Source organism: Erythrolamprus reginae, chromosome 3 (assembly GCF_031021105.1).
Source record: "Erythrolamprus reginae isolate rEryReg1 chromosome 3, rEryReg1.hap1, whole genome shotgun sequence".
Classification (NCBI taxonomy): Eukaryota; Metazoa; Chordata; class Lepidosauria; order Squamata; family Dipsadidae; genus Erythrolamprus; species Erythrolamprus reginae.
In genome coordinates this window covers 119,757,439-120,012,139 of record NC_091952.1, presented here as the reverse complement: position 1 = coordinate 120,012,139, position 254,701 = coordinate 119,757,439, and the positions used below count along the sequence as shown (strand labels likewise).

Genomic DNA, 254,701 nt, shown 5'->3' with positions numbered 1-254,701 from the left:
CTCGTATGTCGAGGTACTACTGTACTGGATATGAAAGCATAATTTGACACTAATAGTCAACTTGGCTGAGAAAGTATGCAGCGAGCTGTTTAGAACCGGAATAATAAGTGTCACTTTACTCCTTATCTGCTTCTTATATGATGTTCTTTTCTTAACTACTTTGAGTCTCAGTGTTCACAATGAATTTACAAAGTTTCACCTGTTCTGGTTGTGTTCTTTTACTCCGATTTGTTGTAGAATTGACGAGACACAAGCCAGCTCTTTCAACAAGGAAAGGTTTATTGCGCAGGTTCAAAGCACAAGAGTAAAAGACACGGCCTGAACCTCGAACAATTAACAGACACTTCCTTTTATAGCATGCAATTATACATTATCTCAGCATAACATGTTCCCCCATATATGGTTATACAATTGCGGGAAATTAACAAATATCGATATACATCATGTGCTAGACAGGCCAGACATCCTGTTTGTCGCAATCTTCTTGCTTAAGCAAATTTCAGGATACATATATAACTTTCTGCTGACACCACAATGACTCCCCTTCCCTTATCTCGTTCCAGCTATGCATTTGTTTATTCGGACCAAGGTCACGCTGACCCAGTCTTCAATCTGTGGAGTCAATAATGGCTATGCTAGCCACATTACTCCCCCCTTTGTGACTCTTCTTCATCAGCAAGGAGAGTCACATAATTAGGATCAGCTTGTAAAGTGGCATACTCTGATTCCTGATTAGCAGCAAATTCCCACATAGCTAGTACCTGTGCAGTAGCTTTTCGATCTGCGAGTAAAGATAAGCTATTTGAGATAGTTTTAATAAAGATAGGTAAGATACATGGAATGAGTACACATCCAGCAGCAATTAGCCCTATAAACGCCACTATTGCCTGTAATCCTGGTAATTTGGGAAACCAGGTACCAAACATTTCTTTCATATTAAATCCTTTCCACACTTGGTCAGGATTATGGGTAAGTTGTCGCAGTTCCTTCGTTAACTGCTTAATTACCTTCCCAGTTTCATCTATTTGTAGGCAACAGTTCGAAAGATTAAATTTACCACAAACTCCTCCTTCTCGGGCTAAAAGATAGTCCAAGGCCAATCTATTTTGATACACTGCAGTCCGGATCTTATCAGTTGTGTCTGAAAGAAAATTAAGGGCACCATCTATTCGTTTTCCAGCCAGATCAAGAACTGCTTGTAATCTAATAATCCTATTTAACATATAGATGGGTGTTCGATATCCCCATGACCCATCTTCTGCCCAAGTAGCTTTACCATATGTACATACAATCCTTTCAGAGCTCCAAGCATCAGTCTCCTCATATTCAACAAGCTCCTTACACGGGAAATTGGAGAATACGGTATCCACACCACGCCTTCTCCTATCGTTCTGTTGCCCTATTGGTTCGTACAATGGAACTCCCAACACTTGACGGGCTTTGATGGGTAACAAGAAAAAGGACGGTTTTATCCATCCCAATACACAAGACCCTGACCAATTTCTGGGCAGAGTTTCATAGGCTAACTTTCCACATATCCAATACATCTCATTGGGAGCAACCCACTCGGTATCAGATTCCATGGAGAGTAAATAACCCAGATATGTAGTGTCAAATTTCAGGGGTTTTGTTGCATTCCCTGGAGAGCTCCATTTTTGGTACGTAATATCCCCAAAACCCAAACATATCAAATCTCCCACATTTATACTTCCTGTCCTCAGGAAACAGTTTCTGCCCACCAGATTCGTAGACAGAGTCCATATTATCCCAGAAAGCCTTTTTCTTTCAGTTATATTACCAGCACGAGAGAGATTATTAAAAACAGAAGGCTCCGCCTCCATAGCTTCCCATGGCCACTGTTCACCCATATTAGTCCCTCCACATACAAAACAGTTCTTCACCTTGAGGGCTTTGGCTACTTCTTCCGCCATTTCAATGAACAGGTTATTTGCTTTGTTACTAATTGGTAGGGGTTTTTCAAGCTTTCTTAGGGAGTCATACACCGACCAACCCAATGACTTAATTTCCCCCTCAACCACTCTCTCTACCTTAATAGTGAGATATGTCTTGGGGTCTCTCCCTTGTCCATCTATTCCAAAGGCATACGTTATCAGGGATGGGATGGATCTATCTACTTCCATCACAATGATATTTCCCTGGCCTCTTTGAATGGAAAGAACCGGTGTCGGTTCATCTCTTAAAGCGGCAGCGCGAGCTTCGGCATCCGCTGCTCGGTTCCCAAGTATGACTCTATCCTCCCCACGCTGATGTCCCTTGCAATGCATTACTGCAACCTTCTTCAGTTTTTGTACCGCCTCAATTAACCTCTGAATCAAATGACCATGTTGAATATATTTACCAGCCGAGTCCCGAAATCCTCTTTCCCTATACACGGCACCGTGTGCATGCAATGTCAAAAAGGCATACTTACTATCAGTCCACACATTCAATGTCTCCCCCTTAGCCAATTCTAATGCCCGAATTAAAGCCCACAATTCAGCAACCTGAGCACTTGTCCCTCCTCCAAGGGGTCCACTTTCTATGACTTTTTCCTCATCCACTATAGCATACCCAGCCACTCGCTTTCCCTCTTTCATATAGCTTGAACCATCTGTATACCAGCTATTGGCTGCCGCTTGCATTGGGACATCGGACAGATCAGGACGTGTGGAATACACAGTTTCCAGTACTTGCACACAATCATGATCTATCCCAACGTCTGTGTCCGCTGGCAACAGAGTAGCAGGGTTCAATGCATTGGAAATTAGCAACTTGACATGTGGATTCTCTATCATCATTGCCTGATACTTTACCAATCGTTGACTACTGATCCATATATGCCCCTTTTGATCTAGAATTGATTGCACAGCGTGAGGAGTGTGTACACGTATAGTGCTGGAAAAAGTCAACTTATTACAATCCTGTATTAGTTCTGCAATGGCCGCTAACACTTTCAAACAATGTGGCCATCCTTGTGCCACCCCATCCAACTGTTTAGATAAATATGCCACCGGCTGCTGCCAACTCCCGAGCTGTTGAGTCAAAACCCCTAATGCAATGTTTTTCCTAGTATCCACATACAAATTGAAAGGTTTATTCAGATTCGGCAAAGCTAAGGCTGGTGCGTTGGTAAGTGCCTGTTTGATTTCCATAAATGCCTTACTTTGTTCATCTCCCCATTCAAACAGATCTGCATTACCTCCTCTTGTAGATGTATAAAGAGGGGCTGCCATAAGGGCATAATTCGGAATCCAAATGCGACAAAAACCAGCCAACCCTAAGAAACTCTGTAACTGTTTCCTATTGACCGGAGGTGATATCTCTAATACTGCTTGTTTCCTCTCCGGACCCAACGCCCGTTGTCCTTGTCTAATGTCATATCCAAGATACCTCACATTCTCCTGTACCAACTGAGCCTTTTTCCGAGACACTCGGTATCCACATTTCAACAATAATGCAAGTAAAACCTTCGTATTATCCCAACACATATCCTCTGACTGCCCCGTAATCAAGACATCATCTACATACTGTAATATAGTATCTCCTTGTTGTCTAGACATGTAATACATCAAATCCTTTGCTAAAGCAGTGCCAAACAACGTTGGCGAATTTTTAAATCCCTGCGGTAAACGAGTCCACGTATACTGCATCTTAGTCCCTGTCCATGGGTTCTCCCACTCAAAAGCAAACAGAGGCTGGCTAATAGGATGGATTGGGATTGTAAAGAAAGCATCCTTCAAGTCAATCACTGAAAACCACTTCGCGTGAGGCGGAATTAGACTCAAAAGGGTATACGGATTTGGCACTGCAGGATGTATGGTCACTGTCATACTATTCACAACTCTCAAATCCTGGACGGGCCTATAAGACCCATCCGGCTTCCGTATAGGCAAAATCGGGGTATTCCATGGTGATTGTATGGGTACTAAAATGCCTGCCCTCAAATATTTCTGAATACAATCATAGATAGCCATTATCGCGTCCCGAGAACAAGGACGTTGCCTAATATGCACCGGGGTAGCAAGCGGCTTCACTTCCACAATAACGGGGGGGTGATGCGACGCAAAACCAGGGGGGTTATCCTCAGCCTACAATCCGGGCACATCAAAGTCCTTCCACTTTCCTGAATCTACAGGGTCTGTCTCTTACTACCATCAAGCGCCACATTGCCTCTGGATGGTGACTGACAGTTAAACATTGTTTCCCTTCATTAAACAATATGGTGGCCCCCAATTTATTCAACAGATCTCTCCATAACAAGGGAATAGGGCATTCAGGAATATACACAAATTCATGACTCAATTCAGAACCATTAAAAACACATGTAACAGGATTAAGGACTTTCCGCCCAATTACTTGTCCTGGTGTAGTAATCTGTTTATTCACTACTGACCGCCCTGCCCCTGTATCCACTAAAAACATCGTTTGATGACCCCCAATATTCATTGTAACCATTGGCTCTGGGGGGGTCTGCTCCAAGCCAGGTCCCCGTCAGTCTGTCCATCCTGTACCCGCTAAGCCTATTCCTTCAACCTGGGCACCCCCACCTGGAGCATCCGTATTTACTTGAGCTGGAGGCGGCCCCCATCCCCCAACTGGAAATCCCGGGGGCCCTCCACGTCCCCTCATTCCACGTCCTAGGAATCCTCGTCCAAAAGGCCTCCCAAAAGGTCTCCCAAAGGGCCGACGCCACATCCCTCGGCCCCCTTCCATTGCACGCAGGCATTCTCTCTTCCAGTGACCTTCTGCCCCACAGAACGCGCACTGATTGGGTCCCAAACCTGCTCTTCCTTGCAAAACCGCTCTTCCTTGCAACGCCACTGCCAACAACTCAGCCTTTTTATGCATTCGAGCATCCCTCTCCTTTTTCTCCACCTTATCCCTGTTAATGAACACCTTTCGTGCTATCTCCAATAACTCTGTAGTATTCTTCCCCAGCGCTCCTTCTAACTTTTGCAACTTCTTCCTTATATCATCATAGCTTTGAGCTATAAACCTCTCATTTAACATTCTCACATTTCCAGCATCCCTAGGATCAACTTGTGTATACATCTCATATGCCTCAATCAAACGTTGGAGAAAACTCTCCGGGCTCTCATCAGCTTCCTGCATAACTTGAGAGGGTTTAGACATATTCACGGGTGGTTTCCCTGCCTTTCTCAAAGCTGTAACAGTCATATTTTGATACTCTTTTAACCTTGTTACATGAACCTGGTCAGTAGGGCTCCATTCTGGGTTATGATCAGGCGCATGTATCAACATTTGAGCTCCTATATCCTGCTCATTAGGAAACCTGTCACTCACAGCCTTTCTCACTGCTGCTTTCCATTTTTCCCTTTCCTCAGGTGTCAACAAAGTATTCAACAACTGCTGTATATCTTGCCAATTTGGATTATGGGTTTGCATAATTGTTTGAAATAAATCAGCCATCTCAGTTGGTTTCACAGAGAGTGGCCCATAATGCTGTTTCCAATTGAGCAAATCAGTTGTTGAAAAGGGAACATATTGGAAGCACGGCCTATATTCCACCGCCCCCGTTTGCGGATCCACCACTTGCTGATCCATTTGACATAAAGGAGCCAAAAAATCTTTCTGCTCAGCCTCCGCCTTGGCTGCCTCAGCCCTGGCGGTAACAGATCTTGTCTGTATACCAACAATTGCACCAGAACCCACAGCACCCTGTCCCTCATCTGTTTCCTCCTCCATATCTTCTCCACCCCCTGCCCTCTTGGCGGGTCGTCCTGGGTAACGTTTCATTAGTTTAACCGCCAACGGCTGTTTCTCCTCACCATCTGCCTCCTCATCACTAGCTATAGCGGCAGCCACCACCATTGGTGCGTCAGCTGTCAGTGGCGGCACATGTGCATAAGGCGGGGGTCGCAAGATCTCCTCATCCTGCCTCAACACCTTCTTCTGAGCATTGACCACCTTGGGGTCCGATGCTTTAACATATTTGGCTCCATAACAAACACCCTTTGGCTTCTTTCCCTTCTGCCTTGCCACACAAAGACGAACCATTTCAGCCTGACATTGCAATAAATCCCCAGCCCTTCCATCTACCGCATTAACCCACTGATCTATATATTGATACTGATTAGGATATTGTTCCTCATTTGCAGCTATCTTAAATGCAACATCATCTATAATTTTCTTCTCAAATGATCCCTCCGGGGGCCATCCCACCCCCAGGCGAGGCCACTGCTGTTGGCACAAAAAGCACAGTCTGTCCCTTGTGGCTTTCGGGTAAGGGGTCTTAGAGGGGGTCTGATAGTCAGCCCGATTAAAATATTTGTCAAAACCTTTTAACATGCATTCCAACGGGGTACTAGGGACGCTACCGCTACCACCCATCCTAACCACACTATCTTCGGCCCACAGCACTGGACGTTCCAACAGTCACTGAAGGGAATCGTGAAGATTTAACCACCCACACAACCTATATGGACTTCGTTAGAACTGCCGTCCCGAGTCCAGGGAGTCGATCAGTCTCCCTCTTCGATCTTCAAGTGAGATTGGTACCTTTTAATTACACATACTCGCCTGAAGACGTCTTCTTACCCCTTCCTGGCCAGGTTCGTTCAGACCTCCTTTCCTTCCTGCAAGGGATCTTGAGCTAGCCCTCAGCACCGTCGGTCCCAACGAGGTGTCACTCCTGTCTCCCGGAGGCTGATTCCCCCGCGGCGCCTGGAGAATGTTCAGAAGTGGCCTCAGGGTGGGCCCGAGGGGTCAGGCTGCCCTCAGCGAAATATCGCCTCGCTTATAGTCCCATCTGGGGTGCCAGATTTGTTGTAGAATTGACGAGACACAAGCCAGCTCTTTCAACAAGGAAAGGTTTATTGCGCAGGTTCAAAGCACAAGAGTAAAAGACACGGCCTGAACCTTGAACAATTAACAGACACTTCCTTTTATAGCATGCAATTATACATTATCTCAGCATAACATGTTCCCCCATATATGGTTATACAATTGCGGGAAATTAACAAATATCGATATACATCATGTGCTAGACAGGCCAGACATCCTGTTTGTCGCAATCTTCTTGCTTAAGCAAATTTCAGGATACATATATAACTTTCTGCTGACACCACAATGACTCCCCTTCCCTTATCTCGTTCCAGCTATGCATTTGTTTATTTGGACCAAGGTCACGCTGACCCAGTCTTAAATCTGTGGAGTCAATAATGGTTATTCTAGCCACATTAGTTTTGTTCCATTTATCTTTTATTCCTATGTTTTATGTTACCATATGTACCATATGTAAAACTGGCCAGTGACTGAAGTAAAGTATTTTGACAAAGTTATGCAATACCCTGTTGATTATTCATTAACAGAGCAATGCCTAAGGAATAAGTGTGCTAACATTTGATATGTTTTAGATCCAGACATAAATATAAAATAGTTTATGTAGATAATGCTGCATTTTGGCTGGCAACCTGAGTAATGCAAATATGAAATATACATCTGATGCAGCAAGGAATATGAATCAGAAAATTAATGTATCAAGCACTAATTGAAGTTAATTTTTTAATGCTATTATTATTATTTCATTTTTCCCAAGAGTATTTAAATGCATTCCAAATGTATGAGCAGCTAATATGAAGTGCACTCAAAAAAACCTTATAATCTACTTCCTTTGTTCAGTTGTATTTTTTTCTCATGGAAGCCTACTTATGTTAGAGTACAACAGTGAAAGTCCATATCCAAGAATAAATTGTTTATGAAGACTGCAAAGTATGAAATATAGATACTGTACTTAATTTAAAAATAAACCAAAGCTTGAAGCATTGCTCTAAATGTCTGTATATAGTTTTTCCTGGACAATTAAATGCTCTCCAGTTGACTGAAACAAATAGTCACAGGTGACAAACAGAAGTACTGGATATGAAAGCATAATTTGACACTAATAGTCAACTTGGCTGAGAAAGTATGCAGCGAGCTGTTTAGAACCAGAATAATAAGTGTCATTTTACTCCTTATCTGCTTCTTATATGATGTTCTTTTCTTAACTACTTTGAGTCTCAGTGTTCACAATGAATTTACAAAGTTTCACCTGTTCTGGTTGTGTTCTTTTACTCCGTTTTGTTCCATTTATCTTTTATTCCTATGTTTTATGTTACCATATGTACCATATGTAAAACTGGCCAGTGACTGAAATAAAGTATTGTGACAAAGTTATGCAATACCCTGTTGATTATTCATTAACAGAGCAATGCCTAAGGAATAAGTGTGCTAACATTTGATATGTTTTAGATCCAGACATAAATATATAATACTGTTTATGTAGATAATGCTGCATTTTGGCTGGCAACCTGAGTAATGCAAATATGAAATATACATCTGATGCAGCAAGGAATATGAATCAGAAAATTAATGTATCAAGCACTAATAGAGTTGTGTCTAGAAAGGAAAATGGAATCAATGATTACTAGTTATACAGTATATCAATGGTCATATATAAATGGCTAAAAAAGCCTAGAGCAACTGTATACTTTGTAAAATGTTTGACTAAAGATGTGTAAATGTGGAAATGTTTCTTTCTACTGCCTTTCTACTATCACTGCAGTGACAGTAGAAAGGCAGTAGATAGTATGGGGTTAGCTGCAATAAATGAATGTTTATAAAAAGAAGCAATCACTATGGATCAGAGAGTGTTTTTGCCCAGTTTGTTATAGAGAAGTGAAAGCTGTATCAGGAGAAACACACTAAGTTGAATGCCATGGGAACAAGATCCTTAAAATATTGGGTGTAGTAAAACAAGGGAGGGGATTAAGAATGAATGGGGTTGAATGAGTATAAAACTAAGTGACCCACAATAAAATAAGTACATTGACGTTTGGTTATTATTGATGTTTGGTTATTATGCCACCCCTCGGAGAGGGGCAGCATAATCGTCCAATTAATAATAATAATAATAATGATGATGATAATAATAATAAGAATAACAACAAGAACAACAAGAACAATAATAATAGAGAAGGAAGAAATGAAGATCAAACTGTAAAATATATGAAATAGAAGATGAAAAAGTAAACCAAGAAAAGTGTAACTAGATGATCTTAATGAGATCCTCATAAAGGTAGGAGTGAGAAGCTTAAAGAACAAAAGGCAATGGATGGAGGTGTGTTATAGGTACTTATTACAGGTGTGTTATAGGTACTTATTACAGGTGTGTTTAGGTACTTATTACAATGACAGAAAGGCATAGCGACTGCTGTAGATAATATTTGGCTATATTTTCTTTTCTGCTTTTCTTTGGATTACAATTTTTTACTCCTTTTCCTATGGTTTACCTACTGGTGGCTATAATTATCTGGTGGCATTGTGAAAATGTATATGCAAACTTAAAATCAAGATCTTAGCTGATTAGCCATTTAAATTTTGTCACAAGATTGTTTCCTACAGTAATGAGAGTACTTACAGTATTTGTGTTTATATATTGTGCCCAGTACTGCTGGCATGATAAAACTCAGCTAGGTAGAGTGGTTTGGTAATTACATTCAAAGCAATAAACTGACTTAGTCATCCAATTTGCAGATGACAATAAACTAGAAGGAGTAGCCAACATTCCAGAAGATAGGCTCAGGATCCAAATGGATCTTGACAGATTCGAACACTGGGCCCTATCCAACAAAATGAAATGTAGAGAAAAATAAGATTTTACACTCAAGCAAGAAAAATAAGATTTTACACTCAAGCAAGAAAAAACAATTATACAAATACAGATCTTGGAATCCTAGTGGACAATCAATTAACTGCTGAGCCAGCAGTGTGCCACAACAGCCAAAAAAGCTAATGTAATCCTTGGTTGCAGAAAGAGTGAGAGCGGGTAACAATCACGCGAAGTATTAGTACTGTTTATAAAACCTCATCTGGAATAATGCATCCAGTTTTGGTCACCACATTATAAAAAAAGACGTTGAGACTTTGAAAAGAGTTCAGAGAAGAGCAACGGGTGATTAGGGGCCTGGAGACTAAAGCATGAATGGTTGCAGGAATTGGGTATGGCTAGCCTAGAGAAAAGAAGGACTAGAGGTGACCATGAGAGCAGTGTATCAATATCTAAGGTGCTGCCACAAAGAAGAGGGAATCAATCTTATTTTCCAAAGCACCAGAAGGCAAGACCAAAAAAAATGGAAGGAAACTAATCAAGGAGAAAAGCTAAAGATAAATTTCCTTAAAAAGAGAACAACTAATCAGTGGAACATCTTGCCTTCAGATACTGGTGCTTCTTCACTGGAGGCTTTTATGAAGAGACTTGACAGACACTTATCTGAAATGGTATAAGACAGTGATGGAGAACCTTTCTTTGCTCGGGTGCCAAAAAGGCGCATGTGCATGCCATCCCCCCATGCATGAGTGCATCCCCCATGCTTCCCCTCCCCGTGCATGTGCACAGGACTCACTAAAGCCTCAAGACATCTAGTGGGCCCATTTTTCACCCTCCCCAGACCTCAGAGGTTTTTCTGAAGCCTGTGGATGGCGAAAAACAGCCCAACAGGCCTACCAGAAGTTCATTTCTGAACTTCCGGTAAGCCTATTTGGTCCGTTTTTCACCATCCACAGTTTTCAGGAGACTTTCCTGAAGCCTGGGGAGAATGAAAATGACCTCCCTCTGCCCTCTGGAGGCCAAAAACTAGCTGCCCTTATGTGGCCTCAGATATGGCTCTCCATGCCACTTGCCATTGGTTCACCACGGGTACAGGGCAAACATTTCAAACTCGAAACCCGCCATATCCAGCCTGCAGTTTAGTTAGATCTGAACTTTGGGGTTGCCCTGGAAATGACAAGGGTCTGATCCCCTCTGCTTTGTCCACCCACCGGACCTGGACTCACCCATCCAGACTCACCCCGCCCCACCTCACCCTGCCAAGGAGCAGCAGAACTGGGACTGCCAGCTACCACAAGCAGGCGCTGCCACACATTTGTCTCTGGTTTGGTTGGAACAGCATGAAAAGGTCTCTTGAGAAGGAGCTTCTCAACTGTGCTTCAGACTAAGAATAAAGGTCGACATTAAGACGAGGGCGGGCAAGAAGGCTTCTTCCAACACGGTGACGCCAGAAAAAAATCTCCGAAAATTGTGTCATCAGTGGGTTCCTACCAGTGCAGCACTCTGGACCGCAATGGTAAGAACCACTGCTAATGTACGTACTTGGCTGCCAGCAGTTTGGGGAGGCAAGCTTGTGGGGCACTAAGTTGTCCCCACATCCATTTAGCAGGTGCAACTTGTTCTGACCCAGCCGTCCCAAATCAGCCACATCTAGTGAGTGGCGCCAAGCTGGCCATGCCCACATGGCCGCTGTGAGTCTTCAGAGTCTTACATGTAACTGGCCCTTTGACGGCAACCATAATGCTGATGCGGCCCTCAACGAAATTAAGTTTGACACCCCTGGTATAGTGTCTCCTCCTTGAGCAGGAGATTGGACTAAAAGACCTCCAAGGTCCACTGACGGGCAGCAGCTCGTGCTTCCAGGTGCGCGCTCTGGTAGGAAAATCCCACATGTGTGCGCAGCTGCAAGCCTCTGAGGCACCCTCGCACGAGATTTGGTTTCTGTACATGCACAGCAAGCCAAATCTTCTGCCAGGACGTGCACAAGAGCGAGATTTCGGCTATTTTTGCCAAATTTTTGCTTCTGCGCATGTGCTCTCGCACACATCCTCATATGAAATTTGGCTATCCGCGTGCCCACGATGCCCTCCAAGGGAGCTCTGGTAGCAGGTAAGAAGAGCGGCCCTTCACTGCCAAGGTCCCTTTCAACTCTATTAAATCTTTTGTATTGTGTAACCTCCTAACATTTATACATTATAGAAAGATAGACAGCAGCATCAAGTTTTTCCACGAATTTAGTTCAAACATAAAGTTGCCAGTTACTTGTAACATCTGCTTGATTTTGCTATGGACTTAAGAACTCTGACTATTTCAGGCATTCAGATCAGTTGATAACTTTCTTGCAAGGGCTATTAAATGCAGAATTTTCCCTTCCTGTGATGGGGCTTACATTCTGAAAACAAAGCTGCCCCACATTAAATTGAAGGATTAAAAAAAATCTCCTTACAACTGAGCTTTGGTAAGTGTTCGCTGTTCCTGAGATAAGGCATTCCTCTGCTGTCGTGCTGGACTTCCTTTCAGAAACTCTTTCAATTCTCATAGCCCTGCAATGTTTTTGTGATGGATACCATTGCAAACAAGGTAAGCCAAAGATTTTTTTTGGAGTATTATTCTAAAATGATGCAACCTTTGCTCTTTTTAAAAAAAAAACTTAGTGTGGGAATGTTGTTGGTTTTGTAATGTGGCAAGTATCAAATTGAGTATGTTTGGGTACAAATTTAAGAAATTGTAAACCTCTAGATAACTCCGCAGTGAAATAGAAGATATCTCTACTTAAATTGAGTGATTGATATAAAAATAAGGCCATTGTATTTTGCATTACATAATCATAGTAAATACAAGGTACAGCCTTTTCAAACCAACTCATAAGATTTATTTTGGCAGCCAAGTAAAATGATGCTTGCATTTTTTTTTTTTTTTGTTGGTTGCAAAGTCATGTCCGATCCCATGGACAATGTTCCTCCAGGCTGTAATTAGTAAATTAAAATGCAAGATATGAAACACCATTGGTAACAATTGTAAATTAAAATGCAAGATATGAAACACTATTGGTAAACAATTGTGTGGAACAGTTGGAGGTAACTGACTATTCTACACAGGTGTAGTTCTCTATAGAAATGTTGTTCAACAGTATTCTTGCCGTTGCAATAAGAGAATTGTCTTCATTATCTCATCTTTGATTTTACTAATGTGTTTCTCACCGGTCTTTTACAACATTTTGCCAATTCTAAAAATACACATTTATTTCTAGTAAAATATCAAGTGAATAATACAAAGAACAATTCCGAATATTCTTTTACCTCCAGTAGGCCGTAAAGTATATATTTTATTTCCTTAAATCTTGTAAAGTCGTATCAGACTTAGAAACACAGATAGCCTATGCCAATACACTTTATCTATTGAGAAACTTTACCTGTGCTAATCATGGTGGCTGATCATTTTAAAATGTATATCATTCTCCTGAGTGAAGAGCAAGTAGGTATGCTTAATTTATACATATCCTCAGGCATATTTGGCTTGATAGCTACATCTTAAGGATAGCTATCTATCAACAAATAGTGCCCTTGGGTCATGAAAACAAAATGACTCTAACATTCCAGTTCATAAATGTCACGTATGCTGCTGGTGTTGCTTCAGCTGTTCAATCTAATATAAAACTTTCTTCTAGCTACAGCCTCACGAATTGTCTTTTTCACGAAGGAGACATTGCATTTTTTTAACCACCTGGAGAACTTCTAATAAAACCTAACCACAACTAATCCCAGAACATATCATAACAACATTTTTATGCAGTGTGCACACTTACACACTTTCTCCACATGTGCCCTTTATTGAATGGCGTTTTTAGCACACACATCAGCACACACAATACATCAGATGGGGATGGATGAAGCAATGCAAACAATGCAGCTTTTAAGTGTAATACATAAAATTATCTGCTACAATGTCCTACCTGTCATTGACTACTTCAGCTTCAACAACAACAATATACAAGGACATAATAGATACAAACTTATGGTAAACCGCGCCAAACTTGATTGCAGAAAATACTACTTCAGTAACAGAGTTGTTAATGCCTGGAACGCACTACCTGACACTGTGCTTTCTTTCCCAAATCCCCCAAACTTTATCCTTAGACTATCCACTGTTGATCTCACTCCATTCCTAAGGGGTCTTTAAGGGGCGTGCATAAGCACACCAGCATGCCTACTGTCCCTGTCCTATCGTTCTTTTTTATTTGTATTCATGTATTCATAATTATGTTTATACTTGTATCTGTTATCTAATACATGCCTGACAAAATAAATAAGGGAAGGGAAGGAGGATGCAGACTCTTAGAAAATATGGGAGAACTTCTATAATTGGTTAAAGGAAAGAAAGGATAAAAGAAAAGAAACTATATAGAAAGACAGCCCAAGAGATCATAATGCAAACTTATAGAAAAGTATGCAAGTATGTAAATATGCAAAGCAACACTTTAACAAAAACAAGGTAAAAAAGTACATATCTCCGATCGAAATTCTGAATGAGAAGGGGATGTAAATACGCCAAGTGTTTGTTTCATTTATGTTTTTTCTTTTTCTTTTTCATTTTGTTCGTCTTAATTATGTCTGTGTAAATTTATTTAAAATTCAATGTCTTTGTTGCTTTGTGTTGTGTTTTTGTTTTTAAAATTCAATTAAATAAATAAAGAAATAATACAAATACAGTGGTACCTCTACCTAAGAACGTCTCTACTTAAGAACTGTTCTAGATAAGAACCGGGTGTTCAAGATTTTTTTGCCTCTTCTTAAGAACCATTTTCTACTTAAGAACCCGAGCCCAGAAAAATTTGCCAGTAAATTTGAGAAGGGCACGAAGGCCCGGCCAGTTTTCTGCCATTCCCCCTTTAATCTCAGCCATCTCGGGCTTTTCTGGACTGCCAGAGGAGCCATTTGGTGGCGCTTAAGGAGGCTTTGGCAGTCCAGAGTGAACAAAGCATTTTCCTTTCTGTGGGCGCTTGGAGAGGGAATAAACCTCTGCCAGTGCCCAGAGAAAAGAAACGCTCCCTTCACTCTGGCCAGCCCAGAGCGAACGGAGTGTTTTCCTTTCTCCGGGTGCTTGGAGAGGGAGTAAACCACTTTGCCATGGTGACTCCCTCGCACTGCCTCCCATACACCTGGCTCGAGGTTTCCTCCCAGAGCTTCTGGGTGTGGAAAGGCAAAAGTGGGCGCTCTGCCCTGGCTATAACAACTCAGCTTCAGCCAAACCGATGAGTCACGACAGTGAAGGAAAAGTGCCGGCTACAAACCGAGTGAGCGAGATGAGAGGGGAGCCCTTCAGCATGGGAAGGAAGAGGAAGCAGGCAGCAGCAGCAGCTGCCTTTTGGTGAAAGGAGCGGGAGGTTTCCCCCTCTCTCTCTGGTGCAGTGTATGGGAGGCAGCATCGCACTGGGTGTATGGGAGGCGCATGATCCTCCTCGCCGCCTCAGAGTCCCTCTTCTTTAAAAAAAATCCTTAAAGTTTTGGATTTTTTTTTATTCCGCTCACCTTACCTTCTTCCTTCGGCAGCAACTGTCCTCCTCCTCTTCTTCCTCCTCCTCCCACCCAAATTCTGAGCTTTTTATTATTATTTGATAGATTTGTATGCCGCCCCTCTCCGGAAACTTATTTCATTCCTAATGGGATTGCATGCATTATTTGCTTTTACATTGTGTTGTGTTTGGGCCTGGGCCAGCCGTTGCTCCCACAGATGGGAGAGACGCGGCACAAAGTGAATGCGAAAGCCTGGCTGACAGCCAGGAAGATGTGGCAGACAGCCAGGAGGACAAGCCCACTGGGACGCAGGATTCAGCAGACAGCCCAGGGGATTTGGCATGCAGTCCCTCAGACCGTCTTTCGTCCCTGGGTTCTTCTGCAGATCAGTATATTGATCTGCGTAGCCGAAGAGCTGTGCAAGGAAGGGATCGCTTTAAGGAGTATTACAAGTCATTATAGGAGCACCTGGGCTGGGTGTGGTTCTTATACTGAGGGCTGGGTGTGGGCTAAAGGGATAAAAGGGAACAAAGGCCAAGGCAAACTGTGGCTGTTTATCTGTGTTATTTTGTGGTTCCTGCTCTGAAGTTTCTGTTCCGTGCCGTTGGAATTTTCAACCCAGCTTTTTCAGACAAGTGGGAGGTGAAAACTCTGGGACTTGCTGTTTGCTCCAAATATTCAAAAGGACTCCTGAAACGTCTTTGTTCATTCCAGGTTGTCTTTGTTTGTTTTTTCCTGTGTTTTTGTATGCAGCTGAAGTAAGCCTTGCATTGTTTTCGGACACCACGAACTGTTTTGAGTAACCCTTTTTTGTTTATTTAATACAAGTTTGCTGATTAGCAGAGCACGTGTGTGTTTGATTTCTTTTCCTTGGACTGTTACACATTGCCTGAGCCAGTCAGGCAGAACACATTGATTCCTATGGGAATAATTGCTTCTACTTACAAACTTTTCTACTACTTAAGAACCTGGTCACGGAACGAATTAAGTTCTTAAGTAGAGGTACCACTGTAAATACAAATACAGATTATTCCTGCTATGTGTAGGATCTCTGATTAAGAGACAGAGATGGCATGCAAGAATGAATCTGATAAGACCTTTCACTCCCCTACATCCAGCGAAGGGCTACCAAAATTTTTACTACCACAATGTGGGCGTGGCTTATGTAGGACACTGCATTTTTTTCAACATCTTTCAGTGCAAATTAGGTGTTCTGAGGTGGAGCTCCATTTTTGCTACCCCACCGCGTTCCCCCAGTCTGAGCAGTAGCCCACCCCTGCCTACACCACTATTTTAACTAAATCATAGTCCACATAATCATTTCAAAATGGAAGCTAGAGAAAACAGCTCCCTTCACTGACTGGTTTGAAGCATCAGGAGAAAGCATTTTCCTTGTGCCTTCCTTCTCCTCTCTTCCTTCATCTCAATGTTTTGTTATTAATTTCACTGCAACAAATTTCTGCTACTGAGGTGTCAAACTGGATTGAACAAACCTAATGAGAATTGCAATCCCAGCTTGATCTGAATTTGCCCTCATCTGGAAAATTCTTTTCTAACCACAATATCTTGGCTACAATATGGTGCAAACAATGATTTTGATAAATCTGAAGTACAGTGAACCCTCGATCATCGCGAGGGTTCCGTTCCAGGACCCCAAGCGATGATCGATTTTTCGCGAAGTAGCGGTGCGGAAGTAAAAACACCATCTGCGCGTGCGCAGATAGTGTTTTTACTTCCACTGCCGCCCGCCCTTCGCCCGCCCACCCCGTTGCTCGCGCCTGGGGTGCGCGCGCGCTTGGGGAAACCCTAGCTCCGCTTCCCAGCTGGGAAGCGGAGCTAGGCTGCCCCAAGCTCGCGCGCGCCGCCCGCCCGCCCACGCTGTTGCCGGCTCCGCTTCCCAGCTGGGAAGCGGAGCTAGGCTGCCCCAAGCTCGCGCGCGCCGCCCGCCCGCCCACGCTGTTGCCGGCTCCGCTTCCCAGCTGGGAAGCGGAGCTAGGCTGCCCCAAGCTCGCGCGCGCCGCCCGCCCGCCCACGCTGTTGCCGGCTCCGCTTCCCAGCTGGGAAGCGGAGCTAGGCTGCCCCAAGCTCGCGCGCGCCGCCCGCCCGCCCACGCTGTTGCCGGCTCCGCTTCCCAGCTGGGAAGCGGAGCTAGGCTGCCCCAAGCTCGCGCTCCAGCCCACCGCCGCTGGGGTCTTACCGGGGCAAGAGGGGGAAGACCCAGGGAAGCCTCTGCCCGGCGGGGAAACTCCACCATCTACGCATGCGTGGAAGGGCACGCATGCGCAGATGGTGGAGTTTACTTCCGGGTTGAAAACTAGCGAAATAGCCCTTTCGCGATCCTTGAGGACGCGAAACTCGAGGGTTCACTGTATTCCATTAAAGCAAACATTTAAGCAGGAAAGAGAAAATATGGATGGAGACATAACAGAATAATATTTCTTATGCATGAACTGGAGAATCAAAAGAATCATAACAATATCTGTATACAGTCCTCCAGTGATGGGAAAAATAGTCGCTGTACTGTATACTGTATTGGAATGGATTTAGTTCATGCTCAGGGCTTAAAAGCTAATATTGCGAACTGGTCCTATTTAGATGTAACTCATGTTGGATTGTAATAGCTGCAGTAAATATTTTGGAAGTTTGCACATATCAATACACTTAATGTTTTATACGCTTTCTAAAATACAGTTAGCATCCTTCAAATTCCAAGTTCACTAGCATTGTGTAATTAGCCAATATCTGCAATTTAAATGGAGATTTGTTTTTGTTTCGTTTTTATAATTACAAAGATCCATGGCCTGATCGCAGAAATCCTACCCAAAGCAAAAGTAGGTCACAAACGCAGTCAACGATAGTTAAGAATAGCAACATGTCAGTTCCCATGTCTTCAAATGGGATTTATAATTGAATTAGAGAAGATTATACTTAATGTAATCCACGAGTCAGATGTTGGTACAGCCTGTCATAAAAGAAGCTTTCTGAAATAGTCTTTATTTTTGAGTTAGCTAACAATGCATTCCTATGTATAACAATTTAGAGCTGCATAGAATATAAGAGGCATTACCCCCAGGTAAATGTATATAAAATGGTAGCCTATGGGTTGGCAATTACATGCACACTTACTGGAAGTAAACAACATATCACTGAGTGGAATTTACTTTTGAATGGTCATGTGGAGGATTTTGCAAGGATTTTGTTCTAATTTGTTTAGGTCTACATTTCAAAAGTGGCATTTATTATTTGTTGGATATGCAATCCTCAAGGAAGATGTACAGGAAGAAGATACATTCTTCCATGGTCTAATCTATAATTGTCCTTGGAAATTTCAAGGAGGGAAAAAAATCTAAAAATACTGTAACAACCCTATAGATGGACATCCGCTACATAATTATTATGATGGCTTCATTGTATGGCAATGCTATGATTTAAAAATGAAAAAAAATATTGCTAGCAATGAATGAGTTTTAGTACATACTTGCATTTATATACTCATAAAGTTCAACTCTGATTTTTCCTTTATTGCTATTCATTGGCGTTTGACATTCAAATGTCACCAACCTAGTTATGTTATGTCATATATTTTAGCCTTTTCATTCAAGTTTGCAATCATACAAGTTTATAATCATAAATACAGGTTTGCAGTCATAAATTCCATAAGGCTGTCTTCTTTTAGATCTATTGTTTCCCTTTTTCTTTGTTCATAACCACCTTCCTTTCCTTTCCTATCCTATTTTCCCCTTCCCTTCTCTTTTACCCAAGCCAACCTAAGCCATTCCTTCAGGCTCTTCAATATTTACTCTACTTACATAGAATTCATAAACATCCATAACAACATAATGGTTGTCACCAAAGTATTTGACTTTTGGCTGCCTATCATGGCTTGGGTCAGTCAAGACCTTTACATAAGACTTCTTAATAATAGAGATAGAATTTAAAATAGGTAATATATACCTGATAAGGATAGGTGATAAGATTATATATATATTCCTTTACACAGGATAGACCCCTGATTGAATATACTCTAAATTTTATGGAGGGAGAAACATTTGCCTTCTGAATTTTGTTAGACTCCAACTTTCATCAATCTCAGTGGGCAGGAAGTTGCGGGCCGACAATATTTGAAGAGCCACAGTTTCAAATGTTAAACGGTCTGTTTTAAAGACCCTAGAGGGGTCAAGAAAGCAAAGCACTTGATGTGCCCATCAACAACTTGCGCCTTGACAATCAATGGAGTAGATATGGTTATTCAGCCATAGTCATTCCCACAAGGTGAGATATGCATATTTCTATTTCAGTTATAGCAAATATCTCCAAATGTATAACTGTACCTGTAAAATATTATTGCAAAATATATGCCTATTTTTGTACCTCTGCTCTTTTTTTCTTTTTCTTTTGCTGATCTGTAAGTGGCCTTCCTAGTGCACAATGAAAACTATCTGTAACATAAAAGGAGGTTAACCTACTAATCACTTGATTATTCTGCAATCTGCTGCTCCCAAACTGATGTTGAAGGTGATAGCAGTTGCAATAGCAGTTAGACTTACATGTATTTATCGTTTCACAGTTTCACAGTGCTTTATAGCTCTCTCTCTAAGTGGTTTACAGGGTCAGTATATAATCTGGGTCCTCATTTTACCAATCTTGGAAGGCTGAGTCAACCTTGAGCCTGGTGAGATTTGAACTGCCAAATTTCAGGCAGCAGAAGTGCCCTGTAGTACTGCACTCTAACCCCTGCACCACTGCGGCTCGTCTGATCCATCTGAAATACAAGTGGGTCATCTCCCAGATGGGAAAAAAGTCCTATCCCAAATATAGCATAAATTCACGGGGCAGAAAAAAAGATCAAAAGTAACTCACTTCTGAAACCCCGTAGTTTTATGACTGGATCCAGATCCAGATATACAACCCATATACAAATTTCAACCCAGCAGCTTCATACCTACATAGGAATATCTGCTAATCAGTTCATTTATTTTTAGGATTCAGAGGCTTATGTGAGAACATAATAGCAACATATTTTTGGTTTCCAGACATCACATGATTTTTGATCTTCAAACTTGCGATGCGGTCACTGCTTCAAAATGAGTTTCTTCAGAAAGGTTAGACTTCTTCTATGGAAAAACTGGATACTCCGAAAACGGCAAAAAGTAAGAACTGAATGCATATCTACAAAAGATAAAACAGATATGTATGCTTCAAATTCTTTTAGAGAAACAGAATTAGATTCAAATATCCTTTATGTAAGTCTTTTGAGTACCGTTTGAAGTTACAATGGCATTGAAAAAAGTGACTTATGACCACTTTTCACACTTACGATGGTTCCACCATCCCCATGGTCAAACAATTTACATTTGGATGCTTGACAACTGACTCATGTTTATAAAGGTTGCAGAGTCCTCACCTTCTGCAACCTTCTGACAAGTAAAATCAACCAGATTCACTTAACAATTGTGATAGAACAGAACAGAGTTGGAAGGGACCTTGGAGGTCTTCTATCCAACTCCCTGCTTAGGCAGGAAACCCTACACTACTTTAGACAAATAGTTATCCAACATCTTGTTAAAAACTTCCAGTGTTGGAGCATTCACAACTTCTGGAGGCAAGCTGTTCCACGGATTAATTGTTCTGTCAGGAAATTTCTCCTTAGTTCTAAGTTCTCTCCTTCTTTAATTTAACAACTGCAATGATTCACTTAACAAATGTAGCAAGAAAAGTTATGAGGCAAAACTCACTTAACAAATTTCTCTCTTAGCAACATAAATTTCATGCTCAATTGTGGTTGTAAGGTGAGGACCCCCCATATTCCATAAGTTTTAAAGGTAAAATGAAATGTGTTTTTGTGATTCATTTGTTCTGATCAAATATTTTAATTTGAACTTTGGAATAGTTTGGATGTACTAAATTAATTTGATTCAGAAGGCCTTCCCCAGAAAGAAGACTCAACCTACCCAATTTCAATGCCTCTGTAGAAGTGTAGAAAATTGTAGAGAGATTCATTTCCTCTTGACTCAAATAGAACATGGGGCTGGAAGATAAAAATAGCCAGTGGACTTTTCCTACAGGAAGCAACTGTCCAAAGATTTAAATCTTTTCATCTGCTGTGGTTCTTCAAAGAGCAGGAGTTTGTTATGCAAGTATCCCTAGACCAAAGCATACCAGACCATTTGGAGGCTATAGATTAAGCCATAGGATTTGAGTGAATTAAAACTTATCTTGAAATTGACAAAGTCTTTGGATATTTGAGTATTTTCAATGTACTCTACATTTCATACTTTGTAGAAGTGTATTACTGTGGTTTATTGTACTTTTACTGGGGGGAAAGGGAAGAGAAAAGTGGCTTGGGAGAAGAGAAAGAATTTATATGTTTTGGACCAAATGACAAAGTATTATTTTTGACTGATTGATTTAAAGCATTTATATAGTTGCCCATATTCTGGGTGGCTCCCAATCAAAGTTAAAACAACTTATCAAACTGTATTAAAGTTATAAAATGAAACAAATTAAAAACAATAACAGTATTTAAACAGCAAGCAAAGTAGTGAAGGAAGGACCTGGAAAATCCTACTTGGAAAAGAAACAATGGCAACAGATGCAAGCCAGAGGGAAAAGGGTTAGGACCAGAGGTGGGTTCTAACTTACCTCACCGCTGGTTTGGTTCCTTCTGTGCCACATGGGTATGCGCTCATTGCCTGCCGTGCAAACGCAGTACCGAAAACCAAGCTTCTGCGCATGTGCAGAAGCAAAAAACAGCTTCTGCGCATGCACAGAAGCCAAAAACAAGATGGCGGCACTTATGCCATCACCATTAAAGCTGCTTCGGGGCATAGCCAACCAGGGATCACTTACATTTCAGCAAGCGGGATGAAATTCCCGCTACCGGTTCTATAGAACCGGTCCGAACTGAGAGCAACCCACCTCTGGCTGGGACTACACTTTTGGATGCTCTCATACCTGAGGCCCTATTTAGGGACACAGCATGTCACCAATTCACTTTTAAAATGGGCCACGACGCAATGCAATTTTACACACATTGTTGCTACAGTGAAATCTCACTTCAATTTTGAATACAAAGTGGTGATAGAACAATGATTAAATCTGGAATGGAACTAATGGAATAACTAGTTTGCTAGTCATTATATTTTCTTGGTATAGGTAAAACTGGTAAGTACAATACCTTTAACTACTACAAAAGCTGTTCTGATCTACTGGATTTGTAATATGACAATTTACAACAGCCAAAAAAAATGATTTTGAAGAGAGGCAAGTGGAAAACTCTGCTCTTTTATTATCCTGGACATTTCCATCTTTTTAATCAATCCACATATATACCCACCACCATCCCACAGTCCTGAAGCTTCTCTAAGGGTTGGGTGGAGAAAATTAAAGCCTGAGGGCAATGTTAATGCTCTTTCTTTGGTTTCCTTTAAGTCAAATCTAATAAGCCACCCATTCTAAAAATTAAAGGCACATAACATAAATTGTGTTGTTTTATCTGTGTTTATTGTCAGTGTCTTCAACTTCATGGTTAGTGGACAGCAAATGTCCTGAATGCTCAACCTGGTAGGTAGGTAGGTAGGTAGGTAGGTAGATAAATTCAGCCACAGCCAACTGTCCCTATTCTTGAAAGCAGGCATGATTTTCAGAGGCTGTGAAGGCCCTGCAAGAATGGGGAGTGGGCAGCCTTTGTATCCTCCAGGAATCATGTGAGAGGGTCATGCTCTTGCAAGGCCTCTGGAGGCTCTAAAAATGGTGGAAGAAGAACGGGCTGTGCTTTCATATTGGTTTAGGAGGTTGCAGAAGAGCCAGGGGTGGGCTACTGCCCGGGTGGGAGTAGCGAAAATGGAGCCAAGGGTGGGCTCCTGCCCAAACGCAGTGGGGTAGCGAAAATGGAGCTCCACTCCAGAGCACCCAATTTGCACTGAAAAATGTTGAAAGAAAATGCAGGGCGTCCTGCATAAGCTACGCCCACACTGTGGTAGTACAAATTTTGGTAGCATTCTCTGAACAACAAGGAAGGCCTCAGGCAATCCAGAAAAACCTCAGGTAGGCCTCAGAGGCTGGTGAATAGAAAGACAACATTGCCTGAACATAAGCAAAGCATAACAGATCCTGGGGAGTGCAGGGGGCAATGGCAGCATTCCCCACAGCTCACGTACTGTGTAAGGTGGCCTTTTTGGTAGCAGCAGGGCCAAAATTATCCAGGTTTCTTCTTCAGGCCCAGCCTTGCCGCTGCCCCTGCCAATGGTCAGCCTAAATTGGGTGTGGGGAGAGATAGAGGATTGTTTCTTTTGTGAGGAGGTGATACTCAGGTAGAATCAAGTTTTCTGCATTCTTGAAATGCCACACCCAAGAGGTTCACCATCACTGTCCCACACGTACTTATTTGCAAAGATGTAGGATTTTAGCATTGAAAGCATGAAAGCTTAAATGAAGGCCCCTGTAAAAACAGCCCAAAATAAAACACCACATAAGACAACTTATAAAGCCAGACAATATTTGATTTTAAGACTATAGTTTTGAGAACACAGAGAACAAAAATCTGGATACATTCTCCTTTTGTTGGATGATCTAAACCTAAGTCAGATTTAAATGAATGCCATTTCTCAAATACTGTATGGAATTGATACATATAATTGTTTTTTTTTTTTTGTTGTTCTTTTACTTTCCAGCTTCGTCTGCTGGTTGAACTTCTATGGCCGGTTTCTTTATTTCTTGTCTTAGTGTGGCTGAGGAAAGTTACTCCAGTCTATCACAAACATGAATGTAAGAGTGTGTTATTTTTATTTTATTCATTTATTTATTTGTCGAACAAGTCCACGGAGAGGGGCGGCATACAAATCCAATAAATAAATAAAATAAATAAAGTATAGGATTGTAGTTTGTATAAGCATAACATAAGTAGAAAATAATGATAAAAGAAAAAAAATAGAACAGTAGGACAGGGACGGTAGGCACTATGGGGCGCTTATGCACGCCCCTTACAAACCTCTTAGAAAAGGGGACAGGTCAAATGTAGACAATCTGATGTTAAAGATTTGGGGTTTGGGGGAAAACCCCCCACAGAGTAAGGTAATGTATTCAAGGCATTGATTACTCTATTGCTAAAGTCATATTTTCTGCAATCTAGTTTGGAGCGGTTTACGTTAAGTTTGAATCTATTATGCTGAATGTGTATGATTGTATAGTTAGGGATTTTACTATGTTATTAATGTTTTTTAAATTGATTTTATTTTTCTGCTATTGGATTTGTAATGCATTGTATCACTATTATGTTGTGAGCCGCCCCGAGTCTTTGCAGAGGGGTGACATACAAATCTAATAAATATAAATATATGTGCTCGTGTGTTGTTGCGGTTGAAGGTGAAGTAGTCACCAACAGGAAGGACATTTTATTATTTATTATTTATTATTTATTTTTATTAATCAGATTGGTATGCCGCCCCTCTCCGCAGACTCAGGGCGGCTAACAGCAATAATAATAGAATGTAAACAAATCTAATATTTAAGTTAATTTAAAACCCCAATTTAGAAACCAATCATACATACTGACATACCATGCATACATTTTATAAGCCTAGGGGGAGGGAAAGTCTCAATTCCCCCATGCCTGACGACAGAGGTGGGTTTTAAGGAGCTTACGAAAGGCAAGGAGGGTGGGAGCAACTCTGATATCTGGCGAGAGTTGGTTACAAAGGGTCGGGGCTGCCACAGAGAAGGCTCTTCCCCTGAGTCCCGCCAAACGACATTGTTTAGTTGATGGGACCCGGAGAAGGCCAACTATGTGGGACCTAACTGGTCGCTGGAATTTGTGCGGCAGAAGGCGGTCCCGGAGATATTCTGGTCCGGTGCCATGAAGGGCTTTTGGTATATGTTTTTATGAACTACTGTTAGATCGGATCAGAGACGATTTATATTCATTTTTTAAAAAGAAAGGATAGGCTCCTTCTTGGCGAAATTTAAATCAAATCAAAAGTAACTGGGTATCCAGACGATGTTAGGTTTCTATTTAACTGGTTGAACAGAATCTGGTATTTTCAGTTAAGAAGGAAGTAGGAGATCAATGCCTCTGCTATTCTCAATCTCAAATTTAAATTTGAAGGGGGGAAGGGAAATCAAGGGTTGACCAGCCTTTGACTCTCCAGATGGAAAAAGGATAGGAGATGATATCATTCAGAAAGCATTTCCCTGCTTGATTTGTTGCTGTCTGGGGGATTCATGAAGATGTGAACATAATGACATTTCCAATTTAGGTCATACTTTACTCCCAGTCTTAACCTGGCCATGCCATGGTTCACTCCTCACTTCTTCCCAAGTCCATATGAATCTTATCTTAATTTCTGTTTTCCTCACAATGCTCTTTCTTAGGCAGATAAACAGAGGCATGCAAATACTATATTGCTTCAGAAATGCCCTTCTTCCAGCTACTCTAGGTTGTGGAAACCCCCAAAATCATCCCACCCACCGCCAGTCCCTTAATAGATGTATATGCATCCCCTTGTGTTTACGGTACATACTGAAGGAAAAACAAATCTTTTAGCTGAAAAAGCAGCAGTTACAAAGAAACGATGCCTAAAACACGATCTAAGTATTGCCCACAAGATCATATGCTGCAACGTCCTGCCTGTCAATGACTACTTCAGCTTCAACCACAACAACACAAGAGCACGCAACAGATTCAAACTTAATATTAACCGTTCCAAATTTGACTGTAAAAATATGACTTTAGCAATCGAGTTGTCAAAGCGTGAAACTCATTACTGGACTCAGTAGTGTCAACCCCTAACCCCCAACATTTTTCCCTTAGACTATCCATGATTCACCTCTCCAGGTTCCTAAGAGGTCAGTAAGGGGCATACATAAGTGCACCAGTGTGCCTTCCATCCCTGTCCAATTGTCTCTCCTTTATCTCATATATCTTTTCTTCCTTTCATGTATCTTCTCTATTTTTATATCTTTTCTTCTATCCTTTTCTTTATATATATTACTACATGTCTATTCTCTTCAATATGTATTGTGTATTGGACAAATAAATAAATGGCTGGAAAGACATTAGACTACTATTTTTCTGTTGCAGTTAGACACTGCTTTCCTCGCAAGCTTACTATGGCGATAAAATGATTAAAATAAAATAACTGAGATCCAGTGTAAGGGACATATGGGTTCTAGTCCATCCTCATGGAATAACTTTGGGGTAGTGACCATCTCTCAGCCCAATCTACTTTGCATATTTGTTGTTATGAGGAAAAATTGGAGGAAGCACCATATATACCTTTTTGGGCTCCGCATGTAAATCCAATAAAATAAATAGAATAGAATAGAATTTTATTGGCCAAGTGTGATTGGACACACAAGAAATTTGCCTTGGTGCATATGTTTTCAGTGCAGGCAGAGGGTGTTACTTACTGCCACTACTGATGCAATACATGTGCAGCTTTGGTTCGCTGGTATGCACACACATGTGCTTCCCAGTTAGAGTTTTCTTCTGCGCATGCAGAGGAAGCAAAATCTTGTGAGAGGACGCGTGTGTGAGAGAGATTTTGGCAATTTTTTGACTCATGCAGTACACAGGTCCTCAATGGACGGCAAGTTGGTCTCAATTGTTTTTTCTGCAGTTCAGATTATCCTCTGAAATCTGTGTCTGTCTTGTTGGGTTGCAGAACCAAACCAGACATTTATAGAGGTGCAGATGACAGACTCAATGATTCCTGTAGAATTATATCAGAAGCTCCTTGGACAGTTTGAGCTTTCTGAGTTGGTGCAGAAAGAACATTCTTTGTTGTGCTTTTTTGATGATGTTTTTGATGTTCAGTGTCCATTTTAGAACTTGTGATATTTATTTATTTATTATTTATTAATTGGACTTATATGCTGCCCCTCTCTGTGGACTCGGGGCGGCTCACAACGTTCCGATAAAAGATAGAATATAAAACATTCCTAAGCCAATTAATAGAATAATTACTTTTAAAAATGTGTCTTAAAAACTAGTCATTTAAAAACAAACAATCACATCCATACTGTCACATTCAATAAATTTACTGGGCAGAGGCTGGGGTCCAGTGACCCCAAGCCTGCCGACATAGGTGCGTTTTCAAGTTCTTACAGAAGGCAAGGAGGGTGGGGGCAGTGCGAATCTCTGGGGGGAGTTGATTCCAGAGGGCCGGCCCCCCCACAGAGAAGGCTCTTCCCCTAGGGCCCACCAAACGACATTGTTTAGTTGAATGGACCTGGAGAAAGCCAACTCTGTGGGACTTGACCGGGCGGTGGGATTCGGTGATATGGTAGAATCTACCGGTAGAAATTTGAAGGTCTCTACTATTGATACTGTGTTGTCTCATATTGTAAGAGGTGGAAGCATGGGAGGGTTTTGAGTGTGTTCAGTACCTGATTGTTCCGGTAAAGTTTCAGTTTAAGTCAAATTGAATATAGTTTATATCTTGTCACCCCCATGCCCCCAAAGCAAAAATTGCTTGTATAAATGAAACACTTTCACTGCAAGTGGCTTTGATGATCAATGCTAATGTTGTAAGCTGCCCCGAGTCCACAGAGAGGGGCAGCATATAAGTCCAATAAATAAATAAATAATGTTTCATGACATGTGTTTGTTTCTTATATGAAGGTCACTTTCCAAATAAAGCAATGCCTTCTGCAGGAACTCTGCCATGGTTACAGGGCATCTTTTGTAATGTGAATAACCCATGTTTCAAAAACCCCACTCGTGGAGAATCTCCAGGTGTCATCTCCAACTATAATAATTCCATGTAAGTAAGTAAAGGATCTCCTTGTCTTTTAGGCAGGAGGAGAAAAGATTCACATGTGGTACACTACGATATTTTAAATATTATGTACCCTATAACCTAGCTCTGTGTTTCACATGTCAGTGAATAAAAGCAAGGATAGACTTCACATGTATTTTAGTTTTAATTCTTACTTTTCCAGATAGAAGTGACATCCACGTAAGATCTGTCCTTCATCTAAATATTATTTAAATATATAATATCCAATATTATTTCTTTGTTCGTTGATTTCCAAACTTTAGCATATCCATTTAATTTATTTCATTGTGTTAATTTTGCGTGTGTTTACCATTTTAAATGAAATTATTCTATCTACTTGCTTCTTTTCTTCATCTCTCTTTCACTCTTATTAAGAAATGCACTAAACAATAATCTACCCACTAAGAACACTCCCACCAGCACTGATGGGACAAGCCATCATTTATAAACAGAGAGAAAACTGACTGAGGGTTTAGAAATAGGATGGATGGATGGATGGATCAATCAATCAATCAATCAATCAATAAGAATGATCAATGAGTTCCAAAAAGCAAATATGAGGAGAGGAAACAAATTTTACCTTAGTCATATTCTCTGCAGATTGAGCATGACTGATTTCTACAACATAGCCTTAAGTAACTTTTACTTCTCTACTATTGTTCATTTCAGTTTAGCAAGAGTATATCAAGATGCTCAAGAGGTATTGCTTGAAATCAACGAAAGAGACTTGGGTAGATTCTGGGAAGAACTACGAACTATGACCCAGTTTATGGAAACAATGAGGACCAACCCTGAGAAGTTTGCAGGTAACTGTTGATTCTGTCCCCTTTCCTCCCCCTTCAAAATACCAGAGGATTACATTAAATAGGAGAGAAAACTCCCTTGAGAATTAAGATCATATTGGTTATGTTGACTTCTGGCAACAAAACAAATGGACCTGTACCAAAAGGGAAAAAAAGAAAATACTTAAAATATCTCCAACATACAAACAACCCATGGTTTCTCTAAGATTTCTAAAATAGGGACAGAATTAAATTTGGCCAGTTTAAAACCAAACGTCTCCCTCTGTGATGCTGCCTATAACCACTGTCTCTTTTACATTAAGAGATAAAGAGAATCAAAAGCTAAAGAACAGGGCTTGGTCTCAGAATTATGCGGTACTTTGCGTAATGTCAACTTTAATCATGGGGAAATTCTGGAATATAGGAATAAGAATTCCTTAGTCCATAGTATTTAATTTACGATGGCAATCATTCACCATTGCTACTGGTAAATGATGAAAATGAAATGGTTCTCATTACTTTCTATGTGAGTTTAAGGACATTTCTTTCCCCCCAGTAGTTAAATAGTACAGTGCTTTGAATTGTGCTTAAGTTATTCAAAGGAACAAACTTAGTGAAATTTCAAATAATTAAGCCACAGCAGGTGGTTCCATTTGATTAATGAGAGATCTACTTTATTTAGCATAATGATTAATCCAGCTTTGGTCATGAGAAACTAATTGGGAGGATTCAGGGCTCCCTACAAGGCAGGATCTAAAGTGACTGCAACTTTCTTTGGGCAAATAAACCGGAGAAAGAGATTCCAAAACTATTTATTCTTAAGTGACTGAAACCCACCCACACTAGCCCAGTAACCAGGAACAACAAAACACTTGAGCTTTGAAGTTCACAGCACCAGGCCTTTGAAACTTTTGGGTCATCCTTTGAAATCTTGGGTCTGCATCGTTGTAGCATGCCAACTCTTTTCAGTATGCAGAAAAATAAATAAGTGTGTTCCAAATGCCAAGCCTCTTGTGTAATGTGCAATACAACTGTCATTTCACATTCAGATATTGTTCTTGAAGCCTTCAATGCTGCTTGCTGTTAAATGAAGGCAATTCTTTTTGAAGAGTGTTTCCCAAACCTCTGGAATGTCTCATTGTAGGTAGTTTCAATTTATGACCATAATTGAGCTCCAAATTTTTGTTGCTAAGCAAGAATGTTTGTTAAATGAACGTTGCCCCATTTGATGACCTTTCTTGTTGCTTAGAAAATCTGCACATTGACAAAATTTCCATCTGTAAATTACAAAAGGCCCCACAGCTTGGATCCACACATCTGCTACACCAATACATTATAACATTCTGGGTTCTTGGAAAGGACTCAATGCATATGAAGGTCAATACCAGCTAAACAACACCCAGCTGTGATTTCTCATTGTTATGTATATAATATTGATGTAGGTTGAATCACATTTTTGTATTTATATAGTGTGGTTTTTTTTTTTTTAAGAGTTGAAAGATATTCTCATGCATAGTTTCACATTTGTCAGACAATTCACAATCCTGTTATATATCCCAGTATCTTCATCTTCCATAAAGGTAGGAATGGGCTGAATTTGTGTGGCTTTGTGGTTTGCATAAAAATGCACTTTGAAAAATAGCTGGATTTGTTTTTGTGTTGATGTTTGTTTAAATGATGTGTTCTTTTTTAATGTATAAAATTCAATAAAACTTTTTTTAAAAAAAACACTTTGCTAGGTCAATACTTAAGAGCTTTCTTTTTCTTTTTTCTTTTGCTTAGGAAGAGGAATACGAATCCAGGATATCTTGAAAGACGGAGAGAATTTAACCAAGTTTCTGCTTGAAGATGCAGGCCTTCCTGATACTGTGGTCTACCACCTAATTAATGCCATAGTGCGACCTGAACAAGTAAGTTGATGGGCTTCTGAAAAACAGGAAGAAGCTTTTGTGTTATGTGGGTTCAGATATTTACAGCCTTTCCCCTCTGTTTGTGTCCAACAATATTTTTGTTAATAAATAGAACTTAAAGTACTGGTATAATACTATAAAACAAAATTAGGCAATAATCTAATTCATTGAATACCACCTGCTTTAAGTGTGAACACAAAGAGAAATTGTTTTAGCCACACCTTGACTATGAGTTGCTCAGAACAAATATAACACAATCATAATCAAAAGCTTTGAAACCTGCTTTAGTCTGTAATTTTGCATCCAGATGTCTGGTCAGTACTTAGTGATGTTTTGATGGGGAGAAACCTTCTACTGGGCCAGGAATGATTCTACTGCCACTCCTTTTAATTTGTTTTCTTTAATGGATGAGGGTGGACGGAAGGCAAAGCAACGAAACAGGGTTTACTGCTCATTTCCCCCCATGAGTAAGGAGATTTTGAGAAGTTTGCTTTCACAGATGCATTGAAGCTCGTGGAAACTTTAACGTTTCCGTTTTGTTTTGTGGAAATATTTTTTCCCCACAAAAATTTCTGGTATGTTGCTGTTTTTCAACAGAACTGTGAATGCAAGCAGAACCAGATCATTCCTTAAATAGAGGGCAGAAGCACTAGAGCAGAAGCACTCCAATCATTACATGCCTATTTACTGCTCATTCTTAAGCGGTAACGTGATTTGGTCTGCAAAAAGTGAGAGGACCTCTAGGGTGGCAGGAAAAAGAAGATACATATATAAAACTCTGACTTTGGGGTCTAGTGGTCTTCTGGATTTTTGAAATCCAGGTGTGTGTCAGTCTTGTGAGGTAGACAGGACAGAAAGTTGTTAGCCGCCCGAGTCTGCGGAGAGGGGCGGCATACAAATCCAATAAACAAAAACAAAACATAAACAAGCTTGCCCAGGTGAACTAGTTTATTAACAGAATGTTGCACGTTAGTAGGTACATTTCTTCCAGTTGCCTTTACAAACCAAGAAACTGGGGAGTTTCCCTTTTGAGATGTTTGCTATGCCCACATTCCTGCTGTGGGTTAAGTTGTCCCCTACCGAAACGTTATCCTAGCTTTGGCTTTCCCCCTCTGTCTCCCAAGGTCATTCCCACATATCATTACATCATGGCCCAGACCATTCCTTTCTCTTGGAGAACAAAGTTATGTGCATCTTGAACGGTCTCATAAACCAGTTGGCATTTGGTATGATGGACGAGCTAACCAGATGGACAATTGAATGGGAAAGGAGGCACTTTCGTGTCTTTCAGCTCAAGCAGTAAAACGCCTTGATCTGGCCCTGAATGGATACCAAATTTTTCAGTAGGAGAAATGCTAGAATTCACAATCCTCGCTCTTCATGTCAGCAGGACAGAGGTGAAAGGGCATTGCTGGGCATTGTCTCAGGTGAATTGACTGGGTCCTTGAAAGATAGATCTCCTGTCTTGAATTCACACCAAACAATAGCTGTTTTGTTTTCTTCTTTTTAATTCTTTTGCTAGAGAAGTGCAGCCCCTGGTTATTCTGTGCCCATCTTCTCCTCATAGTTGACTTGTGTGTGACTCGGGCCTTGGCTCTTGTGTGGCTGGGGAACTGGGAAAGGAATGTGGGGCAAATAATTGAGGTCTGCTGAAACAGATCTGTGGAACTAAAGCCTTTCTTACGAAGGAGAAGAGAAAGACAGGGGCTGAATGGCACAATTCCTCTTTATATATTTTTCTTTGTTGTTGTTGTTATATAATGCTCAGAAGTGGGAAGTGCGTGTGGTTATTTATGGCCAGCAGGAGATGGAATTAATGAGCCTGCCTTTCACTCTGTTAGTTATTTTTCCCCCAAATTGTAGGTGGTTTGTGTGACTTTTGTTGAACTGTTCATCTGATTGGATTCTGACTGGTGCTGTAGGAAACTCCCTAGCAGCTCTTTTATTTGTGCAGAAGGGAGAGAAAAAAAGTTCTGTGTAACGTGAACGTTAGTGGCAGCCTATGCCAGCCTAAACTGGTCCAGTAAATAACATTTGATTTTTTACTCTTAAAAAAATAATACAAGTAGGTACATGGCTAATTCACTTTGAAAAAAAAATACCCATTTGAGCCCCTCTGATCCTATTTAAAAATACAGTGTTCCCTCGATTTTCCCAGGGGATGCGTTCCGAGACCGCCCGCAAAAGTTGAATTTCCGCGAAGTAGATATGCGGAAGTAAATACACTATTTTTGGCTATGAACAGTATCACAAGCCTCCCCTTAACACTTTAAACCCATAAATTGCAATTTCCCATTTCCTTAGCAACCATTTAGATTATTACTCACCATGTTTCTTTATTAAAGTTTATTTAAAAAAATATTTATTAAAGGTGGACGAAAGTTTGGTGATGATATATGATGTCATTGGGCAGGAAAAACCGTGGTATAGGGGGAAAAACCGCAAATAATTTTTTAATTAATATTTTTGAAAAACCGTGATATAGACTTTTCACGAAGTTCGAACCCGCGAAAATCGAGGGAACACTGTATTTTGAAAATATTTGAAATGGTGATGCATGTAAAAAGTGAAGGGCTACCAAAATTTTTACTACCACACTGTGGTCGTGGCTTATGCAGGACACCCTGCATTTTCTTTCAACATCTTTCAGTGCAAATTGGGTGCTCTGGGGTGGAGCTCCATTTTCACTACCACTCTGTGTTCCACCCACCCACCCCATCCACCCCGCCGTCTAGGCAATAGCTCACCCCTGCATGTAAGACAGCTTCATTGAAATCCTATCTCCCTGTTATGAAGAATTTAGTCTCAGTTATCCTTTTAAGTGCTGTGCTATATCAGAATCTGAATACAGGTAGTCCTCCGCTTACAACAATTCAGTTAGTGACCGTTGAAAGTTACAACAGCACTGAAAAAAAATGATTTATGACTGTTTTTCCTGGTTATGATCAGAGGCGGATTCTGCACGCGCAGAAGCAAAATCTCACTGGGACGTGCTCATGCGCACGCAGCAGAAGCAAAGCTGCACATGCAGCTCAATTTTTGCTACCCGTGCACTGTCCTTATCCATACCGGTTGTAACCCAATACTGGTTATGACCAGGGAAAGCCTGCCATCTTCTGCGCTACCGGTGCACCCTCTGAAGCCGTTGTGGGCACACACATAGAATAGAATAGAATAGAATAGAATTTTTATTGGCCAAGTGTGATTGGACACACAAGGAATTTGTCTTGGTGCATATGCTCTCAACGTACATAAAATAAAATATACATTTGTCAAGAATCATGTGATACAACACTTAATGATTGTCATAGGGGTCAAATAAGCAATGAAGAAGCAATATTAATAAAAATCTTCGGATATAAGCAACAAGTTACAGTCATACAGTCAACATGGGAGGAAAAGGGTGATAGGAATGATGAGAAAAACTAGTAGAATAGAAGTGCAGATTTAGTAGAAAGTCTGACATGCCCAGTGTGCATGCGTTTGCCCATCAGCGCAATATTTCATTTCTGTGCATGCGCAGCAAACGAAAACGCATGCAAAATGCAGAAGCAAAAATCACCGAAAATTGCCAAAATCTCGCTCATGCAAGCATTTTCACACACAATTTTTCCTGCTGCGTATGAGCAGAAATGAAATCTCATGCGAGGGCACAGGGGCACATGTCAGGGGTGCATTCATCCCCAAAATCGCTACTGGAATGGAACACCTTACTGTTACGGTAGCAGGCCTTCATTGGTTATGACCTTTGTAGCATTCCCTATGATCGTGTGAACAAAATTTTGATGCTTGGCATCCGATTCATATTTATGACCATTATTGTATCCCAAGTTCATGTGGTCCCATTTTGCAACCTTCTGACAGGCCACATTAATGGGGAAATCAGATTCACTTAAACAACTGGGTTACTAACTAATCAACTGTAGTGATCCACTCAGTGATGGCAGGAGTCGGAACGGTCGGAAATGCCATTCCGCTGGTGGAAACAGAGCGCATAGGCTCGCTCTATTGCCGCCAAGTGTGCACGCGCCATGCATGCGCAACTGGCACGATTGCAGTTTTAAAAATGCTGGTTTTTTCTGCTACCACGCATGCGCGGAAACAAAAAAAATTGGCAGTTTTTGCCCAAATCTCGTTGCCGGAAGGACGTCCCCGCGAGATTTTGGCTGCTGCTCATGCGCAGCAGCTGAATCTCGCTGTGGCGCCTAGAACGGCAGCTGGGGCCAACAACAACATCGACTTGCCTGAACTCCGGCTGCGGGGCTTGGTTTCTGCTCTCCCCGCCACAGGCAAATGCCTGCATCACGGAGAAAACAAAACAAGCTGCACGGCTGGAGCTTGGGGCTGCACAGCTTGCTCCCCATGCTGCATGACATCTTCCTCCCCGCACCGCATGCAAGCACCATCCATAGAAAAAGGTAAGGCAGCTGGCAGGCGGGGAAGCGCTCGGGCCATGAGTAGAAGAGCCACCGTTCATGGCAGGGGAGGCGGCCGGCGGGCAAACGGGGAAGGCAGGTGGGGGGGATTTCTTGCCTGCGTTTCACTGTTTTCGGCTTTTTTGCTTCTGAACATTCTTGGAAGAAAAAAGCCGGAAATCACGTGTCCTTTTTTTTCTTCTCCCCACTAAAACCCCCCCCATACATCATATAGGTAAACATACTGTATATCATGTACTAGATATCAATAATACTACTTAGTTTCATATCTATTACTTTCGGTATATGTCATTTGCACAGATTGTTTCATTCTCCAATTAATTTTTCCTCTTTGTGGATTCTAAAGTATCAAATTTATTAGATCCTCTGATTCTTATTTTTTTTTAACTGAGATTTTATCTGGGAACATGTAACTTGTTGCGTATATCCTAAGATTTTTATTAATATTGCTTCTTCATTGCTTATTTGACCCCTATGACAATCATTAAGTGTTGTACCACATGATTCTTGACAAATGTATATTTTATTTTATGTACGTTGAGGGCATATGCACCAAGACAAATTCCTTGTGTGTCCAATCACACTTGGCCAATAAAAATTCTATTCTATTCTGTATGCATTGCAACTCTCTCTCTCTCTGCTTGAAAAATAGGCATCTTATTGTGGATGGTTAACCCAAAGTGCATGGTTCCTCCACAGAACAGACTTTGCCATTGTCATGGGATGTTCTGAGGCTTCTTTGCCACGGCTAGCAATATATCCTGTTTCCTCTTCCACTGTCATTCTAAGGAAACTATGAAAAAAGAATGGATAGTCCTAGCAATGCTATTTACAAGTGTTTCAGTTTTCTGTAAAGAACTACACACAGCTGAAGGGCTGACCTCGTGAGCACCCTGGGAGCTCAGGAAATGACACACACTCACACATAAAAGCTCAGCCTAATCTGGAGGCCAGCTAACTGAGAAAATATTTTGTTTCTCCTCTCAAAAGCGCTTGCTGAACAATGGCACGCCGATAAAATTACTGGAATTTGTTTCCCAACTGCTGCTTTCAGGTTACAAGAGAGATAACGGAGCTGTTTCTGACTCATAGGAAAAGCTGGGCTGCAAAGGAAAAAAAACCAGATGGGTAGTTGAAAGAAGAACTTTTTTTGAATTGGGGCTTCATTTAAAGTTCTATTGTAGAAATGGCATTTAATGACAAGCAAATCAATATTAATACTCTGTTTCACCAAGGTGAAACACTTTGTTGTATACTCTGTAGTAATACTCTGTAGTACTATTACTCTGAGTATTATGTAGCAATAATACATTTTAGGTATTATTATATATTATGTATAATACTCTGAGTATTATGTAATAATAATAATGCTCTGAGTATTATATAGTAATATTCTGTAATATTATCTGTAGTAATACTCTGTAGTATCATCACCTAACCCCGAAAACTTTACCCTTAGTCTATCCACTGTTGACCTCTCCTGATTCCTAAGAGGTCACTAAGGGGCTTGCATAAGTGCACCAGCATGCCTTCCGTCCCCTGTCCTAATGTTTCACTCTTACTAGTATCATGTATATAAATATTATTATATCTCTGCATACCAGCAATATGTACTTGACAAAACAAAATAAATAAACAAATAAAATCAATATTAAATCCTCTATTGTCCCTGGTTCCATAAAGAATATCCATAGAATAATATTTAGACTCATATTTTTGTTTCCACGTTTGTACTACAAAATATTTTGAAATGTACCACAACATCTACAAATCACAAAACAAAAATGTTCAAGACAACTTAGTAATTTTAGGTTGAACACATCCTTATTGTGCCCGTATTTTCTTGGCAGCAATATGGATTCTGTTTCTTACTTCTTCTGGGAAGTATTTTAGACATCCTAATCCACTCTACTGCCCTGGGATTTTGGGTTGTCTCCCATCCAACTAATAAGAGGATCTTTTCCTAGCGGCAAATTCATTTCTTGATAAGAATCTAAAATACTTGCCTGCAAGACAACTGTGGTACTATTCTAACTTTGGATGGTAACTGCATTAGTCATTATCTTTCAAGCATCAGTTTCTACTGACAAGATTGTGAAGTTTGATTTCTTTATCAGAGGTGAAAATAACAATATCCGTATTATTCTGCCACATTTTCTATATTCTTGTAGAAATGTGACATGGGATAAAATCTTAGTTTCTGATAAGGTTAAAAATGAACAGCATTGGACAGGATTCCATTTTTCACATTGACTTACATTGCATGATGACTGCTCTCACATAGGGAGGTGAATCTAGGTCAGTTAGAGCAATAAACTACCAGTAAAGTGTTATCTACTTCAAGATGAGAGAAAAAGATATCTTAAAGTACAGGTAGTCCCCAGCTGAAGAACAAGTTTTGTTCCCAAGTTTTGTCCTTAAGTCAAATTAGTAGTAAACTGGATATTGTAGTACTGTGTAATGAACTTGAATGACTATGTATTTAACTTGCTTTTGCTATAATAAGCCCTGTTCTTAATTATGAGCTGTCTGTCTGTCTGTCTATCTAATCTGTCCATCCGTCCGTCCGTCCATCCATCCATCCATCCATCCATCCATCCATCCATCTATCCATCCATCCATCCATCCATCCATCCAATTTCTATAGCCACCCAGGGCAGGACAGCTTACAATTAAAAAATACATTACAGTCAAAATACTGAAAACTTTTTAAAAGAATAAAAACAATGGAAACATCCAAAAAATATATACATAGCAGCCAAGATTTTTGGTTGAACTATTCTAATCTCCCAAGATAGGACTTTCCATAGAGCAGGGCTTTCTCTGCAGTGGCCTCTGCTCCAGGGGTGAAATGCTCCTAGTTCACTCGTGCCTGTCAGTTGTCAAGGAGCTGGTCGTGAGGGGAGTGCGAGGCTCTGCTCACCCACCTGGTTCTTTTACCCTCTGTGCATGCACAGAACACTTTGCGTATGCGCCGAGGGTAAAAAAAACCCAAATGGGTGGCATCCAGGTGGGTGGGCGGAGCCTCACACTCCCTTTGTAACTGGCTCTTCAATGAACAGGCACCAGCGAACCGGGAGCATCTGCAGCATGGCCAATCTGCTAGGCGTGACTGGAGAGAGAGAGAGAGAGAGAGAGTCTTGACAAAAAAGCAATCCCTCAGGTAAAATGTTGAACTTTGTATCTTGTTTGGACTTCTATCTCCTCTCATCTGCTTTCGCTGCAGTTTGTGACCATGTATCTGCCAATACAGTCTTCCCATGTTTTCGAGCTCTCTTTTTGTATACAGTGATCCCCCGATTATCGCGAGGGTTCCGTTCCAAGACCCCTCGCGATAATCGATTTTTCGCGATGTAGTGGTGCGGAAGTAAAAACACCATCTGCGCATGCGCGCCCCTTTTTCCATGGCCGCGCATGCGCAGATGGTGTTTTTACTTCCGCACCTGGGAAGATCCAGCAGCTGAGGAGCCGCCTGCCTGCCCGCTTGTCCGCCGCTTTTCAGCTTGTCCGCCGCTTGTCCGCTTGTCCGCCCGCCGCTTTTCCGCCCGCCGCTTGTCTGCCGCTTTTCCGCTTGTCCGGCCGCTTGTCCGTTTGTCCGGCTGCCGCTTGTCCGCCGCTCTAGGAGTTGAAGACCCAGGGAAGGTTCCTTCGGCCGCCCACCAGCTGATCTGCTCGGCAGCACAGTAGCAGCGAGGAGCCGAAGATGGAGTTTCCCCGTTGCCCACGCAGATCAGCTAGTGGGCGGCCGAAGGAACCTTCCCTGGGTGCCGCCCGCCGCTCGAGAGCAAGAGGGGGAGAGATAGAGAAAGAGAGAGAAGGAAAGAAAGAGATGAGAGAGGGAGGAAGAGAGTGTGAGAGAGGAAGAAGCAAGATAGAGAAAGAGAGAGAGAAAGAAAGATGAGAAAGGAAGGGAGTGACGTCATCGAGTGACGTCATCGGGTGGAAAAATCGCGAAATAGCATTTCGCAAAGATCGAGATCGCGAAACTCGGGGGATCACTGTATTTTAAAATACAGTGGTACCTCTACTTAAGAACACCTCTACTTAACAACTTTTCTAGATAAAAACCGGGTGTTCAAGATTTTTTTGCCTCTTCTTAAGAACCATTTTCTACTTAAGAACCTGAGCCTGGAAAAATTTCCCAGGAAATTTGAGAGCGGCACGAAGGCCTGGCCAGTTTCCTGCCATTCCCCTGCCATTCCCCCTGTGTTTCTCTCTCTGGTGCAGTTTATGGGAGGCAGCCTCACGCCGGGTGTATGGGAGGCGCGTGTTCCTCCTCGTCGCCTCAGAGTCCCTCTCTTAAAATTTTGCATTTTTAAAATTCCCCTCACCTCACTTTCTGTCCTCCACCTCTTCTTCCTCCTCCTCCTCCCACCCAAATTCCGAGCTTTTATTTCTTTCCTAATGGGTTTGCACGCATTATTTGCTTTTACATTGATTCCTATGGGAAAAATTGCTTCTACTTACAAACCTTTCTACTTAAGAACCTGGTCACGGAACGAATTAAGTTCTTAAGTAGAGGTACCACTGTATTGCATTAAAAAAATTTTTTTTAAAAAATGGGAAGCTAGTATGTTGCAAATGAACACATTGGCGTTCAATATAACATGCATTTCCAACCATGCCTCTTTGCACCACAGAGACCTCCTGAGGCATTTTTGGATGATACGGTAATAAAAACAATGGGTGACTACAATTTGTGTTTTGTCCACAGTTTGCCTTTGGTGTCCCAGACTTGACTTTGAAAGATATAGCTTGCAGCCAGAACTTGCTGAATCGTTTTATTATCTTCCGGAATCCACGTGGCTTTCAGGCTGTGCGTAGTGCCATGTGTGCCCTTTCCCAAGAGAACTTGCAAAAGGTTGAAGACTCCTTATATGCAAATGTGGACTTCTTTAAGCTTTTCCATTTGGTAAGTTCCAGCCAAAAGGCTTATCTTTTTACTAAGGGGAATGACGGTGGGGTAGGGTACTTTTTGTTTACACCAAGTTCAACAAAGTAAATTGTTCTTAGGTGACGAAATAAAATAAATAAAGTAATGATATAGTTATGGCACGACAGGGTCAGAAGCATAATCAGGAACTATAGAGTCCTGCCAGAGAAACTTCAATTGAAGAACAAAGGGGGGGGGGGAAGAGATTAGAGGACTTCTATATTCTATTGCAGGGGTGGGTCCCTCCCAGTTCGGGCCCGATCACCTGAACCATTAACGACCTGCTGGTGATGTGATGATGGCATCATGGATTAGGTTTGGTTGGTGCCATTCTATAGGTGCTGCCATCTTTTGGGGGGGAATTTTTACTGAAGGTTTTTTACTGTTTTGAAGGTTTTTCCTGTTCTGTTGCTTGAAAAAGGGCCCTCCCACCCACCCCAGAGTTTAAATTGATCTTTATTCCTTCACCCCAAGCACAGCTGATCAGCTCTTCAGCTGTGTTTTGGGCCAATTCCAGCTACTGATCATGCAAGGAACCCAAATTGCACGAGGAAATGCGCGTACACACGCAAAAAGCATGAGTATACATGCAAAATGTTGCAATGCGAACCGGTGGTGAAGGTAAGTGGAACCCACCCCTGGTCAGAAGCATAATCAGGAAGTATAGACTCGTGGCAGCCATGCCAGAGAAACCTCAATTAAAGAACAAAGTGGTGGGGGGGAATAATGACATTAGAGGACTTCTATATTCTATTCCATTGCCCACAAACAAACTAATTGAATCTACATACTTTATTTCAGCCAAAAGAGAAAAGACTTTGGGCAGCTGGTAGAATAGTGCCAACTTATGGCAACTTTTTCTTTTAATATAAATGGTCAACATTTCTCTGAATTTGGATCCTTGTATTGCCAGAAAGGCTATGTAACAAAGGCATATAGCACAGGTGTGGAATCCCAAAATTTACTGGTTTTTAAAAAATGTTTAGGAAAACATGCTGTCATAACTAACTAAAACACTTAATTGCTTTATTCATTCATTCATTCATTTGGATTTATATGTCACCCTCTCTGAGGACTCGGGGCGGCTTACAACATATAGTTCTGTGGTGTATGTATGATTTGATTTTATAAATACAATGGTACCTCAAGATACGAACCCCTCGTCTTACGAACAACCCGAGATACGAACCCGGGGTTCAGAAAATTTTTGCCTCTTCTTACGAACTTTTTTCGTCTTACGAACGCCAAACCCGAACTTCCGGATTCGGCGTTCGAGAGGCTGCTGGGAAGCCCCCCGGCTGTTTTAAAAGGTGACAGCCGGGCGGCGGGGCTTCCCAGCGGCCTCCCGAACGCCGTTTGGCAAAAGTTCGGGTTCGGGAGGCCGCTGGGAAGCCGCAGGATGACAGGCAGGGGAAGCGGCGTGGAGCAATGGGAAGCTGAAGCCGCCGGCGGTTTGAGCCTCCCTTTGCCCCACGCTGCTTTGCCCTGCCTGTTGTCCTGGGCGAAGTGCTGGGGGGAGGGAGTCAGGAAGGTCCTCCTGCTCCCCCCCCAGCCAGGGCGGAGCAGCGTGGAGCAAAGGGAGGCTGAAACCGCCGGCGGCTTCAGCTTCCCATTGCTCCCCGGGTGGCGGCAGACCGCCTTTGTATTTTTGGCTGGGGGGGGAAGCAGGAGGCGCAGGATCGGGCCGCCGGCGGGCATGGGGTGAGGCAGCAGGTCAGCATCCTGGGCGGGCGGGCAGCGGGCGAGGAGGCGGGGAAGCCGGCGGCTGTGGCAGCTGCTGCAAGAGGCTTCCCCGCTCCTCGCCGATGGCCAGCAGAAGATCGCTCTTGCCCGGCTTCCCCGCGAGGCATCAGGTCAGCATTCTGGGCAGGCGGGCGGCGGACAAGGAGGGGGGAAGCCTCCTGCAGCAGCTGCCACAGCCGCCGGCTTCCCTACCTCCTCGCCCGCTGCCCGCCCGCCCTGGATGCTGACCTGATGGCTCGCGGGGAAGCCGGGCAAGAGCGATCTTCTGCCGGCCATGGGCGAGCGGCGGGGAGTCACCCATGGCCGGCAGAAGATCGCTCTTGCCCGGCTTCCCCGCGAGGCATCAGGTCAGCATTCTGGGTGGGCGGGCGGCGGACAAGGAGGGGGGAAGCCTCCTGCAGCAGCTGCCACAGCCGCCGGCTTCCCCGCCGCCCGCCCATGGCCGGCAGAAGATTGCTCTTGCCCGGCTTCCCGCGAGGCATCAGGTCAGCATTCTGGGCGGGCGAGCGGTGGGGAAGCCGGCGGCTGTGGCAGCTGCTGCAAGAGGCTTCCCCGCCTCCTCAAAGCAGCCTCCCAAACCCGAACTTTCGCTGAGAAGCCCCGCCGCCCGGCTGTCACCTTTTAAAACAGCCGGGGGGCTTCTCAGCCACCTCCCAACGCCGAACCCGGAAGTTCGGGTTTGGCGTTTGGGTTCAGGAGGCTGCTGGGAAGCCCCCCCGGCTGTTTTAAAAGGTGACAGCCGGGCGGCAGCGTTTTGCGGAGGGTTTTTTTTTTGTTGCACGGATTAATTGACTTTACATTGTTTCCTATGAAAAACAATGTTTCGTCTTACGAACCTTTCGTCTTACGAACCTCCCCCTGGAACCAATTAGGTTCGTAAGACGAGGTATGACTGTACAATTTAAACAGGCTAAGCTGCATCTTCATGCATGGTATGCTTTAACTCAATGCGCTAATGAGTAGAATAAAGGAAACTTTTAGTACAGGAAGCTTAAAGGCTTATCTCAACAACAGCATATGTTCCTTTAAAAAAAGAAGGCAGGGAAAGAGGTGGGACGATCACTGAAAAATCTACGTTGGCAACTTTCTCCTTTGTTTTGGCATAGGTGAGGGCAAAAACTTTCTTCAAACAGATATGTTGGCTGGCAGAGAGAATACCAGGATAAGGGAGTTCTGAGGACTAAATTAGATGCATTGTGGTTCACTTGATGCATTAGACTCATTTCTTCCCATAAAGTGATAGAAGTTTTACTCTAAGGGATGCTAGAAAGGAATATAAAGCCTCCTTCTCACATATTTTTCCTCTCCATCATAATATCTCCAAACTTTCTTCTTCCTTTCAACTCCAATGTTCAGAGTAATTATTTTAATAAAGGCATGGCTGCCTTCTTCATTTTCAAACCTCCTGGAAATGTCTGACTTCACCTGCTGTATCTGGGTTGGCAAGCAGTTTTGAGAATTGCTCAACACATTTTGGAAGGCCCCAATCTGGCGAGGGCTGTAATATGGAATAGCTCAAAGATCATTTAAGATGGAGAGACATAAAAGTTTCCTAAGCCATTCCAGAAAAGAAATGCCGACAAATATTCCACTGCAGTTTGAGTTTGTACAACATACTAAACTTTAAATTTGGATCAACAAAATATAATTCCTGTGTTTCCTTAGTATTCCCGATCCAAGAAAATAAATTTGTTGGTCCCACAATATGCTGAAACACAAACTATCCAATTACTATCCAGGGGTGTCAAACGGGATGGATGCCGGGGTGGCAACGCAGGTAGAGTGCTGTACTGCAGGCCACTGAAGCTGACTTGTAGATCTGAAGGTCAGCGGTTCAAATCTCATCACCGGCTCAAGGTTGACTCATCCTTCCATCCTTCCGAGGTGGGTAAAATGAGGACTCCGATTGTGGGGGCAATAGCCTAGCTCTGTTAAAAAAGTGCTATTGCTAACATGTTGTAAGCCGCCCTGAGTCTAAGGAGAAGGGCGGCATAAAAATCAAATAGATAGATAGATAGATAGATAGATAGATAGATAGATAGATAGATAGATAGATAGATAGATAGATAGATAGATAGACAAACAAACAAAATAAAATAAAATCATGTACTGGCCACGCCCAGTTTAGCAAAGGGGTGAAAAGTCAGGATACATCACATGATGACGCTGTGATGATGTGAGATTGACACAGGGGTGAAATTTATTTTATTTATTAATTGGATTTCTATGCCGCCCCTCTCCAAAGACTCGGGGCGGCTCCCGGTTCGCTGGTACTTGTTGGTCGTCAGAGAGCCAATCACGAAGGCAGTGCAAGGCTCTTCCCACCTGCCCAGATGCCACCATTTGGATTCTTTGCACATGTGCAGAGGGTAAAAAAAACCCAAATTGCGGCATCTGGGTGGGTGGGCGGAGCCTCACGCTTTCTTCGGAACTGGCTCTGCAACGACCGACAGGCACAAGCGAACCGGTAGCATTTCACCCCTGGATTGACACCACTGCTTTAGTCCAATCTAAGATGTATAGATACAGAGTTGTATAACACTGGTTTTCCACAGAGAAGGACTTTAATTCTTCAAGCTACTGGGAAGAAATAAATTGGATGGATAAAGTATTCTGGATGATTTCGAGAATAGATTTCATTTGCTTATTCCTAATCTTAGTTCCTCTGCCTTTTTGGTTTTTATTAAAATAGTGGGCCTTCTCCGGGTCCCGTCAACTAAACAATGTTGTTTGGCGGGGCCCAGGAGAAGAGCCTTCTCTGTGGTGGCCTCGGCCCTCTGGAACCAACTCCCCCTGGAGATTAGAATTGCCCCCACCCTCCTCGCATTTCGTAAGCTCCTTAAAACCCACCTCTGCCGTCAGGCATGGGGGAACTGAGATACTCTTTCCCCCTAGACCTTTACAATTTATGCATGGTATGTTTGTTTGTAGGTATGATTGGTTTTAAAATATGGGTTTTTTAGTTGTTGTAGTATTGGATTTACATGCTGTTTTTATTATTGCTGTTAGCCGCCCCGAGTCTACGGAGAGGGGCAGCATACAAATCCAATAAATAAATAAATAAATTACTTCTACAGGTACATGCAGAAAAAGTAGCTACATTGATCACTCTAAGTTATATCTAGATCAACCCCATAAGTACACCTGATGAATTATTCATAGCTGATGTGGATTTTCCCCTCCTTTCTTCACAAATCCAGAGAAATACATGGAAGGAATGTATGAAATATGTTGAAGGGATGGACAATAAAAAATAAATAAAACACAGGATACAACGGGAAAAGGAAAGTTACATCATTGGAACAAATGGATCGATAGATAAGAGTCCATGTGGTTTGGGGGTCAAAAAGAGAAGTAATTTATAGTCAAAATGTAATGAGATGTGTTGTGGGTAAATTGGAGAATTACTAACACATCTCCTTGGAAATTTTTTTTTTTTAATTAAAGATACCAGGGGCGAAGGGAGGAAGATTTGGATCATGAGTCAAATGGTGGATGCAACTATGACAAATTCATTAGAGAATAAGAGAGTTTTGTCTGACGGAGAAAAGAAGAACCGAAGGAGGGAAAGAGACCATTTATACTTGTCAGAGTCAGCACATTCTTTAGATTTCTTCCAGGAGGGTACCACAGACTAGTACCAGGAATGGATAATGTGGGCAGAGGCAATAAGCCAAGCTTGCTCTGTCAAGGTGCAATGAAGGAGAAGGAGGAGAAAGGCCTGCAAGAGACCCCCCTGCATTATTCCAGGATATAGTTGAATCAGCCTTTGCCTTTAGATTAACCCCATGATTGGAAACATTCCAGAACGAGCCTCGTGGTCTCTCTATTCTTCTATTGTATCGAAAGTTCAGATGAAGTACCCTAAATGCCCCAAGGCACTTTCGGTCAAAGGCTCTGCTACTGTATACAATTGGTGCGAAAACACCAACATGCCTTTTCCCGAAAGCTGTCATTTTGTTAGGTTTCTGACAGCTGAAACATTTCTGGTGCCTGAGAAGCCTTTCTTGGCTTTCATGTCAGCTTGCTGTCAGAGTGGAATGATGCCCTTAGTGGCACTTAGCTCCTCTGGGAGGCCTTTTGACCTGCAATCCAATTGAGAGTTGCTGCATTTTACAACTTTGCCTTAGGAAATGAAATCTGAATTGAAAAAGGATCCTCCTGAAAGGAGAGACAGAGAATTTGTCCATTTGCGGAGAAGTTTGCAGGGGTTCTCCTGAACACGCTTGAAGAGCAGGTGGCAGGCTTGGCTAGGATGCCCCTTTTAAAGCTCTATGTCGCGAGGCAATTTATCCCATTCCTAGACTGGGAAGCAGTGCGTAAGGTCATTATGCCTTGATTAAATTTGAGTACTGCAAAGAGCTTTACATGGGGCTGATTTTGAAGAGTTTCCCAATCTTCAGCTGGTGCAAAAGTGGTGTTGGTGTTCCCGATACGCCTCTTCTCGTAGGGTGGAGCCAACCAGCCAAACAGTCCTGATTGGCTGGATGGATGATGTCATCCCATACTTGGATGTTGGCTCCAACCACTATGGAGAATACACTATTGTTTGGTACATGTAATACCTCTGATCCATTAGATGTATAGGATGTAATATGGCAAATGATTTAGCTTTACTAGATAAGTAGTCAAAGCAATGGAAACAGCAGTTTAATGTTTCCAAATGTAAAATAATGCACTTGGGAAAAAGGAATCCTCAATCTGAGTATTGTATTGGCAGTTCTGTGTTAGCAAAAACTTCAGAAGAAAAGGATTTAGGGCTAGTGATTTCTGACAGTCTCAAAATGGGTGAACAGTGAACAGTGCAGTCGGGCAGTAGGGAAAGCAAGTAGAATGCTTGGCTGCATAGCTAGATATATAACAAGCAGGAAGAAGGAGATTGTGACCCCGCTGTATAGAGCACTGGTGAGACCACATTTGGAATACTGTGTCCAGTTCTGGAGACCTCACCTACAAAAAGATATTGATAAAATCGAACGAGTCCAAAGATGGGCTACAAAAATGGTGGAAGGTCTTAAGCATAAAACGTATCAGGAAAGACTTAATGAACTCAATGTGTATAGTCTGGAGGACAGAGGGAAAGGGGGGGACATGATCAAAACATTTAAATATGTTAAATGGTTAAATAATAAGTTAAATAAGGTTAGGGAGGGAAGTGTTTTTAATAGGAAAGTGAACACAAGAACAAGGGGGCACAATCTGAGGTTAGTTGGGGGAAAGATCAGAAGCAACATGAGAAAATATTATTTTACTGAAAGAGTAGTAGATGCTTGGAACAAACTTCCAGCAGAAATGGTTGGCAAATCCACAGTAGCTGAATTTAAACATGTCTGAGATAAACATATATCCATCCTAAGATAAAATACTGTACAGGAAATAGTATAAGGGCAGACTAGATGGACCATGAGGGCTTTTTCTGCCGTCAATCTTCTATGTTTCTATGATGTCACTTTGCTTCTAGGTTTATTATTTATTTATTTATTATTTAGATTTGTATGCCGCCCCTCTCCGCAGACTCGGGGCGGCTCACAACAAAGTGAAAACAATTTACAACAAATCTAAATTACTGTTTAAAAATATTTTAAAAACCCCATTTTCTAAACAAACATACATGCAGACATATCATTCATAAATTGTATATGCCCGGGGGAGATGTCTCAGTTCCCCCATGCCTGACGACAAAGGTGGGTCTTAAGGAGCTTACAAAAGGCAAGGAGAGTAGGGGCAGTTCTAATCTCTGGGGGGAGTTGGTTCCAGAGGGCTGGGGCCGCCACAGAGAAGGCTCTTCCCCTGGGGCCCGCCAACTGACATTGTTTAGTTGACGGGACCCGGAGAAGGCCCACTCTGTGGGACCTAATCGGTCGCTGGGATTCGTGCGGCAGCAGGCGGTCTCGGAGATATTCTGGTCCAGTGCCATGGAGGGCTTTAAAGGTCATAACCAACACTTTGAATTGTGACCGGAAATTGATCGGCAACCAATGCAGACTGCGGAGTGTTGGTGAAACATGGGCATACCTAGGTAAGCCCATGACTGCTCTCGCAGCTGCATTCTGCACGATCTGGAGTTTCCGAACACTTTTCAAAGGTAGCCCCATGTAGAGAGCATTACAGTAGTTGAACCTCGAGGTGATGAGGGCATGAGTGACTGTGAGCAGTGAGTCCCGGTCCAGATAGGGTCGCAACTGGTGCACAGGTTATTCTAGATCCCATCCATTAGAGGCTGTCATGTTGCAGGACCCAGGAAAACAGCCTTTCGTGTGGTGGTGCCTGTCCTCTGGCACAGCATTTCTTCAAAGATCAGAACTGATTTTACACCATAACAATAGCAATAGCATTTACACTTATATACCGTTTCACAGTGCTATACAGCCCCCTCTAAGCGGTTTACAGAGTGAGCATATTGCCGCCAACAATCTGGGTCCTCATTTTACCGACCTTGGAAGAATGAAGCCCACTGAGGTTCGATCTGGCAAACTGCTGGCAACCGGGTGATCAGCAGAAGTAGCTTGCAGTACTGCACTCTAACCATTGCATCACCAGTGAGGACTTGATTTTGTCATTGAGCCTGGAAGCCTGGATGTAGCTTTGAACCGTTGCTAGACCACCAGTCATAAGTTGAGGAGTACCTGTATTATTATTTTTTTAGAATCATTAGCTGACCAAAGTACTGTACATGTCTTTTGGTTTAAGGCTTTCATTCTGTCCCAAATTCTTAACAACAAATGTAAGTCTGCTGGAAAATTCTATTCTGATTATGAACATTGAAGTTCAACATACTGTATCTGGAAATCAAAACAGAGGAGAAGGTTATCAGTACTTGGATGCCGGCTGACTATAAACTGGAAGTCTCCATGCAATGTGTTTGCTGCTTCTCACTAAGAGCTCTTTCTTTTCATTGCTTTTACATGCAGTTTTGGCATACTTCCTGACATTCCCTTCACTTTAATCTCTGTCAGTCAATACAACCATTGACCGTGAAGGCTGGGGAAACAGTTTGAAAATCAAATACATACTGATAAATAGGTCTCAATTTGGGGACACCTGTTCTACAATATGGGCAGTAAGGACAGGAAACGAATGCAGAGCTCATTTTGAAGCTTATAATACATGGAATCTCATATAATGTGGCTGTAATACAAATTTTACATAAGGATGCTTTAAAGCACTGGCCCCTCAACCCTTTGGGGCAACAATTCCATGGAGAAGCATTTTTTCCGCAGACTGGAGGGGTTGTGATTTCGTGTGCTGCTTGTATCCTGCAGATGGGACTCTGCTTGTTTGCGTGCCCTGATTTCTGGCATGTTGCTGACCAAGGCCAGTCCACGGAGTAGGGGCTAGGGACCACCCACTTTAAGACTTTTGGCTATATTCTATGAAGCAATCATAAGATTACTATCAAGACTAAGAAGGAAATTAATGTTAGCTGGAGGATCTTGCCCCAAATAGTGTATGTTTGTCATGGTCTTTTCTTCTTTCCTTATAATATAAAGCATCCATTTTATCAGTATATAAGAGCATTTTGTGGCCCAGTATTCTCTTTTTATCAGTAAAGGCCAATGCTGGGCAAAGTCCCTTAATGTTTTGGTTTAATGTCCCATATGGAGAATTTTTAAACTATTTTCACCTCATTGATCAGTAAAAATGCAAACCTAGGTGTATGGACTCAGAAATAAGACGCAGCTGATGACGCATGAGGCTGCAGATCTAGAATGGTACCTCACTTCTAATATGAGCAGTTTTAAATCAACATATATTTATTACAGGTAGTCTCCAACTTACATCAGTTCATTTAGTGGCCATTCAAAGTTACAGCAGCTATGAAAAAAGTGACAGGACCATTTTTTCACACTTATGACCGCTAAATCGGTGGCGCAGTGGTTAGAGTGCAGTACTGCAAGCTACATCTGTTGATCACCAGTTGCCAGCAGTTTGGCAGATCAAATCTCAGTAGGCTCAAGGTTGACTCAGCCTTCCACCCTTCCAAGGTCAATTAAACGAGGACCCAGATTGTTGGGGGCAATATGCTTACTCACTGTAAACTGCTTAGAGAGGACTATAAAGCCCTGTGAAGCAGTATATAAATCTAAATGCTAAATCTAATTCTAAATGCTAAGGCACCTCCCAGCCCCAGGTTGAGTCAAAATTCAGACAACAGGCAACTGACTCACTTATATGACGGTTGCAGAGTGGCAGGCAGTGTTCCCTCTAATTTTGGGGGGGGGGGGGCGGAAAAGTATAGTATCTGAGCGGCAGTCCCTTCAGGACTGGGTGGCACAGAAATAATAAATAAATGAATGAATGAACGAACGAACAAACAAACAAACAAACAAACAAACAAAAAACCCACCCTGTTTTGCCTCAGAGAATTTCAAAATAAAATACTGTACTGTGTGTCTATAACAGTGAGTTCATAATAGGGCAACTCTATCAATATCAAAATGCCACTTAAATAGTTGAGCTAGTTTCAAACTAGATTTTGATTTTCTTTCTCTCTTCCTTACTCCCATTCTTTTTCTTTCTCTTTTCCTTCCTCTCTTTTTTCTATCTGTTTCTCTCTCTTCCTCTCTTCCTCTCTCACTCTTTCCCTCTCGGCTTCTGGGCAGGTTTGGAAAACTCTGAGTTGATGATGATTTTTAAGTGAGCGATTGCTCACTGCTCAGCTTAGAGGGAACTATGGTGGCAGGATCAACTCTTGCAAACCTCTGACAAGCAAAGTCAATGGAGAAGCCAGATTTACTTAACAGCAATGTTATTAACTTATCAACCACAGCGATTCACTTAAACAATTGTGACAAGAAAGATAATAAAATGGGGCAAAATTCACTTAACAAATGTCTCACTTAGCAACAAAAAATGGGCTCAATTATGGTCAAGGACTACCTGTACAGTATTTGCCTTTTCTGGACAAAGGAATCAGCAAACCCCAAGGACTGCTGTTAAAAGCTGAAAATGCAAGTCAAATGAAGAATCTGATCCATCTGATCTGGATTCTAAAAGATGGCTAAATATTTTAACTAATCCAAATGACTGGTGGGAAGTTATGATAGCACAAGGAAATGAACACAGAGCAATGCAGTATGGCTTAGACGATTTTTAAAAATCCCTTGTTTGCCTTGTAAAATTACTCACATTACAATTTCCTTGTTTCACTGGACTTTCTCATAAGTGACAGACAGACCATGAACAAAAAAGGCCTGTCCTGTAATCTGTGGTATGTGTTATTCCACTGAGTGAAGTTTTCTGAAATAATTTTGACAAGCCAGAAGGATAATACCTAAAAGGTAAAGGGAGTGAATCATCTTCATACTTGAATTATATATTTCCCACAGTTTGAAGCGCAGCCCATGCATTCCAGCTTGTCTTGTACATTTCACTTCACATCTAGGAAAGAAAATTGCATTCTTTCTGAGCTCTACAAACACTAGGTCATCAGCAAAGTTGTTTCAAGCCCTTTGTGTTACACCAGGACATTATTGTTTTACAATAAAAAGGATAACTGTGCGGGCGGATTGTGTAAAGAAGTTTTCTGTTGTGGTTTACAGTGTCAACAAATGTTGAGAGTACCACGTCACAGCATGCTACCTGAAGCATTATATTTTTTTAGGTGTCATCTAATTTTCTATGGATGACTTTTAGAAAATACAACTCATGAAAAGCAATGATATGAGATGCTCTCCTTAAATAGGATAAATTATTCCTAGGGATTCTGTGTTCGGAATCAGGAGACAGTTGTGATTAGTCCAGAAGGAATATATTGAAAGAGCCCTCAAGGTTTTTTCTTGAATGCATAAGATAACCTAGTTAAGGTTCTGTCTGATCCCTATTCCAGATTTTTCATTCAAGCAACCTTGTTAGTTTAAAGCTACTAACCCAAGATAGCTTTATTTTCCTCTAATCCAAGATTTGGTTCTGTCTAAACCATCCAAAAACAATTAAGATTTCAGGATATGTCCTTCAACATGTACAATATAGCTGCTCATCCAAATATTCTCTGGAGTAAATAATGTTATGCAAAGGTAGCAAATGAGAAATTTAAAAATGCCCCCCCCCCAAAAAAAAATCAAAGCCCTGAGGAAGGGAAAAGGAAAAAGTTAAATCTAATTCACATTGAATCATATATTACTTCAGTATAGCACTTCATATCTTGCCTTTTGTTTTTAATCTTCTCAACTCCCTCTTATTATTATTATTATTTATTGGATTTGTATGCCGCCCCTCTCCGCAGATTCGGGGTGGCTAACAACAATGATAAAAAACAACATGTAACAATCCAATTTAATAAAACAACTAAAAACCCTTATTATAAAAACCAAACATACACACAAACATACCATACATAACTTGTAATGGCCTAGGGGAAGGAATATCCTAACTCCCCTATGCCTGGCGACAAAGGTGGGTCTTGAGTAATTTGCGAAAGACAAGGAGGGTAGGGGCCGTTCTAATCTCTGGGGGGAGTTGATTCCAGAGGGCCGGGGCCACCACAGAGAAGGCTCTTCCCCTGGAGCCCGCCAAACGACACTGTTTGGTCGACGGGACCCGGAGAAGGCCAACTCTGTGGGACCTTATCGGCCGCTGGGATTCGTGCGGTAGAAGGCAGTTCCGAAGGATATCATCAACTTCATTCAAAGACTTTCTTGATCTCCACCTTCCTTTTAACTTATTCATTCTTCTGTTGAATGTGCAATGTGATCAACATTCATTCTCTCTCTATAACCTCATTGACCTCCCCTAAAACTGGTTACACACTTTGTATTCAATCAACATTCATTTATCACCCATTCATCCTTGATAACCTCTCTTCTTCATAGAAATACTTCTTTCTACCATATTCAACATGCACTTGTATTTCCTCTGAAGTGTAATAACCAATACAGTACTCACTCCATACAACAAAGATGGTAGATGCATACCTTTATACTCAGCTATTTTTGATACTGCTGCCATTACTATATTTGAATTGGTTTTACAATCCCATCACTCCAAAGCTTGTGTCTTTAGACGGAAGCAAACATTCAAGGTCTATCATGAGTGAAATTCTGTTAATCACTCACTAGCATGCCTATCTTTCCACTGCAGCTTCCCACTGTCTGGGATAATAATGCACAAGGTGCTGACCTAGTGCTCTGGGGACGAATATTTTCTAACATATCTCAAGCAGTACAAAAGGTAAGTAAACATGGTTTAAAATTTTTAATTTTGTAGGCCAATTTCTCTAGAAGGTTTCTGGTTGGAGACGATGATTGTGTTGGGTACAATCTAGTTATTAGAGTAAATGGCTTTATTCAAGACCAATGTGGAAACTACATATTACCCAGATCTGACCACACTATTCTGGCCCTGGAGACAGAAATCCTCATACATTTTTCTGAGATTAAAATTGCTAAAATAACAGTGTGGCAATGCTTGGGTTTTCTTCTAATGATAGCCTTTTATCTGCTGCTCCACTCTGGCAAAATCCTCTGGCTCTCCCACCCATTAAATTGCCCCTTTAAATTGAGGCAATTTAAAATCTATCATCATTACTAGTTTTTGGCACAGCAATAATTGGGTAATTCCAGAAAACACAGCCAGATGGTAGTCAGTGGAAGTGGTAGAGTCAGTGGGAATGGAGGGCTTTAAGAGTACCATGTCTATTTATTTATTTTCTTTTTAGCCTCTGATCAAGAAGGGGCCAGGTTTCCTTATCTTTATTTACAGTAGTGTTCTTTGATCCATAGAGGCTGTAGTGGTTCTTAATTTAAAAACCATTCATCAAGATCCTTTTTTTTTTCATGCCAGTTAATTCACAGGCCAAGCGCTCAAGTGCTTTTGTCAACACTTCAGCCACTTCTTCAAGAGGAAGAACCAGCATCCTTACTGCAGTTGCTGAGTATTTTATCCAACCTCTTCTGTGGTTACCCAGAGGGAGCTGGATCCAGAATACTCTCTCTAAACTGGTATGAAGATAACAATTACAAGGCCTTCCTTGGAATTGATGCTAAAGAAAAGGAATCCGTTTATTTTTACGACAACTCAACCAGTAAGTCTCCCATTTGGATCATGACTTCATGTGAGAATGATGGATTGGCCTAGACAGTGATAGTGTCCCTACCCTCTTAGTCATTTGGACTGTTTGGACTGAACAATTAGTGTTTCATCTGGGTTAAGGCAAAAAGCAGCTGCAATCATTAAGGGAGGGATCTGATAGCTGTGTATCTTTGCTGGCAGTGCAAGGGTGCTGTCTTCTTTGAGACTGGTAGTATTTTGAGAACTACCAGGTGCTTCAAAGAGAGCTACCAAAGACTCAGATATGGGCAGTGGTAGAACTTCCATCCACTAAAAAAAATAAAAGATTTATGTAAAACCTACGAAATGGTTCTTGCAGAAAATTCTTTTGTTAAAAAAATGCTTGATCTAAAAAGCTGGTTCCTATGGTTAAATAACTGGGGATGGAATTCCTATGTTCCTTAATTATTTGTAGAAGTAATAAGCATGAGATACAAACAAGAAAAAAATAACATATACAAGTTATTATATTAAGTGCTAGTTAATGAGAAATGTCTGCTTGGTTTGTTTTCACTGAACTTCCTACATTTCTACTTAATCACAGCATATTAAGTGTAGATGGTCTTATTAGGGACTTATAAATAAGTTACATTCAATGGCATCTTTTGCTTTCGATGTTGGCAACAATTTATCTGGTTTTATTATTTTTCAATAATCTTCACAATTCACGAATAACTTTTATTTTTGTATAATCCACAAACTAGCTAGTTATCTTAAATTCTTTCCCTATTCTGAGGCTCTTGATCTATAAAAAAAATTGAGCAAGTAGGATCAATCCAATAGTAAGGCGAAGTTTTTAATGAATATTTGATAGAATTTGAGGTATCCCAAAGTTATTGCGAAGGTACAGATGCCCAGTTTGTTACCGAAATGTATACAGGTCAATAGAAATAAATAAAAAGTTGTTGCTTTTGTGTGTCACGTTTGTATGATCTGGAGACTCCAAAGCTAAGCATTAAAAAAAACCATTTGTCATATGATGATATGTTTCTTTATAAGAATACATTTTATTATAATGAAGTCCAGTCTATCTTGAAGTGCAGGATGTTTGATTAGGGAAATGTATGATGTATGATTATTCTGTTTTTGTTCTAATGTCATGTAAATATTAATGTTGTTATTCATTTCACTGATAGATCTTTTAAAGTTTGCACAAATAAAAATTTAGGAAAAAGTAACCAACATTTTTTCTCATTTCTCTTTTACTTTAAAAACAAAACAAAAATGGAACTGGCCATGGCCAGTTTGAGTTTTCTATTCCAACATTCAAAATTTCAAGAATTAGGCAAGAACCTAAAAAATAAAAGAACAGGGGGGACGGGGAATTGAGGGGGAAGGCCATGTCTGCTGTACAATGCTCTCAATAAATGTATTATTTCTCTTCCCCGATTTTTATTCTTCTGTTTTTGTAACCAGGAGCATGGCAGATATACAAATACAGAACAAGTTGTTCTGCCCAGTCTGCTCAGTTCATAGGGATCACGATTTTTATTTATTTTATTTTTATTTATTTATTTTGTCCAATACACAACGAGGGTTTTAGTGGGTATATATATATACTGTACACACATAGTAAAATACATGATGAAGGTTATAGAGGAGATACTCATAGTAAAATATATCTAAGAAAGAATAGAAAAGAAGATATATTAATAGAACATATCAATGAAAGAATAGAAGAAGAGATATAGGAATAGAAGAAAGGTATAGGAGATATAGGAGAGGAATAGGACAGGGGACACAAGGCACTCTAGTGCACTTGTACTCGCCCCTTACTGACCTCTTAGGAATCTGGATAGGTCAACCGTAGATAATCTAAGGGTAAAGTTTTGGGGGTTTGGGGATGACACTATGGAGTCCAGTAATGAGTTCCACGCTTCGACAACTCGATTACTGAAGTCATATTTTTTACAGTCAAGTTTGGAGCGGTTAATATTAAGTTTAAATTGTGTGCTCTTGTGTTGTTGTGGTTGAAGTTGAAGTTGAAGTAGTTGCCGACAGGCCAGGATGTTGCAGCATATGATCTTGTGGGCAATACTTAGATCTTGTTTAAGGCGTCTTAGTTCTAAGCTTTCTAGGCCCAGGATTGAAAGTCTAGTCTCGTAGTATTTCGACTGGAGGAGTGAAGGGCTCTTCTGGTAAAGTATCTTTGGACATTTTCAAGGGTGTTAATGTCTGAGATGCGATATGGGTTCCAGACAGAAATATGAATAGTAATATGAAAAGATCCTTTCAGGAGAATTGACTTTGTCTGCAGGATGCATTGAACAATGAGAGTAGCTCAGCATTATATAATGTAAGTTGTTTTTTCCCCTTATCCTCTTCTAACAGCACTCTTTTGTAATCAGCTGATACAAACCATGGAATCAAACACTTTAACCAAAATAATTTGGAGAACTATGAAACCATTGCTGATGGGGAAAATCCTCTTCACTCCTGATTCACCTGCAATACAGAAGATACTGAAAAATGTAAGAATTTCTCCTCTCCCTTCTTCCCTTTCTAATTATTTCTACCAGCAGTATTTTTGTTTGTTTGCTTATATTTCATGTTTCTAGATTGCCCATCTCTCTCCTTTCTTAAAGCACTTTAGGAGAAAGGTCTATTCAACTAATCTTAAGTTATTATCACTAAAATATTTATTAAGTTATTATCACCAAAAGGAAGAGGGAGATTGTGATCCCCTTATATAGAGCACTGGTGAGACCACATTTGGAGTACTGTGTTCAGTTCTGGAGACCTCACTTACAAAAAGATATTGACAAAATTGAAGGGGTCCAAAGACGGGCTACAAGAATGGTGGAAGGTCTTAAGCATAAAACGTATCAGGAAAGACTTAGTGAACTCAATCTGTATAGTCTGGAGGACAGAAGGAAAAGGGGGGACATGATCGAAATATTTAAATATGTTAAAGGGTTAAATAAGGTTCAGGAGGGAAGTGTTTTTAATAGGAAAGTGAACACAAGAACAAGGGGACACAATCTGAAGTTAGTTGGGGGAAAGATCAAAAGCAACGTGAGAAAATATTATTTCACTGAAAGAGTAGTAGATCCTTGAAACAAACTTCCAGCAGACGTGGTTGGTAAATCCACAGTAACTGAATTTAAACATGCCTGGGATAAACATATATCCATCCTAAGATAAAATACAGAAAATAGTATAAGGGCAGACTAGATGGACCATGAGGTCTTTTTCTGCTGTCAGTCTTCTATGTTTCTATGTTTCTAAATACATTTCATTCTCTTAAACAAACAAACACACACACACACACACAAACACATCCTGAATAGTTAGGGCGTGAAGAAAAAATGTTTTTCTTCCTAATTCAGTGGCTCACAATGTTTAGATAATTTTAGGAGAAATTTCAAAAAATATTTATGGACTTGTACTTACATCTCATTTCAAAGAATGTCACTTTTATTTACAAGATTGATTGGCAACATTTACCAAAGTCAACAAATATAGACACCACCACCATCTCCAGGTTCCTTTTCCTCGTTCAATATATTTTAATTTCCTCAGGCAAATTCTACATTTGAACAACTTGAACGCTTGACATTCTTCACTAAAGCATGGAAAGAAGTGGGACCTCAGCTGTGGAATTTCTTCAGTGAAAGTGTACAAATGGACATGATCCGAGTAAGTACAGATGCTTTGCTTAGCATGGAAAAGCAACTAAAGCAGGGGTGGATTCCTCCCGGTTTTGACTGGATCGCCCAAACCGGTAGTGACCTGCTGGTGATGTCACAATGGCGTAATGGATCCTGTTCAGTCAGCGCCAATTGGTGGGCTCTACCATCTTTTGGGGGGGGGGGATTTCCCCCCCAAATTTTTTACCATTTGGAAGTTACTTCCCTTGCTGCTTCTTGAAAAAAGGCCCTCTCACCTGCCCCCAGGTTTATACTTAACTTTATCCCTTCACCCGAAGCATAGCTGATTTTTTCTTCAGCTGTGTTTCGGGCTCAATAAAGCCACTGAGTATGCGCAGAGCAGAATTACATGAGGGGAGGTATGTGCTAGCAGTGCGTGCGTGCACAAGTGGAGTGCGTGTGTGCACGCAAAACATCACAATGCAAACCGGTGGTGAAGGTAAGTGGAACCCATTCCTGAACTAAAATACAATAATTCAGCATGGAGCATTGAAGTTAGGGGGGGAAACCAACAACATTTGAACACAAATACATCTAAGGATCTATAAATATTAGTCCATCTGGTCTCCAGGTTGATCACTTCTAATTACCGGTAAATGCTGAGAAGATCCAGCAGATTTTTGTTCTTTGTTAGCCCAGAGCAGTCTTTCTCAACCTTGACAACCTTAAAAGGGATGGATTCTAACTCCCAGAATCCCCCAGCCAGCCATGGGATGGTGTTGAAATCCATGCATCTTAAAACTGATTGAGGGACACTGTTTCAGAAAACAGGTCAAAAATTTGCTGTAGTTTAAAAATTGAAGGGCTCAGAAGCCACCTTTGGAAGAAGGATGGATTGTTCCTTCTGCATTGCAAATTCTGGCCTAAACAGGAACATTCTACCTTGTTTTCAACTTTCTGCTTCCATGATGCATCTCTGTAATCAAAAGTGGGTTCATGCACTCATGGCCACTGCAATTCGGTTGATACTTAAAAACAGGCAATACTGTTAACAAGATTTTGTTAACAGTATTGCTAGATTTTGAAAGACTCGTTCTCTGTAAAAATATTGTAGCAATACAAAGCTTCTAAACAGATGGTTGTATAATAGTTTACAATCATTCATTTCATGGAAGATCATTTCATATGACCAAGACTTTCCTGAGAGTAATAAATTGCTGTATCAACTATCTAGTAGAAATTACTGGATGGTTTTGAGTTGGGGTTTTTTTTGTTTTTGTTTTTGCAATAACCTATCTAACAGGCAAATGGGCAAGTCTATTTTATTTTTTTCCTAAATTTGAAAATCATTTGACGTCCAGGAACAAAGAAAATCCAAATCACATGCACGGAACATCTTCACTAAAAAAAACATAACAAGAAAGAAAGAAAGAAAGGAAGGAAGGAAGGAAGGAAAAAAGGAAGAAAGAAAGAAAGAAAGAAAGAAAGAAAGAAAGAAAGAAAGAAAGAAAGGAGAAAAATACCAAGTGAAGGTCTCTCTGTGTGAATATTAACGAAATGCAAATGCAATCTTTTTTTTCACTTTAGGCACTCATCAGGATGTACAATACCTATTAAATTTCTAGAGTAATCTTCCAAAATTGGGGCTGTCCAATTTTGGATTTTTACTCCTATCTCAGGCAAAAGTGGCTAGGGACAAGATTTTTAACCCACATGGTGAAAAAACCTCCGAGAGAGGTATAAATTCAAATCTAAAATGCTGGGTGGGCTTTCAAAAATAGCATGTATTTTTTCCCCCTAAAAGAGCTTCTGTTCTTAATGATTGATTTTTATTGCCCATACTTGGTAATTTAGAGTTGTTGCAATTCCAACTCCAGGACTGAAACAAAATTCTATTAATGCCACTTTACTGTTGCCATTTGTCTTAATCCATGAAGGGTGAGACTAAGCAAGTAGCCAGCAGGGAGATCTTTACTGCTTCCTTTAGCAATAAATGTGCTACCCTGTGTTTAATTGCTCTGAAACTAGAAGTCTAGCTGGGAGGGGAACTGGCTTGGAGGCACAGCATTTAAAGTGGGCAACCAGCAGGTGTGTAAAGGGTCAAACATTTCCCTGGAAATGCCATTTTCTCCTGAATTTATGTTTACATAATAAGTGAAACCTGGAAAACTGTTATTTGGCAGGTGCTATTCATTTCCCATTTAACAGCCATGTGCTTTCACAGCTGGATTGTGAAATTAAAACTGTTTTTTTTTAACCTATAGGACACTTTGCAAAATCCCACTGTGAAAAGTTTCTTAAATGAACAATTTGGTGGTGAAGGTTTAACTGTGGAAGCCGCTATCAATTTTCTCTATAATGGACCCCCAGAGAAAAGAAAGGATGGTATGAGGAATTTTGATTGGAGGAATGTCTTCAGAATGGCCAATCAGACTTTCCATATGGCTTACCAATACCTGGAGGTAAGCTTTACTTAAAAAAAAAGGTAGAGAGACAGTTTTTCTGATTTATTATCCTCAGAGACTTTATCTAACTGCAGAAAGCATAACAAGTAGCTTTGGACCAGGCTCTTTTCGAAAAGTAAATTGCAACTACTACTTCTGTTATTAATTACTGCTGTTCAGATAACCTTCAATCTTAATGTTGAGGTATAGACTAGCCCATTCTTATCCAGGTACCAGATATATAAATTTCAATTTCCAGAATTCCCATTAATGACTCATTCTGGCTGGAGAATTCTGGGAATTGAAGTAAACTAATGTGGAAAACGTTCAAACTGGGGCAAATTATCTTAGATTGGTGTTTCTCAAATTTTAAGATGCGTTGACTTCAGCTCCCCAAACTCTTCAGGCAGCATGCAATAGAGCAGTGCATTCGCTGGCTGAGGAATTCTGGGAGTTGAAGTCCAGATACCTTCAAGTTGCCAAGGTTGGGAAACACTGCAATAGAGGATTGTCTTAGTGCCAATATCTTTAACTATTTATTATCTTAGAGCAGATTGGCTTCATCATGAAAAAAATGGTTATAACTAAATAATCAATTGGAGCGATGCTTATAATTTTTCAGGCGTTATGCACTTCTTTAATCAAATTCAGGTTTCAGTGGGTTTCCCCCCCCCCATGTGATTTATTTGGAAGATTGTTCCAGGTTTTCAGACCATATATAAACAGCAATTTAGATCTCCAACACACAGGTGGGAGTAAAGGAGAATACACAAGGAGAAGCAAAGGGTTCAGATGACCTCATTACAAATACATCTTGTCTAGGAGCATGGTTTAGATATGACGCCGGTGTCATTTGAGTGGGAAAACTCAGGAAACTGTGAACGAAATCTTAATTCCAGAATGACTGGCTACCCTGAGAATATCCTCTCACAGCATTTTGGAACAGAGTCATTTGATACTTCAGTCGAAGAAGTACAAAATGTGATGAAGGAATCACAATAGTCTTTTGGATAAATATTTACATTTGGCTGCGCCTGGATTTGTGGAGTGATGTTATGTATTTGGCAAAAGGATAGCACAAACATGAACCTTTTGGCTTAGGGCAGGATGATTGCTCATTGAAACAATGGGTCAATTAGGTTTAGGTTTAGGTTTATTGGATTTATATGCCGCCCCTCTCCGCAAACTCGGGGCGGCTTACTTCCCTGGGGCTTGAAAGGGCGGTTGTATGAGCATCAGTGAGGATTCGGCATCTTTTGAAGTGGGGGCTCAAGGTGAGGCAGACTTCGGATGTCTAATTGGAGAAAGGTGATCAGTTCTTTGTAAACGGTCAGTCTGGTAATGCCATCACTTGCACTTTGTATTATTTTACCGAATGTCTTAATTGTAATACTTAACACATTGTGGCAATGCACTAACGTTGAGCCATGACCTTTTAATACAGAGGTCTTCAGACTTGGCAATTTTAAGACTTGTGGACTTTAACTCTTAGAATTCTCCAGCCAGCTATACTGCCTGGAGAATTCTGGGAGTTCAAATCCACAAGTCTTAAAATTGCCAAGTTTGGGGACCCCTGTTTTTAATACATATACAGCATATATGCGGTAAACATTATGAAATTCTGTACTGTTGAATGAAAACAAAACTCGGATCTTTGGATTTTTTAGGTATATACACACTTGCAATAATACATATTAGTCATTTAATTTGAACCTGGCTTTTCCATCAAGTATATATAAAGTGAGTGCTTGAGAGTTCTGAAGTGACTCTACATATTTTTCGTGGAGGCGGGGGAGGGCATATTAGCATTAAATGTAGGGAATGCATAGAGTAAGAGAAACAAACAATGTAGGTTAGTTACCTTGATAATAACATACTAAAGCTTTCTGCTTTCACTATCAAGATTAGGACTTTTCCTGCTTTATATCTTTTATATCTTGTTTAGAAAACTTACCTGGAGGATATTCTCTCTACAAAACAAACCAGCTTAGGGGTACATATTTTCCCCATCCCCAATATAAAACCAAACCTTCAGGAAATTAAGAAAAGCAACTTTTCTCCTTAATTTTCTGGTCTAGACTACTAAATGCAAAAAGAAAAAGCATCGCTTAATGATAACAATCATGTTATTGTTAGATAAAGTTTGACCTTTAGCTCTAATAATGAAATGTCTTCAGATACTTTCTAAACTATCTTCCACATAAGGTTCAGAAGGTAAACATAGATGGGTTTGAGAATACTGTCTTGCTAAGGAATGCTAGAATTGTAAGCTAGACTGGAAAGCTTCTTTTAAAAAAAATCCCAGAAGATGACAATGGGAGAATTTGCTTCTATACATCTGAAAAAACGACATAGTTGTATCTATGAAACCAACAGAAAAAGCAAGTTCACCTTGAGGGCATCTTTACTGTTGTCACAGGCATAGTTCCCTCTAAGCTGAGCAGTGAGCAATCGCTCACTTAAAAATCATCATCAACTCAAAGTTTTCCAAACCTGCCCAGAAGCCGAGAGGGAAAGAGTGAGAGGGAAAGAGTGAGAGGGAAGGAGAGAGAGGAAGAGAGAGAAACAGAAAAAAGAGAGGAAGGAAAAGAGAAAGAAAAAGAATGGGAGTAAGGAAGAGAGAAAGAAAATCAAAATCTAGTTTGAAACTAGCTCAACTATTTAAGTGGCATTTTGATATTGATAGTTGCCCTATTATGAGCTCACTGTTATAGACACACAGTACAGTATTTTATTTTGAAATTCTCTGAGGCAAAACAGGGTGGGTTTTTTATTTGTTTGTTTGTTTGTTTATTCATTCATTCATTCATTCATTCATTTATTATTTCTGTGCCGCCCAGTCCCGAAGGGACTGCCGCTCAGACACTATACTTTTCCGCCCACCCCCCAAAAAAATTAGAGGGAACACTGGTCACAGGTAGCATATCCTTAATTTAAATACATTTCTCTTATTGCATCCATGACAAAAATCTTACCATCCTTACATGCTATTTTAAATGCCAGAGTTTATTTTGATATATCAACAGCAACCTGATCCTCTTGCAAAGACCTCCCCTCTATTCTCTTTTACCAGAATAGATAACAATTCTTCAGATGACAGGGCTAAACAAAGGAGACTTTACATTTCAGAGAAATCTGTCTCTTAAATTACAAGTTGCCTGTGAGGACTTTGATGTACATAATTATTGGTTGTTGGTCTGCAAGAGACCATCAAGCCGATAAGATCAAACAAACTAGCTTTGTGGCATTAGGTGAAGTAATTAAATACATTTCTTCCCAGTCAGTTTAGAAACAAAATGTCACCTCCTTACAATAGTTGCCAACATTGAGAATCTGATCATCATTCCTTCATTTTGGAGTTAGGAAGCACAAGAGGCATACAGATATTTGGTGATTTTATCATTTCCGTAGTTCCTTGCTCTGACACTTACCCATTTTCTTTATACCAAAATAGTAAAAACATGGTTAAATATGATGTCACTCACGAAGCCTGCTGCCCTAACCTTAAGCAAAGTATAATGCTTATGTCAGGAGACAGATGCTGACAGATTTTGGCCAGGTCTCTTAGCAAAGTCGAAGAAGCAGATAGAGTTGAAAGATGGGATCAAAGAAACTTTTGATAAAGTAGTCTTGACTTAGGATCACAATTGGGTCCAACATTTCAACATTGCTAAGCAGGACAATCGTTAAGTACGTTTTGCCCCATTTTACAACCCTCTTGCCTGAGTTAAAAGAATCAGTTTGTTCATTCATTCATTCATTGATTTGATTTGTATGCCGCCCCTCTTTGAAGACTCGGGGCGGCTAACAACAATAAAGAAGACAATGTAACAAATCTAATATTAAAAATAATCTTAAAAACCCCAATTTAAGAGACCAATCATACAAACAAGCATACCATGAATAAATTCTATAAGCCTAGGGGGAAGGGAAAAAATTCAATTCCCCCATGCCTGACCACAGAGGTGGGTTTTAAGGCGCTTGCGAAAGGCAAGGAGGGTGAGGGCAACTCTGATATCTGGGAGGAGCTGGTTCCAGAGGGTCGGGGCCACCACAGAGAAGGCTCTTCTCCTGGGTCCCACCAAATGACATTGTTTAGTCGAAGGGACCCGGAGAAGGCCAACTCTGTGGGACCTAACTGGTCACTGGGATTCGTGCGGCAGAAGGCAGTCCTGGAGATATTCTGGTCCGATGCCATGAAGGGCTTTATAGATCATAACCAACACTTTAAATTGTGACCGGAAATTGATCGGCAACCAATGCAGACTGCAGAGTGTTGGTGTAACATGGGCATGCCTTGGGAAGCCCATGATTGCTCTCGCAGTTATGAAGTTAGTAACATGGGTTGTTAATAAATGAATTTGGTTTTCCTGTTGAAGGATACCAAAGGTGATCACATGTCCGCAGGACACCGCAACCATCAAAAATACGAATCAGTTGCCAAGAATCTGGATTTTGATCAGGTGATACTGCAACGGTCATGTTAAAAAATCATAAGTCATCAGTGCCATTGTAACTTCGAAAGGTTACCAGAGCCCTTGAGGAGTTGGGCGGCATATAAATTAGATTCATAAATAAAATAAATAAATAAACGGTTGTAAATTCAATGCAGTTCAGTCCCGATTCTCTGATTTCCATATACAGTGGTCCCTCGAGTTTCGCGATCTCGATCTTCGCTAAACGCTATATCGCGAGTTTTCAACCCGGAAGTAAACTCCACCATCTGCGCATGCGTGCCCTTCCACGCATGCGTAGATGGTGGAGTTTCCCCGCCGGGCAGAGGCTTCCCTGGGTCTTCCCCCTCTTGCCCCGGTAAGGCGCGAGCAACGGCGTGGGCGGGTGGGCGGCACGCGCGCGGGGAAACCCCAGGGCCGCTTCTCAGCTGAGAAGCGGCCCCAGCAACAGCGCGGGGGGCGGGCGGCACGCGCGCGCGGGGGGAAACCCCAGGGCTGCTTCTCAGCTGAGAAGCGGCCCCAGCAACAGCGTGGGGGGGCGGGCGGCGCGCGCGCGCGCGCGGGGAAACCCCAGGGCCGCTTCTCAGCTGAGAAGCGGCCCCAGCAACAGCGCGGGGGGGCGGGCAGCACGCGCGCGCGCGGGGAAACCCCAGGGCCGCTTCTCAGCTGAGAAGCGGCCCCAGCAACAGCGCGGGGGGGGCGGGCGGCGCGCGCGCGCGCGCGGGGAAACCCCAGGGCCGCTTCTCAGCTGAGAAGCGGCCCCAGCAACAGCGCGGGGGGGCGGGCAGCACGCGCGCGCGCGCGGGGAAACCCCAGGGCCGCTTCTCAGCTGAGAAGCGGCCCCAGCAACAGCGCGGGGGGGCGGGCGGCGCGCGCGCGCGCGCGGGAAACCCCAGGGCCGCTTCTCAGCTGAGAAGCGGCCCCAGCAACAGCGCGGGGGGGCGGGCGGCGCGCGGGGAAACCCCAGGGCCGCTTCTCAGCTGAGAAGCGGCCCCAGCAACAGCGCGGGGGGGCGGGCAGCACGCGCGCGCGCGGGGAAACCCCAGGGCCGCTTCTCAGCTGAGAAGCGGCCCCAGCAACAGCGCGGGGGGGGCGGGCGGCGCGCGCGCGCGCGCGGGGAAACCCCAGGGCCGCTTCTCAGCTGAGAAGCGGCCCCAGCAACAGCGCGGGGGGGCGGGCAGCACGCGCGCGCGCGGGGAAACCCCAGGGCCGCTTCTCAGCTGAGAAGCGGCCCCAGCAACAGCGTGGGGGGGCGGGCGGCGCGCGCGGGGAAACCCCAGGGCCGCTTCTCAGCTGAGAAGCGGCCCCAGCAACAGCGCGGGGGGGCGGGCGGCGCGCGCGCGCGCGCGGGGAAACCCCAGGGCCGCTTCTCAGCTGAGAAGCGGCCCCAGCAACAGCGCGGGGGGGCGGGCGGCACGCGCGCGCGCGCGGGGAAACCCCAGGGCCGCTTCTCAGCTGAGAAGCGGCCCCAGCAACAGCGCGGGGGGGCGGGCGGCACGCGCACGCGCGGGGAAACCCCAGAGCCGCTTCTCAGCTGAGAAGCGGCCCCAGCAACAGCGCGGGGGGCGGGCGGCACGCCGCGCGCGCGGGGAAACCCCAGGGCCGCTTCTCAGCTGAGAAGCGGCCCCAGCAACAGCGCGGGGGGGGCGGGCAGCACGCGCGCGCGCGGGGAAACCCCAGGGCCGCTTCTCAGCTGAGAAGCGGCCCCAGCAACAGCGCGGGGGGGGGGGCGGGCGGCACGCGCGCGGACAAGCAGCAGCAGCGAGATGGTGTTTTTACTTCCGCACCGCTACTTCGCGACAAATCGATCATCGCGAGGGGTCCTGGAACGGAACCCTCGCGATGATCGAGGGACCACTGTATTCATATTGAAATTAATGATGCATTCTCAGTCTTCATTTTCATCCATCCATGCTTTTTTATTCCCAGTGCCTTTCATGAGTGGGAAGAATTTCAGAGTCAAGCAGAATTATTGTCATGCCCACATAGCTAGGAAGATAAAGGAATAAAGAATTAAAGGTTGTCCTTGATTTATAAGTTTTAGTGACCGTTCAAAGTTACAACAGCATAAGCAAGAGACGTATGACCGTTTTTCACATTTTACAACCACTGCAGTATCCCTATAGTCACATGATCCAAATTGAGATACTTGGCAACTGACTTATGACGGTTGGTGTCTCTCAGGGGTCATGTGATCACTTTTTGCTGCCTTTTGACAAGCAGATTCCCTTAACTGTGTTACTAACTTAACAACTGCAGCGATATGCTTAACAAATTGTGGCAAGAAAGATAATTAAAATGGGATAACATTCACTTAAAAAATGTCTCACTTAGCAACAGAAATTTGTGGTTGTAATTTGAGGATTACCTGTATCACAATTTCAGTCGGGTAACTTTATTGCTAATCTGAGGTAAATGAAGAATTTTGAAAACTCTTTTTAAGAGGAATTTGCCCATTCCCATATATCGGGAGCAAATTAAGATATGGTCCCTTTAAGATAATTTGATTTATCTTTCTTCGTAGGTCAGCTATCTCTTGACTGTTTGTCTATTCTCTTCCATTCTTTGCAGAAGTTGGTTGATACTTCTCATTATTTTAGGTTTGGTTTTTCTATATTTAAACTTTGTTTTATTGGCTTGTAAACAAAGAAGAAAAAGGGTTTCCCAGTCTACTCAGTCTCTCACAATTGTGTACCTATTGCTGTGTGTGCAGTATTCTCTCTGCTATTTATGACCATCACTTTCCCCCCCTTTGAACTTATTTTGTTTTGCTCTCCCAGGCTTATTTTCCAGGTGATAGGTTCACATTAGCTTTCCACCTACCCACCACCCTCATTTATTGTGATGGTTTCAGCTTTGTTTTTCCTTGGGGGTTGTTATCTAGCCGACTAGACACTTCTTTAATGACTGATCTTCCAGAGACAATTGCTCCATTCAGGTCTCTGCACTAAAGGACAGTAGTTATTATAAACCTCAGGTGTGGAATACACTTATGACAGCTTTTGGTCTCTCTTCTTTCAATCACAATTTTATAATGCATTTTAACCTGAGAATGAGGTTAGGAAAACTCTGAGACACTAAATCTGATCTATCTCAGCTCTGCTTATGTTAAGTAAGTCTGATCTGGCAGGTTTCCCCACTATTTGGTTAAAGAAAGAAGCAAACTCACATTTAATATAGGACCTTATCATCTGTACTGATTTTTGAACACACTTGCATTGCAAAATCCAGGCAACTGCACAATCGTTTCTGGAGATGAGTATGTTCCAATTTATATAATAATTCAGGAAGTTATCAGAGTAGAATCAACAAAATTCTGTGCATCTGTAGATTTAAAGCATTACAGCTATTAAATGATTCAGCATACATGCTTTGCTTCCCAGCCAAAGCATTAAATATTTTTCCGCTGAATTAATAATTTTATTGAAAAAATTTTTTTTTCATTATACTCTTATTATGCAGAAACGCTGTACATTTATTTCAAAGCTATAGCAAAGTGAAAAGTTAAAAATAAAACATGGAAGCAATGGGAGCAGCAAGTGACTTCTACATGATGGTAAAAAAAAAAGGTGGAAGTATCTATATCATCACCAACAGTCAAACTCAGCTGGAATGAATTTTTAACTTTCTTATGCCCCTTAGCAACTAGAAAGCCTCCCCAGGTTTTTTTTTAATTTTACCCTTTTTATTGTCCAAAGAAAGATTTGAAAGGAATTTGGAAATTATCTAGTCCAATCCATGCCCATGCAGGAATCCATGGCTGTAACAAATATTTCAAAGAGATTTCTTTTTTCCTTGGTGCTAAGCAGGAACATGGAATAAAAACTCCTGTAGGGGATCAGTAGTTTTTCTGTATAAATACTGTAATTGAAACGTCATTGCAGAGGGAAAACTATGCCAATAAACCCACTGATGATACCTGTAATCAGCAGAATTGATTCTCCTACCCTGTTTCCCCCAAAATAAGACATCCCCTGATAATAAGGCCAATAGAGCTTTTGAGCGCATGGCAAGCACTTATTTAAGGGTTCAAAAAATATACCGTATATAAGATAGGGTCTTATTTTTCGGTAAACACGGTAATTTAATGGATAGACCGGTTATTGTCTGACTCCCTCAATGCTCATGTATAATGATTCTGAAGTCTCATAATCAGGACACAAGGCCAATCAGTCTGGATAGAATAACTCACCCAGATTATACAAATTTCAAATTATTTTCATTATGCAATACTCATCCGAATACAAACCTCAATTAATTTGCAAATTCCTCCTATTTTGGCTTTATTGATATGCATTGTTGATATGTAAGACTGATTAATTTTGACGAAAGTTCTGCAGACTTCAGCAGGAACACGTTTCTTTGTTATTTGTTATTCATTCATTGCATTTGTACGCTACCCATTTCTCCACTAAGCAACACTATGGATTGTCCTTGAATTACAACAGTTCTTTTATTGATTGTTCAGTTACAACAGCCCTGAAAAAAGTGACTTATGACCATTTTTCACATGACAGCATCTCCATGGTCTATACCAGTGTTTCCCAAAGTTGGCAACTTGAAGATATATTTGGACTTCAACATTTGCTGGCTGGGGAATTCTGGGAGTTGAAGTCCAAATATCTTCAAGTTGCCAAGGTTGGGAAACACTGGTCTATACGGTCAAAATTCAGCCACTCGGCAACTGATTAATATTTATGACAGTTACGGTGTCATGTTGTCATGTGATCATATTGTACATATCTCTCTCTCTCTCTCTATCTATCTATCAAACATGTACAAGATAGCAAGTATAGGTATAAACATAAGTAAAGCATAGACAAATGAGGACAATAGTACAGGAAGACAGGAACGGTAGGCATAATGGTGTGCTTATGCACTCCCCTTATAGATCTCTTAGGAATGGAGTGAGGTTGACTGTAGACAGTCTAAGGTTAACATTTTTGAGGTTTGGAGAAGAAACCACAGAGTCGGATAGTCAATTCCAACCATTCTGTTATATTTTCTGCAGTCGAGTTTGCAGTGGTTTACATTCAGTTCATATCTATCGTGTGCTCGTGCATTTTTGATTTTGCAACCTTCTGACACGTAAAGTTGAAGGGGAAGCCAGAATTCACTTAACAACTGTGTTGCTAACTTAACGCAACTGCAGCAATTCACTTTTAACTGTGGCAAGAAAGGTCGTAAAATGGGGCAAAACCTAGCAACAGAAATTTTGGGCTCAATTGGGGTTGTATGTGCAGTGGTTCTCAACCTGGGGGTCGGGACCCCTTTGGGGGCCATACAACCATTTCATAGGGATCACCTAAGACCATGAGAAAAGACAAATTTCCCATGGTGTTAGGAACTAAAGCTTCTATTCTGGCACCTTGGAACATATTTTTACAATCGGCGTTTACAGTAGGGGTGTCCCTCTGACCTTCCTGCCAATCAGCTTAAAGCTCTGTTGGGAGAATTGGCGCTAGACTTATGGTTGGGGGTCACCACAACATGAGGAACTGTATTAAGGGGTTGCGGCATTAGAAAGGTTGAGAACCACCGACAGAGTGATCTTATATAATGGTCCTATATAGAGAATATAGAGAACTACCAGTATTGGTGTCCAAATCGTAGGTAAATTGTGATTTACATACATAAGTACAATGCTATCGTTATCTCATTCGACACCTCTGTTATCACAGTGCTTGACCCTTGATAAGTTTGAAGGCCTAGCTGATGAAATGGAGTTGATTCTTCATGCTCGCTCCCTTCTGGAAGAAAACAAATTTTGGGCTGCTGTTGTCTTTCTTGACATGGATGCAAGGGACGGTCAACTGCCACCTCACGTGAAATACAAGATACGCATGGATATTGATGCTGTGGAGAAAACAAACAAAATCAAAGATAGGTAAGGACGGTTTCTAATCTTTAGGCATGCAAGCCGAGCCTAATCAGATACCAGTGACTGGAGAGACAAAATTAATCAGAATTGCCAAGAGAAGCTCTCCCCAACAGGAGATTCTGCGTATCTGTTGGACGTCCCCAATCATCAAAGGGGTCTAATGAGAATTGCAATTTATCACAATTCAAAGTGTTGGTTATGACCTATAAAGCCCTTCATGGCACCGGACCAGATTACCTCAGGGACCGCCTTCTGCTGCACGAATCCCAGTGACTAGTTAAGTCCCACAGAGTGGGTCTTCTCCGGGTCCCGTCAACCAAACAATGTTGCTTTGCGGGACCCAGAGGAAGAGCCTTCTCTGTGGCGGCCCCGACCCTCTGGAACCAACTCCCCCCAGAGATTAGAATTGCCCCCACCCTCCTTGCCTTTCGTAAACTGCTTAAAGCCCACCTCTGCCGCCAGGCATGGGGGAACTGAGATACACTTTCCCCCTAGGCCTTTACAATTTTATGCATGGTATGTTTGTATGTATGATTGGTTTTTATATAATGGGTTTTTAAGTGTTTTTAGTATTGGATTTTGTTATATACTGTTTTACTGCTGTTGTTAGCCACCCCGATTCTGCGGAGAGGAGAGGCATACAAATCCAATAAGTACCGTATATACTCGAGTATAAGTCGGGTTTTTTTAGCCCAAAAATGGGCTGAAAAACCCGACCTCGACTTATACTCGGGTGACTGACGGGTCACCACAAGAGGGCGCAAGCGGCTTAGGGAAAGACAGCCGTCTTTCAGCTTGAAAGAAGCGGCAACTGCCCGTTTAAGAAGGGAGAATCCACCCACTAGCCAAATGGCTTTTTTCCTGTTTAGCGCTCGAACGCTGCGGTAACAGTAAAAAAGCCGTTTGGCTAGGGGATGGATTCTCCCTTCTTAACCGGGCAGCTGCAGCTTCTTTCTGTTTAGCGTATCGTTCGAGCGCTAAACAGAAAGAAACGGCAACTGCCCGCTTAAGAAGGGAGAATCCACCCACTAGCCAAACGACTTTTTTCCTGTTTAGCGCTCGAACGCTGCGGTAACAGTAAAAAAGACGTTTGGCTATGGGATGGATTCTCCCTTCTTAACCGGGCAGCTGCAGCTTCTTTCTGTTTAGCGTAGCGTTCGAGCGCTAAACAGAAAGAAACGGCAACTGCCCGGTTAAGAAGGGAGAATCCACCCACTAGCCAAACGACTTTTTTCCTGTTTAGCGCTCGAACGCTGCGGTAACAGTAAAAAAGACGTTTGGCTAGTGGGTGGATTCTCCCTTCTTAACCGGGCAGTTGCCGTTTCTTTCTGTTTAGCGCTCGAACGCTACGCTAAACAGAAAGAAGCTGCAGCTGCCCGGTTAAGAAGGGAGAATCCATCCCCTAGCCAAACGGCTTTTTTACTGTTACCGCAGCGTTCGAGCGCTAAACAGGAAAAAAGCCGTTTGGCTAGGGGGTGGAATCTCCCTTCTTAACCGGGCAGTTGCCGCTTCTTTCAAGCTGAAAGACGGCTGTCTTTCCCTCAGCCGCTTCCTGGAGACCACTAAGGATAGCGCTCTGGGAGAGGGGGCAACTGCCCGGTTAAGAAGCAAGAATCCAACCCCTAGCGAAACGGCTTTTTTCTTGTTTAGCGCGGCGTTCGAGTGGTTGGCTCTTGCGTGCAAGCAAAGGAACCTGCCAACCACTCGAACGCCGCGCTAAACAGGAAAAAAGCCATTTGGCTAGGGGGTGGATTTTTCTTTCTTAACCGGGCAGTTGCCCCCTCTCCCAGAGCGCTATCCTTAGCGGTCTCCAGGAAGTGGCTGAGAGAAAGGTGGTGGTCTGCCTTTCCTTCAGCTCGAAAGAGGCGGCAATTTCCCCGCCTTCCTCCAGCCGCTTAACCGAGCGCTTCAGGAAGGTGCCGCCTCTTTTCGTTGTAGGAAAGGAAATCGCGACCTGACGGTGATGGGGGTTCCAAGCAGGCAGCAATCACCAAAAGAAGGTGATTATATCCACGGAGGCACCTCCCCCGCCCGCCCTGGGATTCCTTGCTGCAATCCCAGCTTCTCAGCTTTTTAAAAAAATGACCGTTTGGGATTGCAGCAATGGATTTTTCCAATAGAAAATTACCGGAGTGGCCGATGGAGGGAGGTTGTCCTCTGAAATGGCCAGGGCAAGGGGCGGATGGGAGCGTGTGGTCCTAGCCAGCTATCCATTTGCCGGGACTTCACTTTCTGCCTGCCCCGCACCAAGGCTCCTGCCAGGTGAAAAACGTTTGCCAGACTGCATGATCCCCCTCGTCTCAGTGGGAAGGGGCTGGCTGGGTGGAAAAGCAGTGAGCCATTCCCTCCCGATATTCCCTTCCCTCACTCACTCGCCTTTATTTTGCCGACTTGACTGCCTTTTCATTCTATTCCCACGACCAACTCCGCGGGCGCCCGCCCCCTTCGCCCACACTTCCCTCCCGGTGCCTCTTGGGAGTTGTAGTCTTTTCGAGGAGGCGGGCTCAGCCGCTCTGCCCAAAGAGACACTACGGCTCCCAGAAGGCTAAAGGGAGCGTGACGTAAACTGTGGATGCAGCCGAAAGAGACACCGGCAGGCGTTCTGTCAATGGGTATTTCCGTGGTGAGAAGGGGGGAGGGGGATGCCAGGCTGAGTTGTTTTTCTAGAATGAAAAGCACCGGTGCTCAAGCCTTCCAGGAAAATTACGGTAGTTCTCTGCATCTTTCATTTGGAGACTTAGCCCTGCTTTGTGCTCTGCACCTGAGCAGGGGTGCCCCCCTCCTCTGTCTTAAAGTCCCAGTCTTATACAGTTGGCATTTTACTCATTGCCAGTGTCAAGGCATTTTAAGGGTTATTTATGCATTTTATGCTATATGCTGTTGTATTGTTGTTACATTTTATATTGCTTTTTAGTTGTTGTGATTGTTGTGAGCTACCCAGAGTCCTGTTGGAGTTGGGTGGCAAGGAAAGAGGGAGGGAGAGAGGGAAGTAAGGAAGGAGTTAGGAAAGAAGGAAGACAGAAAGAAAGAAAAAAAAAGATGGTAGAAAGGAAGAGAGACAAAGAAAGATGGTAGGAAGGAAAAAAGACAAAAAAGGAAAGGGAGGGAGGGAAGGGACTGAAGAAGGAAAGAAAAAGGAAAGAAGATAGGCAGACAGAAAAAGAAAGGGGGGGAAGAAGGAAGAAAGGAAGGAAGGAGAGACAGACAGACAGACAGAAAGAAAGAAAGACCTATGACCACAATTGAGCCCAAAATTGTGGTTGTTAAACAAAAGCGTTGTTCAGTGAGAATCACCACATTTTACTCAATCCATGGCATTTCCTAGCTCTAACAATGATGTGCAAGCTAGGGAAGTACTGGTACATCTGAAGGTACCATATGTGTAATGTTCTAGTTATGGTTAAATGTGTGGCAGAAAGTGGACTCTGGGTTTGTTTTTCCTATTACAGTAAGTGAGGTTGAATGTACCGTATACAGTATACCGGTAATTTTACAAGAGCTCCCTCCCTCTCTCTCTCTCTCTGTAAATATACCGTACATATACAGTTTATATAGTAAACAATGTACGGTATATTTTTGTGTGCCTGTGTGTAATATGTATGTATACATATGGCATATATACATAGAATTAAATAGTATATTTTGGATGTTCAGTAATAGTAAATAGAGAGGGAAATTGTATCTCTTTGAGGCAAGGAGAGGCCAAATATCGTAACCCTAACCCAAACCAGCAGGAGCAGTGGGGGCTTGAGGTAAGTACAGTACTTGCAATTTTTTTGCCTATACTGCCTTGGGGTACATATACCTTTTTACCCTCTTTTAAACTTACAGAGCTAGTTTACTGGTTTTCTTTGAAATAAATATTCTAAAACATTTACTCTACTGATGCCTCAATTGATGTAATTTTATTGGTTTCCATTTTAATAAGTTACCAGTAGCCGCTGCATTTTCCATCCTCGACTTATACACGGGTCAATAAATTTACCCCAATTTTGTGGCAAAAGTAGGGGCCTCGACTTATAGTCGGAGCGACTTATACTTGAGTATATACGGTAAGTAAGTAAGTAAGTAAGTAAGTAAGTAAGTAAGTAAGTAAGTAAGTAAGTAAGTAAATAAATAATTACAGGAAAGAAGGCTGGTAAATGTATGGATGACTGTTATGTATATAATAATTAACTGCAGGCCAAAGTGTAACCTTTAGGTATCTCAAACAGTGGGCTGCTGGTAAATATAAAATGTTATCATGAGTTATCATACAATTATAATCATAATGTTATCATACAACTACCCAGAGGGAGAGAAAGAGAAAGCACACGTACCATGACAAAGCATAATGCCTTTTTATTAGAACTAACACAAATTCAACCCTAAGCATGGGAGTTAGTTGGAAAATAAACTTATCTAACTCTCTGTGCTTCCATCTGACTTTTTAAAACAACCGAACTTTAATGTTCTTGAGCATATAAATAGACCCACAAATTGCTTCTGCAAAGGTTTAGCACAGGATATATTTATAGCCTTTAAATTGTCACGAGATTCCTCCTTTGTTCCAAATAAAAGGTGATCTGATCATTTTACCTGTGAAATTTGATTTCTTTTTTTTGGCAGAAAAATGACTGATTCTGCAGTTATAAAGTGATAAAAGAAAACTGCATCCAAAATCTGTGCTTTGTCTCTACAGATACTGGGATCCTGGGCCAAGAGCTGACCCAGTGGATGATCTGCGCTACATCTGGGGAGGGTTTGCTTATCTGCAAGACATGATCGAGCAAGGGATCATTAAAACCCAGACCAGTGTGGATGTGCCTTCAGGGATATATCTACAACAAATGCCCTATCCCTGCTTTGTAGATGATGTGTAAGTGTGATCTGTGTCCAATAACTAACTGTGTGGCTAGCCAGGTGGCACTTTGAGTCTTGCAAATTACACTGTTGGACTTTTGATCATGCTAGAGATTCTAGAACACTGATGGCAAACCTGAAGTAGACCCAGAGGCAGGGTTCAAGCAATCGGTACTTTTATTCAGCTCAGAGAACAAGTGACAGCTCAGCAAGGCAAAGTGACAATTCAGCGAGTACCGACTGACTCTGCTTGGAGAAACCGCTCCTTTTATACATTTGCGGTTCCCGCCAAAGCTAGAGCCGGCCGCGTCTGAGCCAATCAGGAGCGACTTCCTGCTTCGGCTCAGACAGCGCTGGAAAGAGGAACAAACTATTTACAGGAATTACAAGGTAGCCATTTCAGGATACAACACCCCTCCCCTCATAGTTGGACACATCCATCACGAAAGCCATGTGACAAAGTCGTCCAATCGGTGGGGCCTCTGAGGAGCTCGCGCTGACCTGCGCAGTACAATTTCTCCTTCGACACCGACTGTGGAGGATGGCTCGCCGCTGTTCTCCCGGTGCGGTGGACTTTGTCTGGCAGGCCCAACGAAGGCTTTGGAGGACGAGGATGGCTCGGCGTCGCTGGATGGTTCCCCCTGGCCCGATAAGTCTCTTTGCATATTTCTTAACTCGGGCAATGTGCTAAAGTCTGTTGAAGGGGGAGAGTCCATGTCAGCGGTTTGTGTCAATTGATTTTCTGTTCGCTTCCGAATGTGGTCTATGTGTCGTTTCCACAAACGACCATCCTCTAATTTTACGATATAAGTCTTTGGTGCATTTTGCTTAACAACAATTCCTTTCATCCAGTTTACATTTCCATCAAAACTTTTTACATATACATTTTGTCCCAAATACATTTCTCTTTCAGGTTTTACACACATTTGGTTATTATTAACACAGAACCTTGGGTTCAACCTGTCTAGTGGTGACCTCAATTTCCTCCCCATCAGTAACTCTGCAGGGCTTACATGTGTGTGCGAGTTAGGGGTAATGTGTTGGGTGAGTAAGAATTGGTCCAAGTTTTGTTGTACATCCCCAGGGCCTGACCTGCGCAATGCCTCCTTTGCCACACGAACGTAACGTTCTGCCAATCCATTAGCCCAGGGCGAATAAGGCGAGATGAGGGCATGCCTGACCCCTAGGCCATCTAAGAACAATTCGAATTGCCTGGCTGTTAGCTGTGGCCCATTGTCAGACACTAAGATATCTGGGCAACCATGGGATGCAAACAGTCTACTCAATACCTTGATGGTGGCACTTGTGGTTATGTTGTTCATTGCTATTATTTCCACCCATTTGGAGAAAGCATCAACCACTATTAGAAAATACTGGGACCCCACTGGGCCAGCAAAGTCAATGTGGATTCTTGACCAAGGACCAGCAGGCTGCTCCCACTCAGCCGGAGTTGTTTTGGGGGGACTAGGCCGTGACTCTTGGCATGGTTCACACTTTGAGACCCAACTTTCAATGTCAGCATCCAGCCCTGGCCACCATAAATGCCCCCTTGCTAGGCTCTTCATCCTGACAATCCCAGGATGACCCACATGTAACATTTTGAGTACCTTTTCCCTCAGGCTTTTGGGGATGATCACTCTATCTCCCCACAACAGGCAACCCTTTACATAAGATAACTCAAGTCTTTTGTTTTTAAAATCACACAATTCAGGTTTCACAATATCATTTTGCCATCCCTTTAGTACACAGTTCACCACTTGTTTAAGGATTGGATCTTGCTGCGTGTGTGCAGCTACCTCTTTGGCCGTGGTTAGTGGGTTATCCTCGAGTTCTATCATTAACACATCTGTGGAAGGAACAGGGTCTTCCACTAAGTCTGTTATGGGGCACCTGCTGAGGCCGTCTGCGTGATTGATTTCCTTCCCCCCCTTGTGGGTGAGCTCATACTGGTACCCTGAGAGGAAAAGAGCCCATCTGATTAGTCTTGGAGACATAAAAGGTGGAGTGGGCTTGTTGGGGGCTAGCAGACCCAGTAGGGGCTTGTGGTCAGTGACTAGTTCAAAACTTCTTCCAAAAATATAATTGTGAAACTTCTTTACCCCTGCCACTAAAGCTAGAGCCTCCTTGTCTAACTGGCTATAATTCCTCTCTGTGCTGGTCATGGTTCTTGAGAAAAATGCTATTGGGGCCTCTGTCCTATTAGGTAGAACGTGAGCTAGAACTCCTCCTATGCCGTACGGCGAAGCGTCGCACGTGAGCCTAATTGGTAGTGAAGCACTATATTGGACTACTACACTTTTAGAAGTTAATAAATTCTTTATTTGAGAAAAAGCCTCACGTTCAGTTTTCCCCCATGTCCAGCGGGCTTCCTTCTGGAGTAAACGATGGAGAGGCTCTGCTACTGTTGCCTTCTGCTTTAAAAAAACAGAATAAAAATTAAGGAGGCCTAAAAATGCCTGCAGCTCATTCTTATCTCGTGGTTCTGGGGCTTCTCTAATCGCTCTCAGCTTTTCTGTTGTGGGGTGGATACCTTCTTTATCTATTTTATATCCTAGGAATTCTATACTGTTGGTTCCCCAGACACATTTATCAGGCTTGATTCTTAACCCTTTGTCCTGTAACCTCTTAAGTACTTCCCTTATCCTTTTGTTTACTTGTTCCTGGTTTTCCCCTGCAATTAAGATGTCATCAAAGTATGGAATGGCCCCATTTACCCCTGACAATAGGCGTTCCATAATGCTCTGGAATATTCCTGGGGCTATGCTTACCCCAAACTGTAACCTCGTGCATTTGAAAGCTCCCCTGTGCGTTACAATTGTTTGTGCGTTTGCTGTTTGTTCGTCGACCGGAAGTTGCTGGTAAGCTTGCGCCAGGTCGATCTTTGCGAACCTTTTCCCCTCCCCCAGGGAGTGTAGAAGTTGTTGCACAACTGGGATGGGGTAGGGGTGGTGTTGGAGTGCCTTATTCAGGGTCGATTTGTAATCAGCGCAAACTCTTAGGGATCCATCTGGCTTCAGAGGTGTAACTATGGGAGTTTCCCATGGCCCTTGTTCCACAGGGACCAAAATACCTTGGCTAATGAGTTTGTCCAGCTGTATGTCTAGTTTGGGGAGAAGCGGAAGGGGAACCCTGCGAGGTTTTAGTCTGATCGATGGGACCTTGGAGTCAATAGAGAATGATATGGGGGGCCCCTTATACAATCCCAAGGAGGGGCTGAACACTTCAGGGAACTCTTTCACAAAGTTAGGCATATTATCACAGTTTACATTATACACACCCGAAATTTCGATCCCCAACGGTTCCATCCACGCTAAACCCAGAAGAGTGCTTGGCCCCCGTTACAATAAGCATGGGAAGGGTACATTTAACATTCTTGAATGCAATAGGTACATTTGCTGTTCCCAGGACCGAGATTATCCCCCCTTGAAAGTCTCTGATCACCAAAGAGGTTTGATTTAGATCAGCCTTAGACACATTAGGCATATACAGTTTAAACTTCTCCCAAGGCATGATAGTATATCTAGAGCCCGTATCCAGCTCCATTGAGCAAGGCTGGCTATTTAGTAACAGTGAGATAACAATTTTAGCCCCCTTTTTGGTTGCCGTGTTATTCACGGAAAATTGAGAGTTACCTCTATAGTAGTCGCGGTTAGCGGTTGGGTAGTTCCTTTGACCCGAGTTGCGGAATGGTCTCCTTTCTCGCGATTGAGGGGTCTGGTTTTGTGGTCGCTGGTATTGCGGTGTGGCGAATGTTTCTTCTGGTGCTGTTGCTCTGCATGCGATGGCGATGTGGCCTCTACGGTTGCAGCGGCGGCATGTAGCGTCTCGGAAAGGGCATCGATGGCGCTGGTGATTTCCCCGGCAGCCCGCGCAGGGGGCTGGGTGAGTAGCTCTAAGGTGTCTCGGCTGGTCTTGCACCAGGAGGCAGTTGTCCCCGCTGTGAGTTGGTTGGCCGAGGTCGTCTGTTTCCACGGCGCTGGGAGACGCAGAGTCAATTTTGGCAATGAGTTCTCGCCTTCCGTGCTCTTTCAATTCTCTAGCCGCTGCGTCGGCTGCTTCTGCGGTTTGCGCTAGTTTAATCACGGTTTGTAGAGTCGGCTCTTCTTCGGTGAGGAGTTTATTTCTCACTGTGGCTCTTTTCATGCCGAAAACCAGGGCGTCGGTGAGGCGAGCTTCCGGGTCTTTAAACTTGCATTGAGCAAGTACCGTTCGAAGCCGCGTTGTAAACTGGTTGATTGACTCGGTTTCCTTCTGAGCCATCATGGAAAATTGATGCCGAAAAACCATGGCCGGTTTGGTCGGTTTGAAATGGCTCGCTAGCTTTTCCTGTAGGACGTCCCACGCTACGGTTCTTGCTTGCTGCGGTTCGGTGAGAGTCTGGGCAAGTCCACGGATTTCTGGGCCGCAGTAATTAAGGAAAATAGCCAGTCTGCGATCGGCTTCGGCGTCCTCTATTCCCGCCGCCTCGAGGAAGATCTCGAAGGTGGCCATGTATTCGTCCCAGGTTGTTTTCTCGGGATCGAAGAGTTCCGGAGCCTGGCCGATCTGGACTTTGTTCATGTTGCACGCGATGTTTCTTCCGTCCGTTCGTCGCCAGTGAAGTTGACCCAGAGGCAGGGTTCAAGCAATCGGTACTTTTATTCAGCTCAGAGAACAAGTGACAGCTCAGCAAGGCAAAGTGACAATTCAGCGAGTACCGACTGACTCTGCTTGGAGAAACCGCTCCTTTTATACATTTGCGGTTCCCGCCAAAGCTAGAGCCGGCCGCGTCTGAGCCAATCAGGAGCGACTTCCTGCTTCGGCTCAGACAGCGCTGGAAAGAGGAACAAACTATTTACAGGAATTACAAGGTAGCCATTTCAGGATACAACAAAACCTGTGGCAAGCAGAGCCCTCTCTGCAGGCATGCCAAATGTTGCCCCAGCCCAGCGCCATCTTGCATGCATACATGGCTCCCGCCAGCCATCTGGTCTTCGGGCCTCTGCTGCACATGCGCAGGGTGCACACAGGGACATGGGCACACATGCACAGGGCGCAAACACAGGGGGTTCTTACACTGCATTTGGGGGCCTCGCATGGTGCCCCCACATCACATTTTGGCTTCCAGGTTGGCGTAGGTCAGTGATGGCGAACCTATGGCACGGGTGCCACAGATGATACACGGAGCCATATCTGCTGGCATGGGAGCCATTGTCCTAGCTCAGCTCCAGTGTGCATGTGTGTGCTGGCCAGCTGGTTTTTAGCTCTCATAGAGGGTCTGGAAGGGCGTTTTTGGCTTGCAGAGGGACTCCGGGGGAATGGGGAAGGGCGTTTTTACACCCCCCTGGCTCCAGAGAAGCCTTTGGAGCCTCGGGAGGGCAAAACAAGAGCCTACTTGGCCCATCAGAAGTTGGGAAACAGGTTGCTTCTGGCTTCCAGAGGGCCTCGGGGGGGGGGGGGCGCGAGGGAAGCTGTTTTCGCCCTGCACAGGCATTGAATTATGGGTTTGGGCACTCATGCATATGCGATAGCACACACCCATGCTCTTTCGGCACCCGAGGAAAAAAAGGTGTAGGTCTTCCAGGGCCAAAACAGGGCGCAGGGGGATGCACATGCCTCCCACGCCTCTTTTTGGGCCTGGAAAGTCTACTGTACCACTCTAGAAGCCAAAAATGGGTGAGGGGACACAGGGTGCATGTGGAGACTCCTGTGCATACATGCAAGGGGCTGGGAGAACGCAAGGGGTCACATGCACATGCTTAGGGTTTGTGTGTGCACCCGAGGGGTGCATGTGTGGGGACATATGGGGATGGGGCGCATAGAAGAGTCACACATGCATTGCATTATAGGTGCAGCCATGCTATCTTGCACGCTTAGATTAGATTAGATTTATTGGATTTATATGCCGCCCCTCTCCGCAGACTCGGGGCGGCTCACAACAATGGCAAAAGCAGTACATAGTGACAAATCCAATACCCACCAATCCAATTACAATTTTAAGTTAAGAAATTCATAAAACAATCCCAATATATATAAAAAACAAGCACACAATCAATCAAACACCAAAATAACATGGGCAAGGGGGAGATGTTTCAGTTCCCCCATGCCTGACGGCAGAGGTGGGTTTTAAGGAGTTTACGAAAGGCAAGGAGGGTGGGGGCAATCCTAATCTCAGGGGGGAGCTGGTTCCAGAGGGTCGGAGCCACCACAGGGTCCCACCAGACGACAATGTTTAGTCGACGGGACGCGAAGAAGGCCGACTCTGTGGGACCTAACCGGTCGCTGGGATTCGTGCAGCAGAAGGCAGTCCCGGAGATATTCTGCTCCGATGCGCTTTTGGCCCACGATGACAAAAAGGTTAGCCATCACTGTTCTAGAACATGAAGTCTTAGACAAATTTCCTTACCAAGGAATCAGAACTGTGTTAGTTAAATCTGAGATAACAAATGTAGAACATAACATTCTCTCTACTTAAAATAGAAAACAATAAGAATACCACGTTTATTGCAAAAAAATATATTAATCCATCAGCTACAAGAGAATGAAGGAAAAGTTGTTGCAAATTTACGGCTGTTTTTCTAAACTCTTTTAATCAGGGAAAGTATTCAGTTCATTTTCAAAAAATAAAAAAGAGAATACAGGTGTGCTGAAAGGCTTGTCACTCTCTGCCACATTAGAATGCGGATCATTCAATGATGTTGAATCATGCAAGGTTCAGGTCAGGCTAGAACAAACAAACAAGTTGTTTTTCACCCAATACATACTTATGCCATGATGGTAGGGATCATTCCTCTTCTAATAATAATGCATTATTTTTCGGTACCGATTATCTAGATGTTAGCAAGCTAATATTTTTAACATTTAATATAAAGTCCATTTATCTAACCTCATTGAAATAATAGAAATAATAATCACCACCACCAGTCAGTAGCAAAAGGAAATTAATATAATTAAAAATCTTTTAAAAAGAGCTTGGAAGAGCTTGCATCATATGATACTTTTAATAACATCAAGCAAAAACGTCTGCCTATCCTTGATAAGGGCTCCATAGGTGAATAAAAATGTCAAATCCAGTCTCAAAAGTTGGTTGACTATGCAATGAGCCATAAAAATAAGATTTTTATGCCTCCTCAATGCAAAGTGGCAAAGCTACCTAATACCATTGGCTGCTACTTTCCTCACAATAACAACCCTGTAAGATGGGCTGGAGAGAGTGAATGACCAAAGTCATCTGGGGCCTTTCATGTTTAAGGGAGGCCTAGAACTCACCATCTCTGGTTTCTAGCCAACACCTTCACCACTACCTCAAACTGACTCTCTAATTAAAAGGTAACCAAAGGCCATTATTAAAATACTGGTCTCTTCCGTCATACCTCTTATTATCTTGTTTAAAAAAAACTGTGCTCCAAAACAACCAATCCTTTACTCTGTTTCTGGCTAACATTTGGGATATGGTAAAATATTTAATTTGTTCAAGGCTTTTCTCTACGTCCCAATGTAGTGCAATGCAGTACACGGGGGGTGGGGTGGGTGGGGGGGGGGGGTTACAAATCGCCTTTGCAAACCATTGAGGCAGTTTGATGTTTTTTATTTTGGGCCAGCATATTTCAACACAGGAAATAAGGCAGCCTTACCCAATCTTATGCTCTCAGGATGTGTGGAAAGGATGGAATCGCCATTGATTTTGGTTAATAGCTGACAGGCCATAACCAGTGTTCCCTCTAATTTTTTTTTTTGGGGGGGGCGGAAAAGTATAGTGTCTGAGCGGCAGTCCCTTTGGGACTGGGCGGCACAGAAATAATTAATAAACAAACAAACAAACAAACAAATAAAAAACCCACCCTGTTTTGCCTCAGAGAATTTCAAAATAAAATACTGTACTGTGTGTCTATAACAGTGAGCTCATAATAGGGCAACTCTATCAATATCAAAAAGCCACTTAAATAGTTGAACTAGTTTCAAACTAGATTTTGATTTTCTTTCTCTCTTCCTTACTCCCATTCTTTTTCTTTCTCTTTTCCTTCCTCTCTTTTTTCTATCTGTTTCTCTCTCTTCCTCTCTTCCTCTCTCTCTCCTTCCCTCTCACTGTTTCCCTCTCGGCTTCTGGGCAGGTTTGGAAAACTCTGAGTTGATGATGATTTTTAAGTGAGCGATTGCTCACTGCTCAGCTTAGAGGGAACTATGGCCATAACTCTGATGGCGAACGCGTGCCAAAGGTGGCACACAGATCTCTTTCTGTGGGCACAAGGGCTGTTGCCCCTGGGCCAGCTGGTCGTAGGGTTTCCAAAGCACGTATGTGCACTGGTCAGCTGGTTGTCAGGTTCGCCATCACTGGGCTATATAGTTCTACCACATCTGAGGCAACAAACTAAGATGTTAAAGTGTAAAACCAAGAAAATAGGAATTTAAAATCTCACCTCAGAGATTCTCACCTCAGACATGCACAGAGGTCTCTGTGAAAATACAGGATATCTTTATTTTGCCCTTTATTTATTTATTTATTTGTTTGTTTGTTTGTTTGTTTGTTAGTTTGTTTATTTATTTATTGCACAGCATTATATTGGATATTATTTGGAAGAATGCTGCTCTAAAGTATCGCGAAATAAAAATAAATAAATAATGTGAATCAGGGGACTTGTAAAATTTGCAGTGTTGCATTCTATGGCTTCTTCAAATTTACAAACAATAAGCAGGCCCGAGAGTGGAATTTTATCAGGTTCAAGGAGTAAAGCTCAGGCAGAGGTCTGGTTCTCTCCTCTCCCAAGGCATCGCATTCCTTTGATTTGTCATCAATCATCATCCTCAGGTCACTTCTCCACATACCAAGAAGAGATCTCGAAGTTGTTGTTAATTGGTTTTGCTCCATGCTAATAATGCCAAAATTCTTACATGAAAATGAGAAATATGTAGCAAAAGCTTCACAGGGGGAAAGTGCTTAAGGCAATGAATTAGGACTGGGAAACTCTGGAGACATCCCGAGTCCCACAACCTGGGACTACTTACTTCACAGGGTTTCTGTTGTAAATTTGCATGTTAAGACCCTCTATAGTTCAAAGTATAGGATGTTAGTATAATTGGCACTAAAGCTATAATAACTCAACCCAATTTGAACTTTTTGCTGTGCTGAAGAATCCTCCTCATTCCATAGTTAAATAAGTTAGATAACTATAGGTGTTGGTTATCACCTATAAAGCCCTACATGGCTTAGGACCAGATTACTTACGGGACCGCCTTCTGCCAAACACATCCCAGTGACCAATCAGATCCCAGAGTCAGTCTCCTCCGGGTCCCCTCAGCCAAACAATGCCGGCTGGCAGGACCACAGGGGAGGGCCTTCTCTATGGTGGCTCCAGCACTCTGGAACCAGCTTCCCCTGGAGATTCGTACCAACCCCACTCTCCTGACCCTAAAAACATGGCTCTGCCGGCAGGCCTGGAAAGACCGTTGAGTACCGACATCTTGATCCAGCCTGATTGTTGTATGATTGTGAGATGATGTTTTTTACTATGGGGTTTAACTTTTTGTATCGTATTTTATTGTTGTTTGCCGCCCTGAGTCCACGAGATGGGGGGGGGCATATAAATGTAATCAAATCAAATCAAACTCAATATAAAACAGTTTTAATTTAATGATAGAGAAAAGGAGGGTTGCAAATATAAATTCTTAAAAGTTGACTTACCAGCATGGTGAACATAAATCTTCAGGTTGTCGTTCTTTTTCCCTTCCAGATTGGGATTACTGTTCCCAAAATTCCAGCTAGAATAGGAAGGCACATGTTAGAGAAAATTGCATGATTGGGCAAGACCTGTTTTCACGTGTGACATATTACCTAATTATTTTGGAATCAGATTTTATGCACTGATTTAAGACTATGATGTGAAAGCCTGTTTTGTTTTCTTTTATGAGACACATCTATTGGCAGTTTCATGGTTTGACAAGACCTTTCCTCTCTTTATGAAACTTGGCTTCACATTGTTTAATAAAAGGCATCTCTGAAGCAATAACCTTAGTTCCAGTTCCCAGGAATCTTTCTCTGAAAAGAAGCCCCCATTAAGCTCACTGGAATTTGCTCAGTGGAGTCCAGATACAGCTGAAGAAACAGTTCCAGAACAAATGTCACCAGAGCACCATTTTGTTGCAAAACAAATTCCTTCACTGCCAGGAATTACACGACTCTGGTTTATTTTCCAGAATACCCCCTTTCTTAGTGATCCAACTTAGCAGCTAAAAGGTGTTCCCTTTGTCTCTGCTTAAAGGCTATCCTGCTATGATCTTATCTTTAACTCTGAATACAATGCTGCCCCACAGCTTACTCCCAGGATAGCCAAAATAGAGATAATCCAATAAACACATGCGATTTATTTTTGTGTCTCTTCAAACTGCTACTCCTCCACATGGTGAATTGGTTATATCAGCATGGAGGCCTGGTGGCCAAAGCAGGGGGCAGAAAGTAAAGTGATTGTATCCTTTGAGAAAAGCAAAAGGCCTGCTCAGGCCACAGAATCAGAACATTAATGAAAATAATGGAAAAAAGTGTTCCTTAGGAGTTCCACAACAGTGATGAATTGTTTTGGTTTTGCAAAAGGCACTTTTTTCCTAAAAAACCCGCTATCTCCTTCAAGCCAAGCTCAATTTTTGGAGACCACTTAGATGTGGTGTTTCCTTTGGTGGTTTGGTATTGCCTTTTTTCTTTTTTTTTTCGGGATTTTTTTCTTTTTCAGTCTAGCATGCAGCTAAGATTAGATTAGATTAGATTAGATTTATTGGATTTATATGCCGCCCCTCTCCGCAAACTCGGGGCGGCTCACAACAATAATAAAAAACAGTACATAATAACAAATCCAATGCCTACCAATCTAATTACAATTTAAAATTAATAAATTCATAAAAACAGTCCCAATAAATATAAAAAAAAGGGACACAGTCAATCAGTCAAATGGCAAAACAACATGGGCAAGGGGGAGATGTTTTTTAGTTCCCCCATGCCTGACAGCAGAGGTGGGTCTTAAGGAGTTTACGAAAGGCAGGGAGTGTGGGGGCAATCCTAATCTCAGGGGGGAGCTGGTTCCAGAGGGTCGGGGCCCCTACAGAGAAGGCTCTTCCCCTGGGTCCCGCCAGACGGCATTGTTTAGTCTACGGGACCCGAAGAAGGCCGACTCTGTGGGACCTAACCGGTCGCTGGGATTCGTGCGGCAGGAGGCGGTCCCGAAGATATTCTGGTCCGGGTGCCATGAAGGGCTTTATAGGTCATAACCAACACTTTGAATTGTGACCGGAAACTGATCGGCAGGCTGCGGAGTGTTGGAGTAATATGGGCATACTTAGAGAAGCCCATAATAGCTCTTCGCAGCTGCATTCTGCACGATCTGAAGTTTCCGAACACTTTTCAAAGGTAGCCCCATGTAGAGAGCGTTACAGTAGTCGAGCCTCGAGGTGATGAAGATGTTCTGGTGAAGTGTTTTTGCAAACTTGGCCATTTTAAGATGTGTAACTGAGGATCACACATCTTTCCAAGTTTGAGAAAAAAAACTATGCTGGCTGCCTTTTACCCGTTCAGACTGCTTTCTCCTGTGTCAGCATCTTTAATAGTTTAAAATTGGCTCCTGCAGATATTTGCCTGAGCTCTTCAAATCCCCACTGCTCCTAAAATGTGCAGCACTTGTTGCCTCTGCTAAGAAATATTTTAAAAGAAAAATGGCTAGAAATGGATGCAGCATATATGTGCACAGAGACCCATTGCTCAGGAACCCCTACTGCCATTTCCTCACATTGACTTGGAATTCTGGAACTTGTAGTCCAAATATCTGATCAGAAACTACCTGAGAAAGGTTTGGATAGTGTTTTGCATGCTCTTTCTTAGTTGTTCCTATCAGCAATTTAATTCTCCAAAGGATTCATATATTAATCCATATACCTTTAGATGTTTCAATATTGCAATGAATACTTTATTTTATGGTGTGTGGTTTTTGCCAAAACAATTATTTATTTATTTATTGGATTTGTATGCCACCCCTCTCCGTAGACTCGATTATCCATTCAGGGGTGCCTTATTTAGCCAGGACCCTCACAAGTTTTCTTTTGATCCATTTCCCAGCTCTTCTCAAAACTACCAATCTGAACCTTCCAGGAGAGGAGGATACTAGTGAGAGTAACTTAACTCTTAAGTTAACACTTAAGTTACCTTCCTCTCAACGACTACTTCAACTTCAACCACAGCAACACACGAGCACACAACAGATACAAACTTAAAGTAAACTGCTCCAAACTCGACTGCAGGAAATACGAGTTTAGTAACCCAGTAGTTAATGCATGGAACTCACTACCTAACTCTGTAGTATCATCACCTAACCCCCAAAACTTTACCCTTAGACTATCTACTGCTGACCTCTCCCGATTCCTAAGAGGTCAGTAATGGGCGTGCATAAGTGCACCAGTGTGCCTTCTGTCCCATCCTGTTTCTCTTACTAGTATTATATATACAGTATATTGTTATATACTCAAAAAAAATAAAGAGAACACTCAAATAACACATCTTAGATCTGAATGAACGAATGAAACATTCTCACTGAATACTTTGTTCTGTATAGTTTAATGTGCACAACAGCATGTGAAATTGCCAACCAGTGTTGCTTCCTAAGTGGACAGTTTGATTCCACAGAAGTTTGATTTACTTGGAGTTATATTGTGTTGTTTAAGTGTTCCCTTTATTTTATGAGCAGTGTATCTTTGTATACTATCAATAGGTACTTGACAAAATAAATAAATAACAAAAATAAATATTTTTTACAAGATGGTTTCTTTTCCTTTTCCTTCCTTCTTTTTTTCCCCTTTTCCTTGCCTGGCAGCTTCCTGATTACTTTGACTCGTGCCTTCCCCCTTTTAATGGTGCTGGCTTGGATCTACTCCGCTTCCATGACCGTGAAAAACATCGTGTTGGAGAAAGAAATGAGACTGAAGGAGGCCTTGAAGAACCGAGGCGTCACCAACGGCGCGATTTGGTTCACGTGGTTTTTGGACAGTTTCCTCATGATGAGCGTGAGCACGTGTCTCCTGACGGCTCTCATTACGGTAAGGGAGCAGGAGCTTTTGCTGGTGTAAACTCCGCGCTTTAATCCCCCTCCCCCCGATCCAGTAAGAAACAATACAAGTCATGCATAAAAATGGGAGGGAGCTTGCTAGTAGCCTGTCTTCTTCTCGGCACGTAGCAAAAGGCGCGCTTTTTAGAAGCCCCCTTAAGGCATCGTCATCATCATCCATTGACAGGGACAGATGCATTCAGGGTCGCGTTTGCCTTTTGTGACGTTTGGAGTCGGATTAAGGCTGACAGGTCACGTTTTAAACATCGCCTTCAGGTGGAAGAGGGCTTTGAAAGGGAGGCGTGGTGTCCCTCCTCCCACCTGCCTTTGAAAAAGCCTGATCGCCATCCTGTCGTTTCCCTTTCAGATTCCCTTCTCCCAACCCATTAGTTGCTTCGTTTCCATTACATCATCCCTTGAGAAACTCCGAGGGACACAAAAGGCTTATTTAAATAGTCCTTCAATTAGGGAGACTCCGGGTTTATGTTTAAACTGCCCCATTCGCCTCAAGATATAGTCGTTTGTTCGTTTATTGAAGGGGCTAATGGGAGTTGTGGACTGTAGTCCAACACCTCTGGGGGATATCAGATTGGTGATAGGATACCCTAAGTTCTTACATTGTTTTTTCCCCCTGCTTCCTCCTATCATTTATGGTAAGTACTCAAAGCTCCCTGGGTTGCTTTGAGATCCGCCCCGTTTGAAGATAAGGATAAAGGAGAAAATCCTGAAGGTCTAACTCTTTAATACTGTACTTCTAAACTAGGATAAATATATTTCTGGATCCGTCCACATTAAGATTGTATGATTATATAAGTTAGGTTTTTAAATTGTTCTTATATTGTTTTTTAGATGTTGCCAGCTGCCCTCTTCCACAACACTGTTTATATTTATTTATTTATTTAGTTAGTTAGTTATTTTATTTATTCATTTAGTTATCTATCTATCTATCTATCTATCTATCTATCTATCTATCTATCTATCATCTATCTATGCCAATGTTTCCCAACCTTTTTTGAGCCGTGGCACATTATTCATATTTTCAAAATCCTGGGGAATATTGAACGGGGGCGGGGGGGGCGGGGCGGGCCCTAAAGAAAAGTTTGGACAAAAAAAATCTCTCTCTTCCTCCCTTTCGCTCTATTTCTCCCTCTTTCTCTTCCTTCCCTTCTTTCTCTCTCTCCATCCCTTTCTTTCTTCTTCTCTTTTTTGCTCTCTTTCTCTCTCCCTCCTTCCCTTCCTCTATGTCTTTCTCTCTCCCTTGCGCTCTTTCTCTCTCTGTGTCTCTCTTGCTATCTCTTTCTTGCTTTTTTCTCTCTTTCTTGCTCTCTCTCTTTCACTGTCTCTTGCTATATGTCTTTCTCTCTCTGCCTCTTGCTATCTTTCTCTGTCTCTCTTTCTCTCTCTCTGTCTCTTGCTATGTCTTTCTTTCTCTCTCTGCCTCTCTTGCTATGTCTCTCTTTCTTTCTTTCTTTCTCTCTTTCTCTGCCTCTCTTGCTATGTCTCTTTCTCTCTCTTGCTATGTCTCTTTCTCTCTCTTTCTCTGTCTCTCTTTCTCTCTCTGTCTCTCTTGCTAGGTCTCTCTTTCTTTCTCTCTCTCTCTCTCTGCCTCTCTTGCTATGTCTCTCTTTCTTTCTCTCTCTCTTTCTCTCTCTCTCTTGCTATGTCTCTCCCTCTCTCTCTGCCTCTCTTGCTATGTCTCTCTCTCTTTCTCTCTCTCTCTCTTTCTGTCTCTCTTTCTCTCTGCCTCTCTTGCTATGTCTCCCTTTCTTTTTCTCTCTCTCTCTCTCTCTCTCTTGGCTGACTGCGAGCGGGAGCCCTGACGGCAGCAGCTGGACATGCTGCTGGACGCCGTATATGACAGCCCCGCAGCGCCAGCATGTATGGCGTCCAGCAGCACGTCCAATCGCCACCGTCGGTGCCTCCACCCTGGAGCTCCCTCTTGCCACCGCCATCTCCCCGCGACCGCCTGGGGCCGCTGCAGCCGGCACCCTCCCGCTCTCAGTGCCAGTGCCCTCCTGCCGGGCCCCAAAGGACACTTGCCGCCGACGCCAGGGAAGCTCCAGCTGGGCGGGGCGCTGCCGGGGCCTCCGACCTGGAGCTCCCACTCGCAGCTGTCCCCCGGCTCCTGCCCGATGCCGCGGTTTCTGGCGCTCTCCTGCTGTGCCCCAAAGAAGGAAGGCAGGAAAAAGGAGGCACGAAGAATGAAGCTCTCCTTTTTCCTGCCTTCCATCTTTGGGGCCCAGCAGGAGAGTGCCGGAAACAGCGGCATCGGGCAGGAGCCGGGGGACAGCTGCGAGTGGGAGCTCCAGGTCGGAGGCACCGGCACCGGCAGCGCCCCGCCCAGCTGGAGCTTCCCTAGGAGCTTCGCGGCACACCTGACCATGTCACACCGGTTGGGAAGCGCTGATCTATGCCGCCCAGAGTCCTTTGGGAGTTGGGCAACATACAAAATAGATAGATAGATAGATAGATAGATAGATAGATAGATAGATAGATAGATAGATAGATAACTGAATGATTGAATGAATGAATGAATGAATAAATTTAAACAGGAGGGCCAGCAGCTCAGTAACAATATCTTTGTTTAATTTATTTGTATTAGTACCGAATTAAAGCGCAATAACAGTGTTCCCACTCCATATATAGTATGATGGTCTTCAGTGTATGTTTGATGTCAGGGTAGTATATAGTGGTTTATTTTGGGGACACCCTGGTTTTCAGTAGTTTGTTATTTGCGGGACAAGGAGGATCAGCAGTCAGAAATTCAAATGGTGATTGTCTACCTGGATGTAAATAGCTTAAAGTACAAACTGTTGAAAAATCAGAATAGATTCAGTCTGATGGAGTCTGTTCTGATTTTTCAGTACTTTGCATTTTAAACCATTTACATCCAGGTAGACAATCACCATTTGAATTTGTAATTAAAACCTCCACCATATTACAGTGATTTAAGGCAAGAAGTAAAGCTGCATTTCAGATATGTGTCAATAAGAGGAAGCAGTAGAAAATCTTAAGGACCAGTTGCTTCATGCATAATGCTAAGCCATCACAGTGGCTGAGTTTGAAATATCAACTGAGCCAAAACCCAGCAAGTCACACTCCTGCTTGTCTCTGAGTGAATCAATAAAATGCAATAGTTGCAGAAAATAGTAAAACAAAAACTTTTCATACAAAGCCCAATAAAGAACATCTGTGTCCAGATTAAATTACAATGATAAAAGGTCTAGATTTTACAAATCTGTATTTATTTATAGTAGTTCTATACCAGGCCTGTCAAACTGGCAGCCAGCCGGCCAGAAGTGATATGTGCAGGCCACACCCATCCCAGCTCTGCAAAGGCAAAAAAGTCACGATACCTCATGATTTGTCATGTGGCATGATTGATTTGACACCTGTGTTCTATACCATCAACTCCTTCAAGGATTTCTGTTAACTTGGAAAAAATATCAGCCCAAAAGATAAAACCTGTGAAGCATAAAACATAAACACGCCCAAACCTGGCATTCAGTAAGCAGTCCTTAAAAGATAAAAGCGGTGAATAACTCATTCTTAGCCACCATCCAGAAAACTGTTAGGAAGGGTGCCATTCACATTCTTAGAGGTAAGCTATGTTACACAACACAGATATAAATAAAACATGATACTGTAGATCTCCCCTAGCCTGATTGAACTAGACAAGTCTTTTTTTTTTAAATCTAAAGAAAATTGTCTTGAAGATACCTGGAACACCAGGTGAGAAAGGGATTTATAAGTTGAAACCAGCACTTTTACAGTCAGAAGCCAAATGAAAGACAAAGTAGCACATTGATGTTAAGTGTCACAGATTATCATTATGTTCTATCCCATTTGGGTGGTCTTCAAAGGGAACTCCATCTACGGCAGGCTTCAGTAACTTGATCTGAAGGGTGATGAAGGTTTGGGTAGCTATTGCCAGGGTAATATGCTCTTTCAAGGCAGCAGGCATCAAAGAAGCATTGACTGTCTTCCAAATCAAACTGTGCTCTCACACACAAACTTCATTTACCGAAACAGCCAGGTGCGGCACGATTGAAGCATGCGTGGCAGGTTCATCCACCGATCACTCAACCTATTTCCTCAGAGACCAGAAGTCAAAATAAATTCAGCTAATAATGCACAATGCTATCAGAGTAATCTTTTATGACTTAGACCCCATGGCATCCAAGCCAGGGTATGATTTCATTCTCAACACCAACACCACCATAGTTCCCTCTAAGCTGAGCAGTGAGTAATCGCTCACTTAAAAATCATCATCACAGAGTTTTCCAAACCTGCCCAGAAGCCGAGAGGGAAAGAGTGAGAGGGAAGGAGAGAGAGAGGAAGAGAGAGAAACAGATAGAAAAAAAGAGAGGAAGGAAAAGAGAAAGAAAAAGAAGGGGAGTAAGGAAGAGAGAAAGAAAATCAAAATCTAGTTTGAAACTAGCTCAACTATTTAAGTGGCATTTTGATATTGATAGAGTTGCCCTATTATGAGCTCACAGTATTTTATTTTGAAATTCTCTGAGGCAAAATAGGGTTTTTTGTTTGCTTGTTTGTTTGTTTGTTTATTTATTTATTTATGTATTTATTTATTTATGTATTTATTTATGTATTTATTTATGTATTTATTTATGTATTTATTTATGTATTTATTTATGTATTTATTTATGTATGTATGTATTTATTTATTTATTATTTCTGTGCCGCCCAGTCCCAAAGGGACTGCCGCTCAGACACTATACTTTTCCGCCCACCCCCCAAAAAAATTAGAGGGAACACTGACCACCACCCAAAAAAACCCCCTTCACTGCAACTCTTGAGAGGATTTTTCTGCAGTTTGCATCCCAAAGAGAAATTAGGTAGTTCTTGACTTACAACAGTCCATTTAGTGACTGTTTGAAGTTACAACGGCACTGAAAAAAGTGAGTGATGACTGTTTTTCCCACTTATGAAGCTGCAGCATCCCCAAACTCATGTGATTTACACTTGAATACTTGACATTGTTCATATTTATGACAGTTGCAGTATTCAGGGATCATATCCCCTTTTGCGACCTCCTGACAAAGTCAACGGGGAAGCCACATTCACGTAACCATGTTACTAATTTAACAGCTGCAGAGATTCACTTAACATGACAAGAAAAGTAATAAAATGGGGCAAAACTCACTCAACAAATTTCTTACTTAGAAACATACATTTTGGGCCCCACTGTGGTCATAAATTGAGGATTACCTGTACAGTGTTCCCTCGATTTTCGCGGGTTCAAACTTCGCAAAACGTCTATACCACGGTTTTTCAAAAATATTAATTAAAAAATACTTCGTGGTTTTTTCCACTATACCACGGTTTTTCCTGCCTGATGACGTCATATGTCATCGCCAAACTTTTGTCTGCCTTTAAAAAACATTTTTTAAAATAATCTTTAATAAATAAACATGGTGAGTAATAATCTAATGGTTGCTAAGGGAATGGGAAATTGTAATTTAGGGGTTTAAAGTGTTAAGGGAAGGCTTGTGGTACTGTTCATAGCCAAAAATAGTATTTACTTCCGCATCTCTACTTCGCGGAAATTTGACTTTCGCGGGCGGTCTCGGAACGCATCCCCCGCGAAAATCGAGGGAACACTGTAGTTCACCCTAAAATAGGCCTGCTGGGATGCAATCCACAGATGCAATAAGTTGGGAAAATGTACCCACATTTTGTCAACCTAATCACTGCATCATAGGTTGAAATATGAGCCTAAGGAACTCAGGAATGGATCCTTCTTGTAACAGTATGGATGCTACACAACAGAGGTGGCATTCTGATCAATTCTGGAGAACCAGTAGCTGAACTTTTGAGTAATTCAGAGAACCAGCAAATACCACATCTGACTGGCTCCGTCCCCATCTACCATCTGCCTCCTGAGTTCCAGCTGATCAGGAGGAAATGGAGATTTTGCGGTGACCTTCCCCTGGAGTGGGGTGGAAATGGAGATTTTATGGTATCCTTCCCCAGCTACACCCACCAAGCCATGCCCATAGAACCGGCAGTAGAAAGTTTGAATCCCTAAATCTCTACAGGCCAATATCTACCCAAAGCAGAGCTCATGTTTACTGCTACATTATTCTAGACACTCACTGCTATCCTGTCTTTGATATATAAAGTTGCATGTTCTGCTATGACAAATAATCAGTACAATATAATTGTTGAAGACTGTTCTTAATATTTCTTCTTTCAATTTATTTTTGGCTGTGGGTTTCTGGGTTTTTCTAAGTCATCGTATGGTTTATGTCTTAGCAAGTTGTGGAAATCCAATGATGATTTCAATATAATAATATTTAATAATAAAAATAATAATAATAATAATAATAATAATAATAATAATAATAATAATAATAGTAATAATAATTTATTAGATTTGTATGCCGCCCCTCTCCGAGGACTCCACACTGATTAATTGAACGTTGTTGACTTAGCATTTGGTGTGAATGCAACTTTCTGAAAACAGGGACACTCAGAAAATCCATTTGGCTGCATGTCCGATGTGGCACACTTTTTTTTGATACTGGATTAGAACAGAGTTCATCTACTCTGAACCATGTTGATTTTAGGATTGGTCACTCTCTTTCACCCAACATGCCTTGCAGAGTTATGGAGAAATTGAAGTACACCACTTTGAGCTTCTGAAAGAAGTTGAATCATTAAGTAACAATAGCGTTGACAAGCAACTGTGAATGTTCCAATATTGTAAACTGAAGACCCTTCATCTCAGATGGGTCCTAAGTCAAGCAGTAGAAGAATATTGTTCTTTTCTTTCCTATACAGTATGGCAAAGTGCTTCGGTACTGCAACCCCCAAGTTCTCTTTCTGTTCCTGTTAATCTTCGCAACAGCCAGCATCATGCAGTGCTTTTTGCTCAGCACCTTATTCTCCAAGGCCAATCTGGCAGCTGCCTGCAGTGGAGTCATCTATTTTACTCTCTACCTGCCTCACATCCTCTGCTTCATTTGGCAGGATTGGCTGCCTCTCAAGATTAAGATCGTGGTGGTAAGGATTTCTTTTCTTTCGCCAAGGCTTGTTCCAAATGGATTTGGTGTACGAGTAAATAAACCTGGATTTTTTGTCGCGATGCAGTTGTACAATGCAATGTCATGTGACCATGGTGCGATCGTAAAGCACAAAGTCATGTGAATGCATTGCCTAGTGGCACCCATTTTGGCAGTTGTGGTTGCTGTTTGGAACCCAAGCATCTCACATGATTATGACTTCCAACTGCCTGCTGGCTTCCCCATTGATTTGCTTGTAGAAAGCTGGCAGGGAACGTTAGAAATCACAGTTGTGATCATGGCTGGCAAGCTAGATGCCAAGTGCCTAGTTTATTGTCATGAGGATGTTTCAATGGTTGAAACTTTTAAGGACTGGTTGGTTGTAAATACTAGCTGTTCAGTTCTGTTGCAATTTTGAATGATCCCTGAACATCCTGCAGTCAAGATAACTCATTAGTAATAAACCCAGATCGTTTGTCTCTTTCTTCCAGAGCTTCCTTTCCCCTGTGGCTTTTGGGTTCGGAACAGAATACTTGTCACGTTATGAAGAACAAGGACTTGGATTACAGTGGAATAATATCCGAAGTAGCCCACTGGAAGGAGATAAATACAGTTTCTTGTTGTCTATGGAGATAATGGTTTTTGATGGCTTTGTCTATGGATTGCTTGCTTGGTACATAGATAATGTCTTCCCAGGTATGGCCAACAATGTGGTCTATTGTTGTATGGAGTTTTTTTCCTGCTCAAGGGTAAAAACCTGTCTCTGCTTCTTTGATACAACGGAGAATCAACAAGGCTACATATCTCATGTCTCAGAATTTGTCTAAGCAAATACAATGCAGTTAAGTGACAGATATCAGCTTATTCAATAGGCTTCTCTTTATTTTCCTTTTCTCCACTAATCACCCTTTGCTTCCAGATTATGTCAGGAAAGGTGAAAGGAAACTCTAATATGGTTTAGTTGTTTTCAGTAGAATTCTTTAGAAGGGCTAAATATATATATAGTGTTCACTCGATTTTCACGGGTTCGAACTTCGCGGAGTCTATACCACGGGTTTTCAAAAATATTAATTAAAAAATACTTTGCGGGTTTTTTCCCCTATACCACAGTTTTTCCCACCCAGTGACATCATATGTCATCGCCAAACTTTCCTTCCTTTAATAAATATTTTTTTTAATAAACTTTAATAAATAAACATGGTGAGTAATAATCTGAATGGTTGCTAAGGGAATGTTCATAGCCAAAAATAGTGTACAGTGATCCCTCGAGTTTCGCGATCTCGATCTTTGCGAAACGCTATATCGCGATTTTTCCACCCGATGACGTCACTCCCTTCCTTTCTCATCCTTCTTTCTCTCTCTCTTTCTCTATCTTGCTTCTTCCTCTCTCACACTCTCTTCCTCCCTCTCTCATCTCTTTCTTTCCTTCTCTCTCTTTCTCTATCTCTCCCCCTCTTGCTCTCGAGCGGCGGGCGGCACCCAGGGAAGGTTCCTTCGGCCGCCCAGCAGCTGATCTGCTCGGCAGCGCAGTAGCAGTGAGGAGCCGAAGATGGGGTTTCCCCTTTGCATGGGCAATGGGGAAACCCCATCTTCGGCTCCTCACTGCTACTGCGCTGCCGAGCAGATCAGCTGCTGGGCGGCCGAAGGAACCTTCCCTGGGTCTTCAACTCCCAGAATTCCCCGCCGCCCACGCAAAGGGGAAACCCCGATCGTGCACTGAGCGGTGGACAAGCGGCGGCCAGACAAGCGGCGGACAAGCGGCGGGCGGACAAGCGGCGGGCGGACAAGCGGCGGGCGGACAAGTGGCGGGCGGACAAGCGGCGGAAAAGCGGCGGGCGGGAAAGTGGCGGGCGGACAAGCGGGCGGACAAACGGCGGACAAACGGCGGGCGGAAAAGCGGCGGGCAGGCAGGCGGCTCCTCAGCTGCTGGGCGGCGGAAGGAACATTCCCTGGGTCTTCCCAGGTGCGGAAGTAAAAACACCATCTGCGCATGCGCGGCCATGGAAAAAGGGGCGCGCATGCGCAGATGGTGTTTTTACTTCCGCACCACTACATTGCGAAAAATAGAGTATCGCGAGGGGTCTTGGAACGTAACCCTCGTGATACTTGAGGGATCACTGTATTTACTTCTGCATCTCTACTTCACGGAAATTCAACTTTCGCGGGCAGTCTCAGAACGCATCCCCCGCGAAAAGCGAAGGAACACTGTAATCATATAGATATGATAGTTCACATTTGAAAATGTGAAATTATTCTGAAATTTCAGGTTTAGTCAGAACCTTAAATCCTAATTTCTCTTCATAGAAAAGGTTTGCCTGTCTTTCATTTTAAATGCAGGTTTCCCCCCCTCTTGTAAAAAGCTGCTTCATGGAACTGAGGACCCTTGAGAACAATATAGAATATGATATTGAAGATCGTAACAGGAAGTGTGATCCTGTCCTCCTTTCTCCTCCCTCCATCCCCTAATGGAAATGACATATTTGAATTAATACCATTATGCTTATGCTGTATTTTGGGATAAAAGATCTTACGGTTATTTTTAGTTAAGATACATTGAAATGTTTAAAGTCTATTGGCAAATTCTAGGCTTTAAACTTTATATTAGCATCAAGTAATTCATCAAGAATTTTTATAACAAACAGTATATATTCCAAAATATCTTGGCCTCTGATGTTCTGGTAAAGCCCTATCTAATATCTTGCTCTTGGATTATAATTTCCACTAATCTTAGGCAGTTGTGACACTACTTGGACCGGGAGTCACTGCTCACAGTCACTCATGCCCTCATCACCTCGAAGCTCGACTACTGTAACGCTCTCTACATGGGGCTACCTTTGAAAAATGTTCGGAAACTTCAGATCGTGCAGAATGCAGCTGCGAGAGCAATCATGGGCTTTCCCAAATATGCCCATGTTACACCAACACTCCGCAGTCTGCATTGGTTGCCGATCAGTTTCCGGTCACAATTCAAAGTGTTGGTTATGACCTATAAAGCCCTTCAAGGCACCGGACCAGATTATCTCAGGGACCGCCTTCTGCTGCACGAATCCCAGCGACCAGTTAGGTCCCACAGAGTTGGCCTTCTCCGGGTCCCATCAACTAAACAATGTCGCTTGGCGGGACCCAGGGGAAGAGCCTTCTCTGGTGCGGCCCCGACCCTCTGGAACCAACTCCCCCCAGAGATTAGAATTGCCCCCACCCTCCTTGCCTTTTGTAAGCTACTTAAAACCCACCTCTGCCGTCAGGCATGGGGGAATTGAGATCCTCTTCCCCCTAGGCCTTTACAATTCTATGCATGGTTTGTATGTATGTATGTTTGGTTTTTATATTAATGGGTTTTTAATCGTTTTTAACATCAGATTGCTATTGTACATTGTTTTTATTGTTGCTGTTAGCCGCCCCGAGTCTCCGGAGAGGGGCGACATAAAAATCCAATCAATCAATCAATCAATCAATAAAAAATTAATAAATAAATAAGTTAGTTAGTTGGTTAGTTAGTTAGTTAGTTAATTAATTAATTACATGGGAGAAAGTTGTAATACAATGGCCTTTAAGCCATTTGACAAAACACCTAGGCTTGGAAGTGCAAGGCTTCCATTTGTGCATTGCCCAATTAAACAAAGGTTTCATTATCTTGTCTTCCAGAAGATGAAAAATCTTTCAAAACAGATTCAGAATCTTTTGTGGAATGAATCTTGTTTCTCTTTTTATAGTAGTGGCTGACAAAAACAGAATAATTTCCTACATTTGGTGGGTTTGACTGGCGCTTTCTATTTAAATAATTTATGTAAACCTCGCAGCAGATTTTTTTAAAACCATTGAAACATTGGCAATTAAACAGAGTACAGTTGGCAAGCTACCATCTCTTAGAAAGAGGATTATAATAAAAGGTTGGTGATTCCTCACAACATTAATACAGGAGTGTATGAGAGGAACAGGGACAGGCCCAAAAAGAGTGGTAGCTAGACAGTTCAAAGCCCCTATGGCAGTGATGGTGATCCTTTTTTGGCTCAGGTGCCAAAAGGGTGTGCATGCGTACAATAGCATGCCCACACCCATAATACAATGCCCTCCCTCCCCACGCATACGCACAACCCCCTCACACTGCGCCCCCTGCACATGTGCACAGGCCTCACTGAAGCCTCCGTACTTCTGGTAGGCCCGTTGTACTGTCTTTCACCCTCCCCGGGGTTCAGAAGGTTTTCATGAAGCCTAGGGAGAGCAAAAACGGTCAAAAAGAAGCCCAAAAATCAGCTGGCCAGGGCACACACGCACACTACAGCTGACATAGGGCAACTCCTCGCATGCCCTCAGATATCGCCAAAAAAGCTTCTACAGTTGTTAATCTGATCCTATGCAGCTTCTGCTCAGGCAATCTCACACTACTCACAAGAGCCTACAAAACTTTTGCCAGACCCATCCTAGACTACTGCTCATCTGTCTGGAACCCATACCACATCTCAGACATCAACACCCTTGAAAATGTCCAAAGATATTTCACCAGAAAAGCCCTTCACTCCTCCACTCGAAACAGAATACCCTAAGAAAATAGACTAACAATCCTGGGCCTAGAAAGCCTAGAACTACGGCGCCTAAAACACGATTTGAGTATTGCCCACAAGATCATATGCTGCAACGTCCTACCAGTCAATAACTACTTCAGCTTCAACCGCAACAACACAAGAGCACGCAACAGATTCAAACTTAATACGAACCGCTCCAAACTTGACTGTGAAAAAGATGATTTCAACAATCGAGTTATCGAAGCGTGGAACTCATTACCGGACTCAATTGTGTTAACCCCTAACCCCCAACATTTCTCCCTTAGACTATCCACGATTGACCTCTCCAGGTTCCTAAGAGGCCAGTAAGGGGCGTACATAAGTGCACTGGTGTGCCTTTCGTCCCCTGTCCAATTGTCTTTCCTTTCTCTCACTTATCATATATATTTTCTTTCTTTCATATATCCTCTCCTCTAAGTTCACTTTTACCCTTATATATATTACTACATGGCTTTTTTTCTTCCTATGTATTTGTGTATTGGACAAACGAATCAATCAATCAATCAATCAATCAATCAATCAATCAATTAATAAAATAAAATAAAATAAAATAAAATAAAATAAAATAAAATAAAAATATGCCATAGGTTCACCATCGCTGCCTTATGGGAAGTAATGAGGTCTTTTTGAGGTGTGGTTGTGGTATCTCTTCTTATATTTATTTTTTTCATGTTGCGTAAAAGAGCATATGAGTAGCTGCAGGGATCACTCTTATATTAGTCAATATGTCATTATTTTATTTACTAATTCAACTTGTATCTTGTCTTTCTATTTAATTGAATGCTAAAAGATGTCTCTTTGAAGAACAGAAACTTGGATTTCCCCATAGTTAAAGAAACTTGTCTGGTCACATAGTATAGGAGTTGAAGAGCCAAAACAAAGACCCACAAAAGATCTTATCTGTAGAATAAAAGCTCACACCTTACCATTCACTTTCAGCTTAGGCAGTTTTCCAAAACTAGCATTAGGTGGTTTCTGAGTCACAAGTAAAAAGAAAGAAAAAAAGTGTTTAAAAGAACCTGCAGTCTGTCACAGCTCAAGAAACTCTTGCTTGTCTTTTCGGTAGAAGCAGCAAGAGGCTTTCTTTTGTTTCAAAGAACAGCAAGGAGAACATTCTTCTGCAGAGACATTGATGAAGATCACTGTGAGATTTAAAACTTCTCACCATTACCAGAGATAAACTTCAGTAACATAAAGTGCTATCCCAAAAGGAGAGGTGACTCTCCTTTTCATGAACCCCTGAATTAAAATTGGATGTTGGAAAAGTTTTTCTATCCTGAATCCCCACCTTTCATGTCAGGTCCTCTAAATTCCAAATAACTTCCTCCCAGGAGTTAAGTGCTCTCCGTTTGCTCGTGCTTGTCAGTCATTGGAGGGAGCGTGAAGCTCTGCCCACTTGCCCAGATATCGCCATTTGAGTTATTTTATCATCTGTGCATGTTTGGAAACTTCAGATCGTGCAGAATGCAGCTGCGAGAGCAATCATGGGCTTTCCCAAATATGCCCATGTTACACCAACACTCCGCAGTCTACATTGGTTGCCGATCAGTTTCTGGTCACAATTCAAAGTGTTGGTTATGACCTATAAAGCCCTTCATGGCACTGGACCAGATTATCTCAGGGACCGCCTTCTGCTGCACGAATCCCAGCGACCAGTTAGGTCCCACAGAATGGGTCTTCTCTGGGTCCCATCAACTAAACAATGCCGCTTGGCGGGACCCAGGAGAAAAGCCTTCTCTGTGGCGGCCCTGGCCCTCTGGAACCAACTCCCCCCAGAGATTAGAATTGCCCCCATCCTCCTTGCCTTTCGTAAGCTACTTAAAACCCACCTCTGCCGCCAGGCATGGGGGAATTGAGATGCTCTTTCCCCCTAGGCATTTATAATTTCATGTATGGTATGTCTGTATGTATGTTTGGTTTTTTATATTAATGGGTTTTTAATCATTTTTAGTATTTATTGGATTATTATTGTACATTGTTTTATTATTGCTGTTAGCCGCCCCGAGTCTGCGGAGAGGGGCGGCATACAAATCCAATAAATAAATGAATGTATGAATGAATGAATGAATGAATGAATAAATAAATAAATAAATAAATTCTGTGCATTTGCAGAGGGTAAAATAACCCAAATGGCGGCAACCTGGTGGGTGGGTGGAGCCTCTCACTCCCTTCTTTACCGGCTCTCCAATGATTGACAGGTACAAGCGAACCGAGAGTATTTCACCCCTGCTTCCTCCCTTTTCTAAAGAAGAAAAAATGTTGAGACCTATTAAAATTAATACATTAATTTATCTTCCCTTAAAATATCCATGATGTTTTGTCCCAATTAATATGTCTACCCCATGGAATCTTTTCCAATTAAAGCACTCCAGCTGACGTCTTCCAAATGTATCTTACTGATCCATGTTTGATGACCATTTGAAGTTACCACATTGGGGAAAAAAGTGACTTATGACCATTTTTCACATTTACAACCATTGTCGCAGAGTCACATGATCAAAATGTATTCATTTATTGATTGATTGGATTTGTATGCCGCCCCTCTCCGTAGACTCGGGGCGGCTAACAACAGTGGTAAAAACAACATGCGACAATCCAATACTAAAACAGCTAAAAACCCTTATTTTAAAACCAATCATACATACAAACATACCATACATAAATTGTAGAAGCCTAGGGGGAAAGAATATCTCAGTTCCCCCATGCCTGATGACAGAGGTGGGTTTTAAGAAGCTTATGAAAGGCAAGAAGGGTGGGGGCAATTCTAATCTCTGGGGGGAGTTGGTTCCAGAGGGCCGGGGCTGCCACAGAGAAGGCTCTTCCCCTGGGTTCCGCCAAACGACATTGTTTAGCTGACGGGACCCGGAGAAGGCCCTCTCTGTGGGACCTAATTGGTCGCTGGGATTCGTGCGGCAGATGGCGGTCCCGGAGATAATTTGGCCCGGTGCCATGAAGGGCTTTATAGGTCATAACCAACACTTTGAATTGTGACTGGAAACTGATCGGCAACCAATGCAGACTGCCGAGTGTTGGTGTGACATGGGCATATTCAGGCATTTGGCAACTGACTCAAGATGGTTGAAGTGTCCTAGGATCATGTGATCTCCGTTTGCAACCTTCTGACAAGCAAGTCATTGGAGAAGGCAGGTTCAACTAAGAGTCATGTTACTAACTTAAGAACTCTGGTGATTCACTTAACAACTATGGCAAGAAAGCAGGGGCGGGTTCCTTTTACCTTTTCCTACCGGTGCGCTGTGTGCACATTGTGATATTTTGCACATATGTTGGCTCGCTACGCTTATATGTGCATGTCCCCAGCATAATTTTGCTTCTGTGCATGCACAGAGAGGTGAAAAATCGCCAAAACTTAGGGGGAAAATATGGCGATGCGCATGGACTGGCAAAGACAGCACTGGAGCTGTCACGCCAAAATTGAGCACTCAGCAGGCCACTAAGGTTGTAAAATGAAGCAAAATTAACAACAGAAATCAGCAACGGAAATCAGTGTGGCCATAAAATGAGGATTACTTGTCTTGGCGAGTGTTAAGTCTGTATAAGGAAAAATACTGTAAAAATGCTGTCTCCGGGCAGAGAATGTAAATAAACCAAGGTCGCGTCTGATTGGTTAAGACGCATGACAGTTCCTTTTAGGCGCGAGCCTCAAAGAGTATAAATAGAGCTGTTTTGACACTGACAGCTCAGACGAGTTCCCCGCTGAAGTCACTTGTAAAAAGAGCTAATAAAGGAACCGTCTTTCAAAGTGCTTGTCTGGTCTACTTCATTTCACTGGCGACGAGAGAACCGAAGAATCCACGTGTCAAGAATGAATAACCTCCAGATCGGCCGGGCTCCCGACTACTTCGATCCCGAGAAATCATCATGGGATGCCTACATGGCAAAATTCGAAATCTTCCTCGAAGCGGCAGGAATGGGAGAAGCCGAAGCCGACAGGAAGCGGGCGATTTTTCTCAATTATTGCGGTCCAGAACTCTTCGACCTCGTTCAAACTCTAACCGACCCGCTCCCGGCTAAATCTGTTCCATGGGACGACCTTCAAGCAAGACTCGCAAATCACTTCAAACCAACGAAGCCTGCCGTAGTCTACAGACATCAATTTTCCAGAATGGCACAGCGTGAATCAGAGTCGATAAACCAATTCGCCACGCGACTTCGAACGGTGCTGTCAAAGTGCAAATTTGACAGCCCGGAAGCTCGCCTCACCGACGCTCTTATTTTCGGGATGAAGAATGCCACAGTCCGAAATAAACTCCTAACAGAGGACGAGCCAACGCTTCAATCTGTCATTAAGCTGGCTCAAACTGCCGAGGTCGCTGACGCGGCCGCAAAAGAACTAAAAGAACACGAAAAAAAAGAAACCGTTTCAAAAATCTCCGCTGCTGTTTCCCACACCGAGGCACCATATGACCTCAGCCCAGCTGCCACGGACGACGACAACTGTCTCCTGCTTCCAACTGACCAAGCCAGACAGCCCAGATACCAACGACCATCCAACCCTTGTCCCGGCTGCCGAGGGAACCACCCACGACAACGCTGCCCGTTCCGGGACGCCATTTGCCGCCGCTGCAACCGACGCGGGCACATCGCCGAGGCATGCAGAGCCCCCCTACCCGAGGAGTCTTTCTCTGCACCTCGCCCGCAGAGATACACCAACCAGGCACAACAACCGCGAGACAACAAATTTTCCAGAGGCTTCAACCGGAGAAACTACTCCACTGTTAACCGTGACTACTCACGAGGTAACGCACAACTTTACGTAAATTGCACAAACACGAAAAAAGGGAGCAAAATTGTTATCTCGTTGCTCTTAAATGGCAAACCTTGTAATCTGGAATTGGACACAGGGTCAAAGTATTCTATTATGCCTTGGGACAAATTTAAAATGTATATGCCTAATTTTCTTAAATCTGATTTAGCTCAGACATCTCTGGTAATTAGAGATTTTCAGGGAAATGTTATACCTGTCTTAGGGAAAGTGGATGTGCCTGTCCAATTTAAGAAATGTAAATGTTCTCTTCCATTGGTTGTGGTTGAGGGAGCTAAACACTCCCTCCTTGGGTTAACTTGGATGTCTCCTTTGGGTATTGAAATATTGGGAATCTGTAACATTAATGCTGATGATGATATTCCTAACTTTGTTCAAGAATTTCCAGAGGTTTTCAGCCCTACATTGGGCACTTATAATGGGCCCCCTATCTCTTTTTCTCTAGACCCCAAGGTTCCCCCAGTTAGACTCAAGCCTCGCAGGGTACCTTTACCGCTCCTACGTAAGTTGGACATCCAACTGGATAAACTCATAGCTCAGGGCATTCTAGTCCCGGTGGAACAAGGGCCATGGGAAACCCCCATAGTCACACCTCTTAAACCTGATGGCTCTTTAAGGGTCTGTGCAGACTACAAAGCAATGCTAAACAAAGCCCTCCAACACCACCCATATCCAATTCCGGTAGTCCAACAGCTCCTGCATTCACTAGGGGAGGGAAGGGTCTTTTCTAAAATCGACCTCGCACAAGCATACCAACAGCTTCCGGTCGATGAGCCCACATCTCTGGCACAGACCATAGTGACCCACAGGGGTGCCTTCAGATGCACCCGGTTACAATTTGGGGTCAGCATAGCCCCGGGCATTTTCCAAAGCCTAATGGAGCGGTTATTAGCAGGCATCAAGGGAACTACCCCCTACTTTGATGATATCCTTATTTCAGGGGAAAACCAGTCACAATTAAATCAAAGAATCAGGGAAGTATTGTCCAGGCTACAATCCAGGGGTTTGAGAGTAAAATCAGAAAAATGTGTGTGGGGAGCCAAAAGCATAGAATTCCTGGGTTACAGGATAGATGGTGATGGAATCCACCCCACAACAGACAAATTAAAAGCCATAACAGAAGCACCCGAGCCAAGTAATAAGACAGAACTCCAAGCATTTCTGGGCCTTCTTAATTTTTATTCTATTTTTCTAAAACAGAAGGCAACGGCAGCAGAACCTCTACACCGACTGCTGCAGAAGGGAATTCCCTGGACCTGGGGCACACCTGAGCGCGAAGCTTTTCGTAAAATAAAACAATTATTGACCTCTAAAAGCGTAGTGATTCAATATAGCTCAATATTGCCCATAAGGCTTACGTGTGACGCTTCGGCTTATGGGGTAGGCGGGGTATTGGCTCATATAATGCCTAACAAGACAGAAGCCCCAATCGCTTTTTTCTCTAGGACATTGTCCATGGCCGAAAGAAATTATAGCCAACTGGACAAAGAAGCATTGGCCCTAGTATCTAGCGTGAAGAAATTTCACAACTACCTGTGTGGGAGGAGTTTTGAATTAATCACAGATCACAAACCCCTATTAGGTCTGCTGGCTTCTAACAAGCCAACTCCTCCTTTCATGTCCCCCAGATTAATTAGATGGGCATTATTCCTATCAGGATATCAATATGAATTAACCCACAAAGGGGGAAAATCAATAAACCATGCAGATGGCCTAAGCAGATGCCCCATGCCAGAATTAGTTAAAGACCCAACCCCGTCAGAGGACATATTACTATTAGACTTTGAAGAAAACCCTCTGACCACAGCCAAAGAGGTAGCTGAACACACAAAGAAGGATCCAATTTTGCTAAGAGTTATCAGTTGTATACAAAAGGGTTGGTTGGGAGACCCTGAGGAAGCAGGGCTAACAGACTTTAAATCAAAAAGGTTGGAATTGTCCTACATGAAGGGTTGTGTTTTATGGGGTGACAGGGTGGTCATTCCTAACAGTCTAAAACAAAAAGTGCTATTTATGTTGCATGTGGGCCATCCAGGCATCGTTAGAATGAAGGGTTTGGCCAGGGGACACTTGTGGTGGCCAGGCCTAGACACCGACATCGAGCAGTGGGTAGCAAACTGTGACCCTTGCCAGGAGTCACGTCCCAATCCCCCTAAAACAACACCAGTTGAATGGGAGAAACCCACTGGGCCATGGTCACGTATACACATCGATTTCGCAGGCCCTATTGGATCTCAGAATTTTTTAATTGTTGTAGATGCTTTCTCTAGATGGGTGGAAATAATAGCTATGCAAAACATCACCACTTGTGCCACTATAAAAGCCTTGTACCATTTGTTTGCTACTCATGGGTGTCCAGATATTCTGGTCTCTGATAACGGGCCACAATTGACTGCCAGACAATTTGAATGTTTTTTAAGCAATTTGGGGGTCAGACACGCCCTCACATCCCCTTACTCGCCATGGGTTAATGGTCTGGCAGAACGTTATGTTCGTGTAGCCAAGGAAGCACTGTACAGGGCAGGCCCAGGGGAAATACAACACAATTTAGATCAATTTCTATTAATGCAACATAACACCCCCAATTCCATCACAAATAAAAGCCCTGCAGAAATTCTAATGGGTCGAAAAATAAGGTCCCCCCTGGACAGGTTGCACCCTCGCTATTGTACAAATAATTACAATGATGTAATATGTATAACACCTGAAAGAAGTTTGTACCTGGGGCAAAATGTATTTGCTAAAAATTTTGATGGGGGTTTAAATTGGCTCAAGGGAAAAATAATTCAACAAACAGCTCCAAAAACATATATTATACAACTAGAGGATGGCCGCACATGGAAGCGGCACATTGATCACTTGCGGGGGCGTATAGCATCTAACAACGAACAGGCCGCTAACGAAACTTTTCCCCCCCAAGCAGACTCTCACACACAGCCTGAACTTTTGGAATTACAAATGGACTCACCACGGCTAGAAGCATCCTCCAGCGACGCCGAGCCGTCCTCCTCTTCAGAGGCTGGTGCGGCACCAACATATTCCTCTCCGCAGGCCGGAGCCCCAACTCGGGCCCAGCCGCACGCAGGAGACAACAACGAACCAACCTCCACCATAGAAATCCCAGACGCAAATGATCTGCGCAGGTCTGAGCGAGCTTCACGCAGGCCAAGCAGATTGGAGGATTATATCACATGGCTCACTGATTGACAGTTGTACTCGACTAATGAGGGAGGGGTGTTAAGTCTGTATAAGGAAAAATACTGTAAAAATGCTGTCTCCGGGCAGATAATGTAAATAAACCAAGGTCGCGTCTGATTGGTTAAGACGCATGACAGTTCCTTTTAGGCGCGAGCCTCAAAGAGTATAAATAGAGCTGTTTTGACACTGACAGCTCAGACGAGTTCCCCGCTGAAGTCACTTGTAAAAAGAGCTAATAAAGGAACCGTCTTTCAAAGTGCTTGTCTGGTCTACTTCATTTCAGCGAGAGAATTACAAATTCATGACATCTACAATACATCAGGAGGCAAAAACTACTAAAATGAACTGGGAAGTCCTTATTTCACCGTTTGCCTTAGGGTTTCCTATTTGTTAAAGACTGCATAGCTCTAATTTTTAATTAGAGGTATGCATTTCTAAAATGTATCTAATCTTGAACCACATTTAAATGCATTTATTCTTCTCTCCTTCTTATGGGGAAAAACTGCCCCTTAGGGATTGCAACTGGCCTTGGTTTCTGTGGTTATTGGGCATGCTTTTTGAAACTTGTAGTGTGAGCACCGTTTGACGCTAATAATTATTTAACAGTATGATTTGCATTGCCAAGTTCTCCCTATAGCAAAATGTAAAACAAAGCTTCTTGTTTCTGACCAACCTGTTTTTATTTCAGGAGACTATGGAATTCCTCGGTCTTGGAATTTCCCTTTGCAGCGATCTTATTGGTTTGGGTTAGGACACCCAAAGACTGAAAAAACAGCAACTGGCGATGGTGAGTTATGCGGAAAACTGAGGTTTGAAAATATTTTGAGCCCTTGACACATTAAGAAGTGAAGGCACACTTGCCTTCATTTCTGGGAGTCAGACAAAAGATTAAACTTAGACATGTAGTGGGAATATTGGCAGGTGAATTTGAACTCTTTGAATGGCTGGCTATTCTTAACCAGTTTGCTGGATAATGTATTGGTCTTCTATCTCAGTTTTTTTCTGAATGCTACTGAAATAAACAAGGAGCCTGCAAATCAGGCTTTTCCTTTCAATTTGTGTGGAAATAGTGGACAATTATGGACTATTGTGACAAGTACTAAATCCATGAAGTTTTGGATTTCTATCTCTCCAGCTATCTTTAAGTTTTAGTTCTTTGGTTAGTTCAAAGAAAGATTTAGGGAGAATTCTTTTCTTTTTTCCTTCCAGCGTTATTATAATCTAATTCCTTATCAATTATTCCATTAAAGTCCCCTAGCAAACAGATGTTGTCAGTAGCATACTCATTAATAATAATTAGTAGTTTTTTGTAAAAAATTTCCTGTCCTTCGTTCGGGGCATATATGTTGATCAGTGTTATTATTTCTAGTTCTTTTTGGATTTCTATTATTAGAATTCTACCTTCTCTATCTTTATATTTTAGTTTGGCTTGTATATTTAGATTGATATAGCAAATTACTCCTCTCTTTTTTTCTTGCGCTAAAGATGAGAATAGATTCCCTAGTTTGTTCCTTTTAAGTAAATGTTCAAATTTATTTTTAATGTGTACCTGGCATTTTCCCCACTTCAGAGATGAACCAAAGTTTCCACACATTTTCAACATAGGAAGTACACCAGCTCAGCTGACAGGTTGGCTCATGCCTTGGCATCAAACCTATTACTGAAAAACATGTCATGCTCATTTTGAGCTGTATGGCAATTTTGTAAAATCTATTTCAAATTAGATACTGCCTGACTTCAACTTGAATCTCAAAGCATAAACACAATATAACAAATATGGAATCACAAGTAGAACATAAGAACTTACATGAGAAGATTTACTGTCTTTCTATGTTTTCAAGAACCATCATGAAATAGACGTCTGTATAAGTTGCCTATAACAACTGCTACTACTTCTACTACTATTTTTAGAGAGTAGTGAAGCAAACACGTCAAAATACAATTTCAAGTGGACATAAAAATACATATATCCTCTCCCAGGGCTTTTTTTTTTAAAGTCAGGTTTTAATGGCTTTTTAAAAACGTAACAAGCTGGGAGCAGTTGGCTGTTCCAAGAGTACGCTTGCAACAAATATCTCCGGGACCGCCTTCTGCCGCATGAATCCCAGCGACCAGTTAGGTGCCACACAGTTGGCCTTCTCCGGGTCCCGTCAACTAAACAATGTCATTTAGCGGGACCCAGGGGGAAGAGCCTTCTCTGTGGCGGCCCCGACCCTTTGGAACCAACTCCCCCCAGATATCAGAGTTGCCCCCACCCTCCTTGCCTTTCGTAAGCTCCTTAAAACCCACCTCTGTCGTCAGGCATGGGGGAATTGAGACTTTCCCTCCCCCTAGGCTTATAAAATTTATGCATGGTATGTTAGTATGTATGATTGGTTTCTAAATTGGGGTTTTAAATTAACTTAAATATTAGATTTGTTTACATTGTATTATTATTGCTGTGAGCCGCCCCGAGTCTGCGGAGAGGGGCGGCATACAAATCTGATAAATAAATAAATAAACAAATAAACAAACAAACAAACAAACAAACAAATAAATAAATAAATAAATAAAATAAACAAAAGGCTGTGCTGAAAACAGCTTCAAAGGTTTAGGCATTTCCTACATGGAGTTGCATAAAAACAATTTGTAAATAATCAGACATTTTGGGATTTCTTAGCAGCGAAAGGTAATATGAAATGTGCAATCACTCACAATTTTTTCATCCTATGCAGAAATTATCTTTGGATTGAATATCATATTATTATTTTTTTAAAGCACCAATAGAAATGTTTCATTTAAAAAGAAATAAAAACCCACAAGTGAGTAATACTCTTAGGATCAAATAATTATTTTGTGCCATTTTAGTTGATAATAAAAGACCTAACCCAGGAGGGGAAAACAATGGCTAAAAGAAAGGAAAATTTATTAAGTTAAGAATCTAATAAATTTAGGATTACTGCATCTGAACTGGAGCTGCAGTTTAGGATATTCTGTCTGGTTTTGCTTCCATTTAGTAACCATCCAAATTTCCATCCCAGTTATACTATTAAAGTTGCCGTTCTGGGATAACATTTGTTTGAATAGATGGATGGTATGTCTGTAAACTCCTTGACAGTGATGCAATCCAGCTATATCTCTATCAAATAATCGCAGTCCTTTTTCCCCCCCAGCCCATTGATATTTTCAATAAGAGCCTCAAGCTCATTTACATCCATGCATAAAACTCTGTTCCTGTTCTCAGTTAAAGAGGCAAAACGTAACGAATATATTTAAAAGAACAGTTGCTGGAATTGGCTATGTCTAGTTTATTGAAAAGAAGGGCTAGAGTTGACATAATAGCAGTGTTCCAATATCTCAGGGGTTGCCACAAAGCGGAAGGGGTCAAGCTATTCTCCAAAGCAGTGTTTTTCAACCAGTGTGCCGTGGCACACTAGTGTGCCGCAAGACATGGTCAGGTGTGCCGTGAAGCTTAGCAAGGGAGAGAAAGAAAGCAAGAGAGAGAGAGAAAGAAAGAGAAAGAGAGAAAGAGAAAGAAAGAGAGAGAAAGAAAGCAAGAGAGAGAAAGAGAGGCAGGGAAGGAGGGAGAGATAGAAAGAGAGCAAAAAAGAGAGGAAGGAAGGAAGAGAGAAAGAAAGAGGGATGGAGAGAGAGGGGAAGGAAGGGAGAGAAAGAGGGAGAGAAATAGAGCGAAAGGGAGGAAGAGAGAGAGAGAATTTTTTTGTCCAAACTTTTTTAGCCCCCCCCCCCCCCTGCTCAATGTGCCCCATGATTTTGCATATGTAAAAAATGTGCCGCAGCTCAAAAAAGGTTGAAAATCACTGCTCCAAAGCACCTGAAGGCAGGACAGGAAGCAATCAACAGAAACTATTCAAGGAAGAAGAGCAACTTAGAACTAAGGAGAAATTTCCTTAGAACAATTAATCAGTGGAACAACTTGCCACCAGAAGTTGTGAATGCTCCAACACTGAATACAGTACAGTATTTGTAAAAAGAGACTGGACAACCATTTGTCTGAAATGAGTCTTCGGAGAGGGGCGGCATACAAATCTAATAAATAAATAAATAAACAAACAAATAAACAAACAAACAAACAAACAAATATAGGGTTTCCTACCTGAGCCAGGGGTTGGACTAAAAGACCTCCAAGGTCCCTTCCAACTCTGTTATTTTGTTAAATAAGAAAAACCTGATATTATTTCAGCACCTGGAAAAATGTACAAGCATTTTGGGAGCTGCTGTATCACAGAATAGGTAAGACAATATTTGTTCTTCATATGGTCATTCTACTCATCACTCTTACGCTTCAGCAGCCCCCCCCCCCCCCGGCTATTTGCATCCCATTCTCAGCAGATGAAAGATACTTCTGCACCAGCCAGAGCTAATCCTCCATGCAAATACTGAAATCTCTCTCCTCATCATTTTTCCCAGTCTTTATTCAATTCAATTCAATGTATTAGATTTGTATGCCGCCCCTCTCCGTAGACTCGGGGCAGCTCACAACAGTAATAACACAGTATATAACAAATCTAATAATTAAAAGTCACTTTATACATGTTAGGGTCAAATAGAAAAAGGCAGCAACATTTTTCCGTTTCAAATGAATTTTCATTTTGTTGCATTCTCATCTGATTGTTGTTTTCCTACTAAACATATACTGGACATGCAAGAATGACAAAAGCGGTGGGAATTTCTGTAGAGTTCAACCCTGCAAAGTTTTTGTAACCTTTTAAAAGCTTCCATAATGAGGATTTGGCATTGCTTCAGGCAGCATCCCAAATACTTAACTTTGCTTTTTATATGCCTATAAAATATTATTATTTATTATTATTATTTATTGGATTTGTATGCCGCCCCTCTCCGCAGACTCGGGGGCGGCTAACAACAGTGGTAAAACAACATGAACAATCCAATTAATAAAAACAACTTAAAAACCCTTATTATAAAAAACCAAACATACACACAAACATACCATGCATAACTTGTAATAACCTAGGGGGAAAGGATAACTTAACTCCCCCATGCCTGGTGACAAAGGTGGGTCTTAACTAATTTGCGAAAGACAAGGAGGGTGGGGGCCGTTCTAATCTGGGGGGAGTTGGTTCCAGAGGGCCGGGACCGCCACAGAGAAGGCTCTTCCCTTGGGGCCCGCCAAACAACATTGCTTGGTCGACGGGACCCGGAGAAGGCCAACTCTGTGGGACCTTATCAGCCGCTGGGATTCGTGCGGTAGAAGGCGGTTCCGGATGTATTCTGGCCCAATGCCATGTAGGGCTTTAAAGGTCATTACCAACACTTTGAATCGTGACCGGAAACCGATCAAAATAAATATTGTCAGACTATAAATTACTGAAAATAATTTAGGCAAAACTTTTAAAGGCACTGATGGGATAATGTAATATCCTTATATTTATTAGCTAATTACTTAGAAGTATTGGTCTTTTTTTGAGTCTATTTATGAATGGCATTACAAGATTGACTAAAAACATAGCTGAAATGTTCTGCCCTTGAAAAGTGGTGGAAAACTCAGGTAGAACAAAATGTAGTTGTCCAGATTGTTGGATGGTGTGGTCTTTAGATACCAATTACTACTGATTCACAGTTTATTTGCCACTCCCATTTTCTAGAATTAAAGAATATTTTCCTGAATATTAATCTGCTTGTGGTCTACTTAATTCTACAGAAGTCAGAAAATTGGCACTAATCCCTGCTAAATTACAGAACTTGCACTCTACAGGTAGTCCTTGACTTACAACAGTTGATTTCGTGACTGTTCAAAGTTACAACACCACTGAAAAAAAGGGAACTTATTACTCTTTTTCATGCTTACAACTGTTGCAGCATCCCCATAATCATATGAGCAAAATTCAGATGTTTGACAACTGACTCATATTTATGACGGTTGCAGCGTCCCAGGATCATGTGGTCATCTTTTGTGACCTTCTGACAAGCAAAGTCAGTGGGTAAATTAGGCTCACTTAAACAATCATGTTATTAACTGAACAATTGCAATGATTCACTTAACAACTGTAGCAATATAAATTTTGAGCTTAATGGTGGTTGTAAGATGTGGACTACTTGCAGTTTTAACATATTTCCTACCTCCAAACGGTGATAAATTGTGCCATCACTTTTCAGCAGTAGAGTTTAAAGGAGATGCCAGAAATAAATAAAATAAGGGACTCAGGGCTGCAAGGTTGTAGTACATGTTTCATGCCTGGTTTTAAAATTAATTTTATTTGATTTTTAAAAACTGTAACATGTTAAAGTCTTCTTTATTTAAATACCTTGGAATGTTTCATTTGTTTGTTTTTAATAACTTTTATTGTCGTCTCCTGCTTGGCTTTGGTTATCTTTCAATAACTTGGTTCTTAATTAACCTGGAAAAAGAGCCAGAGAAAGAAGGTGTCACTGACATAAAGGCTGAAGATGAAGAGGTGAGAAAGAGCATGGCTGCTGAGCCTGTCCTGGGAGAGAACAAGACTGACAGCCTGGGGCAGGAGGATGGTAAAGAAAAGAAATGTAAACACAAAGGGAAAAAAGACTGCAAGGAGCAGGGGAAACCTGAGACAACAGAGGCAAAAGACAAAGATCACATTCCTAGTAAGAAGAGGGAACTAAGTGCAATAATCACAACTCCGTTTTTTATTACATAAACTTTAATGTATTTCCTTGTTGCTAGTCCTTTGATTGTTCTGTGCATTTGTGTGAATAGCTACAGGCACTGATGGAAAAATAGAGGTTTTTGTTTTTAAACCACATTGTGGAAGGGTCAAATCAAGCACCAAAAAGATTATTACTCCGTACTTCATATTTGCTTGCAAGCCAAATTTTTAAAAAACAACTCTATAAGCACGTACATATCTCTAAGCCATTTTATATTGTTGAGAGAAACATGTAATAAAGTTTCCCTGGTCTTAGATATATCTGGCGGCGGGTGTGTGTGTGTGTTTCTGTGTGTGATTTTTTTTTCCCTTCACATGCTTATATTTCTTATTTTTATCATGTTTTTTTAAAAAAAGTAGCATCAGCATGTGAAGAAAAAAAGAGTTGTATTTTTGAGAATGGTGATAGCTGGTTTTAAAATAAATTTTAGTAATAAAAATATACGGGTTGCAAAAAATAAGATTTCTTCCATTTAGGGGGTAGCTTAGCATTCATAGTGCTGTTTTAAATAATATTCAATGCTCAAAAGATTACCTATTTATTAGTAAGTATTATATTATTATTTTTGTTAAGCATTTACTAATGTAATGTAATAGTGCCTAACAGGTAAATACTGTTGAATAATAATAATTCAGTCTAAATATCTGGCTGACTGTGCAAACAAAAATAATATGTATAATATTATTAAACAGAAGTTGACTATCCCAGATCCTTTGAATAGATTCAATAAGTGGGGGAAAAATGCCAAAACCTGTCTCAAAATCTGGCTTCCTATGTGACCACCACAACAATTTCGATCTGTATGCAGCCCAGTTCTTATATTTGTAGATAGGGTCGGGGCCCTCTATGGCCCAACCATATCTACTGATATAAGAATTGTATAGTTCTTATATAAGATTGCATATTTTTACTTTAAATTTAAATTACAGTTAATGCTTAGCATTAAGGTTTGTGTGCCTTGAGCCCATTTTGTTTTAGCTGAGTCGAGGATTTTACACGTGGTGACAAGTTGGTCAATCCAACATTTGACAAGCAAAGAAGAATCTCCTTGAAAGATTTGAAATAAACCAGATCCATTTTGGTTCATCAGGATTTCAGTTGTGATGATGGGTGAACAAAAGCAGACAGTCCTTCAAAAAGATCAGCCCTGTCAAAAAAGCAAAGATCATTTTACCCAATCTCCTCTTCCTAATGCCTTCTTATCAACTCCAAACATCTTGCAAATTCTGAAAATGCTGGAGAAGTTGGCTTCCTTTGCCCTTCATATAAATATCTCATATTCTCCTTTTTCACTTCGGAGCTGTAAACAGCTTGTATGATAAAGGACGTTCTGAAAACATACCTGAAAATATCGGAAAAACGTTGTCCTTTAAATTTCTCTGATTTGTCTTGCTTATCTGTTTATTTTTTTATATTGAGATTATTGTATAAATAATACAATATTTATACAAACGCATACACATGCACTTACATAAACGTTAAACTTCATAGGATCTTATATAGGTATACTATTAACATGTATTGAGTGATCAATATAGATGATGACTGTTAAAAATTGAATTATTCATTTTGTATTTGCTCCATGGAATTTTGCTAAAATTTAATTTAGATTAGATTAGATTGGATTGATTGGATTTATATGTCGCCCCTCTCCGCAAACTCGGGGCTGCTCACAACAATAATAAAAAACAGTACATAATAACAAATCCAATGCCCACCAATCTAATTACAATTTAAAATTAATAAATTCATAAAACAGTCCCAATATATATAAAAAACAGGCACACAGTCAATCAATCAAATGGCAAAACAACATGGGCAAGGGGGAGATGTTTTGGTTTTTAATTTAATTTAATTTATGGTGCATTCAGCACAATACTTACAAGTGCAAGATGCTCAAGACAAAAAGGGATTGGCAGAGTGCAATTTTATGCCAAACCAATACTGGTTTTAATTATAGTTTGTTGCATTAGTCATGGTGATTAATCACCATATCATAAGCCAAATCCAAGCAAATAACTTAGTAGTTTAATAAGAGATTATGCACTGAATTATTCAATTATTTCTATTACAAATCTTGATTTAATTTGCCTTAATTATTTTCACAGATATTAAATAGATAGCATGGAATTGATTTCATACTAGTCCTTTAGCTATTTCTACTAGATAATCCATCCACATTTTGCACAGAGGGATGAGCACATGTCTGACAGAAGAAACAGGGCAGTGGATTGCATAGCATAGGCCTCATTTGAAAGAATCTGATTTGTCCTTCAATAAGAATTCATATTGCAGTCCTAATCGCTAATTTGCCCCATGGTTCCTCCTCACATAAATGTAAATTCTAGATTTGAGGCCAGATTGATATACCTACTCCTTGTTCAAACTTAAGAACAGAAAGGTGCTAACACTCTTCTCTGACATCTGGAAGTTTTATTTGGACTGTGCTGCTCAACATCTCGTCCCCATTCTTTGAAAAATAGATAATCCATCACTTGTGCCATTCCCTTTTAATTGCATTCTTATGAAACAATATATGCCATTCTCCACCATTCCATGAACCTCAGAATGAACCATTCTGTCTTCTTAAAGTTTGAGCTGGGGTGGCGCAGCAGGTAGAGTGCTGTACTGCAGGCCACTGAAGCTGACTATAGATGTGAAGGTCAGTTGTTCAAATCTCATCACCGGCTCAAGGTTGACTCAGCCTTCCATCCTTCCGAGGTGGGTAAAATGAGGACCCGGATTGTGGAGACAATAGCCTAGCTCTGTTAAAAAGTGCTATTGCTAACTTGTTGTAAGCCGCCCTGAGTCTAAGGAGAAGGGCTGCATAAAAATCGAATAAATATTTATTTGTTTGTTTATTTATTTATTTATTTATTTATTTATTCATTCATTCATTCATTTATTTATTAGATTTGTATGCCGCCCCTCTCCGTAGACTCGGGGCGACTCACAATACAGTAAAAACAGTTCCTGACAAATCTAATAATTTACAATTTAAAATTTAAAATAGTTAAAAAAACCCATTTTTAAGCAGACATACCTACAAGCATATCATACATAAATTATATAGGCCCGGGGGAAATATCTCAGTTCCCCCATGCCTGACGACAAAGGTGGGTTTTAAGGAGTTTACGAAAGGCAAGGAGGGTAGGGGCAATTCTAATCTCTGGGGGGAGCTGGTTCCAGAGAGTCGGGGCCGCCACAGAGAAGGCTCTTCCCCTGGGGCCCGCCAAACGACATTGTTTATAAATAAAATAAATAAATAAATAAACTTCAAATAGCTTTTTGTGTTATAAATGTGGAAGAGTCAATGAAAGTTCCATCCAAGGGCTCAAGCAGTAGAGTAGGATACCCGTAGATGTAGCTTCTCCAGGCCCTTCTGAGGCTACACAATCTTTGCAGAAATTTACCACAAATCCTGAGGTAATTTGGATAATCTTAAATCAACAAATTCCAATTTACATCTTCACATGTACCCAATGAGATTATTTACTTTAAAGGCGCTTTTTTTTTGTTGCTCCGGATGAAATAAAATACTTCCCAGGGTGACATTTAAAAGAACACTTTTATGAGCTCAGCATTTGGACAGACAGGGTGAAGTGTGACAAAAGGAAAACTGTAGCCTTGGTCTACCCTGCTGAACAACAATTGTTTTTTCCCAGTAAGACAAAAAGGAAAGTGTTATTTTAAACTACAGAGCTTTCATGCAGTCCCTTTTTGTAGAAAGAAGAAAATCCATCTGCACAGATGTCTTGCTTTCATGCCAGGTTCCTAGATTGTTACAGATCATTCCTGGGATCTTCAAAGACTGATGCAGCATAGCATCCCTTTTAAATTGTTCTGTGCAAAGGCTGCAGTTAAATGGCCTGTTATTCATTTGCAGTCCAGACTGAACATGTTTCTTTCTACAGTTTCTGCAGTTATTAAATTTGTTTGCCACCCATCTTGCTGCAAAGCAATTTCATGGTAGTGGAAAAAAAGAAGTCCATGCCTATGCTCTCCCTCTCACTTAAAAATTGCATTTGTAATTTCTCTAATTGTGTTCATAAACCTGCTGACCGGGGCAACTTTGTTTTTCCTATGATAGAGGCAACCCTGCTTTCCATATGTTAGCCATAGTTCCCTCTAAGCTGAGCAGTGAGCAATTGCTCACTTAAAAATCATCATCAACTCAGAGTTTTTCAAACCTGCCCAGAAGCCGAGAGGGAAAAAGTGAGAGGGAAAGAGTGCCGCCCAGTCCCGAAGGGACTGCCGCTCAGACACTATACTTTTCCGCCCACACCAGAAAAAAATTAGAGGGGACATTGATGTTAGCTGTGGAAAACTATTTGCATTGGCAAAAATGAAAATTTCACCAAATGAAATTATCTTGTAATTTCTCTAAAAATTGGCAATTAAGCAACGTGGCCTTTTTTTCTGTGTGGAAGCCTAGCCACCGTTTTTAATGTTAGTCTCACTTCTGAAGCTCTGAAGCTTTATCTAAAAATATCTTCTAGTGATTTTATTTATTTATTTATTGGATTTGTATGCCGCCCCTCTCCGAAGACTCCCAGATACCCACTAAAGGAATTAATTAAACTAGGCTCACCATCGTATATGCAGTGGCAAAATCAGATAGAAGGATAACAATAGAATTCATAAACATTGTGTCAGTTGCAAGTGATCAGTGTTAGATGGCACTTTATTTGATATTTATTTGTTTGTTTGTTTATTTATTTATTTATTTTTATTTAGACAAGCTCCTTAAAACCCACCTCTGTCGTCAGGCATGGGGGAATTGAAATTTCCCTTCCCCCTAGGCTTATAGAATTTATACATGGTATGCTTGTATGTATGAGTGGTTCTTTAAATTGGGGTTTTTTAGATTGTTTTTTAATATTAGATTTGTTTACGTTGTATTTTTATATTGTTGTTAGCCGCCCCGAGTCTTTGGAGAGGGGCGGCATACAAATCTAATAAATACAAATACAAATACAGTACATCTATGCAGCGCAATCTTGAAGGACTCAGGGCGGCTTACAACAATATGAAATTTCAATTTAGAATTACAACAGCAATAAAAAATAAGTCAAAGAAAAAAAGAAAAGAAAAATAGTTAATAATAATAACAACAACAACAACAACAACAACAGAGTTGGAAGGGACCTTTGGAGGTCTTCTAGTCCAACCCCCTGCTTAGGCAGGAAACCCTACACTACTTCAGTGTAGGGCAATGATGATAAACCTATGGCACGGGTGCCACAGGTGCCACTCGGAGCCATATCTGCTGGCACACGAGCTATTGCCCTAGTTCAGCTCAAACTTGCATGTGTGTGCCGGCCAGTTGATTTTTGGCTTGCACAGAGGCTCTTGGAGGGCGTTTTTGGCTTCCAGAGAGCCTCCAGGGGAATGGTGGAGCGTGTTTCTACCCTCCGCCTGCTCTAGGGAAGTCTTTGGAGCCTGAGGAGAGCAAAACACGAGCCTACTGGGCCCACCAGAAGTTGGGAAACAGGCCATTTCCAGCTTTCAGAGGGCCTCTGGGGGGGAGGGAAGCTGTTTTCGCCCTCCACAGACATTGAATTATGCGTTTGGGCACTCACGCATGCGCCCACACACCCACGCTCTTTCGGCACCCAAGGGAAAAATGTTTCACCATCACTGGTGTAGGGTTTCCTGCCTAAGTTACCACAGCACACACCAAAACCAATCTGAGGTTCTGGTTTCATTTCCAGCTTAATGTAGTAGAATAAGGGGGGAAAAACATGTTAGTGCTGCTTTAGAATTTGCAATTCATTATGATTAGGTAACATAACCACTGCTGCAAATAAATGACTTGGCTATACAGTGTTCCCTCGGTTTTCGCGGGGGATGCATTCCGAGACCGCCCGTGAAAGTTGAATTTCCGCAAAGTAGAGATGCGGAAGTAAATACACTATTTTTGGCTATGAATAGTATCCCAAGACCTTCCCTTAACACTTTAAACCCCTAAATTACAATTTCCCATTCCCTTAGCAACCATTTAGATCATTACTCACCATGTTTATTTATTAAAGTTTATTAAAAAAAAATATTTATTAAAGGCAGATGAAAGTTTGGCAATGACATATGACATCATCGGACGGGAAAAACCGTGGTATAGGGGGGGGGGGAAACCGTAAAGTATTTTTTAATTAATTTTTTTAAAAACCGTGGTATAGACGTTCCGCGAAGTTCGAACCCGCGAAAATCGAGGGAACACTGTATAAGAGTTGTAACCACAGAGCTTGCCTCTCGTTTTTAAAATAGACTTTTCTTTGTTTCCAGCAAATCCATATATTGAAGTGGAGCCCTCTGGTTTAAAGCCTGGTGTGAGCATCCAGAATCTGGTGAAGATCTATCCTAATTGTTCCAAGCCAGCAGTGGATGGAATGACTGTTACCTTCTACGAAGGCCAAATCACGGCTTTCCTTGGACATAATGGTGCTGGAAAGACAACTGTTATGTAAGTCAGTCTAGCTTTCAGAAAAAAAGATTGATATGAAGCCAATAATTAAATCATTGGACTAGAATTGGAGAATCCTCAGCTGTGAAAGCTCAGTATGTGGCTTTGGCAAGCCACTTATCTTTCATCTCACTCTACTTTAGAGTGTTGTTGGGGAAATTGGAGGAGATCATTGCTGTGTGTATATTGTTCTGAACATAGGACAAAACAGGCAGACTTAATGGTGGGTATCAGATCAAGAAATAATATTTGGGCATCTGATCTGATGACTATACATGCTTAGATTTCATTTAACATTCTGAAATAATGCATAGCTTCACAGGAAGATTGTACTTGATTCCTACACAAAAAATGATAAAACTAAGTATCACGTACTGAGCAAATTCATATAATAGTGGAATGACACATTTCATCAACTTTGCTTGTGATGACGGGGTTTAATTTTGCCAATACAGTGATACCTTGCCTTACAAACTTAATTGGTTCCGGGATGAGGTTCTTAAGGTGAAAAGTTTGTAAGATGAAACAATGTTTCCCATAGGAATCAATGGAAAAGCGATTAATGTGTGCAAGCCCAAAATTTACCCCTTTTGCCAGCCGAAGTGCCCGTTTTTGTGCTGCTGGGATTCCCCTGAGGCTCCCCTCCATGGGAAACCCCATCTCCGGACTTCCGTGTTTTTGCGATGCTGCAGGGGAATCCTAGCAGGGGAATCCCAGCATTGCAAAAATGAGCGCTTTGCTGGCAACGGAAGTCTGGAGGTGGGGTTTCCCAGCGAAGGGAGCATCAGTGAAATTGCAGCATCGCAAAAACACCGAAGTCTTCGAAACCCCACCTCCAGACCTCTGTGTTTTTGCGATGCTGCGATTTCACTGAGGCTCCCCTCGCTGGAAAACCTCGTTGCTTCCTACCTCTGGACTTCCGTTGCCAGTGAAGCGCCCGTTTTTGCACTGCTGGGATTTCCCTGCAGCATCGCAAAAACACGGAAGTCCAGAGGTGGTGTTTCCCATGGAGGGGAGCCTCAGGGAAATCCGAGCAGCGCAAAAACGGGCGCTTCACTGGCAACGGAAGTCCGGAGGCGGGGCATCCCAGCGGTGGCGGTGGGTTTGTAAGGTGAAAATAGTTTGTAAGAAGAGGCAAAAAAATCTTAAACCCCGGGTTTGTATCTCAAAAAGTTTGTATGATGAGGCGTTTGTAAGACGAGGTATCACTGTATCTTTCTGCTTGGATTGTACTTCCTGCCAATTTCATTTGCTTTCAAAGGTTTCCTCATTAGCTGAATGAAATTCTTCATTAACTCAAAAGGCAAATAAATAACCTAAAATAGTCATGCTCAGTTGAAAGGAAAAAAAATAGTGTAAGTCACACCAACAGTTGTGTTCAATGCCTTGTGGGAATGTTATATTTAGCTACATTCCCCTCTAAACCTATGTGTCAGCTGACATATTGATTCAGAATAGTCTTTTCAATCAAAAGTGCTTCTAAACAGCTGTTTGCTCAATGTGTCAAATATATATTTTGTTATTCTGTGTTTTAATTAGCATAGAATATTCGGGTTGGAAGGAACTGGGTGGCGGGGTGGCGCAGCAGGTAGAGTGCTGTACTGCAGGCCACTGAAGCTGACTTGTAGATCTGAAGGTCAGTGGTTCAAATCTCATCACCAGCTCAAGGTTGACTCAGCCTTCCATCCTTCCGAGGTGGGTAAAATGAGGACCTGGATTGTGGGGGCCATAGCCTAGCTCTGTTTAAAAAAGTGCTATTGCTAACATGTTATAAGCCGCCCTGAGTCTAAGGAGAAGGGCGGCATAAAAATTGAATAAATAAATAAATAATAAATAAACTTTGGAGGTCTTCTGACTTTCTCCTCAAATAAAGCTTGAAGGATATTAATGGACATTTTCAGCTAGAAATAAATTCTATTAAATGAAACAGATAGGATTCTTTGCATAAAATTTTGAACCCAACCTGACCCAGATTAGTCAAGGGGACCTGATGCCTGTTTGATATTGCAGCCTAGCCTCCTTGCTTGACAAATTAAATGTTCAAACGTATTCCAAATTTGCATAGGCATATGTTTATTCCCTGGAGCTACCTGGAATTTAGACCCAGGAGCAAACATTTCCAATGTAGTTAGTACCTTTGTCCCTAGGAATAGGTTGATCCTGTTCTCCTGTCTCAAACATTGTGATTTATGATGTCAGTTTATCTACTTCAGCCACAGTCTGAAGGAAGAGGAGAAGAGAAATAAAGATTATTCTAAAAAAGGCCAGGGCCTGGGAGAAGGAAATGCCTAATACATATGAAATAGAAGAAATCAAACAGATGTCTCTCTGGAAGAGCAAAGCTTTTCCTGGGGTCAGGTCTTGCGCTCAAAGACGTGGAGAGTATTTTGTCTGGAAAAGCTGAAAAAGCAATGAAATCACCATGTTGATATGGCCTTCGGGCCTACAAGAGCTCCAGGTGCATTGTTTCTCAGGAGTCTGGACAAACATTTTTTTGGCTTTAATTTCCCAATGCCGCTAGGTTTCTTCCTGAGGAATTTTGGTATACTGTGGCCAAGTCAACATTGCAAAAAACTGTGGACATTGCAGTACAGCTACATCTGTCAGTTTTCATAGGAACATAGAGACGAAAGTGGGCAGTGAAGGGCTACCATTTTTTTTACTGCCACACTGTGGGCATGGCTTATTCAGGACGTCCTGCATTTTCTTTCAACATCTTTCAGTGCAAATTGGGTGCTCTGGGGTGGAGCTCCATTTTCACTATCCCACTGCGTCCCCCTCCCCATCCGGGCAGTAGCCCACCCCTGAAAGTGGGTCACCTAGTCTCTGCCCTTGCTATGACAGTTGAGGAATTCTGCCTGTGCAACGTCCTTAATAAGTAGCATCTATCTCTGCTAATAGTCTACCATACAGTAATACCTCATCTTACAAACTTAATTGGTTCTGGGACAAGGTTCGTAAGGTAAAAAGTTCATAAGATGAAACAATGTTTCCCATAGGAATTAATTTAAAAGCCAATAATGCGTGCAAGCTAATTAGGAAAATCCAAAACATTAAGGCTTTTTTTAAAAAAGCGGGGGGGGGGGCAGACTAGGCTGAGTCGAATGGAGTGGGGGGAGGGACAGCGAGAGGTGGCAAGAGGTGGCAGTCCCAACGAAGCAAGGCGAAAAGAGCCTCTCTTGAACTCCATGGGTCTTTCCCTCCCATTTTTGCCCACCCTGTCCTGCTCATTTTCCCCACACCTTTCTCATCTTGAGCTCCATGGGTCCCTCCTGTTTTTGCCCACCCCGTTCTGCTCATTTCCCCCACACCTTTCTCCTCTTGAGCTTCATGGGTCCCTCCCGTTTTTGTCCACCCTGTCCTGCTCATTTTCCCCACACCTTTCTCCTCTTGAGCTCCATGAGTCCCTCCTGTTTTTGTCCACCCCTTTCTGCTCATTTTCCCCACACCTTTCTCCTCTTTCCCTCCCATTTTTGCCCACCCCATTCTGCTCATTTCTCCCACACCTTTCTCCTCTCTTGAGCTCCATGAGTCTTTTCCCCATGCAGTTTGGAAGGGAGGAGTTTGTCACTGGGATTCAAAGCAGCGCTGGCAAAAATGAAGGGAATCGAGGAGCCTTAGGGAAATTCAGGCGGCTGCTCGGGTTCATAAGGTGAAAATAGTTCGGAATAAGAGGCAAAAAAATCTTAAACACTGGGTCCATATCATGAAAAGTTCGTATGAAGAGGAGTTCGTAAGACGAGGTATCACTGTACTTCAAAGTAGCCTGTACCACTCTGAAATTGCTCATTACTTCCCAATGTTCTATGAAAATCCTGTTTTGTCCATGGGTGAGTTCTACTTACCTTCCCCACCAGTTCACATTGCATTGCATCCCTTCCCAGAAATGATCCTCTGCGCATGCACAGAAGTCTTTGTACCTGCGCAGAGGGTTTTTGTCCCAATCCACTGTGACAACAGGACCCATTTGGGAGCGTTGACCATCATTCATCACTGCTGGTTCAGCAAGCGGCACCAAATTTCCGCTACCACTTCTAAAGAATTGGTCCGAATCGCGCAACCCACTACTGATCTTGTCCTTTGAACTTAGACAAAAATATTTATGCAACATTGAATAAATCTCCTTCATCATTGGTATGATAGCCCTTCAAAGATTTGAGGATGCAAGAGTAAATTTAAACATTCTTCTGGTATTCTGAAATAAGACTTGTGGTTGGAGACTTCATTTTTGAATGTGGGCTAAGCATCTACAGTGCTAAGTAGTTCTAATCCCATGGATAATTTAAAGTTGGGAAGCAATTAAAGAAATGAAAATGCCTCTTTTTAAAATGAAAAACATCATAAAAATGAAATGTTTAATCAGGTCTGTATTGCTTGCCAGTTCTGCCAATTAATGCCAGGCCATTCTCTCTTTTTAAAACCCAGGTCAGACTAATTCCCTAGTTCAACACAGGGATAATATTTTTTAAAAATACGGGATAGAAGATAATATGTATTTTTATTTTAAAAACAAACAAATATCATTAGAAGTCCTTTAATATTAACAGGTACCGTATATACTCGAGTATAAGCCGAGTTTTTCAGTCCAAAAAATGGGCTGAAAAACACAACCTCGGCTTATACTCGGGTCATTGACAAAGTCACCACAAAGAGGGCGCCATTGCTTGAGCCAGAGCGAGGAGGCACCAGCTTTTTCCCCCTCTCACTTGCCATAGGAGCTGTGGGAGGGGCTGGTTCTTCCTCTTCCTGGCTCAAGCAAAGGAGCCAGCCATGTGCTCCAACCGAGAGGGGAAAAAAGCAATGGAAAGCCAGTGAGGTTGTGTGTGTGTGTGTGTGTGTGTGTGTGTGTGTATGCCCCCTCTCCCCCCCCACCGTGAAAAAAGCCAGCTACCTCTTGCTGAAACCCGGAGGCTTTTTTTTTTCACTCCCTGTGTGTATTTGTCAACAGGTTTACAGTAACTATTCCTTGCTCTCTCTGCATTGCCCTTAGTTGAATTAAAAAGGCCCCCTGCTGTCAGATTCTCCTCCCCCTCCTTTGAAAGGATTTAAACTGTTTAAAAAATGGTATTTTGTGGTAGTTGCTATCCTTGCTTGGATAGGAACTAATAAGGCAAGAGCTAGACAGGAATTCCTAAAGTGTGTTTGTGGATCTTTAAAAGTTGCCTTTTATAAAGTGGGTTTGAGAGCAAGTTTGATTCTTAATAGGACCTGCATATTTAGGATACAAAACCACAAGAGCTGTCTGTGTTTTGCAAGTTTTGCTTGTCTCACTAGTCTGTCTGTCTGTCTATCTATCATCTATCTATCTATCTATCTATCTATCTATCTATCTATCTATCTATCTATCTATCTATCATCTACCTACCTACCTACCTACCTACCTACCTACCTGGTTTTCTATGCTGATAACCTCACAGCAGCTAATGCTGAAGCTCTGTTTGGATATACAGATTTATTTATTTAATTAATTAATTGATTGATTGATTGATTGATTGATTAATTAATTAACTGGATCTGTATGCTGCCCCTCTCCAAGGACTCAGGGTGGCTCACAGCATATATAAAAACAGAACAATAATGTAAATCCAATTAATGATGAGATGATGAGAAGGAATCCTGTTTTAAATTTACAGAGCTAGTTTACTGGTTTTCTTTAAAATAAATATTCTAAAACATGTAATCTTCTGATATTTCAATTAATGTAATTTTATTGGTTTCCATTTTTATAAGTTACCAGTAGCCACTGCATTTTCTAACCTCGGCTTATACTTGGGTCAATAAGTTTTCCCAGGTTTTTTGTGGCAAAACTGGTGCCTCGGCTTATACTCGGGTCGGCTTATACTCGAGTATATACGGTATTTTTGCACATCCCATCTTGAACTTATTATATGGATATCATCTTCAGCCAGTAGGAAGATAGTTTTGAATTTAAGATAATTGCTATAATTGAGAGAGAGAGATTAAAAGTCTTATCAAAAACATACTAATTCATTCATTTTTGCATTGTGTTCACTTGGGTGTCTCCAGAGAACTCAGGCACCAGTTAATAGCATCTGAGGTCTCCATTTATCAGAAATTAATGGTCATAATAGCTGTAATTTAATTGTTATTTGTAATTATTATATTATTAACACAATTGCTAATTATAAATCCAATATTCTTTATTCCAGTTCTTGATTCTTGAGAATCAACTACAGTGATACCTCGTCTTACAAACCCCTCGTCATGCAAACTTTTTGAGATACAAACCCGGGGTTTAAGATTTTTTTGCCTCTTCTTCCAAACTATTTTCACCTTACAAACCCAAGCCGCCACCACTGGGATGCCCCGCCTCTGGACTTCTGTTGCCAGTGAAGCGCCCATTTTTGTGCTGCTGGGATTCCCCTGAGGCTCCCCTCCATGGGAAACACCACCTCTGGACTTCCATGTTTTTGCGATGCTGCAGGGGAATCCCAGCAGCACAAAAACAGGCACTTCACTGGCAACAGAAGTCCAGAGGTGAGGTTTCCCAGCGAGGGGAACCTCAGCAAAATTGCAGCATCACAAAAACACGGAAGTCCAGAGGTGGGGTTTCGAGGATTCCTTTGTTTTTGCGATGCTGCAATTTCGCTGAGGCTCCTGTCACTGGGAAACCCCACTTCCGGACTTCCGTTGCCAGCGAAGCACCCATTTTTGTGCTGCTGGGATTCCCCTGCTGAGATTTCCCTGCAGCATCACAAAAACACGGAAGTCCAGAGGTGGGGTTTCCCATGGAGGGGAGCCTCAGGGGAATCCCAGCAGCGCAAAAACGGGTGCTTCGGCTGGCAAAAGGGGTAAGTTTTGGGCTTGCATGCATTAATTGCTTTTCCATTGATTCCTATGGGAAACATTGTTTCGTCTTACAAACTTTTCATCTTACAAACCTCGTCCCGGAACCAATTAAGTTCGTAAGATGAGGTATCACTGTACTTGAGAAGCACTTTAGAGCCTCAGTGGTGCAGTGTTTAGAGTGCAGTACTGCAAGCTACTTCTGCTGATCACCGACTGTCAGCAGTTTAGCATATCGAATCTCATTAGGTTCAAGGTTGACTCAGCCTTCCATCCTTCCAAGGTCGGTAAAATGAGGACGCAGATTGTTGGGGGCAATATGCTCACTCTCTGTAAAGTGCTTAGAGAGGGATGTAAAGCACTGTGGAGCGGTATATAAGTCTAAGTGCTATTGCTATTGCTTTTAGTGGTCTTTTTTTTTGTGTCTAGGTCTATCATTACAGGACTTTTCCCACCTACGTCTGGAACAATATTGATTGATGGAATGGACAACCAAATACACATCGATTCCATCCAGCAGAGTTTAGGCATGTGCCCCCAAAACAACATCTTGTTCAATCAGTAAGTACTGATTAGAAATGTGTTTCAAAGTTCTCTAAGAATCCTTCAAAGGTGGGTTCTCAATTCAGATCGACTATGGAACCAGAAGTAACTTGGCGGCCCGGATCGCTGAAACAAGCAGTGACACAGGCCTGCCACGCCCCTGAACCGGCTCTCTCCGTGGCGCCATAGGTGGCACCATCTTGTTTTTTGCTTCTGTGCACACACAGAAACTGTTTTTTTGCTTTTGTGCATGCACAGATGTTGGTTTTCTAGCACTGCACATGCGTGTGCCCATCAATGTGCAAAGCACTCATGCGTGGGTGATGTGTCAAGGAGCTAATTGGCAGTGAAGAAAATCAGAACCCACTCCTGGAAGTCTTGATTTTGTCAGTAAAATGTTATAAGCTGCCATGATGTTGACATCAGGGGCGTGCATAAGTGCACCAGTGTGCCTTCCCTCCCCTGTCCAATTGTCTCTCCTTATCTCATTTATCTTTTCTTCCTTTCAAATATGTTCACCTATACTTTTATATCTTTTCTTCTATTCTTTTCTTTACTTATATTATTACATATCTTTCTCTTCGGTGTGTCTTACATATTGGACAAAATAAATAAATAAAAAATAAATAAAAGGCAAGGTAGCAGATTATGCCCAGGATGTGTGGGGTCTATGTGTGGTGTAGATATTCACTCAGCCCTCTTTCTGGTTTGCGCAGTATACAGATTCTCCATGGAAGACAGGCTGATTACAATTATTTTTTCGGCAGTCCTAACTATCTGTTGAAGTCTGTAACTGTCCTGTTCGGTTGCTGTGCCAAACCAGACAGTTTCTACTTGTATTAAATAAAACTGTTGGCAAAATGCCACTCCAGTATTGGCACTCAATATCGTCTAATTCTAGTTTCCAGTCTAGACAGATCAGGACAGGTGCTCTTCAGCCTACGAAAGGGTTCTCCATCTCCATAGCTGCAAAGAAGCTTTCCTTTACTCTCAAATACTATTTATGATGGATTATTTCCTTTTTCACAATTAATGAAGCCCCTCCTTCCCTCTCCCATCCATTTCTCACTCAAACAAGGCACTTGGAGACATTGCCGCAAATACCACTGACAATATTTCTACCCTTCAAAAGGGCCTTGACCATGTAGCTGAATGGTCTAACAACTGGCAACTTCAAGTCTCTACCAACAAATGCTCCGTCCTACACATTGGTAAAAAGAATCCAAATACTAAATACATACTTGGTAAAACAGAGGACCCTCACTCAGTCAAAGACTTTGGAGTACTCATTTCCAATGACCTAAGTGCTAGAGCCCACTGTAACAGCATTGCCAAAAAAGCATTAAGAATTGTAAACCTAATCTTACATAGCTTCTTCTCTAGAAACACTGATTTATTAACCAGAGCATACAAAACATTCATCAGACCTATTCTAGAATATAGTTCATCTGTATGGAATCCACATTGCATATCAGATATTAATACAATCGAAGGAGTCCAGAAATACTTCACAAGAAGCTTCCTTCACTCCTCCTCATGTAACAAATTACCCCTAATCCTCCAGACTTCAAATACTAAATCTAGAAAATTTACAACTACGCCATCTCCGAACTGATTTAACTGTTGTTCATAAAATCATACATCATACTGTACTCCCTGTCAGGGACTACTTCACCTTTAACAACAACAACACAAGAGCATGTAATAGATACAAACTGAATGTAAATCGCTCCAAACTTGACTGCAGAAAATACGATTTCAGCAATAGAGTGGTCACTGCCTGGAACTCATTACCCGACTCCCCCAACCCCAAAATCTTCAACCTTAAATTATCTACAATTGACCTGTCCCCTTTTCTAAGAGGTCTGTAAGGGGCGTGCATAAGTGCACTTATGTGCTTAATGTCCCTGTCCTACTGTCTTATTATCCTTTCTATTACTACGTTCTACTTATGTTATGTTAATAAGTACTATAATACTATACAGTACTTGTTTGACAAATAAGTAAATAACATAAAAATAAATAAATAAAATAAATATTCCATACCTATTTTTTTTGCTCCTGAAAAACCAGGGTTTGTACATTTTTAAAGAAATACGAAAAGCAACAAATGCTACGCTCTCATTCATTCATTCATTTAGTTTCCTTTGATCAACTAAAACCACCATGGTTTTTTTTTCTTGAGCCTTACTGTTTCAGAACACATCCAGTTCTATGCGCAGTTGAAAGGAAGAAGCAAAGCAGAAGCAAACCTGGAAACGGAAAAGATCCTGGAAGACATTGGCCTACCACACAAAAGGAATGAAGAGGCTCAAAACCTGTCAGGTGTGGAAGTCAAAGAGCCATAATTTGTCCAAAAGTTTACAGTAGTCTGTTCTGGTTCTGTATTAAGACTGCACTTCTATCTTTATTTTTGCGAGACTTTCTGAGTATTTTCTAAGAAAAATGTTGAATGCACATTTTAAATGAGAAATAAATGTCAGGGCAATGCTTTGCTTATCTGATGGTAAAACCTAAACAAGAATCATACGGTATCTTGAAATATAGAAACATAGAAGACTGACGGCAGAAAAAGACCTCATGGTCCATCTAGTCTGCCCTTATACTATTTCCTGTATTTTATCTTACAATGGATATATGTTTATCCCAGGCATGTTTAAATTCAGTTACTGTGGATTTACCAACCACGTCTGCTGGAAGTTTGTTCCAAGGATCTACTACTCTTTCAGTGAAATAATATTTTCTCACGTTGCTTTTGATCTTTCCCCCAACTAAATTTAGATTGTGTCCCCTTGTCCTTGTGTTCACTTTCCTATTAAAAACACCTCCCTCCTGAACCTTATTTAACCCTTTAACATATTTAAATGTTTCGATCATGTCCCCCCTTTTCCTTCTGTCCTCCAGACTATGAACTATAGCATATTTCCTCTGGTCTAAACTTTTATGCATATTAATCCATGTCATTAAGTGCTAAAGTGACTATCTTTGAGTTTCTACTAGACTTTGTAAAGTTGACTTAAATATTTGATGTGAATTCTCTTGTATGCTGCTCAAAAGCAAACTGTCCTCTATTAAAGTAGCCCTTTCTTGGATAAAAATGTATACCTGTTTTTTTAAGATTCCTTCCCTCCCATTTCTCTTATTTAGGTGGCATGCAACGGAAATTATCTATTGCCATCTCTTTTGTGGGTGAAGCAAAAGTAGTAGTTCTAGATGAGCCTACATCTGGAGTGGATCCATACTCCAGACGGTCTATTTGGGATCTTCTTCTGAAATACCGCTCAGGTAATTTTATTTCAAAAACAGTAACTTTGGTTTTAAAGCAACTTTATACGGCACTATATGAAGCATGTTATTTGATAACAGTTTGGCTACATGTGTACTTGGTGTTGAGTTATGTTTTGTATTTAGGAGCAACATAAAAAGCCTTCCTTCCTTCCTCCCTCCCTTCCTCCCTCCCTCCCTTCCTCCCCCCTCCCTCCCTCCTCTCCCTCCGTCCTCTTTCTTTCTTTCTTTCTTTCTTTTTAAAAATAACTAAAACCAGCAAACATATTCAACACACTTTCTCTTCCTATTTAATAACCTGAGGTGAGTTGGGCTGAGGGACACCAAACTAACTCTCTGTTATTGTCTGTGTACCAATAATTATATTTTCCTTCTGAAAATGGGTTTCCCATTAAAATGAAAAAGTAGCAATCATGAAGTTCACAGACTTTATGGTGGTGTGCCACTGCCCCCGCCCCCATCCATTTCCAAATGCATTGAGTACTCTCTGGGAGCCATTAGTTTGTTTATTGTGGTTAAAAATGGCAAGATGACACACATTCTCCGCCAAAAACGGTAAGGTGGGAAATAACACCTGTCTTTAACATGCAACTTTACATATTTTGTCTTGCTTTATTGGTTGACAAACCTTTGTAGTCTAAAACCTAAGGCTGTTAAGACATAACTAATTATATGTGGGTAGTGTTTTGACAGGGGCACTCGACCCTTTCCTCATTATTAACTGGCTACTCAACCATGGGGGAAACTATTATTTGTATGACTAAAATTAATGGGTAATCATATTTCATTTAATAAAAGTGATGCTGGATTATTATTTCAAGTAATAGGCATACTGAGCTGAAAAATGCCACCAAAATATTAGTTTCATTATGTCAATTACAATAGCTTGTAACTATTATAAAACTTTAATTATAAAACTACTATAAAACTTCAGGTTAATTTAATGAAGTAATTACCCTCGTGAATTTTTGAGTTTTGATAGCACCTGTTCATTATTCCCGAACTGGATGTTTATTGCTTAGCTAATTATACCATTTACACTATACGTGTTTCCTCGTGTATTCCTTTTATAATAAAGTTTTGTGAGGTTTCAAAAATTGAGGTGAAAACAAGGTGAGAGATAATACTTATACTGTAGTACTGATTTCTTTAAGTTAATTTACTTGTTAGTTAATAATTTAATAGTAGAACACACACACGCACGCACACACTTATCAGCAAAAATGTGTCATACATATACATACACACATACCTGTATATATAGTTTTTCTGTCGAGTCCCCTGGTATACCCAAATATGGGAGGAAGCATACTGCCTAACAAAGCAAGCAGGCTAACTTTGAATCCTAGGTGTGGCTAGCTGATGAGAGCTAAATAGCTTGAAAATGAACTATACTAGTCTCCCTTTATTTCTTTATCAGTTCTTTGTAAATTTGAATATACTGTATACAGATTTGAACTTACAGGTTCAAGTCCTGGTAAGGTTATGTCTAGCTGATCAGAGCATAACAAGTTTGAAATAGATCTATACTAGTCTCCCTTTGTTTTCATTTATCAGCAAAAATATGTAACCATACATATATACTTACATACATACATACATATGCATATTTGATTATCTATCTATCTGTCTGTCTGTCTGTCTGTCTGTCTGTCTGTCTGTCTGTCTGTCTGTCTGTCTGTTCTGTCGGGCTCTCTGGTACACTCCTCCCAAAAATTCACAGGTACAAATTTCAGACATTAAAATTCAAAACAATGTTCTTTATAACGAAAATTCACTTAAACTAAGCCCTCTTTTGGTATAGCAAAGAGCACTCATCTCCAAACAAACTGGTAATTTGTACAAGTTCCTTATCAGTTCTGTGATACTTAGCTTGCAGCTGTGAGGCAATTCACAGTCCTTCTTCTTTCACAGAGTGAAACACACTTTGTTCTGGTTTAGTTTCAAAGCGGGGGGAAATCAGCACACAAAAGGTCAAAGTCAGTAAAGCAGTCACAAAACACAACAATCAGATAATCCTCCACAATGGCCAAACCCACAGACTGCTATTTATAGCAGTGTCACTAATGACCACAGCCCCACCCAACCATAGGTGGCCTCATTTTCTTTGATAATAATCTCTCAGTTGTTGTTTATTTATTTATTATTTATTTATTTATTATTTGGATTTGTATGCCGCCCCTCTCCGCATGCGTGGCTGTATCATTAACTCTTGTTCTGAATCCAATGAGGAGCTAGATAATTGATCTCCTTCTGAGCTGCCTGCCCCACTCTCCTCCTCCCTGTCACTCATGTCTTCTTGGTCAGAGGAGCCTTCATCAGCAGATTCCACCGGGGCAAAACAGGCCTGCAGCATGTGGATGTCTCCCCCACATCCACAGTCCTTGGGGCAAGAGCTGGGCCAGAGCTAACCACAACACTATCTATCTGTCTGTCTGTCTATCTATCTATCTATCTATCTATCATGGGGCCTTTTCCTTCTTTTTTTTCTTTTTGCATTCAGTATAAATTACATCAGACTGCTTTCAAAGTATGAACAAGTAAAGTTACGAACTAGCAAAATTGGAAGTTCAGTCAACAATGAAGACATTGCTTTGCTTATCCATGACTCCAACTTGAAAAACTTATTAGAAATCAGTTATATGATTTTTGTCATATGATCTACAGTGGATGATTAGATCTTTGTATGATTGCAATAAGACTGCCATTTTTGTTTATAAATGACAAGGAATTTAATTTCCATTGACATTAACAAGTAAGAATTCTTCCCAGATCTGGCTACAATGTTCAAATTCTTCTAGTAAACCTTTTCTCCTGTGTTGCAGGACAAAGCAATGTTGTTTCTCATGATCTCTGCACAATATTATAGGGTATTTAAGCCAGGAAAAGCAATCCAAGGCCAAAATGACTGTAAATCTGGGTGCAATCATGTGACCGCTTACCAGTGTAATTCCAGGCTCAATTACAGTCCTAAGTCAAGGACCACCTATATTACCAACAATATGTTCTCAACGTTTCTCATGGTGCCTTCTAGCATAAAAAGATTGCCTACTTCTAATGTAGAAATTTGAAAATTCAGAAGATGTGAACATTGTCTGTCATTCCCTTTGGCTCATCCTCTGAGATAGATTATAATAATAATAATTAATAATAATAATTTATTAGATTTGTATGCCGCCCCTCTCCGAAGACTCGGGGCGGCTCACAACAACGATAAAAACAATATTATACTGGCACAAATCTAATATTAAAAAAAAACTAAAAACCCTATCATAATTAAAAACCAAACAGCACCTACATACCAAACATAAATTATAATAAACCTGGGGGAAAGGTGTCTCAAATCCCCCATGCCTGGCGGTATAGGTGGGTCTTAAGTAGTTTACGGAAGACAAGGAGGGTGGGAGTAGTTCTAATCTCCGAGGGGAGTTGATTCCAGAGGGCCGGGGCCACCACAGAGAAGGCTCTTCCCCTGGGGCCCGCCAGACGACATTGTTTAGTTGATGGGACCCGGAGAAGGCCAACTCTGTGGGACCTTATCGGCCGCTGGGATTCATGCGGTAGCAGGCGGTTCCAGAGGTACTCTGGTCCAATGCCATGTAGGGCTTTAAAGGTCATTACCAACACTTTGAATTGTGACCGGAAACTGATCGGCAGCCAATGCAGGCCACGGAGTGTTGTAGATACGTGGGCGAATCTGGGAAGCCCCACAATGGCTCTCGCGGCCGCGTTCTGCACGATCTGGAGTTTCCGAACACATTATCAGTGTTTGAAGCAGCATGAAGCGTTCAGGGATAAAGGGTTCCTGTGTGCACATCTGTACACTCCTCTGCGTCAACCCCAGGTACAAATTTTAAATGCCCAAAGTATGCTTGACCGACCTGTTGCTTCCTCTCAGGCAGAACCATCATACTGTCTACCCATCACATGGACGAGGCAGATATCCTTGGAGATCGCATTGCCATTGTTTCCCGAGGAAAACTTCACTGCTCAGGATCACCAGTTTTTTTAAAGAACTCCTTTGGATCAGGCTTTTATCTCACCTTGGTTCGCAAGAGGAAAAGTGTTGAAAATGGTCAGAAGGATGGAGTAAGTGGTTAGCACCATTTTTGCACAAATAGCATTTGCCCCCAGAGTAAATTCAGATGTGTGAGTGACTCCATAATTACATATTTTCTCTTCAGGTGAAAGAATCGAGTGACACTACTAAATAACATCTCGTCTGGCTCTTAAATATCAATTATGCTACTGTGTTATCTCTGTGGCAAAAATGAATGTGAAGCAAAAGAATGAAAGAGCCATAAAACATTTATCTATTTGTATCCCATCTTTATTAGTTTTTCTATTATTTATAAATAACTCAAGGCATTGATGTGGAAATCTTGGTTAATAGTGATTGAGAGGATGTGGCAGTTGACTAGAATAGAATAGAATAGAATTTTTTTTGGCCAAGTGTGATTGGACACACAAGGAATTTGTCTTGGTGCATATGCTCTCAGCGTACATAAAATAAAATATACATTTGTCAAGGATCATGTGGTACGACACTTAATGATTGTCATAGGGGTCAAATAAGCAATGAAGAAGCAATATTAATAAAAATCTTAGGATATAAGCAACAAGTTACAGTCATACAGTCAACATGGGAGGAAATGGGTCAAAGGAATGATGAGAAAAACTAGTAGAATAGAAGTGCAGATTTAGTAGAAAGTCTGACTTACATTGAAGCTGTAGAGCTCAGGAAAGAATACACTTCAGTTGAAAGAGTAAGGAAGAAAAAAAATAGGTGGATAAGTCACATAAAAGTAGGAGAGGATGAGTAACAGAACTGGTAGATTGAAAGGGCAAAGTATTAATTGCTTGTATAAATGCAGCATCATTAAAAACTAAATGTGTTTCGATAACTGCAGTACCTTGTATCTGGGTTTATCTTTGAATCTGGTTCAAAAACTTGAACCACTCCAAAATTTTGCGACAGATGTACTAACTGGAACTGGCTAATCATGTGATGGAAGTATGTTTCCAGGCCCAGTTTGAGGTCCAAGAGCTCCCACCCACAGAAATGTTGTTGGATGGCTACATTGTGGGGTTCCACTTAAGAAGCTCCTTCCAGGAAGGCATAACTGGAACCCATGTCACCATCATTCATACACTGGAGGCATTCCTTCAGGCAGTTCCATAGCTTCATATTCAATTTCATTTTGATTGCCTTATGATAAATACCTACTGTAGTTTTTGATATGGTACAATAGTGCCCCCTAAAGCATCAGAGAGGTTGAATGAATAGAACATAGGTTTTGTTTTCTAAAAACATTGCTTCCCTTTAATCCTACCCATAGTGTTGACATATAGGGGGTGGACAAAAAGATGGAAACACCTTGCAGCTCTTCTGTGGAATCCAGATTTGTGAAGCTCCCTTCGAACAGTTTTTGTGGAAACCGGGTTCTGTACGTGTCTATTGAGCTCTGAAGTGATTTTAGGAGCTGCAGCCTTGCGATCCGCTCTAACAATTCACTTTAGAGTCCGACGGTCTCTCTCAGACAACTTCAACTTTCGACCAGACCTGTGCTTGGCTGAGGACATTTTCCCTTCTCTTTCAAAAGCAGTCATTACTTTTGAGACATTACCGCCAAACATTCGGGCACTTTCTGTTACACTAGCGCCTGTCATTCGAGCACCAACAATTTGGACTCTTTGAAAGTCTGAGAGATCTGCCATTTCTAGAAGGTTATAACCAATTTCCTTAAATTTCTGGGGGGGGGGGGGAAGGTAGTTTAAAAAACATATCAAATAACAGAATTTAAAAACAAACAAACATTAAAATATGTCAAGTTTTGATTGATTTGACCATGTTCAAACATTATGATGCCAAAAAGTCAAGTGTTTCCATTTTTGTGTCCACCCCCTGTAACTAGTGGAATCTAGACTGAACCATCAAGAGTCACTGGGAAGATGATTTATAGACACTAGCGAATTATGATTTGCTAGATAGGCTCATGAGTTCAGAGCAAGTATTTTATGAGCACAATGGCAGTCTATTCCCCCAAAACTATGGCTTTTAACTATCCTACATACAGTGATCCCCCGCTCGTTGCGAGGGTTCCGTTCCAGGACCCCCCGCAACGAGCGGGTTTTCGCGAAGTAGCGCTGCGGAAGTAAAAACACCATCTGCGCATGTGCAGATGGTGTTTTTACTCCCACAGCGCTAGCGAGGAGCCAAAGATTGGGGGCGGCGCGGCTGTTTGCCGCCGGCATGGAGGGCTTCCTAGCAGCCCCCCAAACCCGGGTTGGGGGTCCGGGGGGCGCTGGCTCTCGGCGCTTTCGAGCTGAGTCCGGGAGCGAATTCGCTTCCGGACTCAGCTCGAAAGCGCCGATAGCCAGCGCCAAGGAACGGCTTGTCCACGCTGGCTCTCGGCGCTTTCGAGCTGAGTCCGGGAGCGAATTCGCTCCCGGACTCAGCTCGAAAGCGCCGATAGCCAGCGCCAAGGAACGGCTTGTCCACGCTGGCTCTCGGCGCTTTCGAGCTGAGTCCGGGAGCGAATTCGCTCCCGGACTCAGCTCGAAAGCGCCGATAGCCAGCGCCAACGAACGGCTTGTCCACGCTGGCTCTCGGCGCTTTCGAGCTGAGTCCGGGAGCGAATTCGCTCCCGGACTCAGCTCAAAAGCGCCGATAGCCAGCGCCAACGAACGGCTTGTCCACGCTGGCTCTCGGCGCTTTCGAGCTGAGTCCGGGAGCGAATTCGCTTCCGGACTCAGCTCAAAAGCGGCGAGAATGAACGGCGTGGGCGGGCGAAGGGCGGGCGGCAGCGAGGAGTTTGCGTGGGCGGTGGGGAAACTCCTCGCTGACGCCAGCAAGAGGGGGAAGACCCAGGGAAGCCGCCCAGCAGCTGATCTCCCGGTTGCCATCTACGCATGCGTGCCCATAGAAAAACCGGGCACGCATGCGTAGATGGTATTTTGACTTCCGGGTTGAAAAATCGCGAAGTACCCTGTTCGCAATGGTTGGGGCCGCAATAAACGGGGGATCACTGTATTCTTGAATTGAGAAGTGAGGGAAGAAAGTGGGAGGGAGGAGAACTTCTTGTGAACAGCCTGGATGTCTTGAAAACTCAGTATCTTATTCAAAGATACAATAAATATCTAGTTCAGTTGAATGATGATGATTATGATGTTGATGATGATGATTATGATTATTATTATTATTATTTAGACTTGTATGCTGCCCTTCTCCAAAGACTCGGGGCGGCTCACAGGATAAATACAAAAACAATATGTGTACAAATATAATTAATTAAAACTATCAGCTAAGATCCCATTACATTAAAAAGCAGTCAGTTAACTCAGTCACATCCACACATAACATTTAATGGTCAGGGATCGGGGGTGGGGGCGTAGTCCAGCTGCCCCATGCCTGGCGACATAGGTGGGTCTTAAGAATCTTGTGAAAGGCAAGATTAGCCTGATTGTATTGATTGTTTTGAGATCTCATGGTGTGGCTGCAACCTTCCCTTGTTTTTCCTTGCATTCTCTTTGCCCAATCAACCTCTTTTAATCTCAAGATTTGACTTTATTGTTTTAATCAGGAAATTTAAAAAAAACAAAAAACTTCAAAATATGGAAGACAGCATGGTTCTACATCTAGGTCTTAAATTTCCTGACTGGACAATGTTTCGGTGTTCTGTATTTCTAGGCTTCTCCCATGCCTCCTGGAAGGAGAGTCCAGCATGGGTTTAGCTCAAGTCTTATTGGTAGGACTGAGTTTCAAATTAACATAAATAAATAATAATTAGGTACCGCCCCCTTGCTGCCCCAAGTACCCAGTTTTAAAAAACTCAGTCGAGGTTAAGGACATGAGTTTTTTCTCTCCCCTTTAGGTTGAGTATCTAAAGTGAATTAATGTATAATAAATATTATGTGAACCTTTTAATTTTGTTCCCTTTTTCTCTTTCAATAGGTTCCTGATCTGATGGGGTCTCTGCCCTCCGCGGGCACCACCCCCACCTTTTCTCCTTTTGGGGCCTCTTCTCTCAGCGGGTACTGCCCACCGAGGAGCAACCGGGCTATAATGAAATCATTATAGGACCTGATGGTCCAATAAGCCCAAATCACCCCAGATGGGGGGTGTCCGTCCCTCCCCATTTTCGGGGGCGGCGGAAGACTAAGAACGCCTAAAGGAAGCCGCGGCGGCCCTTCAAAGCCGCCTAACAGCTGATTGACCGCTCGCAGGGGCGAGCGGCAAAGGGAGGCGTCGGCAACCTCCGAGCGGCGGCGGGAGACAGAGAGCGCCGAAAGAAAGCCGCGGCGGCCTTTTAAAGCCGCCTAACAGCTGTTCGATCGCTCGCAGGGGCGAGCGGCAAGGGGAGGCTTCGGCAACCTCCCAGCGACGAGCAAATCGTCGATGGCGGCGGCGGCGAGGCTTCCCGACTTCGCTGAGTGCATACTCGCCCTGTGAGGCGATTCTCCTGGCCGCCATCTTTTTTTGTTGGCAACGGGCCAAGAGCGCGAACGGCATAGCCTTGCCGTTTTAATTAGGCGCGAAATGGGCAGCTGGCCAAGTGTCAGTCTTCTGAAGCCTGCCCGGAGACAGCCGACGAGGTCACGTGGTAGGCTGTCAGCCTATTGTAACGCTGCCTTTCACTGTCAGTCCTGTCTTCATGCCATTGCTTGCAAGTGAGAGCCTTCTGTTTCTCAATATAACTGTGGCTGTGCACGTTTTGTGGATTCGATCGTGAGTACGCTGCCCCATATTAATTTGATGAATATGGCAGACCAACTGGTCAGTGCAGAGGAACAGGCCCAGACTGTCACTCCTGTCAAAGGGAAGGATAAGGCCACCAAGCCTAAGAATAAGTCCTCCCAATCAAGTTCCTCCCTTCGTGAGGCTGAGAGGAAGATCAAGGCCCTAGAGCAGCGTTTGGAGGCGGCCTTGTCCCCCCCCATCGTAGGTGGACTCACTATAGGCCCTTTCCAGCCTCTTCCTCCATCTGCCCTTCCACCTGCTGCTTCCATGGGCCTCCAGGGCACCGCAACGGAGAGAGACTGGTCCCCTGACAGGCAGATTCCCCCTCCATTGCCATCACCTGCAGCGAGGTCTGAGAGGCCTACCTCTTCTCATAGGCAGGTTCTGTCTCAAGGGGAGTTACAGACACCATGTTATGTGCCTTCATCTACCTTCACCCCCACGGCAGCGGGGCTTAGAGACAATGCAGATGCTTGGCAGGCCTTTGCCCCTGCTATACAGGACATTGTGGCCAATGCATTTACGCAGGGCATAGCTGCGGCAACACAACGAGCCAATGTCTTTCCCTCTCAGCCTATCCAGCCCAGAGACATTTGGTCAGCACCACCGCCCCCGACTGGGTTGGGTTCTGTGTCCATTGACCACACTGACTTTGAGGAGGACAGTGACCACGGTGAGGGCCTGTCAGATGATGAATTCACTGTTCCAGAGCAGCCAGCAGTGGCGGGACTTTTTAAACCCTCCTTGTATAGGGTTTTATTGCGCAAGGCAAAGCAAGCCTTAGATGTGCCAGGAGCAACGCCATTAGTGGAGTCATCAGACGGGCCACGCACCTCGGCTGCTCTATGCAAGGAACCCGCTAAGGAATCGGACAAGGTTCCTGCATTGGAGATTTTCCTTGAGAATGTCAAGCGCCCGTGGCAACATCCGGCGGCGGCGCAAGGGCCTTCTAACCTGGAACGCAGGTTTTATACTTTTGATGACAGCATGGAGACGCTGCTCCTGTTCCCCCCCGTGGACAAGCCGGTGGCCACTTTGGTTTCCCGCACGGTTGTGCCTTCAGAGACGGCGGACAATTTGAAACCGGATGAAAGGAGAGCGGAAACCCTTCTCAAAAAGACCCACCAGATGGCCGCTTGGGCTCTTCGAGCAGCTTCCACTGCCTCCTTCTTCAGTCGGGCATCCATTATGTGGATTCAGGAGGTTCAGGCGAGACTGGCTCCTGAAGAGACTCGACTGCGGCAGGACTTGAATAAGCTCCTCGCGACTGCGGAATTTTCCACAGATGCCACCCTGCATGCTGCGAAATTTGCCTCCAGGGCTATGGCTTCCACCATTGCGTCAAGGCGCCTGCTTTGGCTCAGGAACTGGCAGGTGGATGCCAAGTCGAAGTGGACTCTGTCTTCGGCTCCCTTTGAGGGTACAAAATTGTTCGGGGAGGCCCTAGATCCTGTCCTGGTGGAGGATAAGGATAAAAGGAAGGTCCTCCCAAGATCTTTCCGCCGCCAGGACCGCAGGGCTGGTCCGTACTCCCGTAGGCAGTCCTTTCGGTGGGACTCGTGGTCCGCCCCTTCACAGCAGGCCAGACCTTACTCACAGGGGGCCTTTTCCACATCCTACAGGAATGACCGACAGTATTCCCAGGAACGAGGCAGAGGTTTCTCCCAGACGAGACGCCCATACCGGGGATACCAACAACGGAACGCCAGGCGTGCCAAGTGACTGCCTGGACGACATTCCTTTGGGGGGCAGGCTACAAAAGTTCAGCGAGAGATGGCGAGCTACCACCTCAGACCCTTGGGTCTTAGCCACTATCTCGCAGGGGCTAAAGATCGAGTTTCTACACGACCCTCCACACCATTTTACCGCCTGTCCGGTCCCCAGAGACTTCGAAAGGAGGTCTCTGTTAGATCAGGAAATTCTCCACCTTTTACAGATCCAGGCGATCGAACCTGTTCAGGACAATTCCAAGGGTACGGGATTCTATTCAAGGGTGTTCCTTGTACCCAAGGCCTCCGGGGGTTGCAGGCTCATCTTGAACCTCAAACGTCTGAACCAGTATATTCTGTACCGACGGTTCAAGATGGCCTCCCTCCGCTCCATCCTGGCCTCTGTTCGGGCAGGGGACCTGCTTACTTCAGTGGATTTAAAGGAGGCCTACCTGCACATTCCCATACACCCGTACCATAGACAATTTCTTCGATTCTGTCTACACAACGTCCATTACCAGTACAGGGCCATGCCCTTTGGCCTATCATCGGCCCCACGTACCTTTACGAAGGTACTGGATGCACTACTGGCCGATCTGCGGTCCCGACCTATCCGGATTCTCGCATATTTGGACGACATCTTACTTCTGTCTCCAACCCGCCAGAGGGCGCACAAGGACTTACGAACCACGATGTCTTGTCTACAACGTCATGGCTTTACCATCAACATGCCAAAAAGCCATTTGGCTCCTGTCACCAGACTCATTCATCTGGGTGCGGTGATAGATACGGTCTCTCAAAGAGTGTATCTATCCCCGGAGAGACAGCACCGCATCTGTTCTCTCATAGGCGGCCTTCAACAGAGCCGAACGGTGCCGTTGTCTTTCCTGTCAAAGGTACTCGGGACCCTGGTATCCTGCGTGGACATTGTCCCTTGGGCCCGTTACCATTATCGACTGCTCCAGTGGACCTTGCTCCCGTTTCAGCGTCGCAGATTGAGCCATACACACCGTCTAACCGTCGTGGGACGCGAGTTGCAACTCTCTCTCCGCTGGTGGAGATCTGCAGCACTGCGGCAGGGCACTTCCTTCGGACCATGCCATCACACGATCCTCACCACAGACGCCAGTCTGCTGGGGTGGGGGGCTCACATCCAGTCCCAGGTGGCTCAGGGCTTCTGGAGCCCCCAGGAGCTATGTCCAATAAACATCAATTTCTTGGAGTTGAGAGCTGTCCGCTTGGCCTTGCTGGCCTTCGCCACCTTACTGGAAGGTCACCACGTCCTTGTACGCACGGACAACGTAGCGACCAGGGCGCATTTAAATCACCAGGGCGGAACGCGCTCTCTCAGGTTGATGGAAGAGACGGTCCTCCTCTTCAACTGGGCGGAGACTCATCTTTCCTCCCTCCATGCAGAGCACATCGCGGGGGAGGACAACAAGCAGGCGGATTGGCTCAGTCGCCAGGAACTGGACCCGGCGGAGTGGCGGCTCGATCCGGGTCTGTTTCAGGAAGTCTCGCGTCGGTTCGGGGAACCGGTGGTGGATCTATTCGCTACCCCCCAGAATACCCAACTCCGGAGGTTCTACTCCCGTTTTCCAACTCCGGGAGCCGAAGGAGTCAATGCACTACATCTTCAGTGGCCAAAGGTCCTACTGTACGCCTTCCCCCCGATTCCACTTATTCCATCAGTGGTAAGGAAGATCCTGTCGGAGGAGGCGGAGGTGATCTTGCTAGCGCCTCATTGGCCTCGGAGACCGTGGTTTGCGGACCTCAGAGAACTGTCCATTTCTCCACCGTGGAGGATACCGGACGACCGGATATGCCTCAGCCAGGGGTTCGTGTACCACCCGGAACCCCAATGGTTCCACTTAACCGCATGGCATTTGAAGGGGACAGGTTGAGGAGCTGTCTCCTTCCCGAGAATGTTATCGCAACTATTCAAGCGGCTCGACGCCCTTCCACAGTCCGAATTTATCAGGCAACCTGGGCAGCCTTCCATTCCTTCTGCAATGACAGGAACCTTCGACCACAGGATTCCACAGTCATCCCTGTCCTGGAATTCTTGCAGAAGGGTTTGGAGAAAGGTTTGGCGCCAAACATGCTAAAACGCCAGGTCGCAGCGCTTGCCACCATTATAAAGCGGGACGATGGGGGACCTTTAACTAGTCACCCTTGGATTAAGGATTTTCTCAGAGGGGCTACCAACACGCATCCCCCTCCTGTTCGTCGTTTTCCCACATGGGACTTGACCTTGGTCCTTCAGGCCCTCACGGGACCACCATTTGAACCGTTGAGAACTGTTCCATTGCGTTACCTTTCCTTTAAGACGGCCTTTTTTGGTGGCAGTCACCTCGGCAAGGCGGGTTTCCGAACTGTCCGCCCTGTCGGTCAGATCAGACTTGTGTCAATTTTATCCAGACAGAGTTTGTTTACGTCTGGACCCCACCTTTCTTCCAAAGATCAACACTCACTTTCACAGGGCTCTAGAGCTGGTGTTACCGGATTTCTGTGCTCATGGTACTCACGCTTTCGAGCTTAAGTGGCACAAGATAGACGTACGCAGAGCATTGAAGCTTTACATCAGGCGTACCGGCAGTTCACGCAAAACTGAGGCTTTGTTTGTGTCGTTTAGTGCTAGCAAACTGGGCCTCAAGGTATCTTCTAATACTATCAGCCAGTGGGTGAGACTATGTATAGTTGAGGCATACAAGGCGAGCGCAAGGACTCCACCGAGTGGTATACAGGCTCATTCGACAAGGAGTGCGGCTTCTTCGGCAGCTTGGGCGTCACAAGCTCCCCTTGAGGATATCTGCAGAGCCGCGGCCTGGAGTTCACCCACAACTTTTATTCGCCATTACAAATTGGATACCTTCGCTTCAGCTGAAGCTGCTTTTGGCAGACGGGTACTCCAGAAGGTGTGCGGGGAGGTACCACCCATGGTTCACAATCTCCCTCCCTGAACTTTGGACCTTGGGTATATCCCATGCTGGACTCTCCTTCCAGGAGGCATGGGAGAAGAACCGTTGTACCTACCTGAACGGTCTTCTCGATGCCCTGGAAGGAGAGTCCATACCCTCCCGAAGAACCATGGGAGGTTTTGTTTAATGATACTGTTTCTTATGTTATTATGGTTGTTAATAAAGTTCATTATCTTACATCTTTTCGTTTTTTAAAACTGGGTACTTGGGGCAGCAAGGGGGCGGTACCTAATTATTATTTATTTATGTTAATTTGAAACTCAGTCCTACCAATAAGACTTGAGCTAAACCCATGCTGGACTCTCCTTCCAGGGCATCGAGAAGACCGTTCAGGTAGGTACAACGGTTCTTTGGGCAAAATATTCTGCATGCGCAGAAGCAAAAAAATCACTGAAATCTTGCGTGCGGGTGCGTCCCCTCATGAGATTTTGCTTCCTGGTCATGCACAGAAGCAAAATCTCACAGGGACCCACATGCATGTACGTCAAAGACCCAAAGCTATGCGCACAGCTCCATTTTCACTACCGGTGCGGCATCCTCATCCATACCGGTAGGAACTCGATACTGGTCTTATGTAGTGTGAACATACAGAAAAGGATGAAGAAGAGAAGGATTTAGGGGTAGTGATTTCTGACAGTCTCAAAATGGGTGAGCAGTGTGGTCGGGCGGTAGGAAAAGCAAGTAGGATGCTTGGCTGCATAGCTAGAGGTATAACAAGCAGGAAGAGGGAGATTGTGATCCCCTTATATAGAGCGCTGGTGAGACCACATTTGGAGTACTGTGTTCAGTTCTGGAGACCTCACCTACAAAAAGATATTGACAAAATTGAACCGGTCCAAAGACGGGCTACAAGAATGGTGGAAGGTCTTAAGTATAAAACGTATCAGGAAAGACTTCAATCTGTATAGTCTGGAGGACAGAAGGAAAAGGGGGGACATGATTGAAATATTTAAATATGTTAAAGGGTTAAATAAGGTTCAGGAGGGAAGTGTTTTTAATAGGAAACAAGGGGACACAATCTGAAGTTAGTTGGGGGAAAGATCAAAGGCAACATGAGAAAATATTATTTTACTGAAAGAGTAGTAGATCCTTGGAACAACTTCCAGCAGCCGTGGTTGGTAAATCCACAGTAACTGAATTTAAACATGCCTGGGATAAACATATATCCATTGTAAGACAAAATACAGGAAATAGTATAAGGGCAGACTAGATGGACCATGAGGTCTTTTTCTGTCGTCAGTCTTCTATGTTTCTATGTTTCTAAGATGTTATTACCTTTCTTCTTACAGACCTTCTGTAGCCTAGGATCCAAGTGTTCATGTTTCTGCTCCAACTGCTGTGCCTCTGTGGACAAAGGGGATACTGTTGAAGAGGAACTAGAAGGTAAGAACAGGGTTTGCTCCAGATGTTCATTGCACAACGTTCTAAGAGGGAACTGGCTTACTCACTTTCACAAACAATGAGCGTATCAGTGGTTATTAGGCATAATAAGTAAATGGAGTTTCAGAGAACAAATGCTTAGAAAAACCATCGGGGAGTGGCCGTGATAAAATTCTCCTTGGAGGCCTCTGGAATAAAAGGCTATTTGTGTTCAGCAGGACTCTCACGCTTCTAGTAAATACACATTATGTCATTTTGGACTATGTTTTGTAATCCCAGCATTATCACAATTCCAACTTTTGAGCAAATGATTCTTGATCAAGCATTTCTATAGTGATTAGAATGTGTACAACTGAAATCAGTATGTTTATATCTTGTTTCAGTTCTTAGTAAATGAGAATGGTGATGATTTCTCCTCTGCATTTTCTCTTCAATTTGCCTTTAAAAAAAAATAATAATGAGCATTTGAGAATACAAAGCATGTGTGAAATTTCATTTAGATCAGTGATGGCGAACCTTTTTCCCCCCGGGTGCCGAAAGCACATGTGCAGACACTATCACACCTGCACGAGTGCCCACATCCATAATTCAATGCCCGTGAAAGGCGCAAATTGCCTCCCCTGCCCCTCCAGAGGCCCTCTGGAGGCCAGAAACAGCCCATTGCCCAACTTCTGGTGGGCCCAGTAGGCCTGTTTTTCACCTTCCCCAGGCCTCAGAGGCTTCCCTGGAGCCTGGGGAGGGCAAAACCGCCCTCCCTCATCCCCCTGGAGGCTGTCCAGAAGCCAAAATTGCCCTCCCAGAGCTTCCGTGCAAGCTAAAAATCAAAGCACAGATCGAGCAGAAGCCATCAAAACACAGGAAAATCAGCCATAAATTCAGAAGACAATATCCTAAACAAGTAACTACTAAGGAGAAAACTACATCTGCACCAAAACTGGTAGGGCAAGCTACTGTAAACACGTAGTAGTCACCTCCCCCCCACACACTAACAAAGTTACTTTGATAACGAAACCCTCGCAAGCAAACAATCAAGTTCATAGAGCTCAAGTTCTCTCACCTTCTTTTATAGTTCTAATAATAAAATAAATAACACTTTTATAAATATTTCACTTTATTGATTTCCTCAACTAGGCAATGTGAATGAACTAAATGAAATTGTCCACCACCACGTTCCAGAAGCACAGTTAATTGAAAATATTGGTCAGGAACTTGTCTATCTTCTGCCAAATAAGAACTTTAAGGAACGAGCCTATTCCAGTCTTTTCAGAGAATTAGAGGAAACCCTGGCGGACGTGGGACTCAGCAGTTTTGGGATTTCAGATACACCACTTGAAGAGGTTGGTAATCTTCAGATATTCAAGCCGTTTACCTTTGTCCAGTCCTTGCTTTCCTATTTTGGACCAATACTCCAAACCAAATTGCATAATCATCTGCTGATATCAAGCCAGTGTTTGAGTAGAAGTAATTTCTATAGGATGGTGATTTTTTTTTTCTGCATTGTAGTAACCAATATTTTTAGAGTAATAACTATTAAATTAGAACTCTCTGATGGGAAGCTAGAAGTTTTAATTTAACACATCTGAAAACACCAGAATAAGAGATACAAGGTTAAGGGGATAAAGATATATTATTGATTTGATTTTGATTTGATTTTATTGGATTTGTATGCCGCCCCTCTCCGTAGACTCGGGGCGGCTAACAACAGTAGTAAACAGCATATGACAATCCAATATAAACAGTTAAAAACCCCTATTGTAAAACCAACATACATACAGACATACCATGCATAAAATTGTAAAGGCCTAGGGGGAAAGAGTATCGCAATTCCCCCATGCCTGGCAGCAGAGGTGGGTTTTAAGAAGCTGACGAAAGGCAAGGAGAGTGGGAGCAATTCTAATCTCTGGGGGGAGTTGGTTCCAGAGGGTCGGGGCCGCCACAGAGAAGGCTCTTCCCCTGGGTCCTGCCAAGCGACATTGTTTAGTTGACGGGACCCGGAGAAGACCCACTCTGTGGGACCTAACTGGTCGCTGGGATTCGTGCAGCAGAAGGCGGTCCCTGAGATAGTCTGGTCCGGTGCCATGAAGGGCTTTACAGGTCATAACCAACACTTTGAATTGTGATCGGAAACTGATCGGCAACCAGTGCAGACTGCGGAGTGTTGGTGTAACATGGGCATATTTCGGGAAGCCCATGATTGCTCTTGCAGCTGCATTCTGCACGACCTGAAGTTTCTGAACACTTTTTGGAACACTATTAACTTCATACTTTATACCAGAGGTCCCCAACCGCCGGTCCGCGGACCGGGACCGGGCCGTTGGGGTTTTCCAGCCGGTCCGCGGCGCCGCTGCCCTCCCGGCAGAGGACATTATGCAGGACAGGGTGGGGCGTCGGGCAGGGCGGGGAGAATCAGGAGGCTCCTTTGGCGGCTGGGGGCTGCCTGGCTTTGAGTTTTTGGCTGGGGGGGGACTTAGGAAGGTCCTACTTCTCCCCCCCCAGCCAAAAACTCAAAGCCTATCTGCTGGATACGGGCGATGAGTGGGAGGAGCGGCGCCGAAGCCGGTGGCTGTGGCAGCTGCTGCAAGAGGCTTCCGCGCCACTCTGTCCCACTCATCGCCCGTATCCAGCAGATAGGCTTTGAGTTTTTGGCTGGGGGGGGACTTAGGAAGGTCCTACTTCTCCCCCCCCCCAGCCAAAAACTCAAAGCCTATCTGCTGGATACGGGCGATGAGCGGGACGAGCGGCGCCGAAGCCGGTGGCTGTGGCAGCTGCTGCAAGAGGCTTCCGCGCCGCTCTGTCCCACTCATCGCCCGTATCCAGCAGATAGGCTTTGAATTTTTGGCTGGGGGGGGGAGAAGTAGGACCTTCCTAACTCCCCCCCCAGTCAAAATCACAAAGCCAGGCAGCCCCCAGCCGCGAGGTTGCCCCCTCCCCCTTCCCTTTCACACGCAGCTTCGGGCCCCCCTGAGCAGTGTGCAGAGCGCCCCCAGCGCCGCCCCAGCCGAGAGACCCCCTGCCCTCTCTTTTTCCCGACCGGACGGAGCCCGCCGGGGGGGGTGGTCCCACGCGGGGCGCCCCCTCCCCTCCCATGGAGCCCTGCCCTGTTTGGTGCCCGCTGGCCGGGCAACGGCCTCCCTCCCTCCCTGCCTCGTGTTTGCAGAGCTCCGCCGGGCAAAGTTCGGACGCCTTCTGGGCGCACGCACACATCCACACCTCCACCCCCCCGGGAGGAATTCGCCCCCTGCCCAGAATTGGCCAGCCCAGCAACGCTGCCCTGCTCCCTTCGGAGGTGCGGAGAGGGCGGGGAGAGGAATTTAACCCCGAAAGTGGCCGGGGTTGCGCAGAAATTCCCCCAACCTTCGCTGGTTTCGGGCCAGGGAAGAGGGGGGCCGTGTTTACCTGGCTGATTCGGGGATGAGAGACCACCAGGAGCTCCGCAAGGCTGCGTGACTTGGATTGGCAAGTCCGAAAAAGACCCCCGGGATGGGTGAGTCGGAGGGAGAGGGAGAAAGAGAGAGGAGAGAGAGGGGGAGAAAGAGAGAGAAAGAGATAGCAAGAGAGGGAGAGATAGCAAGAGAGAGGGAGAGAGGGGGGAGAGAGAGAGAAAGAGAGGGAGAGGGAGAAAGAGAGAGGGAGAGAGGGGGGGAGAAAGAGAGAAAGAGATAGCAAGAGAGGGAGAGAGAGAAAGAGAGAGGGGGGAGAGAGAGAGAAAGAGAGGGAGAGGGAGAGAGGGAGAGAGGGGGGGGAGAAAGAGAGAGAAAGAGATAGCAAGAGAGGGAGAGAGAGAAAGAGAGAGGGAGAGAGGGGGGGAGAGAAAGAGATAGCAAGAGAGGGAGAGAGAGAAAGAGAGAGGGAGAGGGGGGAGAGATAGCAAGAGAGGGAGAGAGGGAAAGAGGAGAGGAGAGAGGGGGGAGAGAAAGAGAGGGAGAGGGAGAAAGAGAGAGGGAGAGAGGGGGGAGAAAGAGAGAAAGAGATAGCAAGAGAGGGGAGAGAGAGAAAGAGAGAGGGGGGGAGAGAGAGAGAAAGAGAGGGAGAGAGGGGAGAGAGGGGGGAGAAAGAGAGAGAAAGAGATAGCAAGAGAGGGAGAGAGAGAGAAGAGAGAGGGAGAGAGGGGGGAGAGAGAGAGAAAGAGAGGGAGAGGGAGAGAGGGAGAGAGGGGGGAGAAAGAGAGAAAGAGATAGCAAGAGAGGGAGAGAGAGAAAGAGAGAGGGGGGAGAGAGAGAGAAAGAGAGGGAGAGGGAGAGAGGGGGGAGAAAGAGAGAGAAAGAGATAGCAAGAGAGGGAGAGAGAGAAAGAGAGAGGGAGAGAGGGGGGAGAGAAAGAGATAGCAAGAGAGGGAGAGAGAGAAAGAGAGAAGGAGAGGGGGGAGAGATAGCAAGAGAGGGAGAGAGGGAAAGAGGGGGGAGAGAAAGAGAGAGGGAGAGAGAGAGAGGAGATAAAGGAAGAGGAGAGATAGAAAGGAAGAGAGAGAAAGAAAGAGGGATAGAAAGAGAGTGAGAGATGCTCAGTGAGCCTTTCTTTGAAGTTGCCTTTCTTTCTCTTTCTCTCTTTCTTTTGCTCTCTTGCTCTCTTGCTCTTTCATTCTTTTTTCTCTCTCTTGCTTTCTTTCTTTCTCTTGCTTTCTCTCCTTCCTTCCCTCCTTCCATTTCTTTCATTCCCCCTCTCTATTTTTATTTCTCTTTCATTCTCTTTCTTTCTTGCTTGCTTTCTTTCTTGCTCTTTTTCTTTCTCTCTTTTACCTTCCCTTCCTCTATTTCTTCTTTTCTTTCTCCTTCCTACCTTCTTCCCTCCCTCCCTTCCTTCAGTCTTTCCTCTCTTACTCTCCCCTTTCATAAGTTTCCTTGCTTCCTTCCTCTGTTCCTGTCCCTTCCCCCCTTCTTTCTTTCCTTCTTTCTTTCTTTCTTTCCTTCCTTTCCTCCCTCCATTTCTTGCTTTCCTTTTCCTTCCTCCCTTCTTTCCTCCCTCATTCCCTTCTTTCACTCCTTCTTCTCTTACTCTCCCCTTTCACCCCTTCCCAAAGAAGGTAAATTTCATACATAATTGGTATGTCGCAAAATAAAGTAGTTTTAAAATGGCAGGGAGGGGGCCCCCAGACACTTAGGCTGTATGGGGCCCCAAAATTCCTGATGGCGGCCCTGGCTCCACCCCTCCATAACCCCACCCCCATATGACCAAAGCCCCCCCCCCCCCACCGGGCCATGGAAAACTGGTCTAGCTTAAAGCCGGTCCCTGGTGCAAAAAAGGTTGGGGACCTCTGCTTTATACTATAGTTAGTATATTTCTTCCTATTACCTTGATATTTTGCGCCATTTTAGATTTTTAAAAAAATATTAAAAATAAAATGAGAAGAGCAAGATTTTTCACTTGTGTTTCCTTGGGGTGGAGGGATAAGATATTCCTAAAGATGCCAGTGCTTACTTTGTTTCCACACAGCATCTTCTCATGCACCTGTCTTTCAGGTTTTCTTGAAGGTTACAGCTGAGGCTGACCTTGAAATATCCAATACAGGTATGCATTCCATGATCGAGTCTCTGAAAACCAAAGTTTGCATGTAAAGTTTCCCATATACAGTACTACAAGTTTAATAGTGAATTCCAGTATATCTCTTACCATCTATAACATTCAGTACAGGAGTGTTCACTCAAATCATGTGCTTTTTGTCTCCACCTCATGCTATCCATTGCCTCTTCCATAAGTTAGGAAACATTCTCATATCAAGAAAAGAGAATTTGTTTCTGAAAATACCCAGTCAATCCACAATTCAGAAATGATAAAAAGTGCTATGAAAATAGTCAGTCTGAGCATTTATTTATTTATTGGATTTGTATGCCGCCCCTCTCCGGAGACTCGGGGCAGCTAACAGCGACAATAACACAGTGTACAATAGTAATTTGGTATTAGAAATGATTAAAAATCCATTAATATAAAAACCAAACATACATACATACATACCATGCATAGAATTGTAAAGGCCTAGGGGGAAAGAGGATCTCAATTCCCCCATGCCTGGTGGCAGAGGTGGTTTTTAAGTTGTTTACGAAAGGCAAGGAGGGTGGGGGCAGTTCTAATCTCTGGGGGGGAGTTGGTTCCAGAGGTCCGGGGCCACCACAGAGAAGGCTTTTCCCCTGGGCCCCGCCAGTTTAGCATGCTGGAGCCTCATGGTTACTTTTGCTATCATCCTCTCCCTCCCTTCCACCCACCCGCCCACACTCTCTCCATTCATTTCTGCATTGTGGATTGACTGGGTATTTTATGGGTATATAGTCCTTGACTTACAACAATTGGGACCAGAATTTTCACTGCTAAGCAAGGCAAGGCATTTGTTAAGTGAGTCACACCCAAATTTACCACCTTTTGTGCCACAGGTGTTGCATGAATCCCTGCAATTGTTAAAGTGTACGTCATGGTCATTAAATGAAATTAGCTTTCCCCATTGGCTATGCTTTTTTGGAAGCCAACTGAGAAGGATGCAAATGTGATCACATGATTCTGGAACATTGCAACTCTCGCAAAAACATGCTGGTTGCCAAGCACCAAATTTTGATCACATGACGTGGGGAATGCTGTGACAATTGTATGGGCGAACACAAAGCCCAAAGCACCAGCCTGAAGATGACGAGCGGGACCTCGTAGAAACATCACCAGGAATCTCTGAAGCTTACACAGGAAGAAACCCAAATATTCCAAGACCTGTACCCATGAAAATCTACAAGAACAAATGCACACCCACACCCACCCACCCACACAGAAAATCAAAATACACAAGAAGAAAAACATAAACAGAAAAAGAAAGAAAGAGAAAAAAAGAAAGAAAGAGAAAAAGCAATGCATAACATCAACAGTATCGTTGTACATTCTGTATTACTATATCTCTTCTTGCTTAAAGTTATCTATGTTAATTTTTACTTATTGCTATTTTCTTCACCTTTTAACATCCAATCCCAATCTGTCTACCTATCTCCTTATATTTTATATACATTTCTAGTATGAGGGTTTTAGTGGATATATATCTATATACACATAGTAAAATACATGATGAAGGTTATAGAGGAGATACTCATAATAAAATATATCTAAGAAATAATAGAAAAGAAGTTATAATAAAAGAACATATCAATGAGAGAATAGAAGAAGAGATATAGGAATAGAAGAAAGGTATAGGAGATATAGGAGAGCAATAGGACAGGGGGTGGAAGGCACTCTAGTGCGTACTCGCCCCTCTTAGGAATCTGGATAGGTCAACCGTAGATAATCTAAGGGTAAAGTGTTGGGGGTTTGGGGATGACACTATGGAGTCCAGTAATGAGTTCCACACTTCGACAACTCGGTTACTGAAGTCATATTTTTTACAGTCAAGTCAACTCTTATTTGTAAAATGCAGTAGCCACACAGGAAAATGCTTCTGCTGGAGCCAAAGAGGGAGCCCCCCAAAACGCTTCAACGAACAGCTGTCCTTCTCTGGATGGAGATAAGAGCGATGGGAAAGGATCTCGGCAAAATAAAGGTGGCCAGCTTATATTTCAGCAGATTAAAGCTCTTCTCATCAAACGTTTCCATCATACCACCCGTAGTATTAAAGACTTTTTGGCTCAGGTACATGCTTTCTATTTCCCACCACCACCACCACCAAATGACATATAGTGAAGTTAATGAAGACGTTTATTATTTTATTTATTTATTGGATTTATATGCCGCCCCTCTCTGAAGAACTTATAGTTCTACTGCAGTGTGAAAGTCCAGAGTTTGAACTGTAGAATCAACTATCCCTGTTCAGTATGTTAAGTATTTAATGTTGTTGGGCTGGGATGAAAAAGATCCCGATTCAAGTCCCACTCTAACATGGAGCTCACAGGGGGCTTTTGGGCCCTTTGTACTCTTTCTGAATCTAGCCTACTTTGCAGGGTTATTGTTGTGAAAATAAAGAGAAAGAAAATCAGCTAGTCTGCCTTGAACTCCTAGAAGAAAAGCTGAACACAAATATACAAATGAATAAAAATGTCCTAGAGTGAGAATTATATCACACATACATAGCTTAGAATACTCTTTTGGCTAGGCATTTGTATCCTGCAAAACTTAGCAATAATTTGCACGTGTTCTCCATACAGTTGTTTCAGCTCCAGGAAAGTCTGTCCAAAAGATTAGAAAGCCATTGGCCAGCAATACTAAATTAGATTAACCAATGCAGGATCCTAGGCTTTTTGTAGTCTTATTTTATATAACTGAGAAGCTATTACTAAGAATTTATTGTTTAGGATTTTAAAAAAACCCAGAAATGTAGAAATTTAAATTTCCTATGTAGCCACATGTTTTTAATGTGAATTACAACCAGGGTTAGATAGATTTCCGGCACAAGTATTCACTCTTGATCTTCTTGTGTCTTATATCCGAGTGGGACATAGACATTAGTGGTTAGAATTCAGAATTACAGGCTAACTCTGTCCACAAGCAGGAGTTCGATATCACCGGTTCAAAGTTGACTCAACCTTCAATCCTTCTGAGGTCGATAAAATAAGGATCCAGATTGTTTGAGGGCGACAGGCTGACTCTGTAAACTGGTTAGAGAGTGCTGTGGGGCAGTATATATTGTAAGTCTAAGTGCTATTATTATTGCTATTAATAGGATTCTGTGTGAATCTCACATATTCCATATTGCTCTATCGGCAGATTGTTCTACCTGCTAGCTTTGTGTTGCTAGCTCTGATACTTACAGTCATCATCCCTCCATTTGGTGAATATCCCAGTCTAACCCTCGACCCTTGGATCTATGGACATCAATTTATTTTCTTCAGGTCAGAGGATTCCTTAGTATGTCTATTTTTGAAGTAACCTTCTCTCTGATGTTTCCTACGTTCTGGTTAGCACTGATGCCAGTTAATCTAGTACAGTACTTGCTATAAGATATTATTTATTATTAGTGTTGGGCAAACCCAACGAGGTTCGGGTTCGGCACCCAAATTTTTTTAAAAGTTCAGGTTCAGCACCCAAACCCGAACTTTTGTCGAACTTTCAAGTTCAATGCTTGGGAAAGCGCCGGTAAGCGCCGCCACCCAGCTGTCACCTTCCGGAACAGCCGGGGTGCTTCCTGGCGCTCTCCAGAACCCGAACCAAAACTTTTGCAAAACTTCCAAGAAGTGCCCTGGCTGTTTCTGAAGGTGACTGACAGCTGGGCGGTGGCATTTCCCAGGACAGCCGGGGAGCTATCGGCCGGTCAGGAGGCGAAAAAGGAGGTGAGGAATCCCACGAGGAGATTCCAGGGGCAGAGCTTTGATGTCACTGAGACGTCCTTCCTGGCCAGCTGAAACGGGGACTCCAGGAAGGACGTCTCAGTGACGTCAAAACTCCACCCCGGAATCTCCTCGTGGGATTCCCCACCTCCTTTTGCGCCTTCTGACCGGCCGACAGCTCCCCGGCTGTCCTGGGAAGCGCCGCCACCCAGCTGTCACCTTCAGAAACAGCCGGGATGCTTCTTGGCGGTCTCCCGAACGCCGAACTGAGACGTTTGGCAAAAGTTTGGGTTTGGGTTCGGGAGAGCGCCGGGAAGCACACTGGCTGTTCCGGAAGGTGACAGCTGGGCAGCGGCGCTTCCTGGCGCTCTCCCAAACCTGAACCTTTGCCGAATGTCTGAGTTCGGCATTCAGGAGACTGCTGAGAAGTGCCCCGGCTGTTTCTGAAGGTGACAGCTGGGCAGTGGCACTTCCTGGAGCTCACCCGAACCCGAACTTTTGCCGAACTTTTGAAAAAATTCGGGTTTGGGTTCAGTATACCGAACCGCACAAGGTTCAGTACGAACCCGAACTTTGCGGGTTCGGTTCGCCCAACACTATTTATTATAGGTATTCTATTTCAAACAAGTCTATATCTATTGCTGACTTTGTTTTGTTCTTGATTGTATTTCTCTAAGTAGATACAGTAAACTGAAATTTTACTGAATTCTACTGAAACTGAAACTGAAATTATGTAGATAAGAAATGCCTAAATGAATGGAATATTTGTCATGTATGACCAGACCATATAATCATAAACATTATATTTTATTGCTTATTGTTCTTCCTCTTTTTTTAAAAAAAAGTTAACTGCTGAGAGCCAGTTCTGATTATTGCAATACATTAACATAACAGTGTGACCTAATGCAACATAATACAATTCTGTAAATGGAGAAGATTTATGTATATATCACATATTTTTTGCTGAGATTTTAAAATTAAGGGAGACTAGGATGGCACCATTTCGGCCTTATTCTGGCCTCATCAGTTAGCCACACCCTTACTGGGATTTGATCTGGCAGCTTCTGCCTTGTAAAGCAGAGAATTAGCAGCTGGGCAAATTCATGTAATTTTCTGAGCAACTCTTTTTTGCTGTTGCCTTTTTCTATGTTATTTTTGACTTCAACAGTAGTCTTACATATACCTGTGGGGTTTCTGATGTACCCACCATCCATGTTCTAACCTGATCTGACCCTGATTAACTTTTAAGATCAGATAAGATTAGCTAGACTTCACCATTCAGTAGGAGATCAGATATACTATATTTTTCGGTCTATAAAATGCACTCCTCTCCACAAATGTGGGTGGAAATATCTGTGTTTTTTATAGAGCGAATGGGGCACACGGAGGTGGCAATGGGCAGTGATACATGGCTGGAACAGCTGACTGCTAAAACGTTGGAAGGCTGATTCAACTGCCAATCAACTGCTCATGCTAAATCAGGCTGACCAGGCTTGTTTGCTGTTTGCTGCAAAGAGGCAAACTGCTGGGAGGCAGAGGCAGAATTTTTTTCCTGTTTTCCTCCCCTAAAACTAAATGCATCTTACAATCCGGAGCATCTTAGAGTGCAAAAAATATGGTATATGCAATATCTCCCTATTTGCATCATTGCTAAATAATTGCTTATGAGATTCATCATCTCAGTTTGCAAAGACTAGATATACTAAGTTTCAGGGAGTGCCCCTACTCCATCCTCAGACTTTCACTTCTCAGGATTTTTAAAGAAATCTCTTAATATATGGAGAAAGGAGTGGTTTCTTTTTTAATGTAGAAAGAAACATGAAACAATTGGAGTTTTGATTGATTACAATCTATTCCTGACCCATGAATTATGTGAGTATTGAATAGTTTTCCAGAAAAAAGGCTGATTCATAACTAGGTTAAACAATTTCACTTTGTTGAGATATGGTATTTCATTGACCCAAGTCTAGTACCAGGAACATGGAGAACGGACTTGATTACATGCAACTCAAGGACAGAAAATTCTGGAAAAAGTCTTCTATATGGACATCATGGACAAAGGGTCCATGCTGATTTGATAGCACTTAACAGAACAATAGCATTGGACTAAATTGGGAGAGGTGGGGAAGTTGGATAAGCGGGCTGTATGAATTGCAAATGTTCAGCCACAAGTGTTCTGTTATCTTACCCCTGTTTTCCCCATAATAAAACATCCCCTGATAATAAGCCCAATCGGGCTTTTGAGTGCATGGCAATAAAGCCAAGCGCTTATTTCAGAGTTCAAAAATTATAAGAGAGGGTCTTATTTTCAGGGAAACATGGTACCTTCTATATAAAACTATTTTCCATTTGTTAATCAGGACTACACATCAATGTCTTTGCTATCACGTCTTTAAGAAATTAACACTAATGTGAAATTTTAATATTTTTTTAATAATCTTTATGAAAAAATATAGGTTTTTCTAAAATTGGGTAGTTAATTAGTAATATCTGCAGCAATTCTGCTAATTTTCATTTGCAGTTGTACTTTCCTATAGTTACCGGTAATCTCTTTTTCAAATCTAAATCTCATCTAATCTCATTAGCAATGAACAGCCTGGCAATGAACATATGGTTTCTCTTCGTGATGCCTTTTTAAAGAAACCAGGATTTGGAAATCGTTGCTTAAAGAAAGAACCCCTTTAGTAAGTAAATTTTCTCCCTCCCTCCCTCTCTCTCTTTCTTTCTTTCTCGCTCTGACTCTCTCCAATTATAAAGATAGAATAGAATAGAATACAATCGAATACAATAGAATAGAGTAAAATTTTATTGGCCAAGTGTGTTTGGACACACAAGGAATTTGTCTTGGTGCATATGCTCTCAGTGTACATAAAAGAAAATATAGATTTGTCAAGAATCATGTGGTACAACACTTAATGATTGTCATAGGGGTCAAATAAGCAATGAAGAAACAATAATAAAAATCAATATTAATAAAGATCCTATACTATTACTAAAGTTTTAACATGATAAAGTCCCTTCAGCCCACAACATTAAGCAAGAGCCTATGGAACAATGGACAATTTTAAATAGACCCAATGGAATGAAAGAGGGTTAAGTTAACCACAACCAGATTAAGTCCCACTGATTCCTATCACTGGCTAAATGTGGAACTTATCTTATAAATTATGTTCTTATCCCTCCCGATGATTACTGATTGCGTTACCTATAGTATTACAGCTACTCTGGGTTTCTTTTCCAATCTGTGATGCAATCTTCTTTTAATAGAAGCACTGCATTGAGAACGAAATAGGGTGGTGAGAGTAAATCACATGGCTATAAATATTTTATAAATGTATAACAAAACAAGGACTGTACAGCTATTATTTTAATCGATCGGTCTGTCAGGCTTGTTTAAAATCAAGAAATAACATTAAGAAACTCTGGCTGTGTTCACATCAGTTATTTCTACTGCCTATCCAGGGCCGCCGATAGGCCGGTACTACTGGGAGTGGCGTCAGGGGCCCGGCCAAATTGAAAAATGGGGGGGGGGGGGCGGCGCCCGCCAAAAACTCTCCAACCCCGATTGCAATGGGGAAAAGCGCGCCAAGGCCCGCACCTTCTTCCCACCCTCGCGAGGAAAGAAGGCAGGGAGGCCAGCAGACAGGCAGGGAGCCCCGATGGCAGCCGCGGAAGAAAGCGCGGGGGTGGCTCTGCCTTCCGGAAGCCAAGCCGCGCTGCTGGGGAAGCCGGGAGAGGGCTGAGCCTGGCCGGCTTCTCCGCCGGCCTTGTATCCCCCCAAGGATTGCGAGGGCAAGAGAGCCGCGCCTTTCGGCCTCCGGAGGTGCTGTGCCGGGGATTCGGGGGGGCCGTGAACACCGCCCGCCGCCCGGAGCCAATGGCTTCTTTGGGGCGGGCGCTGGCGTACTCGCTCGCCTTCCTGCTGCTAGCGCTGGGAGCAAGTAAGTGCGCGCGGCCGGCCGGGTGGGAAGGGCGAGGCGCGAGGGGGAGGCAAGGTCCCTCTTTTCATGCATCCGCTCAGTGAGCCTACCTTTGGAGTTGCCTTTCTTTCTTTCTTTCTTTCTTTCTTTCTTTCTTTCTTTCTTTCTCTTTCTTTCTTTCTTTCTTTCTCTTTCTTTCTCTCCTTCCTTCCCTCCTTCCATTTCTTTCATTTCCCCTCTCTCTTTTTATTTCTCTTTCCTTCTCTTTCTTTCTTTTTTCTTTCTTTCTTTCTTTCCTTCTTTCTTTCTTTCTTTCGTTTCTTTTTCTTTCTTTCTTGCTCTTTCATTCTTTTTTCTTTTTCTTTCTTTCTTTCTCTTTCTTTCTCTCCTTCCTTCCTTCCCTCCTTCCATTTCTTTCATTCCCCCTCTCTATTTTATTTCTCTTTCATTCTCTTTCTTTCCTTCTTTCCTTTCTTTCCTTTCTTTCTTTCGTTTCTTTTTCTTTCTTTCTTTCTCTTTCTCTCTTGCTCTTTTGTTCTTTTTTCTTTCTCTTGCTTTCTTTCTCTTGCTTTCTCTCCTTCCTTCCCTCCTTCCATTTCTTTCATTCCCCCTCTCTTTATTTCTCTTTCATTCTCTTTCTTTCTTTCTCTTTCTTTCTTTCTTGCTCTTTTTCTTTCTCTCTTTTACCTTCCCTTCCTCTATTTCTTCTTTTCTTTCTCCTTCCTCCCTTCTTCCCTCCCTTCATTCAGTCCTTCCTCTCTTACTCTCCCCTTTCATAAGTTTCCTTGCTTCCTTCCTCTCTTCCTGTCCCTTCCCCCTTTCTTTCTTTCCTTCCTTCCCTCCATCCATTTCTTGCTTTCCTTCTCCTTCCTCCCTTCTTTCCTCCCTCATTCCCTTCTTTCACTCCTTCCTCTCTTACTCTCCCCTTTCACACCTTTCCTTGCTTTCTTTGCACCCTTCCTCTGTTCCTGTGCCTTCCCTCTTTCCTTCCTTCCTTCCTTCCCACCCTCCGTCCATTCATTCACCCATTCCTCTCTTGATCGCCCCTTTTACCATTCCTTCCTCCTTCCTTCCTTCCTTCATAGCTCGCCCTCGCCTTTCTTCCCTTCCTTCCAGGTGGGAGTGCCCCCTCAAGACACCTGCCCGACTGTTGGTGCCCTGCTTTTTCTCTCCCCTCGTCCTTTCCAGCTCCTCGCCGGTGGCTGCCAGGTGTGGGATCCCCCTCCCCTCTCCCCTCGCTAGAAAGCACATGGTTTTGTCAACAAGGCTTCTTCCAGGAAGGGAGAAGTGCCAAGGAGCTTTAAAAAGCCATGCTCCGCCTGACCAATGCCAGGAGGCTCTTTCTTTCCCTTGCCGCTCCTGCTTCTTTCTTTCTCCTGGATGAGTCCACACAATCGGCTTAACCCAGTTCCTGAAATAGCCTATGGCAGTGCTTCCCAACCTTGACAACTTGAAGATATCTGGACTTCAACTCCCAGAATTCCCCAGCCAGCATTCGCTGGCTGGGGAATTCTGGGAGTTAAAGTCCAGATATCTTCAGGTTGCCAAGGTTGGGAAACACTGGCCTATGAGACCGCCTCGCTTGGCGTAAAGTGGGAAATGATCCCCGGAGGATGGAGTGGCTTGGTGACTTAAAGTAGTTTTACAATGGCGGGGGCCCAGACACTTAGGCTGTATGGGGCCCCAAAATTCCTGATGGCGGTCCTGTGCCTATCTATTAGAAATAAAACTATCCAATTTAAGTGGATTTGTAATTAAATGTATACAAAATTGGGTCTAAATAAGCTGATATCCTTGCTGGTTGTAACTTCTACAAACTGAGTGCTAACATATCTGGAAGGCAACATCTTGGCGATAGTTTCTCTAAGGGTTTGTTTTCTACTTCCCTTTCCATCTGTTCATTTTGTCCTTGCATTGTCTTCTAAGAGATGGAGTTTTGTGTTGCATCTGGCGTAAGGAATTTCAGCCCACACAGATTAAAAATAGTGCAAGCTATCTTACTTTTTGATGTCCTCCTGGAACAAATTCTGCCACCATCGGAGTCAGCAGTTCATTTTAATTATTTTGTTTTGGCAATCAGCCATAGTACATAGGAATAAATGGGAAGGTGATAACCCCAGAAACATTTGCCATCTGAAAAGTAATGATTTGAAGAAAATGCGATGTTGACAGTAGCATCAAAGGATAAAACAAAATATGAAGTGAAGAAAACCTGGGTGTTAACATAATGGAAACCTAAAATGTAAATACTGTACAAGCCAACATAGCTTCAGAGTTGCCACAATATACACTGCTCAAATAAATAAAGGGAACACTTAAACAACACAATATAACTCCAAGTAAATCAAACTTCTGTGAAATCAAACTGTCCACTTAGGAAGCAACACTGCTTGACAATCAATTTCACATGCTGTTGTGCACATTCAACTTGGTACAGAACAAAGTATTCAATGAGAATATTTCATACATTCAGATCTAGGATGTGTTATTTGAGTGTTCTCTTTATTTTTTTGAGCAGTATATTTATAGTTTGTAAACCTGTACAACATCTAAGCTTATAGTTTGTGCTAAATGCAAAGCAAGCGATTCCTTGCGATAGCAGGATGTGTAAAACCAGGTATTATCATTTGTGTATTTTTTTTTAAATGGGCCTTCCCTAGATACATTAGACTAGAACAAACTGTTTTAGTAATAGTTCTATGGAATCTATATAAATTGCTGTTTAATAAAGAAGTTAAATAAATCTAAAGGTTCAAGGAAATAGTTACCCTCTTTAAGTATAGAAAGCCACCTTATAAATTGGAGTTGCCCAACCTAAGTCCCCACCATCAGGTAGAGGTTTTCAGACACAGTATGGTCATCACTCCAAAATGAATGGATCAAGGATGAAATCATCTGAAGTCTGCTACTGGTTTGCTTTGCGTGTGCTTTGCGTGTGCATGAGCGCCACAGGCACCACCGTGCAGTGCTGAAAAAGGAGCATTCTGAAGCCATCAGGGTCTGCAAATGGAAGTAGAACAATGAGGGTGGGGATCAGCTGTGCTGCACAATTCAGATTAGCCAGAAAGCAGGAAATCCTGCTTTCTAGCTAATCTAGATGCATGGCACAGCTGATCATGGCATAGCTGATCTTCGAATAGACTGATTCACCCGAACTGGTAGCATTTTTTACTACCTATTTGGGTGAACTTATCCGAACCGGTAGCATTTCTGGAACAGGGAGTCATTGCTCACAGTCACTCATGCCCTCATCACCTCGAGGTTCCATTACTGCAGCGCTCTCTACATGGGACTACCTTTGAAAAGTGTTCGGAAACTCCAGATCGTGCAGAACGCGGCCGCGAGAGCTATCGTGGGGCTTCCCAGATTCACCTACGTATCTACAACACTCGGTGGCCTGCATTGGCTGCCGATCAATTTCCGGTCACAATTGAAAGTGTTGTTTATGACCTTTAAAGCCCTACATGACATTGGACCGGAGTACCTCCGGAACCGCCTGCTACCGCACGAATCCCAGCGGCCGATAAGGTCCCACAGAGTTGGCCTTCTCCGGGTCCCGTCGACTAAACAATGTCGGCTGGCGGGCCCCAGGGGAAGAGCCTTCTCTGTGGCGGCCCCGGCCCTCTGGAATCAAGTCCCCCCGGAGATTAGAACTGCTCCCACCCTCCTTGTCATCCGTAAACTACTTAAGACCCATGTATACCTCCAGGCATGGGGGATTTGAGACATCTTTCCCCCAGGCTCATTATAATTTATGTTTGGTATGTATGTGCTGTTTGGTTTTTAATTATGATAGGGTTTTTAGTTATTTTTAATATTAGATTTGTGCCATTATAATATTGTTTTTATCGTTGTTGTGAGCCGCCCCGAGTCTTTGGAGAGGGGCGGCATACAAATATAATAAATTGAATTGAATTGAATTTCACTTCTAGTATGGATTGCATCTGCATTGAGCAGAAAGCAGATCCTTGCACTCTTAGCCCCTAACCCAGGGGCAGGAGTGGGCTGCTTTCCGGGGGGGATGGGGTGCAGTGGGGTAGCGAAAATGGAGCTCCACCCCAGATTTACACTGAAAGATGAAAGAAAATACAGGGCATCCTGCATAAGCCACACCCACAGTGTAGTAGTAAAATTTTTGGTAGGCCTTCACTGGAGTAGTTGACCTATGAGATTCCTTCAAACTCTTTGATTGTAAGCAGTCTCTGAAAAACCTGAACGCACTCCATAGAGACCTTCAAAAGTTTGTAATTTTTAATGCAACAGAAAAAGAAAGTAATGATATTAATTATGTTTAACTATAAATGGAGTCTTCAGAGAGGGGCGGCATACAAATCTAATAAATAATAATAAATAATAATAAAAATAATAATAATAAATTTAAGTAAAATGTAATTTAATTTTAGTTATTAGGTATAAAATTAGATTAAATAATTTTTATATGGCTTCTGTGTGGGAAAAAAATCCACAGGCTTGTGATGAAGAAAACCGGGTGTCATTTGTTTCTATTTAAAGAATACTTAGGAGGCATTCCCTTGAATGTTTGGTCTTGTTATGCAGTATAAATACAATAATTTTGCAAAATCATAGGTGATCACTTTGATGCTTACACTGGGCTTTAAATCCCTACATAGCAACGACTCTTGCATTGCTACATCAAGGGCCTGGAGGACACCAACTGTCTCTTATCGTGTGTCTGCCCTTTTCCGGACGAACACATGGAGTCCTGACAACCCCTCACCTGCATGTGAATGCAGCACTAGGAAGAAACTCACTATGCTACCAGAGTGTCCACTAGGAGCAGGAGGTCTTCCTCCACCCCAGGTACTGTTTGGGTATGAACTACTAAGCACGAAGCACTGTGACTTTTGTTGAAATCAATTAACAGTGGGAGGGAAGATCTGGATAACCTATTCACCAGGCAGATATATTGGTATGGAAGAATAGCCATTTTTTAAAATGTGTATTCGCAAATGATATAGTGTTAAATGTATTCACGATTTCATTGTAAATCATCCTAACAACCAGAAGTTTGTTTCAGTTTGCTGTAGAGTGACATATGCTGCTGTTTTTCCTCTTTATTTTCTCTCTCTCACCAATCCGCCATGCTATTTATTTTATTTATTTATTTTATTTATTTATTTTGTCCAATACACAATGAGGGTTTTAGGGGGTATATATCTATATACACATAGTAAAATACATGATGAAGGTTATAGAGGAGATACTCATAGTAAAATATATCTAAGAAATAATAGAAAAGAAGATATAGTAATAGAACGTATCAATGAAAGAATAGAAGAAGGGATATAGGAATAGAAGAAAGGTATAGGAGATATAGGAGAGCAATGGGACAGGGGATGGAAGGCACTCTAGTGCACTTGTACTCGCCCCTTACTGACCTCTTAGGAATCTGGATAGGTCAACCGTAGATAATCTAAGGGTAAAGTGGTGGGGGTTTGGGGATGACACTATGGAGTCCGGTAATGAGTTCATCTATGTTCAGATGTGATGCTGTTCTTAAAATGAGCATTGTGCCATTGTGCCATAAATTCAGCTTCTTTTCCATATCTATGCAACATCCTAATATATGGATATTAGGAACTTAGAAAGTTTCATTTTTACCTTATCTCTTCTTGATCCTCTTACCCTTTATGGTGCCTCTGATTGAGCTCAGATAGAGTTTCTGGCCCAAAGTTTCTCACCACTGGGTGAGTTTCCCTAATAATGATTAATGAATAATGGTAGACTTGAACCTGGACCGCCCTACTTCTGATCCAGCACCTGGATGCAACTGGAGAGCCAGTCGTGAAGGGAGCACGAGGCTCCGCCCATCTGCCGCGATTTGGGTTCTTTTACCCTCTGTGCATGCACAAAGCATTCTATGCATGTGCAGAGTGTAAAAGAACCCAAATGATGGCATCCGGGCAGGTGGATGGAGCCTCATGCTCCCTTCACGACCGACTCTCTGACAACTGACAGGCACAAGCAAATCGGGAGCATTTCACCCTTGCTCTGATTGCATCTAAAGTAGTATTGTACAATAATATAAAATTTAGAATACAGTGATCCCTCGATTTTCGCGATCTTGATCTTCGCGAAACGCTATATCGCGATTTTTCTCACCCGATGACGTCACTCTCTTCCTTCCTTTCTCATCTTTCTTTCTCTCTCTCTTTCTCTATCTTGCTTCTTCCTCTCTCACACTCTCTTCCTCCCTCTCTCATCTCTTTCTTTCCTTCTCTCTCTTTCTCTATCTCTCCCCCTCTTGCTGGCGGGCGGCGGGCGGGCGAGCGGGGGCATCAGCGAGGAGCCGGGGTTTCCCCTTTGCGTGGGTGGCGGGGAAACCCCGATCTTCGTCTGCTCGCTGCTGCTGCGCTGCCGAGCAGATCAGCTGCTGGGCGGCCGCAGCAGCAGCAGCGAGCAGACGAAGATCGGGGTTTCCCCGCCGCCCACGCAAAGGGGAAAGCCCGATTCGGCTCCTCGCTGCTGCCACCGAGCAGATCAGCTGCTGGGCGGCCGCAGCAGCAGCGAGCAGACGAAGATCGGGGTTTCCCCGCCGCCCACGCAAAGGGGAAACCCCGATTCGGCTCCTCGCTGCTGCCGCCGAGCAGATCAGCTGCTGGGCGGCCGCAGCAGCAGCGAGCAGACGTAGATCGGGGTTTCCCCGCCGCCCACGCAAAGGGGCGAGCCCGATTCGGCTTCTCGCTGCTGCCGCCGAGCAGATCAGCTGCTGGGCGGCCGCAGCAGCAGCGAGCAGACAAAGATCGGGGTTTCCCCGCCACCCACGCAAAGGGGAAAGCCCGATTCGGCTCCTCGCTGCTGCCGCCGAGCAGATCAGCTGCTGGGCAGCCGCAGCAGCAGTGAGCAGACGAAGATCGGGGTTTCCCCACCGCCCACGCAAACTCCACCATCTGCGCATGCGCAGCCATGGAAAAAGGGCACGCATGCGCAGATGGTGTTTTTACTTCCGCAACCCTACATTGCGAAAAATCGATTATCGCGAGGGGTCTTGGAACGGAACCCTTGCGATAATCGAGGGATCACTGTACTCTCCAAGGCTCCAGTTCAGAACATTTTAGGAATGTAGGTATCATGGGACTTTCCCAGACTAGGAACTAAACCTCTCAGAAGTCCTTCTACCCATTCCATCCAGGATGAGTCCAGATTGGAAAAAAACTGTGAAGAAATGATATAACTGTAATAAAAGGGCATCAGTAATGGGGATATTGATTATATGTTTTTTTTAAGGGTACACAGAGATTTTGTTTAGCCTTGTCAGTGCAATTTTATAGTGACATAAAATTGTTCTTTCTAGAAAACTGGGATATACAGTGATGCCTCGTCTTTCAAATGCCTTGTCATACGAACTTTTCGAGATACAAACCCGGGGTTTAAGATTTTTTGCCTCTTCTTACAAACTATTTTCACCTTACAAACCCACCACCGCTGCTCGGATGCCCCGCCTCCGGACTTCCGTTGCCAGCAAAGCACCCATTTTTGCGCTGCTGGGATTTCCCTGAGGCTCCCCTCAATGGGAAACCCCATCTCCGGACTTCCGTGTTTTTGTGATGCTGCAGGGGAATCCCAGCAGGGGAATCCAAGCAGTGCAAAAACAGGCACTTCGCTGGCAACGGAAGTCCGGTGGTGGAGTTTCCCAGCGAGGGGAGCCTCAGTAAAATCGCAGCATTGCAAAAACACAGAGGTCCGGAGATGGGGTTTCGAGGACTTTGGTGTTTTTGCGATGCTGCAATTTCACTGATGCTCCCTTCGCTGGGAGACCCCACCTCCGAACTTCCGTTGCCAGCGAAGTGCTCATTTTTGTGCTGCTGGGATTCCCCTGAAGCATTGCAAAAACCAGAAGTCCAGAGCGCAAAAACAGGCGCTTCGGCTGGCAAAAGGGGGGAATTTTGGGCTTGGACACATTAATCGCTTTTCCATTGATTCCTATGGGAAACATTGTTTCATCTTACAAACTTTTCACCTTAAGAACCTCGTCCAGGAACCAATTAAGTTTGTAAGACAAGGTATCACTGTATTAGGAAACTATTTCCAGACTGCTTTGCCAAAGCTTACAGGATAGGTTATAAAATAGCTGTTACTTCAAAGAAAAGAGCCTGTATCTTTGCTATGGGAAGGCAACACTGCCTCTCAGTGGTTAAATTCACATTCTTCATAAATTTTGCTTGCTAGCTACAAAAGAATGGTATATTTACTCAGTTATCACAATATAAAAAGAAATGTGTTCATTTAAAATTACAGGAAATGCGAAGACTCTTTTGGCACTTAAAAGATTAAGCAATTGAGTAAGATTTTGTAACTCACAATCTGTTGCATTAAACTGATTAGACTTTAAAGTGCCATAAGACTGTTGAATTTATTCTCTAAAATTACAAACATGTATATGTATTTAAATCTTTATGGGTGCCTTATAGTAACAGCTAGGCTTGAAATGTCATTTGCCAACACTTTAGCTCCCTGCTTACAAATCTTTTGAAGCATTCAGCAAAACCAATGTGACTTTTAGTTATTTTATGTGGCTTGAGATCAAAATATACAAATAAAATCCCAAAGAAAGACAAGGCAGCTTTCAGTTTCCAGTAAAATAACAGTTATTTTAATTTAAAACTTTTCTATGAGGTCTTTTCTTGCCTCTGAACCTCTGAAACATTAAATTATAACCACAAAGAATGTAATGAGTATTTTCTTCATCTTATAGAGGGTCCAGCATAGTACCGAAATTCTTCAGGATCTCACTTACCGAAATATTTCTGATTTCTTGGTGAAAACATACCCCACCCTAATAAGAAGCAGGTTGGTTGGGACTTTTCTATTTATACATTTTCAAATCCAGAAGCTATATTGGCACATAACACTAAACTGTAATGGCAGGTTCCCATATAAAGCTAGTAAAAAGAAAAGAAACAATAGCTTTGTGTGATTAATGATTTTAGCTAGGAACCTGTTGCAATTGTCTGAATGGATTGTTGGTATGGTCCTAACACTTCTGAATAATAAATCAGTTGCTCAGTTTGCTGTGGGCTTTTTCCAGTAGCATTTAACCATAATACAAATATGCAATGCCAACAGGGTTTTTTATGCCCTATCTCCATGATAATATTATTATTATTATTTATTAGATTTGTATGCCGCCCCTCTCCGAAGACTCGGGGCAGCTAACAACAATATAAAAGACAATATAAACAAATCTAATATTAAAAAACAATCTTAAAAACCCCAATTTAAAGAACCACTCATACACACAAGCATACCATGTATAAATTCTATAAGCCTAGCGGGAAGGGAAATTTCAATTCCCCCATGCCTGACGACAGAGGTGGGTTTTAAGGAGCTTGCGAAAGGCAAGGAGGGTGGGGGCAACTCTGATATCTGGGGGGAGCTGGTTCCAGAGGGTCGGGGCCGCCACAGAGAAGGCTCTTCTCCTGTGTCCCGCCAAACGACATTGCTTGGTCGACGTGACCCGGAGAAGGCCAACTCTGTGGGACCTAACCAGTCGCTGGGATTCGTGCGGCAGAAGGCTTTTGATATTGAAAATAGGAAGTTGTATTTATTTATTTATTTATTTTATTTACTTGTCAAGCATGTATTAGGTAACATATATAGGTATAAACATAATTTGAATATGTGAAATGGATACGAATAAAAGAGAAAATTAGGACAGCACATTTATTTATTTATTGTAAAATAACTTATTGCATTTATTTATGAAATAAATACAGCAATATAATCAAAGCTGATTCAGTTACCTGTTTTCTTTTGTTTTTTAATGAATGTTATGATGCTCACCGTTTTTTGTGATGCTCTTCTCACCAATTCCCAATAAAGTGGCCTATTCTAAGTATGGCTGGGCTTTTACCAGTACACTTTCAACAATCTTCCTTCTGCTTCTTGCTCGGGAAATACAATACTATCCTCTGGCCTTGAGGCATGAAGGAAGTTGAAACTATCACACATTATAGAGGAGTCTTCATTTGAGTTTATGTTACAATCCGAGGGCAATCAGGCACTTATTATGTAGTTTTCCTATTAGCTAACAAAAACATCTGGATCACCTATAGTGGTTTTGCTACTCAACTTCAAAAGTGCAATCAAAGCTACTTCTAAATGATAAAGTTCCACCCATGAAATCTTTGCTAGGCTTTTTTTCTCCCTTTTATTTCTCTGTGTACACATTTATTTGTCTGTTATGCTGGGTTCTGGCCATAATAAACATTTGCATTTTGTCTGTTTTTTATGGTAAAATAACCAAACAAACTCAGTGACGTTAGATTAGGCACATTTTTTTCAGAAAAACTACTGAGCAAAGTACACCTCAAATAATTATTTATAATTTGTACTTTCATAGCTTCTGTGAAAGTCAGATGAACCAATAGTGGTGAGAAACAGGGATTAAGTGTACAGACTGCATAAACCCATCCTTTTCACCAATCATCTGAAGAGGCTTATAAATTCCTAAAGTGACATCGCAGTCAGCAGAATAGCCACAAAATCCCCACATTGATCCCAGCGGCACAAATATAATTTTGTATCAGAAAGAATTTTAACTAATGCGGTATATTAAAGATTATTACATTTTAAATATTTTTTTTTATTTTTCTTGGCAGCTTAAAGAGTAAATATTGGGTCAATGAGCAAAGGTAGGACCACTATGTAGTGTATATCTTTTGGTGATTTTTTTAAGTCTAAAGAATTTGATTTCAAATAAATGACAAATAATAAGATAGGCCTGATTAATATTATATTGTCTGAAATACAAAATAGAGGGCTATGCTTGATTTGGAAACAATACAGATAGTCTGCCAGGGTTCCAAATAGCATCCAAAACTAAATCAGATTCAAAGTTTCAATTTATTAGCAGAGTCACATCTGGGAGAAACCCGAATCTGAAGTCCCAGGGGTTTCTCCACCCAGTTGAAAGTTCGAGCCCTTGTCCCCACACCCCCAAATCCATCACATTGATCAAATTTCATCTGCCAACTCCCATCTCCTTCCGTGCAGGTGCAGAGTTAGAAGACAAAGGATGACCTTGACAATCTAGAAAGAATTTATTATGGTGACATCCCTCATGCCACCCCTCCCAAATTCCCACAGATAAGAATACATTTTAAAAGGGCATAAAGTGTGGCTGACCAAAGACCTCAACTAAAACGGCTTTGGCCTGACATAGTCCTCACTTTCTTCAGTGACCATTCAAAAATATAACAGGGCTGAAAAAATAATGTATAGCCCATTTATAACCATTTATGTCCTTCGCAGTATCTCTTAGTCATGTGATCACCATTACAGTGTTGTTCTGTGCCCCTAATCTGTCTACCCTGTGGCAGAGCAGAGATTGGAGAGAAAGGGTTGACAAGAGAATAAACTGCTCTTCTAAACATTGAAAGCAATGTAATTGTACCAGCAACTTAGGCTCCCAGGCCTGAGCTGCTGTTATGATTACATTGCTTTCTATGTAATCATACTCCATAGATAAAGTGATCAGATTTTAGTACTGAGAAAGAGGAAAGAGGGACACCACTGGGGGGGGGGGGGAGTTTAGCCAAAAAAAATTCTCTCTCTTCCTTCCTCCCTTTCTCTCTCTTTCTCCCTCTCTCTCTTTTTCTCTCTCTTTCTTGCTCTCTCTCTCTCTTGCTTGCTTTCTCTCTCTCCCTCTCTCTTGCTATCTCTCTCTTTCTCTCCCCCTTTCTCTCTGTCTTTTTCTCTCTCTCTTTCTCTCTCTTGTTTTCTGTCTCTCTCTCTCTCTTGCTGTCTCTCTTTCTTTCTCTCTCTTCCTTTCTTCTCTCTCTCTCTCCCCGTCAGTGGCGGGCTTCTGCGCTGCCTCTCTCACCTGCTTCCGAGGCGACGCTGACCCAGAGGCAGAAGCAGAGCACGCTCAGTCGCTCAATTGGCGCCGCCGGGGTGAACGCCAGGCTGGGCCAGAGCCACCTGTCTTTGCCGGGCCAGCTGCTGCTTTTCCGCCCAGCGCAAATGCCGCTCTACCCACCCGCCTCCAACCACGGTGGATGGGCTGTCGGAGGAGGGGGAGCCAATGCCTCAGCCGTTCTTCCCTTTCCTCCCCCCCCATTGCTCTCGCAGCCAGCAAGCCCTCCTGCCTGGGCAGCTCAGCCCCACGGCGGTGGCCACGGGAAGGTGTGGAGCCGGGGGCAAGGAGCGAGCAAGAATGGAAGATGAAGAGGAGGGAAGCGAGCAAATAAAAAGAAAGAAAGAAAAAGAAAAAGGGGGGGAGAGAAAGGCAAGAATGGGCAGCGGATGTGTTACTCGACGGCTACGGGAGGCTGAGGAGGCAAAGAGCAAAAAGTTGCAAGACCAGAAGCTGAGCTTCTTTCTTCGCGGCTTCCCAGTGGCTTGTTTTAAAAAATCAAGACTTTTAAAAAATGCCCCAGGACGCGGGACAAATTGTGAAAAAGCGTGGCTGTCCCACGGAAAGCGGGGCGTCTGGTCACCTTATCCATAGATAGCTTATAAGAATTGAGCATTCCAAAGGACAGGCAAGTGGTTAGGACACAAAGAAAAGCCAAAGCTGTCATATTGACTAGTCTTGTCCCTTTCCACCCAGGAGACATAATCATGGGATTTCCCACTTAGTGACTGCTTTCCAGTCCCAATGAAGATCATTATCTGAGGCTATTTATTTTGTTTCTTCAATTGATCTATCCACAGTGAAAAAATTAGAATCCTATTCCTTTTTGCCTCAAATATGTTTTTTTTTAAAAGGCAACTGGACTATTTTTTTATGGAGGAAGAAGAAGAGGTTTTGCTTCTTCAGATGAAACATCTTGGATGAGAACCGAAATGTCATCTTCTTCCTCCTCAATAAAAACATCTCCAGTTTCCTTTTGAAAAAGCACTTCTGAGACTTTGAATCTCCATAGCCATACTCCTTTTTGGGAGAGAGGTACTCTATAATTATGTTGAAAGGGACTTTTATTGTGTTCATTATCTATTAAAAGTGGAATGAGATTTTTTTCCTAGAATTGAAGATTATGTAAACTTCTATATAGATATGGAGGAATTTCCATTGGAGGGAGACTTCCAATTCTGCATATTACCGGAGATCAAATAGTTGATTTTATGAAGGACGTTGGTCGAATGATGAATATAACAGGGGTAAGAAAGAACTTTTGCATCTGCTTTGTCCCTTGATTATCACCAAATCTAACAATTTGTTAAGTATTTGTAACACTAAAATATAAACAAGGAACTTTGAACATTTGTTTTCTGCTGTCTAGGGTAAAACAACAAGGATTGCTGCTAAAGAAATGTCAGCTTTTCTTAAATATATGGAAACTGAACACAATATTAAGGTATTTTAATATTTGTTTTCATAAAATCTTGCATAACTTGGTCACTTGACAGTAAGTTCAGTAAAGAAGCATTGATTTAAAATGTTTGCTTTTTAGTAAAGAAATGGAAAGTGACTAGAACAATTTTAAGAAAAGCATATGACTCATTATCCATATGGATTATTAGCAGTTTGGGGGACATCTAACATGTACGCCAATACAGCCTTGAATCCAGAAACATGTTCATTTATGTAAAATGAAAATATTGTATTGTATGATACCAAAATTGTTTTTGCAGGCATTGTAATCAGTGTTCCCTCTATTTTTTTTTCTGGGTGAGCGGAAAAGTATAGTGTCTGAGCAGCAGTCCCTTTGGGACTGGGCGGCATATAAGTATAAATGAATGAATGAATGAATGAATGAATGAATGAATGAATGAATGAATGAATGAATGAATAAATAAATAAATAAATAAATAAAGTAAGTGTGGGCGTGCGGTATCACACATGAGCGAGTTCTGGCATCCATAATTCTATCCTTTCGATGTCTCCCTCCCTCTTTCCTCCCTCCCTCTTTCCTTTCTATCTTTCCCTCCCTCTTTCCTCCCTCCCTCTTTCCTTTCTATCTCTCCCTCCCTTTCCTCCCTCCCTCTTTTCTTTCTATCTCTCCCTCCCTCTTTTCTTTCTATCTCTCCCTCCCTCTTTCCTTTCTATCTTTCTCTCCCCCTGCCTTTCTCCAAGCCCTTCCTTTTCCCTCTCCCTATCTAACTACCCCCTCTCCCACCTTTCTATCTCTCCCTCCCCCTTTCTCTCTCCCTTCCTTCATCTTTCTTTCCCTCTCTTTCTCCATCCATCTTCCTTTCTCCCTTCCTTCCTTCCTTCCTCTCTTTTTTGTTCTTTCTCTCTCCCTCCTTCCCTCCCTCTATGTCTTTCCCTCTCCCTCCTTCCCCCCTCTCTTTCTCTCTCTCTTGCTTTCTTTCCCTCTCTTTCTCTCTTGCTTTCTTTCTCTCTCATTCTCTCTCCCCTCCTTTTTCTTTCTCTCTCTTTCTCTCGTTCACCATGCCGGCAACAGAGAAAAAAAGAAAGAGAGAGAGAGAGCCGGAGAGAGAGTGGAGGGCGCCGTTGTCATCGCCTCCGCCTGCCGGCTCTGCAGCTAAGAGGCAGCAGTAGCCCCCTTACCCTCCCAGGCGTCCCCAGCGCCCGGCAACGCGCCGCCTCCTGTTAGCCCGGCCGACTTTTCCCTGCTGCCGGAGCCGTTTTCTCTTCATGGCGCAAAGCCACACAGTCCCGGACTCCAGGATCGCTCGCTTCTCCAGCCAACAAGCCGGCTGCCCGGAAAAGCATCGCGCTTTTTCAATGCGCGGTGCTTTCCTGGGCAGATGGCTTTGCTGACCGGAGTAGCGAGCGATCCGGGAGTCCGGGACTGTGTGGCTTTGCGCCATGAAGAGAAAACGGCTCCGGCAGCAGGGAAAAGTCGGCCGTTTTCTCTTCATGGCGCAAAGCCACACAGTCCCGGAGTCCCGGATTGCTCGCCCCAAAGCAGGAGGCGGCGGAGGAGGAGAGGGGGCGGATCACGCCCCAAAGCAGAAGGCGGAGAAGGAGGAGAGGGGGCAGATCGCACCCCAAGGCAGGAGGCGGCGGCGGAGGAGAGGGGGCGGATCGTGCCCCAAGGCAGAAGGCAGCGGAGGAGGAGAGGGGGCGGATCGGGCGGGCAATGGGGCAGGGCGGAGAAGCCAGGGGCGCGTTTGGCCGGAGGCACCATGGGGAGGCAGGGGCGGCCGCGGCTCCCTTTACTCCTACTGCCACACCTCCCCGCCCCCACCCCGCAGGCTGGCAGGGGGATGGGGAGTGCGCACCCATGGAAAAGGGCGCACGGGGGGGTATTTGGGGGTGCGCGCCTGCTCACGGGCGCAGCTTACGGGGAACGGTGATTGTAATATGAGAGCTAGTGTGGTACCCAGAAACCAGGACAATTTGAATTGTAGTCTTGCCTTAGGCACAAAGTCAGCTGTGGGATTCTCAGTCCCAGGAAGAAGCTACAGCAAATCACTTCCAACATTTTGCCAAGAAGATTACAGGACTTTTCCAGGCAATCACCAGGAGTCAACGGTGACTTAAAGACACAAAAATAAAAATTATGCAATATAACATTACAACTGAAAAAGGAGAAGACAAAAGAAAATGAACAATTCTATGAAACAAAATAAGCTTTCCAAATTGTTTGGATTAATCAGTTTCCTTTTGTACTTTTTTGCAACCCCCCCCCCCCCTCACACACACACACACTATTCCAGGATCACTAGATGGGAGCAAAGAGATACAGGATTTTTTTTGGCTTTCATATAATGTTTGTCTAGATCCATGATGGTGAACCTATGGCACGCATGTCACAGGTGGCACATGGAGCCATATGAGAGGCCACTCGAGCCGTTGCCCTATGTCAGCTCCAGCGCAAGCCAACTTATTTTTGGCCTTGGGAAAGGCTGTTTCACCCTCTGGAGTGCAAAAAACCACTGGTTTTTTTCATAGTTTACAACCTTTGCAGCATCCCCAGGGTCACAACATGTATTTATGTTGATTTTAATGTCCCGGGGTCATGCAATCGATCCCCTTTTGCAACCTTCTTACAATGAGGAAGCCAGATTTACTTAACAACCATGTGGCTAACTTTATAACTTGCAGTGATTCATTTAACAACTGTGGGGGGGGGGGGAGTAATAAAATGAGACACAATTCACTTAACAGTTTCACTTAGCAAAAGAAATTTTGGAATCAGTTATGGCTGTAAATTGAGTATGACCTGTATATGTTCCAGATTATTTTATTTTTTTAAAAAAAAACTAGAAACACTAAAAAGGATACGATATATCCAGGACTGCAGTAATCAAACTTTGGCAAAGCAGCACTCTCTATACATGCCCATTAATGCATTGCTGTTATTCAAACCCAAAGAAGGAGGAAAAAAGAAGTGATTTCTGCTAATTTCCCTATTTAAATATAAAAATTGAGTGAAGACAGAGAAAGAAAGAAAAAGCTGGGAAAAGCTCCAGCCTTCCTTGAATTCCAAGGAACAAACAAACAAAAACTGAAGTATGAACAAGAGGAAAAACATTTGAAAGCCTGGAACTGTTAATCCTGATTTGTTACAGAGGAAAAAACCCAGAGGACTAGTGTGCATATTATAATAAATAAAGTAGATATGAAAACTGTTCGGTTTCTGTCATTAGCAGCATGAACCATTAGGCAACATGTATCACTTTCCTAATAAAATCAGAATTTTAAAGGATTATGACTGGCTGAAATCTGTAATCTTCTTCTCTGCTGTTCTTCCAGGTGTGGTTTAACAACAAAGGCTGGCATGCTGTGGTCAGTTTCCTCAATGTCGCCAACAATGCAATTCTGAGAGCCAATCTGGAACAAAATAAGGATCCAGAAGAATATGGAATAACTGCTATTAACCATCCACTGAACCTCACTAAGGATCAGTTGTCTGAAATCACTGTGTAGGTAACATTTGTTAGTTTTTTAAAAATTACAATTCACTCCAATTGCAGTTTTAATTAGAAACATAGAAACATAGAAGTCTGACGGCAGAAAAAGACCTCATGGTCCATCTAGTCTGCCCTTATACTATTGTCTGTATTTTATCTTAGGATGGATATACAGTATGTTTATCCCAGGCATGTTTAAATTCAGTTACTGTGGATTTATCTACCACGTCTGTTGGAAGTTTGTTCCAAGGATCTACTACTCTTTCAGTAAAATAATATTTTCTCATGTTGCTTTTGATCTTTCCCCCAACTAACTTCAGATTGTGTCCCCTTGTTCTTGTGTTCACTTTCCTATTAAAAACACTTCCCTCCTGGACCTTATTTAACCCTTTAACATATTTAAATGTTTCGATCATGTCCCCCCTTTTCCTTCTGTCCTCCAGACTATACAGATTGAGTTCATTAAGTCTTTCCTGATACCTTTTATGATTAAGACCTTCCACCATTCTTGTAGCCCGTCTTTGGACCCGTTCAATTTTGTCAATATCTTTTTGTAGGTGAGGTCTCCAGAACTGAACACAGTATTCCAAATGTGGTCTCACCAGCATTCTATATAGCGGGATCATAATTCTATTCCTCCTGCTCCCTCCCTTATAACAGGTCTGGACATCACAGCTAAAAGCTTATAAAAATACGTATTATTCCTTACTAGCACTGATGATTTACCTGGTGTTACAAGGAAAGTCCATCTAGTCAGCTGAACAATTAGATTAGAGGAGTGCTAGAATTTTTATAATGCTGCTGGGAGGGGGTGGGGTGTTGTGCAATGAAGGGACTTATGTTCTGAAAGGGCGTTGGGCAATTCCTATTGTGGCTAATGGCTTTCGTCCCATCCTAGATCTTGGGTGAGGGGCTGCTGTACTAATCCCTACCATTCTGCTTTTGTTAGCTGTCAAACTCTGCTTCCAGGACTTTTAAAATATCCTCTCTTGAATGGATTTGTACCTGCAGTATTTGCTTTGCTTATGACTGGAGCCATCTAGATAGTTGGCTTCCTCTTTCAACGAACTCTTTACCTCCTTAAGTGCTGGCATCTGCTGTGGGCTATTAAGAAAGACTGGGGCCTGCGTTCTACTTCTTTAAAATGTTTCTCCTTTATGGAAATATAATATTCTGACCCTTTTAAATATTTCCCAAAATATTTCATTCTTCTGGGGAGAAGACTTCCCACACTGGTTTAGTAATAAAATGTCTGCAAGAAAACAAGGAAGCTCAGAGAAGCACCAAGGACCTCTGATGTCAAACCGGAGCTATAAATATTCCCCTGTATTAGTAAAAATATGTTTGTCGGCAAGCTAAAAATATTTATACAATGGTACTTTAAAAGTGCTTATCGTACATCCCACAAAATCGGACCCTTACAATAAACAATCTCAAGCTAGTTATATTAACTGCTATATTTATACACAGTTTAAAATAAATAATTGAATGTTGGGGAATGTACGGTTGCCTGTGCAACAGCAGCCCAGTGTATTTTTTACCAAGTCACAACTGGTTCTGTTTCTTTTCTCCACCAGTAAAATGAAATAGGAGAAAAACTTTACTATGCAGCCATAGTAAAAGTTTAGCACTAAACTCTGAGAACTGGGACTTTTGTCTTCAGTGGTGGGTGTAGAATCAATCATGTCTTGTATCAACCTTGTGGTGAAATGTGAACCTAACGAGAAGTAACTTTTGCGGCTTTTGGTTCTGGCTTATTTGCTGTCCTTAACATGTCTCACTACAGGCTGACCACCTCAATAGATGCTGTTGTTTCCATCTGTGTGATATTTGCCATGTCTTTCATCCCAGCAAGCTTTGTCTTATATCTGATCCAAGAACAAGTGACGAAAGCCAAGCACCTCCAGTTTGTCAGTGGTGTGAGCCTTTTTGTTTACTGGTTCACCAACTTCCTTTGGGACATAGTGAGTTATTTTGCTTCCCTTTATACAGTGATACCTCGTCTTACAAAGGCCTCATCATACAAACTTTTTGAGATACAAACCCGGGGTTTAAGATTTCTTTGCCTCTTCTTACAAACTATTTTCACCTTACAAACCCACCGCCGCCTCTGGGATGTCCCGCCTCCAGACTTCCGTTGCCAGCGAAGCACCTGTTTTTGTGCTGCTGGGATTCCCCTGAGGTTTCCCTCTATGGGAAACCCCACCTCCGGACTTCCGTGTTTTTGTGATGCTGCAGGGGAATCCCAGCAGCGCAAAAACAGGTGCTTTGCTGGCAACGGAAGTCTGGAGGTGGGGTTTCCTATGGAGGGGAGCCTCAGGGGAATCCCAGCAGCGCAAAAATGGGCGCTTTGGCTGGCAAAAGGGGTGAATTTTGGGCTTGCACGCATTAATCACTTTTCCATTGATTGCTATGGAAAACATTGTTTCGTCTTACAAACTTTTCCCCTTAAGAACCTCGTCCCGGAACCAATTAAGTTTGTAAGACAAGGTATCACTGTATACTTTTTCAACCAGATGCTACTCACCAGTATGGACAATAATCATGCTGTTGGCAATTACAGTGTATGTAGCTTTCCGCAAGTTTTTCTTCCTGCCATCTTTTAAAATGAATAAATATATAATTTCTATTTATCTATCTTACTAAAAGCTATCTTTCTGGGTACCTCTTCAGTTTAATACTTTAATACTTACTGCATTTTTCTTTTCCTCTGCGCCAGGTGAATTATATCATGAGTGCTGGCTTAGTGGTGGCAATATTCATGAGTTTCAAAAGGAAAGCGTATACATCACCAACCAACCTTCCTGCACTTATAATATTGCTATTGTTATATGGGTAAGTTATATAGATGTATCATTAAATATGTGAAATGAAACCAATATCAAAGTACATGTTTCAATAAACCTTTTTTTTTTACCACATTACATCCATTCTGCAAAACTCTACAGTTTGCCTGCTTATTTCCTACAATAATTCAAATTTTGGTTAATTACTTATAAAAAACCATTACAAATAGTTCTCATTTAACCTTCTTCAATGGAGACTGGCAACTTGGTGCTTGTGCTGGACTTACATCAATTGTGATTGTTAATTGAATCTCCATGGTTTATGAGATATATCACATGACTATCGTAATATTGTATTATTGTAGTATTGTCATGGGTGCTGAACAAGGCAGTCAGTAACATCATCTTCTTACCTATCTGTGTTTACAGCAGGGGTCTCCAACCCTGGCAACTTTAAGACTTGTGGACTTCAACTCCCAGAATTCCTCAGCCAGCTTAGCTTAGCTGGCTCAGCTGACTAAGGAATTCTGGGAGTTGAAGTCCACAAGTGTTAAAGTTGCCAAGATTGGAGACCCTGGCTCTACAGTATAATGCCCCACTTCATATTTCTCATGCTTCCTAAAGCTTCACAGACCTCAACTCTGTCCCCACTCCTTTTTAATTACCTTCTGAAACCATTGGGTGAGCCTGGGATTAGGTATGCTGATGATACCTAGGTATATATTTCTATCGTGGACATAAGAAGTGATGCTCTCAAGGTCTTCTCTCATTGACTAGAAGCTGTAGAAATCTGGATGGGAAAGAACAAGCAGTGAGGTAAACCAGAACCCACCCCCGGTAGGGTAGGGTAAAGTAGGATAGGGTAGGGTAGAAGAGAATAGGGTAGAGTAGTATAGGGTAGGGTAGAATACTTTATTGCCGCTTTGAGTGTACACTAATTGGCATACATTAAAATACATTTTCGCATTTGCATTCAGTTCTCAAAGGGTCACCACCTCCATTTTATACTACATAAACATGAGTAAATAAATACATACATGCATACACACAGTACATACAGTACATACATACATACAAAGTTATGTATATACCCACATAAAGTGGTATCTCTACTTACGAACCTAATTCATTCCGTGACCAGGTTCTTAAGTAGAAAGGTTTGTAAGAAGAAGCAATTTTCCCCATAGGAATCAATGTAAAAGCAAATAATGTGTGCGATTGGGGAAACCACAGGGAGGGTGGAGGCCCTGTTTCCTCCCAGGAGATTCCTAGAGAGGCCCCACGGAGGCTTCTCCCCACCTTTTCCAGCCCTATTTCCTCCCAGGAGATTCCTAGAGAGGCCCCATGGAGGCTTCTCCCCACCTTTTCCAGTCCTATTTCCTCCCAGGATATTCCTAGAGAGGCCCCATGGAGGCTTCTCCCCGACTTTTCCAGCCCTATTTCCTCCCAGGATATTCCTAGAGAGGCCCCACAGAGGCTTCTCCCTGCCTTTTCCAGCCCTGTTTCCTCCAAGGAGATTCCTAGAGAGGCCCCACGGAGGCTTCTCCCCACCTTTTCCAGCCCTACTTCCTCCCAGGATACTCCTAGAGAGGCCCCACAGAGGCTTCTCCCTGCCTTTTCCAACCCTGTTTCCTCCCAGGAGATTCCTAGAGAGGCCCCACGGAGGCTTCTCCCCGCCTTTTCCAGCCCTGTTTCCTCCCAGGAGATTCCTAGAGAGGCCCCACGGAGGCTTCTCCCTGCCTTTTCCAGTTACAGTTTTGGAGGCTCGGGTTTGGAAGTGGAAAATGGTTCTTGAGAAGAGGCAAAAAAATCTTGAACACCCGGTTCTTATCTAGAAAAGTTTGTAAGTAGAGGCATTCTTAGATTATATGACACACAGAAACAACACAGTCTTGTCCAAATGATACATGTATATGGCAAGGAAACTGAATCAGATAACCAGAGAACCCTAATTCTACCTATTTTTGATAAAGCCTTAAAGACCGGGCTTTCCCCTCCAGCATTGGCTCTGTAAATTAGGTGAGTTAGCTTCAAGTAATTTATGTGGCCAGTTAATTATAAGGTCTGTTAGTTATGGATATATGAGCTGGCTCTTGTGTGACATGCTCTTATATTGTTGATGTTTTTAGCTGGATGCTAGTAGCTGCCCAAAATCACACAGCAAATGAGCAATCACACAAATTGAGTAAATTACAAATAAAGGAATAAATGACCCTTTATGACTATATATTTTGATTGATTGAATTATACCATTTTTGTTTCTCATTGTTCTGTATACAGATGGGCCATAATTCCTATGATGTACCCTGCGTCCCGCTATTTTAGTGTCCCCAGCACTGCCTATGTTGTCTTATCTTGCATTAATCTCTTCATTGGTATTAACACCAGTGCAATTACATTTATTCTGGACCTCTTTGAAAACAATGTGGTGAGTGACTTTTCTTAGGCTTGATTATAATGGGAGTGCTATACATTAGCTACACTCCATTATGTCAGGACATGGTTCAATATATGCTTCATAAGCTTTAAGAGGTAATGAGAGTTTGAAAGGAGCAGCTGCTGCAATGGAAAGTATCAGAAAACATTTGAGGAGCCATGAATCTTTGCACTGTGTCTAAATGTTCCAGCATAAGATAATCAGATATTCTGGAAAATTATAGAGATGTTGCAAAGTGAGGAAATCTCTTTTATAAGTTCCATCAAGTTCCTTTTCTCAGGGGGGGGGAGATCCCTTTTGAAATCCAGATTTCCTAGTGTCTCATCTTCACATTAAAAGTTATTAATCACGATATATACCACTAATCTGGTGCAGGAGAAGGAGTGACAGAACCTGAGGGTAGGGTTGAAAGAGAAATCAGCCCAGTGTCACTACATAGCCACAAATTGACTAATTCCAATCTCTCTTGAATTCAGCTGAACCTTATCTAGAGCTAACTTAGTGATAACTGTTAGTTGATGAGATTCCTGTCCGTAGGCCTGAATTGCAATAGATCAGTTTAATCGGAACTTCAAAGGTGGTCCTGGACTTTCACACCTGACATCTGGCAGCTCATTCTAAACGCAATCATTTTTAAATTTTATTTTGGTAAATTAGGAAGGAATCTTGTAAATTCGAGCAAGACTAGCATCTGTGTTTCTTTTTCAGCCTCTCCTAGAATTCAACAAAACATTAAAAAATATATTTTTGATCTTTCCTCATTTCTGCTTGGGTCGTGGACTCCTTGACTTAGCCATAAACCAAGCTGTGATTGATGTCTATGCACGTTTTGGTAAGTACCAAACAATGAGAGATGCTGTAGTTCTAGGATCCTCTATATCAAAGTTAGCTATGCTGCTAGGCTGAATCTTCTACACTTTATTCATGCTTTGAACAAGCAGCGAAAACATTTTCACAGTCTTGCCTGAATAATTATCTGTTTTGATAGTTAGAACCAACATGGAATAAGCCTTGCTACAAAGCTCAAAGTCTACCGAGCAATAGTGCTAACTACCCTGTTGTATGCCAGTGAGACTTGGACTGTACACAGGAGACATGCTAGGCAAGTGAACCACTTCTACATGACCTTCCTCCATAGAATTCTGAAGATCCAGTGGCAGGATAAGGCGCCAGACACTGAGGTCCTCTCCAGAGCAGGCCTGCCATCAATTCCCACCCTGCTTATGAAAGCCCAAACACGCTGGAGAGGCCGTGGTGCTAGGATGCCAGACTATCGCATTCCTAAACAGCTCCTCTATGGTGAGCTGTCTAAGGGAAAGTGAGCACATAGGGGACAAAGGAAGTGATACAAAGACACATTGAAAGCCTCTTTCAAGTCCCTCAATATCAACATCACCTTCTGGAAAACCCTGGCACAAGATCGACCAACATGGCGCATGCTGATCCATCAAGGCTGCCAGACATCGGAGGCCAGAAGAACATTCAGAGCAGTCGAAAAGCCAGCACTCCGCAAAGCCAGAGCTGCAAATGCTGTCCCACACATGTCTGCCCAACATGTGGCAGAACATTTCGTGCCCATATAGGCCTTACCAGCCACCTGCAGACACACAGCCCATTAAATGTCAAGGTCCTCCTAGAACACGTTTGATGAACATCATCATCTGCTATGAACCCTGTTGCTGCCTGTATCTGAGAGAGAATCCCATCATCCTGTTAAACTTAGACTTAGAATAACTTTATTATTAATTTGAATGTACACTAATTGGCATAAATTAAAATGAAATTTTGTTGCATACAGCTCTAATATCCACTACATAAATATGATTAAATAAACAAACGAATGAACAAACAAACAAACAAATAAATACAAAATTGTGTATTTGCCCTCATACATGATATTACATGACACGGAGAAACAACACAATCTAGTTTGGATGTATACATGTACATGGCGAGAGGAACAAATCTTGTGAGTTTACCAGACGGATGGCATAAGGAACAAAGCTGTCACGGAATCTGGTAGTTCTGCTAAAAGTGGTTCAAACCCCCTTCCCAGAGGGAAGCAACAGAAAAAGACCATAAAGTGGTGTGTGGGGTCTCTAACAATGCTTTGAGCTCTAGGCACACAGAGCGCTTATAAGAAGCATCCTAATGCCATGAAGCGAGAGCTTCCTATAATCTTCTCGGGTGTCCTTACCACTCTTTGAATGGACTTTCTCTCTGAGGCACTGCTGATTATTCCCAAACTGTGTTTGTGTTTTTTTCTTATGGAAAAAAACAAAAGCAGGAAGCCCCCACAACCAGCCACTCTACAGGGCGAGAGATCCAATTGCCCCTTGGAGTAAATAATGCCAAAGGGAGGGATTAGGGGGAAGAATTCCTGGGAGATGATAATAATAATAATAATAATAATAATAATAATAATAATAATAATAATAATAATACCAATTAAAAATGGTATAATAATAATCAACAGACGATCCAAAGTGCAGATTCTGTAAAGAAACAGATGAAACAATCGATCACATACTCAGCTGCTGCAAAAAGATCGCACAGACTGACTACAAGCATAGACATGATGCTGTGGCACAGATGATTCACTGGAACTTGTGCCGGAACTACCATTTACCAGTGGCAAAGAACTGGTGGGATCATAAGCCCGAAAAAGTGGTTGAAAATGAGCAAGCAAAACTACTGTGGGACTTCCGACTTCAGACTGACCGAATTCTGAAGCATAACACACCAGACATTGTGATCATGGAGAAAAAGAAAGTATGGATCATCGACATCGCAATCCCAGGAGAATCAGCTAGAGAAATTAGTGAAATACGAAGATCTAAAAATCGAGCTGCAACGACTCTGGCATAAGCCAGTGAAAGTGGTCCTAGTGGTACTTGGCATGCTGGGCGCAGTGCCAAAGGATCTCAGCGGACATTTAAAAACCATCGGAATTGACAAAATCTCCATCTGTCAATTGCAAAAGGCCGCTTTACTGGGATTGGCAAACATAATTCGCCGCTACATCACGCAGTCCTAGGTGCTTGGGAAGCGCCCGACAGGTGATGAAATACAAAATCCAGCATAGTGATCTCGTTTGCTGTTTTATACTGACATAATAATAATAATAATAATAATAATAATAATAATAATAATAATAATAATAATAATAATTTATTAGATTTATATGCCGCCCCTCTCCGTAGACTCGGGGCAGCTCACAACAATAATAAAACAATGTACAATGTGACAAATCTAATATTTAAAAGAAAACATATAAAAACCCGACATTTAAAAACCATACAACACTAGCATAACATACATAAAACTATATAAGCCTGGGGGAGATGTCTCAATTTCCCCATGCCTGGCGATATAGGTGGAGTCTTAAGCAATTTACGGATGAAGATGAAGCTGGCCATGCCAATATTTCCCTTTAGTGGGAAATGACTTGGTCAGCAACTCTGAATGAAATATTGCAAAACTGTGCTTGGATGTTTCCTGAATTATTTAGAGAGAGAGAGAGAAACATGAGAGATCTGTAGTGTTACTAACATGGCAAATTCGTACAAATTCTTTGATATGTGCAATCATGATGACATATACTGTATAAGAGCCCCTTAACACTAAACAAGTGCTTCTCAATTATTTTCTATTATGCCACGCACACCCCATGAAGAAGTAAACATTTCGCACCCCCTCCAACTCTCTACCGGGATGATTTTTTGCAATATTTGGCACATTTTTGCTGAAAAAACTTAAGTGGCTTATCAGCGTGATTGAGATGTATTGTGTTAAAGTGACACCTTAATTTATTTGGCTTCATGCTGTCCGCTGCCAATATTTTTAGATATGGTAAACATAGTGGTCTTTCCTCATCTCCCATCGTAGTCACAGTGAAACCAAGCGCTACATCCGCTTCGTCATATTTTCTCGTATTAGCTTTCAGGAGACTTACATTTGTCTCATTATTTCTGTCTCTCTCTTCCTTTCTTTTCACCCCTGTTAAATCTTTTTCCATGGTGTCTCTTAAGGGCTTGTTATCTGCACTTCATATCTCCTGCTCTGTACTGTGTGCTATTGTTTGGTGCAAAAAAATCCTACTCCCTACGGCAAAAAAATCATGTTCCCTGGGATCACGTTCCTCCCCCCCGGCATCTCTACACACACGGGGGTGGGGGGCGCCCCCACTATTTAAGAAGCACTGCACTAAACATAAAACATTCTCGATGTTTGATACTTTCAAATAGAAAGAGATTTTAGAATATCAGAGGCTTGCTTAAGTATACCATTTTATTCTTCTTCTCCATGGGGCTGTCAGCTGAGGGCAGTGCAATTAAATATTTTTCTTTAACAACCGCATAAATTTAATCGCTATCTTGTTCAAGAAATAAAATATTCAAGGCTAGCTGCAGAAAACCCTTGTCTTGGGTTCTCCCCACCCCATGTTAATTTCCTTTCTGCAATCCATGAGTTCGCACAAAATTAGGCTGGTGTACTCTGCCTTCATTGCTGGGTTTGATTCTGCCATTGACAGGCCCTGTCTTTGTGGACTCACACAGGATAGTGTCCCTTGCCACTGGGAAAAACAACCACTAAGTGTCTTTATTTTTATTTATTAAATTTATATGCTGCCCACCTCACTGTTACAGTGATTCTGGGCAACTTACGCAGGGGTGGGCTTCAAAATTTTTAGCAAGGGGTTCTCTGCCTGGTTGCTGGTTGGGTGTGGCCATGGTGGGCGTGGCCTAGTTGGCCTCTTGAACCATGGCAGGGGAGAGGGGGCATTTTCGCCCTACCCATGCTCTGGAGCAGTAATGGGCAGCCAAAATTTTTACTGCCACACTGTCGGTGTGGCTTATTTTGTGGGTGTGGCTTAATGGTCATGTGACTGGGTAGGAGTGGCTTGCCGACTATGTGACCAGGTGGGAGTGGCTTGAATGATCATCATCATTCAAGTGAACTGTTCCTAGACTTACAACCTTACCAGTGTCACTCGCTGGGGTGACAATTTGCTTCACTTTTACCGCGCTCTCCTTCCTGGGTCACCCCCCCCCCCGCCTCAGGCTGGGAAGTTAGGCAAATGGGTGCTGCCAGAAGCCTAAATGCTGCTAGTGTCACCAGGTGAGAGGTGGCCGCTTGAGGGGAGCCGAGCAGGAGAGAGGGAAGCTCGTCTGAAGCCAGGAAGGAGGAAAGAGGAAAAAAGCAAGGAGTGCAGATGCAGCAGCAGCAGGGGAAAAAAGGAGCTGAGACCAGTAATCCAGGAAGTGACAGCCGCTGATCAGCTGGAGCTGCACACGCATCTTCATTTCCGCTGGTGGAACTGCATTCCATCCCATCCCCTCCTGCCTGCTGCCCACCCTTGCTCAGGAGGCTTTCCGGGAAGGCAAAAACAGCCTTCCCAGGCTACGGAGGCCTGTGGAGACCAGAAACAGGACTATTTCTTGTCTCCTGAGGACTCTAGAGCCCAGGCCCATTTCCAGTCTTCCCAAACTTCCAGTAGGCCTGTTTTCTCCCCCTCCCCAAGCCTCCGTGTACGCCCTGCACTTACCTGCATCCAAAATGGGCTGTGTGGGGACTCTTGGGAGGGACAGGATGCAGTGGACGGGGCCAGCCAGAAATGTGATTTGGGGGTTCTCCGAATTGCACAGAATCTTAGCTAGAGGTTCTCCCTTGCAAAACCCCGGAACCCCCCCTCCTGAACTTACAGTATGATAGAAAGGTTTAAAAAAAAGCAAAATGATTACAATTAATAGGATTATATAAGAAACTAGAAACTAACAGAACAAGTAACATACAGATTCCCTTCTCCCTATTAACCACCCCTATAAGTGCCCCTACCAGGAGTGGGCAAAGCCAGGTTTTAAGGCTATTCTGGAAGTGGAAAGGAGTCAAGTCTCAGTTCCAGAGGAAAATATTACAGAGGGTGGCGGTATGCAGCAGAAAAAACTCTTCTTCTGGAGCCAAAATTCTTTGGCCAGGATACCACATAAGGCTCTTCTGCTAGAGTGAGCGGGATGGGTCAATCCCATCTGGGTGAGTTGGCTCCTCCGAGTTTTGACAGATCGATAGACCTAAAATCTGCTTCTGAGATTACTCAGGAACAAGCATCCCTTTATCTGGCAGTATCCAGCCTCAGAGATAAATGCCTGCAGAAGATGCTGCACAGTTTGGTTGTCTACACATCTCCTTTCCCAATCTTCCATCCTGCTTTTGTCCTGGCAGTCTATTCTGGACCATTGCATGCACATTAAAAAGATATCCAGACAGAGAAAGGGAGAATCAGAAGAAATGGTTCTTTAAAATCTAACCAGAATGGATTCATCATCCTGCTTTGGCATCCGTTGTTTAAAAACACAAACACGTGCAAATACTTATTTGATATTTTCATACAAAAACGAACAAAAATCATTCATCTGATACACTTCGTTGGCACAGAGACGTATACAGTGGTACCTCATGATACAAACCCCTCGTGATACAAACCCCTCGTGATACGAACCCGGGGTTCGAAAATTTTTTGCCTCTTCTTACAAACTTTTTTCAGCTTACGAACCCACCGCAAATCGCAAAATGGTGCTCCGCTGGGCGCCGCCACGCAGCTGTCACCTTTTAAAACAGCTGGGGGGCTTCTTGGCGTTCTCCTGAACCCGAACCCAAACTTTTTGGGTTTGGGTTCGGGAGGCCGCCGAGAAGCGCCGCCGCCCGGCTGTCACCTTCTGAAACAGCCGGGGGGCTTCTCGGCGTTCTCCCGAACGCCGAACCCGTAAGTTCGGGTTCGGGTTCCAGAGGCCGTCAAGAAGCGCCCGGCTGTTTCAGAAGGTTACAGCCGGGCAGTAACGCTCGGCGGAACGCCGTTTTTGCGATCGGTGGCAGCGTTTTCGGCCGATTTGGAGGCTAGAAAGGAGGTGGGGAATCCCAATAGGGAATTCCATGGGCGGAGCTTTGACGTCACGAAGACGTCCGACCTACTTCCGGAACCAATTAGGTTCGTAAGACGAGGAATTACTGCATATTGTAAATTTAAATCGGTGGTGTGTGGCAGGCTAACTCAGTTCCTGACCTCCAATTGCATGAATTGGATCTGAACAGTTGATGATGGGAGGGGGGATTCTCTTGTTTCTGAAAAACTATATTTTATCATTGGGCCATTCAAACTGACTTTTATTGGTTTTATTCTAAAGGAGAAGAACACGTCTCGAATCCATTGCGCTGGGATTTTGCTGGAAAACACATGCTAGCCCTGGCAGTGCAGGGTGTGGTCTATTTCATTCTGAATCTTCTTTTACAACACAGTTTCTTGTCTACAAGGAAAAGCTCCTGCCTTCAGAGGTCTTGTACTGAAATTTGTTTTAGAGAGTTAATAAATATTGTTGGGGTGGGAGGTGCCTGGGCTTACATCCTCCGTGAAAATGGGATTTATATAGGCTACTTTTCAAGTACAAGCTGAATTACAACTCACTTATTTTGAGTTTTTCAGATTCCAAAGTACTCTGGGGCCTATTATGGATGAAGATGAGGGAGTTGCAGAAGAAAGAAAGCGAATAATGAAAGGAGGTAGCCAAAACTATATTTTGAAATTGCAGGAATTGACTAAGGTAATTTTTTGCAGGAGTTATTCTAAAATATTTATGTCCTTTAGCTTTGCCTTGGGGAAAAAATTAAGAAATACTTGTTTGTTTGTGTTCTGTCGGGCTCTCTGGTACACTCCTCCCAAAAATTCACAGGTACAAATTTCAGACACACACACGTTTGAAAATTCAAAACAATGTTCTTTATAATGAAAATTCACTTAAACTAAGCCCTCTTTTGGTATAGCAAATAGCACTTGTCTCCAAACAAATTGGTAATTTGTACAAGTCCCTTATCAGTTCTGTGATACTTAGCTTGCAGCTGTGAGGCAATTCACAGTCCTTCTTCTTTCACAAAGTGAAACACACTTTGCTCTGGTTTAGTTTCAAAGCGGGGGAAAATCAGCACACAAAAGGTCAAAGTCAGTAAAGCAGTCACGAAACACAAGAATCAGATAATCCTCCACAATGGCCAAACCCACAACCCCACCCAACCACAGGTGGCCTCATTTTCTTTGATAATAATCTCTCAGTTGTTTTTGCCTATGCATCGCTCTCCGCATGCGTGGCTGTATCATTAACAAAACCAGCACCTCACACAACCAGGAGGGGAATGCCACTGGAGTCCTATGCCCAGTGAAGGGCTACCAAAATTTTTACTACCACACTGTGGGCGTGGCTTATGCAGGACACCCTGCTTTTTCTTTCAACATCTTTCAGTGCAAATTGGGTGCTCTGGGGTGGAGCTCCATTCTTGCTACCCCACTGCGTTCTCCCCCATCCAGGCAGCAGCCCACCCCTGCCTATGCCAATGTCAATGCCTTAGTGTTATGAAGGTTGGGAAAGATTAAAACAAGATCAAACTAAAATCCTTGTAAAATAGAGCTGTTTATTGATAACCGCTCTACCTGTAACATTGGATATGGATAGACTTGTAGCTTCTCGGGAAACAAATCTGCAATTTGGGGGATTCTTCAGCACTCTGCCTTGTGTTGGTTATGACCTATAAAGCCCTTCATGGCATCGGACCAGAATACCTCCGGGACCGCCTTCTGCCGCATGAATCCCAGCGACCGGTTAGGTCCCACAGAGTTGGCCTTCTCCGGGTCCCGTCGACTAAACAGTGTCGTTTGGCAGGACACAGGAGAAGAGCCTTCTCTGTGGCGGCCCCGACCCTCTGGAACCAGCTCCCCCCGGAGATTAGAACTGCCTCCACCCTCCTTGCCTTTTGTAAAGTTCTTAAGACCCATCTCTGCCATCAGGCATGGGGGAACTGAGACATCTCCCCCGGGCCTATACAGTTTATACATGGAATGTTTGTTTGTATGTGTGCTTTTAATAATGGGGTTTTCAGCGTTCTTTAAATTATTAGATTTGTTCTTACATTGTTCTTGTTATTGTTGTGAGCCGCCCCGAGTCTACGGAGAGGGGCAGCATACAAATCTAATAAATGAATGAATGAATGAATGAATGAATGAATGAATGAATAAATAAATAAATAAATAAATAAATAAATGTTTGCAGGTATCCCAAGAAAATTAAAACAAAAATTGTGTGTGTGTGTGTGTGTGTGTGTGTGTATGTAAACACCCCGGCATTTCATTCCATTGTGTCCGATTCTTGGACACTGCCTAGATAAGCCCAGCAGTTTTCTTGCCAAGGTTTTTTTAAGAGATGATTTGTCATTGCCTGCTTCCTAGGGCTGAGAAAGATTGACTGGTTTTAGGAAACTCAGCTGGCTTTGAATCTGGAGCAGGACTAGAACTCACACTCTCCTGGCTTCTACCTGATGCCTTAACAACTGCACTGCTGAATCTATTTATATAAATATATCATTGCATATATACTGCTCAGAAAAATAAAGGGAACACTCCCAGATCTGAATGAAAGAAATATTCTCATTGAATATTTCATTTGCACAACATTTGTACAACAGCATGTGAAATTGATTGTCAATCAGTGTTGCTTCCTAAGTGGTCAGTTTGATTTCACAGAAGTTTGATTTACTTGGAGTTATATTCTGTTTGTTAAGTGTTCCCTTTATTTTTTTGAGCAGTGTATTATATGAAAATCAATATTCTGGGAAACATCTGTAATACGTTGTTATATAAAATAATGCAAGCCTGTAGGTTTTTAAAAATTATCTTGACTTGCTATTACAGGTAGTCCTCAACTTACAACCACAATAGATCCTGTCCATTAAGATCATAAGTCGTGCGATTTTAAAGCGAGTCACCCATGTGACTGATCAGAGTTTACAACTTTTTTTGTGGCATTTGTTCAGTGAACGTCCTGATTGTTAAACAAACCAATAGTTCCCCACGGGTTGGTTTTGCTGAGAACTAGAAGCAGATGCCAGTTTTGGCAAAAAGAAATGTGACTAAATGCTGTGGCTGTCAGAATTTTGGTACTGGGTCATAAATATACCTAAGGAGAGCCATCATAACCGATCATAAGTCAAGGACTATCTGTAATAGTGACTATTTAATTTGGTGAGTTGTCTGCCTATTTATGTTCTGTTGTGTTGTGTGGGTTTTCTCCAGTTGGTACAATCCAGATACAGTAATACCTTGTCTTACGAACTTAATTGGTGCCGGAAGGTGGTTCGTAAGGCGAAAAGTTTGTAAGACGAAACAATGTTTCCCATAGGAAACAATATAAAAGTGATTAATGCGTGCAAGGGGGGGGGGAATAAATCGCAAAATGGCGCTCCGTGGGCGCCGCCGCCCAGCTGTCACCTTTTAAAACAGCCAGGGGGCTTCTCAGCGTTCTCCCGAACCCGAACTTTTCGGGTTCGGGAGGCCGCCGAGAAGCGCCACCGCCCAGCTGTCACTTTCTGAAACAGCCCGGGGGCTTCTCGGCATTCTCCCGAATGCCGAACCCAGAAATTCGGCAAAAGTTCGGGTTCAGGTTCCGGTTCTGGAGGCCGCCGATAAGCGCCCAGCTGTTTCAGAAGATTACAGCCAGGCGCCGCCGCCCGGCAGAGCAACGTTTTTGCATTCAACAGCAGCGTTTTCGGCCGATCTGGAGGCTGAAACAGAGGTGGGGAATCCCAATAGGGAATTCCATGGGCGGAGCTTTGATGTCACGAAGACGTCCTTCCTGGAGGCCACGTTTCGGCCGACCAGGAAGGACGTCTTCGTGACGTCAAAGCTCTGTGGTAAATCCACAGTCCTAAGATAAAATACAGGAAATAGTACAAGGGCAGACTAAATGGGCCATGAAGTCTTTTTCTGCCATCAATCTTCTATGTTTCTATGGGCAAAAGAGCTATAGTCCACTGTATCTGGCGACTACCTACTTGAAGAAAACCGCATTTTCCTCTTTAAATAATACACGTCCCTCAATTCCTATTCCAGATATATGCAGGAAGACGTATACCAGCAGTGGACAGACTCTGTGTTGGCATTCATCCAGGAGAGGTGGGTTATGTCTCAGTTATGCAATGCATTCTGAATTATTTCTTTTCCTGTAAAAATTATAGAAGTAACCAGCGTGTCTCAAATTATAATTTAGTGCTTTGGTCTCTTGGGTGTGAATGGTGCTGGTAAGACAACCACATTCAAAATGCTGACTGGAGATATTAAAGTAACATCAGGAGATGCTGTTGTCGTTGGTTATAGGTAAGTCATGACAAATATCAGAACAGTTGAGTGCAAAGATTCACAGATGTTTCTTTATATCTACTAACTGGTAATTGCCTGTAGGAATCATCGACGCAGAGACATGATTTCTTGAGCAAAGCTTGTCCAAGTTAGGAAGAAATATTCTCTGAGCAGAGTTGACCCCATGCTCAGAAGCTCTCTGCCTTGCTTGGGCTTCTGATTTATTTTTTATAGCAATTTTCATGTGTATACAAGTATAAAAAATTATCTTTTACTAATTTACTAATTTAGTTACAATGCTAAATGGTTGATATATGACATATAGTATACAGACAAATCATATCAAGGTGTTATTGCTAACCAAACAGAAAAATATCTAATTAACTCTTTACTTTAGAAAAACAGAAGAGTTTTAATTAATTTAGATAAACAGAAACTGAGTAAATACTGTATTTTTCAGAGTACAAAATACACCTTTTTCCTCCCTAAAAGAGGGCGAAAATTTGGGTGGGTCTTTTATTCTAGATGTAGCTTTTTCAGAGCTTTTTTCCCCCAACCCTAACTAGCTGGTAACGATCTTCCTGGCTTGCAGCATTTACCGTATTTTTATTCCTACTCCCTCTGAAAAAGGCTTTTTCAGCCCTAACCAGGGGATAAAATAATGTGATGAATCTGAACAGACTATGGTCGCTAGCCAGATGAATACCTGTAGGTAGATTATTTCCCCCCATTTTCCTCCCCCAAAAGTAAGGGGCATCTTATACTCCAGTGGGTCTTATACTCCAAAAAATACAGTAATCATTTCCTTAAACAGATTAAATAAGTAGGTTTGCTTAGTCATATTAGCCAGACAGGCATTCCACATTCTTGGCAGATATTGCTAATAAACCTATAATTGCCATCATATTGCCCTTAACAATAGATGCTTATTTCCTGTTAGGGATATGGAGAAAATATTTATTACTCTGAGCGCTGTGCAACAGGGTGAGCTCCCGTTACTTGCCCCAGTTCCTGCCCATCCATCAGTTTGAAAACATGCAAGTGCATGTAGATAAATAGGTACCACTTTAGTGGGAAGGTAATAGCGTTCCATGCACTCCTGTGTATAGTCTGCATGTGATCTGTGTAGGCTGTTCTACCTACACAGATACTGTATAAGGATTTGAAATGTTATAGTGGATAGAAATATCATTTTAAAATTTAGTGTGTACTCAACTTCATATTGTTTGCAAAGGATAGAATACTGTGCAGATGGGTGTTGTGTATCCACATTATTTCCAGAAGGTGTATGTTTGGTTATTTCATCAGAAGTAAATAATCTGTATTTTTATTGTAATGTAAGGCCATTGTGAATAACCGGTCAAGCTGTAATTGAACAGGGATTTAATTTGACCTGTTTTAATCAATTTCTTAATGTGTTACTTTAAACTTTTTAATTACAAGGTATTATTTTATTAAATTATTGTTATACTTCAGCTGAAATACCTTTTCTCTCTAAAGCTACTCCGCTGATTAAATCTGACTTTCTTTTCTTTTTTTTCTTTTATCACTTTCACTTTGCTAGCATATTGACCCAAATCTTGGACGTTCACCAAAACATGGGCTACTGCCCACAATTCGATGCTATTGATGACTTACTGACAGGAAGAGAACATTTGTTTCTCTATGCCCGCCTGCGCGGTGTCCCCGAAGCTGAAGTTGAAAGGGTAGGGATAATTATTCTTTATTTTCTGTGCGTGTTTTGGGCTACATATAAAGTTACCTAAACAAAAAGAGATGGCTCCTGCTAGAACAATAGATCACATTAATTCAATTCACAATAATGAATTCACATTAAACTTTTAAAGAAAAAACTAACCATATGTAAATTGCACTGTTTCTTGCCTCCGCACACTGCACCTCTATTGTTTCTATTTCTATATAGCAGTCTTGCACATGGCAAAATCAAACTACAAAACAAGTTGTTCAGTCCACAGAGTCTATGTTTAAGTGTGCACACATAAAACTTAAAGTTGTGGAGTTGTTCTTGCTTAAGCTTGTAGTGGAGCTAGCTCAAGGCATACCACTATGTATTCACAGTAACTGCTACACACATGGTGTTGGTGTTGCATCAGATTGGGGTGAGTACAGTAAATGCTATGGCAATATATTTCAGTTAGAGTAAAAATCTCATCCTACAAATAAGAATTATGAATCTCGCAGTGTGAAGCACATGGGCTTAAGTCTTTCACCACTCATTGCAAGATGGTAAAACCCTTGCCGGAGGCCGAGTTCTCATTAAGCCATCATGTGGTTGGTCTGGTTTTAGCTAAGCATGATCAGGAAACTCTCCACTGTTTCTGGCTTGGTGGTGGATCAACAACTTTTTCAGATAGTAGGCACCATTGCATTGTATCATGGGTGTCCAGAAGAAAAACATAAATTGTTTCAAAGCCCATTAAATTTTGGCAATGTCATCCGTAAAATCATGTGAGAGATGTATATCTAGATCAGGGCTCCCCAAACTTTTTACACAGAGGGCCAGTTCACTGTCCCTCGGACTGTTGGAGGGCCGGACTATAAAAAAAAACTATGAACAGATTCCTATGCACATTGCACATACCTTATTTCTTTGTCTCTCTCTCATTCTCTTTCTCTTTCTCTCTTGCTTTCTTTCTGGCTCTTGCTCTCTCTGTTTCTTTCTCATTCTCTCTTGCTATCTCTCTCCCTCCCTCCCTCCCTCCCTTTCTCTCTCCCTCTCTTTCTCCCCCTTCCCTCCCTCCCTTCCCTCCCTCCTTCCTTCCTCTCCACTTTTCTTTCCCTTGCTCTTTTTCCATTCACTTTCCCTTTTCTTTCTTTCTCTCCACTTCTCTCTCTCTCTTTTCCCTCTTTCACTCTCCCTCTTCTCTCCTCGTGGAGGACTCGCCCGACAAGCCTCCACCCTCTGACCCCGGACTCCCATTCAATCCCCATTCAGAAAACGGGAGCTAGCAACTCAAAGAGGAGGAGGCGGAGGGTGTGTGCGTGTCTGTGTGTGTGTTGTGCCCAGCTCAGCTTTCAGCAGGCCTTACTTTACCTCGGGTGAGATGAGATTGAGAGGGACATTCTCACTGCTTTTCCAGTGCGGCCTTGGAAAAGACCCACGGGCCAGATAAATGGCCTCCGCGGGCCGCATGTGGCCCGCGGGCCGTAGTTTGGGGACCGCTTATCTAGATGAATATTATTTGAAAGTACTGCAAAGTTAGTTCTAGTTTTCATCTCCAGCTTCATTCTATTCCCTTCTACTATGACTTTCTCCTATTCCATTTCCCTTTGGCTCCTTTTCCTCTGGAATATTACTAGAACATGTGCGTAAGGTGTACCAGAGATTGATAATACTAAAGGACATGAGCTTCCCATTGAAGCATCCTTTATGACTACTTTTCCTAATCTGATGTTCTCCAGATTACGAACATCCTTTGTGGACATGATTGTAGTTTTGATGCCAGATTGTGGTAGGCTGTTTGGTGAGGGTCCCAGATATAAATCCGTATAATGGACTGAATTAAAACCACACTATATTACATAGATGTCAAGATCTTGATTTCTTTTTTGACAGGTGGCAGAGTGGGGAATTCAGAAACTTGATCTGTCGCAAAATGCAGATCAGTTGGCAGGAACGTACAGCGGTGGCACCAAGCGGAAACTTTCCATTGCTATTGCACTGATAGGCTGCCCTCCCTTAGTCCTGCTAGTAAGTAGCTTTGTGATAAGGTAACTCTTAATTGCCAAAACAGCTCTGGAAAACTGAAGAAAAAATCTACTTCAATAACCTTTGGGACCCAAAGCTTTATCCTACCACTATTAGGTCAGGTGCAAAGAATCCAGTCCACATGTTAAGTTCTAGGTGTGATGATTTATTGCTCATGCTTATACACATGCTATCGGCACTAGATAAGGGTCAGCCGAATTCAAGAGTGGCTGGACCTAAATCACTTGTAGAAATGTATCAATTCTAGGCTGATTCTGTTTTTGACTCCACTCTTAGGTTTTGCCTGTCCTTCCCCTACATCATAATTATTTATAGTTTGGAATAGCTCTTTGCAGGCTAACAGGGTTTTTTGCTGTCTTTCCTTTTCTACTTATTGAACACTGCTAAGCTAGGCCGTGCTATTTTATACAATTTTGATAGCTGAGTTACACCTTCTCCTCTGAAGGATGAGACACATAGCAGCCAAATGAGTGGTGGGTTGCTACCGGTTCGACCCATATGGCGAACCGGTAGCGGCAAGATGGGAGGCTCCGCCCACCTGCCTGGACATTATCAAAAAATGCTCTGCGCATGTGCAAAAATATTGCACGCACCTGCATGCTCCCATTCCCGAACCGGTATTTATTTATTTTATTTATTCATTTGTCCAGTACACAAATACATAGGAAGAAAAATAGACATGTGATAATATAAAAGAGGGTGAGAGTGAACTTAGAGGAGAGGATATATGAAAGGAAGAGAATATATAAGATAGGTGAAAGAAAGGAAAGACAATTGGACAGGGGACGAAAGGCACTCCAGTGCACTTATGTACGCCCCTTACTGGCCTCTTAGGAACCTGGAGAGGTCAATCGTGGAGAGTCTAAGGGAGAAGTGTTGGGGGTTAGGGGTTGACACAATTGAGTCAGGTAATGAGTTCCACGCTTCGATAACTCAATTGTTGAAATCATATTTTTTACAGTCAAGTTTGGAGCGGTTTGTATTAAGTTTGAATCTGTTGCGTGCTCTTGTGTTATTGCGGTTGACGCTGAAGTAGTCATTGACTGGTAGGACTTTGCAGCATATGATCTTGTGGGCAATACTCAAATCGTGTTTTAGGCGCCGTAGTTCTAGGCTTTCAAGGCCCAGGATTGTTAGTCTATTTTCGTAGGGTATTCTGTTTCGAGTGGAGGAGTGAAGGGCTCTTCTGGTGAAATACCTTTGGACATTTTCTAGGGTGTTGATGTCTGAGATGTGATATGGGTTCCAGACAGATGAGCAGTAGTCTAGGATGGGTCTGGCAAAAGTTTTGTAGGCTCTTGTGAGATCATCTGAGCAGAAGCTGCGTAGGATCAGGTAAGTAGACCCACTACTGAGCCAGACCTTGAAAAAGTCCGTTTTTTGCACACACAAGAGTAAGCATGTAAAACAGCCAAGGGAGGAAATTGTGTTAGATACATTCATTGTTTTGAGTTATTTGTAAAAATAATAAAGGTAGGATACGAATAAACTGGAACTCTGAGAATATAACTTTAAAAAAAAAAAAACTTTTTACAAAGGGATTGCTTCACCATTTGTTCTTGAGAAAACTCATTAGTTGGCTATGTTCCTGTTCTCATAGGATGAACCGACTACAGGAATGGACCCTCAATCCAGGCGCTTTTTATGGAACTCAATTTTCAGTGTGATCAGAGATGGAAGAGCTGTGGTTCTTACCTCTCATAGGTAACGTAAGTCCTGCTCCAATCAAGATAAATCGAATCGTACATCCTGGTTAGCACTCACAGCTCGGATTTTAGCTGGGAAGCTCCCATGTCAAAGAAAAGTCTACCTTTCGCCTTCACTTTCTTAAAGCAGGGATAGTCCTCAGCCCCTTGATTCTGCCCTTCCTTCAAGGAATTATGGTCTCCTGGCACTTTATTCTCACTGCAAACCTGCTGAGATAGAATAAGCTGGGAGGTAATAACTGGCTGAAGCCACTGAATTAGCTTGATAGAGGAATGAGGAAACTGAACTCCATCCCAGTGTGCGTTACAATCATACTCTGCTCGGTCTCCTTGTTTTACTTTTTCAAAATTACAATTTTGTGTCCTGATAATAATGTTTAATTATTCTTTAAGTTTTAGGTTTTGCCAAAATGGCTTCAGAGAAGTACATAAATTATACAATGACAGCAATTTACTTCAGTTGGCAGTGTAACCTCCTCTCCACTTGATTTTTAATCCATTGTAGGAGGCAGCAGAGAAGGGATTGTCTTTTTAACATTTAGGAGTATCAGAAAATTAGCTGCAACCTCCAACAGCATATAGAGTCTATGAGATAGTGTGAAAGTACAGCAACAGTTTGTTGAAAAGCTTTGTGAATGAATGAAGGAAGGAATGAAGGAAGGAATGAAGGAAGGAATGAAGGAATGAATAAATAAATAAATAAATAAATAAATAAATAAATAAATAAATAAAATGTAAGGATTGATTACTGCCAGCATTACCAGTTCTCTCTCTCTCTCCTTGAGAAAATAGAGTAGGTGGAAAAAAACGAGAACGATGAGAACTCATACTTGGAATAGTGCATCCAGTTGTGGTTGCCACGATATAAAAATTATGTTAGAAAGAGTGCAGAGAAGAGCAACGAATATGATTAGAGGACTGGAGGCTTAAACATATAAAGAACGGTTGCTGAAATTGCATATATTTAGTTTAATAAAGGGGGGGGGGGAAAGGACAAGGGCTGACGTGATAGAAGTGTTCCAGTATCTCAGGGGTTGCCACAAAGAAGAGGGAGTCAAGCTATTCTCCAAAACACCTGAGGATAGAGCAATAAATAGTGAATGGAAACTTATCAATGAGGGAAGCAACTTAAAACCAAGGAGAAATTTCCTGACAGTTTAAACAATTAACCAATGGAATAACTTGCCTCCAGAAGTTGTGAATGCTCCAACACTGGAAGTTTTTAAGAAGAGTTTGGATCATTTGTCTGAAATGGTATAGGGCAGTGATGGCAAACCTATGGCACAGGTGCCACAAGTGGCACGCGGAGCCATATCTGTTGGCACATGAGCTGTTGCCCTAATTCAGCACCAACGTGCATGTGTGTGCCGGCCAGCTGATTTTTGGCTTGTACAAAGACTCTGGGATGGTAGTTTTGACTTCCAGAGAGCCTCTGGGGATATGGGGGAGGGTGTTTTTACCCTTCCCCGGCTCTAGGGAAGCCTTTGGAACCTGGGGAGGGTGAAACATGAGCCTATTGGGCCCACCAGAAGTTGGGAAACAGACCATTTCCAGCCTCCAGGGTGGCGGGGGAAGCTGTTTTCGCCCTCCCCAGGCATTGAATCATGGGTGTGGGCACTCGAGTATGCGCGATAGTGTGCATCCATGCTCTTTTGGCACCCGAGGAAAAAAAGGTTCGCCATCACTGGTATAGGGTTTCCTGCCTGAGCAGGGGTTTAGACGACTTCCAAGGTAGACGACTTCCAAGGTCCTTCCAACTCTGCTATTCTGTTAAAACCAAGAAACATCTCTTACAATGAAATTCCAAGAGAATAGTGGTCTAATGTAGTCCAACTCATCTCACCAAGTTTCTTCTCTGATGGCAAAGCTTAGCTCTGAGAGCCCAGTTAAAATAGTGCAAGCTGTTCCAGCATTTGCAATTTTGCTCTCCATTTTTTCAGTTACCCTTGAATGTTTGAGGTGGGAATGGAGCTGATTATTGTTAGGAAAGGACTTAGTCTCCCCACTTCCTGTCTTCTTAAGGGTTTCCCCCCACACACACACTCCGTGGCCTGCACTGGCTGCCGATCGGTTTCCGGTCACAATTCAAAGTGTTGGTAATGACCTTTAAAGCCCTTCATGGCATTGGAACTGCCTTCTACCGCACGAATCCCAGCGGCCGATAAGGTCCCGCAGAGTTGGCCTTCTCCGGGTCCCGTCGACCAAACAATGTCGTTTGGCGGGCCCCAGGGGAAGAGCCTTCTCTGTGGCGGCCCCGGCCCTCTAGAATCAACTCCCCCCCAGAGATTAGAACGGCCCCCACCCTCCTTGTCTTTCGCAAGTTACTCAAGACCCACCTATATCTCCAGGCATAGGGGAATTAAGACATCTCCCCCAGGCTTCCTTATATTTTATGTTTGGTATGTATGTGTTGTATGGTTTTTAAATTGTGGAGTTTTTTTAATGTAATTTTATTATTAGATTTGTTCCATTGTTATACTGTTTTTATTGTTGTTGTGAGCCGCCCCAAGTCTTCGGAGAGGGGCGGCATACAAATCTAATAAATTGAATTGAATTGAATTAAGGTAAAAACAGGATAAAACCACATCAGGTCACTATAGGAGATCCATTTGTTGAAATCAGATTCTTGCTTTGTTTGTTAAATGTAAAGTGCAATGTTGTTTCTCATTTTATAAGCATGGAAGAATGTGAAGCTCTCTGTACACGCGTAGCTATCATGGCTAAAGGCACCTTCAAATGTCTGGGCACCATCCAGGATCTCAAATACAAGTAAGCTGAAGATTGGTATCTCACGCTCGTGGTTTATGAAATTCTGTAATTTAATAATTATGTCCTCCCTTTAAGAAGTTTCTCATAAAACAAATGTGACTATTACTGCCAAACGTATAACTTAATGAACCATGGATGTTTTACAGATACGGAGATGGCTACATTGTTACCATGAAAATCAAGGCGCCTAAACTTGGGTTACTTCCAGATCTCAACCAAGTAGAACAATTCATGTGCCAGAACTTTCCAAGAGGGATACAGAAAGAAAAGCACTATAACATGCTGCAGTACCAAATATGTACCTACTCACTGGCCAAGATCTTTAGGTTAATTCTCTCCAACAAAGAGAACCTAAATATTGAAGAATACTCTATCTCGCAAACTACTCTAGATCAGGTAAATTAAATTATTCTTAAAATAGAAATCTCCCACTAAGTTAACATGAACAGCCCAAATACAGAAACCGTTAGAAACTGGGGTAACTCAGTTTCCCACTTTAGGGCAGAGGTTCATTTATTTAAAAGTGCAGTTGCGTCACATACGGTGGGACTACTGTTTATAGACATTTCAGCAGCACTTATCTTTTAAATATTTTTGTAGTTGCAAAGGAATTCCACAATAATCATGGATTGGTTGGTTTCACATTTTTCTGTCTCTGTAGAATAGGGATCCATTGCTGCTTAGACCCCCTTTGTATGGATTTAATGTAGATTTATAAAGGCAAGGAATGTGGCGGGTCCTGTCCCCTAAGGAGGTACATCTGGTGACACCCAGAAGAAGGGCCTTCTCCATGGTGGCTCCCTCCTTCTGGAACTTCATCCCTCCAGAAATTAAACTGGCCCCAAAGATGTGGTTTTGCCAGTGGCCCTGGGGAACCCAGAGTGCGATGGAACTCATTAAATGGCTGATATGAGTGTGTGTTGTTGCCAAAGGGGTGATGATGGGCAGATTGTCTTCTTATTTTCTTATTTTTTCTTACTTTTATTCCTTCTACATTATGTTTTTATTTTCTGTAAGTCACCTAGTCATGAGTGAGAAGGCTGCCATATAAATTTGAATGAATGAATGAATGAATATTTTGTTTGCAGAAAAAAGTTTTGTTAATTATGTCAACTTTCAAAATCACACTAAGTTACTATACTACTACTTCTGCAAGATGAGTCTGTGAATGAAAATCACTGGGGAAAGATATTTATTTTCATTCAAATCTTATTAACTTTCTAGTCAGGTTCTGGAGTTATCTCCTCCCCTAAGTATCTCTAGAGAAGCAGAGGACACGAAATCACAACACAAACCCCAAGACTAATGTAAATGTCAGGATGCAAATACAAAAGACCAGAGTTTGTGTTGTGGCGTCATCACACATTTTGTCATATATGCATGCATACATATTCATACTACATATGTGTAACATATTTTATTTATTTATTTAATTTGACTTCTATGCTGCCCAATCCCAATGAATGAAAATGATAATGAAAAGGAAGGGAAACTAGTATAGATCTATTTCAAACTATTTTGCTCTCATCAACTAGCCATATCCTTACTGGGATTTGAACCTGGGCAGTCTACCTGCAAGGCAGTAGCTTTAACCTCTAGGCCACAGGTTCTCCTCCTATCTCAGCTTGGAGCAGGGAAGAGTTATATGTTAGATGTTTTCTTTCCTAGCTGATGAGGGCAAAATAGCTTAAAATAGATCTATACTAGTCTCCCTTACTTTTCATTATCAGAAAAAATATGTTACATGTATAGAATATAGTTTGTCGGGGCCAAGTGGCAAAAAGGAAGCAGTATGCTCCCTCCCATATTTGGGTATACTAGGGCAGTGGTTTTCAACCATGTGCCGCGGCACACTAGTTTGCCGTGAGACATGGTCAGGTGTGCCGCGAAGCTCAGAGAGAGAAAGAAAGCAAGAGAGAGAGAAATTAAGAGCAAGAGGGAGAGAAAGCAAGCAAGAGAGAGAGAGAGAAAGAAAACGAGAAAGAGAGAGAAAGAGCAAGAGGGAGAAAAAGCAAGCAAGAAAGAGAGAAAGAAAGCAAGAGAGAGAAAAAGAAAGAGAACGAGAGAGAAAGAAAGAGAATGAGAGAGAGAGAAAGAAAGAAAGAAAGAGAGAGAGAACAAGAGGGAAAGAAAGAGAGAGAGAGAGAGAGCAAGAGAGAGAAAGAAAGAGAGGGAGGGAAGGTGGGAGAGAGAAAGACATAGAGGGAGGGAGAGAGAAAGAGCAAAAAAGAGGAAAGAAGAGAGAAAGAAAGAAGGATGGAGAGAGAGAGAAAAAAAGAGGAAGGGAGAGAAAGATGGAGGGAAAGAGAAATAGAGCGAAAGGGAGGAAGAGAGAGAGAGAATTTTTTTTTGTCCAAACTTTTTTTAGCTGCTCCCCCCCCCCAATGTGCCCCATGGTTTTGTAAATGTAAAAAAGGTTGCAGCTCAAAAAAGGTTGAAAATCACTCTACTAGGGTGATTCAACAGAAAAAACATATACACATACATACATACATACATACATACATACATACATACATACATGATCCCAATTTCTACCAGAACTTGGCTTCCTAGTGTGGTTCTTGCTGTACATTTCTTTGCTTTTCTCCTACAGATTTTTGTGAATTTTGTTAAACAGCAGGTGGAGGATGAGGAGATTCCTCTACACCCTCGTGCAGCTGGAGCTAACAGAGACATGAAAGTGACTCCTGTTGTCTATCGGCACATAAGCAAATAAAAGCTATGTGGCAGCTACGCCAAAATTCCCAGTTGCTGAGGACCAGCCCTTGACAGCTAAAGAAAGTGGAACGATGATACAGATTCTTAGTAAGAACCAGAATGGGAGCAGTGAACCCTAATCTGACAGATGCATTGCTTATGGGTGAGAATAACCCACACTACCTACACTACCGGCCAAATATCATGGACGAATGCAAAACTTTTAATTTTTCAGTATCTTGGTTTATGGTATTCTGACCATTTTTATTCATCCATTTTTATTTATCCATTTTTATTCATTATGCAAGACCCACTTTGAACAGTTAAAATATTTAAAACAGCAGCTATTGAGCTGGGGTGGCGCAATGGTTAGATCTGCTGCAAGCTACTTCTGCTGACTGCCAATTGCCAGCACTTCAACAGTTCAAATCTCACCAGCTCAAGGTTGACTCAGCCTTCCATCCTTCTGAGATCAGTAAAATGAGGGCCCAGATTCTTGGGCACAATATGCTGACTCTGTAAACCGCTTAAAGAAGACTGTAAAGCATTGTGAAGCGGTTCATAAGTTTAGGTGCTATTGCTACTATTGTGGTGGCAGATATTTCAAAGCAACAGCTACAGCCTTTCAAGAGTCTACTGGAGTGCACAGCTAGGATATTTTTTTTTTAAAAAAAGAACAAATTCACAGGCATGAAGATGCTCTTATGTAAAAGAAGGCAAAGACTTTTGCTATCCTTCAGAAAACCTTCAGAAAGAGGACAGCCACTGCTGGAAACACTGCACCTCAAGGTTTCTTTACCTAAGTTGGGCTAACAAGGCATCCATAAACCCATTTCTGTTTAATATAGAATATTTGAATATTTAGAAGAAAAATAATTACAGCTAGCCCTCAAGTTAGAACAGTGCTTCTCAAATGGGCGGGGGGCATGGAGTGATGCCGGGGGGGAGGGCGTGTGACCCCGGGGAACAGGGTGAGTAGGGTTTTTTTGCACCGAACAATAGCACACAGCACAGAGCAAGAGATATGAAGTACAGATAACAAACACTTAAGAAATAACATGGAAAAATATTTAACAGGGATGAAAAGAAAGGGGGGGGGGGAGAGACGGAGATAATGAGTCAAATGTAAGTCTCCTGAAAGCTAAGACGAGGAAATGTGATGAAGCGTATGTAGCATTTGGCTTCACTGTGACTATGGTGGGAGACGAGAAAAGACCACTATGTTTACTGTGTCTAAAAATGTTTGGCAGCAGAAAACATGAAGCCAAATAAATTAAGGTATCACTTAAAAACGTTACACCCGAATCACACTGATAAGCCACTTGTGTTTTTTCAGCGAAAATGTGCTGCATATTACAAACAATCGTCCCAGCAGAGAGTTGGGGATGCATAAAATGTTTATTTCTTCTGGGTGGGGGGGTTGCGTAACAGAAAATAATTGAGAAATACTGAGTTAGAAGCACAAAAGGCTTATAAGTAGTTTTGGGGAGGGACACATTGCAACTTTGAATGGTCAAAAGTGACCACTCATAAGTCAAGGACTACTTACAACTGATTTCCAAACTACCTTCCCAGAAATACTGAGTGCTGTACAAAGACTTTAGAGTTTCTAGATGTGAAGATGAGGTATTTTTTTAAATTTTTACATATCATTGATATGATTGAGCATATTGTTTTTCTGGGTAATAAAATACCAAAATTTGGCCACTCATTGCAGTGGGCATTCTAGTCGCACAGTAATTTCAACCAAGTTCAAAATAAAAGTTTTCAATTTATTACATATTCTCTCTTTACAAATAGCTGAAAAATGTACATTATTTCTAGAGAAATAAATCTGAAACATCCCAGGTTCCTTTGTTGCTACAGATTTCTTAAAAATTTAAGACAACATTGTATTGATTTCTTGCACACCTTTTAAAAAAATACATTGGGCATTTTAGGGAAAAATATAATGCAGGATTGTTTAATATTTCCTTGCATCCAGACATAAGGCTGGAGGACTGCAATGTATAGGTAACCTGCTGTTATGCATGTTTACTTAAAAGTAAGTCACACCAATAAGACGTACAGTCAAATAGGTGTGCATAGAAGTATAAACATAAGCCTTTCCAAGCATGAGAAATGCAGGTAGTATAAGATGCTTTAGCTCTAGTGGAAGCACCAGGCTGCAGAATGTGGTGAAGTTAATGTAGGGAATGCATCCCCTATCTAATAGGGCTTCATAAGACAGAACATGCCAAAGATTGGGTAAATATCCATTGCCTTATCTATTTGGTTACCTTCAGTCACAATTTATTTTTATTGGTAGCTTTGCTTGTCAAGATTATTTGTTCAACAACCAAAGTTGTGACAGCATTAAACGTGTATTTATGAAAAGTCATCAAAGTTCCAGCTATTGCAGTGTCCACATGGTCATCTGATTAGTATCTGAGCATGTGGCAAGCATCTCGAAACTTACAACAGTTGCAGTCCCTTCCAACAAGAATAGAATAGAACAGAACAGAACAGAAGGGAATAATAGAATAGAACAGAATAGAATATGGGAGAATAGAATAGAATTAGAAAAGAGAATAGAATTAGAAAAGAGAATAGAGTAGAAAAGAGAATAGAGTAGAAAAGAGAATAGAGTAGAAAAGAGAATAGAGTAGAAAAGAGAATAGAGTAGAAAAGAGAATAGAGTAGAATAGAATTAGAAAAGAGAATAGAATAGAAAAGAGAATAGAGTAGAAAAGAGAATAGAGTAGAATAGAATTAGAAAAAAGAATAGAAAAGAATGGAAAATAGAAGAGAAAATAGAAGAGAGTAGAATAGAGTAGAATAGAATATAGAAGAGCGAATGGAATAAATAGAATATTGACACTTTGAATGTACATGATCGGCATACATTAAAATGAAATTACATTGCATACAAAGCAAAGTCAATGGGGAAGCTGGCAGAGAAGGTACAATTTGCTCAAGTTGCCCCCCTCTGGTCTCCCGCTGGCCTTGCTCTGCAGTGTATCATATTCTCTTTTCCTTATTTCAGCCTCCCTGCACTTCTGCTCCATTGTAGCACCCCAACTCATACATAGGCCATGCCAGCACCTGTGGCATACTCCTGCTTAATGACCCACCCATCCTGGAGTTTTGATGGCGACACAGGGTGCTTGGGATTGTTTAGCAATGAGGTCATGCATGTCATACTTTATGACTGCACTGCTCAGTGACAGCAATGCCAGTCCCAATTGCTGTCAAACAAAGATCTACTTTTATTGGGGATATTTGGATAGGCAATCTGTTTCTATTTTTTTTTTACTAAGCTTAATTGTGCCTCAATCATAAGCAACTCTTGAGTAGCTGCTTTGTAGGGTCACCAGATGGCTGCATCAAGTAATTCTTAGTGTATTGACTGCTTCCTTTCCTTGTGATCCTACTGTGTACCGTGTTTTAAACCAGGGTTGGGAATTGGATCCGGTCTTGGGCTGAACCTCTTTGACCCCATGGATTATAATTTCAGTACGTAGAGTTTAATATAGAGAAACTCTGCTCCTTTTCTATGCAGAACAGGAATGAGGAAACATACAGTTCTCCACCCAGGATTAAGGGGAGTCATAAATCTCATGGAACACTTTCTACTGTACATTATCTACAAATTGCTCTTTTAATTGTCCAGTACATATTGGTATCTGAGTAGCTGTGATGGACAAGAATAGGATAAGTGTGAAGAAATGTGCCTTGCAATGTAAACTCGTTCTCTATGTATTTTGTGGGATGTTACCATGCAAGCCTGAAGGTTTTGATAAGTCACTTTGGTGCCATTGTGGGTTAGGAACAGATGCCAAGGTCAAGTGGGCACATTTCCCAATCAAAAGAAATACCGTACAGGGGGAACCTGACAGGGAGCTGCTGTAGTTCCTCCATTTTGAGGGCAAGCAAAAGGCAAGACCCTTAGATGATCTGTCTTATAGTGAGTATTCCCTGGGAAAGCCATGCACTGGATGTGTTTCCGATCAGCAGGGCAGTGATGAGAGGAGGCCTTGGGGGAAGGAGACAGGTTTCAGTGCAGGTTAAATTAAGGCCAAGGCCCCCAGGCTGTAACATGCTGGCCTCATAAACCAGATTAGGCCTGTAGGCTAGAATGTCCTGGTTCCGGGTAGCATCCCAGCTAAATCAGAGTCCAAGTCAAAGTACTCCTCAAAGTTCCAATTTATTGCCGGAGCCATCCTGGCAACTACGCTGGGAAACCTGAATCTGAGTTTCCCACTCAGTCAAAACCTCACACCCCTTTTCCCCCACCCACAAACCTGTCACGTTGCCCACTCAGATTGTGCCAGCATGGCAAGTCCTTCCTCCACTTCTGCCCAGGTGGATGGGCATCGGATGGCCTTGAACCACTCGAAATAATGGTTTGTGGCTGCATCTGTTACCTCATGAAAATCACCCCTCCCAGGTGCCCATAAACATCAGGCCTTCTATAGATAGGGTGGCAAGCTGTTAATTTATCACCGACTTCTCCACCAGCTTGACATAGAGATTTCCATAAATGACCTATACAGCTTGCTATAGCAAGCATCTTACACCAGATCAACCTTGTTTTCTCTTTTGGATGCAGTATGGATGCAGTTCTTTTTCTTCTTCTCATTTTCTAACCCAGAGAAGCATCAAAAGTATCTACTTATCTGTTACCTTGGTGGATCAAACCGCAATAAAATATGAATGTTTTTCATGACCCTTAAGGCAATAAGATGGGGGGAAAAGGAGAGGCATCAATTGTAAATCCTGCATATCAGAAAAGGAAGTGTGACTTGTGAGTCCCTCTCACTGTAGCACAATATTACATGCATCTGAAATTATCAGCCTAAATTATTTTCATATCTTTGCTCCATTGTCAACAGTCTTCTTGGACGCCCATCCATTTTGCTGCTTTATAATTCAGAAAGGGGGGAAAAACATTGTTCTTATAATAAGAAAGGAATGATGGACATTCTGAAACTAGGGTAGTCCTTAAACTCTCGTATATAAGTGCCATGTTTATCCTTTGCCCAGACCGTCATCTGAATGAAACACAGCAAGGTGAACAGTCCCACTGCAAGAGAGAAAAAGGTCATTAACATTACAAAAGATTCTATTGAGAATAAATACCCCAAAATTTTAAAACCAAGAATGCTATTCACCTGGAACGCACTGAGTCATGATAGTAAAACCAATCCACGTTCCCAGCTGTAATGGCCAAGAAGATTTAGAACTATTTCACATGATTAAAATTGCTAAATGCAAATAGTCCCTTTATATTAAAATAATCAAACATAACTATTTTCTAATATCAGTTTGTAAAACAAAAGCAATAAAACATAAACATGCAACTAAAGACACAGGCAATATCTTGGAAATGAGTTGCTACATACATGAACTTCTGGTTTAAGATCTTCTGAATACAGGTGGGAAAACATTTCCCACCTAAGTTAATTATGATAAAGTAAAGAAGGTACACAGTTCTTAAATATTACTAAGCAGAGATACAATGTGTAGGGCCTTTAAAAGCACTGACATTTACTAATTGAAGATGACAGAAAAAAGAGATACAGAGAGTCCTTTGAGAATTTTATTGCCGCAATTGGCATGCCTCACAATCACAGAATTTCATGAGCTGGATCTAATGTGAATTCTATATATCAACTGCCTGCCTGTAATGCTCTCTTTTTGGCCTCAATTTACCATGCTTATTAAAGAGCAGAAACAGAATAACAGCAGAATGGTTTTTAGTTGTATTGCTAGAACTCTCCTTCCTGGGAAAAAAATTAAAATAATAAAATGTTGATGATTTATTTTTTTAAATTAGAAATTCCCGCTTTTCTTTCCATAAAAAGTAACTTCTGATCAATATGCTAAAGACTCTTTTAAGGAATATAATCTATAGCGAAGTGGAGAATTTCTGGTTACTTTTGTTACATTACAGTACTGTACTGGGAAGTGTAAAGCCTTGCAAAATCACCTAGAGATATTCAGGTATATCAAAATTTACTCCCTCCCCTTCATAGGTTTATATATAAAAAAGAGTGTGAAGCTAAAATAGCTTAATGTTTTAAAATATATTCAAATGGCCCAAGTAAAATGAATTAGAAAACTACCTGTCTGAACTGCTCCTGCGTGATTTGTTTTGCACAAATGTTCCCGTTTACATACACTTCTAATTTATTACTAATTTATAATAGGTCTTTCCATTTGCAGTTTTTTAAAAAAATGTTATTCATTTCTTCCGGTGTCCTTGAAACTGTAGCAAATCTGTAGTAATCTCTCATCTGCAAGAAATCCTATGCAGCAATTTCACCTATTGCTTATGTTTCTGCAAATCTGTAGTAATCTCTCATCTGCAAGAAATCCTATGCAGCAATTTCACCTATTGCTATGTTTCTGCAAACATTTTTTTTCTCAAGTAGTAGTCTGAGCATGTTCTGCAAAGTACAGAATTCGGTGGTTCATCATACATAGGGACATATTTAAGGGTGCGGTTTAAGCTTTCAAGTGTTTTAACAAGTGTCCCTATAGCAACATTAGGCATATATACATCAAACAAAAACAAATGTTTGCAATATTAAAAATGCTTACCTCATAGGTATAATTGGGGCATGACACAAAATAAAATAGCCACGTGAAAGGATTCTTCGTTGGATAAGGGATCTTACAGGTCTTGGATCCTATCAATGGAAAGATCCAAAAAATTTAAAACTATCTGCTCTGCTTTGTGTAGTTTTTTAACAAAATACATCCAATATTTTTTTCAGCACAAAGCTTGGTAGGCAGCATCAATAATATGGATGTAATTATTATTATTCTCATATCGTTCACATGCTTTTTTCATTGAGGTGCCCTACCAGAGATACTTCAATTCTCAAAGCATTTTACAGTATTAATGTATGAGGGTCGCCCAGAAAGCAACGCACCACATTTATTTTCTCAGCCTACAATAATGGTACAAATGCGTACGAATTATTTGAATTGTCAGGAGTGCGTGTATAAATTTGCAATTTCTTCAGATAGATACCGTAGCCGCAGTAGTGTTTCAAAATGGTGTCTGTAAGTGATGTACATTACAAGCAGTGCGTCATGATTGAATTTCTCACAGCGGAGAAAGAAACTGTTGGGAACATTCACAAACGCTTGTATAGTTTATGGAGAATCTGCAGTCGACAGAAGTACGGTTAGTCGCAGGATGGCGAAGAGGTGATTCACACAGTGCAGAAATGGCTTCGTGACCAGAACAAGGAGTGGTACCGACAGGGCATACATGCCCTTGGGTCTCACTGGAGGAAGGTAACAGAACAGGAAGGAGATTATGTGGAAAAATAGGGAGTGTAGAAGACACATCATTCTTTCTTGTGTGTAAGTTTCATTGTGTTCAATGAATAATTGTTGAAGAAAAAAATATGGTGTATTACTTTCTGGGTGACCCTCATAAAATTAATGCATCTATCTTTTTCAGCAGTTCCACTGCCAACCATTCTAGGTAAGCAGTTAAAGAAGGGGAAGCAATTTCAAAGAAATGCCTATGTTTCTTGGGACTGAGGGTCTCACAATTGACCAATATAAGTAGTCCTCTACATACGACCAAACTGAGACCCAAATTCATGTTGCTAAGTGAGTTTTGTGAGTTTTGCCTCATTTTACAACTTTCCTTGCCACGGTTGTAAGTGAATCATTGCAGTAAAGTTCGTATCCCAATTGTTAAATGAATCTGTCTTGCCCACTGACTCTGCTTGTTAGAAGGTCGTAAAAGTTGATCACATGACCCTAGGACGCTGCAACCATCATAAATATGAACTAATTGGCCATTATCTGATTTTTGATCACATGACCATAAGTCGTACATGTGAAAAATTGTCATAAGTCACTTTTTTTTCAATGCTGCGGTAACTTTGACAGTCCCTAAACAAACTGTTGTAAGTTCAAGGATGACCTATAATGATAGTATGAGGGTTATCTGGAAAGTAAGGTTACAAGGCCCATAGCTCTCAGGAATATTTGTGGGGGAAGTTGGTATTACTGTCGTGTAGCAGGAAGCCAGCGGAAGAGAACGAGCAGAGCCAGTGGTCAGTAGATCATCGACTAGCATTGTGGTCAAGGTTAGAAATGAGCGTCTTCATTCCATTTCCCTCCAAGTGCGAAGTGCAGGCTGTAATACGCTACTTGAATGTTAAGGGTATGAACGCTGCTGCGATGGGCGCCCAAGATTTGTGCCCAATGTGTGCCCAAGATCTTTCTCGCCGATTGGTGAGTTGTGAATGTTTTGGCTGAAGGAGAATAGGTATGGCACTACTGCATTGATTGACATTTGGAGTGTGGTGATAAGCCTAAATTTCATCTCCTGTCACTATACAGTTGAGAAAAGCCTCACCGTCAATCTCGAAATGGTCAAGAAATTCTTGGACAGCACTGACTCTGTCGATTTTGTGTGCTTCAGTAAGCATCTCGAGCACCCATCACAGCAGCGTTCATGCCCTTCACATTCAAGTAGTGCATTATCGCACGCACTTCTCACTTGGAGGGAAACAGAATGAGGACACACATCTCTAACCTTCACCACCACACCAGTCAATGATCTACTGACCACTGCAACTGCTTGTTCTCTTCTGCTGGCTTCCCACTGCATGATAGTAATACCAACTTCCCCAGGGAACATTCCCTGTGAGAGCTGCGTGCCTTGTAACCTTACTTTCCAGATAACCCTTGTATGATGATCAAAGATAGTTCAATCAGAAAGAAAAAAAAGGAGACAGCCTCCTTTCCCCATAACTGGGGCAGAAGATGACATTGAAAAAAAAGAGGTTTTAACAAGTAAGCATGCTCATGGGACAAAGTTTGCTGAATCTTGCAGAAAAGTAGGGATGGGGATACAAAATGGGTAAGAGTACAAAATCTTGGAGGAACTAAAACCCATATCGGGAATGTTCCCACACTATAAAATTTTCTTACAGCCATATTTATCTCGTTTTGCTTGGTTCAGCAAGCTGTTGAGATCGGCCACATTCATGGAAGAGGCACTTTGCAAGACTCCCCCTATTCACCTATATATTTATTCAACATAAATGTAAAGTCAACAGTAACCACAACAGTATTTAATTAGAAGCAAAACACTCAGCTTTTTCCATCTCTTCTCACATTACTAAGTGTAACATGGATAGAAAAGTTTCCAGCTTCGCAGGTCTGCAATGAGAGAGAATGAGAAAGTGGATGAAAAGAGAGACAATGAAAGAAAAGGCAGTTTAAGTAGAGCAGAGGGCTCTCAGTATATATTTTTTTTCCTAATTTGAAAGAGCTAGTTCTCATATACAGACCCATTTGGTCCACTTCAGATAAACTGGGCTCCCATACTGAATGTGAATTTGCAGAGAGCCCCAACACATCTGGAAGAAACCAATTACGGAAGAATTCCTGTAAAATCTCATCTGTTTTGTCCAGTTTTAAAGAAAAATCTAATTTCTGTTTACACCATGGTACCTCTGGACTGCATAGTGTTACAGCTTTTTTGACGCATCTTCAAATACAGGTAGCCCTTGACTTATAATTCAATTGGGGCTGGAAGCTCTATCACAATGATGACGAACCTATGGCACAGGTGGCACGCGAAGCCATATCTGCTGGCACGCAAGCTGTTGCCCTAGCTCAGCGCCAATGTGCATGTGTGTGCTGGCCAACTGATCTTTGGCTTGCACAGAGGCTCTGGGAGGGCATTTTTGGGAGAGCCTACTGGGCCCACCAGAAGTTGGAAAAGAGGCCATTTCCAGCTTCCAGAGGGCCTCTGGATGTGGTGGAAGCTGTTTTCGCACTCCCATTGAATTATGGGTGTGGGAACTTGTGCGCGCGAAATAGCGCACACACACACGCTCTTTCGGCAACCAAGGAAGAAAAGGTTCGCCATCACTGCTCTATCACTAAGCAGTGTGGTCACAAAGTGAATTATGCCTGATTTTACTATCTCTTTGCCATGATCATTCAGAAAATCATTAACCATTAACTAAATCCAGCTTCTCTCATGGACTTTGCTTGTCAGAAGCTTTCTGGGAACGTGGCAACTGCCCATCACATGGCATCAATACATGGTAGCTGTTGTAAACGGATGCCAAATGCCAGGGTCCCGAATTTTGAAAGTGACCACAGGTTGTAAGGGCAAGGATCAATCATAAGTCACTTTTTTTCAAGGCAGTTATAGCTTTGAATGGCCGCTACCTGTAAAGCTTCAGTTGTTACAAATTATTACAAACATTTGATTTAGATGACAGCCTTTCTACCAAGTCATTCCGCAAACTGCCAAGGCAAAAAGTTCAGATTTGATTTATCTGTATAAAGGCTGATTCATCTTACACCGTATAAATTATCTAGGGCAGTGATGGTGAATTTATGGCAGGCGTGCCACAGGTGAAACGCGGAGCCATACCGGAGGGCATACGAAACATTGCCCTAGGTCAGCTCCAGAGCAGAGGCACCCACTAGCCAGCTGGTTTTTGTCCCTGGGGATGGCTGTTTCATCCTCGGAGTGTGAAAATCCACCCAACAGACAAACCGGAAGTCCATTTTTCCAAACTTTTGGTTTGCCTGTTTGGCCGTTTTTTCACCACCTCAGGTTTTGTTAAGGCCTGTGTGAATGAGTGGGGGTGGGGATTATGCAAATGCATGGGGGCAGCGTAGGAGGTGCTCATGCAGGGGGGATCTAGGAGCTCTGGGGATTGATCATTGATCTAGGAGCTCTGGGGATTCAGCTCATATAGCTATTCAAAATCTGAGGAAACAGTTATTTTGCTAGCTCTGTGCTGTATCTCAACCGCTCCACTTGACAGCTGGGTGCTGAAATTGTGTGTTCCCTTGGAAAGCACCCAGATGATTCCTCTGGAAACAAATGGAAGCTTTTGTGTTTCTGCAGAAAAATAAACCCCTTCATTGCTTTAAGGCAGTGTTTCCCAACCTTGGCAATTTGAAGGTATCTGGACTTCAACTCCCAGAATTCATGCTTCTGGCCTCCAGAGGGTCTCCGGGGAGGGGCAGGGGAGGCAATTTTCGCTCTCCCTAGGCATTGAATTATGAATGTGGGCACTCGCGTAGGCATGATCGTGTGTGTCCACGTGCTTTCGGCACCCGAGGGAAAAAAAGGTTAGCCATCACTGATCTATACTGTTTTGTATTGTGTAGCTAAGATATGGAAAGAAACTCTTCAGTTTTTCGCTTTAGCCTGTTACCATGCTAACACTTTGTATATTTATTTTCTTAATTCAAAAGATTTATAGGGCTGCCCTTTTCACAATTTATGAGAAGGGCAGCCTTATAAATTATAGCCGTATAACATTATAAATACAACACACAATAACCCAACAAAATCCAAGACATCGCACATAATTGAGGATCACGATAAAAAACATGCACATCACAGAATAGACTCAGCAGCACAGGTGAAAAAGCCAGGCTAGGTCTTTGGGAGGACCCAATAGGGATCAGTTTGGATAGGAGTTGAGCTAAAAACAGAACAAAATAAATAGCAAGCTAAAAGATCTATGTGACTGTTGTGGTTAGCTCCAGCCCAGCTCCTGCTCCAAGGAATGTGCAGGTGGATGTGGGGGAAACAGTGACCATGATAATTTTCTTCTAAACCAAAGGACAGGGCTCAAATAGCCTTGCTAAAACCACACAGGAGCCTCTACTTTCTGCCAGAGTATTCTGATTATAATACCAATTACTATAAATTAGTTCAGGAATTTGCCAGTAGTGCAGTATATAAACATCCAGAGAATTACTAGAAACAATATCCTAGTGTGCAGAAATTTGTGTGGCACATATGTGTCTCTCATTAAAAACAAGAAGATAAGCTCCAAACAAACCCTGAAGATGTCACACACATAAAGGATTGTTTGGACGTGACTCCTTTGAAATATGGAAAGTGGTATACCTTAATTTTATTCTCACAGTTTCTCAGCTGTTTGACTGAAAACCAACCAGCAAGCTACTGGTCAAATGGGGAAAAAACCCTTAACCAGTCCTGTAATTACTACATCATAGTAAGCTGTTTTTAAAGTACAGTGGTACCTCGAGATACGAGTTTAATTCGTTCCGGACCTGCGCTCTTAAGTCGAGCAGCTCTTATCTCGAACGACTTTTCCCCATAGGAATTAATGTAAATAATTTTAATTGGTTCCAGCCCTCAAAAAACTCACAAAGTTAGTCTAAATTATGCAAAAAGACATTGCAAGAATAAATGTAACTTTACTTATTAATAAGATGATAAGCTGAGAGCTTTCCTTCCCTTCCTCTTTTTACCCAAAACAATCAACATGGCAAACTTTTATTTTTATTCATTAAACTGTAGTTATTTATTCAACTTCACTGCCACCCAATCCTGTAGAGGGAGGAAAGAAGGGAGGAAGGAAAAGGAAAGCAAGAAATGGAGGGAGGAAAGGAAGGAAGGAAGGAAAGAAAGAAAGGAAGGAAGAAAGAAAGGAAGAAAGAAAGGGTGAAGGGACAGGAACAGAGGAAGGAAGCAAGGAAACTTATGAAAGGGGAGAGTAACTTCACTGCCACCCAATACTGTAGAGGGAGGAAAGAAGGGAGGAAGGAAAAGGAAAGCAAGAAATAGAGGAAGGGAAGGTAAAAGAGAGAAAGAAAAAGAGCAAGAAAGAAAGCAAGCAAGAGAGAAAGAAAGAAAATGAAAGAGAAATAAAAATAGAGAGGGAGAATGAAAGAAATGGAAGGAGGGAAGGAAGGAGAGAAAGCAAGAGAAAGAAAGAAAGAAAGAGAAAGAAAGAAAGAAAGAGAAAGAAAGAAAGAAAGAGAAAGAAAAAAGAATGAAAGAGCAAGAGAGCAAGAGAGAAAAAGAAAGAGAGAGAGAAAGAAAGAAAGAAAGGCAACTTCAAAGAAAGGCTCACTGAGCATCTCTCACTCTCTCTCTCTTTCTATCCCTCTCTCTTTCTCTCCCCCCTTTCCCTCTCTCTTTCTCTCTCTCCCTCTCTCTTTCTCTCCCCCCTCTCCCCCCTTTCCCTCTCCCCCCCCAGGCCGGCAGCGATGTTTTAAAACAGCCGCGCCGTTTGCGAGCTAACTCCTGAGGTGCGGAAGTTCGCCTTTGGCGTTTGGGCCACTCGGAATGAGAAATTCAAAACAGCGTTCGGATCCCCCCACCCCCAGCAGAAGCCAAGGACCCCCAGAGTGGGGCGGCAGGGGAGGCGACCGCCTCTCCACTCACCAAGTGCCGGGATACGAGCCGAGAAGAGCCGGGCTGGCTTACTTTCCTTCCTTCCCGCGCTGATGCAGAGCCACTCGAACAAAGCGTCACGCTCCCCTGACGCTTTTGGCGGCAAAAGAGCCCAGCGTCGCTTCGGAAGCCGCCGAAAGCATCAGAGGGGCGCGACGCTTTGTTCGAGTGGCTCTGCATCAGCGCGGGAAGGAAGGAAAGTAAGCCAGCCCGGCTCTTCTCGGCTTGTATCGCGGAGAGGGGCGGCATACAAATCCAAGTAATAAATAAAATAAAATAAAAAAATGTCTCTCCTCTCCCAGCTCTTATCTCGAGTAGCTCTTAAGTCGAGCAGCTCTTATGTTGGGGTTCCACTGTATTCACTTTAAAAATATTCACTTTAAAAACACAATAATGTTTTATTAAGGTTGTTCTTTTATTTCCATTCATTTTACCTTGCCCCTCGTTCCACTTTTTTTTTCTTTTCGGACCCTTTACCAAGACAATTTCTAATTCAAAACAGATTCACATAATACATTCCAGAATTCCAGTTTTGGTTCGGGAGAGCGCCAAGAAGCGCCGCCGCCCAGCTGTCACCTTCCAAAACAGCCGGGGTGCTTCCCGGCGCTCACCCAAACCCAAACTTTTGCCGAACTTCCGGGTTCGGCATTTGGGAGACCGCCGAGAAGCACCCCGGCTGTTTCTGAAGATGACAGCTGGGCGGCGGCGCTTCCCAGAACAGCCGGGGAACTGTCGGCCAGTTGGGAGGTGAAAAAGGAAGGGGGGAATCCCACGAGGAGATTCCAGGGACAGAGCTTTGACGTCACTGAGACGTCCTTCCTGGCCGGCTGAAACAGGGACTCCAGGAAGGACGTCTCAGTGACGTCAAAGCTCCACCCCTGGAATCCCCTCATGGGATTCCCCACCTCCTTTTGCACCTCCCAACCAGCCAACAGCTCCCCGGCTGTTCTGGGAAGCGCCGCCACCCAGCTGTCACGTTCAGAAACAGCCGGGGCGCTTCTCAGTGGTCTCCCGAACGCTGAACCCAGAAGTTCGGCAAAAGCTCGGGTTCGGGAGAGCGCCGGGAAGCTCCCTGACTGTTCCGGAAGGTGACAGCTGGGCGGTGGCGCTTCCTGTGCTTTCCCGAGTGCCAAACTCAAACTTTTTTAAAAATTCGGGTGCCGAACCCGAATTTCGTTGGGTTCGCCCAACACTAATAATAATATGAAAAGAATGCAGATAAACTATAAATTCTAAAAATAAGTAAACTACTACTTCCATTTTTCTTTCCAAATGCCTTTAACCAGCTTTGGGGGGGGGGGATGTTGGAAAACACTAAAAAGCAAGAGCAGAGTGTTTCATCTCCATGACACCTAATATATAGGAAATGTGTATCTGCTTTAAAACTTCCTTAAATACAGTAATACCTCATGATACGAACTTAATTGGTGCAAGGAGGAGGTTCGTAAGACGAAAGGTTCGTAAGACGAAACATTGTTTCCCATAGGAAACAATGTAAAGTCAATTAATCCGTGCAACCAAACCCCCCCCGCAAAAAAACGGCTTTCGGCGACTGCTGGGAAGCGGCGCGGCTGTTTTAAAAGGTGACAGCCGGCCTGGGGGGCTTGCCAGCATCCCCCCGAACCCGGGTTCGGGGTTTGGGGGGGTGCTGGCAAGCCCCCCAGGCCGGCTGCGACCTTTTAAAACAGCCGCGCCGCTTCCCAGCTGTCTCCTGAAGCCGAACGCTAAAGCCGAACTTCCGCGTTCGGCTTCGGGAGACAGCTGGGAAGCGGCGCGGCTGTTTTAAAAGGTGACAGCCGGGCTGGGGGGCTTCCCAGCAACCTCCCGAACCGAACCCGGGGTTCAGAAAAATTTTGCCTCTTCTTACGAACTTTGTTCGAGTTACGAACCGGCGTTCGGGAGGCTTCTGGGAAGCCCCACCGCCCGGCTGTCACCTTTTAAAACAGCCGCGCGGCTTCCCAGCAGTCTCCGAACGCCGGTTCGTAACTCGAAAAAAGTTCGTAAGAAGAGGCAAAATTTTTCTGAACCCCGGGTTCGTATCACGAGTTGTTCGTAAGACGAGGGGTTCGTATCTTGAGGTACCACTGTATACTTTCCACCTTTGGCTGCAATGGGAATAAAAAAAATCAAAAGAAAAAAGAAGATAGAGAAATGAGAATATGCGGGTGGAAATTGCAGTTTTCTTGACAAGATTTGGAAGTGGCCTTTTTATCTTATGGCAAGATTTTCGATTCATTATACCAACATGCCAATGTTCTGCTAGGATCATACTGACTAAATGTGACAATAAAATTGGAATGAAAAAAATGTTCAATGTGACAATAACAATTGCAAATGTTCCTTAACATATATTTTTAATTTTGCAATATACTTACCAGGAACATGATCAGAGCAAAATTGACTTGTTTTTGTCCATAATCTGCAGAAGAAAATATTTATGAAGGTTCAGCTGAATGAAACATTCCAATGATCTTTCCTTCTTCTTTTTTTGCTACTTACATGGTGGCGTGTAAAGAGGGTGATTGATATAAAAAGCAAGCCAGGCAGCAAATCCCCAATAATAGAAACAATTCTGTAAAACAAGTCATTTATATTTTTGTTATTTTTTTTATATTAAAGAGGTTTACAAAAATATAGAGTGTACCCAGCTATGAACTATGTTGTCAGTTCAAATTATTTGTCTAATCCTAATGTATATAAATAGAATGCAGGTACTACATATTCAAAGAAGAATTAGTTCTCAAGTTATATTAACAAAATATGGGGAAATTATGTTTTCCCCAACTTGCCTTTTTCTTCAGTTAAGTGATTCAAATGTAATTCAGACATTTTGTTGCTCAGAACCAAAGAAATAAATATCTGTGAATGAAGTGCAAAGAGACAAATTATGCTTTCCCTATGACTCTGTGTACAAAAATGTCAGTTTATTATTATTGCCTAACAATTTACAGTATTAATGCTACCAAAAATAGTTTATGTGACAAGATTTAAATGAAGTGCAAAGAAACAAATTATTATTTCCCTATGACATAGTCTACAAAAAATTCAGTTTATTATTATTTCCTAACAATTTACATTATTAAGGCTACCAAAATGGTTTATATGACAAGATTTAAAAGAAAGATATTTTTAAACAGTAAATGCTGTTTAAATGTTTAAAAATACTTATCTGACATTACTAGAAACACTTTTTAAAAATATAGACTTTGCTATAATAGACGTACAGTATTTATAACATTTTGAAAGTGAATTCATTAAATATGGTGCACCCTTTGGTAAATTTTTAATACAGAATATTTTAGAGGCGCAAACTTCTCAAATCTATGATGGCAAGCAGGGCAATTTTATTCAGCGTAATTATAGTCTTTAAATCCCTCAAGCAAATAAATACTATTTTTTACATCTTATTTCAGACAAAATCAACCTATGCTAGTGTTTATCTATAAATAATAACTGCACTGTTAAGTTCAAGCATTAGGATATCATTTCAATAAAACAAGTTGAAGTACAGTGGTACCTTTACTTACGAACTTAATTCGTTCCGTGGCCAGGTTTTTAAGTAGAAAAGTTTGTAAGATGAAGTAATTTTTCCAATAGGAATCAATGTAAAAGCAAATAATGTGTGCAATTAGGGAAATCACAGGGAGGGTGGAGGTCATTTCCTCCCAAGAGATTCCTAGAGAGGCCCCACAGAGGCTTCTCCCCGCCTTTTCCGGCCCTGTTTCCTCCCAAGAGATTCCTAGAGTGGCTCCACAGAGGCTTCTCCCTACCATTTCCAGCCTTGTTTCCTCCCAGGAGATTCCTAGAGAGGTCCCACGGAGGCTTCTCCTTGCCTTTTCCGGTTACAGTTTCAGAGGCTCGGGTTTGTAAGTGGAAAATGGCAAAAAAAATCTTGAACACCCAGTTCTTATCTAGAAAAGTTCGTAAGTAGAGGCGTTTGTAGGTAAAGGTACCACTGTAGTAAGTAGATACTGGTTAAAGAGATCTGTACGGAAAAAAACCAGCATTGTGTGGTAAGCCCCATCCTTTTGAATGTACGTTGTGACATTGCATAAATGTCCAAAAGAAGAGGAGCTTGAGGTGTGATGATGTGACACTAATTTTGTCCTTTTCATTTAAAAAATAGCAATATGGATATCAATGGGTGATTGAAATCTAAAACATGTGTGAGTGTGTTTATTTTTGAAGCACAGACTGGATTAGCAATTCAACTAGCAAGATATAAAGGGATCTGTGAGTTTGTGTAAACAAAAAAAACCCCTGCTGTGGAACGGGATAAACTGAAATCAGTTTCTGAGTAGTTCTTCATTTTCTTGGTATCTAGAGATATAGCCAAGGTACCAACCATCCCTTTTGGGATCTTCAACAAAAGGAATTCCTGGCTCTTTAAATCAACGAAAAGTGTGGCTTTCTTGAAAAATCCATCTAGGCACAGCATAAGCGAAGTCAGTTCTGGGATATTCCCCCCCTGAAAACCCACATAGGTAACTCACCTTTTCCCCTCCCGACCACCCACATCAATTGCGTTCAATTATTTTGCTTTGGGAAAAGCTGTCTGCTTCAGTCAAAACGTTCTCCATCACTTGGCCTTGTTAGATAACGTATCTTTGGCAACAGACAGTTCACTTACATTCCACAGCCTCCCTCCACCCTTAGGAACTCATCACCCACTTTCCATCATTGTTTGGCAAAGCTGCGAGAGAAAGCAGGTACAGGCAACTACGGAGTGACATGTGGGCAGGTTCTTCGCTCCATCTACCTCTTTTCAAATCTTCTGAGACCATGAATTTCACTTTAGAAGCAGGTAGGAAAGGATTTAGACTGTGTCTTGAAAGAGGAATGTGTGGGTGAAATGAGTAGCAGATTGTTCAAATACCCGTAGGCAATCTAAGTACCAATACCCCAGCAGTAAAGAGCTTAAAAGCTCAGCATCCCCATTGTAATTGTGACTAGAAATGAATCTAGTGCAGCTGATTAAAAGCTACCAACACATAATCCTACACAAGCCAAAACAACTTACTGACTTAGTTTTTATAACACTGCCTCTTCTTCCAATCACACAAAAATCTAAAATCTTAAACTCTTGCCTCTTACAGTACAGTTCACCTAGAGCAGTGTTTCCCAACCTTGGCAACTTGAAGATATTTGGATTTCAACTCCCAGAATTCCCCAGCCAGCATTCGCTGGGGAATTCTGGGAGTTGAAGTCCAAATATCTTCAAATTGCCAAGGTTGGGAAACACTGACCTAGAGTCTATAGCCTTTTATACAACCAACCAAAAGAACCTCAATGACCTCAAAGGAAAATAAGCCTGGTACGACAATCTAGAACAGTGGTTCTCAATTTTTCTAATGCCGTGACCCCTGAATATAGTTCCTCATGTTTTGGTGACCCCCTCCCAACCATAAGTTGGTCTTCGGAGAGGGGCGGCATACAAATCCAAATAATAAATAAATAAATAAATAAATAAATAAGTGTAGCGCCAACTCTCCCAAAAGAGCTTTAAGCCGATTGGCAGGAAGGTCAGAGGGACACCCCCATTGTAAACGCCTGATTGGACAGATTGTAAAAATATGCTCCAAGGCGCCAGAATAGACGCTATAGTTCCTAATGCCATGGGAAATTTGTCTTTTCCCATGGTCGTAGGCAACCCCTGTGAAACGGTCATTTGACCTCCAAGGGGGTCCCGACCCCCAGACTGAAAACCAATGATCTAGAAAAATGTTATATTTGCAGGAAATGTTCCTTCCTGCAATGAATAAAAGGAGAAAAGGTGCCTTTAGAAAATGAAAAAGTTACGTGTTAACTTTGTACACCATAAAGACTCTCTCTCTCTCTCTCTCTCTCTCTCTCTCTCTCTCTCTCTCTCTCTCTCTCTCTCTCTTTCTCTCCCTCCCTCCCCTCATCTCTCTCTCTCTCTCGGCTTTCAGGATCATAGAGCAAGTGCTGCCCCTTTTAGGCATGAATGATGCTGCAACGGAGATAGAGAGGGGTCTGCATTATAAAGCCTTTTGTAAGCTGCTTAAAACCCACCTCTGCCGTCAGGCATGGGGGAATTGAGACCCTCTTCCCCCTAGGCCTTTACAATTCTATGCATGGTATGTATGTATGTATGTATGTATGTATGTTTGGGTTTTTTATATTAATGGGCTTTTAATTATTTCTAACATCAGACTACTATTGTACACTGCTTTATTGTTGCTGTTAGCCGCCCCGAGTCTCCAGAGAGGGGCGGCTTTCTTCATTTTTGAGCCCCACTGCCTTACCCTCCACCAATCGCCGATACTACTGATTGCTAATATAATAGAAGCCCCATTAAAAAGCTGTTTGGCAATGGCTACCATCAATCAAAAATGTGGAGTTTACTGTGAAATTAATTATACCTGGAAATTTTTTGCCTCTTCATATTTTAGGGAGGGAAAAACCTGGTTTTCCTCATCTCTTCATGTCAAAAGATGAAAATAGGTAATAACATATTTATAATGTCTCTTTTAATTGGCCAACGTCATACACAGCCATTTTTCCACTTTTAAATTCAACTTCGCTAACTTTGTAAGACAACAGTTCTTGAGTCTGCTCTATAGAGTAACAGAAAATACTCTGCTTCCATCAGATATTGTGGAAGCCCTTTCAAACCATCCGTCTCTTAAATGGTTCCATCTGTCTTCTTACTGTTATTTCAGCCTCCTCCAAACCAGGGGTGGGCTGCTGTCCGGCCAGGGGGGAACGCAGTGGGGTAGCAAAAATGGAGCTCCACCCCAGAGCACCCAACTTGCACCGAAAGATGTTGAAATAAAATGCAGGGTGTCTTGCGTAAGCCACGCCCACAGTATGGTAGTAAAAATTTTGGTAGCCCTTCACTGCTCCAAACTATTATCTAGATCAGTGTTTCCCAACCTTGGCAACTTGAAGATATCTGGACTTCAATTCCCAGAATTCACCAGCCAGCATTTGCTGGCTGGGGAATTCTGGGAGTTGAAGTCCAGATATCTTCAAGTTGCCAAGGTTGGGAAACACTGGTCTAGATAAGGGTTTCTCAACCCAGAAAACTTTTAAGATGTGTGGACTTCAATTCCCAGAATTCCCCAGCCAGCAAGCTTGAGAAATGCCGATCTAGAAGTTTGATTACAGGCCTCACATCCTGAGCCAGCACAGATAATTCGCTTGTTGAGTGGAGCTGAATGGAACTGTAGCCAAATGCATCCTTAAAGTACTTGCTTAAATATGTTCTCTGCCTTGAGTTGTTTATTAAAAAAGAGAGAAATAGTAAAGGTCCTTACTTGTTTATTTCTTCGATATATGCAGCGTAGAACATTTTAAAAATACAAAGCATGCAACATTAAACAGACAACAGCCAGGAAGCCAAATCAATCTAGGTAGATAAAAATTATTTTATAGCAGGGATGTCAAACTTTTGTCGTTATGGTGGCATCACATGAGGTATCACAACTTTCCCCCCTTTTGCTAAATGAGAAGTGGGCATTTGTTTATTTTATTTATTTATTTATTTATCAGATTTGTATGCCGCCCCTCTCCGCAGACTCGGGGCGGCTCACAGCAATAATAATACAATGTAAACAAATCTAATATTTAAGTTAATTTTTAAAACCCCAATTTAGAAACCAATCATACATACTAGCATACCATGCATAAATTTTATAAGCCTAGGGGGAGGGAAAATGTCAATTCCCCCATGCCTGACGACAGAGGTGGGTTTTAAGGAGCTTACGAAAGGCTAGGAGGGTGGGGGCAACTCTGATATCTGGGGGGAGTTGGTTCCAAGGGTCGGGGCCGCCACAGAGAAGGCTCTTCCCCTGGCCCCCGCCAAACGACATTGTTTAGTTGACGGGACCCGGAGAAGGCCAACTCTGTGGGACCTAACTGGTCGCTGGGATTCGTGCGGCAGAAGGCGGTCCCGGAGATATTCTGGTCCGGTGCCATGAAGGGCTTTATAGGTCATAACCCAGCGCATGCAGCATCCGGCCCACAGCCAACGGGTTTGATACACCTGCCTTACAGAATCTAACAATCCATGTTTTGGAACAGATCCATGTCTTGAAAGCCTTCCGAAAAGCTGGAAGGATCAAGTCCACCTAATCTTAAAGGGAATGGCGTTCCAAACAGCAACTTAGCAACAGAAAAACAAGCCCTCTCCTTGGATCTCACAGGTTGACATTCTTGATTGACAGGACCCACAGCGCATTATGCCGCTGCTGCTAGATCTAATGGACCATAATACTGTAGAAGGATCTTAGAAAAGGAGAGCCTGCAAATAATATCGCCTGTAAATGCTGCATAACTACAGACCACCCAGGGAAAGAGAGCATTCAAAATCTCTTTCACGGTGTTAATTAGGCAGAAATTAACAGGGCATTTTCTTACAGCATGTGCTCTGAGACATAATCTGGACTGCCGGAAAAAAGGCCATTGTTGGAGAATAGCTACGTTTGTCCTCATTCATCCCGATGTTCTCCAGTGGCTGAGAAACGTGTGTTAAAATCTGTCTCTTGCATTGAACAAAATACAGCAGCCAATGCTCTAATTAAGGCAAACAATCAGATTCAAGCAAAGCACGTGTTTTATCTCAAAAACACAATCCAGGTCAAATAGTAACAACTTCTACGTTAAGTGGTCTTTGTTTCAGCAGAGATTGAAAGAACTAATGAAAGAACTGGCCACCTGCCACCGGATAATTTATTCTTCAGATGCAGCATCAGGAAACAAAAATCTTAATGAGAATAACTGTCTGCTAAGAGCACTTAACACCCTAAAAAATTATTACATCTTTGCTAGGGTCGCCGTATTTTTAATTTGGAACGGTACCCCCATCCTGAGAATTCTATATACAAAACCAAATGGAAATTAGCAGCTATATACAAACAATGTGATCTGATCTGGATATATTATATATATCAGACACAGTCAATAAGCTATTACAGTATTTTCTGTGCATCTCCTGCCACAGCAAAAGATAGAAAAAAAATTACAGAAGTCCAAAATCAATGCTCACAGGCTCTCTACTATACTTTACAAAATGCAATATTTATATCATACTAGAGGGGCTAAGATTTTGGAATAGTACCCAGATTTGAATCAATCTTCAATGTGATGTTATGAGAAAAAATTACACATCTATTATGTACTCCTTTCTGACCTCCAGAAGGAAATACAGGATACAGATCTAATTAATATTCTACATTTAAAATGTGAAATGCAAAAGCAAAATAACACAAAAATCACATTCCACCATTATTAAATTATTTATTTATTTATTTATTAGCTACATTATTCTCCTTAAATCATTCAATAACTTCAGAAGTGCCCAAAGAAACACTTAATTTAAGGATTCAATTATACATTCAGAAACACCTATTTTGGTTTGTAAGATTCATCAATTTGCTCCTTAAAATCTCTCTCTCTCTCTCTCTCTCTCTCTCTCTCTCTCTCTCACTCACTCACTCACACACCCACACATAGACCTTATTTCCTCCTTCAAGCATTGTTAATATAGCAAAGGATTCAAATCCCCCACAAGGATTTGGAATGGTTCAGTCCCAGGAGAAGGCGCATCAATTAACATTTTGAGAAGAGTCCCAAGTCCAAATTTTTTCTACAAAAGGATAGTTGCAAGTTTGCAACATTTTAATGAACTAAAAACTCTTAGGTTTTGCTGATGGAGCTGAAGTCTAAGATTACATTAAAAAAAATAATCTGTAAAACGTACCTTGCTATTGTGAAGTTAGCTGCAGGTCAACGTCAAACATCAGCATCGCCTAGTACAGACCCTGTAATTCTAATAAACCCACTAACTACACAGTCTTAACCGGAGAGAATGTTCCAGGAGGAAAGCCACTCACAAGGAGCATCTTCCCACTTGACTAGAAGAAAAAAAGATTGCTGTCCCATATTTTGCAGCAATAATTTGGAACGGCAGATTTCAGTAGCGGACGTTAAACGCCAACAGAGAACAGTTCCTCATTTTGAAGAGCATCATTATAGCCCAAAGTTGAATCTGCCAACTGGGCTGCTATAGGGAGTGGCCAGATTAGATTGCATTCAAGGGCTGCAAGTAGATTTTGTGACAATTTACCTTAACAATATTCCTCAGTGGCATAGTCCCATGGGAGAACCGATGAACAAATATTGTTTCAATCAACCTTTTGATGTAGTGGAAAGAATGGCAGATACATGCCAAGCTAGAAACAGCAAGATAAAAGCGTTTCAGAAAACTAAAAAGACAAATCGGGCAAGATATTTGGCATAAAGCTGTGATGCCCCAAAATAAACACCTCCAGTCTAGAAGTAAGACTCACTTAACTACTGGATGTCGGCCTGAAGTGAATCTGTCATCCTGGCCATAGATAAAAGGCATACGGAGATAAAACACAAAATAGATGAACAGTGGGCCCGTATATTCTATCAAAAATACCTGCAAGAGAGAGAAAGAGAGAGAGAGACTTATTACAAGTTTACCTTTCAGTTGCACGGAATATTGCAAAGCTGCTGCAAAGCCCAGCTCCCTCCATCAATATTGCATGCAGTTTCCCCAATCAGAATGGATGCTGAGTGACCATTTGCTATAAGCCAACGCTTTGTTGAACCAACATTCTAACTTGCTGGCTGGTGAATCCCATACATCTTAAAATTGCCAAGGTTGAGAAATACTGCTCTAGAAAGTACTCTGCTTATTTCCCCCGAGGCTGTCATTTTTTTTTTGTTTCTATTTTACATCATCTAAGAATTGTGGCTGCTTGTATTTTAGCTTTGAAATGATGTAAACACTGCGGTGGTTGTTTTGCAATCTGAGATAGTGTTGCCTTTAGCACAATTGAAAACAATAGTGCTTAATAAGGGACACAGCCTGGTTAGATGGTTGGGGTTCAAGGCAGAAGGCCGGATCCCCAGTTCAGAATGAGGCTCCTGATTAGGTCAAATGAGTTCCTATGCGAGAAGGGAAATAAATGTGGGATAAGCAAGTGAAATATTAATATGTAGCATCCAATGGTATTCAACAGCAGCCCGCACAGCACAGGTGAGTTGATTCCCTGTCCAAACGGCAGATGGGGTGGAGGCACGGAGAGGAGGCGGGGGGAGGTAGGCAATCCAGATGTGTCACGCAAGACATGGGAAAGCTGAGAGTTGGTGGGCTGGACTAGCGGCAGTTGTGGATGGCTCTGGGCCAGCTCCTGCAACTGGGGATTTTGATGTAGATTTATGGGAATCCTCGGTTTATTACAGACTTGTTTGGTTGCCAGCTGAACCGGACAGTGAAGCTGGCTCACAGTCAGAGGCAGACAGTGGGGGAGAGGAGACAGACAGGGAGATGGGTGCAGCCAGCCCACCAGTCACTTCTCCAGTTAGGGAGTCATCAGACTCTGAAGGGGATGCTGTTATGGAGGACCTAATTTTGGATCTCCATCTGCGCAGGATTATGGCATGTATGGAGCAGTTGCACAGGCGTCAAAGGAGATAAGAGAGAACAGCTGTTCAAGGGGTAATTAAACTAATGAGTTCATGATAAATAAGGGAGGTTGGGACTGCTGGGGCGTGGGCGTTTATCCGTTTGGTGAGAGAGCGTTTTGGAAGAAGATTGAATCAGAGTGGACAGCTTCCTGTGTTCAAGGACTTTGGGGAACTTTGCATATTGCTGTGCCAAAGAGCTTTGAGGAATTTGGTGTGTGTGCACTGTAGTTTTACAGCTGCATCATTTACTCTTTTGTTTTGGCACGCTCCAGCATCAAAGGACTTTTGGGTGAGAGTAATTTGACTCCTCTTGGGAAATTGTTTTTGTAAGGCTATATATAAACTTGATTTATTCTTACTGACTGTATGTTTGAAACTTATTCTGAACTCAAAGGGGGCTAATTGCCAATAGCCCGGCATAACAGCGGCCAGCTGCTCCGGCCCATCGATTCTTGGCTTTTTGACAGTCCATACCTTGCGTTCAGATCACCTGCTTCCCCCAGCCCAGGTAATCGACCCACCTCCCCCACATGGGTTACAGCTGCTGCCAGACACCATCGACCCCCACATACTCACCACTTCCTGTGCTGGCCATGTCCCCCTTCACTAGGGCTTATTTTGGGGGTAGGGTGTATATTAGACACAAGCTTAAAAATCAGGCTAGGGCTTTTTTTCTGGATAGGTATTATTTTTGGAGTGACACGGTAGTTTAAATCAACCCAGTTGTATTTTGTGCTTTGATTCCTGATCTAAATCGTTGGTTTGCTATCAAGTTACTATTGTATCTTATGATGTATGCAAGTCGTCCCTAACTTGGCAACATGTTGGGCTTTGTAACATGTCCTAAAATTGGCAAAGATTGGGTAGCAATAGAGGCAATCACTCTCTCTCAGCTCAATCCACTTTACAGGGTTGTTGTTTTATGGGGTAAACAGGAGAAGGAAGGAACATTAGGTGTGTTTGCCACCTTGTGTTACGTATAGCAATAATTATAGCATTTAGACTTATATACTGCTTCATAGTGCTTTTACAGCCTGAGTCAACCTTGAGCCGGTGGTGAGATTTGAACTGCTGAACTACAGCTAACAGTTAGCCGAAGTAGCCTGCAGTGTTGCACCACTGTGCCCCCCGGCTCCTGCTTTAATTATAAAGTAATTAAAGCAGGATAAAAATCTAATAAATAAATACAACACAAAGAGAGGGAGGATTACAACACAACCCAATGTGCCCACAAATTTCTGTGCTCACAAATCCTGGCTTCGTCTTACATTCTCGCTTGTGCTTTCTTTTTAAAAATCTATTTTCCCCTATTAGATGTTGTTTTTGTTCTTTTAGCAGATATGACAGGCAAAAAGCCAATTCAGAAAAGGGGCATGTCACAGCGTCTTTGTGCAAAGAAGCACTTTACCTGTTTAAGTTCTCCTTGCACTGAACTCAGAAAACAGAAGCCAAAGATGAAACATTGGCAGAATGGATTCTGTTCTACCAAAGTTGGCACCATTCCATACGATTGGATCAAATGGCTGTTTCCTTCTTGCCCTAATTTTGGAGGGCTGCATCCTCTCCCTACTTTCTTGTTGCATCCCCTAATATAGACATTACACAAGCTGGGTTTTGTCAGGTTACCAAGCAACCAGTGCGGCGTTGCTATGGACTTGCTTGCCAAGTTTTTTGGGTGATTATATTCTTTTTCCCTTTGCATCCTTCATCCCAGCAAGTCTTGAGTTTAGAAGAGAAAACAAAAAGGCGGGAGGTGCTTTCTACCATTTTTGCCTTGGAGAAAATCCTAAACAAGATCGTGGTGCAAGGTATTACTGAGGTAAAACAGCAATTGGTTAAAACGTATCAAAGCTGAGGGGCTCACCATGGTCCATCCAATTTGGGGCCCTAAATCTTTAAAATAGAGAGTAGCAGTGGTGCCAACTGGGAGAAGTTGCAGAACTTCCTCATTCTTCAGGGATTTTCCTTCTGAGAGGGTGAGAAGAAGTTGTAACATGAGCTAAAATACACAATCCCTTGTCAAAGCTTGCATTCTCTAAAGCTATTCCTTCCTATTTACCTCAAGGAGTCTTCACTGGCATCAAAACCTTTCTTCCATTTAAGAACATTTGAAGGGGGAGAAAAAGGAAGCATTTGAAGACACGGAAAAGGAAAATACGTCAAGTGATTCTACATGTCATGGTCAATACAGGTAGGCCTCGATTTACCACCACAATTGAGCCCGGAATTTCTGTTGCTAAGTGAGACATTTGTTCAGTGAGTTTTGCCCCATTTTGTGACCTTTCTTACCACAGTTGTTAAGCGAATCACTGCAATTATTAATTTAGTAACATGGTTGTTAAGTGAATCAGGCTTCCCCACAGACTTTGCTGATAAAAAGGTTACAAAAGGTGATTGTCTGTCCCCAGGGCACTGAAACTGCCATAAATATGAGTCAGATATATGACAAACATCTGAATTTTGATCACGTGACTATGGGGAATGGTCGTTAAGTATGAAAAATAGTGATAAATCACTTTCTTCATTGTAACTTCGAGCGATCACTAAATTGAATTGTTGTAAGTCGAGGACTACCGGTATACAGAAAACTGAAGCAGATCGTGGTCCCATGTAATCTGTTCTCCCCTTTTTCCTTCTTTGCTGGCGTTTCCCAGGTCTGCTGTCACAATCTCTTGCGTTGGGCTTTATTGGTAACATTCTGCATGCAAAACATGAGCTCACAGTCTAATCCAGTGGTTCTCAACCTTTCTAATGCCGCGACCCCTTAATACAGTTCCTCATGTTGTGGTGACCTCCAACCATAAGTCTAGCACCAATTCCCCTAGCAGAGCTTTTAGCTGATTGGCCAGAAGGTTAGAGGGACACTCCCACTGTAAACACCTGATTGGTTGGATTGTAAAAATATGTTCCAAGGCACCAGAATAGAAGCTATAGTTCCTAACACCAGAGGAATTTTGTCTTTTCCCATGGTCTTAGGCGACCCCTGTGAAACAGTCATTTGACACCACCACCACCCCAAAGGGGTCCCGACCTCCAGGTTGAAAAGCACTGGTCTAACACAGGGTGTTAAAAAGTAATCACAGCAAAAAGTGTTATACAGAAGATTTTTCTACCAGAACCCTGTCTCCATAATTGGACTGACTTTACAAGAAGATGGCTTTGGACCTTTGTTGAGCAGCCTGCTTTTCTTACTATACAGGGAGGATAGAAGATCAACTAGGAGGAGAGAATTTTTATTTTGATTCTCTCTCCCCTCTTAAACAGCTTCAACTCTGTCTATAGATGCAGGAGTCTAGATCTCACCTCACAGAATTCAAAATGCTAATTAAATATGTTTCTACAGCGACTTAGATACGTTAGCAAAGAACTAACTTTTTGAAAGGATTTTAACATTGCAATCTGAATGAACTGCTTTGATTTAGAAAAAAACTTCAATGTTTAAATTAATATCTCTCTCTATCTCTCTCACACACACACATACACACACACACACACACAATACTTACTAGGATCAAGGCTTATATATTGTCTGGCTGGATACCACTGAGGATCTACGGTGAAAAACAGAAACACAGAATTAAAAACACGACCTTCCTTATTTTTAAAAAAATATCAATTCATGCAAATCACTTCTTTACTCATTCTTTCTATATTTTGCCCATTTGGGTTTGGTGGGATTGATTTCCAAAGTATTACATAACATTTCTGGCAAAAATAATATAAACATTTTGTATATAATCATATACGAATACATTTCTAAATAAAAGCACATCTAAAGATAAAATATATCAGTGATAAAAATCCATGCTTAATGTTGTAAGCCTTCCGGAGTTGCCTCGCAGTAAGACAGTGGCAAACCAAATTTAAAAATAAAATAAATATATAACCACCAGCAAATGGGCTTTGCAAGATCTGTACTGCTAACTCAGCCCAGAAAACCCTAAGCCAGTCTTCACCAATTTGATGCCCGATAGCCAGATCTGTAACAATGCGCCATGTCCAACATGACACAGCCAACTTGCTGCAGGCAACATACCACGGGACAATCAGCCACAGCCAACTCACCACAGGATAACTTTCTGTGGGGCAAAAGTTACACTAATATCAAAGAAAGGATACAAAAGGAGGGACAAAGTGAAATGTGAATGACAAAAATTAAAGTACCTTTGTTATTCATTTTAAATACTTTTAAATATTTATTCATTTCAAACAATAATTTTAAATTTAAATTATTCAAGTACCGTAATTAAAGTGAATTTTTAAATTGCCCCACAGCAAGTTGGTTGCAGCAAGTTGGCTTTGGTGAGTTGTGAGCTGGTCGTAATGAGTTGCCTACAGCGAGTTGTCCCATTCCAACTCTAGCCATTTGTCTACTTCTAGGAGGCAATGGGAAGGAAAAGCCAGGTACATAACACATCTGAAGAACATCACAGTGAAAAAAGCTGGCTTAAACTTTCAGCAATTGGTAGGAAGAATTATTAACTTGGCTTTCAAAAAACTTACGTCATTGAGGAATTTCTGCATGCTCCTCACAATTATGTATAATTTAATGAAGCACTGACATCCCTTTTAAAATAAATTTTGAAATACAGATACTCACGCATCTTGTGGAACATCACTTGGATGTCACTTATTGTAGTGTGTGGCTCAACCTGTAGAACAGAAAACTCTATCACGAAGCAAGCAGATATTCTTTTTTTTTGGGGAAGGGTGAGTGGGTGGGAGCAAATGATAGTACTGTAATTAAGAAAGCACCCAGCTACAGTATGAAGATATTGTACAAATCTCTGAGTGCTCAGAAAGTGATCTATAAATGCGATTATAAAAAAGTGATGTGTATGGTTACTAACCTTTTCTAGGAAGCATAGCTGTTGTTTTGTCTTCCAGTCAAGAATTTCAACCTACCAAAAGAAGTGGATAAACTATTTCAAATGATCTTATGCTTTTAGCTGCTACGATTTGCATGAACAAGAGACAGCTGATATTTTTTCATATTTTCATATTTTTTCAAATATGAAAAAAGTCATAACTTCATTTTTTTAATGAGCCACAGCTGGGATCATGACTCAAAATTAGCTATAAATCATTTTACAAGCTGCATACAGTATATTTATTCATTTTTATTCTATTTATTTTTATTCCATCTCAGATTGTAACTGGAATAGAACCAGGAGCCAGTTCAGATTGTAGTCTCTATGTATGCCAGACAACTCTTATTCTATTGACATGTTGTGAGCCACCCCGAGTCCACGGAGAGGGGTGGCATACAAATCCAATAAATAAACAAACAAACAAACAAATAAATAAACAAACAATTAACAAATAAACCAATTATTACTTAGCATAAGGTGTTCTGCAGCACAGACCAACAATTAATAAGCTGACAGGTTGTTAAAACCTTTTTCTGCAGGTACAAGTATACATTTTGATTTATAGAAGATTAAATGTAATTTCCCTAGTCACTTCAAGAAGAAAATAGAATAGAACTAGCACAGCTCTTTATGGGATGCAATTGTTACCTGTCTGTACATTCTATTTGGCTATGTATCAGCAATAACACAATCAAAGGATAGGATGAAGCTGTGTTTGCACTACAATTCCAAGAAAATATACCTTTGGAGTTAGTAACAGTGCTGCTTTATATCCTGACACTCCAGAACACCTTTTTGTTTTCAAATTCATAATCCAAATTTTATTTTCACCACCTCGATGCAATATTGTGCCTTAGTGACTATTTTCAGCCTAACAGTATCATTGTGTCCCAAATAGCATCACCTTCTGAGATAGCCTAGAGTAGACAGTGCAAAAGTAATGCAATGGCTAAAAATATATTTATCAGTGTAAAATTGCAAGATTGGTAAATGTACAATTTGATGTTGGTAACCTTAGTTTCCTGATAATCCAATTTTTCCAATTCAATCATTATCTTGTCCAAAAGGAGGTCTGAATAGATTTCATAAGCTTGATAGAACAATGCTTTATTTATTTATTAAATGTATATGTCACCCATCCCATGCTGAAATATTAAAAGAAACTAGGGTAGAATGCAGACTGGATTCCCAGGAGGGAGTGGCTGCCCTCCAGAGAGCAAAGAGGCAGCAGAGCTTGGAAAGTCTGGTCATCAGGAAGAAGATTAGAACCATTCCTCCCTAGCTATTCACAGAGTATATCTATAGTTATGCAAATAGTTGCTTTACAGGTAGTCTGGCAAGATTCTGTCTAAAGGTGAAGAACAATAAAGGAAACATAAATAACTTAAATAGCTACATGTGTTGTTCTTGAAGCCTGACAAAAACAGTATAAAATAGGCACAATTTTTATTTGACCATGTGTATGTCTCAGAAGGGACACAGTGACTCAGTGGCTAAGAAGCTGAACATGTCGATCAAAAGATTGGCAGTTTGGTGATTCGAATCCCTAGTGCTGCATAACAGATGAGCTCCCATTACTTGTCCCAGCTTTTGCCAACTTAGCAGGTCAAAAGCACATAAAAAATGCAAGTAGAAAAATAGGGACCCTTTGGTGGGGAGATAACAGCGTTCCGTGTGCCTTTGGGGTTTAGTCATGCCAGCCACATGACCATGGAGATGTCTTTGGACAGTGCTGGCTCTTCAGCTTTGAAACAGAGATGAGCACCGCCCCCTAGTGGCAAGAACGGCTAGCACATGTGTATGAGGGGAACCTTTACCTTTCCTTTACCTCTCTTACTCATAAGAAAAAAGGAGGCGAAAGATTTATACGATCTGAAGGGAAACCAGAGTTTGGAAATTCTAAATTACAAATTAGAACTAAAACCGGAAATATACCTACTAGGTATTATTAGTGGGCAGCATAAAAAGGCAAATTTATATCTTATAATCCATGTACTTACATCGGAAAGATTGAGCTTTGAGCAAAATTGGAAAAAAGAAAATATACAAAGGATAATCAGAAAGATACTAGAATGCGCAAAAATGAATGAAATGACGATGGAATCGCAGAATAAACAGGGAAATGATTATTATACTGTATGGGGAAAATTATACAATTGGATAGAGAAAATGAAAAAATAGAAATGAAAAAACCCAGACAAAATAAAAGACGACAATGTAGAAAAGGCAATGTAAAAATAACTTTATCTCAAAATGCACATGTTTCCGTAAATTGCTTGTATGTATTGTATGATGTGTCTACTTTTTGTATTTGTTTATGTTTTATGCTTCAAAAAATTCAATTAAAAAAAAATCAAGGAGGCATTTATATTAATATGATTCCACCAGTATAAGATTTGGTTAAGGCATCATGCTAGAAAGCCGGAGACTATGAAGTCTAGTTCTGCTTTAGACAAGAAAGCCAATTGGGTAACTTTGGCCAAGTCACTCTCTCTCAGCCAAACTCACCTCACCGAGGAGTAGTTGTAGAAAAAAATAGAAAGAGGAAGGTATGTTGGATATGTTTACCTATATAAAAATAATAAAGAAAGGGTATAAGCAGGGTCGCCGATAGGCCGGTACTACGGGTAGTGGCGTCAGGGGCCCGGCCAAATTGAAAAATTGGGGGGGGGGGCGGCGCCTGCCAAAAACTCCAATCCCGATTGCGATGGGGAAAAGCGCGCCAAGGCGAGCGAAAGGACCGGAGACACCTCGCCGACCACGGCCCACACCTTCCTTCCCAGTCCCCCGAGGAAAGAAGGCAGGGAGGCCAGCAGACAGGCAGGGAGCCCCGATGGCAGCCGCGGAAGTAGGAGCCACCGCGGGGGTGGCTCGGCCTCGGCCCTCCAGAAGCCAAGCCGTGCTGCTGGGGAAGCGCAATTGGGGAAGCCGGGAGAGGGCTGACACTTAGGCTGTATGGGGCCCCAAAATTTCTGATGGCAGCCCTGGGTATAAGACATCACAGTCAAACTTACCACTACGAACAATATGTATAAATCAGGCCAACGCACTTTGTAGGATGGTATTTTTCTAAATGAAAACATGTGCCACTGATGAACTAAGGTCTCCTGAGAATATGACTGATAAAATATAAATAGCATAATAAAAATAAGCTGTGAAAGTCTGTCTGTTTGAAAGCTGGGATCTAGGACTGCAGAACAGCCCTTCACAAAGCAGCCGTGTAGACCTGAGAGGGGAAATTATCTGTTTTAATCTGCAGAGAAGTACTGCCTTTCCATACGCCCATGTTTGACTTGTTGAAAAATTTACACAACCTAAGATGACTTCAAGAAACACTCCAGAGACCCTTTATTGGTTCTGGATGTTTATGCTCACTGTTATTTCTACTTACAACAGTATTTTCCTGTTGCTAGTCTGTTGTTTTTAGCTATTTTGAGTGGAATGCTCCAGAATTGATTTAAAAAAAAAAAAAATTGTTTACAGGAAAATTATTCCCCCATATGAACTTGGAGGGATTGCAAAAATGCAAAACTGAACTGATCCCTCTGGCAATGGTTTGTGTAAGTCAGCTTCCTTTTGATTCAATTAGGACTGAAGAGTAATCTCTCCTTACCTTACCTTTTAGCCACCTGATTATTGCATTGCAACATAAGTAGCCCCCTTAAGGGTTACTTTAAGAATCCTAATTGGGACTGAACTTCCTGCTATCAAGTGAAACAGTCCTTAGGGGAAAAAACTCGTGACTGCGCTGCTTTGCAATGGCGGTGGTGGTAATCGTGAGTTGGAAGTGTTTCGGATTCAAGAAGAATTTTATTCATGCACTGCCTGTAAACTCCGTGAATCAACCACTTGACCTGTCGACAGCCCCTGACCTGTCAATAGCTGAAAGAAGCCAAGCGGCAAAGATCATTTAACTGTCAAGCTAAATGATTGTCAATGCATTCCCTTCAAAGTGCATTCTTTTTAAAGAACAGCGAACAAGAACAAATCCTTTAAGATATAGGGGCTTTTAGGAACAAACACAAAAAGAAGGCACTCCAAATCGACACACGTCGAAGGAAATTGCCAAAGATGAACAAAACGCATTCAGACCAAGAACTACTTTATAAATACAGTGGCGCCTCTACTTAAGAACTTAATTTGTTCCGTGACCAGATTCTTAAGTAGAAAAGTTTGTAAGAAGAAGCAATTTTTTCCCAAAGGAATCAATGTAAAAGCAAATAATGTGCATGATTGGAGAAACTACAGGGAGGGTGGAAGCCCTCTTTCCTCCCAGGAGATTCCTAGAGAGGCCCCACAGAGGCTTCTCCCTGCCTTTTCCGGCCGTTTCCTCCCAGGAGATTCCTAGAGTGGCTCCACAGAGGCTTCTCCCTGCCTTTTCCGGCCTTGTTTCCTCCCAGGAGATTCCTAGAGTGGCTCCACAGAGGCTTCTCCCTGCCTTTTCCGGCCCTGTTTCCTCCCAGGAGATTCCTAGAGTGGCTCCACAGAGGCTTCTCCCTGCCTTTTCCGGCCGTTTCCTCCCAGGAGATTCCTAGAGTGGCTCCACAGAGGCTTCTCCCTGCCTTTTCCGGCCGTTTCCTCCCAGGAGATTCCTAGAGTGGCTCCACAGAGGCTTCTCCCTGCCTTTTCCGGCCGTTTCCTCACAGGAGATTCCTAGAGTGGCTCCACAGAGGCTTCTCCCTGCCTTTTCCGTCCGTTTCCTCCCAGGAGATTCCTAGAGTGGCTCCACAGAGGCTTCTCCCTGCCTTTTCCGGCCCTGTTTCCTCCCAGGAGATTCCTAGAGAGGCCCCACAGAGGCTTCTCCCTACCTTTTCCGGCCCCGTTACCTCCCAGGAGATTCCTAGAGAGGCCCCATGGAGGCTTCTCCCTGCCTTTTCCGGTTACAGTTTCAGAGGCTCGGGTTTGTAAGTAGAAAATGGTTCTTGAGAAGAGGCAAAAAAATCATGAACACCGGGTCCTTATCTAGAAAAGTTTGTAAGTAGAGGCATTCTTAGGTAGAGGTATCACTGTACCCTTCTCCTCAAAACATCCAAACGGTAGTCTACTTTCAAATGTTGTCTTTTTATGTTCTGAAATAAACTTGTTTTCTCTTTGAGCAGGGAGTCCGATGTCATTCTTATGTGAATCCCATATTGGGAAAGAGACCAGAATATTCTTCTGACGCCCTGGATGCCGTCATTAGGGCAGGACAACATCATCATTAGACGAGGATGCCACATTATGTCCTGCATTGCCATAATCGCTTCTACTTCAACTCAACCTGGGCCTTCTCACAGCCTTCAGACGGCCTCGGGTGGCCAAAAGCTTTCTTGCAAAGAGCGAGGCTTCCCCCTCAACAATGGGGAGAAGATGATGGTGGCGATCAGCAGAGTGTAGGGCAAGATATTTCACAAGAAGAGTCCTCCACTCCACTATTCGCAACAAAATACCATGCCACCAGACTTGCAATTTTGGGCTTAGACAATTTTGGAACAATGCTGCCTTAGGTCTGACCTAAGTGTAGCACATAAAATGATCTGCTACAATGTCCTAACCATCAATGACTACTTCAGTTTCAACCGCAACAATACACAAGTACACCATAGATACAAACCTAAGGTAAACCGCTCTCAACTCCATTGCAGAAAATACGCCCTCTCCGTGGACATTATATTATGAAATATGACTTTCCTCATTACAGTCACCTCAGCTAGCAAAGTGACCATGTTAGGTCATCTAGATGTATCAATTTTTATTGGATTTCCCCCCTCAAAATCGATACAGTAGTTTCTCCCAATATTTCTGAAGTCCTTGGCTTTGCCATTGGAATTCTCCTTGTGTGTATTTGACAAGCGGCTGATTTCCACTTGCAATGCACAGCATATTTTCTTCTGATCAATAAATTATACCTTATCCAGGAAATAAAAAGACAGAGCAATGTCATGAGGGCACACATTCAAAGGGGTAGCATTGTCCACTAGTTTGCAAAAATGTCGTGTCCAACTCATCATTAAGCTCTCTCAGCTGGAGCAGTATCAACTCCCCCCCTCTCGTTCCCTATAATGTCCTGTTCCTAGAGCAGCCATCCAGTCCAAGCCATCATTAAATTTCATTAAACTCCCTTAATTTTTGGTATGCATTGCAGGGGGCATGCATGTATGTGAGTGTGTATAAAAACATCAACATGGCGGCCAAAAAAGTATCATCTAAGCCAGTGTTTCCCAACCTCGGCAACTTGAAGATATCTGGACTTCAACTCCCAGAATTCCCCAGCCAGCGAATGCTGGCTGGGGAATTCTGGGAGTTGAAGTCCAGATATCTTCAAGTTGTCACGGTTGGGAAACACCGATCTAAGCCCCATCTTTTTAATGTGCATATGACCTTGAAAAAAAATTCCATCATATTGTTGCAATTACAGTAGTCCCTCACCTATCGCTGGTATTACGTTCCAGACCTGGCCGCGATAGGTGAAATCCGCGATGGGGAATTTATCGACTGATAGTACTTATTTAAGTATTTATTGCTATTCCCGACAATTGAAGAAAGTCACTTTCTTCAATTCTCGGGATATGTTATTATGGTTGGGTTTGGGGATTTTATTTCTGCCCACTGTCACCGTGAATGCATTGGACAGCCATATCTGTTTTCTAAATAAGTAAAGACACAGAGACCACAAAGGAAAACTGGGACTTTTAACTGAATGCAGCATTCAAATGAACGCTGTGAATTCATACAAGGGGCAGCATGCAAATCCAATAAATAAATAAATAAATAAATAAAATAACAATAAATGTTCTTTTTCAAGAAGAGGAAAAGAACGTGGGAAATGTAGATAAAGATGATGTTGGTATATAGGGAAGATGGTATAAGAGAAGCAGATCTTCACTTAAGAGGGCTGTGAAAATATTTATAGACACCTCACATCCTGGACACAAACGGCTTCAATTCCTACCCTCAAAACGACGCTATAGAGCACTGCACACTAGAACAACTAGACACAAGAACAGTTTTTTCCCGAACGCCATCACTCTGCTAAACAAATAATTCCCTCAACACTATCAAACTATTTACTAAGTCTGCACTACTATTAATCTTCTCCATCGTTCCCATCATCCATTTCCTCTCACAAATGACTGTATGAACTTTGATGCTTGTATCCTTATAATTTATATTGATTTGTTCCGGGACTCACTGCTCACAGTCACTCATGCCCTCATCACCTCGAGATTCAACTACTGTAACGCTCTCTACATGGGACTACCTTTGAAAAGTGTTCGGAAACTTCAGATCGTGAAGAATGCAGCTGCGAGAGCAATCATGGGCTTCCCCAGGTATGCCCATGTTACACCAACACTCCGCAGTCTGCATTGGCTGCCGATCAATTTCCGGTCACAATTCAAAGTGTTGGTTATGACCGATAAAGCACTTCATGGCATCGGACCAGAATATCTCCGGGACCGCCTTCTGTCGCACAAATCCCAGCGACCGATTAAGTCCCACAGAGTTGGCCTTCTCCGGGTCTCGCTGACTAAACAATATTGTTTGGCGGGTCCCAGGGGAAGAACCTTCTCTGTGGCGGCCCCGACTCTCTGGAACCAGCTCCCCCCAGAGATTAGAACTGCCCCCACCCTCCTTGCCTTCCATAAACTCCTTAAAACCCACCTTTGCTGCCAGGCATGGGGGAATTGAGATATCTCCCCCGGGCCTATACAATTTATGTATGGTATGTTTGTATGTATGTCTGATTAATAATGGGGTTTTTAAAATGTTTTTAAATTATTAGATTTGTTATGAATTGTTCTATTGCTGTTGTGAGCCGCCCCGAGTCTACGGAGAGGGGCGGCATGCAAATCAAATAAATAAATAAATAAATAAATAAATAAATAAATAAATAAATAAATGATTTGATTGCTTATGTGTACCCAGACTATCATTAAGTGTTGTACCACATGATTCATTTCTTTTATGTACACTACAAGCATATGCATCAAGACAAATTCCTTGTGTGTCCAATCACATTTGACCAATACAATTCTATTCTGTCCTGTCCTATCCTATCCTATCCTTAAGCGCCTTGCACTTTTCTAGATTTTCAGGATAATATCTATGCATTCATCTTTCAATCCATTCCTGTCATCCTCATTTTGCAGTTACATTGTTTGATGTTTTCGTTTTTAAAGTGTTATGAGTTTTATTTTATTTATATACAGAGTTAAGGGGCCAGGTATGCTAAGGTGCCTGGCAGGATACGGGCACAAAAAGCTGCACCAAGAAGCACAGCAGAAAAACCAAATCCACTGGAAGAAGATAAGCAAATGGGAAAAAAAAGCCAGTTCTGTATGAACAACAAAAAGATTTACATACCTTCAAGGCTACCTTGCTTCTTAAGTTCTTAAAACAGGTGAGAAGTATCATACAGGTAGTCTTCGACTTAAGACCATTCATTTAATGACCATGCAAAGTTACGAGGGTGCTAAAAATGACTTTTATGACCGGTCCGTGCACTCATAATTATTGCATGTTTCTTGGCAATAAGCATGCATTTATGTCATGTGTGGAAGACAAAAAATCAGCAAAATCGCCCATGCACTGTTCTGCCGGGCTCTCCCGAAAATTCACGGGTACAAATTTCAGACACACACACGTTTGAAAGTTCAAAACAATGTCCTTTATCACAAAATTCAAAAGAAACAAAGCACCCTTTTTGTATTGCAAAGAGCACTCTTCCCCAAAACAACCTTGTCGGCTGTACAAGTCCCTTAATCAGTCCTTAAGTACTTAGCTAGTAGCTGTGAAGAAACGTCACAGTCCTCCTTCTTCTCACGAAGTGAAACACGCACACACTTTACTCTGCTTTGGTGTCAAAGGCGTGAAAAATCCACAAACAAAGTTCAGACACAGCGAGGCACGATCCTGAAGAACAGCGATCAGATAATCTTCCACAACGGCCAAACTAGCACGCTGCTATTTATATCAGCAGCTCTAATTACTGGAGCCCCACCCAAACACAGGTGGCCTCTCTTATCTCCTGTAATATTTCCTCAATTGGTCTCTTCGATGCATAATTCTGCGCCTGCGTGGGTCTAACACTTCGTCATCCAAATCGACCGAAGATAATGGTGATTGGCTTCCTGGGCTGTGTGCCAAGCCCCCCTCTTCCAAGTCACCCCCACCTTCTTCTTCGTCCGAGGAAACTGCACTCCCTGACTCTGCCGGCAACAAAACAGGCCTAGGACATGTTGACGTTTCCCCTGCCTCCACCTCCACATTCCCTGGGGCAGGAGCTGGGCCAGAGCCAACCACAACATGCACGAGCATCCCTTTGCAAGATTTCAGTGGGGTTTTTTGCTTCATGCACATGCGCAGAAGTAAAATTGTGTGTGAGTGCGTGCATGCGAGCGCCCAAATCGCCAGAATGCGCGTGCAATGCATCGGTATGCCGGTAAGTGCAACTCGCCCCTACATCAGTGGTTCTCAAACTGGGGGTCAGGACCCCTTTGGGGGTCAAAATGACTGTTTCACGGTGGTCACCTAAGACCATAGGAAAAGACAAATTTTGTGTTAGGAATGAAAGCTTCTATTCTGGCGCCTTGGAACATATTTTTACAATCCGACCAATCAGGTGTTTGCAGTGCGGGTGTCCCTCTGACCTTCCTGCCAATCAGCTTAAAGCTCTGTTGGGAGAATTGATGCTAGATTTATGATGGGGGGTCACCACAACATGTGGAACTGTATTAAGGGTCGTGGCATTAGAAAGGTTGAGAACCACTGATCTACATCAACAATCAAAGATGGAATATGAAGAGGGCCATCCTTGAAATCTCAGTCACAGTTACTTAGATGTGAAGTAACATTGATTGTACTAAGGGAGATAAAATGATTTCCATGCTGTCAAGGCTTTAAGAGGCTTGTGTGCCATTTCAACAACCATTACTAATTCTACAGAACTGTGGAACTGTGCCAACTAGAGTATTTCAAAACTATTTGCGCCCGCCTCCTTCTGACTCAAGGCAGAACAAGAAGATACATAAGGGCTCTTTTCTGATAACATTGCTCCATTAAAACATTCTTCGGGAGGGGGGGGAATTCCAGCAAGCCGAAGGGGGAAGATAAATTTGACTTGATGCAACCTCTCACTATGCCTTCTCGGGAGGAGGGAATAAACTTAATTCAGGACTTTGATGATATGAAATCAAGTTTACAACACATGATAATCGAGTCATTACAGGAGATTTTAACTCTGCATGCAGGAGAACCACGTTGCACTCAAATAGTTCAAACTGGTATCTAGACCAGTGTTTCCCAACCTTGGCAACTTGGGAAACATTGGTCTAGACCATCACCAAGCTCTCTAGGTGAAATTGCTCCATGAAGCACTTCAGCATGAATCAAGGGAAAGTTGAATTAGGATCCCCTACATCGGGGGTGTCAAACTCTTTTTTTTTAAAAAAATATTTTTTTATTAAATTTTTATCACAACAAACAAACAAAAAAATCTTAAAGAAAAAGTGCCCAACACCAATAACCCCTCCACCATTTAGGGGCTTAAATTATTTACAGTAAATTTCAATTTCTTCCTTGGCTCCGGTTTACATTTCTTTACATACAAAAAGTGACTGGAATTTATTTTTCACATTGTCATCATATATTCTACTTAAGATATAATCTTTCACCTTATTCCATCGTGCCATCAGCTTCTCCAATTTATTTTCATCAAAGTTATTTAATCTTATTTCCATAATTTCGAAGTGGATGTGGTCCACCATGTACCAGTACCAATTCTGGACTGTCCATTTATTGCTGTCCTTCCACCCTAATACCACTACTGCTTGAGCGCTTTCCAAAGCTGCTGTTTTGATTTCTTTAAATTCTCGTAATTCCCCATGTTTAACTAGTGTTGCTGATTCTTTTGTGATTATCCAATTAATGTTTAGCATATTGTTAATTTCATTCTGTTCTTCCTTCCAAAATTTTTGAACTTCAACACATTCCCAGAGCATATGCATAAAAACTCCTTTTATTTGGCAACCATGCCAGCAGTTTCCTTTTCCTTTCCTCTGGAAGTGTGCTAGTTTTACTGGCTGGGGGTGTCAAACTCAACACCCATGGGCCAGATCTGGTCCGTGGAATGCTAAAATCTGACCTGTGGAGCTGGCCTGGAAATAGCAAAGGACTTGCCAGTGGTACCTCCAGCATCCAAAACGGGGCACAGGGGAGAGCAAGGCTCCCTGAGTCCTGTTTTTGGCCTGAACATCCTCCTGCAGCACTCTGCCGGACAAAATGGGGTACGGGTAGGGTGAGTTTTTGAAAACTAACTCTGATTAACTTAACCATTCATCTCTTTTGATCATCCTAGTTTACAAACATGTTTCAAGAGTCAAAAAAGTTGTTTTCTAGTATTTCTTTGATGTTATCTATCTTCTACAAGAAAATCCAGGTGAAAGGACCTATGTTTCAAGTAGATAATCATGCTTTAAAATCAGGTCATAGTAAGACAAATTTGGCTGCGTTTTTATTTTAAAAGCTGTTGTTGTGGGAAGTGCATTTTTATTTCTCCCTTTAAAAACCAAAATATGTTATTTATTCCCAAAGTTAGATAGCTCAGCAAAACTGTTGTCACTGCAACTGCCATTCCTCTACCAATTCTAAACAAGTAATGACAACAAAAGATTTTCCAAATAACTCAGCAAAAAATAATAGTAATGAAAACAAGACCACTAATATTAGTTGCAAATGGAGCGGGCAGGCATGAATGATTCATAATTCAAAGGAATGCTGTATTTATATAACCACGTGAATATTTTTTGTTTGTTTGGAAGAGTGGGAAGTAAATTCCTTGTGTGTCCAATCATAGTTGGCCAATAAAATTCTATTCTATCCCTATCCCTATCCCTATCCTTATCTCTATCCTATCCTATCCTATTTTATTCTAAAATTGAATTACCTATTTCCTAGTTTTTCCTTATGCTGGTAAAGTGAGCCAGTGGCTGCTTCAGGCTGTTAATCCTGAGAGTTGGTAGGTCGTTGTTAACATTGCCATTATATTTTTGATGCTAGATATATACTGATGAGATTTTCTGCCACTCATCCAACTAACTTGGCCAACCTGTTGGGTACTAAGCACTTGGATTTTCTTCTACAGGGCAAGACATATATTACATTTGGACAGCAAAGTGATCTTATCTTGAAGGGCATTAGTCCTCAACTCACAACAGTTTGTTCAGTTATCATTCAAAGTTACAATGGCACCGAATAAAGTAAATTGTGACGGCTTTTCATACTTATGACTGTTGTACCATCCCCTCTGGTCATGTGATTTACATTTGGATGTTTGAGTCACATTTATGGCGGTTGCAGTGTCCCGGAACCACATGATGCCCTTCTGACAAGCAAAGTCAATGAGGAAACCAGTTTCACTTTAAATTAGTGTTATTAGTTTTACAAATGCAGTGATTCACTTTAACAAACCTTCCCCCCCCCAAAAAAAAATCATCAAATGGGGAAACTTTCTCACTTAACAACATAAATTTGGGGCTCAATTGTGATCATAGGTTGAGGACTATTTGTACTTACTACAACATAATAAATCCATGTTTACTTAAGTAATACTTTTATTTGCTTACCTTTGGATTTTATCATCATTTTTTGGCACATGCACAACCCAGAATCAGAACATAACCACATGTCATGTATGGTAGTCTTGCTTAAAACTTCCAATATTTAGTTCTAGCCAAATATGCTTCTACTAATCTCTAATTAAAAAGATATATTTTTTAAAATCTTCATGGCTGCCAAATGAATGCTGTAAAGGTCATGATCTGTTTTACATCCACTCCCCAAAAATTTACTCTTAATTACTTCTAGTTTTATTCATTGCAACATCATAATTTATGATATAAAAGGAATGTCATTTTGATGCCTATCACATTAATAGAGAGATTACATCACTCTATTGTACTGTAAACTCACTCAAATGTTTACCAACAGATTCAAAATTACTTTCTTCCCACTCATGCTTCATAAATATCTCTTTCCCTACATTTTGCAAGTCAGAGACTGTAAATACTGCTTAGTCACAAGCTACAACCAAGAGGCTGGTTCAGTCCATGAAGGCTGATCTAAATGATGATAAAATAATTACAATTAAAACATCTGGGATTTGTAAAAAAAAAATGATGCTAGTCTCAGCCAATACAAAACAGCCTGGGATCAATTTCATAATAGCCAATATGTGCCAAGATGAAAATGAGATGAGTGGCTACAGGAATAAATTCATCCAAGCTTTTGCTGAGGAAAACTGGATTATTGTAGATACTCTGCTGAACATACTGTTCAAGAAAACATTTAGGCACATGGTGGTAGTACAAACTGTAAAACATCTCTTAATCATTATAAACTACCCAAATCCATTTCCAGATTGTGTTACAATTTAATGAGCACTTTTTATGAAGATATTACCTCTCTCACACATCCCTCTCCAAATATACGCTTTTATTGTAGGCATCATTTTCAGTAGTGGGCCATTTTGGGGACAAATATATAATCAATATTTCTCAGCTGTATCCGAATCATGGCTTGGAATTGGTAAAAGTTACTATTTGTTGGTCAAAGCTTACTTTGTTTGTTTGTTTGTTTGTTGGTTGATTGATTGATTGGATTTGTATGCCGCCCATCTCCGGAGACTCGGAGCGGCTAACAGCAACAATAAAACAGTGTACAATAGTAATCTAATACTAAAACAATTAAAAACCCATTAATATAAAAACCAAACATACATACATACATACCATGCATAGAATTGTAAAGGCCTAGGGGGAAAGAGGATCTCAATTCCCCCATGCCTGACGGCAGAGGTGGGTTTTAAGTAGCTTACGAAAGGCAAGGAGGATGGGGGCAATTCTAATCTCTGGGGGGGAGTTGGTTCCAGAGGGCCAGGGCCGCCACAGAGAAGGCTCTTCCCCTGGGTCCTGCCAAGTGACATTGTTTAGTTGACGGGACCCAGAGAAGATCCACTCTGTGGGACCTAACTGGTCGCTGGGATTCGTGCAGCAGAAGGCGGTCCCTGAGATAATCTGGTCCGGTGCCATGAAGGGCTTTATAGGTCATAACCAACACTTTGAATTGTGATCGGAAACTGATCGGCAACCAATGCAGACTGCGGAGTGTTGGTGTAACATGGGCATATTTAGGAAAGCCCATGATTGCTCTCGCAGCTGCATTCTGCACGATCTGAAGTTTCCGAACATTTTTCAAAGGTAGCCCCATGTAGAGAGCATTACAGTAGTCGAGCCTCTATACATCTATTTGTTTCAGTTGTGTAATATAGGACAAGGAGACAAAAATATACTCTTCAGATTCAAAACTGGCCAAGTTGAAGATAGTGCCTGGCTATATAGATCATTTATTTTCTTCCTTTTCAAGACCTTAGAGAGGAGAATCTACATTGGATCCTTCTTCTACCTTCCCTACAACCTTCACTGCTACCATCTTCAGTGCCAGCCTTCTTAAAAGTAACATAAGTGGAATGATGCGGAAGAAACTGAACATAAAACATCTTAAGTTTTCGAAATCTGAGAGAGGGGAATTTTGATAAACTATTTGCTGACAAAGGCAGGAAAAAAAATCATTTGATAAATTAGAGATCCAAACATCATTCCATCTTCAATTCTGCATTGCTGGCCTGTGACATAGATGGTTTGGGGTTTCTTAGATAATTCTGTGGTTCAAGTGATTCAGGGGAAGCTCTGTCAATCATTTCAGTCTATTAAGTTTAAATACTGTTTACAACATGCAAGCTAACAAAATCAGATTCTTCAAAGAAGTTGGTGGTTTGTGTCTGAAACATGTCACTGGCCATCTATGCCAAGTGATATGAAATCTTTATCAATCTTCATCCACACAAGCTTCTTCACAAACAGTCTGTACTCGTAAAGCAATGTCCCCAAAAGTGGAAGTTCAACAACTCAAATGCCAGCTGCTTTAGACAGCTAACAGAAACAGTTTGTCACAAAATTAATGTTAAAAGTTTGATTTTAGTTTTCTGTCATTCTCATCCTGCAAATTTGACAAAAAATTAAAAATGATTGAACCCCAATAATATCTAATTGCAAAATCCGTTTTAATAACTATTTTACATGGTTTAGTATTCCCAAATTACCAAATTGGAATAATTCCAGGGATTCAATGTTGTGAGCCACCCTGAGTCTCATGAGAAGGGCAGCATAGAAATCGAATAAATAAATAAATAAATAAATAAATAAATAAATAAATAAATTCATTCATTCATTCATTCATTCATTCATTCATTCATTCATTCACAGGGAAATGGCAGTTTGACCATCTTGGAAAACTTGCAAGCAAAAAGAAAAGAAAAACCCTCTTTAAGCCTGCTCTGGACTATTTAAAGCATTCCAACTTCTCCAGTTAGATTCTCAAGAAGATAAAAAGTAAATGTGCTGAGTGATGAAAATAGTTAAATGACAAATAGCTAAAATTAAATCTAAAGTTAAATATTCCTGAGGTATAGCTTCAGATGTATTCTACTTCTAAAGTGTGTTTCTAATAGCTTTAAGTGTTACAGGGATACTGAATGCAATTCAGAAGTGAGTTTCAATATACAGTGGTACCTTGGTTCCAGGAGGAGGTTCGTAAGGTGAAAAGTTCATAAGATGAAACAATGTTTCCCATAGGAATCAATGTAAAAGCAAATAATGTGTGCAAATCCTTCAGGAAAATCCCAAACTTTAGAAGGGAGGCGAACAGAGGGCAGGGAGGAGCAGCTAAAGGGGGCGAGTGGAAGAAGCAAGGCTAGGCTAAAGGGTGAGTGGGAAGGAAGAAAAGCAAGGGGGGCGCCCCTCCCTTTTCTTTCTTCAAAAGACACCCTTTCAGTGCCTCTGCAAGCATGCAAAATCTTTACTCCTCCAAGCTGCCCCTCCCTTTTCTTTCTTCAAAAGACACCGTTTCAGTGCCTTTGCAAGCATGCAAAATCTTTACTCCTCCAAGCTGCCCCTCCCTTTTCTTTCTTCAAAAAAGGGGGGGAAAGAAACCCCTTCATCCCAACAGCAGCTGCTTGGGTTCGTAAGGTGAAAATAGTTCGGAAGAAGAGGCAAAAAAATCTTAAACACCGGGTTCGTATCTTGAAAAGTTCGTTAGAAGAGGCGTTTGTAAGATGAGGTACCACTGTACAATACTGTACAGTGGTACCCCTACTTAAGAACTTAATTCGTCGCACGACCAGGTTCCTAAGTAGAAATGTTCTTAAGTAGAAGCAATTTTTCCCATAGGAATCAATGTAAAAGCAAATAATGTGTGCAAACCCATTAGGAAAGAAATAAAAGCTCAGAATTTGGGTGGGAGGAGAAGGAGGAAGAGGAGGACAGTCACTGCCGAAGGAAGAAGATGAGGTGAGGTGAATCAAATAAATCCAAAACTTTAAGGCTTAAAAAAAAAAGGACTGTGAGGCGGCAAGGAGGAACACGTGCCTCCCATACACCCGGCGTGAGGCTGCCTCCCATACACTGGCCGCTGCTGCTGCTACCTGCTGCCTTTTCCTTCCCATGCTAAAGGACTCCCCTCTCCTCTCGCTCGCTTGCTTTGTAGCCGGCGCTTTTCCTTCGCTGTGGTGACGCCTCAGCTGCCCAGAGTGAAGGGAGCGTTTCTTTTCTCTGGGCGCTGGCAGAGGTTTATTCCCTCTCCAAGCGCCCAGAGAAAGGAAAATGCTTCGTTTGCTCTGGACTGCCAAAGCCTCCTTAAGCGCCACTGAAAGGCTCCTCTGGCAGCCCAGAAAAGCCCGAGATGGCCGGGGTTAAAGGGAGAATGGCAGGAAACCGGCCGGGCCTTCGTGCCGCTCTCAAATTTTCTGGGAATTTTTTCCCGGCTCAGGTTCTTTAGTAAAAAAAAATTCTTAAGAAGAGGCAAAAAATCTTGAACACATGGTTCTTATCTAGAAAAATTCTTAAGTAGAGGCGTTCTTAAGTAGAGGTACCACTAAAATAAAAAAAATTCAAATATTGGTTGTTGTTTTTAAGCACTACAAATTACAAGACCACCAACCTAAATTTAAAAAGTAAATTACAATACAAACATATAAATTATATCAGTGAATATTATTAATTTATTTATTAGTTCAATTTGTATGCCACCCATTTCTTGTTCCTTTGAAAAGTGTTTGAAAATTTAAATTCAGGGGAAGTGGAAGAAAATCATCTACCCTGTTTGGAACCTGCCTTAACAAAAAGCAATTCCCCCATACGTGCAATTGACTAGTACCTGAAAAGAACTTTTTCACAACGTAGCAAAAATTCTCCAGATCTGCATGAATTGGGTGGAATCCAAGAAACATGCACCCCCAGGAGATGCTTGTCTAAAGCAGATAACAAAAGTTCATCGTGCATGTTCCATCAGAATCCTGATTCCTGTTAGAATCCTGTTCCAAATATACAGTTTACGTACCTAACCCTAACAACCCCCAAAACTTTAACCTTAGATTGTCTACAGTCAACTTCTCCACGTTCTAAGAGGTCTGTAAGGGGCGTGCACAAGTGCACCACTGTGCCTACTGTCCCTGTTCTATTGCCCTCTTTTATCTTTACTCTTTACAGTACTGTACTTATGTTATGTTTATAAAAACTACTACTACCCTATACATGCTTGACAGTAAGTAAGTAAGTAAGTAAGTAAGTAAGTAAGTAAGTAAGTAAGTAAGTAAGTAAGTAAATAAATAAATAATCTATCTTTCTTTCTATCTATCTATCTATGTATTTTAAAATATAAAACACACACACAACATACAAGTGCTCAGTGATTTGTGCCCACCACCAGACAACATTCACACCCCTCCACCAAAATGGGGGCATATCTTATATATACCATTTTAACTCAAGAGCAATATATCTACGGTATTTACATATTATAAGGTGATTCCAATTTATTCCTTGTAGCTTGATCTCGAATTCTACTAACCATATATCCTATATCTATCTATCTATCTATCTATCTATCTATCTATCTATCTATCTATCTATCTATCTACATACCTACCTTTCTTTCTATCTATCTATCTATGTTTATGTTTGTTTATGTTTATTTAGATTTGTATGCCGCCCCTCTCCACAGACTCGGGGCAGCTCACAACAGAATAACAAAAAACAATTACAGCAAATCTAAATATCTATCTATCTATCTATCTATCTATCTATCTATCTATCTATCTACCTACCTTTCTACCTACCTACCTATATACCTACTTACCTTTCCATCTGTCTGTCTGTCTGTCTGTCTGTCTGTCTGTCTATCTTCTTCAAGAGAATGTGGTACTTAAATACCATTTGGAGGGCAAGAGATAAAGCAGAGATTGAAGACTTGCTACTCTAAAAGGATGGTTTTTAAAGTTGTGCCTTCCCTCCCCTGTTCTCTTTTACTAATATCATGTAGATAAATATTATTATATGTCTGTATATACCACCAATAGGTACTTGACAAAACAAAACAAATAAAATAAATCACAACTAAGAAAGTGCTGTTCCACCACCGCCAGGGACCAGTAAAAAAGCAAAGCAAAGACTTCTTATGCTTAAGAACACCCGGAGCAACCCCGGGTGGTTGTCCTGGTTTAGCTTCAGAAAGGTTGGTTAGAAAAGAGAGATTTCCCTTTGCTGGCTTCCTTCCCTGCTCCCGCGATCTGGCCACTGAAGTACCACCACCATGCCAATGATCGGGATCCGGGGAAGGGCACTCGGGGGTGGGAGAGGGAATGGGGAGCAGGCGAAGGGGGGCGGGAGAGGCTATCGGTTCGTTCCCCTGCCTGCCGAGACACCCACCTCGAAGAAGGTGATTCTGCTACCCATCTCGCCCGGGGATGGGGTGGTGGATCGATCCCGTCCCGCGCCCTCCAGCTGCCGATCCAGAAAGCTGCCGATTCAGATGCCAACCGCGGCGGGGAGCGGCTCTTTCCTTCTCCCCGACCAGCCTCGCAGCTCCGCGGCTGCACTTTAATCGGCGCCCCCTCCCGCGGCAGCTCCTCCGGCCAATCAGGAGATTCCCGACGCCCGGGAGGCAGCCTTGCAGGGACGGATGGAGGAGGAGGGCGGGAGGCCCGCGCTCGGCCGTCATTCCCTCCCCGTTTCCTTGCGTAGTTGTGGTGGCTGCTGCTGCTGCGGCCCGCCTGGAGCCCCCTCCGAGGCGTCGAGTTCAAGTGCGGCTCCTCTGAGGGAAAAAAGAAGCGGGAATCGGGATGGGCTCGAGGAATACGAACTGTCGGGCTGCTCCCGCGGGTCGCTGCGTGGGACCCTGCTCGCGCAAATACACGAGTTTGGCAGAGAAACGGATGAGTTGGAAGGGACCTTAAAGGTCATCTAGTCCAGTGTTCCCCAACCTTGGCAACTTGAAGATATTTGGACTTCAACTCCCAGAATTCCCCAGCCAGCTATGCCATAATGACTGGAACTATGCTGTGAGTGGAGAATTCTGGGAGTTGAAGTCCACAAGTCATAAAGTTACCAAGTTTGTAGACCTCTGGCCTACACCATTTCTGACAAATGCTATTTTTAAAGTAGCTGTGAGAATCTCCCACATTGTGGACCGTTGTGCCAAGGCACTGGCCGTGCCAGTTCAGTTCTCAGCTGCCGGCATGTTGAGCAGAAGCCGTAAAAGATTCTCTTTGACCAATTTTGCTTTACACTCATACACACACTTGGACAACACAACACACAATCAAAAAGGGTAAACAGCCAGTTTAGGTTCTCCTTTCTTCTGACTGAAAGTGGTCCTTGATTTGCGACCATGATTGGGTCCCGAAATAAGAGCCGGGGTGGCGCAGTGGTTAGTGCAGCGCTGCAGGCTACTTCAGCTAATTGCTAGCTGTAGTTCAGCAGTTCAAATCTCACCACCGGCTCAAGGTTGACTCAGCCTTCCACCCTTCTGAGGTGGGTAAAATGAGGACCCAGATTGTTGGGGGAAATATGCTGATTCTGTAAACCGCTTAGAGAGGTGCTGTAAAAGCACTATGAAGTAGTATATAAGCCTAAACACTAAATGCTAAAAGTTCTGTTGCCAAGGGATGCATTTGTCAAGTGATTTTTATGGCCTTGCTTGCCACAGCGATTTGAGTGAATCGATGTGGTTGTTTAAATTAGTGGCACAGTTGTTAAGTGAATCTGCCCTTCTCCATTAATTTTGCTTGTTCGGAAGGTCACAAAAAGTTATCACATGGTCACGGAATGAAATGTTATAAGTTGAGGACCTCCTGTATAACTAGCATAATGCGTCCATGGCTCTCCACAGGAAGTCCTGGTGGAATAACTGCTGCTGAGCTTTAGGACCTACCGATATTTATTATAATTTAGGAGGGATAAACAACTAATGATTTTCTCCAGGCACCTAAACCCAACAACGTGTATATGTTCATACTGTGAGTGGAGTGAAGCTGGTTGCAGTGAATGAACTGATAAAAATAAATCCCAGTGAGATTAAAACCCATAAAAAGTTGGCCAGTAATTATCTTTCAAACCAACCCATCTCAAGTGGTTGTTGTTGGAGGACAATAGGAAGAAGGAGTATTCGGTATGTTCGCTGCCTTGAGTTATTTACAAAAATAATGAAGACAGGCAGGAAGGAAAAGGGGAAAATAAATAAGGCTTTTAGCACTGTTTATTGCTGAATCCGAACTGCATTAATCCAGAGGTCCATTAGATGGCAACCAAAAGAAAAATTAAATTCTAATTCTTTTGCTGTCATTTTATTGGTAGAGAAATCAACCTTAGAAACTTTTGGGGGGGGGGGAATCTTGATTGGACAAGAAGTCCTGAGCATAAAAATACCATACTGGCATATTCTGTTGGCAGTTTTTCCCATGCTTAGTAAGACGAGTAACATTCAGACTGGAGTTTTAGCCAGAGAAGACACAAATTACATCGCAATGCAACAGAACTGTGTGAACAACAGAACCCCTGAACCCTGTTGCATAGTAAAGGTTTGTTTGCTGAAACATTTTCCTACTCTGCAGGAGGAAGAAAATGTACTTTATTGTAAACACTATAAAATATTAGTCCTCACTTAACAGCCAAAGATGGTACTGACAATTCAGTGAAAGAAAGCAGCTACTAAATGAAACCACCAATATGCTTATGAACATACTTCAGCTTACCTTGCTTCGGGGACCTACAATTTGTAGGTCCTATATTTCACTTCCATGGGGTCCTGACATTCTGTAAGTTAGCCCATTTGAGGTACTTTGGTTCAAAAACAGTTGCCCTTTGACATATTACTGTGTCCAATTTGTTAGTACTCTGCCCAAACAGTTGGGTTAGTGATGTGTTTGTAAGCTGTAATATTTTTTGTTGAATGTACCGTATATGACAAAGACAAACTGGTAAGATTATTGTATTTCTATAGATTGACTGATTTGAACATGTCTGACCTGGACTGTTTATTTGGATTGTGCTATTTCTTAAAAATAAACACTATATGCACTTTAATGTGTCTGTGTGTGTGTGACTAGATAATTACTTGTATCTTCTGCAATATCCCGTTTTTATGTGTATGTCCTTGATTCAACGGTTGCTCCGCACACACCTTTAACACGATGGTTACACAAGAGTTTTAGTAAAAGATAAATACTGTACAAATTAAATAAAAATTAAATGTAAATTATTAGATAGTATTTACTGCATTCAGGATTTGATTATATATTTTGGGATTTTTACTGTGAGATAATATTTACTCTGTAAAGGTTTTCACTCTAGCAGCACAGTGTACACTCTATGAAATATTAACTGTTAAGCATTAATTCTCTTTTAGTGTTAGTTATCCTTTCCC

At 42.3% G+C, this 254,701-nt stretch overlaps 2 protein-coding genes across 3 annotated transcripts; one reads left to right on the top strand and one right to left on the bottom strand.

The window, feature by feature from the left end:
- The first annotated feature begins 12,143 nt into the window (after positions 1–12,143).
- On the top strand, positions 12,144–205,166 carry ABCA4 (ATP binding cassette subfamily A member 4). Its single transcript, XM_070746513.1, has 50 exons — positions 12,144–12,187; positions 20,154–20,270; positions 23,793–23,886; positions 27,740–27,881; positions 28,566–28,702; positions 30,461–30,588; positions 39,739–39,936; positions 52,780–52,869; positions 53,482–53,722; positions 56,080–56,219; positions 57,271–57,387; positions 59,603–59,800; positions 69,918–70,123; positions 74,799–74,975; positions 87,784–88,006; positions 94,819–95,040; positions 95,531–95,735; positions 108,271–108,369; positions 113,952–114,164; positions 120,513–120,690; positions 127,927–128,058; positions 130,226–130,365; positions 131,188–131,325; positions 135,224–135,414; positions 146,045–146,138; positions 147,267–147,472; positions 151,592–151,640; positions 153,517–153,725; positions 154,797–154,921; positions 157,942–158,040; positions 163,908–164,097; positions 167,993–168,087; positions 169,899–169,931; positions 172,296–172,401; positions 172,524–172,598; positions 175,910–176,079; positions 177,854–178,031; positions 178,787–178,902; positions 181,134–181,281; positions 181,999–182,122; positions 188,472–188,619; positions 188,777–188,885; positions 192,218–192,280; positions 192,375–192,481; positions 194,028–194,169; positions 196,041–196,175; positions 197,794–197,897; positions 200,576–200,668; positions 200,815–201,064; positions 203,265–205,166. The coding sequence occupies exons 2-50, from the start codon at positions 20,205–20,207 to the stop codon at positions 203,385–203,387; spliced, it is 6,966 nt and encodes a 2,321-aa protein (XP_070602614.1). The 5' UTR covers positions 12,144–12,187; positions 20,154–20,204; the 3' UTR covers positions 203,388–205,166.
- On the bottom strand, positions 205,127–251,856 carry LOC139164416 (very-long-chain enoyl-CoA reductase-like). 2 transcript variants are annotated; one of them, XM_070746510.1, is made up of 13 exons: positions 251,707–251,812; positions 232,889–232,939; positions 232,639–232,690; positions 231,545–231,589; positions 229,903–230,006; positions 226,889–227,004; positions 226,666–226,771; positions 219,075–219,147; positions 218,951–218,994; positions 212,485–212,548; positions 209,954–210,042; positions 208,522–208,567; positions 205,127–208,433 (listed from the first exon to the last, which is right to left on the bottom strand). In XM_070746510.1, the coding sequence occupies exons 1-13, from the start codon at positions 251,731–251,733 to the stop codon at positions 208,306–208,308; spliced, it is 945 nt and encodes a 314-aa protein (XP_070602611.1). In that variant the 5' UTR covers positions 251,734–251,812; the 3' UTR covers positions 205,127–208,305. The 2 variants fall into 2 exon arrangements, with proteins under 2 accessions (XP_070602611.1, XP_070602613.1); XM_070746512.1 differs by lacking the exon at positions 208,522–208,567 and having other exon boundaries at positions 251,707–251,856.
- Positions 251,857–254,701: the final 2,845 nt, after the last annotated feature.

Bases quoted from the DNA above. Each gene is read 5' to 3' on its own strand.
- ABCA4 (XM_070746513.1), top strand. From the start codon at position 20,205: ATGAGTTTCTTCAGAAAGGTTAGACTTCTTCTATGGAAAAACTGGATA. The intron at 158,041-163,907 runs GTAAGTAAATTT...ATCCCTACATAG, and splicing joins TTAAAGAAAGAACCCCTTTA to CAACGACTCTTGCATTGCTA. The intron at 178,903-181,133 runs GTAAGTTATATA...TTCTGTATACAG, and splicing joins ATATTGCTATTGTTATATGG to ATGGGCCATAATTCCTATGA.
- LOC139164416 (XM_070746510.1), bottom strand. From the start codon at position 251,733: ATGGGTAGCAGAATCACCTTCTTCGAG. The intron at 218,995-219,074 runs GTAAGTAGCAAA...TTTCTTCTGCAG, and splicing joins CCCTCTTTACACGCCACCAT to ATTATGGACAAAAACAAGTC. The intron at 208,434-208,521 runs GTGAATAGCATT...TCTCTCTTGCAG, and splicing joins CATGACTCAGTGCGTTCCAG to TGGGACTGTTCACCTTGCTG.